This window comes from Perca fluviatilis, chromosome 15 (genome assembly GCF_010015445.1).
Source record: "Perca fluviatilis chromosome 15, GENO_Pfluv_1.0, whole genome shotgun sequence".
Taxonomy (NCBI): Eukaryota; Metazoa; Chordata; class Actinopteri; order Perciformes; family Percidae; genus Perca; species Perca fluviatilis.
In genome coordinates, this window is record NC_053126.1 from 28,770,376 (window position 1) to 29,058,733 (window position 288,358).

General features: G+C 42.6%; 12 protein-coding genes and 1 long non-coding RNA gene across 20 annotated transcripts; 9 read left to right on the forward strand and 4 right to left on the reverse strand.

Moving 5' to 3' along the window:
• Window positions 1-5,697: 5,697 nt before the first annotated feature.
• Window positions 5,698-10,975, forward strand: prrg2 (proline rich Gla (G-carboxyglutamic acid) 2). Its single transcript, XM_039823802.1, has 7 exons — window positions 5,698-5,896; window positions 5,996-6,107; window positions 6,574-6,754; window positions 8,419-8,452; window positions 8,855-8,987; window positions 9,634-9,780; window positions 10,619-10,975. The coding sequence occupies exons 2-7, from the start codon at window positions 6,007-6,009 to the stop codon at window positions 10,659-10,661; spliced, it is 639 nt and encodes a 212-aa protein (XP_039679736.1). The 5' UTR covers window positions 5,698-5,896; window positions 5,996-6,006; the 3' UTR covers window positions 10,662-10,975.
• A 514-nt stretch (window positions 10,976-11,489) lies between these two features.
• prr12b (proline rich 12b) lies at window positions 11,490-51,773 on the forward strand. Its single transcript, XM_039825931.1, is given in 20 exon segments — window positions 11,490-11,711; window positions 24,071-24,228; window positions 26,421-26,582; window positions 26,824-31,367; window positions 33,394-33,606; window positions 34,876-34,950; window positions 38,380-39,156; window positions 41,426-41,515; window positions 41,517-42,026; window positions 42,516-42,632; window positions 43,697-43,830; window positions 44,138-44,519; window positions 44,658-44,879; window positions 44,949-45,101; window positions 45,104-45,143; window positions 45,480-45,596; window positions 46,396-46,493; window positions 46,695-46,826; window positions 48,054-48,149; window positions 50,649-51,773. Coding segments are annotated over 20 exon segments (8,238 nt in total). The 5' UTR covers window positions 11,490-11,628; the 3' UTR covers window positions 50,784-51,773.
• Window positions 51,774-54,408: 2,635 nt separating this feature from the next.
• On the forward strand, window positions 54,409-67,876 carry tspan4b (tetraspanin 4b). The gene is made up of 8 exons (XM_039825930.1): window positions 54,409-54,768; window positions 58,276-58,345; window positions 61,145-61,336; window positions 62,114-62,188; window positions 62,294-62,389; window positions 62,520-62,633; window positions 65,940-66,023; window positions 67,101-67,876. The coding sequence occupies exons 2-8, from the start codon at window positions 58,277-58,279 to the stop codon at window positions 67,167-67,169; spliced, it is 699 nt and encodes a 232-aa protein (XP_039681864.1). The 5' UTR covers window positions 54,409-54,768; window position 58,276; the 3' UTR covers window positions 67,170-67,876.
• Window positions 67,877-69,481: 1,605 nt separating this feature from the next.
• On the reverse strand, window positions 69,482-80,900 carry bcl2l12 (BCL2 like 12). Its single transcript, XM_039825932.1, has 8 exons — window positions 80,826-80,900; window positions 79,385-79,556; window positions 77,045-77,249; window positions 75,393-75,615; window positions 75,012-75,116; window positions 73,969-74,045; window positions 72,795-73,058; window positions 69,482-70,994 (listed from the first exon to the last, which is right to left on the reverse strand). Exons 2-8 carry the CDS (start codon window positions 79,552-79,554, stop codon window positions 70,953-70,955), a joined length of 1,086 nt encoding a protein of 361 aa, XP_039681866.1. The 5' UTR covers window positions 79,555-79,556; window positions 80,826-80,900; the 3' UTR covers window positions 69,482-70,952.
• Window positions 80,901-82,379: 1,479 nt separating this feature from the next.
• LOC120575240 lies at window positions 82,380-84,053 on the reverse strand. Its single transcript, XR_005641968.1, has 2 exons — window positions 83,862-84,053; window positions 82,380-83,089 (listed from the first exon to the last, which is right to left on the reverse strand). It is a non-coding gene; the product is annotated as an uncharacterized LOC120575240 (long non-coding RNA).
• Window positions 84,054-88,627: 4,574 nt separating this feature from the next.
• On the forward strand, window positions 88,628-96,907 carry LOC120575239 (nitric oxide synthase interacting protein). 4 transcript variants are annotated; one of them, XM_039825939.1, is made up of 11 exons: window positions 88,675-88,745; window positions 88,818-88,872; window positions 88,993-89,087; window positions 89,404-89,509; window positions 89,645-89,726; window positions 90,161-90,296; window positions 92,548-92,732; window positions 95,194-95,310; window positions 95,853-95,923; window positions 96,016-96,124; window positions 96,418-96,907. In XM_039825939.1, exons 3-11 carry the CDS (start codon window positions 89,018-89,020, stop codon window positions 96,487-96,489), a joined length of 948 nt encoding a protein of 315 aa, XP_039681873.1. In that variant the 5' UTR covers window positions 88,675-88,745; window positions 88,818-88,872; window positions 88,993-89,017; the 3' UTR covers window positions 96,490-96,907. The 4 variants fall into 4 exon arrangements, with proteins under 4 accessions (XP_039681870.1, XP_039681871.1, XP_039681873.1 ...); XM_039825938.1 differs by having other exon boundaries at window positions 88,677-88,745; window positions 88,989-89,087; XM_039825936.1 differs by lacking the exon at window positions 88,818-88,872 and having other exon boundaries at window positions 88,628-88,745; window positions 88,989-89,087.
• A 177-nt stretch (window positions 96,908-97,084) lies between these two features.
• Window positions 97,085-113,822, reverse strand: rcn3 (reticulocalbin 3, EF-hand calcium binding domain). 3 transcript variants are annotated; one of them, XR_005641967.1, is made up of 9 exons: window positions 113,771-113,822; window positions 112,123-112,343; window positions 111,237-111,430; window positions 106,975-107,147; window positions 106,688-106,748; window positions 104,693-104,784; window positions 104,280-104,387; window positions 98,868-99,080; window positions 97,218-97,318 (listed from the first exon to the last, which is right to left on the reverse strand). XR_005641967.1 is itself a non-coding variant. In XM_039825934.1 (8 exons), exons 2-8 carry the CDS (start codon window positions 112,335-112,337, stop codon window positions 97,211-97,213), a joined length of 951 nt encoding a protein of 316 aa, XP_039681868.1. In that variant the 5' UTR covers window positions 112,338-112,343; window positions 113,771-113,822; the 3' UTR covers window positions 97,085-97,210. The 3 variants fall into 3 exon arrangements, 2 of the variants coding, with proteins under 2 accessions (XP_039681868.1, XP_039681869.1); XM_039825934.1 differs by lacking the exon at window positions 98,868-99,080 and having other exon boundaries at window positions 97,085-97,318; XM_039825935.1 differs by lacking the exons at window positions 97,218-97,318; window positions 98,868-99,080 and adding an exon at window positions 102,297-102,443.
• Window positions 113,823-116,542: 2,720 nt separating this feature from the next.
• Window positions 116,543-145,554, forward strand: mettl22 (methyltransferase like 22). Its single transcript, XM_039823661.1, has 12 exons — window positions 116,543-116,628; window positions 119,463-119,620; window positions 121,463-121,736; window positions 125,579-125,736; window positions 127,295-127,335; window positions 129,606-129,750; window positions 130,522-130,593; window positions 132,752-132,805; window positions 133,412-133,492; window positions 135,066-135,168; window positions 137,759-137,927; window positions 144,429-145,554. The coding sequence occupies exons 2-12, from the start codon at window positions 119,515-119,517 to the stop codon at window positions 144,480-144,482; spliced, it is 1,257 nt and encodes a 418-aa protein (XP_039679595.1). The 5' UTR covers window positions 116,543-116,628; window positions 119,463-119,514; the 3' UTR covers window positions 144,483-145,554.
• A 128-nt stretch (window positions 145,555-145,682) lies between these two features.
• On the forward strand, window positions 145,683-183,575 carry abat (4-aminobutyrate aminotransferase). The gene is made up of 16 exons (XM_039823660.1): window positions 145,683-145,834; window positions 155,021-155,168; window positions 158,593-158,690; window positions 158,827-158,856; window positions 161,764-161,881; window positions 166,860-166,909; window positions 167,793-167,873; window positions 167,987-168,079; window positions 169,419-169,481; window positions 169,593-169,656; window positions 171,343-171,491; window positions 174,425-174,562; window positions 177,500-177,667; window positions 177,951-178,097; window positions 179,593-179,704; window positions 181,744-183,575. The coding sequence occupies exons 2-16, from the start codon at window positions 155,099-155,101 to the stop codon at window positions 181,863-181,865; spliced, it is 1,503 nt and encodes a 500-aa protein (XP_039679594.1). The 5' UTR covers window positions 145,683-145,834; window positions 155,021-155,098; the 3' UTR covers window positions 181,866-183,575.
• A 1,169-nt stretch (window positions 183,576-184,744) lies between these two features.
• Window positions 184,745-188,609, forward strand: rpain (RPA interacting protein). 2 transcript variants are annotated; one of them, XM_039823662.1, is made up of 7 exons: window positions 184,745-184,967; window positions 185,084-185,275; window positions 185,814-185,889; window positions 186,034-186,145; window positions 186,367-186,430; window positions 187,999-188,139; window positions 188,473-188,609. In XM_039823662.1, the coding sequence occupies exons 1-7, from the start codon at window positions 184,896-184,898 to the stop codon at window positions 188,500-188,502; spliced, it is 687 nt and encodes a 228-aa protein (XP_039679596.1). In that variant the 5' UTR covers window positions 184,745-184,895; the 3' UTR covers window positions 188,503-188,609. The 2 variants fall into 2 exon arrangements, with proteins under 2 accessions (XP_039679596.1, XP_039679598.1); XM_039823664.1 differs by having other exon boundaries at window positions 184,747-184,967; window positions 185,817-185,889.
• Window positions 188,610-189,771: 1,162 nt separating this feature from the next.
• LOC120574944 (26S proteasome non-ATPase regulatory subunit 11A) lies at window positions 189,772-215,272 on the forward strand. 2 transcript variants are annotated; one of them, XM_039825460.1, is made up of 13 exons: window positions 189,772-189,971; window positions 190,721-190,822; window positions 191,867-192,063; window positions 193,400-193,457; window positions 193,910-194,104; window positions 195,202-195,346; window positions 195,458-195,518; window positions 196,270-196,332; window positions 196,885-197,010; window positions 198,894-198,929; window positions 199,052-199,103; window positions 199,398-199,541; window positions 215,261-215,272. In XM_039825460.1, exons 1-12 carry the CDS (start codon window positions 189,881-189,883, stop codon window positions 199,538-199,540), a joined length of 1,269 nt encoding a protein of 422 aa, XP_039681394.1. In that variant the 5' UTR covers window positions 189,772-189,880; the 3' UTR covers window position 199,541; window positions 215,261-215,272. The 2 variants fall into 2 exon arrangements, with proteins under 2 accessions (XP_039681394.1, XP_039681392.1); XM_039825458.1 differs by lacking the exon at window positions 215,261-215,272 and adding an exon at window positions 202,682-202,932.
• On the forward strand, window positions 205,575-215,251 carry LOC120574945 (homeobox protein Dlx3b-like). Its single transcript, XM_039825461.1, has 3 exons — window positions 205,575-206,547; window positions 209,471-209,655; window positions 214,147-215,251. Exons 1-3 carry the CDS (start codon window positions 206,190-206,192, stop codon window positions 214,612-214,614), a joined length of 1,011 nt encoding a protein of 336 aa, XP_039681395.1. The 5' UTR covers window positions 205,575-206,189; the 3' UTR covers window positions 214,615-215,251.
• A 21,246-nt stretch (window positions 215,273-236,518) lies between the features above and the next one.
• Window positions 236,519-255,697, reverse strand: LOC120573935 (homeobox protein Dlx4a-like). The gene is made up of 3 exons (XM_039823850.1): window positions 254,812-255,697; window positions 249,077-249,273; window positions 236,519-237,228 (listed from the first exon to the last, which is right to left on the reverse strand). Exons 1-3 carry the CDS (start codon window positions 255,137-255,139, stop codon window positions 236,986-236,988), a joined length of 768 nt encoding a protein of 255 aa, XP_039679784.1. The 5' UTR covers window positions 255,140-255,697; the 3' UTR covers window positions 236,519-236,985.
• Between the last annotated feature and the right edge of the window lie 32,661 nt (window positions 255,698-288,358).

The following is a 288,358-nucleotide window of genomic DNA, read 5'->3' on the forward strand; positions in this document are numbered from 1 at the left end:
AAGGATGGTGATAAACATACACTGTCAAACTACAGGCCTGTTTCACTGCTCTCACTGTTCTCAAAATACTGGAAAGAATATTCTCTACAAGGCTCCACGACTTTATTACAACACATAATATACTGTGTGATCAGCAATATGGTTTCAGGGTGAATAGGACAACTTCACATGCACTTATTCAATTTGTAGAAGAAATAACAACAGCAACAGAACATAAAACATGCAGTGGGGATATTCTTGGCTCTTAAGAAGGCATTTGATATGGTAGACCATAATGTATTAACTATGTAATTACAAAAATATGGAATTAGGTGGACTGCACTTTCCTGGTTAACCAGCTACTTACATAACTGGAATCGGTATGCTGAATTGCAAAACTTTATATCAAATTCAAAGGAAATCACCTGTGGGGTCCCCCAGGGGTCAGTGTTGGTACCATTGTTGTATAAATAATGTATGTGAGGAGTCAAAAACACTGAAAACCATTTTATTTGCTGATGATACTACAGTTTTTTTACAATCACTTTGGCACTAATTTCAGAACCTTGACGTCCTTTTTCAAAACTCCAGACACAAAACTCACAACCAATGATCAAAACGCTTCTTTCAATTGCTTGGATACAATACGCATAAACCTAAGATCATTTGTTCATTTAACAAAGATCACCTGTTCAATATGACACAAGTTAACATCAAAGTACTACTATTTCAAAAGGCAATTCACACATTACATTTCAGATGATTGTCTATTAATTTCATTACAATCATCTATCAATCGATACAACTGCTCAACAGGATAAGTAACTTTTGCATTCCTCTTAATGCATAGTTGTATGGAAACAGACAAACAATATTCCATGTTTAGATCATGAAAGTTTCAAGATAATGAGGTTCATTGGCACCAATTAGCGTGGAGCATGAACCAATTAGACTACATGATCTATGGATGTAATATTTCATCATCATTCTTTAATGTAATGTATTACTGTTTATCAGACACTGTTTCTATGGTCCCATGTACCACCTTTGAGACTATTTACAGTATTGACAGTACTGCACTGTGTGGATGCAGGCGCTTGGAATTGCTTGTCCAATTCTGCCAACTCGTTACTGATGATTGAGATATATACTTTATATATATACACATATATATATATATATATACATATACATACATACATACATACATACATACATATATATATATATATATATATATACACACATATATACTCGTACCACATTGTTCGCCATGCCTGAAGGTTTTTTCCAAGATGTTTGGCTAATTGTGATGTACAGTGCCTTGCGAAAGTATTCGGCCCCCTTGAACTTTTCGACCTTTTGCCACATTTCAGGCGTCAAACATAAAGATATAAAACTGTAATTTTTTGTGAAGAATCAACAAGTGGGACACAATCATGAAGTGGAACGAAATTTATTGGATATTTCAAACCTTTTAAACAAATAAAAAACTGAAATATTGGGCGTGCAAAATTATTCAGCCCCCTTAAGTTAATACTTTGTAGCGCCACCTTTTGCTGCGATTACAGCTTGTAAGTGCTTGCGGGTATGTCTCTATCAGTTTTGCACATCGAGAGACTGACATTTTTGCCCATTCCTCCTTGCAAAACAGCTCGAGCTCAGTGAGGTTGGATGGAGAGAGTTTGTGAACAGCAGTTTTCAGTTCTTTCCACAGATTCTAGATTGGATTCAGGTCTGGACTTTGACTTGGCCATTCTAACACCTGGATATGTTTATTTGTGAACCATTCCATTGTAGATTTTGCTTTATGTTTTGGATCATTGTCTTGTTGGAAGACAAATCTCCGTCCCAGTCTCAGGTCTTTTGCAGACTCCATCAGGTTTTCTTCCAGAATGGTCCTGTATTTGGCTCCATCCATCTTCCCATCAATTTTAACCATCTTCCCTGTCCCTGCTGAAGAAAAGCAGGCCCAAACCATGATGCTGCCACCACCATGTTTGACAGTGGGGATGGTGTGTTCAGGTGATGAGCTGTGTTGCTTTTACGCCAAACATAACGTTTTGCATTGTTGCCAAAAGTTCGATTTTGGTTTCATCTGACCACAGCACCTTCTTCCACATGTTTGGTGTGTCTCCCAGGTGGCTTTGTGGCACACTTTAAACGTCACTTTTTATGGATATCTTTAAGAAATGGCTTTCTTCTTGCCACTCTTCCATAAAGGCCGCCAGATTTGTGCAGTATACGACTGATTGTTGTCCTATGGACAGAGTCTCCCACCTCAGCTGTAGATCTCTGCAGTTCATCCAGAGTGATCATGGGCCTCTTGGCTGCATCTCTGATCAGTCTTCTCATTGTATGAGCTGAAAGTTTAGAGGGATGGCCGGGTCTTCGTAGATTTGTAGTGGTCTGATACTCCTTCCATTTCAATATTATCGCTTGCACAGTGCTTCTTGGGATGTTTAAAGCTTGGGAAATCTTTTTGTATCCAAATCCGGCTTTAAACTTCTCCACAACAGTATCTCGGACCTGCCTGGTGTGTTCCTTGTTCTTCATGATGCTCTCTGCACTTTACACGGACCTCTGAGACTATCACAGAGCAGGTGCATTTATACGGAGACTTGATTACACACAGCTGGATTCTATTTATCATCATTAGTCATTTAGGTCAACATTGGATCATTCAGAGATCCTCACTGAACTTCTGGAGAGAGTTTGCTGCACTGAAAGTAAAGGGGCTGAATAATTTTGCACGCCCCACTTTTTCAGTTTTTTATTTGTTAAAAAAGTTTGAAATAGCCAATGAATTTCGTTCCACTTCATAATTGGGACCCACTTGTTGTTGATTCTTCACAAAAAATTACAGTTTTATATCTTTATGTTTGAGGCCTGAAATGTGGCAAAAGGTCGAAACGTTCAAGGGGGCCGAATACTTTCGCAAGGCACTGTAGATGAGAACCTGTGGCCAAATCCACAAGACAGAGTTGATGAAGATGTAGAAGTTCAGTAATCCCTTCATTGTTTTGCTTTTTACAGTACAAGCAAGTTGAGGAACACTGCATTTGATGTTTTACAGTACTGTCTTTTCGTTTCTATTTTGTAGCTAATTATTTAGCTTTGATTCAAATAAACCTATGTTATGATCGTACTGTATTGTTTTTCATCAATACATTTTCAGGTTTTGTTCAGTGATTCCACTGTGTCTGTAGTATTATTTAATGTACGAACAATGACACAGTGAAACTATGGGTAGCTTGTGTGTGGGTGATCTAAAGTAACGTTTCAATGGTATTTCACCATAAATTAGTTTTTTTAGTTGTTTTTTTTTAACTAATATAGACAAAGAGCCGTTTGATGCAAATAAACTAACACTGAACTTATGTGAAACAAAATGTATAACTTTTGGGAATCGTGCAACAAATTCACACAAAACACAAACAAATGACATTGAAATAGAATCGGCGAAAGAACTCAAATATCTGGGAGTAATAATCGATGAAAAGTGATGTTAGAAGCCACATGTAAATTATATTAAGCCCAACATTTCCAAACCAATTGCAATACTGTTAAAAAACCAAATACCTATTAAATCAACGTTCATTATACAGTACCTTGTACTGCTCCTTCATACTGCCGTACATTACTTAGTGTTTGAAGTTGTGTGGAAACACCTACAAGACAAACACTGACCCTATATTCATCCTTCAAAAGAATTGTAAATAAAAGCACTTATAGAGCACCAACTAATTCACTCTTCGTCAATCTAACAGCACTCAAATTCAAAGATCTTGTTGAATTAAAAACTGCACGAATCATGTACACAGTAAATAATCAACAGCTATCGGACAGTATCCAAGGATTGTTCCAAATGAGAGAGAGCAAACATCCCTAAAGTATTTAAGATTATTTATTTTTGTTGGGCATTTCTGGCTTTAATTGATAGGACAGCTGAGATATGAAAGGGTAGAGAGAAAGAGAGAGAGAGAGAGAGAGAGAGAGAGAGGAAGACAAGTAAGAAACCGTCACAGGTCGGACTCCAACCCTGGACCTTCTGCGTTACGGAATCAACCTCTATATATGTGCGCCCGCTTTACCAACTGAGCTAACCTGGCAACTGTCACTGTCAAATACGGATTTAAAAAGAAACTTATAAGAACAAATGGTAAATATCACTGCATCACAACCAAAGGAGTTATTGTGGGGAACAGCTGCAGCGAAGAGATGAAATCATGTACCACAATGATCTATTTCTAGAGACTTTTTAAAATGAATACATTGAATGGGAGGAGGGCTCGAGGTGATTGTGCACTGACTGTACTGTTCTTGGGCTTATGTTTAATATCTAGTTTGGATGGGTTAATATTTGGTTTGATTTAACTGACAGATGAAACAGGGGATAGCTGGGAAAGAAAGAAAAGTGCATATGTATGTATCTATATAAATGTGTACATGTGTATATATGTGTGTGTGTGTGTGTGTGTGTGTTCTTGTTTAACTATATTCGTGGGGTCCAAATACCGGGAGTCCAGTATACTTGTGGGGTCCCAACAGCTTTGTGGGGCCAAAATGCTGGACCCCACAAGTTTAAAGGGCTGTTTGAGGGTTAAGACTTGATTTTAGGATTAGGGTTAGAATTAGGTTATGGTTAGGGTGAGGGTAAGGGTTAAGGTTAGGCATTTAGTTGTGATGGTTAAGGTTAGGGTAAGGGGCTAGAGAATGCATTATGTCAGTGATGGGTCTCCACAACGATAGTACCACAAACCTGTATGTGTGTGTGTGTGTGTGTGTGTGTGTGTGTGTGTGTGTGTGTGTGTGTGTGTGTGTATGTACATATGCATCTAAATAGGTCATATATTACATAGTTTATTTGACTAAATTATAAAAAAAAATGTTTTTAACTTCAGTTACTAATCAGTTACTGTCATTTTGAAAGATATGTTTGCTGAGTGTTTTGTTTGTTTGCGTACTGAAAAATACATTCCTAAACCGATTCTTGAAAAACTGAAAAATGACATCAAAGATGTAACATGTTTACAGTTGTAACATGTTTTGTTTTGGGAAATATGGCATTTTAAAAGTAGCCTATTTACGGTAGCTAGCCAACGGTAGACTACAGAGAAAGGGTGATATTTTTACATCTGTTTCGGAGCGACAGAGGGAAAATATTTAAGTCGACGCATTAAGTGGAACTGAAATGAGGAACCGAAATTTGCATTCTAATCCGGTCTGATTCGTACCGGTTGCGTAGGAACCGGTTCCACAGTGGAACCGGGTTTCGGTACCCAACCCTAAAAAGCATTGTGAGGCAAAATGGGGACTCTGGTTGGTAAACCAGCTTTGTGTTTTTATCACAAGTTTTGCATATTTCTTTACAAGCTGAACACATGAACACATTAGTTACACGGGCAAGGAAGATGGTATCACGTGAATATCTGTTCCACATTTTCTTTTTTATTTAGATTTCATTTGCCACAAATCCTCCGAATAGCATAATCATTCTATGCTTTTATACATCACAAACTGCAGGCTCCAAAATGAGTCAACACCTCTTGAAAACAATTCGAACGCAAATAGTTGTATTACGCTGCTTTCGTTTTAGTAATGCGGACCTGATAAAGGTCAAGTTTCTCTGTCAAATGGTGGACTAAAGAAGTGAGCGGACGGTGAGAGAGACAGGCAGGCAGAGGTACAGTTTGGGGAGGATCCTCCCTCCAGCTGGTATGCGGCCCAACAGGTTTGTGATGTGACGTTTCTCTGGGAAAACACCACAGCCCTCGGTGGCCTGACGGTTTCAACACAAAACGCAGCATAAGGAAGTCTGAGTAATGGTGGGGCCTCCGTGTTTCTGAGAATCTAAAAGAATAAGTGGCGTTTCTCCCGGAAAGCTTTGACAGACGGGGCAACCTGCAGCCAACAGGTGAGTGTTGGAGGCTCGTGCTTTGCATACTCAGGCCTCTGTTCAGCTGTGTTGGATTCATCTCCACAGAGGCTCTTCTTGTGTCATTTTTCGGCGTAGTTTCTGCTTCAATGGCAGCCGTGTCAGCTGTGTGGATTCCCATGCTGTCCCTGCTGCAGCTGACCCACTGCTCCATCCTCCACAGACAAGCTCCAGGTAAAAGCACACCTCTGCACCTCCGGCTCAGCTCAGGCAGGCCAACCGCACTCCCCCAGGCAAAAGCTGCCACTATACGACTCGCTTCTCAGAATTCAACCTTGGCATTTGGTAGTACAGGCCTCACACTAACCAGATCTGATCAGGACATACAGTATGATGATTAATGTGTGGCTGGCCGGCTGACACATCTATAACAGACATGTTCACATTGAGTTTGAACTGGTTAGTTCACACTTGTTTTTGCATATCGAACAAAATTATGATGTGTTAAGGGTTTATGTGTCCATTTCACGTTTCAGTTTGAACTTTTTGGAGCGTTAGCTGGAGTACAGAGCCAAAACAATGCAAACCAGTGGGAAATCCTTTAATACATATACAGTGGTATTCCTGTAGTGGGGTAGTTCATGACTTTGGTGGGGGGGGGGGGGGGGGGGGTGGGGGGGGGGGGGGGGGGGGGGGGGATATTCATGATGGAGGAGCCGTGTTAGTAGACTGACTCCCCGCTCCTTCCTGTCCCGCTCGCTGCTCTACAACCACTTGGACTTTGAGTTGGTGGTGCCTGGCAACCTGGAGAGGGAGTGTGTGGAGGAGGCATGCAACTATGAGGAGGCCAGAGAGGTGTTCAGGACGCGCGCAAAGCGCGGGCAGCGCTGCTATAGTGTCTCTGTCTCTGGACTCCGCACTGCGCCTTGCAAAATCAAGCCTAAACAATACTCAAACTGACTTCGGCGGTTGACATCACCTGAACATTAGTTAGAAATGATGTGTGGTGCATCCGTTTTTGTAAAGGAGCAGGTATTAATTATTATTACTGCAGCATATCTGAATTTGAAAATCTTAGTATCCATATTTTATTTGTGCATGTGAATCCACCAATGACACCAAAATGACCCCAATGCATCATCAGATACAAGAGAAACATGCTAAGTTGAAATACGATCTTTTCTGACAACAATGCTAATGCCAGGATTTTCTCCTTTTGAAATGTTCCGTTCCGTGACAGAATGTCTGTTTGTGTTTTGACCTGTGTGTTGTTATCAACGGCCCAGTTTGACAGCCAGGCCGGGTTGCCAGATATATACCTGGAAAAACCTAAACCCAGTGCGCTACAGCTGTAATGTTAGCACAGCCATGAAAGCAGCAAACAAACAAACGGGATCAACGGAGATAGAGTCAATCCGACTTAAAAAAAACTTGACAACAGTTGCGTGACCAGAGACGTAACAAACCCCGGGTAAATATTGGAGATGTATTTGAAAGATGGAGAGTCCAAAAGGACGCCGAGTTGGCTGATTTCCTCCTGAACAGGTAAGCATTAGCTTCAGGCTAATTTATCATGGCTACAAGGGACGGGCATTTTACATCATTTCAACATTCGTGTACTCACATTGAATTATATAGCTAGAGTACCCGAGGTGGTTACTCGCAAAAACTAATTGAGACATAGCCAGTAAAGTGATCCCGACTGGTCCTGGCTAATGCCGCCATGCTAACCCTGCTAACTGCTAGCTAACGTTACTGGAGGACCGGACAAACGGGCCACGGATGTTTCCAACCACCGTGACAGACCTATGACGGACACCGCTAGTTTGACTTCCTCATAATGGAATCATGCAATTTAACTTTGGCAAAACAACCGTGTAGCCTGTTGAGCAGCCGTAGCCGACCAACGGTTAGTCCTTTTAAGACGAGAAAGTGGGTCTGTCAGTCGGGTAGAGAGGACGGCGAGGTCGTGATGTTTTAGCGGTTGTTGCAGTAATTTTAAACTGAGAAAGTGCGCCTGTCAGTCAGGTACAGAGCTCTGCGTTAGCACGGTCTTCTATGACTGTCAACATAGCCAGCATCTAACGTTAGCTACTCCACTGTGCTGTGGAGTAATGTCTGGCTATGTGAGACTAGCGTCTAACGTTAGCTACTCCGCTGTGCTGTGGAGTAATGTCTGGCTATGTGAGACTAGCATCTAACGTTAGCTACTCCGCTGTGCTGTGGAGTAATGTCTGGCTATGTGAGACTAGCATCTAACGTTAGCTACTCTGCTGTGCTGTGGAGTAATGTCTGGCTATGTGAGACTAGCGTCTAACGTTAGCTACTCCGCTGTGCTGTGGAGTAATGTCTGGCTAGGTGAGACTAGCGTCTAGCAACATTGTTGTTGGATGCTCCGGTCTCAGCCTGGTAACCTCCGTGAACTTTGAGTCTGGGGAGGAGGGGGCTGGGGGGGGGACACCTTTAAGGCTCTGAAAGGTCCTGTAAGGGCTGCTTAATGTTTACTTTCTTCTAATTTAATAACGCTACTCCATTAAATCTTCTTTTGCTTTTATTTTTAGCAATTATTTTGGAGCACCTATACCAACAATCACGGTGAGTTTTTTTTTATTTATTTATTGATAAAATCCATTATTATGGTCTACAGGCCTTGGCATTGGGTTCATTCAGCAGAATTTAGTCTTTTCACATGGAAAATACCTGTGTAACAATAAATAGGCCTATTTGATAATTATAGTTAACATTATAATACTATAATTTGTGATTGCAAATATTTGATTTACTATTTCTGCTTGGTTAAAGGTACATTCCCTGATTTGGTCTCCAAATCCCCAAATGTGCTCCTTAACGTCAGCAGAATGCTCCAACACAATCTTAGGTTGTGTCTTCGCTCATTTGGAATATCTGAAATCATTTAGCTCTGGCTGTACTGTATAATCAAGGTGACGTGTGAGGGTGTGTCAAAACGTTTGGTGCTAATGATGTTTGCCTTTGAAGCGCCTACACGCGGGCTGGATGTGTCCGGCCTGGTGGCGGGGATCGTGGCTGTCGTGGTGACTGGTGTTATTGTCACTGTGCTGGGAGTCTACTGCTACAAATCCAAGAACAAAGGTGGACGCAGGCCAGCCCGGTAAGTCCACTCTGATGTCCACACTTAACACAGAAACACTTAGGGGATGTGGAATAAAAGCAGGCCTTCCATCCAGCAACACCATGTTAACGCTGCTGGAATCATTTCACATTTGAGACTTTGTTGATTCCACTGGAGTCACAGAAATAACAGTCTTCTATTGTGTTGAATTCTAGTGTAATCATCTATGCGCCTATTCAACGTGTGTATTCAAATATTCGTCAATTCATTCATTCAATATTCACTTTCTTTACTGTGTTGTGGCAATCATTTCGCTGTAGAGGATGCCCGACTGTAAGCAAAAAGACAACCCACATTATCAGGGATCATTTCGTAATGAAATGGAACCTAGACTCGGTAACATTGAGTCTAACCCAGTAGCAACCACAGATCTAAATTAGTTGTATATCTATAGTATCAACACTGATCTGGATGATAGCAGTGGAATCAAGCTTATGTCCTCTGAGAGACTCCAGCACCTCCATGTAGTGAACGTTTCGGCTTGTAACACCATCTATGAAAGCAGGGAATCAAACATATTTAGCATCAGATTCACTGAGCACACCCGTCAGCCCCCTCCCCCCCCCCCCCAACTGCGTGCCCTGTCTGTCTGGAGTTCTGAGTGTGTTGCTGTGTGCTGCTGCAGAGCTCCGGTGATGATGGCAGCAGACGGGGGTCCATCAGCCCCGGAGAGCGTGCCCCTGGCTGGGATCATCGCCCCTGCCCTACCCAGCTACAACGAGGCTCTGAACCGCTCCGGGCAGCACGACGCCCCCCCACCTCCTTATTCAGGGTGAGTGATGCACCGCACAATGGATCCAGGCCAGTGTCTGCGGCCAGCCAAACATCCCACAAAAACAAGTATACAGGTGGACCTGGGGGAAAAAAAACCCTGAATCTACATTATGTTAAAAATGCATTTCATAACCAGTCCTGACAAAGGAAGGGAGACCTTTCATGGGGAGACAGGTTCAAACGCAACAAAATACATTTCAATTGCAAAGCAGTCTGGACATTCCTCCACCATCATCTACACAGCGTGCACACACACACACACACACACACACACACACACACACACACACACACACACACACACACACACACACACACACACACACACACACACACACACACACACACACACACACACACACACACACAGTACAGTAAGCATCCAAAAACATCCAAACAACCTTCACGCAGCATCAGGAATGATGCTATAGCTCATTTAAAATCAGAATCAATATATACATATATTTGAACCTATGAATATAGCAGAGATATTGATAAGGGTGGGAGCCTAGGTAATTCAGGATAACATTCTAATGAGATGAAATATCACACTAGTTTACTATATAGAAAAATCAATCATAAACAAAGAATTTTTCTGAACTTCTCGTTGAAAATTGTACTGGCTTTGCATTGCCCATCCAGCAGGCCTATTTTTCTATTTGATCACAGTGTAGTGTTGAGATTAGGCTCCTTTTGTGATGTTTTTCCAGCTCAGTAGTTCACAGTACGCTGAAGTCTCTTTGTAGCGTTGAAACAGCCCCAGTGTTGGAGCTCCACGGAGCAGGCTGCTGGGTAACGCAAACACTCACAAAGACTTTTCCTCCCTTTGACCACAGGGGCGCGCCATCAGAAGCCACCGCTCCCGCAGACAACCAATGAGAGGCTTGCATGGGCCTCTTCATTCTGGTGATGGGCAGGATGGTTTGAGTGAACTTTTTGGAATATCGCATGTTTTTGATATACTGTATTTATTAGTGAAGTGATGACACAATCTCAGAATGGACAGCGCTGACAGTAGGGTCCGCATATCGTCTGTCCACTACACATGATGCTCTTGCAGTTCGTTTCTCAGGTTGCTCTGTACACACTCTGTTGTGTTTGTAAGGCAGCAAGCAAAAGACAATTTCATTCATAGAGAATATTTGTTGTTCAAGAAAACCCAGACATGTTTTCAATAAATGACATAACAATAACACATGCCTCCAGTCTTTTAATGCATCCTAACTTGTCAAGCCAGTGGAGAAGTTATCTGCATGTGTCATGATAAGACACTGGAGTCAGGAGGGAGTCAGTTCATCATCCTTCACATGTTGCAAACTGTATCACAGCAGCAGAAATACAGCTGCACACTGCGCTGCTGTGCATGGCCAACTGTGTGTGTGTGTGTGTGTGTGTGTGTGTGTGTGCGAGCGAGGGAGGGAAGGAGAGAGGATGAACGCCAGCCCAGTCATTCCTCTTAAAAATGGCGTCTTGTGAACAAAAAGAGTGAAAGTAGCTGTGCCGTGCTGTGCTGTGCTGTGCCGTGCCGTGCCGAGCAGCAGCTCCAATGTGAAACTGTCTTCAGCAGCTCCGCTTCTTAAAAGCTGCTGAAGAACGCGGAGCATCGGTCCTGCGGGCTCATCAGCCACACAGGAGACAATAGACAGGGGGGAGATATATGGGCAGGAGGAGTGGAGGGAGGAGGACGTACTGTGTGCCCCCAATCGCTCCTTCTCCTCCATCCATTCCTCCCATTCTACAGACTCGTCAAGCGGAGAAATAAACAGAAGCGAGCACAGAGAGGGGAAGACATTCCTCCCTCCCCTCCCCCTCACTATCTGTCCATCTTCACCCAGTCCTTTCTTCCATGGAGAGGAATTATACCGCCGCGGGCTTCGGAGATCTCGGGGCTGGGACGGGATGGAGTTACGACAGATCGGCCAAGGCAAGGTAAGCTTGGCTTTAGCCTGAGCCCGGGCACCGTGGGCTCTGTGGGCTCTGTGGGCGCATCAGTGTGCTGAACAATGCTCTGCTGCATGCTGCTGCTGCTGCTGTTGCTGCACGGCCAGCAGCCAGGCTCAGGTACAGACAGCGGAGTGTCATCTCGGGGGGCTGTCTCCAAAATGCATGGAATGCGATGGAAGGTTCATAGTGAAACTGAGAAAGAGGAGAGGGGAGAATCGGAGGGGGATGGGTCGCTGGAAGCCGATCGGTCTCTTATTTTTTTTAAATAATAAAATAAAAATAAAAAAGATAGATCACGTCTAGGTTCCACTACTGCATTGTCTCCGCTGCAGCTTTTGTCTACATTTGGACTGAAATGCATGACAGGAACAGTCGCAGCTTGACGCTAACGTAGCCTACAGTCAGCTGTTGGCTGCTGTAGCCCTGCGTCCCTGTCTCCCTTACAATAGGAGAACTACCATGTGCAAATGAAATCACGTTTTTCATCATTTCAAAAGAAAAGATTCAATCAAATATGGTCAAGCCAAAGAGTTTATGGTAACGGCTAGCTGCATGAATCTATTCATAAAATGTGTCAAATATGGCTGAAGCTACGAGGGAACTTTCCGCTCCAACATCTGGGGTGACATTCTCCTTATTAGTAAACACCACTTTTACAATATGTCACGTGAGTGACAAACGTGCCCGACTGTCACCGAATGAAACGCCTAGAAACACCAGGTAGGCTAACGTTAGCTGTCAAGCCAGTCAGGCTACTATGTGGAGTCCCGTTAGCCTTTACGTGACAGCATGCAGCTGCAGCTATAGACGTACAGTATATAGCTCCATATACACATGTCTATAATGTATGTCTATGGCTGCAGCCAGCTCCCTCGTCTATGTTACGTCCGTGTTACGTTACAGTAAAACGTTAGCAAGGCTAACCTTAGCTAGTTAGCCACAAAGACAAGGAAACGCTGTCTTATATGCAAAAAAACTCCAACCTCGTCGCCGTGTGGTGCATTTATAATAATAATAATAAGTGACGGATGAAGTGGGCTTCCTGACACGTCAGTGTTGGTAACTTGTGTGTTGGAATGCGCGGCGCAGAGCAATGCTAAAGTTACGTAGCTAGCTAGCTCCTCTTTAGCTTCGCTCCCTCCACGTTAGCGGTCGCCTTGACAACCACATCAGTCTTCCGTCAGACCAATAGGGTTCCAGCCTACTTTCTTTCTGTCTCTCAGTCAGTGACGTTCCAAGTCATGCCCATGTCGGCTGTGAGCTATGGAAAGCCCTTTTAACATTTCATAACTAGACTGGATATTTACTGCAGTTATCCAAAAAGAGAGGAAAAAAAAAAGTCTTAATATACATTGTAATGTCTTAATATACGTTGTAATCAAACAACCAACAAAAAAAGCTATTCTGCATCTACAAAATAGGAGTTCAGGCAGTTTAGTTGGATTTGTACTCTAATAATTCCCAGTTATTCTACTTTTTTTTTGGGGGGGGGGGGATTTTTCTTTTTTATTATAGTGACAGTGGATAGACATGAAAGGGGGGAGAGAGATGGGGAATGACACGCTGCAGGACTCAGCCAACATGGGACGAACGCTCTTACTGGGTGAGCTAGAGGCCGCCCCAGTAACGCTTGTTTTAAAACCCTTGTGTTGTCCTCCGGGTCCCCGTGACCCGTTCAGTTCATTTGACGTTTTTGCATTGGCCTGGCGTTGAGCTCCGGGTCCCCCGGTGACCCTCGCGTACTATGTGATGTTATTTGACGTGAACTGGCATATGTGTGTGTGTGTGTGGGGGGGAGGGGGGGGGTCCCCAGAGACCTGTGCTGCGATCGAACGCGTTTGGACAGGCTAATGCAAAATGTAAAGTCCCCATGACACGAAGGACAATACAAGGGTAGTTGAGGTGAGAGGCCAGAGTGAGGCTTTCAGGGTCAAGGCCATGACGCTGCTGCTCCATGACTGTCATCAATCCATATTGTGTAGGCCTATTTTGGTTTAAAGCTATAATAGCGCGCAACTTTTTTTTATATCAATGAACCCCCGTTCCATTACAAGCCATTGCCAGATGAGTTGACACCAAGCTAATTAAGCCTATCAGCTCCACACAACTCTCTGTGTATCTCGGTACTAGTGCCCAGTGGTGTAGCCCACTAAGCAAGCTCCAGGATTTCCGTAAACCCACTTAAAAATGCGCAATAACACGTAACAACATACTGTAGTTATGTGACAGAACTTTCACTGTTTGTTTTTTCGCAAATACAGGGTTGACTAATGTGACAACAAACTAAACTAATTATTATGGCGTTTTTCCATTACATGGTACCTGCTCGACTCACCTCGACTCTACTCGACTCGACGCACTGCGCGTCCGTTTTGCATTGCAGATTTTAGTACCGCCTCAGCGTGGCTGGTCATCATAGCGGCGCCGCAGTAAAAAAACAGCTGGCTAAACTATTTAAAAATGGCTGGTTTGCTCTGTCGCTTTAACGTCACCTTTTGGTATCGCCTCAGCTCGCTTGGAACCTCGACGGAGGTGGTACTAAAAAAAAGTACCTGTTAGCAGGTACCAGGTACTTTTTTTCGTAATTGAAAAACCAAAAAAGGCGAGTAGATTCGAGACGAGTCGAACAGGTACCATGTAATGGAAAAGCGCCATAACGCTGGAGAACATGCAGAGAGACTTTCCTCGTCTCTCATCACCGTTTCATAACCGGTTAAAAACATCTCGTAGTCGCGTTAAATGGCAGTCCATTTCCGTTTAGTACAGTTGCTTTCATACCTGATGCGAACCGTACGGGAGTAGGCCTACACTGTACTGAACTGTACTGAGACCACCTTTTCAAATGGACTTGGGCGCGGACTTTTGGTTCCAGTGTAGGCCTACTCGGGTCATGGCCCAGATCCCTGCTGTCAATATCCCCTTGCTGCCTTATATATTCCATTATATTTTATATTTTGAATTGTCACCTGTATTTTCTTTCACATAAATAAAAGTATTTGCACCATAACTTGGTGCATCAAAATGTATCAGAATCCAGGAAGTGAAGTGTTTGATGCTCAGAATTTCCTGGGGGAGGGCCCCCAGATCTCTTACTGCGGACCCATGGTGAGTCTGAGCGAGGAGGAGGAGGAAGACTACTCTCTTTGCCCGTCAGCTCTGAGATGAGTCTTCTTTTTAGAAGTGGTGAATTTACAGCTCACAGCAACGTAATACTATATAGTGTCTGTTTGATATACGGAGGCAAAAATGCCTTCTTTTATTGAGTTTCCTCTTAAGGAAATGCTCTGAGTGAATATAAGTTGGGCTTTTATTGTGGAGAGTAGACACGGAAGAGCCAGCGTTATGGCAGGGCTTTTTGTTCTCAACAATTTGTCCTCAACCGTTATTGTTCGGCCGTTTTAACTTTATTCACAGTTTATTAATAGCCAGTATCCAACACTGTCCAAACTGCTCCAAATTCCAAACCACAAGTTCATAGGGTATACCAGGAAACCAAGTGTGAAGTCGATTGGATGAACGCTTCATGAGATATTTCAAAGACAGACAGACACGCACACACACACATACAGACATTCCCCGATTTATAGTTAGATGGCTAAATGTTTACAAAATGGTTTAGTTAGCTCTGGTCGTGCGCTGGCTGGGTTTAAGTTGCTGCAGCCGCGACTAAAGGTCCCCATCTTGTGTGGACTCTATGTGCTGGGAGCCAGCCGTCATTTGTTGACGTGAGGGTACTCCATTTCTACGCTAACGTTAGATAGTGTTGCACCTATACTGTGGCATCCAATCACAAGGAAGTGACTCATGGCTGTTATTGTCTTAGGTGCTGTTTCTCCTTCCAGGAGATGAGGCTTTATAGTGTATATACCTTGCTATACATGCTAGCTGCTTCCTCCAGTGTTTTGGAGGCTGGGCTATAAGATCACCCACCCCTCTCCTCTCACAAAAAAAAACCCCCACAAGGAGAAAAAAAAAAACCCCCTTTTTTTCCTTGCCCAGCCTTGCTCTATGTGAAAAAAAAGAGGACTTTTGGGGGAAAAAAAAAAAAAAACCATTTTTTCCCCCCCCCGGGGGCGTGGTTGTTAAAATTAGAGAATGGACTTGGTGGCCCTCAAGGACCCAAGGACCCTTTTGTTGTGTACACTACTCTTCCCAAAGGGTCGGGTGCTCCTCTGGCTCTTTCTCCTTCTGCTGTGACTAGATAACTAACCTGGTGGAAAAGCCATTTGTTAGTCATTTTCGGTACCAATAGACTACTGTGCCGCTGTTCCACCGCCCGATACAGGAGCACAGCCGTGATCCAGTGCACAGCCCATGACAGGATCCGTCCGCCCCGGTGGTCACACCAAATCCTGCACACCAGACCAGCAAGCTGCGGCGTTCTATGCAACGAGGCAACGGTTTGTGGCAGAAAAACATTATGACAAGATGTTGTGAAGGAAGTAGAGAGTGAGCGCAGCAGGACAGCAGACTTTTGCGCCCGCACACACACACACACACACACACACACACACACACACACACACACACACACACACACACACACCGTCATTGACATAATGCATTCCCTAGCCCCTTACCCTAACCTTAACCATCATAACTAAATGCCTAACCTTAACCCTTACCCTAACCCTAACCATAACCTAATTCTAACCCTAATCCTAAAACCAAGTCTTAACCCTCAAACAGCCCTTTAAACTTGTGGGGTCCAGCATTTTAGCCCCACAAAGCTGTTGGGACACCACAAGTATACTGAACTCCTGGTTTTTGGACCCCACAAATATTGTTAAACAAGCCCACACACACACACACACACACACACACACACACACACACACACACACACACACACACACACACACACACACACACACACACACACACACACACACACACACACACACACACACACCATTCCACAATCAGTCCACAATAGGCAATACTTGACAATTCTGATTTGATTATGTAAATTCTCAGTCAGGGACACCCGTTGAATATAATATAGAGTATCATATTGTACAGTGTCAGATCTGAGGTTGTTAGTGTTAGAGTTCAAAAGTGCATGGTTAATACAGTGTGTCCACGATATTTCCTTCCTTCAATGTCTCATTATTGCACAACGATGTCCCGTGAGTCAGTTGCGGCCCCGGCTCGGCCCTCTGCTGTTGCAGAGTGCCCCTCTCGATGGTGTGCGATAAGTGCTAGCTCCATTGCAAATACATTTTATTCTAACAGTTTATTCACCTTCTGACCGAGACTTGGCAGAGGAGCGTGGAATCTGGCCCTCTATTCCAACTGTGCCCACCGGATTGTTCTTCTATCAGCACTCCTAGGACCTCGGGCTGGGGTTAAAGGAATCACTTTGGTGTTCAGGAACTGCTTTCCAAGTCAGACGGTGAGCACCGGGGTGTCTCCTCATTTGAACTGCAGATGACCAAAGTTGGTCGTTTAAATCCGTTTGATTGTATTCTAATTTACCGACCCCCTGTTTCTAGCAGTGCTTTTATGTTTGAATTCAGTTTAATCCTCTATCATTAGGTTGGACAGTGTTATGGTTGGTAATTTTAATGTTTCTTGCAGATTTGCTGCTGGTTTTCCTAATGTCAGTCTTTTCATTTTATTCAGCACGTGTCTGGTCCCACACACATTTACACTACTACACTACTTTGGACCTTTTTAATGTAGATTCTCTAAATGGGTAAGTTTCTCTTCTCAGCTGAGTTTTCTGCAGCTTTTGACCCAAGCGCAGCGTTGTCTTTCCACACTGACGTTAATTGTCCTGTCTACTCCTTAAATACATGTTGCTCTTCTATTTTGGATAAAGTGTCTTCAAGTAAAATGAGACTTGTTCCCTTCCAGCAACTCATCCCCCTGGCTTTGGTTCAACCCGGTCTCACGGCAGTTCGTGTAAATGTCCACGTTATTCTTAATCTATTGATACGTGATCACGGAGACGTTTTTCTCGTTTTTTACGTGTAAATGTCACGTTATTTTCTCGGGGAAGAGGTTGCTCCATAAGCCGGGAGGCGCCCGCGAGGCCGCCCGCTGGGAAACCGCTGGATGAGGCGGCCGAAAAGGACGCTCCATAAGCCAGGAGGCGCCCGCGAGACGGCCCACGAGGCGGCCCACGAGGCGGCCCACGAGGCGGCCCACTGGGGACGCCCCACAATAACGGGATGGCGGAGGTTGGGTTTAGGAAAAAACTTACGGGAAAGGGCGCCTTAAACGCCGGGAGACGCGCCATAGTAACACGCGGGACAAAACGCCACACGCAGGGACGCCATCGCCGGGAAACAAAGCGCCGCACGCGGGACGCGATCCCCGCTCGCCCGGGTGAAAGTCCTGTGTTGTTTGACCCATCCACCACCCCGGCCAACCTCCCTACGCGGATTTTCGGCTTTTTATATCACTCCCTACCATTTCGTGCTGTGGCCACAAAATATGCTTCCCATTGAAATACATTACTTCACATTTTCGTGTTGTCCACCACGTAAAAACCGACAAAAACGTCTCCGTGAACACGTATCAATAGATTCAAATAACGTCACATTTACACGAACTTCCATGAGACCGGGCTGTTTGGTTATAGGACACCATCCGTTATTTCCAGCGTTAAAGTGGCTATATGTAACTTTCAGTTTGTGTCGATTCTAGCGGCCGCTTTGGACTAGAACGGTAGTGTTTTTTAGGGCTGCTCCCTCTTAGTTGATTAGTCGACTAATCGGTCATTTTGGTCTGAGGCAACTTAGATTTCTTTAGTCGATTAGTCATGTTTGATGCTTTTTCCATGCTGAATGACTTATTTCCAAGAAACGTACGAGCACATCTCTGGTAAACACAAGAATTAAAGTGGTGCTTTTGCATGACTCTTTGCGGAGGAACTCAGATTTACCGATCTATCGATTAGTCGATACAACTGAATGAGTGTCAGTCGACGAAGAATTTCTTCAATCGAGCACAGCCCTAGTGTTCTTACCACACCTGCTGTCATAAAGGTCTTTTCTTTACAGATTACTGAGTTAGCATTAACTGGAGGTCACATAGTCGCGATGAATGTTTTGCTCAGACAGAAAAGCATTCATTTACAATAAGAGAATACGTTAAAGATGCATCGTTGCGTTTCAAGCGTTGCATACGGTAACTTAGCCTGGATGTATCGGGGAGCTAAACCGGGTATCACTGTCACTGTGTCTGTCGTTGTTGCAACCAACATCGTAATAACTTAGATTAATAAAGCACATTTTTATGAAACCCACGGACACTTTACACAGGTACAGGGGGACAAGGGAAAAGAAAAATAGTAGGCCAACACAAACACGGACTGATTAACACCGATGACCCGTAATTGTCTCCATCTTTTGAAAGCCCGACCGAGTGTGACTCGGGATCCGCCTGTCGTCTGTCTCTCTCCCTTTTTAGCTTTTAGTTGTTCTTCGTTTAATTTCCTTCTTTTCTGTGATGGCCCTGCCCCAGTAAAAAAATCAAACCCGAGCAACGGCACTAATAAAAACTACGTAAAAAAAATAGCGTTCTTTTCACAGTTAGTCTCGTTTGCTGTTACAGGTCATTTACTGTATGATCATCAGATGAAAAGTGATAGCGTTTCAGAAACACAGAAAAGTTACATTATTACATATATATATATATATATATATATATATATATATTATACATTATATACATTGACACCATCAACAAGGTTGTCACTCCTGCACCTCTGGATGTCTTTTCAAGTAAGGACTGCAGTGACTTTCTCTCTTTCTTCGTGAATAGGATAGAGATGTCAGGGCTAGAATCGCCCCCTCTGCTACTATATTATTTTCATTGTATATGCTTCCCTTATAGGTATATATTATAAGCAAATTCAAAGCTATCTCATATCACTGTTACGCTGATGATATCCAGTAGTTTTAAGCTGAATGAGAGTGACAAACTGACGGCTTAGCACAATTGTCTGACTGCCATTAAAGACTGGATGGCCAACAACTTTTTACAGCTCAGTGGAGATAATACGGAGCTTCTTATCGTTGCTTCAGAGAGCACGGCTTTTATAAGGTTGCTCAGTGTTTGGGGTCCCTTTCTTCAGCTGTACAGTCTACGGTCTGTGTTATATTTGATCATAGGGCTGTAACAGTACGTGTGTTAGTCCCGGGCCGTTTGGGTCCAGGATGTTGGGAAGGAGCGCCAGCTTTTAACGTAGTAGGTGTAGGTGGAGAGGGCTAGCAGTTAGCCGGAGCTCTGAGACAGCCGATTAGCTCAAAGAGGCCACAGATAACTGAACGGAGCTCTCACACTGATACTTTATTCTAGAACATCAACCATACCATGCCAGGTCCCCACGCTGACAGTAGTCTTGCATCCTCCACAGCGCTGTGGAGGAAGGTCTAGCTAGTCCACACAGCATTCCTGGATGGGAGAAAAACGTGCTCTGGTTTATTGGCATTTCTTTAAACCAATCACAATCGTCTTGGGCGGCGCTTAGCGCCGGATGGAGCCACAGCGCCTCTGCAAAATCGCCTCGGGAAGGATCTTGTTTTGGTGGAACGTGCGTACGTTCAAAAGTAGTTTTAGTCGTGCAACAGAAAACTCCGATTGGACAGATAGTCTAGCTAGCTGTCTGGATTTACCCTGCAGAGATCTGAGGAGCAGTTAACCATAGTCCTCAGAAATCAGCCGGAGTTTAGAATGCCAACACAAAGGAAGAGGAAGGGGAAGCACTGACACCAGAGCTGTGCCTCCTTCTCTCCTCCCTCCTTCTCTCCTCCCTCCTCCCTGCTTTCCTCCTATCCTACATAGTGAGCTCAATAAGAAAACATTATCAGACACTACACGGGTCGTTTTCTCTGTGCCAACAGTTACGTCATTGCTGTCGCACAAAGTAAACATCCACTACGGTCACTATGGCAACAAGCGGAAGCTGAGTTTGCCTTTAATATAATCCATCCATGGTTGGCCTATAATAGTTCCTCATTAAATTATTCTTCCAAAACAGCAATCCAGCGGAGCCAGCCAACACAGATTCAGCTGTTTGACATGCCCTTACCTCCAAAATGATTCATCTGCGAGCTGTATCAATGTTCATGAATTTACATTATTTCTTGGTTGCTAGGTGACAGAAATTCACAATGCATGGGGGGTATAGTTTGACATTGTAGGGAGCATCAATATTCAGTGGGTTACAGGGCATCATGGGAAACAATAAGTGCGTAGTAGCGCCCTGAAACGTGAACAGTGACTCATTCCGGACACAGCCTAGTACATCACCATAGTAACAGAGGGATACCACCATGTGGTGCTACTAAGCGTTGCAGTTATAACTCTGTCTGTTACATTATCATATAACAGGTCACAGTCTTTAATGGAACATTACTGACAGAAGTCTTATTCATTTTTTTATGCCAGTATTTGAGTGCCTTAACTGTAACATTCAGTATGACCGATGAGCCACTGTTGAATGTTTATACTTTTTTTAAATAAATGATTTTTTTTAATTTTCTGCACTTTTTTAAAAAAAAAGTTCCCTGTTGTACTGAAAACATACTGAACCGTGACCCAAAACCGAGGTTCATACCAAACCGGGAATTTTGTGTACCGTTACACACCTAATATTTGATAATGCTCATAGACTGTATATTAATGGACAGCGCAAAGTGTGACGTCACCCATTGGTTTGTGGAGCTCTGTTATCCATCATTGAGTTTGCCGTTACGGGCGCAGCCGTTACGGGCGCAGCCATCCTGGTTGCGGATGTGACGATTTTAGACTACAGGGAGGAGTAAGGGAGGAGTGAGGGAGGAGTGAGGGAGGAGTGAGGGAGGAGTGAGGGAGGAGCCACGTTACATTAACACACTTTCACTGGCAATCACATCATAGCCACGCCTTAAAACACCCCCTGCTTTATCGCCGATTTTAAAGTCAACGAGACCATAATTCAAAAAATGAACATCATTCTGTGTTGCAGAAGACTTAAAACTAGCGATTGAGACCATAAACTCATGATGAAAATATTTACTGAGGTAATAAATCAAGTGAGAAGTCACTTTCTCGTAGACTTCTACAGAAACTGACCTCCTTTTGCAACCGCACTGGTCACCCCCTGCTGGAATTCAGATAGACTGCAGGTTTAAGGCACTTTGCAGCACTTCGACGAACCGGATGCGTTGTCCATTAATTATTAACAGTCTATGATAATGCTATGTATTTTGACCAAAATGTCAAATCATTCACCCAAGCATGTTTCTGCCAGTTAAGAAACATTAACAAACTCCCAGTTGTTACGACTTGGATGCTGACGCTGTTGAAAACTAGTAACCCCGGTAACTTTGGGCTTTGGAAATTAGCAACAGCTACAGTGCCTTGCGAAAGTATTCGGCCCCCTTGAACGTTTCGACCTTTTGCCACATTTCAGGCCTCAAACATAAAGATATAAAACTGTATTTTTTTGTGAAGAATCAACAACAAGTGGGTCCCAATTATGAAGTGGAACGAAATTCATTGGCTATTTCAAACTTTTTTAACAAATAAAAAACTGAAAAAGTGGGCGTGCAAAATTATTCAGCCCCTTTACTTTTAGTGCAGCAAACTCTCTCCAGAAGTTCAGTGAGGATCTCTGAATGATCCAATGTTGACCTAAATGACTAATGATGATAAACAGAATCCACCTGTGTGTAATCAAGTCTCCGTATAAATGCACCTGCTCTGTGATAGTCTCAGAGGTCCGTGTAAAGCGCAGAGAGCATCATGAAGAACAAGGAACACACCAGGCAGGTCCGAGATACTGTTGTGGAGAAGTTTAAAGCCGGATTTGGATACAAAAAGATTTCCCAAGCTTTAAACATCCCAAGGAGCACTGTGCAAGCGATAATATTGAAATGGAAGGAGTATCAGACCACTACAAATCTACGAAGACCCGGCCGTTCCTCTAAACTTTCAGCTCATACAATGAGAAGACTGATCAGAGATGCAGCCAAGAGGCCCATGATCACTCTGGATGAACTGCAGAGATCTACAGCTGAGGTGGGAGACTCTGTCCATAGGACAACAATCAGTCGTATACTGCACAAATCTGGCCTTTATGGAAGAGTGGCAAGAAGAAAGCCATTTCTTAAAGATATCCATAAAAAGTGTCGTTTAAAGTTTGCCAAAAGCCACCTGGGAGACACACCAAACATGTGGAAGAAGGTGCTGTGGTCAGATGAAACCAAAATCGAACTTTTTGGCAACAATGCAAAACGTTATGTTTGGCGTAAAAGCAACACAGCTCATCACCCTGAAAACAAAAACCCCCCACGTATCAAACATGGTGGTGGCAGCATCATGGTTTGGGCCTGCTTTTCTTCAGCAGGGACAGGGAAGATGGTTAAAATTGATGGGAAGATGGATGAAGCCAAATACAGGACCATTCTGGAAGAAAACCTGATGGAGTCTGCAAAAGACCTGAGACTGGGACGGAGATTTGTCTTCCAACAAGACAATGATCCAAAACATAAAGCAAAATCTACAATGGAATGGTTCACAAATAAACATATCCAGGTGTTAGAATGGCCAAGTCAAAGTCCAGACCTGAATCCAATCGAGAATCTGTGGAAAGAACTGAAAACTGCTGTTCACAAACGCTCTCCATCCAACCTCACTGAGCTCGAGCTGTTTTGCAAGGAGGAATGGGCAAAAATGTCAGTCTCTCGATGTGCAAAACTGATAGAGACATACCCAAGCGGACTTACAGCTGTAATCGCAGCAAAAGGTGGCGCTACAAAGTATTAACTTAAGGGGGCTGGAATAATTTTGCACTTCCAATATTTCAGTTTTTATTTGTTTAAAAGGTTTGAAATATCCAATAAATTTCGTTCCACTTCATGATTGTGTCCCACTTGTTGTTGATTCTTCACAAAAAATTACAGTTTTATATCTTTATGTTTGAGGCCTGAAATGTGGCAAAAGGTCGAAAAGTTCAAGGGGGCCGAATACTTTCGCAAGGCACTGTATAAACGATGTAATGCTGTATATTGGAGATGTGTTGCACAAATGTCTAAAAGTCTAAGCATCTGTCCCTATTCAAATAAGCATGAAAATGAAATGAAAAATGTAACTTCCATATGACATGAACATGTCTCAGCAGCAACAGGCTTGTGAGTAGTTGTTTTATGCTTACAAAATAAATCTCTCACAAAATCAGCAAATTCTACTCGCTTGTACAGAAATGAAAAAAAATCTTGTGTTTGACATTGTGGATAGACATTGTAGAGTGTAGGTGCCTTAAGTCCTGTGTGAATCGGGCTTCAGACAGCAGACTTGTAAAGAAGGGCCTGTATTAAAGTCCAACCTAATGACCATGTGTTCCTCAGCCTCGTGTATGGGGGCTCCAGGTCGTCCCACCCAGACTCCGAGCTGCTCCACCGGCAGACCTACGGCACCCCCCATCCCCTCCAGGGCTATGCAACGAACCACCACCCAGGAAGCTCCAGACAGGGAGGGGCCTGGGGTGCTGCTGGACGATCGCTTGGTAAGGACTCATTGGATGGTATATGTGTAGAAATACAAATCTAGAAATACTGTATTTCTTTCTATGTATAGTGCAGTCTGTAGTGTGGTTGGGTATCGTTTTGGATTTTAATGATTCTGATTCTGCATATCGGCGGGTCTTGAGGTCCTGTCCTGTAGCTGAGAGTGGATGTCAACCCTGGGGTAGACTCCTGACCTAATGCATCTACACTTCTGACGTGACCATACTCAACACACACTACTGCCTCAACACACTTCTTCTATGGACGTTGTAATAACCCCTATTTTTCCACAGGGCGCATCTGTGCTGTAGAGACGGTGAGCGTTGTCGGAAGTTAGCGCAGCGGCTGCGAGAGGAAAACGAGACGGCAAAGACGATGTAAAGACAGTTAAGAAAGAACAATAAAACAGCAAGCTTCTTAAGACACGGTGGCTTCATCTGTCGGTAAAGCGAAGGCTGTTACAACGTGGACACTGCAGTGCACACAGGCTGTCACGCACACAGCACACATCCACTTGCCTGTTCAAGTTCCAAACCAGCCAGGAATATCAAAGGTCTCTGGCAATAAAAAATACACACATCTTATGTCCAGGCCTACTTACTGAGAACCTAATGTCACCGAAGAATGATAACCAAATGTGGACTCATACAAAGCTTTTTTATGATAAATTTGATTATAGATTAAAACTTGATCAGCCGTCTCATCCCTCAGGTTCTTTAGCCATGACAATGCATCAGGGCTGCACCATTGTGGTCAAAATAATAATCGCAATTATTTTGATTGATACTTAGATCTCGATTGTTTACCATAATTGATTTTAGAGACTGTATTGCACTTTCACATTTAAATAAACAAAGCAGTGCTTTCACTTCCATTTAGTGCTACATTCCAGCTAATGTACAAGTCTTTGCATCAAAGTAAGTAGAGCTGGACCCGAATATTCGACCATTCGTCGTTCGTTGGGTAGGTATTCAGTTTCTAATTTAGGGGTTTGGATATTGTTTGTTTGTTTTTTTCTTTAATAGTGTAGAATAACAGAATCCTTAAAAATGAATGTCTTTAATTAAACCGAAAGGCACGTGCTGCAGCGCAGGGTTTCCATTTCTGCTCTGCTCTTTACTGTCATTTACTGTTGCGTTTCCCTTCTCACACGCGCACACACACACACACGTTGCACAGCAGTGTCGGCTTGTCAGTCAGCTAACTTGTTGCTCTCTCTACCAATATTAGCTGCTCTGTTTAAAAAAGGTCAGGCTGAAGCTACATCTACACTGCTTTGTTTTGGTTTTAAGCGCCGTTTTAGCCAAAAACAATCTCTATACACGCCACATAATATCTCATGACCATTCATGTATACTGGGCACATGCGTGCCGGTGTAAACAGGAAGCTCCGCCGATGGTAGTTGCCGTTATAGTTACCTTTTACTATGGAGGAAGAGCAGCAATGGCGAAAAATAGGACAAGAGATTTCTTCTTCTTTGTTTGGACCGACGACGAGCTAGAACTGTTACTGAAAGTAACACGTGACTACAAGGCGGCAGAAAACGCAGACTGGGAGTCTGTCTGACGTTACTCTGTGGTTGAAAATCATGGATGTAGAAGTTCAAAAAACATACTTTGGAGAAAGAACAACAATGGTGAAAAGTAACACCAGGGATGTGGAACTGTTACTGAAACGGATGGCACAGTGCTACATCATGTGCAGAGTGTGAGTGTTTCCCGATGCCCGTCCTGTGCCGTGGTGGCATGTGCCAAACAGCTGGTTACAGTGGAATATAAATAAAGGGTAGGGTGATAAATCTGTAAGGTCTCAACCACTTAGCTCGTATATTTTTAACAGCTGTGCCAATCACAGTGTTGCATGATGAAAATGGTTCACCAAAGGAGAAGAGACACCAGCCATCTGTCCAGATATGGAAATAATATTAATGTCTGGATGGAGCAGACAGGCAGGATGTTAATGCATTGCTTCACTGTGTAAAATCTCTGTTTTCTGTTCTTGGTTTTATTTTGCAACACAGTGACCTACTTAGAAATTGTGACTCTGTTTTATGCAACAATAAAAGTATTTCAATAAAAACAGAAAGAAAAGTTTGAAAGAGAGATGTTTTTTTGAACTGTTTACATGATGATTGTATGATCTATGATATGATTTTATATGAATTAAGTGAGGGTTGTGGTTTTTTGCCAGGCCTCTCGGGGCTATTTGACGCCAGCCTCCACCATGCCAGCCCAACGGGTCCTGACCCCTCCGTCATGAATCTGATTTCAGCTCTGGAGTCGCGGGGGCCACAGCCACCACCCTCTGCTTCCTCCCTCCTCTCTCAGTTTCGCTCTCCCTCTTGGCAGACTGGTGAGTGTCAACCTGTTAGGGTAATGCTACACTTGAAAAAAAGAATCCTCATATGACATTAGTTCTTTTTACTATTGAAATGCTACTACTATTTCTAGATAATTCATACATGTACTGAATAATTTGCATTCATTTAATTTGCAAAAAGTTTGTAGTCTCAAACAGAAAATTTGCTAATTTGTTCAATGTGAGTAGTGCCTTGCATTTGCCAACACTGTCCATGTGATGTTGTGTCCTGTAGCAATGCATACACCGGCCCCAGCGGAGCTCTTTATTTCAGGGCCACTTCCTGGTTCCAGCTCTTTCCCCTCTTCCTCAGCCCTCTCTGCATACCAGCATCCTGGCTCCTTCTCTGGACGATCTTTCACTCCCTCACTATCCCTGCAGGACACGCCTACATTTAGCCCGACTTCCAACAGTTTGCTATCCCCCCATGATCCCCTGCTGCACATCAAAACACCCTCCCAGGCCAGCTTGGGCTTTGATCGCTTGCTGTCTTCCCAGAGTGCCACCTACCGGGGGTCCCAGGAGCCCCCGGCCCCTCCTCAGACCCAAGCCCCTCCCACCTCCTCCAGTTGTCACCTGTCCCCTTCCCAGTTCAACATATTGTCCTCCCAGCTCCACAACCAGTCCTCCCAGCTCTATAATGCCTCCATGTTCTCTTCCACAGCAGCCCTGCTGCCCACGCCCCCCCCTCCTCCCCAGCCTCCTCCAGAGAGGGCAGCGTCCCGGCAGGACAGTGTGATCAAACATTACCAACGCTCGTCCCCAGCTCAATCCGCAGCACTACCCCCACAGCAATATGTCAGCTGTGGGGGGTCATCGAGCTACCAGCAGATAGCCAGTCACCACCGGCATTCTGGAGTGTCCTGCAGTCCCCTGGGGGAGCAGAGCCCATCCTCTGACCCCAAGCCCTCACCACGGTTGGAATCCAAGACTTATCAACCTATTATCCAAACCCCCTACACATCCTCATCCTCCAGCTCCTCAGCCCCCTCCTCATCTGGCACTAAGGGAGCCAAGAGTTCCAGCTCCAGCAGCGGCTACTCCTCTTCAGGCTCAGCATCATCTTCTTCCCGTACTCCACACACTCCACCATCAGCCTCCTCCACTTCCTCTTCTTCCTCTTCTAACTCCAAGACAAACACTGGCTCCTTGTCTGTTCCCTCTTGCCAGCAGCCCCCAGCTCAGTCAGCACCGGCACCACCTTCTCTACCGGTGGTGTCATCCAATCTTGTTCAACAGCCAGCACCCAAACAATGCCTCTCCACTTATGGCTCTCCGCCTCTGGCCAAATCCAGCACAGGCCTACCAGACCAGCCCCCTCTCCAGCAACATGTCCAGTCCTACTCTCCCAACCAGCCTCCATCTACACACATGACCCAGTCTTATGGAGGCTTTAACTCCCCTCATGCCCAGGACCTGAGCTCTAGAGGGAAGACCTTCACTGCTACAGGCTCAGGAGGACGCTCGTTTTCTGCAGAGATAGTCTTTGGGGACTCAAGCTTTGGCTCAACCTCTCTTAGGAGAGCAGGCAGTCCTTCCTTAGGGTATGGGAGTGCTGGAGGATCAGCAGTAAGTGGACCTGTATCAGGAGCTGCTGCACTTGGCAGTGGAGTTGGATCTGCAGGATCAGGAAGCGGATCTGCTGGGGTTGGTAATGAAGGCAGCAGCTCTTACCACCTGCCTGAGTCTAGTCCCTCGCCCTCCATCAATTCTACTATTGGTTGCACTGGATTGCACTCTCCTGCCTCTGCTCGCCCTGCACAGTCCCCTGGAGGCTCAGGGGCCACTAAATACTTGTCCACCATTCTCTCGCCTGCTTTTATGTCCCCACCACAAGGTTTCCCTGATACACGGCAAGTGCAGAGCCAGTCCTTCCACACAACACCACCTAAGCCAAAAACCGAGACCAACATGCTGGGAGTTGAGCGTTCCCAAGATGAGGAAGAGGATGACGATGATTTCCTCATCCACCACTTACTACATTCCCAGAGCTCAAATCCCCATCCTTCCCAGCATCACCCACCTCCTCATCAGTTACCCCAGCCGCTGCCACAAGCTAGGGATGGGGAAGGCAAGGGGGTGACCTATGACATTAACAAGATCTCAGAAGAGCGCTACCACCTTCAGAGTGTTATTCGTACCAATAACGTCACCAGCAGTTCAGGTCCTGGAACAGCAATTGGTGATGCAGCAAGTGGTTTGAACACTCAGTTGGAAATATCACGGAAGGAACAGCAGGAGGCCAAATCAAAGTTGACCATATCAAAGTCCGCTGCTGGAGGGGTCACTGACTCCCTTTCCCACTCCCATCAACAACAGCATGACTCCTTGGGCTCTGTGGTCCATTATGGAAGAGAGGACCCCTACACAATGCACTCCCATCACACCTCACACTTGTCCTCACACTCTCAGCAACACTCTCAGCATCCCCAAGTCTCCCAGCATTCTCGGCACAGTCAACACACTGGACACACACAGCACTCTCAAAATACTCAGCACAGCCATCCCCTTTCCCACTCTCACAGCCACCCTCACATGGAGCTGAAGAAGCCTTCAGATGAAAATGACAATGCCTACTTGTGTAACACACCAGATGTGCAGCAGGCTCGACAAAGCCAGGTCCCCCTTGCCCTGATAGATTCACCGCAAGACCCTCCCCAGCAAACTCACATGCTACAATCTGTCCTTTCTCATACCACTAGCACTAAGATAGACCCCCAGCAAGCCCCTCCACAGCAGCTGCAGCAGCATCCTTTGAGCCAGCAGGCCATGATGGGTTCAGCTGGAGGAGCAGGGCCTGCCATGGTGGAATCCCACCCACAGAACCAGCCCTCGCAGTTGCAACTCCAACTCCAGACCCAGGTTATTGATACCCACTACAGCCTTGGAGTCCAGCCAAGAGATCAAACCCGAGCCAGTCAGAACTCAGTGTCTCCGCTAGACATACTAGACCAATCTCTTTCCCGGACGAACAGCAGAGGTAGTGGAGGAGCTCTGGACAGAGCAGGAGTTGGGGTGACTGGAGGGGAGGGAGGTGGTGGAGACAGACATAGACAGCAGCACAGACTAACACCCCACCACCATCCCCAACAATCAGCCTCAGATCTCCATGACTTCCTCTCTGAACCAGATTTAGGCTTGACCACCCCCTCCCACCTGCACCACCTCAACCAGCCTCAGGCCCATGCCCACCCCCATGCCCACCATCAACAGCAAGCACACACTCACCATCAACTGGCACACTCGCAGTTAGCTCACCCACACTCCCACCGGATGACAGCAAATATGGGAACCCCCCAACAACAGCAGCAGCCCCAACAAAGAGAGCCTGAAACTCTGTCCCACTCCCAGTTAGACCAGCTCAAACAGCTCCAGTTTCAAACATTAAGCCCAGTGGGTAAAGTAGGACAAAATCATGGCCCGCAGCAACAGCATCGGTTTGCACCTCTAACATCCATCTGCTTTCCAGACTCTCTTTTACACGATGAAGACCGCACTTTCTTTCCTGAGATGGAGGACATGTTTTGTTCAGCTGATTACAAGTCGAGCTGTGTGGAGAATTCTGGGGCAGGACAGGCTGCTCAAGAAAGCCTTACCCAGGGCCATGGGCAGGGGCAAGAGGGTATGGAAGCCTTAAAAACAGGAGGTTCTAGAGAGGGCTATGATATGGTTGGTCATCACAGTGATCAAGGCTATGGACATTATTGCCACAGCCTTCCAGGAACAGGAAATGGCAATCTACACTTAGACCTTGACTCTACGAAGACCCACGAGCTTCCCTCTACTGTGAATACTGACCAGCTTGGCCTCATCCAATCCCAAACACCCAACATGGGGCTGAGTTCAGCAGATCAAGGGGATGGCTCGGTCAACAAGATGATGGGAGCTGTAGGAGTGGGTGGAAGTTCAAATACAACTGGTCTGACCTCGCCTATATTTTGTTCTTCTCGGCCCAAGAAACTGTTGAAAACCAGCTCATATCATTTGCTTAAACAGCGGCGTGAGCCACAACCTCAAACAAAGAAAAACTATGCGCAGGAGTACGAATTTGAGGACGATGAGGATAAAGTTGATGTTCCAGCTGATATTCGCCTAACCAGTCGACGCCTTCCTGACCTACTCCCTGACTTGGTCTCTAGTTGTAGAAAGGCTAGTGGGGCATCAGGAGTAAGTGGGCTCAGTCCACTGATGGGGGACATGGACTTCTGCCACCCCTCCAGCTACTCTTCCCCTGGACACCCTCCACATATCCTCCCCCACTATGGCCCTAAGAAAAGAGGCAGGAAACCAACTAAACCAAAACGTGAAGGCCCTCCTCGCCCACGAGGTAGACCGCGCATACGTCCTCTTCCAGAGCCTCCCTACTGCAGGGGACTGATGGGATCGGTGCCTGGAGAAAGTAGAAGGGGTCGCGGGCGTGGTCGAGGACGAGGAAGGCGGGAGGAAGGATTTGTTGAAATGCATCAAGACATGAACAAAGCACAAAACCTTGCATATCAGCAGCAGCAGCAGCATCAGCAGCAACCGTTCAGCCAACAGCAGCATCTCCAACAGCATCCACATGAACAGCACAGACAGCAGGCAGACCTCCACCAAGCACCACACCAACAGCAACAACAGCATCACCTGCATCATCATCAACAACAACAACAGCAGCAGCAGCAGCAGCAGCAGCATGTTTCCTGTCCTCACCACCAACCGCATCATCAACAGCATCATCATCATCAACAACAACAGCAACCATCCCAGCTGCAGCAAGATCCAATCACACCTATCAAGGTAACAGTGAAAAGAACAGATAATCTGTTGGTTTTGCCTGTCTTTAGCTTCAGGGCCCTATTTTAACGATCTAAGCGCACAGCGTGAAGTGCATGGCGCAGGTGCGTTTAGGGCGTGTCCAAATTCACTTTTGCTAGTTTGACGGCGGAAAAAAGGGTCCGTGCGCCGGGAGCATGGTTCAAAAGGGTTGTACTTGGTGTTTTCATTAATTCATAGGTGAGTTTTGGGCGTAACATGCAGTAAACCAATCAGCCCTTTAAAAGCCAGGCGCGTTTGGACCTTGGCGCATTGCTATTATGATGGCGGATTTGCACCGTAATATTTTTATTTGTAATCTTTTGCATGTTTGTGTGCTGCACTTCCCTGTGTGTGTGTGTGTGTGTAACAAGCATAGCGTGCGCGGGCCGTGCATAAGCCATAGGCGCATTTTACTAATGCGCTGTTAAATAACAATGAAATGCTGCGCTATTGACTTCGGACCAGGTTTTTGTTGGTCAATGGCGCGATCACTTCCCGCTGCCTCAAGATAGCGATACGCCAAGAATGCACCTGAACACTAGCCTGGATGCCAGCCGAACTTAGCCCCGCCCACAACATTTCAGGTCGGGAAGTTCGGTCTGGACTTGATCCGTTGTGGAGCATCTATGCTCGAACCAGAGCTGTTCGGACCAATCAAATTGTCAGGGCGGGCTTTATACGATGATGGACAGATGATGAACAGTAACGTAATCAACCACGTCACCAAAGAGCGCTTCTGGTTGAATTTGTTTACAACAAAGATGGCTGCCATCGCGTCTGTTATAGAAGATGTCGACAGCGCATTCATTTTAAAAGAGGACCAGAGAACTGCGATCACGCATGTACGGTATACACATTGCCACACCCGTCCACACGACACGGAAACTGCCACCACTGCCTTTGCTCTGTCGAAGCCTGCTTTGACTTGCAGCTTCTGTGACGTCTGTCTGCGTTGCTCTGATTGGTTGCAGGTCTATCCAATTGAGTGCAGAGGCATTTTGTTTCCTGGTTCGGTTGGAACACGCCCCATAACCACAGCCCAAAGGAGCAGCATCAGACTCATATTCTGACTAGAATCTGAGTATGATGACGTCAGGCTACCTGAACACACCTCTCCTTAAGACCAGCACGCCCATGGGCGCAAAGATGCGCGCAGGTGCATTTGCTATTTAAACGACGTGGGCGCTGAACGGGAAATTGACGACTGCGTCGGTCTTAAACTAGCAAAGACACTTGCGTTGGGCTTTGCGCTGCGCCGGGTGCAAGATATGGCCATCAGTGTTAATTCATTGCTGTGTGCATTAAGATTGAACCCAAATATATCACTCTGAGTCTTCTGGGGACAGTGAGGACAAATTTGCTCTTTTAACTAGGAATTAGGGTCAACAAATAGACTTAAGCTCTCTAGTTGATGACTATCTCAAGTAAAATGAATTTGGTATCCCGGATAGATTAATGCTTTATTTAATGCTAGCAGATTCAAGCGGAGCAACAGCAGAATATCCAAATGATTATTGCTTGTCTTAAAAAGCTGTAGCAGGCCACAGATTGCTATATCTACATGTTTTTCTTTACAGTTGTCAGCAGGTTTAATTGATTGATACAATGAAAATGGCTCTTAGCTTATAGATAGCATAAAGGTAGTGCGGCTCTCTTTAAGGTTTAAAAATAGTAAGTCTTTAGTTTTGTGCAACTGTTTAAGGATCCCATGAATATATAAAATAGAGACTCACTGATGTCCAGGCAGTTAGAGAGAGAGGGTGTGATCAATTAGTAGTTCAGGAAGATTGTTTTTAATATGTGTGCGATAAATTTAGACTAGTGGAAAATATTTCTTTGAAACCAAGCCCTGAGTGGTTTTAACACAATCGGCATTAATGGCTCATTTTGTAGATATCCAAGTGAGCCAATCTACAGTAACGATGATATACAGTAACAAATGTTGTATACTGCTATATATGCTGAAAGTCCTTCTGAATGTCTTCCATCCAATCTGTCTGTCTGTCAGATCAAACTGCCCGTTCCCAGCATGCCTCCATCAGAATCGATGTTGAGGACGGACTCACTGTCCAGCACCGAGCCGGTTCTGTCTGACGGATCTGTGGGGTCGGCACCATCTCTGGGCCTGAGTCCTGGACCCAGCGCTGCCATGGACAGCAGCACGAGTGAGGTGAACCAGACTCAAGACCAGATGATGAAGCATCAGCAGAAAGCTGAAGAGGTAAAATAGTATACAGTGTTGTTCTGTCTGCTCATTAGTTGCACTGGCAAAGCTCCTTTTGATAGATGCTAAACTTGTCTTTGTTGTTAACGTGTAAATGTATTTGTAATCATTTCAATGCCAAGTATTACAATTTCCAATGGTTTAAAGGATGGTGAGTACCTTACAGGAATTCATTGCAGATTTGACCGAATTTGGACAGACTGGCACTGTGCGATGTGTGACTAGCAGTTTGATAGGACATACGACAGATTTTTTTTATTGTTTTGTGGTTTTCACAGTATCTAAAAAGGTAACAATATGTATGACTTGCTGTTCTGTTTGTCAGTCAACATGTCTATTCTTACTGTTTTTCATGTTTTGTCTCACGCTTCATGAAAAGCCTGAAAATGACAACGAATGCAAAGAAAAAACTTTAATATAATAACTTTATTTGTATAGGTGCCCACTTTGTAAATCAGTGCACTCGCACCATGCACTTTTATGTCCCTGCACCGATGCTCACTGTGAATTTTCCCATCCCTAATGTAGTATCATGTAGGCTGCTTGTCTGAGCTCTGTCACTTTCTTCTTGATGCCAGGGTGTGAGGGAGAAGGAGCTGCAAATATGAAGAAGGGGCTGCAGAGGACCTGTGCACGACAGCTTGAACTATTTGTTCGTGTTAGAAGGAAATGAAGCTGCCCCTCAGCAACAGTCAAATATAGTCTTCTGTTTCTGCAGTCAGTATTTTGACTGTGAAGTGACACCTTCCATTTCCAAGTCAAAGTCAAACATATACATTTTAGTTAGTCAAGCCAGTTAGTGTTTGAATAGTTCTCCTCTATTTGTGCCAGCTCTGTATTCCAGCACATTAGCTTTTACATTAACCAGGGACTGAGGAGTCTGAAGGACTCAGAACTTAACAAAACCTAGACCCCCATTTAAGAAAAATGAAGCAGGGCAGTGACCCTTAATACACAAGACAGAGTTTCAACTGAGCATGGGTTAAGAACTGATGCAGTAGAGACTTGAGGGACTCACAAGGTTGTGTGGTAATTCTCTGCTATCCTTTCAAGTGACTTTATCTGAACTGACATGATGCCACCCCAGCACGAAATCCTCAAGATAACTGGCATCTGTGAACGTCTCGAAAGGGATGACATTACATTGTTGTACACGAAGAAAGAAATGTCAACCGTATACCGAACACGCTCTCTGAAGAAGTTGGAGCTAACCTTTGCTGAACCGATTTCTGACAGCCCCCTTTTTTTCCTCTACTGTTCGCCCAGGTGACGTGGAAGAAAGAAGTGGACGATCAGCTGAATCCTGAAGCCTGGGCTGCTGTGCACAAGCTCTCCAGTTCAGTAAGTTGCTTCACACCCTCTCCGCAAAAAAAACGAGCAAAGACACATAGTTTCATATATAATTTATACCTCATCCCTTTAAGCTCTGGTAGAGGGAGCAACGCATTTTTACCTTCAAATACCTGGGCAAAATGCTACCTTTTTACCAGGCTTCTTGCACACCTGAGGTGTGCAAGAAGCCTGATAAAAAGGTAGCATTTTGCCCAGGTATTTGCTAAAACTAATTATTATTATTATTATTATTATTATTTAGTGGTGTAGTTCAGTGGAGCAAAAACACAGCGTTTTCATTTTCAGTCATGTTCTTGTGATTTGAGGTTTGGAGGAGAAGGAGGTTATAGTTGACTGACAGCCAGTTCTTTCTGACTGACAAAAGAGAGAAGAGAGAGAGAGAGAGAGAGAGAGAGAATAAGAGAGAGAGATGGCTGTTACCAAGGCAGCTGTTGCCACGGTTACTACTGTGTTCAGTGCAGAAGCCTTGCTGCCACCTGCTGTCTGTTCAGCTTGGTTACCGACAGCCTCGCGTGTCCAGGGCTTGGATTTGTTGAACTGTTTAGCGTGACATTTTGAGTAAGTCCCAACCCTTCACTTTTTTTTTATTCCTTACAAATTTAAGATAAAAGACGCTCTTAAATGTACGGATGAACAAATGTATCGGGGGAATTGAGGAAACGCGTGTCCGTATTTGGAAACATCAAAAAATGTGGCAGACCAGCCAGTAGTAAATGCATATATCCCATATCTTACACATTTTGAACAGAAATCGGCCATTTTGAAAGAGATTTCACTTGTTATTATCATAAAGCATGTAGAGCTGATACTACTATATCACTTCATTAAGTATTCAACAGAAAAATAACCTGCAACTTATTTGAAATAATTGCTTAGAATTAATGAATCATTCATTTATTTTCCTGGTCCAGCTTTTCTTTTCTCATGTGATGGTAAACTGAAGGTTTTGGACATAACACAATGTTTGATTACATAATGTTAGACTTTTTCATTGACCAAACGATTGGTAAATGAATTCAGAAATTAATAATTTGAATTGAGAATGACATTTTTTTTCTGTCCGAGCCCGGCCCTCGTCCGACAGAGCAGTAATCGAGCCTTGCCCGAACCCGACAGGCATTAAGATATGTATGTCCAAGCCCGACACCGTTAAAATCAAATTTTTTTTTCCTCATACTAATGACACGTGTACGTTTGTTTGTGTGGAAAACTTGCTTTTATTAAGCAACTGTAGGAAGGCCTTCGGAAAGGTCAACAGATGAGCGCATCGGCGCACATCTGTTGACACGTCACAGCTACGTGAACAAATTTCCGCACACAGGAAGACGGATGTTAGGGTAATATTTAAAATGTATTTTAATAAAAAAAAAAAACCTTTGCATCAAGTGAAACAGGCCCATTGGCTAGCTACATAAGAACTAGGGGTGGTACGGTTCACAAAACCCACGGTTCGGTTCGTATCACGGTTTTAGGGTCACGGTTTTCGGTTCTGTACGGTTCTTGTTATTTTTTCTTTTAATCTTTAACACTCCAGAAATATACTTCAGCATATGATATATAGCTAAAATTAGCATATTGAATGCATGTTGCACAAAACATGCACACAGTGGCAGTTCTATATATTGTTTTATTTCATCATAGGTACCATGAAATCCAAAATGTTCCCACACACCAGACTATAAACGACGCTGGCGCATCCTCCAGCTCTGGGCAGCCTCTCTCCCACTGGACATTTCTGCATGTGACGTGACGTGACCTGCAGCGGCACCCCACTCCACTTGAGGAGCGGTCGGCTCGGTGTCTCTCAAAATCTGACGAAAATCTTTTAAACTGACCTTTGTCGATCTGAAATGAAGACAGATTCAGCAACGGCCTATGCACGGCCTATTTCTCGCTTAAAATGTTTTCAGAAACACGTTTCGGTGAACTTTTTTAGTACAATATGAGATCGTATTCTGAACGAGTACACACACGCTCCGAACCGAGACTAGCGAACCGAGCGGTTCGGGTGTTTTTTCATGAACCGTACCACCCCTAATAAGAAGCTGTTTTAAATTTCAAATGTTCAATGCCTTATCGCGCTGATGTGACCGAGCCCGACCCGAACCCGAACATCATTTCTAAATATCTGTCCGAACCCTGGCCTGGCCTGACGGGTCCCGTCGGGCTCGGTTCAGGTATCCATTCTAGTCTGAATAATGTTTTTTATTGGAGTGGCGTGATTTTGTCTGTCACTTCTAGATTGAGAAACAAGGGAAACTCCAGAGGGAACACCTGGACCTATATCACAGGACTAGCACCATTGTTTGTAGCTAAAAGCTGCACAGATCAATATTAGTTTGATATTAACAACAGGTCAAATGACTGTGTATAATGAAATTATGGAAAGGGGTCTCTGCTAATGATGAACTCATAGAGAATTATCAACAATCTGCAGTTCCCCTCAGCTCTGTCCTCCAGCTCTTTGTTTGGCTTTTACCATCTGCAACTTTACTGTTTGAGATCACTCTCACAACTCCAATCTAGTGTGTTTCCTGCAGTGGAGGAAGAAGTATTCACATTTACTTAAGTAAAAGTACTAATACCACATTGTAAAAAAATACTCTGTTACATGTAAAAGTCATCAGGAAAATGTGCTTAAAGTAGTAAAAGTAAAAAATACTCAATGCAGAGCAATCCTCCCATTGTAGAAAGTGTAAAAGATCCAACGTGTGTGTTTAATGGTCTAATCATTTCAGCTGGACTTGTAGGCCGTTAGATTGTTGGCTAGTTTCATTTAGAATAAAAAAATCTGAATTTATAAAACTACATGTGTTTTATGTGCAGAAATCTTAATGTGTGAACTAACCAAAGCTGTCAGATGAATGTAGCGGAGTAAAAAGTACAATATTTCGCTCTGAAATGTAGCGGAGTAGAAGTAGAAAGTGACATGAAAAGTACAAGTACCCTTTGGACTTACAGTACTGGAGTCAATGTACTTACAGTAGTTACATTCTAGCACTGGTTTCCTGCCGCAGTAGGCAGCTATTTCCATATCATCAAACAGTAGACAGACACTGTTAGAGAGCAGCCAACCAGCCACATAGTTCTCCTAGGAGTTGGTGAAGAGCAAAGCAGAGCTTAAAAAAAGAGGAGATATTGGACGCATTCTTCATTCATTCATTCATGCTTTGTGTGTGCTGGATGTGTCGATGGGCATCTGGTTGCTACCATGTCCCGCTGCCACCTAGTGGTAAAGGAAAGTCACTGCTATTGCTTTAAGGACCGATAAGTCCGGTAGGGTGAACATAGAGAGCAAATTACTAGTTGAAACGTGTGTACAGTGTACAGAGGAATACAGCTAACGACAAACAATGCCAGTGACGATATCCTAAAGCACTTATCAGCCATGAGGTCTTGCTCTTTTGCTTTTTGCAGGATGAAGAGAAGGCTTTCGACTTCAAACCTGGCTTCATGGCCTCTTTTTTGGACTTCCTGAAGACAGGCAGAAAGCAGCCGGGCCTTGATCAGGGACACGCTGGAGGTGAGCAGGAGTCCTCTCTGAAAGGAGGGATTAGGCCCTTATCCCCGCCTCCTCCCCAACTACCACCAACTCCTCCACAGCAGCAGCCTCCAGGAGCCTTCAGCGAGGGAGGGCCGGGAGGGGGGGCCCCGCTGGCTCTCAGCAGCTGCCCCAGTCCCTGCAAGCCCCTGGACGAGGAGCTGAAGGGGAACCTGGAGACCCTGCCGTCCTTCTCCTCCGACGAGGAGGAGGACTCAGTCAGCAAGAACCAGGACCTGCAGAAGAGCATCTCGTCGGCCATCTCGGCCCTCTATGACACCCCGCACTCGTTAGCTGCTGCCATGGCTTCTGCCATGGCCAAGGCCCCGCCCACCCCACAGGAGCCGCCACTCAGCCCCCCTCTCCCTGCCATGCCGCCCCTCATCCCCAGCGCGGAGAACAGAAAAGAGAAGGCGCTCACATACGCACAGGATCCCGTACAGGGCAAGGAAGAGCAACAGTTGGCCTCCCCAATGTCGGATGGAGAGAACACAGAGGAGAGGGAGGCTAGGCAAGGTGGAGAGGAGCAGAAGGAGAGAGGGGGGGAGACTGCAGACGGTGAAGAAATCGTGAGAGAACCACAGAATGTGCAGCAGGGAGCCCTGGAAGAGCAGGAAGAGGAGAAAAGGATGTCGGATATGCCGATTTTGGAGGTTGAAGGTAATTTATGTGTTGCTTCATCGGTCTGTTTTTACTGTTTGTTTGCCACATCTCCCCCGCCCCCCCCCTACAAAAAAAGATCATGTCTTGAAAGTTTTTTTTTGTAATTAACATTTTTTTAAACTAAATACAAAACATACAATTCGCAACATGAACATATAACCCCCCCCCTTTCAGACCAATTCTAAACAATCTAGGAGTCCCAATAGAAGCTAGTTTTAATATTCCTACAGATTCTGTCCCACTCCTCATCATCCAGTGTAATACTCCGATCCCTTTCCCATGTCTTTTTTAAGGGGGTTCTAGCTCCATCCCCCAGGTCCTGCATGAGCTTAGAATAATACCCAGAAGCCTCATGACCTTTTCCATATTTCAACAACCAACGACCAGTGGGCCTGATACCTTAAGTTAAAAACATAGTAATAATACATCTTTGGGCGACTCAAACCTCCTCTATTTATATATTTTATAATTTTTTTGTAATATATTAAATGTATCAAAAGTCAGTCAATTTTATTTGTATAGCAGCTTTCATTACACGTAAACCCAAAGTGCTTTACATTAAAAACAGCATACGCATTAAAACAAAGCATGAATAGAAATACGAATAGTGTGACCATACAACACAGACACACACACACACACACACACACACACACACACACACACACACACACACACACACACACACACACACACACACACATACAGTTATACAAAGTTAATTTGGATCAATTATTGATTAAAATCTCTTGTGATGTAAAAAGATAATATAGTTAGAAGTAATATACTGTGTATATACTGTAATATATATATTATATATATATAGTGCTGTCAGTTAAACGCGTTATTAACAGCGTTAACGCAAACCCATTTTAACGGCGTCAGTTTTTTTATCGCGAGATTAACGTTCTTTTTGGTCTAGCAAACTTTGTAGTTTTTTTCACATGCTGTTTGCAACAACTAGTAACGTTAGAAAAACTACAACACCACACCAGATCTAGCTAGAGAACAGGCACGCCGCACACACTTGTTTGGGCTTGCGAGCCGGCCAAAGAGTAGCAGGCTAACATTCCGTTTTGAGTGGATGGCGAGCGCGAGACGCCGAAATGGACGCCAATAAGATTGTGAATGGAAAGTTTACTTTTAAAAAGTTGCCAAATGGTTCCATTTACAAGACCAAAGTGATCTGTGCGTTTGGTCGTTGTGAACTGAGCTATCATCGCAGCACGTCCAGTCTGATATACCACTTGATGGCCGAGCACACAGCTGATGGCCGAGCACACAGCTGATGCCAATTCTCCCCGCCTTCGTCAAAGCCAGGTGACAAAAGCACAAAGCAAGCCGATCCACTTTTCCATTTTGATAAGAGCATTAAAATGAGAAAAAATAATGGGACAAAAAGAAAGAGACATTTAGAATAGATAAAAATGTGCGATTAATTGCGAGTTAACTATGACATTAATGCGATTAATCACGATTAAATATTTGAATCGTTTGACAGCACTAATTATATATATATATATATATATATATATAGTACAGGCCAAAAGTTTGGACACACCTTCTCATTCAATGAGTTTCCTTTTTATTTTCATGACTATTTACATTGTAGATTCTCACTGAAGGCATCAAAACTATGAATGAACACATGGAATTATGTACTTAACAAAAAAGTGTGAAATAACTGAAAACATGTCTTTTATATTTATTTTTTAATTTTAAAATCTTTTTTTTTTTTATTTTTTTTTCCTTAATAAGGGAAAAACTTCCACTAATTAACCCTGACAAAGCACACCTGTGAAGGTAAAACCATTTCAGGTGACTACCTCATGAAGCTCATTGAGAGAACAACGAGGGTTTGCAGAGTTATCAAAAAAGCAAAGGGTGGCTACTTTGAAGAATCTAAAATATAAGACATGTTTTCAGTTATTTCACACTTTTTGTTAAGTACATAATTCCATATGTGTTCATTCATAGTTTTGATGCCTTCAGTGAGAATCTACAATGTAAATAGTCATGAAAATATAGAAACACAATGAATGAGAAGGTGTGTCCAAACTTTTGGCCTGTACTGTATATATACTACTGTGTATAATTGCTGTGTGTGTGTGTGTGTGTGTGTGTGTGTGTCTAAGTATGGTGATAATACGGTATGGTCATGATGATACCGGTGGGGCCTCTGCTGATTCCCAGCCCTACTTTAAAACTTGCAGTTAACTTTCTAATCTCCCCCCCTCCCTCCCCCATCCTGTTTTTCAGATTCTCCATCAGGACCTGTGCTCGCCCCTGCACCTCCATCCCCATCCGTGTCCATCTCCCCCCTCGCCCCCCACCTTCTCCTCACCATCACCCCCTCTCTCCCCTCTGTCTCTCCGTACCCTCCCAACTGCCCATCCAGAACGAAGATGCCAATCAAAGTTATCCTCCCTGTGAGCAGCAGCAGTCCTCCTACCAACCGGCCCCGACTGCAGTGACCTCCCCGCCCCCCTCCGCCTCCCCTCCGGCCCTCCCGTCCCCACCCCTCTCCAGCTTTCCTCTGGGCCAGTCCATTCCCCCTCCATCCACCACCCCTCCTCCGTCCTCCTCCGATCAGGACCAGGAACCTGAAGCTGAGCAGCCTTCCCCCTCATCACCCGCCTCTTCCTCACCCTCTTCGTCACCCTCTCCCCCACCGTCGCCTCCAACCCCCGAAGAGGCCCCGGCGTCCCAGCGTCTCACCTCCCTCCACCTGGCGAAGAAGCAGGCTGACGCCGCCATAGCTGGGGAGAGCGAGGAGGAGGACAGTGAGAGCGGCGGCGAGGGAATCTTCCGCGAACGGGACGAGTTCGTGGTTCGAACTGAGGACATCGGGACGCTTAAGGTGAGCAGTCCCCCCGACACACACACACACACACACACACAAACACACACACACACACACACACACCTTTTTTTTTTTTTTTTTTTATTGGAACAAAGAACACAAAGTTATCATGGATGCTCAAACAGTATCACAACATAATTCCAACATCTTGATATACAATATCACACTTTCCTCAATGGTTTACATACATAATCCATTTTTTCCCACAACTTGTTACATTTGTCAAATTTGAGCCTTAATATAAATGTAAGTCTCTCCATACTGTATATTTCGTTTACGATCCCTAGCCATTGATCCTTAGTTGGAGGGTCAACCTGCAACCATTTACGGGTTATTGCTTTCCTACTGCTTGCAAGAAATATTTGTAATAAATATTTATCCTTATCTAAAACATTTCCTGGTATTTTCCCACACACACATCTTCAAGGGAAGTATGCATGGTGAAGGTATGTCTTTACACCAAACTGTGTTTGTTTATGTCACCAGATGGCCTTGCAGACAGGCCGGGAGCCCCCGCCCATCTGGAGGGTGCAAAAAGCCTTGCTCCAGAAATTCAGTCCAGAGATTAAAGATGGCCAGAGGCAGTTCTGCGCAACCAGTAATGTGAGTTTTCCAGCAGATACACGTTTACCTCGGGGACTCCTACTAAATGACTGCTGGTATACAGCGCGCTGTGGGTTCAGAACAAATCTGTGACGTCGGGCCCCATTTCCACAAAGGGTGTCTGTCTCTTAATGATGATGTACTGTAGATTAGGGACATCCAGTGCCTGTTGGCACCACAATGTCCCTGGTTTATTTCCGGTCATTCACTCTTTCTCCACATATTTCCTGTTTGAAATTAGCCTGGTCCTACCAGACTCTGGTACATTTCATTTGTACAGAGAGTCTGGCCACTCTCCATTGACAGGTGTTAACGTCCTTGAAGGCGGGTACTCTGTTGAAGTTTAAAACTAATGGATCTGCCCAGAGCCGCTCTGGATCTGCCGTAACCGATCGCTGACGTTTGGTCGTGACGTCGGCTTAGCATCCCCAGCGTTAGCCTTAGCCAACTCCTTCACTACTAACGGAGCGAGCTGGAAAATCAAACTTTTCCCGAAACCCATGGGGAGGAGGGCAGCGACATCATGGCCACCAACAAATCTCAGCAAATATTGTTCTTAATCGGGCTTTAACTTCTGGGTATTCGGCAGCGTCGCCACAACGGACCGAATGGCTTCGCTCGCATCTTTCTCCGCCGCCATTACCGAACTACGACTCTAGCGCACGGCCTCAACGTCATCGTTCTCAGCCACTCCCTCTGTTAGCTGATTGGGCCGCCAAAAATTGGGCCGGAGAAAACCCAAGACTACAGTATACCGCGGACCCCAGACGTAGTACTGAAGGGAAATGAAAATTGAGCGTAAGTACGTAGGAGGGCGGAGCCAGGCTAGTCCGAAATGGCAAAAAAAAGAGAATTGATTGTTGACCTACCTGCGTGTCAAAGGGTAAGTGTGACTTAAAGGGATAGTTGCGATGTTCACTGTGGTTGTATGAGCTCCTTCTCCCACAGTCGGTCCAGTTCGATAGATCCTCGTTTGTGTCCCGTGTGAAGTAGTTAGATTGCTTTCATATAGAACAATGCTGTTCACTAAATCGCCGTTCTTCTCTTCTTGTCTCTTCCCTCAGTATCTGGGTTATTTCGGCGACGCCAAAATGTGCTACCAGCGTCTGTATGTCAAGTTCTTGGAGAACGTCAACAAAAAAGACTATGTCAGAGTGTGTTCTCGAAAGCCGTGGCACAGAGCCGGTCTCACTCTGAGGTAAGGATAGGACTTTCATTTCCTTTGTCAAATGTTTCTGATTTCCAAATGCTTTCTTAGGGGAGGAATTGTTGGGTCTCTGTAAATTATAGAGTGGGGTCTAGACCTACTCCATCTGTAAAGTGTCCTGAGACAACTCCTGATACTAAATAATTCAGGAATTGGAGCTAAAGCTACAATAAAACCCACAGATCTGAACCAGATTCAGTGCGATATTTGTCAAAAATGCATATGGCTGTCAAGTGGTTTTGACTAGCTTCCTGGGCCTTCATTCACTCTGGGTCTTTCTGGACTTGTTGATTGACAGACGCCAGTCACTACCCAAACAGCTGCCCACCGTTCACAATCCAGCCCCTCCTCGGCTGGATCGGGACGACAAGGAGAGACAGAAAGAGAGAGAGCTGAAGGAGCAGAGAGAAAGAGAACAAAGAGAGAGGGAGCACAGGGAGAAAGTAGAAAAGGAACACAGGGAGAGAGAGAGGAGAGAGAGAGAGGAGAGAGAAGAAAAGGGAGCGAAACAGGAGATGAAGCAGAAAGAGAGTGACCGGAAAGAAATAGAGAACGCGGAAAGGGACAAAGAGGACCAAGAGCAAAAGGAGAAGGCGCTTAGAGAGAAGGAGAAAGAAAAGGAATGGGAGAGTGAAAGAAGGGAGGAGCAGAAAGAGAGGGAGAGAAGAGAAAAAGAGCGAGCAGACAGGGAGAGAAGGGAATATGAGAGAGAGAGAAAAGAGAGAGAGCTGAAAGAGAGGGAGAGAAGGAGTAGGGAGCAGAGAGAGACGGAGAAAAGGGATAGGGAGAGGAAAGAGAGGGAGAGACAGGAGAGGGAGCGAAAAGAGAGGGAGAGACAGGAGAGGGAGCAAAAAGAGAGGGAGAGACAGGAGAGGGAGCAAAAGGAGAGGGAGAGGCAGGAGAGAGAGCAAAAAGAGAGGGAGAGGCAGGAGAGAGAGCAAAAGGAGAGGGAGAGGCAGGAGAGAGAGCAAAAAGAGAGGGAGAGGCAGGAGAGAGAGCAAAAAGAAAAGGAGGGACAGGAGAGAGAGCAAAAACAGAGGGTGAAAGAAGAAAGGGAGAGAACAGAGAAAGAGAGAGAAAAGAGAGAAAGGGAGAAACAGGAGAGGGAGCGGAGAGAGGAGAGAGAGCAGAAAGGAGGAAGAGAGAGCAGAGTGGAGTTTGCGAGGTTGAAGAAGGAGAGGAGAGGAGGAGAGAAGACGACGGAGCAGAGGGACCCGTCCGAGCCTCCTCCCAAGAAGAGGAAGCAGTGGCTGCCCTCCCTCCTCCCTCCTCGGGTCAGAGCACCGGGCGGCCACGGTCTGTCTGTGTGTGTGTGTATGTGTGTATGCCTGTGTGTAAGCATGTGTGTATGTATGTTGTGTGTGTGTGTGTGTGTGTGTGTGTGATGTGTGTACGTGTAATGTGTGTGTTGTGTTGTGCATGCGTGTGTGTATTGTATGTATATTTGTTTTTTGTGTGTGTGTGTGTGTATATGCCTGTGTGTGTGTGTGTGTGTGTGCGTGCGTGTGTGCGTGCATGCATGTGTTTATGTGTGTGTGCGTGTGTGTGTTGATATGAATGCCCCCCCCAGGCCAGTGTGTGTGTGTGTGCGTGCGTGCTGTGTTCAGGTCCTGAGTGCAGCGTGCTTGTGTGTGTAGGAGCGCTGTGGGCTGGGGTCAGCAGCCGGGCCCTGAGGGAGATGTTCAGGAGCTACGTGGAGATGTTGGTCAGCACAGCGCTGGACCCGGACATGATCCAAGCTCTGGAGGACACTGATGGTGAGAACACAGTGAAATGCGTCAGCGAAGGTGTAGTCTCACATGCCCAGCTCTGTCTCCACAGCGCTGTGGAGTAAGGTCTGGCTACACCACAGATACATTCTGGGATAGGAGACAAAAACATTGCATTTCTTTAAACCAATCACAGTGGTCTGGGGTGGTCGCTTAGCTCCGGACGCAGCACTGGTGGCTCTGCAGAATAGTCTCTGGAAGGAACTTGTTTTGGCGCAAAAGAAAACGCCTCATACAATATTAAATGAAGTTAGCTGTTGACACAGTACATTAACGAGAGCTATTTAAATTAGCTGGATACATAGTTAAACCTCATTGGCTTTTACCAGTGTATCTCCGTGTGTACTTCGTCTGCAGCAATCCCACCAATCGCTCCCAAAACGTCCCAGTTCGAGAGGAGATGCCCTAAACATATTCTTTTGTAAATCTTTACAGTCATTCCCCGAAAGAACCAAGCAGGCCTGCCTTGTTGCACCATCCACGTTCTCTGTCAAAACTTGACATTTTCAGCATAAAGTAAATCCTAATGCTGCCATACAGCAGACCCACACTGACTGACAGCTGCGTATTCACTACGGCGCCAGGCCTTTTTCCACCAATAACAGTAATTACATATTTTTTTTTCTTCTTCTGTACAATCTTTTTTTCCACTGAAATCTGTGAGGCTAAAATGAACCGGACAGCGAACAGCGACTAGCGACTAGCGTACCGAACACTTGGGATTGCTTATTTGACGTCAGTGTAAAATGCCATTTAGATTGAGTCTTGTACTCCCTTGGCTCCTCAGATGAGTTGTACCTCCCACCCATGAGGAAGATTGACAGCCTGCTCGGCGAACAGAAGAAGAGGTTGTTGAGGAGAGTCACCATGAGTGTTCAGCACCAGGTACGCCTGTTTGTTTTACATGGCACTTCTCAAATCAAAGTTTGATAGAAGTGACAAGTCTGTTGGTGATTTACGATAACTACATTCAAACCAAATCGAGAACGCGGATACATTGCAAAAGGAGCTTTGTTGAGCGTAAACTGCTGTACACCCGAGTTGTACTTTGCGTGCTCTGAATGCACTCTGCTTTCCTCTCTCCAGGAGGCTTTGCACATCTTCCCCAAAATGATGGCAGACCCGCTGGAATCTGGAGCGGTCAAAGTTCACCTCGGTGGGGAGGGTTACAACCGCAAAACCCTCAACCGGGTCAAGAGGAGTGTTCCTAAGCAACAGGTGAGTAAGAGCCCATAAGGACGATGATGAGGGTGCAGGAGGTTAGCCAGCGAAACCCAGTGACCCGACACGGGGAGTCAGTCAGCGAAGAATGCTGAGCCGTTAATGTCCCCTGAGCTTCCAGGGAGACCAGGCGGCAGTCCATTTCGTCCCCATTGATAACAGCAATTACTTATTTGGTCTGAGCATGGAAGTTCGTTCTTAAAGGACAATTCCGGCGCAAAATGAACCTAGGGGTTAATAACACATGAGTACGGAGTTTGACCGTTCTCTGGGATAGGTTTTCATGCTAATCGAATGTGACCAGTGTTAGCTCAAACCGCTAATTAGCTTGTGACGCTAGTCGTCTGGGCACGGGTAAAGTGAAAAGAAATCGCTATTTCTATACCGCTGACAAGGCTCAAAATGGCACCACACTTCCACGGTGGCATAATGAGTGTCCCTACACGTGAACCGAAGCATTGAGAACTTTGTAAGTGTACAGACGGTTTATTAAAAAGATAGATTAGAAAGACGGTAGCGTTCATGTTTACATGCGGGCGCCATCTTGGGAAAACGGTCCCGACTAGCAGAACGCCGAACAGCGTGCTACCAGTGACCAGTAACATAGCTCAAGAATGCCGTTCGTCGTTCGACTGGTCGTGACTGTTTTCCCAAGACGGCGCCCGCCTGTATACGTGAACGGTACTGTCAAGTAATAAACTGTACACTTACAAAGTTCTCAGTGCTTCGGTTCACATGTAGGGACCCTCATTATGCTACCGTGGAAGTGTGGTGCTATTTTGAGCCTTGTTAGCGGTATAGAAATATAATTTCTATTTACTTGCCCCGACGACTAGCGTTATAAGCTAATTAGCAGTTTGAGCTAACACTGGTCACATTCGATTAGCATGAAAACATGTCTCAGAGAACAGTCGACTCGGTACTCATGTGTTATTAACCCCTAGGTTCATTTTGCACCGGAACTGTCCTTTAACCTTTTACAATATATAAGAACGATCAAAGCTTAAACGTCCTCTTACAAGCTTTCGCTCCCATCTCCAGGGCCCAATCCCAACCTCCACACAAGCGCCGTGAAGCGGAGCGATTTTCATTTCGCCGCCCATGTTTTTTCAATCTGTCCGGCCACACCGACTGCTAAAAAAAAAAATCCTACTAGAAAGTACTGGAAAATAATTTTTTCAATGTGTTTTTTTTTTTGTATTTTTTTCCCCACAACCCTTTCAGGATCTGAAGCTCTCAATTGAAACTTGCCGGATCTACAGTCTGTATCATTCCCTTCACCACTACAAGTATCACACCTTCTTGCATTGCAAGAAAGAGGTAAGGACGCATGCAATTATGGTTTTTAGTTCATATTTTTTTCCCAATATCCGATCTGTATCGCTAAGTATTATGCATGCCAAAACATATTTCCCATGATTGGAGACACTCTCCATCCAATCCTCCGCCCTGGAAAAGGTGATCAGGTTGTCGGCTCACACCTGTAACCTGTGCCACCGAAGTTAGTAATGGCTGGTTGGGTGAGGACATTTCAGGCTGCTCAGCGACAGCTGGCCTAACAGGCGCCGCTCAAAGTTCTCCACCATCTTTGTTGGAGTTGGAGGGTGACGAGTATGGAGGCTGGGGTGGCAGTAGCTCAGTCAGTAGGGAGTTGGGTTGGGAGCCGTTCAAGTCCCATTACGGATCAAAGTATGGTGGTGGACTGGTAGCTGGAGAAGTGCCAGTTCACCTCCTGGGCACTGCCCAGGTGCTCTTGAGCAAGGCACCGAGTCCCTAAACTGCTTGGGGCGCCTTTCCAGGGGCAGCTCCCTCACTCTGACATCTCTCCATTTAGTGCATGTAGAGGTACTGAGCATGTGTGTGTAATTCAGGCCGGTGTGTAATGTGTGCTACATTGTAATTCCCCCTTGTGGGATTAATAAAGTATACATTATTATCATTATCATTATTATTATTATTATTATTTCAGATTCCGGCTTTTTTAAATTTTCCATTCACAGTGTGCCTCAAAAACAGGTTTTCTTTCTGTGACGATAATGATGCACCACATAATCACACCCCTCTCATTGTAATATCTCATTCTGATTGGCTGTCATTGTCCCCCTACCAACTGGTCAAATATGTTTAGTAATGCGATGAGTCAAAAACGTTGGTCTGTCCAACAAAAGGGGATTGTTACAGTTGCTATTAGCTATTCATGACCGTTAACCGCAGGGACTAGAGCTGCAACCACCCATTATTTCCTGGATGAATGGATTAGTAGTTTGGTCTCTAAAATGTGGATCAGTGGTTCCCCAAAGCCCAAGATGACGTCCCTCAAATGTCTTGTTGTGTCCACAGCTCAAAGACATTTGGTTTACTGTCACAGAGGAGAGAAGAAACTAGAAACTAGTCACATTTAACAAGCTGACATCACACAAGTTTCACTGGTTTTACATTTTTTTTAAAAAGGACTCAAACTGATCAAACTTGATCGATTATGAAAATAGTTGGTTTATTTTAATAGCTGATAACTAATCCATTGTCCATAATCGTTGCAGTTCTAACAGGGACTGCACTAAACAACCCCGAGGTGCTGTGACTGAGCTCGTACTGCTTTCATGCATAGTGAAATAATTTGGTTGTCTATGCCCCTCAATTCAATTCAATTGTATTTATAGTATGAAATCCTAACAGGAGTTATCTCAGGACACTTTACAGATAGAGTAGGTCTAGACCACACTATCATTTACAGAGACACAACAATTCCTCCCCCCAAAAAGCAAGCATTGGGAGCAACAGTGATGAGGAAAAACTTCCTTTAAACCACATGTGTCATGTGCCCCCTTGCAAATTTTGATCCGGCCCGCAAATCGATTTAGGTTCACAATAAATGTTGGCCCGCCTTGTTGTGCGCCAAACCAAAAAGACGGGAAAACGTTTGCAAACTGCAATCACGAGTCACTCAAAGCCGAATTTGGCAGATTTGCCGACTTTGAGACTCAGAAATTCCTGCACAAGCAACGAGTTTGCACATTCAGGCCTACTTTTGAAAATTTAATCAGAATGCATGTTTTTGCTCAATTCTATGGTGACTAAGGAACTTTTTTTTTTAGGACTTTATGTGGACCAAATTGTATGTGAAAAAGACATGCAATAATATAGTCAAATATATAAAAAATCATGTCAATAAAGTGTACATGTTTGGCCCCAGATGTGATTCTCATTTTCCAGTGTGGCCGTGGCTTGGTAGCGTTGCATTCCCCCGACTCATTTCCTGGTTCTCCTTCTCCATAAACAACATGAAATCAAGGAGAGAGTTCACTCTTCCTGCTCCAGATTCCCCACTGTGCTGAGAAAGAAGAACAGGGGAGACTAGTTCCTCTCACTATGACTCTAGAGTCACTACTCGCTCTGAAGCTAATCGCCGTCACTCTCTTACTCGCTCTACCACACACACACACACACACACACACGCCAGCCCTGCTATTCTCTTAAAGAGATCGACGCACACACCAACGCACAGGTATAAACTTCAGGCCACTTATGTATAGGCTACAGAGAAAGGTCAGCGTGGAGCCTCCGCACGACCATAAATCAAACTTTAGAGTTGCATGGTGGCCCTGTTGTGTGTGTTGCATGGTGGCCCTGCTGGGTGTGTTGCATGGTGGCCCTGCTGGGTGTGTTGCCCGGTGGCCCTGCTGCGCCTGTTGCCCGGTGGCCCTGCTGCGCCTGTTGCCCGGTGGCCCTGCTGCGCCTGTTGCCCGGTGGCCCTGCTGCGCCTGTTGCCCGGTGGCCCTGCTGCGCGCGTAACTGTGCCTGCTTGTTTTTCCTGAGCAGACGGAGAGCATCGAGCAGGCAGCCGAGGACCCCGGTCAGGAGGAGGTGGTGCAGCAGTGCATGGCCAACCAGGGCTGGCTGGAGAGCCTCTTCAAGTCCTTCATGGAACTTCTTAGCCTCAGTGCCAAGGCCTGAGAGACCTCCAGCGGCAGTGTTGGAGCAGACAACAGGCATCCGGAATCCCAGTACAGAAAAGCGTCTGGATGCTAGGAGTGCCATGGTTTCCAGCCAGAACAGCCACTGTCTGTCTGTCGGTCTGTCTGTCTGTCTGTCTGTCTGTCTCTTGGAGATTTAACTTTCTAAAGTGTTGGTTTTAATATCGAGTCCATTTTAAAGTACCTCTTTATTTCAAGAACTGTATTGAAGATGGAGGGTAGTGAACTATGTGAATGTGATGGATCTTCCTCAAAAGTCACCAAGAAACCACAAGATCATGTTGGTCAGCACTAAAAAAAGAGACACACACACACACACGCGCGCTGTCTATAAGTGTGTACTAATATGGTTTGTATAATTTATACAAGGACATTTCCAAAAATGACTGTATTAAGATGGAATTGTTTGCTGTTGTTATTTAAAAAAAAAAAAAAAATGTTTTAAAGTGATATACATAAAATGGCCCACCTGCAGTTCTTTGCTTCTATCAGAGCGACAGGTGAAACCAGGGGGGGGGGCGGAAGGGGAGGGAGGTTTAAAAGGACTACATGATAGTCTCCACCTGCCTCAGTTAAAAAGCAAATGTATTTCAAACTAAGCTGTGTTCTTTCTGTTTGTTCTTCTAAAGACAACGAGAGAGAGAGAGAGAAGGAGAGAGGATGTAATGCCTGTAAAGACAATGAATGAAAAAGAACTTAAAGCATCACATGAAGCTCGACTTTCTTGAAGGAAGTGCGAGGCGAAATGATCCAAAAGCATAAATGTCAAGTGTTCTAATGTTAGTCTTTTTTTTTTTTTATCTGTTTGTTGTCGATTGATATTTCCTTATTATTATTTGACCTCTCGGAGGATATTAGTTTTGACGTGTAAATATTGTACAGCTACTTCATTCTCTCGTTTACAGTTGCTCTTCTGTACATGAAATTCCTGTATTTGACATAATGAAATAAAACGGTTTAAATGACAAAAGTGATGAGGAATAACCCCCATGTGTGTGCTCAAGTAATTCATGACTCTGGTCTTTGTAGAGTCCATAAAAAGCAATAGATAACTCTTACATCCATGTGGAATCAGTGCAGAAATCCTAAAGGGCCATGGTGGCATTTTTTTAAGTTCTTTCTCCCAAATCGGGAAATTTTTTTTGAATTTTTTTTTTACGAATTCCAATCCGTACATTGAACGTGCTTCCAATGGGGAAGGAAAATGAGTTGCTCAAAAGTATAACTAACCTTCCCAACTCATCGTTTGATGACTCTTGAACTGATCGTACCATTATACCCAAAAGGCTGTCCTCCCCGTTCCCAACATCAACCAGACTGATCCCATGAAGCAGCGTACGTGTGACACGCCAATTGGTATGCCATTATTGGCATGTTATCGAAACGCGTACTCGCTTTTTAGCGCGTTTATCCACGCCGTTTGGCCTCCATTGACTAACGTTACCTTGCGATTGCGTGTGAATGGTCACGTTTCCTAAACCCAACCCCCGTTCTTCTAGCCTGACGAGCCAGAACTCACCATTGACGGAGCTCAATCCGAGGGGGCGGAATAAACGGTTGTCTTTCAAATTGTCTCTGCACGCAATAGGACAGCGCTACAACCAGGCAGAGCAACGAAGAAGGTAGCGGAGCTAGTTGATAGATTCAACTGCGAACACATCTTCCTTTTTTAAGAATGATTTCTGTGCCGTTCTTTTCTCAAAGAAAAGCTGAACTCCGAGTCTTCCAGAAGACCGCCGTTCCCAGAAGCAGCAGCCATAAGCCCCGCCCACCGACTCTATACACGATGTGATTGGCCTGACCAGATTTTGGTTTTTCCAGCTCGCAAGTCAACAAAGAGTTGCTAGACCCCCCCCCCCCTCCCGGCTGCAAATTACATTTGCTGCCGCTAGGGTGCGTTTAGATTTCTAGGCTATCGTTCTTCTTTTCCTAAAGCCAACCCGCGTGTCAAGTTTCCTAAACCCAACCGTAGCCTCGCGGTAACACGTAGCCTCGCGATAACACGCCACGTGGCTTTAGAAAGTGGCGTGTATGTTTACACTGTGAAGTTGCAGGCTGCCGTCCGCTGTATACAGCGTAGACATACACGCGGATAGCTCAAAATGCGTTCAGATAACACGCCACCTGGCTTTAGGAAAGTGGTGTATGTACTGTATGTTTACGCAAAGTCATGATGTCACGTTGCATCAACAGCGTTCTGTGTCTGCCTGATCCTTAAAGTGATGGTTTGGAGTAATTCACCCTAGGGTCCTTTGCACCATGACCTCGAGCCAAACACCCCCCCAGAAGCTTTTTTCACCTGGGTCGAACATTGGGAGAGTTAGCGTAGCGTAGCGTTATCAGCTGAATAGCTTAGAGCAGGGGCTAACGGACCCACGTTTGTATCTTGTAAGTTACCCCACTAATAATGCCCGAAATGATACCAAACGTCTACAAGTAGTACAAATAGGTTATGCTCTCATAAAACGATGGATTGGAAAGTTTGTAAGTACACCAACCAATCAACACTTTTTCTGATGTTTTGGTCTCTTTTTTTTTCGACACTTTTGGCGCCTTTTTCAATGTTTTTGGCACTTTTTAAAAGAAATTTTTACGTTTAATGCTTCTTTTCGCTACGATGTATAAACACCACTAACACCAACTTACTACCACTATGGTTTCACACTTCTTTTTGGAATTCATGGTCAATTTAAAAACCTCATTTATAGGAAACTATGCCTAATTCTTGAGTTAAAGAAGCAGAAATGATCAATTATTTCGACCAATATTAAAGGAAGGATAATCACAGAAGGGTCAACGTTCAGCGAGGATACTGTTCCGAAACATTTCAACGTTTTTTTTTTTTTTCCAAATGCTAAAAAAATTGAATAAAGCACCCAAAATTCAATGAAAGTAGAGATCGGATCTTTTGTCGTACACGCGAAGCGCGACGTATGGAATCATCCAGCCATGTTCAAATTAGGTAGTTAAAAAGAAACCCAGATTTCTGAGATATAGACATTCAAATTTGACCCGATGACAACACAAGGGTTAACAAGGTCGGCGGTTCGATCCCCGGCTCCTCCTGTCTGCATGTCAAAGTGTCTCCCTGAGCAAGTCACTGCTCGGGGAGACACTTTTCAGAGTGTTAAGTCATTCTGCACTTGTGCATCGCTATTCAGTGATAATTTTGACATCCAACAAGCACATGAAAAGCTACGTTCACTATGACGGTTTTATTCTCTGCGAGTTTGTGTTCGTGTTGTACAGTAAGAGGAACCGGAACAGGTGGCTCGCTTGAAACTTTTCAAACTCTGAAACGCAGCAGTGCGCTTCGGAAAGGGTCGGCAGTTTGTGAAGTAAATGGGGAAAGGAAGCGTACGTTCTTGTGTGTGCATCCGTGTGAGTGTGTGTGTGTTTGTGTTTGCACAGAAATGGAAGACAACATCACTGAGACCAAAAGAAACAGGAGAGTGACCCCAAAAAATCCTGGGACAAAGACAAGAAAGTGTAATACATGAGACAGGCTGTGGGCTGGAGGAGGGGCAAGGAACAGGAAAAAAAAAAAAAAAAAAACCCGGCAAGGGCAGGAACACAGAGAGGGACGGCAACAACAACACACATCTGGAAGTGATTGTGGAGGGGGAGAGAGAGAGAGAGAGAGAGAGAGAGAGAGAGCGCGAGGTGCAGTTCTGGTGACAAAAGGGAACCAAAAAAGAAGAGGAAAAGCTTCCATATGGGAAATAACATTCAGTCAATCTGAAGTTCCGAATCGTGGAAGAGGACGAACTAATTGGTGGGGAAAAGCGGGGGAGACACACCAGTGAAAGAAGAACAAGAGGAAGAGAAGAAAAAAGGAAAGGGTTGGTTCTGGCTGGTTCAGGAGCCGAGGGGGGGAAAAGGAGATCTGATAAGGAAAAGTAAAAGGAGTTACCGGGAGAAGGGTTACAAAGACAAGATTTGGAAGAACTGAAATTCACCTTCAGGTAAAGACTATTTATTTTATTCTTATTTATTTATATAAAATGCACCAATAATAAATCTGGACACCGGAAACTTTAACAGTTTTATTAAGTAACGTGTTCAGAACTCAGCATGTTGAAATGATAACCACTGCATAACCACTACCATGTTGGTATATAGTTTACATGCATCAAAATGGAACTATACTGTATGTACAAAAATAATAGTAATACGAATTGTGCTGGTATAAGACATTGGGGAATTAATAGTGTATTTAGATACGTTTCTTCCAATAAAGACAGGCTTTCTGTCAGGACCATGGAAACCGGATGAGACCATAGCCAAACATTTACTACAGCAGTGGTGGCTGATGGGATACTGTGCTGTGTGAAGGTTCTTTCTGGTTTAGATGAATTACTGTAGCTAATCCCATCATGCCCTCTGACTATTCACATGCACTGGCGTGGAAAGGGACAAAGTGAGCGTGCTGTGTACGAGTTGGGAGTTTGCTGTGGTCGTGGGAAATCCCTTCGAGCAGTATAATTCGGTCCGCTGAGAGGAGAGGAGGGCGCTTCCTTCCTGTCAGCAGACCGACTTCCTGTGCGGGGTCCACTTAGTCAGGGACGAATCCCACTTACACTGAGAACGCTCGCACGTACACAAACACACAAACACACACACATGTACATTCATAAAGGGTTTTTAAAACAAGGTGATTGATGGGTGACGTTCAGAACTAGTGGACCAGCATCAGAGTTAGTCCTCCTCCTATCCATGGTGGCTGGAAAGTCACTTCTTCCTAACATGATTCCGTCCTTTGCGAAGAGAACAGGAATCTGAAGTCGTCAACTGTAGAAGTACCATGTGACTAACAGAGCAGGGAACACCACACACACACACACACACACACATATACACACACACCACGATTTATTATAAATGCCTTTGCCATGGTCCGATTTTACCCGCGAAGTCAGACCAGGGCCACGTTCAGCACATAGACTGTAAATATGAGATATATAGACATATAATTCTTTTGGTTACACTTTTTTACAACTTTTCTACATAAGACTGACATGACACTGTCATGAACGTGTCATAAAACATTATAAACAAGTCATAAACGTTTATGACATAACTCTTTTTTAGTAGGTGTCATTTGGTTTTGTCATGACACGTTATGGTTATGTTATGGTTAGGGTTTGGGTTAGGGTTCATGTGTCATGACTGTGTCATGACAGTGTCATGTGAGTGTCATGTATTCATGACAGTGTCATGTGAGTGTCATGTATTCATGACAGTGTCATGTCACTCTTATGTAGAAAACTTAAAGTAAAGTGTTACCATTCTTTTTTACAGTCTATGGTTCAGCCCATAGACTGTTACAGTCTATGGGCTGATTCCAGCAGCCGGTCTGGACTAAAGTGGTAATGTTTTTACCCCACCTGCTGTCATAAAGGTCTTTTCTTTCCAAGACCTTGCTCAGACAGAAACTTATTCGTTTCCAATTAGAGAATAAGGTAGTGTTGCATACGCTAACTTAGCCTACTTTGGATGTATCGGGAGCTAAACCAGGTATCACGGTCACTCTGCCACGAGCCAAAGCATTAAGAGATTGTTGTAGCAACCCATAGATATATCTATGGTAGCAACCAACGTAGTAATAACTTAGATTAATATGGCGCTTTTCATGAAACCCACGGACGCTTTACACAAGTACAGGTGGACAAGGGAAAAGATAAAAAGTAGGCCAACACGAACACGGACTGAAAAGAACAAAACGACCGCGCTAAACGGAAGGAGGACGTCATTTAATGTCGGCTACTGAAGTTATTTTATGAATGAAATAGTCACGTTACACACCTGAGGGCCAATTCAGGGTGGGTTTGGAATCATTTACAATCCCGTAATTGTCTCCACCTGCCCCAGTATAGGTCATAACTGCAGCAGATAACTTCTAAAATCAAATAAAAATACAATTGGGCCTATATAAAGAAATCTCCTGCTACCTTTTACCTGGCTGGACACAATAACACCGGCTCTTCAGGTGTTGCGCTGTAATCTGTGACCCGTCAGAATGTGTGACCGTAGAGCTGGGGCACGTTCAATCTCGTAACGGTGTGCACCGCGTAGACTGTTAATAGTCTCCGTGGTGCACCGTGTTGCCACGGTTTCCGCGTTGAACGACGACATGTTTTCCCATGGTTTGGTGGGCGTGTCTCTGGTTTATTGGCTGTGTCGCAGGTGATAGCCAATCAGCACCTAGACGTGTCTTTAAACTCGTGGTAATAAAAAAGGCAGAGCGCACCCAGCAGGGTGTTCAACACCCCCCCGTTTCAGTTTAAACAATCGTGTCGCTACGTTTTTTTTTCGGGGCTGAACCATTGACTGTAAAATTAATTTCAACAGTCTATTAATCAACACAGACTGAAAGTTACATATAGCCACTTTAAGGGGAAACAGTAAAGCATGTATTGGTTTATTTCAAACAGGGACAGTGTACAGTAAATGTATTGCACCAGATATATCACAATGTTAATTTCCATCTGTTGTCTCTGGGCGCGTATACAGCGCACGTGTACATAAAAATATAAACCGCCAACCCGATTAGCGGCCGACGGACAGTCTGGCGAGGTCGGTGACTCGAGTCGGTTCGGTGTGTTCCGTGCCGTCGTCAGCCGGAGGAGCCGTCGGCGTTCATTTTGGCCAATTTGACTTGTTGAATCGGCCAGTTGGCAGTCGGACTCAATGACCAATCTGATTGGTGGAGTGCTAGCCCCTGACTAGCGAATCGGTGCGCTCATGTTAAAACACTTACCGGAAATGACGAGCGGGATGAGCAGGATGAGCAGGATGAGCGGGATGAGCAGGATGAGCGGGATGAGCGGGATGAGCAGGATGAGCGGGATGAGCAGGATGAGCGGGATGAGCAGGATGAGCGGGATGAGCGTGACGAGCGCCCCTTCAAAATCTGACGAAAATCTTTCAAACTGACCTTCGTCGATCAAAAAAAACAAACAGACAGACTCAGCAACTGCACGGCCTGTTTCTCGCTTAAAATGTTTTCAGAAACACGTTTCGCTGAAATATTTTCGTAAAATACGAGATCGTATTCCGAATGAGCCGCCATGGTCGGCGGCTCATTCATGGTCGGCTTTAAAATTCGGGAGAAGCCAGACCCACGTGACGCGTTCGTCATTTTCATTTCTTGGGCGATAGTGATAGATACATTTTTTTTGGGCGATTTTTTTAGCGCAATAGTGGTGTGAGTTCATTTTAGTCCAGTGCTTTACAGTAAGAGCCTGTTTAAAGGCTCCGCCTGGCCTAGCATACTGCAGAATAAATCCATGTAACAGTGTCATACTGCATACTACTGATGTACACAGTATGCAGTACCTGTACTGCAACACAGTGCATAGTTGTGTTCGTTATGTAACCATAGTAACCCCCAACAGCTACTGGTGACATGAAGCGTTGTTTGAACATCTTCTCCTGCTCTGTGTCCCCCCCACCCCCCTGTCTCCCTGCAGGATGTCAGTGTCTCGGAGGTGTTTGTGCTGTGTCAAATATCTGATGTTCGTCTTTAACCTCATCTTCTGGGTTAGTATCTGCTCCGTCCCGAGCTGCTGTCATATGCCTTTATTCACTTCACATTTTCCAAAACGTACATGGGTGGTTGACGTGACATGGCCTTTTGGAGGTCCCAAGTGTCAAACAGAAGTAAAGAAATGTCTAATCTGCAATTAAATGTGGTTATATTGTTCAGAAAACGCTGTTTTATATTAACATAAAGACCATTCATGCCAGTCATATTCCTGTTTTTCACAATTTTCAGCCAAATAAGGTAAAGCTCATATGGCGTGACTGTCCCAAGCCCATTTCAAAAAGTTTGATTTTGAAGAAAACCAATAAAATTTATATATTTTCCCCTTATTTAAGTACATATTAATACCACACGTCTACGTGTAAGTCTGCTGTTTTAAAAGTCCAGGCATAATATTTTGAATCAGCCCTGAACAAAAAGATTTTGTCCCAAAATCGATATCATATGGTGTGACCCCAAAAACTTTTATTCAGCCTAAAACGTCAACCACCCACATACAGTCTGAGATTTGGCTGTGGCCTCTTACCAGTTATGTGCCTCACATGTATTAAAGAGTGGAGAGTTAAAGGTGCAATATGTATAGACTGACAGCTAGTGTTTAAAAGAGTTACTGCAGTCCAAATTCTAATGGTGCGTTCTTTTTGTCTTGTAATCGCGACTAGTAGCTCGGGCGTGACGTCACATCCGTGTCGAAAAACGAATAACCGCGGGGTTGTTGCATTCTTTTTGTCACACAATATTACGAGTCGGAGAAAAGATGGATTTTTGTAACATTTTTAGTAAAATTTAGCATTCTATTCACCCAGTTATTGACATATTGCACACATATATTTCACAGTTTGATACATGAAAATTACGTTTTGATTAACGTTAACGTTAGGCTACTGCTCTGCTTTCTGCTCAAGACTCGGCCAATTTCAGCTGCACAAGCTACAAAATAACTAATCAGGCGGTATTGAACTCCTAATAAGACTGTAGAGACATGCCTATAGGTAGCAGTATACAGCGCTATGTTTAACTCCTAATAAGACTGTAGCGACATGCCTATAGGTAGCAGTATACAGCGCTATGTTTAACTCCTAATAAGACTGTAGAGACATGCCTATAGGTAGCAGTATACAGCGCTATGTTTAACTCCTAATAAGACTGTAGAGACATGCCTATAGGTAGCAGTATACAGCGCTATGTTTAACTCCTAATAAGACTGTAGAGACATGCCTATAGGTAGCAGTATACAGGCTATGTTTAACTCCTAATAAGACTGTAGAGACATGCCTATAGGTAGCAGTATACAGTGCTATGTTTAACTCCTAATAAGACTGTAGAGACATGCCTATAGGTAGCAGTATACAGCGCTATGTTTAACTCCTAAAAAGACTGTAGCGACATGCCTATAGGTAGCAGTATACAGCGCTATGTTTAACTCCTAATAAGACTGTAGAGACATGTCTATAGGTAGCAGTATACAGTGCTATGTTTAACTCCTAATAAGACTGTAGAGACATGCCTATAGGTAGCAGTATACAGTGCTATGTTTAACTCCTAATAAGACTGTAGAGACATGCCTATAGGTAGCAGTATACAGTGCTATGTTTAACTCCTAATAAGACTGTAGCGACATGCCTATAGGTAGCAGTATACAGCGCTATGTTTAACTCCTAATAAGACTGTAGCGACATGCCTATAGGTAGCAGTATACAGCGCTATGTTTAACTCCTAATAAGACTGTAGCGACATGCCTATAGGTAGCAGTATACAGCGCTATGTGTACGACTTCTTCATTTGGTTACAACAAAGACAAAAGTGCTTAAAATTGTAGAAAACCACAATGTCTCTGAGTTCAGACGACTTGACGAGTCGTAAATACGACCTCGGGGGCGTTCTTTTTGCAACTTCCGGGTCGTAACTCCGGAAAACGACTCGTAAAACGACTTCGGTGGACAAAAAGAACGCACCATAAATACTGGAGAGAGTCGTCCCCACCCTTCGACCCCTCCTCCCCAGACTCGAAGTTCACAGAGGTTGCCAGGTTGAGACCGCAGCATCCAACAACAATGTTGCTAGACGCTAGTCTCACACAGCCAGACATTACTCCACAGCACAGCGGAGTAGCTAACGTTAGATGCTAGTCTCACATAGCCAGACATTACTCCACAGCACAGCGGAGTAGCTAACGTTAGATGCTAGTCTCACATAGCCAGACATTACTCCACAGCACAGCGGAGTAGCTAACGTTAGATGCTAGTCTCACATAGCCAGACATTACTCCACAGCACAGCGGAGTAGCTAACGTTAGATGCTGGCTATGTTGACAGTCATAGAAGCCCGTGCTAACGCGGAGCTCTGTACCCGACTGACAGATACATCTTTTTCGTCTTAGTAGCAACCGCTAAAAACACAACAACCTCGCCGCCCTCTCCACCCGATCAGACAGACATACTTCCTAAGTGAAGTTTAGCGGAGAAAAGGTGACTGTGAGTCGGGTACAGAGCACCGCGAGGTCCATTCAGAGGCCGTTACAGATCGATTTAGCCGTCAAAAAGAGAGCGTCATGCAGTGACGACACCCAACGACTAGTTAAGAATATAACAAAGATGGTGCTTTATAGCAAAGCGCTCCCTGGGACACGAACACCCGTTTAACTGGGTGAAAGTCTTGTGTTCTCCCCTTAACTTCTTAAAAGCCCTGTGTTTTTAAACCCTTATGTCCCTCCCACTCTGCCACTATAAGCTGTGTGTTGCGTTGTGATGAAAGCTGTTTCTGACGCCGGCTTGACGTTAGTGTTTCCTGTGAAGCTAGGAGGATGCGGCTTGTTTGGCATCGGAGTCTGGTTGTCCTTCACGCAGGCCGAGTTCTCCTCCCTCCCCCTGTCCTTCCCGTCGCTCTCAGCCGCCAATCTGCTGCTGGTCGCCGGCGGCATCACCATGGTGACGGGCTTCCTGGGCTGTCTGGGAGCTCTCAAAGAGCAGCGCTGCCTGCTGTTCATGGTGAGAGATGATCTGAGCGCAATCACATTCCAGGAGCGTATATATATCTATATATTTTGGATAGAATAGAACAACGTAATGTCCTTTTGCTTAATAAAACACATCACATTCATTATTAATTTCACTTGTTTTTACTCTCAACAAATTGTGTATCCAAATACAAAACACATTTTCTATGGGCTCTTAAAGGTGCTGTAGGTAGGATTGGGAAGATCCAGGACTTAACCAAAAAATTTTAACATCGACAACTTCTCAGTCCCTCCCCCCTTTCTGTTAAAGCCCAAAACAGTCTCCTAAGCCCCTTCCCCCACAAGGGAGAATGAATGTGTGTGCCTGAGCAGTGATTGACATGCAGTTAGACACCCCCCCTGGCCCTGATTGGTGCATCTGAACAGGGAGTGTTGGATTTTTGAAAATCGCACTACAGGCTGTACACGGTTTACAGATAACAGAAACAGAACAGAAAGTGCAATACACAATTTATATAGCGAATTCAATATGGTTCTACTTCTATACTGGCCTCAAAGTTTTCCACAAAGTACACAGTTGCCATACAATGTGTGTTTAAAGTAGATATCCATTCACCAAATGGAACGGCAGCGATTGGTTGAACAGGCAGCAAACTTTGAGCAAAGTGACAGTACTCTGATCCAATAGGAAATCTAATCTGTCAGATTGACAGCACTCTAGCCCAGTGGATTGGGGGGGCCACCAGGGAGGTGGGCAGTTGGGATCACGCAGGTGTGTGTACACACTGACGTCTTCTCTGCTCTGCAGTTCTTTGTGATCCTGCTGCTCCTGGTCCTGACAGAAGTCACCCTCGTGTTGGTGATACAGATCTTCCACGACAAGGTGAGCCCTCCGTGTACCAACGCAACGCACACATGACACACACACACACACGCTCCAACCAGAACAGTCAGGAATGGGTGCGCTTTCTTTCTTTCTCTTTGTCAGCTGGATTCCAAAGCACAAGGTGAATTGAAGGAAGGGATGAAGATTTATGAATCCGAACCTGGACTGAAGCAATCCTGGGACAATGTCCAGAAAATGGTGAGCGCTGTCGGCAGACGACGCATGGCTTGTTATGTTGCTTCGATATGAGACAGAAGACTGCAGTTGAGTGGCATTACTTTAATCTGTTTGTTTTTTTTATCTTCCTGTCTCTCTTTTTTTGTCCCAGTTCAAATGCTGTGGAGTAACTAACAAAACGGACTGGTATGATGTGCTGAATGGAACGCTGCCCTCCTCCTGCTGCTCTGTGGGGACAGAGCAGTGTGTGGACGGATGGAGTGAGGTTGGTTGGCTTGGATTGGGTTATATATATATAATTTCTTTCTATGTATCAAATATAGTATTTGTGGCAAAGTTGCTCCCATTATTTTCCAATTACTAGTGGCTCCTGCTTCAAAGCAAGGGTGGTAGAATTATTCTCTATTAAAGAACAGCTATCAACAAATATAATATACAAATAAAAGCAGTGTAAAGCAGTGATGGCTGCTGGTCTGGGATCTGTGCTGTACTCGGCACTCGATCTGGCTCTTATTGGTATCCACACCTGGGACACGATGTGAGCTGGTTTAGTAGTGTTTATCTGTATTTGAACCCACAGCTACATGTCAGGTGTTCAGTAAAACAGAGCCATAAGGGCCCTGGGAGGGGTGCACGTGCATAGCTTTCCCAACAGTCACCCGGGAGCGTGTGTGTGTGTGTGTGTGTGTGTGTGTTTCAACGCAGCAATAACTGGCTTCAAACTATTCTATTCTTCTAATGGCTCAATGTGTATTTACTCTTCAATACTCTTCTGGATAGTACACTTTTTGTTCCTAGCCACTATGTTGTAGGTTTTACAGAAAAGCAGAATGATTATTGTTAAAGGTCCCATGACATGCTGCTTTTTGGATGCTTTTATATAGGCCTTAGTGGTCCCCTAATACTGTATCTGAAGTCTCTTTTATATAGACCTTAGTGGTCCCCTAATACTGTATCTGAAGTCTCTTTTATATAGACCTTAGTGGTCCCCTAATACTGTATCTGAAGTCTCTTTTATCTAGACCTTAGTGGTCCCCTAATACTGTATCTGAAGTCTCTTTTATATAGACCTTAGTGGTCCCCTAATACTGTATCTGAAGTCTCTTTTATATAGACCTTTGTGGTCCCCTAATACTGTATCTGAAGTCTCTTTTATATAGACCTTAGTGGTCCCCTAATACTGTATCTGAAGTCTCTTTTATATACACCTTAGTGGTCCCCTAATACTGTATCTGAAGTCTCTTTTATATAGACCTTAGTGGTCCCCTAATACTGTATCTGAAGTCTCTTTTATATAGGCCTTAGTGGTCCCCTAATACTGTATCTGAAGTCTCTTTTATATAGACCTTAGTGGTCCCCTAATACTGTATCTGAAGTCTCTTTTATATAGACCTTAGTGGTCCCCTAATACTGTATCTGAAGTCTCTTTTATATAGACCTTAGTGGTCCCCTAATACTGTATCTGAAGTCTCTTTTATATAGACCTTAGTGGTCCCCTAATACTGTATCTGAAGTCTCTTTTATATAGACCTTAGTGGTCCCCTAAGCCACTAGAGCCAGTCCCACAATGAGCTTTCCTTAGGATGTGCCATTTCTGTGTCTGTAGCTTTAAATGCTATTGAGGAGGAGAGAGTGGGGGCAAGGTGGAGGGTGGGGGTGTGGCCTTGACCAACTGCCACTTTGCTCGTTTGCAAGTGATGATGTCGCTCTCTCATGGGTGGGCCAAATTCTCTGGGCGGGCAAAGCAGAGAAAGGGGAGGTAACCTTTCCCCTTATGACATCATAAAGGGAAGATTCCAGATCGGCCCATCTGAGCTTTCATTTCCTCAAAGGCAGAGCAGGATACCCAGGGCTCGGTTTACACCTATCACCATTTCTAGCCACTGGGGGACCATAGGCAGGCTGGGGGGGGGGAACTCATATTAATGTTAAAAAACCTCATAAAGTGAAATGCCATGGGACCTTTAAAAGAAAAAGTTACACTACACAGTATGATCACTGACTCAAACAAGGTGTCTGCAAGTTGAATTTCACGCAGCACTGAAATGCACTCCGACCTAAAGCTGGCTGAAAATCTCCACGGCGACACAACGTGTCAGCAGGGAATGTAAACCACGTGATTTGTAGAACCTAATGTACTGAAATATGCAGGAACAGTCCGGCGTGGGCCTTTTCAGTCAGAGAACTTCGATGGGACTGTAAGAGAAAACTTAGGAAAGAAAGATTCCTCCCATTCCTCATGTGTGAAAAACAATATACAAGATACCCTCACCCGTCTGGAACAGATTCAGATTCAGTTATGAAAGAATTAGGAAGTTTAAAATATCTCGTACGCAGCATTTAGGTCAGACTTCTCAGGAAGTGTTTTTAGGTTTGAGTCTGGGGAACACGATGACATTAACAGAAACGGGAGCAGTCAGGCCGTCAGACGCACGTATCCACATTCTGTTGAACACAGTTTTGGGGAAGCATTTTTAGGCCTTCTTCATTCCCTCTAACAGATGAGATGTCTGAGCTGAGTGGAGCTGTGTTCCCAGGTCAGCGTCGGTGTTGCTGATAGGAACGATGGCCAGAACAAGTCCTGGCAAACAAAGAAAGTTGTCAAACTAGATTCGAGGATCTTTGAAATCCAGCTCCTCAGTGTGTTCGGGGTCACTTTTGATTTGTCCCTTATGGAACTCTGTGAGCGTTGTCATTCAGATGGCTGTGCCTGCCCTCCCTCACCCTGCCTCTGTCTGTCCCTGTCTGTCTCTGTCTGTCACTGTCTGTCCCTGTCTGTCCCTGTCACTGTCTGTCTGTCCCTGTCACTGTCTGTCTCTGTCTGTCCCTGTCTGTCTCTGTCTATCACTGTCTGTCCCTGTCACTGTCTGTCTCTGTCTGTCACTGTGTCTGTCTGTCACTGTCTGCCGTCTGTCACTGTGTCTGTCTCTGTCTGTCACTGTCTCTGTCACTGTCTGACTCTGTCTCTGTCTGTCACTGTCTCTGTCTCTGTCTGTCAATGTCTCTGTCTGTCACTGTCTGCCTCTGTCTGTCACTGTCTCTCTCTGTCTGTCACTGTCTGCCTCTGTCTCTGTCTGTCACTGTCTGCCTCTGTCTGTCACTGTCTCTGTCACTGTCTCTCTCTGTCTGTCACTGTCTGCCTCTGTCTGTCACTGTCTCTGTCACTGTCTCTCTCTGTCTGTCACTGTCTGCCTCTGCCTCTGTCTGTCACTGTCTCTGTCACTGTCTCTCTCTGTCTGTCACTGTCTGCCTCTGTCTCTGTCTGTCACTGTCTGCGGTCTGTCACTGTGTCTGTCTGCCCCTGTCTGTCACTGTCTCTGTCTCTGTCACTGTCTGCCTCTGTCTCTCTCTGTCTGTCACTGTCTCTTTCTGCCTCTGTCTGTCTGTCACTGTCTGTCTCTGTTTGTCTCTCTGAGTGTGTCTCTGTGACTGTGTGTATGTCTCGTCTCTGTGTCTGTGTCTCGTGTCTGTCTCTGTGTCTTTGTGACTGTGTCTGTCTGTCTCTGTGTCTGTGTCTCTGTCTGTCTCGTGTCTGTCTCTGTCTGCGTCTGTCTCTGTGTGTCCTCTGCAGCCGTGCTATCAGAAGGCCAGGCGGTGGCTGCTGGACAACATCCCCTCAGTGCTGGTGTTTGGAGGCTGTATTGGTGTTGTGCAGGTCAGTTGAAACCCTCTCTGACCTCAACATGTGTTTCCCCATTTCCCGGGCTCCATAAAGCCTCGGCAACCAGCACAATATGAAAAAAAAATCACATTGTTTTTAAGCTGTCAAAAATAACGGATGTAGGTTCTGTGTCTGAACAGTGAAGCCAGTGCTTTGCAAATGATGGTCCCGTTTATTTTAAATAATCGACGATAAAGCAGGGGATGCTTTAGGACCTGTCAATCAGGACAGAGGCTTAGCAATGCTAACCACTTTGACCCTCTCGCTGTGTCTTTTCACACAAACGAGCTGCACTGTAACCCTACAGGACAAATGTTCAGCGTCACTTAGCGTCCACTAAAAGTTCAGTTTTTTTTTTTCTCCAACTGACAGGCTCAGATTATTATTCTAAATGTCTGACAACATCATGGAAAGGATCCCTACAGAGATAGACCTTTTAGTTAAACAGGAAGATCCTCGTTTAACGTGAAACAGCCCCGAAATCACCATTGTCCTCAGAGTTACAGTACCGCAGCAGGGCCAAATTATTGTTCAAATGTCTTTTGAAAAGTTAGTTTTGACAAAACTGTCTAGGTAAAACAAGTATTGCAGTTTTTTATTTACAGATAATTCTCCTAAAACGCAGAACACCTCGAAATGATCATCGATCAAAGACAACGCAGTAGCCATCTGTGAACAATAAAGTCTACACGATGTGACTTTGCACTTTTATTATAGTGCGTAATCTTTTTATTGTTTTTTGGAAGAAACAACTCGCACATTCGAAACTTCTTCTGCGCAGGTGCGTTCGGAAGACGACATCAACTTGGAAACGAAAAGGAACAAATCCCGAAAAGGAACACATTTTTAAGATCGTGGTGCACAATAAAAGCCGCCGGAGCTGTTTTTTTGAATTTGATCCGGTTTGAAATAGCCATTTCCACCACAGAATGTCGAACTCGTCAGAGCGCCTTTGTCTGAGACACAGGAGCTGACAGACTAAATGCATTTATCAACAGCGACTTGAATAATAATAATAATAATAATAATAATAATAATAATGAGCTTTTTCCCCCCCCTGTTATCTGTCAGATCTTGGCCCTGGTGTTCTCCATGCTGATGTACTGTCAGATTCTGTGCGCGGAGAAGCACGTGGACTGACTGCAGACCAGCCGGTTCCCCTGGCTCCCATGGCTGAGTGCTGATCCCGGACTCCTCTGGGATCCCAACACACCTCCACCCAGACTGGTGCTCCACAGGGGGGGGGGGGGGGGACCTTTTAAATGCCCAAACACTACTGTAACACTACGGAACTCATCAGCGGGCACGGTGGACAGTGCGCTAGTACCAGACCACATTAGATGTGATCACAGTTTAACACGCTTTATGTCCCATCAGTAAGGTTCACTGTACCACTAGGATCCATCAGCCTCCAGACTACAACACCCTTAATGCATTGCTCCTGGAGAGTAACCTGAGGGATACAGCTTTTTACGTAGCACTTAGTTCACTTTGTTAACCATCATAAAGCCTTGTACTTTTCTTCCTATCCTGCGCGCTCATTATTAACCATGCAGTGAAATGTCCAGTGGCTGTACAGTGCTCTCCTTTTTCTCTAATCATCACAGCAGTTATTTTCAAAAATATCCCTATGGTAACGCTTATTCTTTAATTGTCCAAATTTAGCACACGAGTTTTAACGCTGTCTCTTTTTATACTGTAACATTTTGTGTTATAGCAAAAAGCAGTAAGATCATATTCCACTATGTATTATTGAGACTGAGGCGGCTTTTAGTGCATGCTTGGATTTCAGAGTCAAGTCCGAAGCTTATTTTTTCTTATTAAATAAAACTGTTTAAAAAAAACAACATATACGTTTTGCCTCTCCTAAGACTCTAAACCTGCTACCAGAACTGGCTTGTTGAATACATGTGAGGTGAGAAATAGAGCATGCCTTTATAGAGTTATGCTTTGTTTATATAGTCAGACATGTGGCGCGTCCACCTGTGAACTGGTGTGGTCCATGTTGGACTGAGCTGTATTCATTCTTAAGGAAGGAAATAGGCCTATGTCACACTTCCTGCTTCTGGAACACAGAGTAGGGAATTGCAACTTCCGGTCAACAGTGCCTTTCTCCATGAGGATTTAGATTATCAGCCATAATGTCTAAACCAGGGGTCACCAACCTTTTTGAAACTGAGAGCTACTTCATGGGTATTGAGTCATACGAAGGGCTACCAGTTTGATACACTCTTCTGAAATAACTAATTTGCTCAGTTTGCCTTTAGTTATATATGATCATTAATGATTTCTCACAATAATTATCAACAATGACTTAACAAGGTGGGAAACAGATAATATCAATATTCAATTTTCATTTTTAGAACAGGCCTGAGGGCTACTCATGTGGTCCTTAGGGGCTACCTGGTGCTCGTGGGCACCGTGTTGGTGACCCCTGGTCTACACCATCCGAGGTAGACTGACCCCGAGCTACGTGGTTGTGAAACGAAGGTTTCTGCTCCTGGAGAAGCTAGAAGTCTGTACGAAATCAACCTTGTTTTAAGAAAAAACATGTTTTATCCGCGATCTAACTCGCTTTTACCATAGAAATGTTTACCGTACCCGCGAAACCGCGAACGGCTAAAGCGAGCTTCTGCCATTGAAGTCTACGATAGTTTGTGTACACGGTCTTGTACCTTTTGCCTTTATCAAAATGTTTTTTTACTCGGAGAGTGTTCATTTGCAATCCGAACCACGTCGTCGTCGGTGACTTCAGGCAGGTAGCGGAGAGACCTGGTCCAGCGGTATCTATCGGGCTCCGCCGGTGTAAAAAGCTAACCGGAAGAACCGTATCCCCACTCAGAGACCTTCTTCCGGTCTTCAATTGTTGCGTGGCGTAGGCCTATTGTGACATCAGATGACGGCCATTTGAAAAATGTACAGTTCTTGAAAAGAAAATCACAAATTCTTTTAAAAATATATATTTCATTTTCATTAGACAAAAAAAAGAAAGTGACATCTTCAATCAAATTAACAAACCTACACAAAAAAAAAAATAGACAGACTATACAGAGATAGATTCAATGTTTCTGCCTATATCATAAAAAGGAAATTAAAAGCATGTATACAAAACCACGCATTTCTAACAATGTGTTAACAAATACTGTTAACACACTGGAGATCTGCCCTTGTCTAATCCTCAGGCCCGGGGGGAATAGAGCTGGGCCATATGGAGAAAATCAGATATGGCGATATTCTTGTCCTAATACCTCGATGTCGATATTGTGGCGATATTCTAGGGTTGGCAACTGGTGCTTTACCAAAATATCTTCACAATGAGACTTTAGATAAATAATCTTCAGTAATGTAGATTTAATGACTAAGTGGGTAAAGGTTAAAAAAAAAAAATAGAATAGCTGGAACAGTCTGGTGACAGAAAATGACATCACTTTACTGTAATGCTGCCTTTAAAACCAGGAAAAGACAACACTTATGCCATGTTACGATATTACGATATCCCAAATCTAAGACGATATCTAGTCTCATATCACGATATCGATATTATATCGAAATACTGCCCAGCCCTACCGGGGAACCATCCCAGATATTTAAGAAACCCACACACACACTATCATCCTCTGTGTACAGTACGTCAGTGCAGAGCTCATAGCTAACAGCGCTAAACGCTTCCGTAATAAGTTAACTTGTAAATACACAGCAGACGCTCAACGTCACGTACAGTACGTTCTGTCCTTCCTACTAGTGTCGTATTAATGGCTTCACAACAACCAATGTTCAGGCGTTGGGGGGGGGGGGAGGTTTGGGTCGGCTACTACATCTGAATCTGGCCTGTCGGCTGTCAGAGAAACCAGGGTCAGTTCACCCCAGAGTTTGGAGCCTGGAGATTGGCCATGTCTTTGATAAGTTGATCTGAGCCCAGCCGTGGCGTTGCCGTTTCGGTTCCTCACGTCTGCTCCCCTCATTCCCCTTCCAGCCGCCCGTCACCCTTTGAGATTAGGGTGTAATAAACGGATTTAAGTAGCAAAAAGGACACTTTATTCACCCCTGGGTGGAATCGGTCATTGAATATGGCCATTCCTGTACATCCCATCCCTGGTGCCCCGCACTACACTGTACCCAGCTCTTTGTGCCAACTGTATCCGAAGTGTATCACCGAGCCGGGTCCCGTTTTTTGGGTCATAAACAAACAGGGTCTCATGCTGCTCCTTGAATCTGTCAGACGGCCTGGGCATCGGCTCTTACTGACTGAGGATCCGGAATCCCTCCATTTAAATATTCACGTTATTCGCGTCTTCGTGTAAATCACCCTTCTACATCCCCACGAATGTTTGTTTCCTTCCGGTTTTAAACCCACAGGGTCTCAGGAGGGGGGATGGGGGGAGTCAGAGGGATAACTTTGGAACGATTTTACATAAAAAGAATTGGGCTTATTTGACCTGAGGATAATATAGAGGTGATATATAGTTTTATCCTGTGGGGGCTCTCTGTTGATGCTCGTGTGATTGATATACAGTAGACTGGCATTTGTTCGAGGTAGAAAAAAGGAAAGTAAAAGATCAAATTCATTTTTTGAAGTGCATTGGACTATCACGTAATGAAAGAGTTAAGTGATTTTATACAGAGTTTATAAAGATGGTGATGAGAAACCTGACACAGGGTTCCATGTGTGGGAGGGTTGTTGCATGTTAGGGGAGAGCATGACTGTCTAAAATAGCGTCTTCTTCTTCTTCTTCTTCTTCTTCTTCTTCTTCTTCTGACCATGTGAAACTAATAGCCCCTGGTGGAAGAACTGCATGGTGTCAGTTTATCATAAATCACGGTGGCCTGTGGAATCTGGTCCCAGTCCAGGTGAGGCTCCGTGGGAAAGCGTGATGTCATCGTCCAGAGCTAGGCGTTGAACCGTGAACCGTAAGCTCTGGGACCTCAGTCGTACTCTAGAGTCTCCTCCGACTGTACCACATTCTCCTACAGAGGAAACAGGCGGTTGGGTGACAAGTTTAACAAAGGGAAAAAAAAGTTTAAAGCTGCAATATGTAATATATGTACTGTATTAAATCCAAAAAATGACCACAATGTGTCATCAGATATTAAGGAAACGTGCTAAGTTGAATACTATTTTCGGTTTTCTGATAACAATGCTAATATCAGGATTTTCTCCCTTTTGAAATGCTCCGTTCCGTGACGGAATGTCTGTTTGTGTTTTGGCCTGTGTGTTGGTATGAGGTGCGATCGCCGCCCAGTGCATGCTGGGTAGATTTGTGTCCGACTTGATCCCGACTTGCTCTGACGTCACGCGTCAGACGTGGGCAACGATAACCTCACGAGATCGAGGCGGCCGCAGGTTCTGAGACGCAGGCAGCGCCGTTGCTCGACGTCGACTGCAAGACCCAGGGCATGCTGGGAAAACGCCTGGCTCTCAGCTGATTGGTTCAGAATCGACTCAACATGATGACGTTTTAGGTCAACTTTTTATTGTTTTTGAATCAGAGGGATTTTAAATGCTATTTGTCTGATTGAAAGGCTTCTTCTGTACAGAACGCATGTTGTGGTGCTGACAGTGACGTTTATTCAGTCAGAGAGACTAGATCTGATCAGATTACAGCTCATCTACAGTCTCTCGTTACTAACATCAGCAACAGATCGCATGTAGAGCATTTAGACAGCTACTCTGTCATCAGAAAAACAACTGGAGACTGTGTACAAGCTGATGTATATGGGTCTGATAACATTTTATTAAATCGGGAATCGGACCTAACAGGATGTGAGTGTTTCTGTGACTTCCTGTTCAGACTGGAAGCGGCTGGGAACTGTCCCACTTTACCGCTGCTTTTTGGCGAGGACGCAGTCCATCTCCAACAAGCCTATTAACTGTCTATTTTAACAGCCAGGCCGGGTTGCCAGATATACCTGTAAACACGTAAACCCAGCGCGCTACAGCTGTAGTACAGCCATGGAACTAATGGGATCAGTGGAGACATATTCTACCCGACCTAAAAAAAAACTGGCATGTTTGCGTGACCAGAGACGTAACAAACCCCTGGTAAATATTGGAGATGTATTTGAAAGATGGAGAGACAGCTTAGAGCCCAAAAGGACGCCGAGTTGGCTGATTTCCTCCTGAACAGGTAAGCATTAGCTTCAGGCTAACTCTCTCCAGTATTTAGAATTTGGACTGCAGTAACTATTTTAAACGCTAGCTGTCAGTATTACATATTGCACCTTTAAAATATACTTTTAACGTGTCTTTATCTGCACATCTGTGAGGCCCTAGTCTGGATCAACGACAGTACATTTCCAGGATAACTGCCGCTGGATGTCCCTCCGCTTCCTCTCTCTGTGTATTGTGTTCTCAAACTCCGAGCTAGCTAAGAGCCAATGAGGTTTAACCATGTATCCAGCTAATTTAAATAGCCCACGTTACTGTATTGTGTCAACAGTTAACTTCATTTAATTATTGTATGTGGCGCTTTCTTTTGAACAAGTTCCTTCCTGAGACTATTTAGCAGAGCCGCTGCCGCTGCGTCCGGAGCTTAGCGCCGCCCAACACCATTGTGAGACCCTTAGATTAGTAAATGAAACTGGTATCAGGGGATTTCATATGAGCACAATCAGTGCTGTAGAGATGAATTTACCATGTGATTGTTTGGATTTTTAGGAGGATAATGCACATCAGATTTGACATTCGGTCATTATTAGAATACGGGGGATCTATTTAAGAGATGTCTTTAATTCGAGTTAAAAAACGATTTTTTTAAAATCTCTCACCCATCCTCCATGGCTCTTGACCCAGGGGGCGAAGGTCTCCATGTAGTACTCTGCGTAGCCTTGCATGCGCTGGGCTCCGGTGGCTGTCACTATCCGTCGTGACACCTCCATGCTGACCGCCATGCGGCGCAGCGTTGGACTGGCCCTGGGAGGCAGGGCTGGAGCCTCAGACGCCTGACTGCTGCTGAAAGTGTCTATAAGCTGGGCGAAGGATGCATAGGAGAGACGCGCCAGGCTGGAGCGCAGGAAGGGGTCTGCCTCGATCTGTGAAGAGATACACGCATTAGCAATAGTCTAAGGTAGCGCCTAGCGCGTGCAAATGGATCTGCAAGTGAAGAAAGCTTACACTGCTTGTCAAAGGGGACATATTCCGCTCGCTTTCAGGTTCATACTTGTATTTGTGTTCCTACTAGAACATGTTTACATGCTTTAATGGCTGCTGCTCCTGTATTCAACCTCTGTATGAGAAGCTCTGTTTGTAGCGCCTGTCTCTTTAAAAAAAAATAAAGAAGAAGCCCAGTCTGCTCTGATTGGTCAGCGTTTCCGGGTATTTTGCATCTGTGCTCTCGGCCTCTCTGTACCGTCTGTCATTGCAGCCGGGGAACGATGGGAGTATAACAGACCTTTCTACTGTGGAACCTTCTGAACCAAAAAACGACACAAGCGGACGCGTTCCAGCAGGAATGGGATCTGAAGCCAAGACTACAGCTTTCCCTGATGTTAGCATGTAGCTACGTGTAGCACTGCAGTAGCGTGCCTGGAGCGGATATACCACATATAAAACACTGGCTCGCTATGACATCATACGGAGCCGTTCCGGTGTGCACGGTCTGAAGCCTCACAGGGATTACTTATACATACGTTTACCGCATTAATTCAAGTTTTGGCCACGTTTAACATTAACATCTGACATTGTAACAATAAATATATACAATATGACAGAAAATAAGGAGAAGCATAGGCTAATAGGTCCCGCTCTAAACTTAGTTGGACTCACACGCGCCATCGGTTTGTGTAAAGCGTCACAGAGCGGCTCTAAGTTGACTGCGGTGTACTGATGTTCCTTCACAGAATTTGAGAGGTCACAAATCCCTAAACTCAAAGTCTTCTCTCGACACTAAGAGCTGCCAACGGATAATGCACATTCCACCCCTGATGATGAGCCCCTTCCAACCTTAGCGTTGATAGAATCTCCCTCCAAAGACAGCACCTGAGCAAGCTGCCGCACCACTGCTTCTTTCTCACACACTGCTGAAAGAGAAGAAGCAACAACAGTCCGTGACAGTGGTTCTTAAAGCTCTCAGTCCATGTCTCTGTACTCGAGGCTAGTTTCAGAATGTATTGTTCAATTGTGTTAACATTGTGGTCGTGCTGCATTCATGTGGTGTTGGAATAATCGGGGGAAAAAATGAGTTCCTGTGATGTGCTGCAGCAGACGTGTCGCATTCTTCGGCGCTGGGTGAAACACGAGAGCAGAGGGAATGAATGATCGTTTTGAGTTTTCAGCTCTTTGCTCACACCGCTGCAGAATGAACAGAGGGCGAGCACTGTGGCGTTCTTTTTACTCTTACTTGAGTAGATCTTTCAGTCCCTCCAGAAAAACGTGATTATATATCTTCTTTTTTTTAAATACGCCGCACTTTCGCTGCATTAATTGCTGATTTTCGCTCAAAATATGCGGGGCTTGCGTGATTTCAAAATCCCCGCATTTTCGTTGCAAAAAAGTCACATGTATCTTAGCAGAAAGTTGAAAAATGTTGCGTTTACGTCACACAAGAGCAGCCATTTTCCCCTGTTGCCGTGGGAACGTTATGAAGTGACGTAATTACGCGACGTGAACATCATCGAAAAGCAGGGTGTTGGGGGGGAATCACTTTTTCTTTCTCTTTTTCATCAAACCGCAGTTTTTGCAAGTTCCCTGCAATTTCATCGCATAAAATTGCATAAATATCCCGCATATTCCGTCGCATTTTTTAAGAAAAAGTGCCGCATAATCAAGGACTTTTGCTCGCAACAATCACAAAAAAACTCAGCATTTTTCTGGAAGGACTGATCTTTAAGAGAAAAATCAATCATTTTACTGGCTTCCATTTGGATGCATTCATCACGCAAGTGGCGGCTGTGAACACTGGTCTGGAGTCGGTACATCGTGTGTGTGTGTGTGTGTGTGTGTGTGTGTGTGTGTGTGTGTGTGTGTGTGTGTGTGTGTTTGATTACCTGGTGACAGCTGGGGTGTGGGGCTCTGTTTCTTTAGACTGGTGGACTTCTGGGCGATCTTTTCCAGCCTCTGTGCTACTTCATCATAGAACTCAGGAGGGTGGTCTGCATCAACACCAAGCACAAGCATCTCAGATCAAAACTCTACTTCTCCTTCCAACTCTCTACTGTAGTCACGTCAGCGAGCGTCCTGTGTCTATGTTGAATGTCTAAGAGTTCTTTGTTTGTCAGTCCACTTCAATATATGGCCTTGCAGACAGACGGACTCACAGCGAAGATTCCAACATTTACATTTGAACTTTAGGCTGAGCTGCGAAATGCATGAACAGCTGTTGAAGCTAAGCTGGTGCGTGTGGTTTCTAGCGCAATGGAGGAGCTTACTGGGAGAGGGGAGGGCCGGGCTGGGCTCTGCTCCTCTAGAGATGGACAGCGCGTCAGGCCGCGGAGGGTGAGCTCCAGGCCCCTCTTTGGCCTTCTCTTTCTCCAACTTCAACTTGAAGAAGCTGGAGATCCTTCTTCTGATCTTCTTCTGGCTCAGCTTCTTCTGCTGCTTCTTCTCGCTGTCATCGTCTTCTGATGTGGAGGAGGGGGATATGACATCATACTGCGGGAACAGGTTCGGCTCAATATTAGGCTGCAGGCTGTGTTGTGAACATTATATTACAGTGATATGCTTTGACTACAGCATATTACCACATTCACCACTAGTCTCCTCCCGGTTATGTGGGAAGACAATCCCTTTAACATTCTACCGATAGGGCATGAGAAATGTATACTAAGTATATATTCGATACATTAGACAGATCAGGTCATGAGGTATGAATACAATACAATACATACAATACTTCTAGAGAGAAATGGAAGTCACTCTAGGTAAAGGCTGAAATGTTCCACAGAGCAAAGTACCAAAATAATGTGAGCTGTGTGTGTGTGTGTGTGTGGGGGTGTGTGTGTGTGTGTGTGTGTGTGTGTGTGTGGGGTGTGTGGGGGGTGTGTGGGGGTGTGTGGGGGTGTCAATGAAACGGACCATTTGTGTGACGTCTTGTTGTGTTCTTTAACCCCCCTCAACGTAGCACAAGTTGACTTTATATTTCACAGTTCCTGTTTTACGTCAGCTGGTTTTCCAGTACTCGACGTTTCCGAGCGCACTTGAAGGCAGCTTTCATTTCCCGGAGAAAGAGGGAAAGAAAAAGAGACAGAGGGAGCGGGGACAGCTGTTCCACACACTCCCGGGCAGTTCAGTGCTTCAGTGTGTGTTTCGGTGTTTTAAAAGTCTCTTGTGGCAGCGATAGAGGCAGTGATGTTTTCCTGTTTCCTGTACGGGACACTCACGCCACCTCAAAACCTGACACAGGAGTTTCAAGCTGTGGTAATGCCCACTGAGTCTGTGGATAGCTGTGGCTAGAACGCTAACTTTACTGTTGCTTAGCCTGTTTGCTGTGTTAGCCTGTATGCTTAGCTGCTGGTAACTTAAATGCTTAAATGGCAATTACCTTAATATACTGCATATATACTGTATATACTGTACATACGTATATAGAGGTTAGTCTGTAGTTTGGGAAATCAGGAAGTGATGCAGCAGTAACGTTGGATGGCTAGCACAAAGTGTGAAGCGCTTGGTGATGATAACCCCTGGGCCTGCATTAGGCTCCTCCTTTACGTTTTGATGTTTTAATTAATTAAATAAACTAAATGGTATGTCATTTAAATAAACTATGAGTTTGGTGATTTCAAAAACAAAGAAATAGAAAGAGGTTTTATAACTTATTCACACTGACACAAAGACAGACACACACGTGACGTCAGACTTCTGGACTTTTTTCTGCTAATAAACGTTTAAACTAACATTTTGATATGCCTCAAGTGTTTTATATTTATGGATCTTACCGTAAGCGTTGATTTAAGATGCTAAATTGATCAAACAGGGGTCTGTGGAACAGCCTACCGATGAGCCCCCACCGCCAGAGCGACTGCTGCTCATGGGACCTGTTTTTATCGAGACAGAGTGCCTAACAAAAAGAACACGTCCTTACTTCTGTCTGGTCCCTGAGTTGAGGCACTTTAGCCTTACTGTCCTTGTCCAGTGAGCCTTTCGGGTCTTTGGCAGGACGCCGTGCGCTGTTATGACGAGGCAGCTGCTTTATGAAGTCCTTGAATCCAGTCTTCCTCTCATCTGCTGAGCTGCCAGCTTTAGCCGGGGGATCCCAGCCATCCTTAGCTTTGGTTTGTTTCTTGGAGCTGGCGTGGAAAGGATTCAAGTTTAGTGAACAACGCGGAGAAAGCTTTTGGTTGCATCACATCATTGCATGGCTGAACATTTGTTGTTTGTTTTGCCTGCTGTTCACACCAGCAATGTGTGACTTTCCCCCTGCACAGAGGAAGCACACAGGGTTGCCCTCTTTCTCTCCTCCTACCCAATTTTTTTTCTCTAATTTTTTTTTTTTTTTTTTTTTTTTTTTTTTTTTTTTTTTTATTTTTTTTTTTTTTTTTCTTCTTTTTTTTTTTTTACCCTCTTTCTCTCCTCTCCTGCCTAAACCTCTTTCTCTCCTCCTACCATAACCCTCTTTCCCTCCTACCCTAAACCTTCTTCTCTCCTACCATAACCCTCTTTCCCTCCTACCATAACCATCTTTCCCTCCTACCCTAAACCTCTTTCCCTCCTACCATAACCCTCTTTCTCTCCTACCCTAACCCTCTTTCCCTCTTACTGTAACCCTAACCCCAAACCTTTTGGTATAAACTGCATTGGATTCCTCAGTCTCTTTCTAAAGAAGAAGAAGGAGGACAAGGACTTGTTCACTTGGCCACTAGAGGCGCTGCTTTCCAGCTGCAGTTCATTCAGAGACTGCTGTTTGGCCCTAAAGACTTGGTGTGGAGACCACTGGCTCACTTGGTTCTGCAACAGTCTAGGGGTTTTTCAGGACTACATGACTCACTGTTCCTCATGGATTTAAAGACTCTGAAGTTCCAGACTTTGCAGAGCGACCCCTGATACTGGCTGCTGCAGGAGCCAGTGGTGAACAGAGTCCCTGCTGGGTTCAGGTTCAGCCATCACGGAAAGGTGTTCTGCAAAGCATGGGTGCCGAACACTTGGTTCTGTAGTGACAATGCAACTGCTCTAGCAGCTGGTCTGGGAGTGATATCTGTGAGGAACACCTTCTCTTGGATGAATCCAGTGTTGGTTTGATTGTGTCCTAAACAGGTGATTATTTTTATTGTTAAGGTATGTGTCCCAGTTTTGATAAATATGCTGGTTCTTTTGTAGATGTAAAAACTGCACTTATTTAAACCTGAAAGAGGCAAAAGGTAATGCCCTAAAAATGATGGTTAGGGGTCTAAACAGGGGGGTTAACACACCTTGGCGACGTCACCTGCGTTTGGGAGATGATGTCAGACCTGCTTGGAGGGGTTTGGATAAACCACCATTAACAATGAAGGTAGCTGGATTACAGTGGAGAGTTTTACACGGGACAGGAGCAGTTTTTTAGCCTAGAAATCTAGATGCACCCTAGAGGCAGCAAATGTAATGCCAATCACATTGTGTATAGAGTCGGTGGGCTGGCTTATGGCTGCTGCTGCTGCTGGAGAACAGCGGTCTTTGGAATCGGCTTTGGCCGCGACTCTGGAAGACTTGGAGTTCAGCTTTTCTTTAAGAAAAGAACAAAGAACGGCACTGAAGTCATTCTTAAAAAAGGAAGATGTGTTCGGAAAAAGTTGAATCTATCACCTAGCTCCGCTACCTTCTTCGTTGCTCTGGTTGGTTGTAGCGCTATCCTATTGCGTGCAGAGAGAATTTGAAAGGGTCTGGCTTGTCAGGCTATCAGTTTTTTTGTTTTTCTTTCTGTCCAAGTGTAAGTGATGAAGAACCATTGTTCATGTTGCTGGAGAGATTTTTCATTATGGTTTTCTTTGTACACGCAAATGTTCACTCATGAACTTTATCTTAGATGGCTGTGTAAGTGAGCAGGAGGAGGAAGGTGGGTGGCTCAGTAGACATTGATGAAAAGTTACTGTTTACTCGGATGATGAAAGCCAGAATAAGAACTGATTTGAATTATTACAAAGAAAAGAAGAGCGTAGATCAGTTCGGTGTGATTTGGGCCTATGGTGATGTGTTGTGCTCTGTAAAAAGAGACCAACTTATTATTTCTCAGTAGTTGATGTCATTTGTTGATCTTTTTGAGTGTTGTATGTATGTATTCATTGGTATGTGCCTTTGGAGGGGGGGGGGGGGTTGTTGAGTCTCTGTAAATGGTGGTGTGCTCTAGACCTACTCTATCTGTAAAGTGTCCTGAGACAACTCCTGTTAGGATTTGACACTATGTATATAAAGTTGAATTGAATGGAAGAGCAGACTGGGGGAGTGACATCACCTGTACTTGTTGTGATCGATGTAGGCCCCTCCCACTGTGCCAGGCCTCTCTTTCAGCGGGGTGGAAAGGGCCCGATGGAGGAAAGCTTGGAGGACGAGATGAGTCTCCGCCTTGATCTCCAGCAGAGAGATGGAAGAGACGGAGGAAGAGCGGCCCGCCGGCTCTGACATCACTAACAAGACGGGGAAACAGAAAGGCATTCTCTTATTCTGTTGTTTACCTGAGAACCATCCTCAAAATACATCCATACATACAGCACGACGGCCCAGGTGTACTTAGTCATTAGTTCGCTGCAGTTTAGGGATCAAGAACAGAACAAGTGACATTTTGTGTGCTCGTCTTCCATTTCCTAGTATGTGTAGACAGACCCAGCAGCCAGCCGTGTTACATTAAAAAACACAAGAGTGAAACCCGGCTAATCCACACACAGTACCAACAGGAAGTGATGTGTGGTCAATGTCACAGCCTAGGACATGGGTTTCATTATGGGAAATGAAAGTGGTCTTATAAGTTAGTTACATATTATGTACAATTTATGACATTAATGCATGTATTATTATATATATAAATCTATATATACAATTACAATCAGTCACACAATTACACAATGTAATTGCCTGCCTGTAGACCACAGCACTGAATCTTCTTGCACATTAATCTCAGGCAAAAATGTTAAAAAAAATAAAAAATAAATGATTGTCTCCATTATAAATGCACAACGAGAGGACCTTTTATGAATGACCACGTGATTTGTTGCCCTGGAGCTATAGTAACCCTTGGTTCATTCCAGACAATCGTCGTCTTCGCTCATATAACTTAAAACACAGTGTTGATGTATTGAGACAAGACGGCTTGTAAAGACAACATTAGCTACGTGATATTAACTATTAATGACGTTAAAAGTGGATATTGTTACAATACTTATTTTCATACAAATAAAGTGCTGACGTTAAGGACAGCTTGGTCACGTTCTCATTCAGATAAAAGCACTCCGAGTGGTAGAGGAAGTTGGAACCATCGAAACATTACTTTTAGCTAACTATTTCAACCATTTCGGCTAGCCATTAGCATCTATAGGCTACTTTTAGCTGTGTCAGACCTGGACCTGTCTGGGGAGGTAATGAGGCGGGACGGGAACATGAACCCGCCCGGCTCGGCCCGGGACAGGACGGAGGTAGACTCCCCTCCGCCTGTATGCTGACATGACTGGCTCGGTTTTTTAAAGCCCGTCCTGCTGGAACTACAGAGACAGAGGGGACCCGGTTCTCCCAGACAGAGAGGGAACCGGACTGAAAGTGGAAATCAAAGATATAATCAATCTCCGGAGGGACTAAACTTTCCAACCTTCAACGGAGTGAGTTCATATCGATTTCCCAAAACATTTCAGTGACTTTAATGAGATGGAAGTGAAAGAGAGATGGGAGTAAACTTGTCTTCGTACCTGTGTTTGTGTGTTCCCGTGAAATTGTCCCGTTCGTGTGTGTGTGCGCGAAGCTGCCCCGCACTGGGACGGCTGGCAGCCCGCGGGGAGGAGCCACGGACGGCGGCGAGACTGGATTAGCCACAAGTTTAGCATTCATCACATTCAGAAGGATTTCAATCTCTGACAAGGAGCACTTCTATTATTAGTATTGTTAGGTTATAAAAAGTTAAAACTATGCTTACGTTTTGAAAACAATGTACTTTTGGTTATATGCAGTTTGCAGGTAGATCTAATCAAATACACCAATCAGCATTTGACTGCCTCACCCAAAACCTAGCTTCTAAAGAATTAATCAGGTCATGTCTTCCATTTAGCATACTGTAGGAGACTCATTGTCCCCACAGGAAAGGTAACTCTTTTTGTCTCTTTTTGGGGGAGCCATCCCCTGTTGAGCTAGACGTGATTAGAACAAAGGAAATGCACATTACTGTAGAATCAACACTTCCATGATAAACAACTTTAGTCTGTGACTTGAAATTCAGAGGTGTGTCCTTATCCCGAGAGACAGGAAATGTGGGATCAGGAGAAAGATTCGGGACTGTTTTTGTGACTCCACAAGGAGAATCATAGATTCAGTCCGCTGTCAGCTGCAGTGTAACATTTGTTTTGTCATGTCGCATGGCTGCAATCTGTGTCCCGACAAGGGGAAGCATGTTTCGCAGTCTGCTGCTGACAGTGTTTTATGTTTTATGTTTGATTGTGTTTTGACTTTTTTCACCGTGTTGTTTTATTAAACCTTTTGCTTAATCTTTCAATTCGACCCCAGCCTCTCTCCTTCCTCCAGAAATCAGAACGAACACGTCTTTCGTTTAATCTTAACAGTATTGAGGAAATGGCATATGGTTTAGCATATAGCCTGCACGCAACGCGTTTCAATTTCTGTTTTTCTTTCTCTTTTTTAGATTTTAAGTCATTTTTTTTTTTTTTTTTTTTACACCCCACCCCAAAATCATTTGAACGTTTGTTTTCATATGAAGGCAGCTACATTAAGCCTGAGTTTGAAAAACACAACTTTTCTGAGCTTGTATGAATATGGCAGCAGTAGTACTGCTCTGGGATTTAACATTGACATATATAAAAGGGATTTACCCATGGATGTAGCTAGTTTCTAGGTTTCTACAGGGTTACGTTACCTTGCGTAAGTGGTCACGTGGTTTCCTCACAGGCAGGCTCTTCTGATTGGCCCTGGGCCAACCTAGCTGAGATTCCTTAAGTTACTAGGATTTGATTTTTAGATTTTTAGATCTAGCAAAGATCTTTTTTTAAACAGTCAATATTGCTAAAAATAAAAATAAAAAAATAAATGGGAGGTAATCCTGATATATATATATATATATATATATATATATATATATATATATATATATATATATATCTCAATATCCATGCATAAGCACTGCTAAATAAATATGACTCAGAAAATGCATATTCCTTCCTTTTTGCATAATTATGCAAAGTTTTAGTCTTTAACCCGGCTACAGCGGCACAAACACACACAGGGCAGCAGACAAATAGGTGGGAGACTTGAACTTTATTATCATCATGAAGAGTTGCAGCCACAAACCAAAGTGCACGTGTTGGTGTCTGTGTGTCCCATGGCAGCGTGCGAGTGGGGACAGGACAGGGACACAGAGAGTGGAGTGTCTGCAGTGGCGTCCCGACTCTGTATGGAGCGTGCGGACTCAGGACTGAGGGTTAACATCCTGATGCTGAGCTTTTGGCAAGCCAACACTACATCATGTATATGTTATGGACAATACATAAGATAAACCTTCCCTACTGAGTTAACATTAAATGATATTCTAAAAAATAGAAGAAGAAAAAAAAGGTGCATATGCAGAGACAATACCTGAGTAGGATCAATACATTGTTGGTTTGGGTCTCTTCATGGGATTTGGTGCGTATGAGAACAACAGTGAAATCACTCAGCGAAAAGTCGTTTGTCGTCCTTAACGACGGGCTCTTACATCAACACATTCTCTCAACAGTTTTGGACATTGTGCTGGAGGAATTCATTGGTTTGAAGTTGGTGGAGCTCAGTTAGGAAGCATCATGCGACTACTGCCATGCACCAATCAGTTCCTAAGAAACACTGGAGTCCCAGTGTGCTCAGCTACAGCCACGCAGAGCTGAGGAAGCACCATCACACCATCATGGCAATAGGAAGAGAGAGCAGGGAGAGAGACATCCTCCACGAGCAACACGCCATCCTGTGGGTTCGTCTTCATTTCCATGGTTAGGCATATGGAAATTAAAGAGCAGAACAGAAAATGTGTTTCTAAAGTTTCTTTAGCAATGTGCACAAGTTATCACAAAGACCAAAACTCCAAGAATCAATGAGATGAGAGTGAGAGCAGAGTGAGCAGCAGCAGTCCTTAGCACAGCCCCCCCCAAACCTGTCCAGCGCCACCGAACGATCACGACACTGGTACAAGGATTGGGAGTGACCAGACCCAGGGGAGGCATGACCGAGTCAAGTCAAGTCAAGTTTATTTCATCCATAGATAATGGAAATGGCAGTGCTCATACCCACCTTAACGCCCATAAAAATATAGAGCAGAAATACAATACAAATAGACCATAAATACAGTACAGAAATGATAAAAAATGTACGTTTAAAGTGCTTGTTGTGCTGTCTGATAGCCTGAGGTATGAAAGAGAAGGCATACCGCTTATCATTGAGTTTGTTACTGAAATCCCAGAAATATTAGTTTGAACTAGAGAAGAGATGGAATCAGTCATTTCAGATAAAGCAGAAAGAGACAAAGGCGCACTACACTCAAAACAAAGTGGACTAAATGCTAGAAGAGTCTTGCAGAACGTTACTTTTCAAAACCTTTAGAACTCATAACTAGTTTACCCCTTTGGTTCCTGTATGAACAAATGAACAGTAAACCAGATTAAATGCTTTTTTTTCTTGATTGAATCAAGAAAAGATGAAAGACATGTGGTTCCCCAGAGCGTAAAGTCTGTTCAGTTGTCTGTCGCGCTTACCTCCTTACCACCGCGAAGCCGTTTCCTCCCCCCACCGGCAGCGAGCGTCTGCTGCCTTGCAGCTGGGATCCATCTCTAGTCTTCTGTCCTCGGCCCCAGCCTGTGCACCTCGTCTCGCGCCGTCCCCTCTATCTATCCTCCTGTGCTGCGCCGTCCCCTCCTCACTCTCTCACACCCCCCCAAAAAAATCTCTGTAATCTGGGGCCAATAGGGAGCCAGGCGGCAGGGTGAGGCACTTCCTCTGTGACAGGAAACTAACAACAAACAGCCAGAAGCCGCAGAGCAGGGGGAGGAGGGGGGGTTAATGAGAGGGAGAGGTAAAGAGAAGCAGACCTTTAATGGCTCCAAATACAGCTCTATAGAGGTCAGACAAAGGCCAGTATCTATTATGTTTGTTGATATAAAACTCACTTTACTTAAGCCGCATCTCATTGTACGTCATGTTGTTTTTCAGTCAGTATGCTCTGTAGGTTTATGTGCTACCAATGAGGATTGTTCTAAAAACTTCAGCTTTGGCACTCTGTGCTCTGGTTAATCTTACAGGGTAGCCGCTCAGAGTTTTCTCCATCAGAAGGGGCCCCCCGAGGCCCCCGAGTTGAACACTGACAGCCTCATCCTGCTGCATGACGAATCATGCACAAGTTGAAGGAGCCGATGGGGAAACATTTCCCTGGAATTGTACCTCGTGGGATTCCATGTGACAAAAAAAAATGCATCGACTGATTGGTTGATCGCACATCAGACACACATGGTGACACACATGCCAACTCGCTGCCAACTGGACATTAAAGGATAGGTTCACGTTTTCAAGTCTGTCTTAAAACAGCACTAGCCATGCAGGTCAGGTGGAACATACAGAATGTTGAGTGTGGGGTTGGGGGGTTGGGGTGGGGTGTGGGGTGTGGGGGCATGCCCAGTGTGTGTGTGTAAAGTAAGTAAGTAAAGTTTATTTCTATAGCACATTTAAAAACAGCTCGCGCTGACCAAAGTGCTGTACATAGCGCATTAGCCACAGGGTGATAAAATAAAATGAAATACACTTACAAATCGATTTAGGCTAAAACGACATCGAAAGACAAACACTTAAATTACAAACATAGCAGGATAAGACAATTAAGATGCCGTGAGTTTTGAGCCTGGCTTTGAATATCACAATTGAAGGGGCATTTCTGATGTCAGGTGGCAGTCGGTTCCACAGCCGAGGGCTAGCAAACAGAAAAGGCTCTGTCAGATGCCGACTGACAGATGTAGCGGCACATTTCCTGAATCTGAAACTTGCGTGGAAAGATGATGATCCATATGGTCAAGAATATTTAAATATGCAAACATCAGACGTGTGTTAAGCGATAGGCAGACTGTACATATGTTCGCAGCAACATTTCCCCCACCATTTTGGGGTTAGCCTGGCGCTCTTCTCCTTACGTTATCTCGTTATAATGATGAAGATGGCGCCTTAACTGGGGAATTAGCACAACCTATACTGCTCATCTCCATGAACCAAGTCCTATATATAACAGAAATTCAATCAGAAGTTCTTTTGCTGGTTTAAGAGAGAGCGAGAGAGAGAGAGAGAGAGAAGGTTATCCCTGATAGGTTGTTGTATGTTGACTGTGTGTCGTGATATGAGGACGGCGTCAGGGTGGGCCGGGTGGGCTGATGGTCTGATATGTTCAAAGAGTCAGATAAAGAGAATTGCTGCTGATAGCGGCTGGGCGGGCTCTCTATGGGGGATACTTGTTTACTTATTATCTGCCATAGCATCCTTTACCACTCGCACCACATCATTAACTCCAGACTTTATTAGCTGTGTTTACCATAGCAACCCACCAGCCTGAATATGTCAGACCTTATATGGTCTGGTCCGGATAACTGCAGGCTCAACAGGCTGTTTATCTGTTCCCTTATTATGCTTATCGTGATTCATTTTCATTTTTTTTTTTCTGGGTGTTTGTTCTTCTACTATTTTGCTGACAATACAATCAATCCTGAAATGCATTTGAACTAGAACACTGATGAGCCAAGCTCATCAGTGCACCAGTGGAGTCTTTCCTTGTGTAGAGTGTATAGAACCAACTGCCAATCCCATCCCTCAGCTATGAATGATGTTCCTCTTTCCGTACGGCAGCTGAAATGTGCAGTGACTGCTATTTCTTCGCATTCTGTGCATCTGTTAGTCGGAGCTTTATTTGCACTGGGCGTAGCGATCTGCTGACAGGAAATCTACAGTCACATAGGCAGGAAATGCTGCCGTTCACGCTCAGAAATAAACAAGACTTATAAGGGAAACACAGTTGGTTTAGGTCAGGACGCACTAGTTTTTCTCAGCAGCAGCAGCCTGAAAGTCAGGCTCATGCTCTTGCAGTTTATCTTTTACTGATTGGCCCTGATGTACTTACACAAATTATTGTTATGAAGCCAAAGCTCAATCATATGTCCAGTGCCTGCTGTGGAGACTGCCACCTTTCCGAACACGCAAAAAGTCACGCTCAATGTTTTGGAAATGGACTTCAGATAACACATGACAGCTTGAATATTTACATAAAAGCCCAACCAATAGAATCATGCTATCTCAGGCTTTACCACAAAAGCCTTCACCGACACAGTAAGTGGAGAATGAAGATTTAAATTGTATGGTATAACTGTTAAGCTCCTGTACAACTTATCACGTAAAGTAACTATCACTCAGTAGGGAATCATAATGCACAACACAGATTTGACGGCCTTCTTATAAACTCAGCAAAAAAAAAAGGAAAGGCCCCTTTTTCAGGACACATGTATTTTACAGATACTTTTGTAAAAAAATCTAAATAACTTTAGAGATCTTCACTGTAAAGGGTTTAAACTATGTTTTCCATGCTTGTTCAATGAACCATAAACATTGAATGAACCCGCACCTGTTGAACAGTCGAAAAGACAAGGACAGCGTAAGGGGCGGTAGGCAATTAAGGTCCCAGTTATAAGAAAATGAAGAAAAGTAAAGAGACCTTTCTACTGACTCTGAAAAACGCCAAAAAGAAAGAGGCCCAGGGTCCCTGCTAATGTGCGTGAACGTGTCTTAGGCATGGTGCAAGGAGGCATGAGTACAGCAGATGTGGCCAGGGCAAATACATTGCAATGTCGCTACTGTGAGACGCCTAAGACAGCGCTACAGAGAGACAGGAAGCACAGCTGAGTGTCCTCGCAGTGGCAGACCACGTGTAACAACACCTGCTGATGTCTTAGTTGTTAAATCTTTGGGCATTTCTGCCTTTATTGGACAGGAAAGCTGAGATATGAGGGGGGAGACATGCTGGAAAACCATCACAGGTCGGACCCTCTGCGTCGAGGAGTAAACCTCTGCATATGTGCGCCTGCTCTACCAACCGAGCTGACCGGCCACTTGTTAAATCTTATAATATTCATTCACTTATTTATAAGTTAAGTTTGCTTAAAAAGTAAAAGCAGTTGAAAGAGACAGGATGTTTCTTTTTTTTTGCCGAGTATAGATTCAGGTGAACACTGTAGAATAGAGCCACACTATTCAGCGGCCCCCGGGCCTTCTCCCATGGCATGGATCCATTCTCACCTGACTTCACTCACTCCTCATCAATGGTCCACTCTAGAAGTCCCGCTCACTTCCTTTGTTCTGCTGCCATCTCCCAATGCCAGACCTAGTCTCTACCCGTATCATTTACCACCTGTTGAATGTAAATTGTCCTTTTTGCACCACGCAGGCGAGACCCCCCACTGTTAAAACAGTACATAAGTAAAAGTTCATCCAAGTACTTTTACTAAAGTACAATATTTTTGTATTCTTTCCACCTCTGGTCATTTGAACAACTGGCCTAATTTTCATATAATAGTCAGATAGTTTGACAAAGTTTAACAGTCGTTCGACGATTGAAACCTGCAAATAAAAATCTCTTGTGTTCACATGCAAACACACTGCCATTCCAAATGCTATAAGCTTACATTTGCTCCTATCCACTCAGACTGCTCACATGGCCAACACACGGCGCACTGTTGTTCCATTAGCAATCAAAGCTACAGCAACACAAGGCCCACGCACAGGTCAGCTTGTCTGTTTGAGAGAGAGGGAGGAGGAGTGTGAGTACAGGAGGAGGAGGAGGAGGAAGAGAAGAGAAAATACATAAGTCTCCTGATGAGGCATTCATACCAGGGTTCCAGTCATACTGTTTCTATTCTAGTCTAGTCTTTGACATTGAGGACATCAGTGTTCAACTTCTGTGAGTGCGTGCATGCGTGTGTGTGTGTGTGTGTGTGTGCGCGCGTACGTGCGTATGTGTGTGTGTCTGTGTGTCTGTGTGCGTGCTCATGCGTGTGTGTGTGAATGGGTATGAGGTATGCTTTCAGAAAACGTGTATAACAATAACAAACTGTAATACATGTATTAGGCTACAGTAATTATGTAAAGCAGTCCAGGGACAATAACTCATACTACTCACATATATATATATATATATTTGTGTGTGTGTGTGTGTGTGTGTGTGTGTGTGTGTGTGATACTACATACTCCCGTACGCAAAATTACCATTGACATATATGAGAAAATTACGAATCCCACTATGGCCACGCCAAGACCCGCCCTACAAAGCAGCTTGATTGGTTGGGGTTAGGCATTTGACCTCGAGTGGAGGGGATTGGTCAGGGGATAGGACCTGTACACGTAAGCATGGACGCCTGGCCAATAGTAGTGTGTGAATGCTATTGAAGGGCGGGTCTTGGCGTTGCGATAGTGGGATTCGTAATATCGCCTCCCGTACAGCAGGGGGCGCCATAAAACCGTCTATGCATAAAATCAAAAGAAGAAGAAGAAGAAGAAGAAGAAGAAGAAGAAGAAGAAGAAGAAGAAGAAGGCGACAACAACAAGAACTTCTGTCGATGGTAATGTGCCGTTGCTATTATAATTATAATTATTATTACTAGGCTTCCATGTTTTGTGCGTTTCTCCCCCAGGTAATACCCTCCGAGCAGAACGGGCTAAACGCTAACGTTCTCTGAATACATTAATGTGCGTATGTCTTTTGTACATAATACATCCAGCGTTAGCAGCTAATGTTAGCATCTTGGCATCAATGCTGCCCAGCAGCATTAACACCGTATGTTGTTTTTCCGTTCAAACGCTAGCTAGATTAACCAGGTAAAGCAGAAGTAGAATGACTCGCCATGGAAAGAACTGCACGGCCGGAGCTGTGTACACGTACCACGAGAAGAAGAAAGACACGGGTGAGAAGAACCAGGACACACACACACACACACACACACACACACACACACACACACACACACACACACACACACACGTAGAGTAGACAGAAATCAGAACCCAAATGTTTCTCACTTCACTATTTCTGTCCAGTGTTTTGTGTTGTGCTTAGTGACACTCCAAATATGGGCTTGGCAGCCTTTAAACTCAAAAGCCTACATATTCGAGTCAAATTACTCTTAATATTTTGTGTAGTTTATATTATAATATAGAGTAAATGCATTGTGGGACAGCGATCCCTGTGTGATGTAAAGCCTGTGCTGTGTCTCTGCTCAGCGGCGTCTGGTTACGGCACACAGAGCATCCGACTGGGCAAAGACGCCATCAAAGACTTTGACTGCTGCTGCCTGTCCCTGCAGCCCTGTCGGGACCCTGTGGTGACGTATGTCTCTGTCCAACACACCACACACACACACACACACACACACACACACACACACACACACACACACAGTATAACCCCAATGTCTGACCACATATAGAAACGTGTTATAAACCAAACTGTTGCTGTCTTCAGTCCAGATGGATTCTTGTACGAAAAACAGGCCATCCTCGAATACATTTTGCACCAGAAGACAGAAACTGCCAAAAAAATGAAGGTAAGCCCCGGACTTGTGTCCACGCCGCAGCGTCTCAGAACTTGCGTCCGCGCTAGTGTTTTCGGGTTGTTTTTCTAGACAGCGCCCTCACTTGGTTTAAATGCAGCTTAATTCACAATGTGCTTGTTCTGTGTTCATATTTTCCCTGTTTCTGTCAGACAACAGAGGGAGTATAAAATAGTATTTCCGGGGCATGAGACTTGACATTTATCAGCCTGGATCGATACGTCTTTCACGTTCCTGAAATGCATGTCGATGTTGAGTAAAAGAATGTAATAAAACATTTTGTTTTTAGGTCACAACAGCTGTTCATGTTATTCTATACCGATGATGCTCTTCATTTTTTCACTTCTTTCCGTAAAATCTATAAGAATTTTAAGGAAATTCCTATATGCTTGTGCAGAATGGTGAGTCGTCGTGTGTGTTTTCTGCAGGCATACGAGAAGCAGAAGCAGGTGCAGAAGAGCAGCAGCCAGCTGGAGTCCAAGTCGTCGGAGAGAGAGCGGGTGGAGCTGTTTAAAACCAGGGAGAACAGCATCGTGTCCAAACCCATCAACCCCTTCACATCTGGTAGGGCTCCGCCAGCTGACACTGTGTCCACTCTGAGCGCCATGTAGTACCGCCAGCGCCGCGCTCTTGATTCCGTGCAGCTGAACTCGCGCTCGCCCCCCAGTGTACGACAGCAAGCATTACATTTGATCCCAGCCCTGCTAACTCCTGGGTAACTCTAAACATGCTGCGGGCCCTTCCAGGTGCAGCGCTCATGATATAGTAACACACTCAGAATGTCCTTTTTAGATTCTTTTTTTTTGGGTGGGGGGGGGGTGGATTTTCCGCCTTTAATTGATAGGACACCTAGGTGAGAAAGGGGTGAGAGAGACATGCAGGAAATCGTCACAGGTCGGACTCGAACCCTGGACCTCTGCGTCGAGGCACAAGCCTCTCAGTATATGTGCGCCTGCTCTACCCACTGATCCAACCCCGGCCACTCAATGTCCTCATTTTAAACTTCTCAGAAATGAAATAAATATAGATAAAATAGATCTGAAGTTATTTTACTGTACAGTTTTGGACAAAATGTCAAGCAAAAAATTAGATTAGATAGCCTTTATTGATCCCAAATTGGGGAAATGTCAGTGCTTCAGCGGCAAAATATCAGACACACGGCAAACCTACAGAATATACAAGAAAGAACTAACAGGATAGAATGTATTCAAAAAATACAAAGTAAAGACAACGTATATACAAGATGTGACTAAAAATGTGCAACTACTTAAATCATATTTATAAGGATATAAGTAAAACCTATGTTTGTGCATGTTGCAGTTAGTGAAGTATTGTGATGTATTTGAGTCTTATCTAAGGCCCTGTTTACACAACAACGCTCGTGGGTGAAAACGACAAAATATTTGATCAGATGTGCCTGCGACGGCATTTTTGGGGCTTAAAAACGCCAAAAAAAAAGTGAAACCACCCTCCAGAGTGGAACTTTTTTTAAACGCTCCACCTTCGCGTTCCCGTCTAAAGGGTAAAAACGCAAAAGTCTGCTGATGATGTTTCAACACCAGCCTCTATTGTTGTTGTGGTGGCTGGCGACCCACCCCGTAATTTCGTTACATAAATCTAAATATAGAGTGATTACTCGCCCATGGCCACTCCGCCGTTGGGTATCCACAGCCTGCCTCTACTTGGTCCAGATGGCTTTCAGCTTTGATGATATCTGACTTTTACAGACGGCGTCTTTCTCGTGTGGATATGACGTCCCTCCAGGTACAGGATACTGCTGAATAAATTTCGGTCCATATGTCTGTTCATTTTGACTGGTTAGTACTCCCAGTCCACGCCTTGTTGTGGCTTTGTAATCTTAGGTTGTTTGGAGCAGTAACTCCACCTCCTCGTCTGTCCCGACAAAATTGTCAGCTTTTTGTTGTTCGCCTCGCCATGTTTTGGTTTGGCGCTACTAGGGAGAGAAGTAGAAGGAAGGTTCTACCCCCCCACCCCCCCAGAACGCTTGTCTAAACACGGAATAAAAAGGTGAGAACGCAATGCCAAGTTTTGCGCTTTCTTTTCAGATCGTTTCCGTCTAAACATAGCCTAACACTCAGTGATGTGAAGTGTTAGAAAGTTGTGTTGCCTGTGGTAGGAAAGATTTCTTGTAGCGGTCAGTTGGCTCAATTTATATGATAACATTCATCAGTACCATTTAAAAATGGCTGAAGCTTTTGACGGAGTCGTGCTGAGAAGCAGCCGGACTGTTACCATGACAGACGGTGACGGACTGGGATCAAAAAATGGCACTGGCATTTGCCGGCCATATTTTTGTCAACAACCCAACTTGGAAATAAGGAACTCTGCCTTCCGAGTGAATGTTTCCACGCATCAGTAGTGGCCCATAGGGGTCCATAGGGGCCAGCCCTTCTGGCATTTGCCCAAATTCCAGATGGCCAGTCCGTGACTGGTGACAGATCTGAAGTCAGTTTACCATCTCACTCCAACTTAAGGCCGGCCGGGCCACGGTGCAGACACAGAAGCACAAGTAGGGTTCAGTGAAAACACTTTGCTGCTGTTAGATCCGGCGCGCGTCATTTTTAAAGTACCGTGCACCATTGCATGTACACAGCAAGTATGTTGTCTACATCTTCTAGGATTTATCATCATTGTCATATATACAATAGGATTCAATTCACATTGAAATGTAGTTGTACTTGTCCCAATTTATGAATTGCTTTGAACGTCTCATGCTTCACTTCAGTCATAATTGGAACAATTATTAATGATAAGTTGAATGCATGTCAGTAAAGTGTGACGTTTGATCCCGCAGGGCTGAACAGAGGAGGTGATCAGGGCCGAGCAGACAGCAGCTCGGCGGGAGAGTCCTCTTCGTCCTCTTCATCCTTTTCGTCCTCTGCGTCCTCAGCATCCTCGTCCTCGTCCAGCCTCAGCCTGCCCAGCTTCTGGGTCCCCTGTCTGACTCCAGAGGCCAAGCCCACCCTGCTCAAGAAACCTGTGAGTGTATTCCCCCCCCACCCCACCCCTTATGCTGTCTGGCTACTGACTCATATGTTAATGTTTACAGTGCTCAGCATAAGTGAATACACCCATTCTAAAGTTGACTAAAAAGAGGAATAAAAAAAAAAAAAAAATCATCTTTTGGAAATTGGCCTTAATGCCTTGATTTAAAAAAGAGGAAAAATCCAACCTTTAAGGACACCAATTTTCTTTGTGAATGAATAATGTATCATGAATAAATAAATGTTCTTTCTTAAAATACAGGGGGCATAAGTAAGTACTAGGGCTGGGCCATATGGCCTAAAAATGAAATCCCTTTAAGATTTAGATTGATTATTTTTTTTTTTTTCTCCCCCTACTTAAAATCAATCTGCAGATGACAAAGAAATTGTTCAAAACAAGTTTTAACTTTATTTTGTTTTGACTCATACACACACACGCACACACACATACACGGGGCTACATATTCAACAATAACGGATGCGTGAGATAAAGCTGTTTGCACATATACAGGTAATTCACTTCTCGTTCCTCGCTAAAAGTTCAAATCATTTAAACGTTATTGCGCAACCTTGCCCCTATTTTCACCTGTTGCTGCGTAACGTACATTAACGTCCCATGGTCTCTTGAATGTAGCATACCTGTAGCAGGCTCCTTCGTAGTAACTAGCGGTAAAAACAGACGTCGAAGGGGAGCTCCGCGCTACAGAGCGGCCATCGCTAGTTGTTTAAGCCGCTACATACCTCCGTCACAGCTCGGTCGTATCAGCGGCGTTTAGTAGATGTGTTGAACCGCAACAGAGTTCCTCAACACCGCCTCTGGTGCCCCGCATGGCGCTCCTTCAGGTCAGCGGTAGCTGGTGGTTCAGTTAGCCGAGAATAGGTGACTCTCACCCGGGGACAGAGCACCGCGAGCTGCTGGTCAGAGATTACGGATAAGTAAGTAATGAAAGGACTAGTTCTTATATTATATTATATATGTATGTATCTGAGCCACGTTGAGTGGAACCTGCCGTTTAATCTTTATCCTATCCCATCTCAGAGAGAGAGATGTATGCAGAGATGTGTAGTAACGAAGTTCAACTACTTCAATACTGTACTTAAAGGTGCACTATGAGTTCCTGCGTGATGTCACTTCTGTTGACGTTCCAAGTACAAAAGAGAGCAAGCTCGCCCCTCCCCCCCCCATGTTTCCGTAAATGTCATGACTAACTAACTGTCACTAACCCCCACCCACCTCCCCCAACCATCTTGTCGGTGATTGGCTAGAGTAGTTTGTTGTATTTTGGTGAACAGCCTGTGCCCCTAGTGTTTGTTTGACGTTTACGACCCCTGTGTTGTCTCCCGAGACCGGGCTTTCTCACAGTGTGTTCGGGGCAGCTAGTGGATCGAGGAGAGATGCCTACCATTTGAGACAAAAAATGAAATTGCGCTGAAACCATGCAGGAACTCCTAGTGCACCTTTTTTAAGTACTAAAAAGTTGTATCTGTACTCGACTGGAGTATTATTTTTGTCTCCTACTTCCACTTTTACTTCAGTAAATATTTTCAATAAGTTTAATACTTTTACTCTGCTAACCTTTTTTTATTTATGCGCTGCAGAGTTACTCATTATAATTATAAAAATGTTAGGAATCATTCCACAGCCACATGATCACTGCCAGAGCGGTAGATGGCTCTGTCACCAGGTTTGATGAAGCTGGCTCATCAGTGAGCGAGTGAAGCGATAATATAATATAAGAAGACCGCACGTGCTCCCGTTCTGAGCCACAATACTTTTACTTTTACTTTCAGTACTTGAGTAGTACATTTTAAAATAAACTACTTGCAATCCTTAAGTACAAAACATGTTGAATACTTTAGTACTACCACTTAAGTATGGTGCTTAAAGAGCACTTCCACTTCTACTCAAGTCACTTTTTCTCAATTCTGGGTCTCTAGTACTTTATACATGTCTGTCTTAGAGACACCACTACTGTCCACACTCGGGACATCTCAACATCAGGCTGGATTTAGATTAGTTCTGACAGCAGAGCAGGGGAAAGCAATAGCTGTTGTCCAGCAGGTGTCTAGCTGTTCTCCAGCTGGTGTCCAGCAGGTGTCCAGCAGGTGTCTAGCTGTTCTCCAGCTGGTGTCCAGCTGGTGTCCAGCAGGTGTCCAGCAGGTGTCTAGCTGGTGTCCAGCAGGTGTCCAGCTGTTGTCCAGCAGGTGTCCAGCTGTTGTCCAGCCCCGTGCAGTCACGCTCTGTTTGTGTGCTCTGAGTTAGTTTTACATGTCACGCTGTTCTCTGCGTGTTTGTTTTGTGTGTCTCTCTGTCTTTCATGTCCACACTATTTCAGAGACAGGAGGCGGGCTGACCCTGCACCCAAGGACTGAAGCTGTCCCTGAGCAGTAAAGTACTGTTGTGTGTGTGCACAGCAAACTTTTTTTTGTAACCCCTGGCCTTGTGTGTGCTGCAGAGCAAGGTGGTGTTATGTCCCATGTCAGGACGAGCCATCAGGATGAACGAGCTTATCACCGTGCGCTTCACCCCGCTGGACCCCAGCCTGGACCGCGTGGCCCTGCTCACCCGCCAGGTCAGTTACCCCCCCACAGCATGTGTTAGCAGGGCAGTTTACCCAGCAGCCCCCAGCCATACTCTCTTTACCTTTTTATAAAACGACAGCAGGCTGCTACAGTATAACCATACAGACCGCTACGCACATCAGAATCTGCTCACTGTAACTCAACATTTCTCCGTTCTTGGCTAAGATGGACCACATAGCCCTGCAGAAATTAGCCAGCGGCTAGCAGCTTAATACGGACAAAACACCAGTGAATTTCAGCCTGCATGCTCGTTTTTTCAAGAAAGTAATTTTTTAATCCTAAAATGAAAAATTGAATACCTTCCCATCAACAAAATATTGGGAGTATTTGGGTCCAGCCCTACTGTAAGAAGGTGTGTGTGTGTGTGTGTGTGTGTGTGTGTGTGTGTGTGTGTGTGTGTGTGTGTGTGTGTGTGTGTGTGTGTGTGTGTGTGTGTGTGTGTGTGTGTGTGTGTGTGTGTGTGTGTGTGTGTGTGTGTGTGTGTGTGATGTGGACACGTGTGGCAGCTGACAGATGTGTCTCGTCTCTTTAGGACAGGTACGTCTGTGCAGTAACCAGAGATGTCCTAGGAAACAGTGTCCCCTGCGCTGTCCTGCGGCCCTCGTGAGTTTCGATCCTGTCCGCCTCCACTTTGGCATCCAGATGTTCTCCCCAAGTGTTCTCTCAGAGGATAACCCTCTCTCGTCTGTGTTCAGGGGCGCCGTGGTGACGCAGGAGTGCGTGGACAGGTTGATCAAGAAGGACATGATGGATCCTGTGACTGGAGACAAGCTGTCCGACAGAGACATCATCCCCCTCCAGAGGGTATGTGTGAACTTCTATGTAGAGCTGGGGGTGGGCCAATCCCCTTTCTCCAGGGTTTTGAAGTCTGAGTTCTTCAAAAAAAGCCAGTCTTGTAGATTGGATTTAATCATCTCTGGGGTTAGGAGACTTAGGGGGCTTTCAGCTGGCGGTCTGAAAGCCCAGTCACATTAGCCATCTTTTAGGGCTGCTGCTTTCTGTCCTTCGGTGCTGAATGCAGGGCCAGGCTGTGCTAGTGTCTCTACTCTCCAAAGTGTCCTCAGTGGTGCTGATGCTGTGTTCCTGTGTTCTGACAGGGGGGGACCGGCTTCGCTGCCTCAGGGATTGACCTCAGTGCCAAAGAGGCTCGTCCGGTCATGCAAGTGTGAGGCGAAGGCCCGCGGCGTGCACAGCGGCGCGTCGGGCTGGTTCCGTGGACAGCCTAGCTCGCTGACTGCTTCTCCCAGCACGTTCACAACCTTCACCTGTTTTGTCGTCCGCTGAAATGTCTTTCATGTTCCTGTAGCTAATTGGCATTTCTTCCATCATAGACCACACGTAATATTTAAGTGTCTATATAAGACGAGACGAGGCAGAGGACTCTACATAAGAGTAGAATCAAATGAATTGATCTGTCAATCATTAATTCTTTGAAATGTGCTGCAAAATGTATTCAAATTCAGAGCCATGGGATTAGTTTGATAGAATGTTCCACCCTGATGACGAGATACTGTAAATGTTTCGTAGCTTTTATATTTGATGCTCAGGGCCAGGCATTGGTTCCTATTAAACTGCATATAAGTTTAAGTCGTGTTTGCGTGTTGATATATTTTTGACACTTTTAAATCTGTCTACACCTGCGTGACATTGTGCATTCGACACTATGATGTCACATTATTTTGACCAAAATGTTAGGTAGACATGATGTCAGCTGTTGTTAAGATCACTCTAAGGGAGTTTCAAGTCATTACCATTAAACGTTAATCATATGGAACTCATAACTGGCTGTTTTTTATTGGAAGTAGTTTCAGAGAGTGGAAGTCTGGGGGGGTGGGGGTGGTATTTGCAGATCACGATGACAGGTGTTCGTGGTGCGCTGTGGGACATTCCTCACAGTTCGTCGTGCTCGTCGACGCTCATGCCACCGTAGTCGGTGATGGTGCTGGACATGATGGAGTCGATGTTGTGGAGCAGCTCCGAGAGAGTCAGCCGGCCGTCCTGCCGAGTGGAGCAGAGCATAAATCAATACTCAGGGCTGGAACCCCACATGGCAACATAGGGGGACACAGCCCCAAGAGACAGAGGGAAGATCAGGACTAGGCATAAACATGGTGGGTGTATATATTTATATAATAGTGTGTGTGTGTGCGCGCGTACGTGCGTGCGTACTTACGTGGAGGGTCCATGTGCTCCTGACAGAACTGAAAGAGCAGCTTCTTCACTCAGACTGGAGGTTACAAAAAAACCACCACCTCCAGTCTGAGTGATGAACACTACAGCCAAATAACTAAAGATGTAATAAATGATATGAAGTATGTGAACACTCAGTGAACAGTCAAGAACCAAGTTCTCAGGAGAGAGAGCCTGTTCTGCTGTTTGTCTGAGCGGTTTTTACAAAAGCAAAGAAATTAGTTCTGTCAATTTAGTTTTGCTCCCAAATTACAGTTTTATGAGCTACATCACTAGACTCAGTACTTCACAACATGCATAGTACTATTTGCAATGCACACACAAATCGTGTATATGGCTGAAGAATTGTATATAATGCATACATCATTTGTCATTTTGTTTAAAAAAAAGCTTTTTGATGGGCCCCCCCCTCTTTTTTGTCTGTTTATATTATTTTTTTTTTTTTTTTTTTTTTTTTTTTTTTTTTTTTTTTTTTTTTTTTTTTTTTTTTTTTTTTTTTTTTTTTTTTTTTTTTTTTTTTTTTTTTTTTTTTTTTTTTTTTTTTTTTTTTTTTTTTTTTTTTTTTTTTTTTTTTTTTTTTTTTTTTTTTTTTTTTTTTTTTTTTTTTTTTTTTTTTTTTTTTTTTTTTTTTTTTTTTTTTTTTTTTCTGTGTGGGTTAGTAATCTCTGTGGGTTAGTAATCTCTGTGAGTTAGTAAGTAATATCTGTGGGTTAGTAAGTAATATATGTGGGTTAGTAATCTGTGTGGGTTAGTAATCTGTGTGGGTTAGTAAGTAATATCTGTGGGTTAGTAAGTAATCTGTGTGGGTTAGTAATCTGTGTGGGTTAGTAATCTGTGTGGGTTAGTAATATCTGTGGGTTAGTAAGTAATATCTGTGGGTTAGTAATCTGTGTGGGTTAGTAATGTGTGGGTTAGTAATCTGTGTGGGTTAGTAAGTAATATCTGTGGGTTAGTAATCTGTGTGGGTTAGTAATCTGTGTGGGTTAGTAATCTGTGTGGGTTAGTAATCTGTGTGGGTTAGTAATCTGTGTGGGTTAGTGCTTTGGACTGCATTGTGAAACATTAAAGTGTTTGCGGTTGTGTGAACCGCAGTTGTTTGGTTTAGTTAAGCATTTAGCATTTTAGGGAACTTTATCTTCTTTTAGGAGCTTTCAGTTGTTTGTTTTGCTTTCCCTGGGTTCCCCCCCCGGGTTCATTTAATTGTTTGTCCTCCGCTCCGAGACAAAATGGACACATAACAATTTTGGGGACTCCACCGAGATCTTTTGGGAAATCAGGATTGGTAAATTTGTTTTTCAAGTTTAAAATATATTGTGATTGCATTTTTTTTACTGTCTTATACAGTGTTAAGTGTTACCGTTTGATATTGCCCAGTGTGTTGCCTTCACTGCTTCCTCAGTCCAGACCGGGTAGTGTCCAGCTGGCCTTTATCAGCTTTTCCTTCGGCCATTCATTTCTTATTTTGGGGTTTGGGCCGGTGATGTGTTGTCTGTAAACTGGCCCGAGCCCGGCACGGCTTTAGAAGATGAGTAGGAAGCAGTGTTGGGGCGAGGCTGGATTTCTGTCTGGGCTTAATATCGAACATTTACGTTAATTAATATCGAAGAGCCCCTATTATGCTTTTTTTTTTATTTTTTCCCTTCTTTTAGTGTTCTATAGTTTTTGGTGTGTATGGAATAGATGTATAAAGTACAAAAAACACATTTCACTCCAAACTGAGCTCTCTCTCCCACAGACAGCACTTTTTCTCAACTGCCTGAAACGGCTCGCCCACATTCCTGTTTGAAATTCTTCCAATAGTGATGTCACGGATTGAGAAAGCCAGCCCAGTTTTTCATATGCGCTGCCCATAGGTGTTGCCTGAGCAAGCGCAGCCCGCCCAGTGGCTTGTTTCAATTTGGTTGACCAGTCACAACAGAGTGGGCCAGCTGACCAATCGGAGCAGACTGGGCTTTTCAGGAAGGCGGGGCCAAGAGCTCAGACAGAGTGTACACATGTTCCACCATAACAAGATCCTTCCCGAGGCTATTTTGCAGAGGCACCGTTGCTCCGTCTGGCGCTTGGCCCCGCCCAAGACAATAGTGATTGGTTTGAAGAAATGCCAATAAACCAGAGCACGTTTTTCTCCCATCCCTAAATGCTGTGTGGACTAGCCAGACCCTCCTATGCAGCGCTGTGGAGGAGGAAGGTCTGGCAAAGCAAGACTATACTTACTATAATGTCTCATGGATTTGAAATGACAACTTGCAAACAGAAAATATGCATTAGAACAATGTGTTGATATATATATATATATATATATCTATATATATATATCTATATATATATATATATAGATATATATAGATATGTATAAATATATATAGATATATATATATATATAGATATATATATATCTGTATATATATATGTATACATGTGTGTATATATATATGTATATATATATGTGTATATATATGTATATGTGTGTATATATGTATATATATATGTGATATATATATGTATATGTGTGTGTATATATATATATATATATATATACATATATATATATATATATATGTGTATATATATATATGTATATGTGTGTATATATATATATATATATATATACACATATATATATATGTGTATGTGTGTGTGTGTGTGTATATATATATATATATATATATATATCTCAACCCATTTAGGGCCAATAACTGCTGTTGGGTCAATGTTGCCTCCACGTTTCCATCCAGTACGGTGCACTACAGACCCAGAACCCCACGGCAGTCCTGGACCTGGACCAACAGTTTCTGTACCCAGTTAGGTTATGGTAATTTGTCAAACACAACTTTAGGAAGAAGCACCAGAGTGAGAACAACATCAGCTGAAGTAATGGAGGAGCTGTATGGAGACTCCCTGCCAAATCTCAAAGGTGGAGGGTGGGGGTGTGGCCTTGACCAACTGCCACTTTGCTCGTTTGAAAGCCATGATGTCTCTCTCTCTTTCTCTCATGGGCGGGCCAAATTCTCTGGGCGGGCAAAGCAGAGAAAGGGGAGGTAACCTTTCCCCTTATGACATCATAAAGGGAAGATTCCAGATCGGCCCATCTGAGCTTTCATTTTCTCAAAGGCAGAGCAGGATACCCAGGGCTCGGTTTACACCTATCACCATTTCTAGCCACTGGGGGACCATAGGCAGGCTGGGGGTGCTCATATTAATGTTAAAAAAAACCTTATAAAGTGAAATTTTCATGCCATGGGACCTTTAAAGGAACACGCCGACTTATTGGGAGTTTAGCTTATTCACCGTAACCCCCAGAGTAAGACAAGTCCATACATACCCTTCTCCTCTCCGTGCGTGTTGTAACGCTGTCTGACGGCTCCAGCATTAGCTTAGCCCAGCACAGATCCTGCAGGTAACTGGTTCCAACTAGCCTACTGCTCCCAATTGTGACAAAAGTGACAAAATAACGCCAACATGTTCCTATTTACATGTTGTGATTTGTCAGAGTCACGAGCGTGTACAAAAACAAGTACGCATGAGGACACAGCCGTCTTCTAACCGTAAACAAACCCGGGAACTATATTCTCAGACAGGCTTGCTGCGAGCATATCACTCCGCCCAAGTACTATATTCTTCCGCCTGAGAATATAGTTCCCGGTTTGTTTACGGTTAAAACGGCGGTGTAATCATGTTACGTTATTTTTTTAAACACTCAAATCCTTATACTAACATGTAAATAGGAACATGTTAGCGTTATTATAGCTCCACTTTCGGCAGTAGGATTACTGGAACCATTCACTGCCTGTTCTGTGATGGGCTGATGCCGCTTGAGACGCGATCGAATATTAGTAGGGCGAAAGGAAAATGTATGGACTTATCTTTACTTGGGGATCTGGTGAATAACCTAAATTCACAATAAGTCGGTGTGTTCCTTTAAGAGTGTAACTGTTATTTATTGTTAAATTACTGTAATTGTGTGTTAGGTGACTTAGGTTTACTTATTATATATTTAAGTACTTTAAAACGTTAATATATTGTTAAATTTAAATAATTTTCAATTTAAAAAAAACTCTACAAAAGAGCCTTTGTTTGCGGTCATTCAGTTTTTCAAGAATCCATTTCGGAATCGTTTTAAAAGTACCGGTTCGGCATCGGAATCGTACAAAATCCAAACGTTACCCAACCCTAATGTTAATAGCCCTGCCTCTGCTTTAGCAGATGTAACACCTTCAAACCAAATGTAATATCTTAGAAACAGAACAGCCCCCCCCCCCTCCGGTGCATGTAGAGAGAGATACACAGACTTCATTTCATGGATTAGAACTACAAAAACATAACTGCGTTTATAGAAAAAAAAAACAAGACTTTAATAGTCAAAGCCCATCAATTCAGTGACACAGCCCTTTGCCCCCCAAATCCCGTTGTGCATCGTTTGCTGCCCTTTACTTTGGAAGAACAAATGCATCGGCGTGTGTCGAGAGCATGTTGACCTCTCAGAGAAAAAGCTTTTCTTTCAGCTGGACGCCAGTGCACGTTGGACATTAGTTTGTCATTTCGGAGATACGTAGTTTTCACTGGGCTATATAACAGCTATATGTCATCTGTGAGGATATGCATCTCAGTATGAAAAAAATCAAAAAAAATCACATGGACATGTAAATAAAACATAGAAAGAAGTGTGTGTGTGTGCGTGACCGTCAGTGTCCTCTGTATTCACATACACAGTATGTGAGCGCGAGTGTGTGTGTGTGTGTGTGTGTAATCCAGAGTGAGAACCTTACTTCACTGAACCCACCACCACCATAACCCCCGGTAACCATATTCTCCATAGCTGATGTGATCAGAGTTCATCGTGTCTCCGGGTTAGGTCTTCGCCGTAATTGGTGGCCTGGCTGCCCACAAACATGTTCCAGTTGGCCAGAATCTCCTGCTTGGTGATTTTCTGGTCCTGTGGTTTGATCGGGACATCCCATTGGTTGATTGGTTTGTGATTGGAAGACAGAGAAGGAGGAATCGTGAGGTGATGACAAACAGGAGGAGAGAAAGCAAGACACACACACACACACAGAAGAATTAACCCAGAATTACACATTAATTATCTGTCTGCTAATATTCCTGATAGCCTGTCTGTCTGTCTGCCTGCCTGCCTGTCTGTCATTAGTCCGGTGATGGCTGAGCGTTACTGCGCAGCCTCCAACTGAGCTTGACGACGTAGATTCCCAATCTTACAGAGACGGAGAGAGCGTGATGCGATGCTTTTCATGGACTCTCTATGGGCTCCTCCCTTGACTTACTTACTTCTCCTGTACTATACGGTCATTTCTCTACTGTGCGACAGAAAGTCGCGTGGTTATGACACAATCGTGATCCTATTTTTACAGCTGCTACGGGGCCATAACGTGAGATACAAGGTAATGGAGCCTTTTATACATTGTCGTGTTTCTTTAGAAATAAACAACGGACAAATAGAGTCTTCAGATGTAAAGTTATTCGCTGTCAAAATGAATGGGAGTCAATGGGATGCTAGCGGAAAGTGATGGCTTGTTAGCCTCAGAGTCTCCCCATAGGAGGTACTCTTTCCGGATGCTCGCTTACCTTGGTCAAACGGGAAGAAGAACAGCGCACGTATCAGACTTTGAATGCACACACAGTCAGAGCTGCAGCTTCACCGATTATTGTCATCACGGATTAATGTGTGGATTATTTCATGGATGAGTGGATCGGTTGTTTGGTCTCTAACAAGTCAGAAAATGGTGAAACTCAAAGATATTGAGTTTACTGTCACAGAGGAGTGAAGAAACTAGAAAAATATTCACATTTAACAAGTCTGACTGTTTTTTTTTAGTTTTTTTTTAAATGACTGAAACTGATTAGCGAAACAGTTGACAACTAATCGATTCATATTCGCAGCTCTACGTAACAAGTGTTAGTAGGATGCTTTGGCTCGGCGTATGGGATTTGTTGACCTAATCAGAAAAATAAAGAATATAACCAGCCCCATCCTTTAAGTTTATATACTTCAATGTATTTACTACCTTCTCTCTCTCTCTCTCTCTCTCTCTCTCTCTCTCTCTCTCTCTCACTACGAAACTATTTTTTTTCCCCCCCGGCACCCGTGTTAGATGTTGGAGCATCTCCGAATGCACCATCGAGGAGAGTTTTCACAAAACTCCCTGTTTACACCTGCACTGTCACATACTAACAATGGTACATGGTTAACCCTCCTGTTGTCCTCGGGTTAAATTTGACCCGTTTTTAAAAGTTTCTACATCAGAAATTTGGGATTCTTTCATCCAAATTGTAAAAAAATGACATGGATGGTTCCATACAACACTCCTTGCAAGTTAAACGAAGAACTACTTTACTACTTCACTACTTTATTGAATTTTGTGTGTCGTCCCCTCAAAAGAAAAAATGGTTAATGGTTTCAAAACAGTATCCTGAAACTAAACTTTGACAAACAATTGAAATAATTTCATATTAATGAGGTTTCTTGACCATGAATTCGAGAGAAAAAAAAGAGTGTAAAACTAGTGGTAATACATCAGTGTGAGTGGTGTGTACAGTATACTGATGGTAGTGTAAAAAAAAAAAAAACCTGAAGAAAATGTTGACAAAAAAGTGTTCAGTTTCAGTTTTGACCCAGGAGGATAACACAAGGGTGAATAAATAAAGTGGACTGAATGTCCTGGCAGTCCCAGTTCACTGCCTGGAGCCCAGTAGAAGTGTGCTTCGGTGTGTGTGTGTGTGTGTGTGTGTGTGTGAGAGTCCCAGGCAGGTCTACCTTGTTGGTGTCTGTCTCGTGGATCAAGTGTTTGGCTTCGTTGTCAGCATGGTCCACCTCTCCAGGCAGAACCCAGTTGGCCACCTCGGCTGCATCCAGGTAACCGTCCTGTACGACACAGGAACACAGTGGAAGAACAGACTGCACAGACACAACCCTACCCTAACCCTACCCCACACACACACACACACACACACACACAAAATGGGAATCTAACACGGGTACACAGTGGAAGAACAGACTGCACAGACACAACCCTACCCTAACCCTACACACACACACACACACACACACCCACCCAACATGGGAAGCTAACACAGGTACACAGTGGAAGAACAGACAGCACAACCCTACCCTAACCCTAACCCTAAAGTTCTGGAAATGAACCGTGGTGGTTCCGGGCGAGCTTTTACCTTGTTGGTATCTCTGAACTCGGAGAAATGTTTCCTCTCTGTGTGGACCCAGTCAGGCTCGCTCTCTCCATCCTCGGGGGTGAACATGTCGCCTGTGGAGCAGCAGCGGGACACACATCGTAGGACACATTATAGGAAATATTATAGGACACATAATAGGACACACATCATAGGACACATTATAGGAAATATTATAGGACACATAATAGGACACACATCATAGGACACATTATAGGAAATATTATAGGACACATAATAGGACACACATCATAGGACACATTATAGGAAATATTATAGGACACATAATAGGACACACATCATAGGACACATTATAGGAAATATTATAGGACATACATCACAGGACACATTATAGGAAATATTATAGGACACAGCATAGGAAACATAATAGGAAATATTATAGGACACAGCATAGGACACATTATAGGAAATATTATAGGACACATTATAGCACACAGCATGGACACATAATAGGACACACATTATAGGACATATTTTAGGAAACATCATAGAACACATTATAGGACACACATTATAGGACACATAGGACATATTTTAGGACACATTATAGGACATATTTTAGGACACATCATAGGACACATCATAGGACACATTATAGGACACATTATAGGACACACCATAGGACATATGACAGATTATAGGACATATAGAACAGATTATAGAGCATATAGGACAGATTATAGGACATAGAACAGATTATAGGACATATAGGACAGATTATAGGACATATAGAACAGATTATAGAACATAGAACAGATTATAGAACATATAGGACATATAGTACAGATTATAGGACATATAGAACAGATTATAGAACATATAGGACAGATTATAGGACACATAGAACAGATTATAGAACATATAGGACAGATTATAGGACATAGAACAGATTATAGAACATATAGGACATATAGGACAGATTATAGGACATATTATAGGACATACATCACAGGACACATTATAGGAAATATTATAGGACACAGCATAGGAAACATAATAGGAAATATTATAGGACACAGCATAGGACACATTATAGGAAATATTATAGGACACATTATAGCACACAGCATGGACACATAATAGGACACACATTATAGGACATATTTTAGGAAACATCATAGAACACATTATAGGACACATAGGACATATTTTAGGACACATTATAGGACATATTTTAGGACACATCATAGGACACATCATAGGACACATCATAGGACACATTATAGGACACATTATAGGACACACCATAGGACATATGACAGATTATAGGACATATAGAACAGATTATAGAGCATATAGGACAGATTATAGGACATAGAACAGATTATAGGACATATAGGACAGATTATAGGACATATAGAACAGATTATAGAACATAGAACAGATTATAGAACATATAGGGCATATAGTACAGATTATAGGACATATAGAACAGATTATAGAACATATAGGACAGATTATAGGACACATAGAACAGATTATAGAACATATAGGACAGATTATAGGACATAGAACAGATTATAGAACATATAGGACATATAGGACAGATTATAGGACATATAGAACAGATTATAGAACATATAGGACATATAGGACAGATTATAGGACATATAGGACAGATTATAGGACATATAGAACAGATTATAGAACATATAGGACAGATTATAGGACATATAGAACAGATTATAGAACATATAGGACATATAGGACAGATTATAGGACATACAGGACATATAGGACAGATTATAGGACATATAGAACAGATTATAGAACATATAGGACAGATTATAGGACAGATTACAAAACAGATTATAGAACATATAGGACATATAGGACAGATTATAGGACATATAGAACAGATTATAGAACATATAGGACAGATTATAGGACAGATTACAAAACAGATGGCTCCCAGGTTAGGAATGAAGGGGGATGTTGGTCGGAGAGGAAACCTACCGATGTATTCATCTATGTTGATCTTGCCATCGCCGTTCTTATCGATGTCTTCCACAGTTTCCTAAAGGACAAGATTTAGATTTAGTTCTCAGTTCATGTAGTGATCCAGTCCTTTATTTCCAAGGTATCTGAGCATTAAGACTATATCACTGCTATATCAACAGTATGATAGCTGTCAGGCTAGGAGCTACACCATGTGCTGAGTTTGAACCCAAAGGTGAAAACCAAGCCACACAGCTCCCCCCAGGGGTAAGAACCCTGATGAAATGGTAGAGAGCGGAGTCTACCTGTACCACCACGTCTCTCATGTAGTCATACTCCTCCGGGTGAAGGAAGGCAGTGAACTCCTCGCGCGTGGCGATCCTGTCGCCGTCTCGGTCCGCCGTCCTGAAGCGTCTCTCGTCCCGCGTCAGCATGGACTTATAGGTCGCCTTGTCGTCGACGTCATCGAACTCTTCGCCTGAAAACAAAGCTTCGGGTTTTCATTTCGGTGCTCCACACCGACAGTGTTTCCTGAAGTATTTCTGTCGAAACAGATACACATCTATCTTTATCTCAGAATAATGGAAGATTCAGTGAGCACATTCCGTCTGCTGTGAAGATCGTGCACTAGTGTTTAAGGGCTTCAGAACAGCTGATAAACGGACCTTAAAGGTCCCATGACATGAAAATGTCAATTTATGAGGTTCTTTAACATTAATATGCGTTCCCCCAGCCTGCCTATGGTCCCCCAGTGGCTAGAAATGGTGATAGGTGTAAACCGAGCCCTGGGTATCCTGCTCTGCCTTTGAGAAAATGAAAGCTCAGATGGGCCGATCTGGAATCTTCCCTTTATGACGTCATAAGGGGAAAGGTTACCTCCCCTTTCTCTGCTTTGCCCGCCCAGAGAATTTGGCCCACCCATGAGAGAGAGAGAGAGAGAGACATCATGGCTTTCAAACGAGCAAAGTGGCAGTTGGTCAAGGCCACACCCCCACCCTCCACCTTGCCCCCCCCTCTCTCCTCCTCAATAGCATTTAAAGCTACAGACACAGAAATGGCACATCCTAAGGAAAGCTAATCGTGGGACTGGCTCTAGTGGCTGTAATTCTGCACCAAGGCTGAATTTCGGGAAAGAGACTTCAGATACAGTATTAGGGGACCACTAAGGTCTATATAAAAGAGACTTCAGATACAGTATTAGGGGACCACTAAGGCCTATATAAAAGAGACTTCAAATACAGTATTAGGCGACCACTAAGGCCTATATAAAAGAGACTTCAGATACAGTATTAGGGGACCACTAAGGCCTATATAAAAGAGACTTCAGATACAGTATTAGGGGACCACTAAGGTTTATATAAAAGAGACTTCAGATACAGTATTAGGGGACCACTAAGGTTTATATAAAAGAGACTTCAGATACAGTATTAGGGGACCACTAAGGTTTATATAAAAGAGACTTCAGATACAGTATTAGGGGACCACTAAGGTTTATAAAAAAGAGACTTCAGATACAGTATTAGGGGACCACTAAGGTCTATATAAAAGAGACTTCAGATACAGTATTAAGGGGACCACTAAGGTTTATATAAAAGAGACTTCAGATACAGTATTATGGGGACCACTAAGGTCTATATAAAAGAGACTTCAGATACAGTATTAGGCGACCACTAAGGCCTATATAAAAGAGACTTCAAATACAGTATTAGGCGACCACTAAGGCCTATATAAAAGAGACTTCAGATACAGTATTAGGCGACCACTAAGGCCTATATAAAAGAGACTTCAGATACAGTATTAGGGGACCACTAAGGTTTATATAAAAGAGACTTCAGATACAGTATTAGGGGACCACTAAGGTTTATATAAAAGAGACTTCAGATACAGTATTAGGGGACCACTAAGGTTTATATAAAAGAGACTTCAGATACAGTATAGGGACCACTAAGGTATAAAAAACTAAGGTTTATATAAAAGAGATCAGATACAGTATTAGGGGACCACAGTTAAAAGACTTCAGATACAGTATTAGGGGACCACTAAGGCCTATATAAAAGAGACTTCAGATACAGTATTAGGGGACCACTAAGGTCTATATAAAAGAGACTTCAGATACAGTATTAGGGGACCACTAAGGTTTATATAAAAGAGACTTCAGATACAGTATTAGGGGACCACTAAGGTCTATATAATAGAGACTTCAGATACAGTATTAGGGGATCACTAAGGTCTATATAAAAGAGACTTCAGATACAGTATTAGGGGATCACTAAGGTTTATATAAAAGAGACTTCAGATACAGTATTAGGGGACCACTAAGGTCTATATAAAAGAGACTTCAGATACAGTATTAGGGTACCACTAAGGTTTATATAAAAGAGACTTCAGATACAGTATTAGGGGACCACTAAGGTCTATATAATAGAGACTTCAGATACAGTATTAGGGGATCACTAAGGTCTATATAAAAGAGACTTCAGATACAGTATTAGGGGATCACTAAGGTTTATATAAAAGAGACTTCAGATACAGTATTAGGGGACCACTAAGGTTTATATAAAAGAGACTTCAGATACAGTATTAGGGGACCACTAAGGTTTATATAAAAGATACTTCAGATACAGTATTAGGGGACCACTAAGGTCTATATAAAAGAGACTTCAGATACAGTATTAGGGGACCACTAAGGCCTATATAAAAGAGACTTCAGATACAGTATTAGGGGACCACTAAGGTCTATATAAAAGAAACTTCAGATACAGTATTAGGGGACCACTGAGGTCTATATAAAAGAGACTTCAGATACAGTATTAGGGGACCACTAAGGCCTATATAAAAGAGACTTCAGATACAGCATTAGGGCGACCACTAAGGCCTATATAAAAGAGACTTCAGATACAGTATTAGGGGACCACTAAGGCCTATATAAAAGAGACTTCAGATACAGTATTAGGGGACCACTAAGGTCTATATAAAAAGAGACTTCAGATACAGTATTAGGGGACCACTAAGGTTTATATAAAAGAGACTTCAGATACAGTATTAGGGGACCACTAAGGTCTATATAATAGAGACTTCAGATACAGTATTAGGGGATCACTAAGGTCTATATAAAAGAGACTTCAGATACAGTATTAGGGGACCACTAAGGTTTATATAAAAGAGACTTCAGATACAGTATTAGGGGACCACTAAGGTCTATATAAAAGAGACTTCAGATACAGTATTAGGGGACCACTAAGGCCTATATAAAAGAGACTTCAGATACAGTATTAGGGGACCACTAAGGCCTATATAAAAGAGACTTCAGATACAGTATTAGGGGACCACTAAGGTTTATATAAAAGAGACTTCAGATACAGTATTAGGGGACCACTAAGGCCTATATAAAAGAGACTTCAGATACAGTATTAGGGGACCACTAAGGCCTATATAAAAGAGACTTCAGATACAGTATTAGGGGACCACTAAGGTCTATATAAAAGAGACTTCAGATACAGTATTAGGGGACCACTAAGGTTTATATAAAAGAGACTTCAGATACAGTATTAGGGGACCACTAAGGTCTATATAATAGAGACTTCAGATACAGTACAGTTATGGGATCACTAAGGTCTATATAAAAGAGACTTCAGATACAGTATTAGGGGACCACTAAGGTTTATATAAAAGAGACTTCAGATACAGTATTAGGGGACCACTAAGGTCTATATAAAAGAGACTTCAGATACAGTATTAGGGGACCACTAAGGTTTATATAAAAGATACTTCAGATACAGTATTAGGGGACCACTAAGGTCTATATAAAAGAGACTTCAGATACAGTATTAGGGGACCACTAAGGCCTATATAAAAGAGACTTCAGATACAGTATTAGGGGACCACTAAGGTCTATATAAAAGAAACTTCAGATACAGTATTAGGGGACCACTGAGGTCTATATAAAAGAGACTTCAGATACAGTATTAGGGGACCACTAAGGCCTATATAAAAGAGACTTCAGATACAGTATTAGGGGACCACTGAGGCCTATATAAAAGCATCCATAGAGCACCATGTCATGGGACCTTTAAGATGACAGCTGAGTCTGACAGCTCATTCCTGATCTGAGGTAAATAATAATCTCAACTCAAGACACCAACGGGCCACTTCCATCTGCTGCATAAGGCTCCAGAAAAGCAAGTAAGTGCACCTTTTGAGATTGAGATTATTTTGTCAAACATTGTTACTCAAGTGCCGTCAGTGTGCATATATATTTGTCTGTGTGTAGCCTGCCTCCCCTATGTGTGTGTCTGTCCAGCACACGGCCTGTACCGAGGGACAGATGGACTGTGTACTGTAGAGGAGGGCTGTGGTAGAACCTTATTTGTCATTTACCTGCTATGGCTGGAGTTGCTCGTTACTTTGGATATTCAGCCTTCTAGAACACTAGCTGAGTAGAGCAGGGTCCATGTTGTCTGCTCAATAATTAGTAAGGTTTAGAATTAAAAAAAAATAGGGAAGTGGTAAAGGAAGAAGGGAAGAAGGGAGAAGGAAGAGTTGGAGAGTCAGGACGGAGGCTGATTACCCAGATAGTAGCCGTAGGTGGTGTTTTTGTACTCGTCCCAGGCTATCTTCCCGTCCTGGTCTTTGTCGTAGTCCTTCCAGTGTTTGTCCACGTTCTCCTGGATGTACCGCCGCTGCCGGTGTCTGATCCACGAGTGCAGCTCTGCGTGGCTGACGTAGCCGTCCCGGTCCTTGTCGATGAGCTCAACGATCTTCCTGTGTGGACACATGGAGAACTGAAATCATCTGTAATGACAGTAGTGGCCAGTGGGACAGACAGAGGAGAGTAGAGAACAGCAGGGACAGACAGAGGACAGTAGTGGCCAGTGGGACAGACAGAGGAGAGTAGAGGACAGCAGGGACAGACAGAGGACAGTAGTGGCCAGTGGGATAGACAGAGGAGAGTAGAGGACAGCAGGGACAGACAGAGGACAGTATTGGCCAGTGGGATAGACAGAGGAGAGTAGAGGACAGCAAGGAAAGACAGAGGACAGTAGTGGCCAGTGGGATAGACAGAGGAGAGTAGAGGACAGTGGGACAGACAGAGGACAGTAGTGGCCAGTAGAGGACAGCAGGGACAGACAGAGGACAGTAGTGGCCAGTGGGACAAACAGAGAAGAGTAGAGGACAGCAGGGACAGACAGAGGACAGTAGTGGCCAGTGGGACAGACAGAGGAGAGTAGAGGACAGCAGGGACAGACAGAGGACAGTAGTGGCCAGTGGGACAGAGGAGAGTAGAGGACAGCAGGAACAGACAGAGGACAGTATTGGCCAGTGGGACAGAGAAGAGTAGAGGACAGCAGGGACAGACAGAGGACAGTAGTGGCCAGTGGGACAGACAGAGGAGAGTAGAGGACAGCAGGGACAGACAGAGGACAGTGGGACAGACCGAGGAGAGTGGAACCTACGCTAGCTTGTCCTTGCTCTCGTCGGGGGTCAGCTGGTCGAAGGTCTTGGCCTCCTCCTTCCCGAGGAAGGCCTCGTGGTCGTACTGGAAGCCGTGAGCGTCGTCATGGGGACGCTCGCTCAGATCACCATGGTGATGGACACGCTTCTCCTGGGCGGGGACAGCCAAGGCAGCCGCAACCAGGACGCACAGGGACACTATGGACTTCAGCAGCATGGTGGACTGTGTGTGTGTGTGTGTGTGTGTGTGTGTGTGTGTGTGTGTGTGTGTGTGTGTGTGTGTGTGTGTGTGTGTGTGTGTGTGTGTGTGTGAGAGACAATGACAGCAGTCAGTTTTAATTACTGGCCACCAATGTGAACATTATTCTTTTGATCCCAAAAAACATACGAGCAGCATAAGAACAAATAAACAAAATGCTTCAAGCATAAAAGATGATGATGTAAAAATAAATAAATTAAATATCATGCATCTACGGTGCTGACAGAGCACAGCCCCCTCCTCCCCCCCACAGGTCAGTCTGACAGTCTCTGTTACTCAAGACTAGTCCTACCCATCAGTCTCTAGGTGCTCACTGGGCACCATTCCATTTAGACCATGCCATCAGCATACTAAACTAATATAACCCTGCTCTTTAATCACAATGTATAAACTAATATAAGCTCTTTAATCATAATGTATAAACTAATATAAGCTAATTAAACTTTTAATCATAAAATACAAGCTCTTTAATCATACAATATATACAACTATAAAGCTCTTTAATCATAATGTATAAAACTTATGTCTTTCATAATGCCTATACCTAAGTATAATATAAGCTCTTTAATCATAATGTATAAACAAATATAAGCTCTTTAATCATAATGTTATAAACTAATATAAACGCCCTTTAATCATAATGTATAAACTAATATAACCCTGTTTCCTTTAATCATAATGTATAAACTAATATAACCCTGCTCTTTAATCATAATGTATAAACTAATATAAGCTCTTTTTATTCATAATGTATAAACTAATATAAGCTCTTTAATCATAATGTATAAACTAATATAAGCTCTTTAATCATAATGTATAAACTAATATAACCCTGCTCTTTAATCATAATGTATAAACTTATATAACCCTGCTCTTTAATCATAATGTATAAACTAATATAACCTCTTTAATCATAATGTATAAACTAATATAAGCTCTTTAATCATAATGTATAAACTAATATAAACTCTTTAATCATAATGTATAAACTAATATAACCCTTCTTTAGTCTCGGAGGTCGACCCAATCATTTTTTCTCCACCCAATACAGTGAGATACAACGGTGTAAGAGTGTGTCATCATAGGGTTAAACTGAGCTCAGATCCACACACACATATATATAGTATACATATATACTGATAGTATATATATCTATGAGATCCACAAACATCTTCTCCTATCAAATCGATAACTATTGATACAATCAATAGTCCATCCAGTGTTACATTGATGGCAGAGGGCAGGCATGGCATGGCATTAAAACACACACTGTCCCTCATGTTCAAACTACACCGTTAGCCAGGCTTTTTTCCCCTGACATATAGTATAATACTATATTAATATTATTACTATGATAGAAGTTGTCAGAGGAAAGAGACTAATGAACTCACCAGTTTCTCCTCCCTCCCTCGCCAGTGTGAGAACAGCAGAGCAGTCCGCGTTGGCACTCCGACCCTTTTTAAATAACTGGCTCGAGGAGGCGGGCCTTGTTGTTCAGCTGCCCAATGAGCGACGCCCTACAAGGGGCTTCTGACCAATCAAAAAGTACCATCAATTCTTATTGGCCGTCAACCGCCACGTTGTCACGCAAGAGCCGACAACTGCATGACTTTTTTTTCTTTCTTTTCTTTTCTTTTTATGGAGTTGCATGGAGAACTAAAATACAACCCAGGAACAACGTTAGGAGATACAGACCCTGATCATGATAAATTAGCTACTGTAGCCTACAGAAAATAGTTACAAATGCAAAACACACACACACACACACACACACACACACACACACACACACACACACACACACACACACACACACACACACACAGTACATGATTTGAGCCGTTTCTGTTAATCTGTTAATAAACGGTCCAGAGACTGTATGGGTAAAGTTAGTGCACTGCTGTTGACTGAAACTTGGGAGAAGGTAAGTCAGTTTAGCCGAAGACATCATGATTGTTCCACTGAGCCGGAAGTAGGATACAATCACCTGAGAGAGAGACTACTATCTATGCCTTAGTCTATATCAACCACGTTTTCATTTCTGTGATTGGATGTCCCTCTTTTTCGGCCGGATGTCCGTCCCCTTCCTCTTTCTTTGTGTTGGCGTTCTAACCTCCGGCTGATTTGTGAGGACTATGGTTAACTGCTCCTCAGATCTCTGCAGGGTTAATCCAGACAGCTAGCTAGACTATCTGTCCAATCTGAGTTTTTTGTCGCACGACTAAAACTACTTTTGAACGTACACCATGTTCCACCAAAACAAGTTCCTTCCAGAGGCTGTTTTGCAGAGGCGCCGTGGCTCCGTCCGGCGCTTAGCGCCGCCCAGGACGATTGTGATTGGTTTGAAGAAATGCCGATAAACCAGAGCACGTTTTTTTTCCCATCCCGGCAAGCTGCGTGGCCTGGCCAGATCTTCCTCCGCAGTGCTGTGGAGGAAGGTCTGGGAATGGGAGACCTCCGTCCTCTGTCCTCTGTCCTCCGTCCTCTGTCCTCTGTCCTTTGTCCTTTGTCCTCTGTCCTCTGTCCTCTGTCCTCTGTCCTGCATCCTGCATCCTCCATCCTCCATCCTCGGTCCTCTGTCCTCCATCCTCCATCCTCCATCCTGCATCCTCCATCCTCTGTCCTCCATCCTCGGTCCTCCATCCTCTGTCCTGCATCCTCCATCCTGTGTCCTCCATCCTCCATCCTCGGTCCTCCGTCCTCGGTCCTCCATCCTCCGTCCTCTGTCCTCTGTCCTCTGTCCTCTGTCCTCTGTCCTGCATCCTGCATCCTCGGTCCTCCATCCTCGGTCCTCCATCCTCTGTCCTCCATCCTCCATCCTCCATCCTCTATCCTCCATCCTCCATCCTCCATCCTCCATCCTCCATCCGCCATCCTCTGTCCTCACTAAGACCAAGAAAGTGGATCACATCACTCCAGTACTGAAGTCTCTACACTGGCTTCCAGTGCCTCAAAGAATTGATTTCAAAATACTTTTACTGGTTTATAAATCACTAAACGGTTTAGGGCCAAAATACATTTCTGATCTGCTACTACACTATGACCCACCCAGACCTCTCAGGTCGTCTGGGACAGGTCTACTTGTTGTCCCCAGAGTCAGAACTAAACAGGGGGAAGCAGCTTTCAGTTTTTATGCTCCACATATTTGGAACAAACTCCCAGAACTCTCAGTTCTTTTAAATCTAAGCTAAAGACCTATCTTTTTGATGTTGCTTTTCTTTAAATAATCTATTTTATTAACTTTAATTTCTTATACTGCACTGTGACTTTTATTCTTATACTGCACTATCAATTTTATTATTGTCTTTTAATGTTTTTAATTTGTTTATTAATGTTTTTAAATTGTTTTAAATTGTTTTCTTACTGCTCTTTAATGTTTTATGTAAAGCACTTTGAATTGCCCTGTTGCTGAAATGTGCTATACAAATAAAGCTGCCTTGCCTTGCCTTGCCTTGCCTTGCCTTGCCTTGCCTCTGTCCTCCATCCTCCATCCTCCATCCTCCATCCTCCATCCTCCATCCTCCATCCGCCATCCTCTGTCCTCCATCCTCCGTCCTCCATCCTCTGTCCTCCGTCCTCCGTCCTCTGTCCTCTGTCCTCTGTCCTCTGTCCTCCGTCCTCCATCCTCCGTCCTCCATCCTCCATCCTCCATCCTCCATCCTCCATCCTAGGTCCTCCATCGCTAAACCCACCAGACTCCATGTAAATAAGCAGTAATTTCAGCATAATGATGAATCATTTTTATTTCGGTTAACACACATGAAGGCTTCTTGTTGACATCCAACACAACTAAATGAAACTAAATACCTCAGTAGGTACAACTCTAGTCATTTTACATTTGAATCAAAGTACTTCATAACCCTTAATTATTTTAGATTTGAAAGCGTTTTTGAAACTCAACAGAGATGCACACATTTTCAACACATTAAGTTCATCTACATTTGACATTAGTCCTCACTTTACCAGTTTCAAAGATAGAGAACCGTATATATATATATATAAAAATATATATATATATATATATATATATATATATATATATATATATATATATATATATATATATATATATATATATATATAATATTGTAAATAGGCTACTAGACTTCCAGGCTCCGTTTCTGGCGGAACGGAAGCTATAGGCTATTTGTATTTGTGCACTCCGGACGACTTTCGAGGGTGCACTAGCCATGCTGAGTTCAATGACAGTAGAAGGGGGTGTGTGTGTTCTGCAACTGTTATCGATCAGGTAGGTGCCGTCTTCTCTCTGCAACCTGTAGTCTCTCTACGCCATTCAAACCAGGCACGTGTTAATGTGTAACAGCTGATTCATAAGTTAAGATAAGTTAAGATAAGAGAAGATAAGATAAAGATAAGATAAGATAGACTTTAACGTGTTAACATTTCGCAGCTCATTTATGTTGTCCGCTGAACGTTTTGGCTCTGGACGTGCAACGTTACCGTTAAAGACTTTCAGTTTGAAGTTGTGTTCGAGCGAGATTAATTGTCGACTATAAAAATGATTATTATCATGTTCCAGCAGATCTGCGCACTGAGGAAAGGTTGCTCAGTTGTTGTGACACCCCAACATGAAGCCTTGTTTTGGAACTGTTTGTGTCCGCGGGCTCTTTAGAACTCTCCAGAGTTGATCCGAACCAGAATCCTCTTTATCGGCCAAGTGTGTGTAGCCTACCGTTACAGTACCGTACAGTACAAGGGATTATATGTTTTAAGTGGCCTACTAGAGCTTAGGACTGAGAACAAGGATCCCAAAACTCAACTACCCAGCGTGCACATAGGCACTCTGTATAAAGTACATACAGTAGGCTAGTCCCTCTGTGTACACTATATACAGTTGTCTGTATACAGTATACAGTGGAAGTGCATGATGATATATGTTCATGTTAAACACCGTGCATTGTAAACTGTGCTATAAATACAATTATAACATTGTCATAAGTTCATAATGAGAGCAAGTGGAAACATCTGGTCTTCCAGATGGTTCATATATTAACTGTGCTGTAACATTTAAAAGACAATCACATCAAGTATATATATATATATGATATATAGTATAGGATATATAGTAGCCTAATAACTGTGTGTGTGTGTTAGTGTATGTTTGTGTGTGTGTCTCTCTCTGTGCGTGTCTGTGTCTCTCTCTGTGACCAGATTGTGTCTGTAGCTGTATTATTGATATGTATATTTCTAATAAACCTTACTCTGGGTTAGTCACTGAATGAATAAAGAGCTTGGCTGTCGGTAAAAAAAAAAAGGTTCTTAGGTTCGAAAAATGTCACCAGAGAGAATAAAGCAGGTCAAAGAGACTCTGGACCCTCTCTGCTCCGGACCATACACTGTTAATATTAATAATATACAGTCTATGCTCCGGACCATACACTGTTAATATTAATAATATACAGTCTATGCTCCGGACCATACACTGTTAATATTAATAATATACAGTCTATGCTACGGACCATACACTGTTAATATTAATAATATACAGTCTATGCTACGGACTGTTAATATTAATAATATACAGTCTATGCTACGGACCATACACTGTTAAAATTAATAATATACAGTCTATGCTACGGACCATACACTGTTAATATTAATAATATACAGTCTATGCTACGGACCATACACTGTTAATATTAATAATATACAGTCTATGCTACGGACTGTTAATATTAATAATATACAGTCTATGCTACGGACCATACACTGTTAAAATTAATAATATACAGTCTATGCTACGGACCATACACTGTTAATATTAATAATATACAGTCTATGCTACGGACTGTTAATATTAATAATATACAGTCTATGCTACGGACCATACACTGTTAATATTAATAATATACAGTCTATGCTACGGACCATACACTGTTAATATTAATAATATACAGTCTATGCTACGGACTGGAGAATACTTCGTCCCAGCAGCAGATGGCATCGTGGCGTCCCGGTCGTCTTTGATTCATGTTAATAATAACGCAGTCATATCGTTACACACAGCAGTCATGCTTCTTTTCCAAGTTCCAGATGTAGTATGAATTTTAAATAAAAATAAGAGATTCAAATAAGAAGTGACAGGTGTCACCTGTCCATTTGGAGGGGGGTGGATTTATTTAAAACCCCACACTGTCAGAGTCAGTGTAATGTGACCCTTCCTGGCTCTGTCTGTGGGGGACCGGCACAGTATCCCACACCCCTTGTCACTTCTCACCTACACATGGGGGCTGAAGAGTGTGTGTGTGTGTATGTGTTCTTGTTTAACTATATTTCTGGGGTCCAAAAACAAGGAGTCCAGTATACTTGTGGGGTCCCGACAGTTTTGTGGGGCCAAAATACTGGACCCCACAAGTTTAAAGGGCTGTTTGAGGGTTAAGACTTGGTTTTAGGATTAGGGTTAGAATTAGGTTATGGTTAGGGTGAGGGTAAGGGTTAAGGTTAGGCATTTAGTTGTGATGGTTAAGGTTAGGGTAAGGGGCTAGGGAATGCATTATGTCAATGACAGGTCCCCACAAAGATAGTGCCACAAACCTGTGTGTGTGTGTGTGTGTGTGTGTGTGTGTGTGTGTGTGTGTGCGCGTGCGTGTCACTTCTCATCTCTGCTGCCGGCTAGCGGCTCCATGCTACGTTAGCATGTTGCATAACACGCCTGCATCCCCAAAGAGAGCGTTAGTTTAGTTGGTGGTTTAGTTGCGTTGGTGGTGGTTTAGTTGCATTATGGGTAACGCAGGTGCTTTGTTTAGACGAGGAAGAAGATTGCGTAGAACCAAAAAAAGACAACATATCTGGTTTTGTCGCATTGATTTTGATCCTTTTTTAATTTATTTTTATCAAACTGCCCATTGTGTGTCCAACATTGTTTGACTGCCAGGTCAGCAGGATACTCTGGAGCAGCCTTATCTTGGTTGGGACTGTCCCATCCTCTGAAGGAGTCTCACAATCTGACTTTTGATAACCAAAAACTCAACCAAGCACGGCGTGCCTGTTTTGAAATATCGTTTCCGAAGTTAGTCTGCAGGAATGGATTTCATTGTGTGTGTGTGTGCCCGGTCTCTCCAGGTTTTGGGAAGCCCTCTACTGCTCCACCCTTGTGTACCATGACTGATCAGCCATGGACTGCATCACGTTCCACCACGATACTGTGCTGTCAGACGTCCACATGCTGCTGCCCAACGCGCGCCACCTGATGACGCGCCTCAACGCTGTCGGACAGCCTGGTGCGTATTAGGGGTGCACGATTCAGAAAATGTCACGATTCGATTCAATATTGATTTTTCAGGCTCACGATTCCATTCAAAATCAAACCAGTTGCTAGTAACCAAGGAGGACACAAAGGACTAAAAAAAAAACATGATGGACTCTTCAGAAGAGGTCATTATCTTCACTCGAGTTTCTGTTTTTCTTTCTTTTTCTTTACATCTTCAAGCTCCATGTCGCACTTAAGCTACACAATAGCCTACAGCACAGCAGGCCCGGTGTTTGATTTGATTCTATTAGGAGCCCCATTAGACATTTTCAGACAAAACGGCTAAAAAATAAGACATTTTCAGACAAAACAGCCATATGATATAAAAATGAGAGCAGTAATAGCTAGTATTATTTTTCTTGCAAATATAAATATACGTATTCCTCTTCATGCACTGTATTAAATATCACAATAAATACATAAGCACATATATACTAGGGTTGCACGATATTGACAAAATGTGATACTGCGATATCGATATTCATTTCGATATTCTTAAACATATGTTAAATTACAAAAGCATCAAAATAGATTCCTAACAAATTAAACCAGTTTTCTTACAACACAAGGTTTATTTCAACCGACGGTCATATTGGACCGGTCCAACATGAATAAATCAATAAGGACCATAACTACAGAACGGGACATGTTCTACTGGTTGGACAGTATCAAATGTAGAAATAAAGAACAGGACACAACTTTTCTTTCTCTTCTCTGATTCGTTCCGTTTAGTTGTCTCTATCTATTTCTTCCCTTACACCTTCCCTCCGTCGAAATATGCACACACACGTGGTACGCTCCATGGGGTTTGTCACGTAGTGGACCCGTGCGCCGAAGCGCCGCGGTAACTGGCCGACGAAACGATGATCATTATAAGGTTTCAAGCTCTAAATCCACACAGCCAACGGACGGGACGCAGCGCTCCACAAAATAAACTAAATATTGCACGCTTATTGCTTTCGATATATTGCGATATCGATATTGAGTCGATATATCTTGCCCCCCTGATATATACAACATCTTTGTTTACGTATCAATATTCCTATACATAAACAAAAGTACAAAAATATGGTTCCAGTCTTAGGGCCCTTAGATGTTGCTTCACTAGTTTTTTTAAAGCTTGATTTATTGTGCGAGGCGTGCGAGTGGAGGAGACGCCGCGCATGGTTATGGCGTAGCTTTCTCGCCGGCCCGGCCCAAGGATAGTGGCGGGAAATATCGGCCCGGTGGTCGGGTTGGGGCGAGTTCGGGCCCGGGCGGAGAATCTAATCTCTAATCTCAAGGCAGATTCTGATTCGAAGGGCTACGATACGATGGCAAACCGATTATCCACGCGTCGGGATATTTTCCGGAGGCTACGAGATGTATTTCTTCTCGCGGCCATAATGAAAATAAACTGATGAATTTACTTCCATTTTAGTTTGGAACGTTTACTAGAGATGCAAATGCAGGGTGTGGGTTGATCATCAGTAATGTCGATGCACCAACGCTGCACTCGCAAGAGCCAGCAGCATGATACAAAATGCCCAGAAAAGATCATCTGTGTTATTATTATTGTTATTATTATTATACGATTCCACTGAAAGAAATATTTTCAGCATCCAAAGTATTAGTTTGATCATTTCATTTTGAAACTAACTATTGTGTTTGGTGAGTGATTAAAGCCCATCAGATGAAGAATCATAACATCAGTATGCGGTGTGCTGGAATAAATCCAATGTCCAATGTCACGTGTTCATCTCTTCTGTCAACTTTTCCACTCACCTTCTTTCTTTCTTTTCTTTTTTTTACTTTGTTGTGTGCGTCCATTCAGTGTTCATCTCTAAATTCAAGATCCTGTCAGATGGTGAAAAGCATGGCAACGAGGTCCCGGGGCGGAGCTTAAAGGAGGAGGAGGAGGAGGAGGAGGAGGAGGAGGAGGAGGAGGAGGAATACGATGAACCAAGGGAAGGCGGAGAACAAGACACAAAAGTCCCACGGGGAACTGCTGGAGAGGAAGGGGAGGAAAGAGAGCAAGGGGAGGAAGAAGAGGAAGGAAAGGTGGAAGCCTTTTTGGATGAGGACGGAGACCTGGACATCACACATCGGTAGGGAAACACTCTGGTTCAGTTCAACAGTTAAACATGTGAGGGCCAGAAGTTCACTCCTCAAGAAGAAGAAGAAGAAGAAGAAGAAGAAGAAGAAGAAGGACCCATACTGTATTAATCCCTGAGGGGAAACACAACTGGTTTTCACTCTGTTCTTAAGCCGCTTTCCGAGTTTTTTTTGCAGTTCCTAGAACATAAAATTCCTAGAACCCTTTTTTTTTTCTCGTGTTCCGACTGGACCAATTTGGGGGGTTTTAAGTTCCTCTGGCCCGCAGTTCCTGTAACTCTTTCGGCTCCTTCTTCAGGGCAGGGTCTTTTCGCTGTTCCATTTTCAGCATAGGGACCTAGGTCAACGAGGGTCAGGTTTTCCGGTGCAGACAGACCAACAACGGGACAGTTTTTAACAGTTTTCGCCATCTTATTCATCACTAAATTCACTTCTGACAACGTTTTAGGCGAGATGGTTTCGATTTAGATGTCTTGCGTGAATTGATGCCGAATTGACAATATGCTTCAAAGTTTTCCGAGTTGAGAAGCTCCATGAAGTGAGGCGACAGGCGGCAGGCAGCAGGCGGCAGGCGACAGGCGGCAGGCGGCAGGCGACAGGCGGCAGGCGACAGGCGGCAGGCGACAGGCGGCAGGCGGCTGCCCCCGGCCGCTAGCTCGCCGCTCGGCCATGTCCTGCTCAGAGACCCCCGCTGTCAGCCGGAGGTCTCTCAGACCGCTCTCGTAAATAACAGGCTTTTATTTCGCCCGTTGACGGTTCGTTTGTTTAAATATCACAACACATCATAAGATCAACGGGAAGCTGTGGTTAACTGTCTTTTCAGAGTTAAAGTCCACAAGCGTGGACACACACACACACACACACACACACACACACACACACACACACACACACACACACACATCCACAGCGCAGCCGGCAGAGGCGGGGGAGAGAGAGAGAGATACCCGTTTCTCTTCGGGAGACTTGTTTAAATTATGACAAATATGCTATATACATTAGATTTAGTATTTAGTTTGTACTTTTTTTGTTGTTGTTGTGTGTTTTCTGATTTTCCCCCATGCCCCATGGCTGGCAGAATGAATGAATGCCTTTATTGTCATTGCATTTAAGTACAATGAAATTGTAGAGCCACTCTAGTAAGGTGCATCATCATTGTAACACATAAAAACATCGCACAACACATTCATTGCAAACACACGCACACACACGTACCGAATACATCTCACCCATCATTCATAGCATTCATAACACTCAGCTTTCCTGCAAGCACATCCTAACCATAACATCAAAACACAACGTGCCCACTCTCTCACACTAAGTGGATAATTAATATTCTAATGTGGTGGCCGGGTTGGCTCAGTGGGTAGAGCAGGCGCACATATACTGAGAGGTTTATGCCTCGACGCAGAGGTCTCGACCTGTGACGATTTCCTGCATGTCTTCCCCCTCTCTCTCTCTACTTTCTCCCCTAGCTGTCCTATCAAATAAAGGCGGAAAAGCCCCCCCCCCCCAAAAAAAAAAAAAATATTCTAATGTGGATGAAGTGCTGAGTAACAGTGCGAACTGCATCATTAAAAAAAGTTTAGCTTGAGGTGAACCCGGCACCGCTCCAGCTGCCAGACCCTGGGCCTCCCGGAGCGAGTCCCCCAGGGCTCAGCTGCCCCCCGTCTGTACGTCCACTCTGTAAAATGTAAAACAGGATTTGGTTACTGGTTCATTGTTTGAATGAAGAAGGTGTGCGCTCAGCGATGCACGGCCTCCTCAGTCCCAGCGCGGTCCAGAGCTCCAGTTAATCCCACTCATGATGTCATCTGCTTCTGCTACAGTATACTGGCGCCTGGCTGGAGGATTGGCGCCACCTACTGCCTATCCCATAATATGGCATTCATGTTTTTCTTTCTAATGTGTCAGTTTGAGGAAGGTCACAGTCTCTTCGTCGCTCCACATTGATCCGATTTCGTCATCTGTCGCCATGTTGCCATTCAGGGCCCTATTTTAACGATGTAAGAGCACGGCGTGAAGAGCCTGGCGCAGGTGCGTTTAGGGCGTGTCCAAATCCACTTTTGCTAGTTTGACGGCGGCAAAAAGGGTCTCAGGAGGGTTGTACTTGGTGTCTTCGTTAATTCATAGGTGTGTTTTGGGCGTAACATGCAGTAAACCTATCAGAGCGTCATCTCCCATTCCCTTTAAAAGCCAGGCGCGTTTGGACCTCGGAGCATTGCTGTTATGATGGAGGATTTGCACCGTAATATTTTTATGTGTAATCTTTTGCATGTTTGTGTGCTGCTGCGCTTCCGTGTGTGTGTGTGTGTGTGTGTGTGTGTAACAAGCATAGTGTGCGCTAGGGGTGGGTGAAAAAATCGATACGGCATAGTATCGCAATATTTTCTGTGGCAATACTGTATCGATACACAGACACCAAGTATCGATCTTTTATGACATATGTGTTGGTCAGTTTGTCTGCATGACAGTCTGATTTTGCAGCAATACAATTGAAGTGAGATGAACAAACAGAGAAATGTATCTTTTTAGATAAAACAGATGTTGACAAAGTTTCCTTTTGGGGACATAATTTGAAATTGGGAAAAATTTGAAGTTGGAAAAAAGGTAATGGATTGCAGTATATCGCAGAATATTGCAATATGTTTGAAATCGCAATAATATCGTATCGTGACGGAAGTATCGTGATGATATCGTATCGTGAGGCCTCTGGTGATTCCCACCCCTAGTGTGCGTGCGCTGTGCACGAGCCTAGGCGCATTTTACTAATGCGCTGTTAAAATAACAATGAAATGCTGCGCTGTTGACTTCAGACCAGGTTTTTGTTGGTCAATGGCGCGATCACTTCCCGCTGCCTCAAGATAGCAATACGCCCAGAATGCACCTGAACACACTTCACTGTAAGACCAGCACGCCCCATGGGCGCTGGACGGTCTTAAACTAGCAAAGACCCTTGCGTGGGGCTTTGCGCTGCCCTGTGCCGGGAGCAGGATAGGAGGTACCCCAGGTCTTTTTATCGGAGCGGAAGCTTCAGTGGATGTTTCAGTCACATGCTTCATGCGAGTCATGATGTGTTTCCATTCTACTTTCTCGCACTTTGCTTTTATCGAGACACTAACTTTACTCAGCCAAGCATTAACATGTTTTTACAAGGGTCATTTATTTGTCATTTTACAACAAAGGGGTGCACAATAAAATGTAAGTTGTAGGCCCCTTCATATGGTCGTTAGTTTGTTTAAAAATGTTTTATTGATTTTTGAACAAGGTTAATACAAAAAAAAAAACAACCTCAACAGACTGTCGACATTCTAGATCATTGCTTTGACTTAAAGTGGCTAAAGAGAACCCGTTTTAAGCATATCTCCCATCAGCTTTTAGAAGTCCAATTCAGAGTCTGGGTGGTAAATGTCACACTGACATCGTCAGTCTTAACGTATTTGATTGTGTATTCTGAACTCCATTCATTTGCAGCTACCATTACAAACATACTGTCCTTCAGGGTGTTAGGCTAATGAAAAGGATTGTGTTTTTCTCCAAGATTAATATGAATTATGTCCACATCTCTGAATGTCTGAATACCATTTTTCAGTTGATTATCCCTACAATAACTATTGACGCACCCAGATGACAACCCTACTGGTTGCTACTGTATGCCAGCTGAGGCTAAAGAAGCCGTGTTGAAGCGTCTCAGACCTGGTTCAGGTCTAGCATGTTGTTCATGTTGAACCGTTTCCACAGAGGTTACGCTGAGTGGGAAACGCTACTTACAGCTTTGAGTGATGTATTGGCGTCTTCCAAAGATGCTTTTCATGCTATTCTTCTGACTCCCCAGGCCCAGGAACCCCCCTAAGGAGACTAGTGGCCGAGACTTGGTCTGTCCCATCATTATCCAACGGTCCAACCCTGTGCTGGAAGAAGAAGAAGAAGAAGAAGAGGAGGACAGTACGGAGGATGAAGCTGATAAATCCTTCAACGACATTATAAAGATTGGTAAGAACCTACATTTTAAATTATTATTTATTTATTTTTTATAATACTTTCAGATGACGATCACTTTGGTTATCATGAAGGTCATGTGGAAGTGAATCTGTGTTTGACTCTGACATAGAATGACTAAAAATAGGATTAAATATCCATAAAGGTCAGTTATGAATTAGCATTGAAATGAATGTACTCGGCTGCTCCTCTGCGTGGAAATCTCTGAGAAATGACAGCAGCTTCTGAGGAATGTTCCCATGCTCCCATGCTGTTGGTTTTTATTCCAGTCTGGATGCAGGGAGAAACTTTTATATTCTGTGTTTTGTCGCAGCGAAAGAAGGTGAAAATATGCAACAGTGCTGCACTTTGGTCTTTGATGTGTGATGCAGGCCCGTTTTTAGCCTACCTCAGTCCACGGTAACTCAATTCAATTTCATTTCTAGAAATCATAACAAGAGTTATCTCAGGACACTTTACAGATAGAGTAGGCCTAGACCACACTCTATCATTTCGAAGACCCAACAATTTCCCACGAGCAAGCATTTGGGGCGACAGTGGCGAGGAAAAACGTCCTTTTAGGGAGAAACCTCAGACAGACCCAGGCTCTTGGACCGTTGGGACACAGAGACTGATACAGATAATACAGATATCAGTCCCTCCAGAAAAACGCCATTATGCGATCGCATAATTCAATGCATAATCAGCCAAAGTCCGCATATTGATGCGGGGGCCGCATTTTTTGAAATACGCCGCACTTTCGCCGCATAAATTGCTGAGTTCCGCGCAAAATATGCGGGGCTTGCATGATTTCATAATCCCCGCATTTTCGTTGCAAAAAATGAAATATATATATATATATATATATATATATATATATATATCACATCACATATATCCTAGCAGAAAGTTGAAAAATGTTGCGTTTACTTCACACAAGAGCAGCCATTTCCCCCTGTTGCCATGGGAACGTTATGAAGTGACGTAATTACGCGACGTGAACATCATCAAAAAGCAGGGTGTTGGGGGAATCACTTTAAAAAAAAATCTTTTTCATCAAACCGCAGTTTTTGCAAGTTCCCGCAATTTTTGCAAGTTCCCGCAATTTCGTCGCATAAAATTGCATAAATATCCCGCATATTCCATCGCGTTTTTTAAGAAAATGTGCCGCATAATCAAGGATTTTTGCCCGCAACAATCACAAAAAAACTCCGCATTTTTCTGGAAGGACTGAGATATGGAGAAATATGATTCATAATAATAATATCAGTTGGTATGATGAACAGTGGCAGTTATAGTCACAATAAAGATAATGGAACTATGACTTTAAATACTAGTTGTAGCAGTTCAGGGCGTAGCAGGGCGGGCAGCTGTGTGGGCGTAGCAGTACACAGCTTGGTTGTGTGTATTGGGGGCAGCCTCTGCTGAGCCCCTGCAGACTTGAGCCGTGCACCCCAATAATGATTCCAGGGTTAGGGTTAGGGTTATAACTCCTGTTAGGATCTGACACTATCTATAAAGTTGAACTGAATATAATGAGGAGTTTTGATGCATGAATCCAATCTATTTGCAGAGCACACTATGGCCACGACCCTGGAGGACGTCGGCAAACAGGTCAGTCAAATTTAATCACCTCAACTTTTTGTCTGTTGCTCTTCCACTCAGTGTTTTTTTTAAGATGATTTTTTGGGGCTTTTCCACCTTTAATGGACAGGACAGCTAGGTGAGAAATGAGAGAGAGAGAGGGGGAAGACATGCAGGAAATCATCACAGATTGGACTCTAACCCTGGACCTCTGCGTCGAGGCATAAACCTCCACGTATATGTGCGCCTGAACCAACCCGGCCACATCTAAGTAGTCTTTTAAAACTGGCCCCACTGGTGCCTCTACCATGATATTTGGCGAGCTATTCCACATTGTGATGACTCTAAACATTACAGACCTGCACACTGCATCAGTCCGTGGTTTTCGCTAGGGGTGGGGGAAAAAATCGATACGGCATAGTATCGCAATATTTTCCGTGGGAATACTGTATCGATACACAGACGCCAAGTATCGATCTTTTATGATATATGTGTTGGTCAGTTTGTCTGCTTGACAATCCCATTTTGCAGCAATAAAATTGAAGTGAGATGAACAGACAGAGAAATGTATCTTTTTAGATAAAACAGATGTTTCCTACAAATTTTCCTTTGGGGACATCATTTGAAATTGGGAAGAACTTGAAGTTGGAAGAAAAGGTAATACGTTGCAATATATCGCAGAATATTGCAATCTGTTTAAAATCGCAATAATATCGTATCGTGACATAAGTATCGTGACGATATCGTATCGTGAGGCCTCTGGTGATTCCCACCACTAGTTTTGGCTTGACTAGAAAACCCCTAGCAGCCTGCCGTGGACTATAACTGTGTTGGCCTCTCACATCATTTATCTTGGAGTACAGGCAAATTGGCTGTTTACTAAAACAGATATTCCTTAAAAAAAATCCATAAGGTTGCATGCTAACCTCTTGTCTACTCTGAGCCATGAGAGACTGGCATGCACACTCTCTGTACTCAGCCTTGCAACCTGATGGATAGGCCAGTGCGAGTTTTGCTGCTTTATTTTTTTTTTTAGCTAATTGGAGCTTAGACAGATCTTTTTCTGCTGCACCTGACCAGACTGGTGAGCAGTAATCAAGTAATAAAATAAAACTAGTGCCTGTGTCACCAACACGCTTGTGGCAGGGATAAGAAAAGGGAAACACATTTTTTTTAATACCGGCTATTCCATTACCCATTTTCTTAAAAATGTTATCAATATGTTTCTCCAACATTTAGCAGCCCATCGAGTGTCACCCCAAGCAAATTTGCCTCTTGGACCAGTTCAATAAGTGAGCCGTTGATTGATCAAAGCTGTGTGTTTTAGAAGGACTTTTTGAACAATCATTTTGGCTAATTGTAACAGCCCTATTGTGTGTTGGAATGATCAGATGAGATGAAGATGAAGATGAAGAATGAGCGCGTGCCCTTTTTTGACTTCAGTCGTTTGCCTCACTCCTAGTTTTTCTTCTCGTGCACTGATTTGCTTAAGTCAGTCGCAGACGCCAATCCCACATGCTGAATCTGCCAAAAAAAAAAGCCAACAAGGGCCGACTAATGCCAAGGGAAAAACTCTTGGCGGTTGATGTTAAAGCGCCCATATTATGCTCATTTTCAGGTTCATAACTGTATTTTAAGGTTGTACCAGAATAGGTTTACATGGTTTAATTTTCAAAAAACACCATATTGTTGTTGTACTGCACAGCTCTCTCTCACTGCTGCAGATCCTCTTTTCACCTGGTTTCTGTTTTAGCTACAGAGTGAGACCTCTTTTCATCTTCTTCTTCTGTACTATCTTTGATTACACTCGCACATGTGCAGTAGCTCAGATGTAGATCATGTCAGCTAGCTAACTCTAGAGACAGTAAAAGAAAGCTGTTTCTTCAACTGGTCAGTTACAAGGCAGGATTAGCTGGGAGACTTCTTCTAAACCAGGGAGCACATGTAAGTAGTTCTTTTGTAGATTATGGTGAACTTGTGTGTGTTGTAGCAGTGCTTTGCTATTGAGAATGACGTAGCATGCTAGCGTTAGCGTTAGCCGGCTAACGCTAGCATTAGCTATGCTACGCTAACGCTACGAGCTAACGGTTGTGGCCGATTTTGAACAGCTCACTAGGAGACTGAAAGCAGGACACATTCAGAAACCGTATCTCTCTCAAAACAGCATGGATGGATTTTTTTCAAAGTTTGTATGTGTGTGGAAGCACCAGAGACACAAAAGAACACCCCAAATCCCAGAAAAAGTGTTTTTTTCATAATATGGGCACTTTAAAGAATCCTGCGTGTCCTGCTCCCCTCAGGTGTGGCGAGGGGCATTTCTCTTGGCCGACTTCATCCTCTCTGAGCCGCTCACGTTCAGAGGAGCTACAGTCGTAGAGCTGGGCGCGGGAACGGGCTTAACCAGCATCGTCATGGCAACCATAGCCAAAACGGTCTACTGCACAGGTATAATGCCATCAAGCAAAGGTCCTGATTTAAAACGTGGTCAGCTAATGTATGTTGTACGTTCTTTGAATATGCTGCTCTGATTGAATAAGTGAGAATTCTGTGAATACAGCTGTGTATCGACATGAGTACATGGAAGGTCTCAAAGGTGCCCGTAATGCTTTTTTCTGAGCTTCAGGAGCATCTCATGGACTTCATCAGCCAATGAAGCGGCCTCAGGTGTAATCAGGTGACCGCTGATGAAGACCATGAGATGCCGTCGAAAGCTCAGAAGAAGATTGTAAACGTGCTGAGGTGATTTAGTCGTCCGTACTGATCCCGTGGTGGAGAATGAGCTTCCATGCCTCAGCTCATTCACAGAAACCTCACCTATTTCATTCAGATAGTGAATTGAAGCCCAATAACTAAATTATATGTGTCTTTGAATGAAAAACGTTGCTGTAGCGTGATCATATTTGGGGTGTTAAAAGAAGAAATTTCTACGCAACTAATTTGTTCTTCATATTAATATTTTAAAATCAAATCATGTTTCCCCTGTGAGTCTGTATCACTTGCCAATCAGCCTTTCTCAGAATTCTGGACATAAAGGAATCAATAGTATACTATTTTGGAGCATGTTAAAATAATGTATGCTACACATTCTACTGTCACTGCACGTAGGGAAGTACAAACCGTCAGTAGAGACATGATTTTAATAAAACAGACAACCCTTTTTGATAGACATCTTACTGTTTGTGATTCATTGCTGAAATGCCGTCTTTTGTTTTGCAGATGTGGGAGAAGACCTTCTAGGCATGTGCAAGAGAAATGTAACATTAAATAGACACATGATTGAGCCTGCAGGTGAGATCACAATGACAGATACTCTTTCTTTTTTTCCCCCCTCATTTCCTTCTCAATTCTCTCCAATTCCTGCTAATACCATGGCCAATGTCGCTGTACCTAGTAGATATGGAATTACATCTCATTGAGTTTTACTAGGAGATCGTAATGTCCCCCAAACTGACAAACTGTATTATATCTGTAAGGAACGAAACAAAATTGAGAGCAATACAACTTTCGACCATTGTCCCCAAGACTGTACATTATGGGTACAAACATAGACATAGATACAACCGAATGACACGGACAGTTAACACAGGCAAAGTGGCACTGATGGCTTTTGTTTTGGGCTGCTATAGCAAAAAGCTCTCCGGTCTCTTGGCTTCACTCCCGTCGACTATCAGGAGAATAATAGTCCACGACGGCACCATTGACACCGCGCGTCAGTAATCCCACCTAACAAGAGCCAACTTTATCCACCTTCTTGACCTGCTCAAAAGTAGTTAAAAGGCTTTTTAATCTCGGTTCTAACGCTGCGTTCCAGACATAATTTTTAGCCCGCAAGTTACGACTTCAGGGCACGACTCACGACTTGGTAGCGTTCCAGGCAAAAGTCACCACAAACCCTTCTAGCTAACGTTAGCTAGCAGCTACGTAACGTTGACGTTAGCTAGCGCTAGCTGATACTAGCAATTTCTAGTCGGCGACATATTTTGGGCTTCCTTTAATAAACATAACCTGTAGTAGTACACAATCGTATGTGTATTGTTTTGATTACAATGTGCGGAATTACTTTACGTTGCCTATTGATGTCTATTTATTTATATTTCTCTCTGTTAATCACCGGCGTCTGTGCAGCATCAACAGGGGTCGCCATTGTTGTTAATGTGTGTGTGACGTCAAAAACCGGAACTGGGAGTACAACGATCTGGTACCAGTTCACCGGTAGTAAGTTAAGGGTTTGACCGCCGTTCCAGGCCGCTTTCACGGGCAGAAGGTTGTGAAAACACGAGTTACGGGTTGCCTGGAACGCAGCATAATTCCCACGCTGGAGGCTATATAATATACAGGAAGCATGGTATTCAAATGTTTTGCCCTTTGAATACCATACCTTCACACTACACACACACACACACACACACACACACACACACACACTCGCACAGTGTGTTTTTACCCTTTAGACGGGAACGCAACGGTGGAGCGTTTTTAAGATTTCCACTCTGGAGGGTGGTTTCACTTTTTAGCGTTTTTAAGCCCCAAAAACGCCGTCGGCGTCTAAACGAAAGGCACATCTGATCAAATATTTTGTCGTTTTCACCCGCGAGCGTTAACAGGGCCGTAGAACATAACCGCCATGACACAATCCGAAAAACACTTGATTCATTGCTTTTTGTCAGCACTCCCTCTTTCATTTACTCTCTAGCTCGAACGACCACTGCACTGCCTCTCTCTCTCTCTCTCTCTCTCTCTCTCTCTCTCTCTCTCTCATTGGCTGTTGAGCCGGGGGGAGGGGCCAACTTTAAACGCTGTGAGTTTACAGTAACAGTAAGCGACACTCCCTACATCAGGGGTCACCAACCTTTTTAAAACTGAGAGCTACTTCATGGGTATTGAGTCATACGAAGGGCTACCAGTTTGATACACTCTTCTGATATAACTAATGTTATTTATTTATTATTTATATATTTTGTTATATATGATTATTAATGATACTCATCTATGTGAAGACACTGATCATGTTAATGATTTCTCACAATAATGACTTAGCAAGGTGGGAAACAGATAATATCAATATTCAATTTTCATTTTTAGAACAGGCCTGAGGGCTACCCATGTGGTCCTTGGGGGCTACCTGGTGCCCAGGGGCACCGTGTTGGTGACCCCTGCCCTACATATGCCTTTAAAAATGTCTTTTATTTTAAAGTTTTTGGATATATAATATCTTGCTTGCCGTTATCGTCCATCCTTGGCCATTTTATATATTTTGAACTTTATTTTATCCTCCTGGTGTTTTATGTTTTTATTATCCCTCTGTTTTTTTTGTATTTTATTTTACTCTTGTGATTCTTTGTTCTTAGTTTTTATCCGCTGTTTTTTTCTGATAATACCTTGTAGCCTAGAAAAGTGCTATATAAATGAAGTTTATTATAATAACAATAATCTTTCTGACAATCAGGTGGTGATGTCAGAGTGAGACAGTTGGATTGGCTCCAGCATGACCTTTGTACAGGTAACACACTTCTTTTTCATCTTTTCACTTCTTCATTTTGCCGATGAGATCACTACACACACACAGATGTCCCCATTTACTAAGAGGGATTAGTGAGTGATTTCGGCCACAAACCCATTTTCATGTGGCCACCATACACAAACCCCCCCCCCCAAAAAAAAAACACCCATGGAATAACACCAACCCTATCTTCGTAGCCTAAGACTGTACAAAGTAATAGTGCCTGCCTCTAATTCTGTAATGTAAATACTAATAATGTTACGACCACTTTTGTGAGCTAAAACTATTTATTTTTACTCCATATTAATGTATTTCATTCTTAATTATAATCCATAATCTTCCAGTCCTGATCTGATCTGAGTCCTTCAATATTGGGTCAAATCTGATACTTAATATATATATATATATATATATATATATATATATATATATATATATATATATATATATATATGTACAACCTATCAGCAAAAGTTTTGCAGTGTTGAGTAATTGTATCTGACACATTGAAACAAGTATAGCCTACTGACTTTTACACCTCATTTTTAAAACCAACCATTGTCTGACCATGGAAAATGTCTCTCTTCCCTTGTCTACTCTTTGTAGACGATGACGTGGAATTTAGGTGGACAGAGGAGGAAGTAGCAGATATGTACAACAACACTAATATCATCATTGCTGCTGATGGTAGGTTATTTGGCTTGATTAAAATTAAAATATGCAGCGCAGCTCTTCTCCAGTACACCGTGCTTTATTCAAAAAGTTATCGAGCTGAAACCGAACCATGGAAATAAATGATGCAAAAGTTACGCACTGTGATTTATTGAGGCCTGAAGTGATTTTCCGATCATTCTATTCCCATGACAGGCATGGGGAAATGATACTAAGATTGCACTGAATGGCGTGTGGTCAGGAGATTATCATTGGTCAAAATAAAGTCCATTCTCTCACACGGGCACTTTTATTAAATATATGGAATATTGAAGAAATTGCGCTCTATGAGTGTGCAGTGATACCAATTAGATCTGGCGGGGCTTACGTCTAAGCAAAGTCTTGATTCTGGAACTGCACTCCTGGATAGGGATTGGATTTTGTTTTTTTGCACAGGGTGTGAGGCGCCCGGGTGGGTGTGGGTATGTTGGGAGTTCACCCTGGTGGACGAGAGGGTGGCCTGTGGGTTGCGGGGGGAAAAAACTCTGATTGCTGTTTGTGCATATGCACCAAACAGCAGTTTGGAGTATTTGGGCCTTCTTGGAGACCCTGAATGGAGTTCTGCATAGGGCTCCAGTAGCGGACACCATAGTTCTGCTGGGAGACCAGACTGCTGTAACTGTTCTATTATTTGCCTTTACCCACTTAGTCATTATATCCACATTACCGATGATTATTTATCATTCATACAATTTCATTGTGTAAATATTTTGTGAAAGCACCAATAGTCAACACTACAATATCGTTGCGGTATTGATATCAAGGTATTTGGTCAAAAATATTGTGATATTTGATTTTCTCCATATCGCCCAGCCCTATTCAGGAGTAGGCTGTTATCCTGACACCAGCAAGTTCATGTCCTACTTCTTTCAGGTAGTCCTTTTTTTTTAATTGGTGTCTTTGTCAGGCCCACCACAGCTGTGTCGTCAGCAAACGTCCTAGAACACAGCCCTGGGGTGCTCCGGTGTGTTAGGGACGAGGTAGGTATTCTTGAGGAAGAGGGCGTGTCTACCCACCCCACCACCTGTGGGTCTGCCTGTCAGGAAGTCAAGGATCCACATGCACAGCCCGGTGACGGGTTTAATCTCAGGTCCCTGAGCTTTGCGATTAGGCTTGAGGGGAACAAATGGTGCTCAATGCTGAGCTGTAGGAACTTTAACAGTAATGCAGCATCTGCCACCCAAAATGTCTGTGCTGCCCCGACTGTGGCGCCTAAAGGGGGGTGTTTTTGTGATAAACAACAGCAAAAACCCATCTATTTGGTTTTGCACGTTATTCATCATTATGGCACTATAGACGTGTGCAGAAAAAGGTATATAGTTGTAAGAGGTTGCACATGTAATGATGGAATAATGAACTTTTTTAAATCCCGTTAAATGGTGTAGGTTGTAGTGTTACCTCACAGAATAATATATCCTGTTAAAAGTAATGCGTATTGCAGCTCTAACTTTAGCCTTTAAAGCTGCATAATGAATCACAGAGCTATAGACTATACACACAAGGGCAAATAAGCAGAATTAATATTTTGTTTTGTTTTTTTGGTAACCAGTTTGCTACGATGATGATCTGACGGATGGCTTTTTCCGAACACTGTATCGACTCTGCAGTAACTTTCCGCACACCTGCACAGTCTTCATCTCCATAGAGAAAAGGTAAGGGGAAACGCCATCTATATCTTTAAGCTTGTTCCTGGTAGCCATGGTTTTGCAGAAACAGTGTCTTTGCTAGTTTAAGACCGTCCAGCGCCCGCGTCGTTTAAACAGCAAATGCACCCGCGCCCATCTTTGCGCCCATGGGCGTGCTGGTCTTACAGGGAGGTGTGTTCAGGTGCATTCTGGGCGTATTGCTATCTTGAGGCAGCGGGAAGTGATCGCGCCATTGACCAACAAAAACCTGGTCTAAAGTCAACAGCGCAGCATTTCATTGTTATTTTAACAGCGCATTAGTAAAATGCGCCTAGGCTCGCGCACAGCGCACGCACACTATGCTTGTTACACACACACACACACACACACACACACACAGGGAAGCGCAGCAGCACACAAACATGCAAAAGATTACACATAAAAATATGACGGTGCAAATCCGCCATCATAATAGCAATACGCCAAGGTCCAAACGCGCCTGGCTTTTAAAGGGAATGGGAGATGACGCTCTGATTGGTTTACTGCATGTGACGCCCAAAACTCACCTATGAATTAATGAAGACACCAAGTACAACCCTTTTGAACCACGCGCCCAGCGCACGGACCCTTTTTTTCCGCCGTCAAACTAGCAAAAGTGGATTTGGACACGCCCTAAACGTGCCACCTGCGCCAGGCGCTTCACGCTGTGCGCTTAGATCGTTCAAATAGGGCCCTTAAAACTATGTGAACAAAGTAAACATGAACATATGTAGCCCATGTAGAAATGAATTCCCCAGTGTGTTATTTTGACTAAGTAAGCCTGTTCGCGGAGCTGTTGCCGCTGTGCCTACATGTACCAGGATGGGGCAGGTGGCGACTTTGCTCTCTTAGCTTTTTCTTTAAAAAATAAACTCAACTAAATGCCAAGGAAAAGAATATTTTTTTTATACCCAAACAGAAAAATACAACTTCTTAATTCAACTTTGTCTCTTCCACTGAGCCGAGATGAGGTTAATTACCTGTTAACGATTTGTGTTGCTGTTCTCAAACGCAATGTGAGCATACTGTGGTATTTTATAGAAGTACAAGTGCACACAACATAAATAAAGCACACATGCATTACATTTAAATGAATATCATTTTATCAATGCAAATATTTTCTATTTCGAGGTGGCATCAGACATCGATGATCAGTCCATGTGAGCCATATTAGGAATTTCACTAATTTACCTAAAACACCGCATCAACTCAAGGCCACACAACAGTATCAACAGAAAATGGGAATAGTGATTATTTGTGTTGGGATAACAGCTGTATGTATATATATATATATATATATATATATATATATATATATATATATATATACAATTTTACTTCTGGTCTTTAGTTAGGTCTTTATTAGCTGTTGCAACATAAACAACATAAAGTGTAATTGTATTTGCTAAATCACCCATCAAAACGGTACTTACTGGGTGCACCGTATATTTTCCTGCTTTTTTGTCCTTAGCCAATCACATGCCTGTATATTTTAGATTCTTCAAAGTAGCCACCCTTTGCTTTTTTATTAATAAGGGAAAAACTTCCACTAATTAACCCTGACAAAGCACACCTGTGAAGGTAAAACCATTTCAGGTGACTACCTCATGAAGCTCATTGAGAGAACACCAAGGGTTTGCAGAGTTATCAAAAAAAGCAAAGGGTGGCTACTTTGAAGAATCTAAAATATAAGACATGTTTTCAGTTATTTCACACTTTTTTGTTAAGTACATAATTCCATATGTGTTCATTCATAGTTTTGATGCCTTCGGTGAGAATCTACAATGTAAATAGTCATGAAAATAAAGAAACACATTGAATGAGAAGGTGTGTCCAAACTTTTGGCCTGTACTGTGTATGTATGAATTGGGCGGGATAAGAGGCTGATCCACGTACGTACGCTTGTAGGTAATCTGTGATTTATAAAGGGAACATTGCTTACAGGTGTGCGTACACACGGTTTTATAAATCTGACTTTTTTTCGGCGTACGCCATTTTGGGCTTTTGGGCGAACATACACTTATAGTAAGGATCCTACACACAGTTTTATAAATGAGACCCCTGCTCTTGTGTGATTGGCAGTCACAAGTCTAATTAATGTTGATAGCAGGGGGACCTCTGTTGAACAGAGCAACGACTGTTACAGGAGAAACATGTAAACCTGGTGACTTTTCACCATAAGACCTTTTGAGGAGATTATGCCAAGCGACAAAGATGAAGCATATTCACATTCAGCAAAAGCAAGATACAAAATAAAGAATATAGTGCAAGAGCCAGTGCCAGGTCTCTGTAGGAATGTTGTGAAACTCCGCAAGAAGTGAATTTATTTTTAAAATAAAATTGTGAAATGGCAAGCAGAACGCGTTACTGGCACATGTACACACACACACACACACACACACACACACACACACACACACACACACACACACACACACACACACAGAGTAAAACAGTGAGCTCGTTTGCTCATTTTTGGGTTCGTGCAAAGCAGTCCATTCCCCTGCTTTTTCGATAACTCACACACTAACTAGTTCACCCGCTCAAGCAGTAATCCGGTTTCCTGTTGTCTTACAAGGATGAACTTCACCCTGCGACACATGGATGTTTCCTGCGATGCCTACAACCATTTCAGACACTGTCTGTCCCAGCTCCAGGACCTGGAGGATGGACGATGCGGCTTCAGGGTGCAACAGCTCCCATCCACCTGCGCCCAGTTTCTTCTGTATGAACGCATAGAGCAGCTGGTAAGGAAAACCCTCGCACACATCAAACACCTCTAATCTAAAACCATCTTAAAGGTCCCATGGCATGAAAATGTCACTTTTTGAGTTTTTTTTATAAACATTAATATGAGTTCCCCCCCCCCAGCCTGCCTATGGTCCCCCAGTGGCTAGAAATGGTGATAGGTGTAAACCGAGCCCTGGGTATTGTAGGAAAAGATGCGACCGATTCTACTCTGGCGTTCGTTGAAAGGCAGACCAGGAAATAATATACTCAGGATTCGTTCAGTTAAACTATAACAATCTTTAGTAAAATGATATTGCAAACAGATATTTCATATGCATATGGATCAGCCGCTCAGATCGCTCTCATTCTCTTCTTCTCTCATGGCCTAAAGATCGTCTGTTCCTTTAAGAGATTTCATTAGGTGCATTCCGTTCCAAATGTTTATCAAAGAAATCAGGAGCACTTTTGCTCCACTAAATTTGAACCGGTCTTATCTCACACATGGCAGACAGGAGGAGACAGCGAGGCCATCCCAGGCTACAGGACATTCCTATTCTAAACCCAATATATTTCTACACCCTCTTTTTCCAAAGCAACACGCTGTGGAACATAATCCATAAACAAAATAATGGGATCCCTCTTTCGAGACCTACGTACGACTTACTGGCAATTTAGCAATCAGTAATAAGCAATCAAAAGTTAAATGTGATGGTAGATATCATGACCGAGCGGTGTGGTGCGTGGGTCTTATATGTAGATTTTAGCCCCTAATGTAAGCCACATAATCCATTGCTCTTTCTATGACTATACCAATGGTTACAGTTATTTCTGTCGAAATCTCTAAACATCGTGTAACCGCAAACTTCAAACTAACATCTTTTTAAAATTTAAAAATCATACTTCAAACCCATGTCTGACTTTCTTTTGATAAAGCCGTTACTCTCAGTCTATTGATGTCAGGGACCGTATTGTTTTTAGCACTTTTACTTTTTTATTTTCACAATTTTCATCAGCTTTTGGAAAAAAAAACATCTTACTTAATTAATAGGAAAACTATCGTTTAAATATCCCTCAGATAAAGGCATCATTTTGTTTTAAAGTAGTGGCCTTGGCTGCTCTGACAAAAATAGTAAAACGAGAATCAAGGAATTTGTGGTGAACAAGAGTTATTTAATGAATAGCTCCTTAAGAAAGTTGAACTTTTTGTCTTAGTAGGTCAAATATAATTGACTTCTGATTGAAAGGAACTGTTAAATTGAACTCCTATACAATCCATCAATAGGAAACCCATTATCCTAATTCAAAAGTACATTTAGCTCTCTGGCACCAGCAGGAACATGGCCTGGAAGGCAACTTCTTGTTTTTTCTAAACTTTTAGGCATTTGAATTCAAGTTTTTTTTTATGTTGGTGTGCTGAAAGCTCCGAGACAGAAGGTCTCGTGGCAGACTCCTCCTCGCTGGTCTCTCATAGACTGGCATCCAGTGCACTTCTCTATCTCTCTAAAGCTCTTGTTTCCTCTAAGCTTTTCCTGACTGAATTGTTATCCCTTCTATATATAAAGTATACTATTATTATCTTTATAGTATAAAAGTATTATCTTTTACTGTTTATAAGATTTATCTTTAACTTATATTATATCGTACTTTTTGTGTAAACATATAAATACGAGAGTATTAAATGAATAGGTGTATACCATTGTCTCAGTACATTACTCAATGTACATCATTAAGCATTCACATCAACATTAAGCACCTTATTTATTATTGCTGCTATATCCCTTCTATTTGAGGCATGATAAGCTCATGACTCAAAAACGCAGCACATATAAATAATGTGTTCAGTGGTTTTATAACCTGTATAAAAGCAACAAAAAGTTAAATAAATCATTTCTTTAAAAGGAAAAGAAATCCCCAAACTTAAAATGTTTTCAACCTCAACTTAATAATTTAGTTTTAAACTATTTGTGATACAGCAACTCAAAATACAAAAGCAAAGTCTTTAGTGCAGCTTTACTGAAAAACTCACTAGAGTACAATATTAAATGAACTGCTTTTAGGATGAAATCTCATGTCAACCTGTATCGGTTTCAGTATAACCAGTAAACTAAGACGAATTAAACAAAAATATGTTGTTTATTGTATTTTTATCTTTAATTTGCAACACAATAGTTATAAAGTTTTAAGGCCTAGTAGAGCAAACTTAAGTACTTCTAATTTGAAGTCTATCTATCCAATTTGCTACCTGATATGAAAACCATATCACATTCTGTAATTGTAACATTGTAATAACTGTATCAAAATCATTGCTGAACCTAAATTCCACATGCACAACTCATGTTTACCTCTTATCTCTGAGTGTGTGTGTGTGTGTGTGTGTGGCGCTATGGCCTTGCTGCTCTGTTAAGCTTAGTCTACAGTTTCAATGAGTAGTGCTTTGGCTACTACACTGCCTGACAATAGTCTTGATCCAAAAAATAAAATAAAAAATCATTTTTGAACCAGTGTTTATGGTCCCTCAATTGTTTTTTTCATCATACCCAACTTTGCAAAATGAGGAAAGAAAAGGCTGGATAGCCTTCTGTTTAGGGAAAAATGAGCTCTACTGCTTGTACTGAGAGATGAGATGGCAGAGGTCCAAATCGGACAGCATCAGAATCAGGTACAACAGAGAAGCCCACACGGTTCAGGCCACTGCTAGAGTCTCTGGAAGAAGAACTGTTAACCTAAAAAAAAAAAAAAGAGAGTCAGGTCGTGGTATGCAGACCACCTGTAGCTCTGCAGTTCTCTCTGTCAACTGGTGTGTGGAGAAGAAAATCAGGGTTAAAGGTCCAATATGTAATATTTGTACTGTAATAAATCCAAAAATGACACCAATGCCTCATCAGATATTAAGGAAACATGTTAAACTGAAATACTATCTTTTCTGACAACAATGCTAATTTCAGTATTTTTCTTTTTGAAATTTACATTCCGTGACGGAATTTATGTTTATGTTTTGACCTGTGTGTTGTTATCAACGGCCCAGTTTGACAGCCAGGCCGGGTTGCCAGATATACCTGTAAAAACGTAAACCCAGCGCGCTACAGCTGTAACGGTAGTACAGCCATGAAAGCAGCAAACAAACAAACAGGATCAATGGAGATAGATTCTACCCGACCTAAAAAAAAGAAAAGAGCATGTTTCTAACAGTTGCGTGACCAGAGACATAACAACCCCCTGGTAAATATTGGAGATGTATTTGAAACATGGAGACAGCTTAGAGCCCAAAAGGACGCAGAATTGGCTTATTTCCTTCTGAACCGGTAAGCATTAGCTTCAGGCTAATTTATCACAGCTACTAGGGGCATTTTTTGTCATTTCAACATTTGTGTACTCACATTGAATTATATAGCTAGAGTACCGGAGTTGGTTACTTGCAAAAACAATTGAGACAGTAAAGTGATCCCGACTGGTCCTGGCTAACGCTGCCATGCTAACCCTGCTTACTGCTAACGTTACCGGGGGACCAGGCAAGCGGGCCACGGCTGTTTACAGCATGTAGCCTCTTCAGCGGCTGGAGCCGACAACGGTGAGTTATTTTAAACCACGAGAGGGGGGCTGTAAATCGTAGTGATGGGCATTCCGGCTCTTTTTCGTGAGCCGGCTCGTTTGACTCAGCTCACTGAAAAGAGCCGGCTCTTTTGGCTCACAAACGGCTCTTTAAAAAAATTAATGTTTTGACTATGATAGGTGTGAAAAACATTTCTAATTAAATTATTAAATGAAATCATACTCACAATGTCTCACAATTTCTTTAAAAATGCATTGATTTGTTATGAAAAAAGAATACTATTAAACATTTGCATTTAAATTACAACTTTTTAATGTATAGAAACAACATTCAAAACAAATACAATCTGAATCTGAACAACATAATAGAACCCATATTAAAGAAAAATAAATAACTGAAAGGATTAAACTGGTCCCTCTTTTTCTCTCCGTTTTGTTTTCAGAGCTGTTTTTCCTCTCCTCTGTCCTCTCCTCAGAGTGTGTGTGTGTGTGTGTGTGTGTGTGTGTGTGTGTGTGTGTGTGTGTGTGTGTGTGTGTGTGTGTGTGTGTGTGTGTGTGTGTGTGTAGGCTCGGCCCCTCTCTCATGCCGTATAATTGGTTGACACCTTGTGTATGATTGACAGGAACAGAATGTGAGGCTGATCAGACAGTCAAAACTAATGTGTGCCTATATATAATTATTTTTTTGTTCTTTGAATTAGTCAATTATTTTAAATAAAATAAAATTCACTCATTATTTCATTATTGCATAATGATTTAATTTCTATAGGCTATATTTTTAAAAATAGAGTCGGCTCTTCGGATATGCGAGCCAGCTCCCCTCATTCACCTACAAGAGCCGGCTCTTAGAGCCGACTCATTCGCGAACGACCAATCACTAGTAAATCGGAAAGAGAGGACTGTGAGTTTGCAGTGTGTTTAGCGATTGTTGCCGTAATTCTAAGCCAATGAAGTGTGTTCCGTCGGCAAGGTAGTGGTATATTTAGCGTTTCGTATTGTAATTCTAAGCCGAGGAAGTGTGCCTGCCTGGCGTGTGGAGAGGACGGTGAGGTTGTTGTGTTTTTAGCGGTTCATACTGTAATTTTAAACCGAAAAGGTGTGTCTGTCAGTTGGTTACAGAGCCCCGAATGAGCACGGGCTTTTATGACTGTCAATATAGCCAGAATCTAACGTTAGCTACGCTGTGCTGTGGAGTAATGTCTGGCTATGTGAGACTAGCATCTACTCTGCTGTGCTGTGGAGTAATGTCTGGCTATGTGAGAAAAGCATCTATCAACATTGTTGTGAATGCTGCGGTCTCAGCCTGGCAACCCCCGTGAACTTCGAGTCTGGGCAGGAGGGGGCGGGGGAAACGACTCTCCAGTATTTTGAATTTGTACTGCAGTAACTATTTTAACCGCTAGCTGCCAGTATTACACACAATATTACATATTGCACCTTTAAGAACAGTGCATCTGTTAGAGTGACATTTTGCAATCTAACAGAGTAGTAATATCTAAGGTACCTGGCCACAGATAGATAGAGCTTTTCATTCTGTTCCCACAAAATGTGTGACACAGAATGTGGAACAGGGCGTATTTAATGCTTCGAGCGGCAGAATCAAGTTTAGCAGAGAAATTTGCAACCGGACGGATTTTTGTCGCCGCGGTGTTGCAGCAACACAGAGCCACGCAGCTCTTGTGCTTCTCAAATGGTCCGCATAAACCGTTTTTAGGGATATGGCAGTCCCAGCGTCGGGGAAGACTTTCATATTCACAAATGCTTCATTAGCTTCGGCAGCAAAAAGTCTTACAGTGACATCAGGAACGTGTACGTGACATTTTAGGTGACAGGCTCAAGTAAAAATCCTAATCGTTAACACTAAACTGAAAAAGCTGCTATTCTGTTCATTTTACATGAAAACAGCACTGTACCAATAAAAAAAAAACGTATCCTTAACTTAACTTATGAAACTTATCTGCCTTTGAGAAAATGAAAGCTCAGATGGGCCGATCTGGAATCTTCCCTTGATGATGTCATAAGGGGAAAGGTTACCTCCCCTTTCTCTGCTTTGCCCGCCCAGAGAATTTGGCCCGCCCATGAGAAAATAGAGCTACAACCGTGGCCGCAAGCTGGCCAAGGCCACACCCCCACCCTCCACCTTGCCCCTCCCCCTCTCTCCTCCTCAATAGCATTTAAAGCTACAGACACAGAAATGGCACATCCTAAGGAAAGCTTATTGTGGGACTGGCTTTAGTGGCTGTAATTCTGCACCAAGGCTGAATTTCGGGAAAGAGACTTCAGATACAGTATTAGGGGACCACTAAGGTCTATATAAAAGAGACTTCAGATACAGTATTAGGAGACCACTAAGGCCTATATAAAAGAGACTTCAGATACAGTATTAGGGGACCACTAAGGTCTATATAAAAGAGACTTCAGATACAGTATTAGGGGACCACTAAGGTCTATATAAAAGAGACTTCAGATACAGTATTAGGGGACCACTAAGGTCTATATAAAAGAGACTTCAGATACAGTATTAGGGGACCACTAAGGTCTATATAAAAGAGACTTCAGATACAGTATTAGGGGACCACTAAGGTCTATATAAAAGAGACTTCAGATACAGTATTAGGGGACCACTAAGGTCTATATAAAAGAGACTTCAGATACAGTATTAGGGGACCACTAAGGTCTATATAAAAGAGACTTCAGATACAGTATTAGGGGACCACTAAGGTCTATATAAAAGCATCCAAAGAGCACCATGTCATGGGACCTTTAATTTATCGGGACAGTACATTTGTACTGTGTCTAAACGCATTCTGAGAAGACAGACGTAGGACTGAAGCTGCTGCTCTGCTAACACGCTTCTTTCATGGCACAGCCTGTGTGCACCTTGTGTTAAATTATGCGATTAAACACGGAAAGTGCAAGTACAAGGCAATCCATTACCAATCTTTCATTATTTATTTTTTTTCTTTCAGGAGCTGTGGAAGGTCACCTCCACTCCAGTCCCACTGGAACCGAGCGCGGTCTGATTCGGAGCCGTTTTTATCTTGACCTGGACTGACATCTGGGATAATGCAAACGCTAAACTCTCCCCAGAAGTGACCCCAGCTCTTACATAAGCACCTATATAAGTTAGTAAATTCAAGACAGAAACAGGCTATTTATTTGACATAACGAGTTCATCAGAGAGTTTTAAAAAATGTTGCGTGCGTCGATGTAGAATAATACATTTTTGGTACCTGATTCATGCGTTCTGACATGATTTTTCATCTCATTCGCCCGTTCACACACCCATTCATCCCCTGACGGGAGTGGAGCCGCCATGCAAGGCGCTGCCTGCCACCGGGGGGGTGGGGGGGGGGGGCAACTTGGGGTTCAGCGTTCTGCTCAAGGACAAGGAACCGGCAACCTTTTGATTAAAGGACGAGCCGCTCTACCTTCTGAGCCGCAGACGCTACCAAACAGAGGTGTGTGTGTGTGTGTGTGTGTGTGTGTGTGTGTGGTGTGTATAGATGTTTGTATGTCTGATAAGAAACAAGGTCAAATAAAATATTGCTGTACATCAATGTGCTTGCCATTTTTATTCTGGCTGCAAACATCGCACGGCACTCTTGGCGAGAGTCCAGAGGGACCGAAACATTTTTTATTTTTTTTATATTAATAAATTGTCATGCTAATCAACGCTTATTTTTGAAAAATGTAAGAAAAAAAATCACATAAAAACCGTATTAAAGAAAAGAATAGTTCTCTCAGCATACTCTAACCCCAATTTGGACAAATTAAGAGAATATAAAAGCTAAAAAAACGCCTATATTATGCTAATTTTCAGGTTCATAATTTTATTTTGAGGTTGTATCAGAATAGGTAAAACTAAATAAAAACACAACATATTCTGGTAAAGGCTACATATCTAATTTAATTTACAAAACAGCCCATAGCGGTTATTATCAACAGCAGCAGCAGCGTTTCTAAAGTAGTGATATGTAATGTATAAAGTAGTGATATGTAATGTATAAAGTAGGGATATATGTAATGTATAAAGTAGTGATATGTAATGTATAAAGTAGGGATATATGTAATGTATAAAGTCGTGATATGTAATGTATAGCCAAAGAACTTCTAATATATCCGTAGACCGGCTTTGGTATAGCTGTGTAGCTGGGTGTTATCACACACTCCGGTACAGTAGGTGGCGACATGCACCTTGACGTTGGTTTGTAGCCCGCCAATACAACTGAAGAAGGCGAGAAGACCAGAGACGGACCGTCTCGTTATGTATCCATGAGACGCACAGACAGCAGACCGACACACACCCACGTTGCCGCCGTTCATCAGTCCTTCGCTGCGGGGATCGGATCGTGCTGCCGCCTCTGGACCTTCGGTAAGTGGCCTCCGAGCCTCTCTCAGCCGCACACGGAGCTTTGTGAAGCGGCGTGTCTGCAGCCAGAGCCGCTGTCAGGGCGCAGCGACGGCCGCTGACCCGTCGGAGCATACTGTGTTCAAAATCAGCCGACGCTGAAATTGTAGTGCACTCATATACCAGTATTTTTGGTAAATGCAGATCGATCGACGGTCTAAGCAAAGGTAGCGGGATCATAGACTATACAGTCTATGGGTAAGATACACATGGAACTGCTTCCGGTTTTCAAAATGTGTTAAGAAAGTTTATATATAAAGTACACATAAAAATAAGATTATTGGATTATATTTACAAGAAATAAAAACGAAAATGTTGACTGTATACATTTTAAGTAATTGTCACACATTTCTACCATAAAATGACTTAAAATCTGAAATTGTAGGTGCAATAAAACGACACTGCTCCATAATTCCAGACAATGACCGATATATTTGAGTACAGGACATCTCTGACTACACCCTTACTGAAAATCAAACAATATTACTATATAAATATGGAGATTTTCAAAGTAAAATCCCATTCCTAAAACAATTAAATAAGGTCATATAAAAAGACTGCTCCATAATTCCAGATAAATGACTGATATATTTGAATGAACGGCATCACTAACTACATCTATACTGAAAATGAAACCTTTGTGTTGTAAAAATCTAGAGATTTTTGGAAGTAAAGTCCCACATTTCTACAATAAAATGACTAAAAATATGAAACTGGAGGTGGTATAAAAAGACTCCATAATTCCACACAATGACCGATATATTTCAGTACAGGACATCTTTGACTACACCCTTACTGGAAATCAATTTTTTTTTACTTTAATTAACATTACCAACACCACAGGAAAACCACTTGATTTATGCTGTATTCCATTGTAATGGTTAATAGTTAGGGTACAATACAAAATACAAACATACAACAAAAAAAACTAGTCACAGTTTTTAAATTTAGATTTTGTTTGGTTGCTAATCATCAAAATGAAAAGTCTTTACTTAATATGAACCTGTCAGCTGCCAGTGGGCAGATACCGGGAAATGAGCAAGGGAAAGTAGATATACAAGGACATGTGGGAGTAGCGTGCTGCAGATAATAGCAAAAAGCTACTTTTGTTAGAGACTGTGATAAACAAAGAAGGATAACTGTCATCCCAACATGCAAGTATTCTGGTGTAGTATATTCTGGTTTCATATTTTTTAGTCATTTAACGGTAGAGGCATGGGATTTTACTTTAAAAAATCTCCAAAATTATACAGTCAAAATGTTTGATTTTCAGTAAGGGTGTAGTCCGAGATGTCCTGTACTCAAATATATCAGCCATTGTCTGTAATTATGGAGCAACGTTGTTTTATTGCACCTACAATTTCAGATTTTGAAGTCATTTTACAGTAGAAATGTGGGACAATTACTTTGTAAAATCAAAAAATGTATACAGTAAAAATGTTTGTTTTTTATTTCATGTTAATATAATCAAATAATCTTATTTGTATGTGTACTTTATATAAACGTTCTTAACACCTTATTTTGAAAACCGGAAGTAGTCCCATGTTTTTCTTGTCGCTCACTTTGCTAAAACAGTCGCTCTGCGCCGTTTAAACTGCATTTACCGAAACTACTAGTATATGAGTGCACTACAATTTCAGCGTCGGCTGATTTGACCACGGAGATCTGAGTGTTTGCTGGCTTGATCGCAATCGGAGCATCGGGATGCAGCGTCCATGTCAGGGAACACAGTAACATAGTAATAGGTCGGTAAACACACTAACCGAGCTATAAAATCCATAACTGTAATAACCCGTGCTCTGTGTGTGTGTGTGCATGTGTGTGTGTGTGTGTGTGTGTGTGTTTGTGTGTGTGAACCAGCCAGATCTAGTCGGAACCAGATTTTTTAGAAGACCACAGACGAGAAAAACACTGAACAAACAACATCCTGTTTACAAGTCTGAAAAGCATAAATGATATTCTGCAGCCAGTCTCCAACGGCTCAATGTGTTGGTGTGAGTTTATCTCCTCCTGGCTGACAGACAGATGCGGTAGTGCTTACAGCAGCTGGTCAACTGCTGGGCTTTAGCATGGAATGCCATTTTATTCACTTAAAAAAAAACATATATAGAATATGTGTATAAAATACATCCTGAAATAAATACATGAGGCAAAAAAAATAAAAAATTAGCAGCATCAACCAGCCAAATGCTGGTAAAATATGCAAGTGGCTGACTCTCCAGCCAAAGAAACAATGGTAATCTACTGAGTGGCTGGTCCAATTTGAACAGTCACTAGCCATTTGGCTGATGGACAAAATAGTTAATTTTGCACCCTATAAATAAATGTTAATATATATATATATATATATATATATATATATATATATATATATATATATATATATATATATATATATATATATATATATAAATGAGTCAATATTCAATAAATAAATGTATAATACTTTTAATTAATAATTACTTTTTTTAAATGACTGCTTTTATTATTTCAGTGGAATTTCTTTTCATAATGACACTGATTTATTTCCCTCTATTTATTTTCAGTTATTATATTCAAATGAAGGGGCGTGGCCTCAGACTAAAAGCAACTAGCTTGTAGCCTAGCATCACTCTCTGCCGGAGGAAATAAAACATGAGCTATAGGCAGGTTGGTCTGGTTCCAGGCTAACAAAAATCTTAACCTCTACATCAACAGCAGTGGATTCAACCACACGACTATGCAAACCACAATGTTTTCAAAATGTTGTAAATTCTGCATACAGTGCAATGGTTTTTAAATCAAAAGTAACCTCGCACTAACCATCTTAACATCTCGAAGCGTTTTAGGCAATCTGTTGCCATGTGTCTATCGTGCATCTTTTCATCAGCACTTTAAAATAGCGCATTGTTAGTCAGGAAGAAGAGTGTGTCACCTCTGTCCAAGCTTAATAACTGCAGCTGCACACTTCATGCAGCGGCATCATCAATCAGCAGAGCTTTCACTCAGCAGAACCAGAACCAGTTGCATTTGAACTCTGTTCAGAACTTGGTTCCCTCTAGGGAATAGCAGCCCTAGCCCTAGTTAAATTAAAACCAGTTTATTTAATCCATATTAAAAATACTTACAAATATGATGAAACGTGTATTTCAGTAACTATCAGTGGTTTAGCCAGGGGAAAACAAAGCTAACAGAACCAAAGGACCACCAAAACAGAACCAAACCACAACCAAAGCAGAACCATACCAGAACCAAAGCAGAACCATACCAGAACCAAAGTAGGACCAAATCACAACCAAAGGACAACCAAAGCAGAACCATACGAGAACCAAAGCAGAACCATACGAGAACCAAAGCAGAACCATACCAGAACCATACCAGAACCATACCAGAACCATACCAGAACCAAAGTAGAACCAAACCACAACCAAAGGGCAACCAAAGGACAACCAATATTTTATATTTTTAATACTATATACAGTATATACTGTGTGTGTGTGTGTGTGTATAACACTTATGTCATATCACGATATTCCGATATCCAAAATCTAAGACGATATCTAGTCTCATATCACGATATCGATATAATATTGATATATTGCCCAGCCCTATATACTGTAAGTATTAGTTATAACTTCATAAAAAGCATTCTCACAATGTTTGTAGATGTTACAAAATGATTAACCACTGACATTAAGTATTAACTCTCTACATTTATAAAGTAATTTATCGACACTGCAGTATTCCCCCCCGACCTGTGAGAGGCAGCTCGGTGCCAGTCTGCCCCAAAGCCAGCCATGAAGAAGTAGTTGTGCGTCTCCAGACGGACAGACGATGCATCCAATCAGCCAGGAGGAATCCCTTTTCCAACACGTGCTCTTATCTGGTTTAATGGTGCGTTCTTTTTGTCTTGTAATCGCGACTAGTAGCTCGAGCGTGACGTCACATCCGTGTCGAAAAACGAATAACCGCGGGGTTGTTGCGTTCTTTTTGTCACACAATACTACGAGTCGGAGAAAAGATGGATTTTTGTAACATTTTTAGTAACATTTAGGATTCTATTCACCCAGTTATTGACATATTACACACATATATTTCACAGTTTGATACATGAAAATTACGTTTAGATTAATGTTAACGTTAGGCTACTGCTCTGCTTTCTGCTCAAGACTCGGCTTAAAGCCATTGTTGTCATATAGCAACCGAGCGTCTCTAGCCAATTTCAGCTGCACAAGCTACAAAATAACTAATCAGGCGGTATTTAACTCCTAATAAGACTGTAGCGACATGCCTATAGGTAGCAGTATACAGCGCTATGTTTAACTCCTAATAAGACTGTAGCGACATGCCTATAGGTAGCAGTATACAGCGCTATGTTTAACCCCTAATAAGACTGTAGCGACATGCCTATAGGTAGCAGTATACAGCGCTATGTTTAACTCCTAATAAGACTGTAGAGACATGCCTATAGGTAGCAGTATACAGCGCTATGTTTAACTCCTAATAAGACTGTAGAGACATGCCTATAGGTAGCAGTATACAGCGCTATGTTTAACTCCTAATAAGACTGTAGAGACATGCCTATAGGTAGCAGTATACAGCGCTATGTTTAACCCCTAATAAGACTGTAGAGACATGCCTATAGGTAGCAGTATACAGCGCTATGTTTAACTCCTAATAAGACTGTAGAGACATGCCTATAGGTAGCAGTATACAGCGCTATGTTTAACTCCTAATAAGACTGTAGCGACATGCCTATAGGTAGCAGTATACAGCGCTATGTTTAACTCCTAATAAGACTGTAGAGACATGCCTATAGGTAGCAGTATACAGCGCTATGTTTAACCCTATAATAAGACTGTAGCGACATGCCTATAGGTAGCAGTATACAGCGCTATGTTTAACTCCTAATAAGACTGTAGAGACATGCCTATAGGTAGCAGTATACACGCATACAGCTGTTTAACCCCTAATAAGACTGTAGAGACATGCCTATAGGTAGCAGTATACAGCGCTATGTTTAACCCCTAATAAGACTGTAGAGACATGCCTATAGGTAGAAGTATACAGCGCTATGTTTAACCCCTAATAAGACTGTAGAGACATGCCTATAGGTAGCAGTATACAGCGCTATGTTTAACCCCTAATAAGACTGTAGAGACATGCCTATAGGTAGCAGTATACAGCGCTATGTTTAACTCCTAATAAGACTGTAGTGACATGCCTATAGGTAGCAGTATACAGCGCTATGTGTACGACTTCTTCATTTGGTTACAACAAAGACAAAAGTGCTTAAAATTGTAGATAACCACAATGTTTACTACGTGTGATGCACGACGTAGCCATCTTTGAAAGTGAGCTCGGGGTCCTCTGAGTTCAGACGACTTGACGAGTCGTAAATACGACCTCGGGGGCGTTCTTTTTGCAACTTCCTGGTCGTAACTCCGGAAAACGACTCGTAAAACGACTTCGGTGGACAAAAAGAACGCACCATAAGTTTCACAAGTTCTTTTGTGAGTTGCCGTTGTGTTTCACACTTCAGGGGACTCCAGATTTGTGTTTGGGTCCCAGTGCTTGGTCATGAGTTGGTTTAGCCAAAGACAGGAAAAAAAAAAAAAACAAGTGTTAAACATGGAACGCTGCTCTTGCCTGGGTGTCACCTTTTGATTTGCGATTGACGACAAATGTATAAATAAAGTTGCAAAAAGAAGACTTTCCACTTTTAATCTGAAGATCTTTGATTTGAAAGAGAACTTATAATGAAGCAAAAATGGCACTCGGTGATAGTAAAAGTATTAATTAGTCAGTATGTTCTGTTTATACATCCAGAAAGTCCTGTGGACACATGAGTCCTTTAAGTCTCGATATGTGTGTTTGAGATGGTAGTAGGCTAGCGCGCTGTCCGATGGCAGACAGGACTGCAAAATAAAAAGCAGTCCAACAGCACATCATACAATGGAAGCAAAGACACGTTTTCTTGCGGTGGACTTTATGAAATGAGCAGTGGTGAAAGTTATTAAAGTCTACTCATGTTATGAATGGAAGTTGAAGTGAAGAACATGCTCTTCTTCTCCGTTTTTGGTGAATTTCTGTAGCAGAAACGGCGCCACCTATAGGCCTGGAATATGAAGTAGCGGGTTGAGTTTGGACGCACTTTTCTTCTTCTTTTTTTTTTTTACACGGTTCCAAGCGAAGACAGGGGAAAAAAAGATCATTTTGGTATATGTGGACATATACTTTTATAACCCTAGTACTATAAGCAAAGTCAAGCCCTCTACTGGATACTCTTATGGTTAATATTCCTCTTCAATCCCGAGCATGCGTTCACCAACTGAACTTTGCATAAATGTAGCCAGCTAATCAGGACGTGCCTACTCAAACCCATTGAGCCAGCACAGTAGATAAAGTCTGGTATCCAACACCCTGCCGCTAACCCAGCAGCCCCAGTCATTTATAGCCAGGCAAGGCTAACCTTCCCTCCCTCACTGTATTTCAAAACTTGAATGATTCATGCGAATATATGTCACAGGTTCATTCATAACATATCTATGGTTAGGACCGCTGAAACTTTGAACACAGCATTAGAAATCCACTTTGATTCCAGACTCCCAGCTCAAGTATTCCATTATTGGCCCCCCTTGTGTTCAGATTCCAGCTTGTCCCAGTTCAAACTGTGTCCCTTCAGCCGTCCTCCATCACTTTAGTTTACGTACCTCAACCCTCCCGGACATTTCAAGATGCAGTCTTGTGTAACCCTCACAGTCCAAACCAGTTTCATCCAGTTCATGAGCTGTTGCCAAGAAACCAGCTCGGTGAGGGCATGCATGTGTTTGTTTGCGTGCGTGCATGCGTGCGTGTGTGTGTGTGTGTGTGTGTGTGAGGGTAAAAGACCAGGGTTTCCCTCGCTGTGTAAATGCAGATATAGCTGGAGTTATCCTGTTCTTGTTGCCAGTATTACATAACCGCTTGGAACAGAAAAGAGAGCACACAGTCCATCCATTTCTTTGCCTCACTGTGCCCATTTTTCTCTTACATCAAATATTATCATTAATCTTGCCAAAGTCCCTTGTTATATAAATAGTTAAAAATGACGCTTGAATATATTGGAAAAATGTGGGCTATTTCTGCACATTATGTCCGTAAGAGGGCAAACCAATACAGCACTTGTACTTCAACATACACATGTATCTTAAAAGCTCTACATACCGACACATTACAAACCTATTAACTAATGAAAGAATGTACTATATAATGTTAAACTTAATTCAAAGACCGTAGACCCCCTAGAGTTGCTTAAGTTGTAACACTGAAACAGGCAGTGGCTTATGTTTAGCAAAGTCAGGTTGATAAGGGATTTAAATGCTCGTGTCTTACTCTTCTGAAATCGCAAGCTATTAACTTGAACCAGGTCTAGCTGCCTTAGCATGAGAATGTAAATAAACCATATATTGTATAATATTAATGGACATAGCATGTGTGACGTCACCCGTTGGTTTGTGGAGAGCTGCTATGAGTCGTCGAGGTTGCCGTTACGGGCGCAGGATGTGACGATTTTAGTAGGGAGGAGCTGCTTACACTCTACGTTACGTTAAAACACTTTCACTGGCAATCACATCATAGCCACGCCCTAAAACACCCCCCCTGCTTTATCGCCAATTTTAAAATCAACGAGACCATAATTCAAAAAATGAACATCATTCTGTGTTGCAGAAGACTTAAAACTAGCGATTGAGACCTTAAACTCATGATGAAAATATTTACTGAGGTAATAAATCGAGCGATAAGTGGGTTACTTTCTCGTAGACTTCTACAGAAACCAAACTCCTTTTGCAACCGTAAATGTCTCCCCCTGCTGGAATTCGGATAGAACGCAGGTTTAAGGCACTTCCGCATTTGCAGCACTTCGCCGAACCGGATGCTCTGTCTGCTAATTTTACACTCTATGAAATAAACCCTTTAATAAATACTGTAATTAACTAATGTCTTAACCCTTGGTTGAACATATTGACGGTATCTGCGCAAACTTTAGAAAGCAACTTACCCGTCAGAGATGGACGAGAGTAAGAAAGTGAGGTCCTAACTGAAGACCCGCCTTGATGAGAGGACTGACAGATTCCATTTTTTGTTTCCATGTTGAGACTAAAAGAGCGTGTCAATTTAAATGCAAGGACTTGGGCCGCTGTTGCATTTGAATATCGTCCACTGTAGAGCAGAGTCTTTGGATTGTAAGTATTACTCAAAAACGAGTGCATTTGTGGAAAATTATAATGCTTTTTTTTTTTTTTTAAGTTTACATTATTAAAGGTGCCGTAGGTAGGATTGCGAAGATCCAGGACTTAGGCAAAAAACTTGAACATCGACAACTTCTCAGTCCCTCCCCTCTTTCTGCTAAAGCCCCAAATGGTCTCCTAAGCCCCGCCCCCCACAAGGGAGAATTAATGCGTGTGCATGAGAAGTGATTGACACGCAGGTAGACACCCCCCTGGCCCTGATTGGTGCATCTGAACAGGGAGCGGTGGGTTTTTGCAAATCGCACTACAGGCTGTAGGTGGTGCCTTTATTATTATTCAAATTAACTGTTTCATGTAGTTCTACTCGAACATAGGGGCGGTTTCAGCAAATATGACAGAAAGTTAGTAGGGCTGTGCAATTAATCGAAATGTAATCGTGATTATGATTTTGGCTCCCAATGATCACAAAAACAGAATAATCGAGAAAAACAATTATTTAGCTCATTTACGTTTTGCAAGTAAACTCTTATTTTCTCTTGTGTTCTGAAGGAAAAAATAAAGGCACATTTCACAGTTTGTTTTTTTGCTGTTGATTTATTTAACTTTTTCCACTGTTTTTTAAGTTCAATAATTGCAACATCTTTCCAAAAGTCAACGAGTAATCGTGTTAAATTATCGTGATTTCAATATTGACCAAAATAATCGCGATTATATTTTTTTCCATAATCGAGCAGCCCTAAAAGTTAGTCTTACCTACTGCACCTTTAAGTTCCCAATGGGCTTCCATAATACATTTCCAGTCCTTTCCTGTTTTCTAGTTAGCTGTAACGGAGTAACCAAGATTGCGAAAGAAATTGAATTTGTTTAGTCGGTGGACTTCTCCACTTCATATATAAGTCTCATTAATCCTCTCTCTCTCTCTCTCTCTCTCTCTCTGTAGGTGACTTGGTGAAGTTAGACCCTGAGGGCGAGTGCTGCCTCTCTCTCGCACTTTATCCCGTCTGTTGACAGTTTGGTCATGGCGTCCTCCTTGATCAGCCGCCACTTTGCTCTCTCCCTGCAGAAAAACTTATGGCTCAGTGCTCCAGGTAAACCCCGCAAACTTACAACTTCTTTTGAAATCCATTCTTTAGGCACCGTTTCACCAGGTAATGACATGTAAACTTTGCTACGAATGTCCTCTTGCAGGTTAGCCCTAGAAGTTGTTGTAGATCAGCGTGCATCCGATTCCTTTACTAAATGCTTCAGGACTTAGTTTGCTGTTGTAATGAATTGCCTTTTGTCTCCTTCGGTCCTTCAACCGTTTTACAACGTTTGTTCAAATTGTTTACTTAAAACCGGCTGTTAAGGCCACCTACGTGCCCTTTTAACTTCCTGAATTATACCTAAAGTCTGTGTGATAAAGATAATCAAGTAACCGCAGAGTCTGAGATCATCGGTGATATATATAACCTCAGATTTTTTTTTTTTAGATTCTTTTTTTGGGGCATTTTCAACCTTTATTTTGATAGGACAGCAGAAGAAATGAAACAGGAGAGAGAACGGGGAATGACATGCAGCAAAGGGCCGCGGGTCGGAGTCGAACCCGGGCCCCACTGCGTCGAGCAGTAAACCTCTATATATGGGCGCCCGGATAGCTCAGTTGGTAGATCGGGCGCCCATATATAGAGGTTTACTCCTCCCTGTGGCCTCAGATTCTTTTTTAATGCAAAGAATTGTGCTTATGCCTGATTTTCAATGTAGCTCTTAGCCCTACAGCTGATTTCAAACTTTTTGGTTAGAAGTGAACTTGAGTATTTGTCATTTTGATACATTTTCAATTAAATTTAATATATATATATATATATATATTTAATATAGAGCCATTATATTATGTCTGATGTTTCCCAGGGTTACAAAACAATGATAGTAATAGTAATGGCAGCATTATGCAATCGGTGTAAATGTTAGACTGACCTAGTAGGATGTGGTAATCAATACACGTGCATGCTTCTCAGAGACTGCTAACTCAAGAGTCATGTCTCAAAGGTCTTCTCGCCTGTCAATCATCAATAGGCCAGTCTGTGCGGCTCAGATTTACCGTATGGTAACCGGAGTGATATACAGCTTAGCTTAATGTCAGTGGGCCATATTTATCAAGCCTCTCAGTCTGAGAATTTGGGGGTAATTAGGACGGACCAGTGCAGTGCCCGTTGCTTGGCCTCCTGTAGTGCTGCTTGCAGCCTTTTTCCAGAACTGTTGTACCCTACATTACTTACAAAAGGCCCAACAGTACTTAATATGCAACTCAGCTGTTTTCTATCAGCAGACCATTAAAAGAGCAGTGTGCATCAAGGTGGCTAGAAACGTCAGAGAGATTTAGCCGAACATGTTCGAGCCTCACGTTGCGTTCAGACATGAGGCAGCCCCCCGCTTCCTTTCATGAGTTAGGAAGTCTTAACAGACAGCAAAACCCTGCACAGTGTTTCCAATGAGACTGGACTGTCCAATTCTGCGTGAGAGGAAATAAACTCCATGCCAGCAGCGGTGATCTAGGTCAATTCAAGCTCACGCAATCAGTGACCAGGCAGGTTCAGGTTGGGGGTTGGGAACCGGAGGGCGGTTCAAGTCCCCCGTACGGACCGAAGTACGGAGGTGGACTGGTAGCTGGTGGTGTTAATTTAGTCACCTATTTTTAATTTAGTCTTAGTCTTGTGCCAAATGTCCTTGTTAGTTTTAGTCATATTTAGTCATTCACATATCTTTTTTTGTTAGTCGAGTTTTAGTCGACTAAAAGTCTCGTCATTTTAGTCTAGTTTTAGTCAAAAGAGAAGTCAATATATCTTAGTCAAGTTTTGGTCAAAACATTTTAGTCTTTTTTTAAATAACATTATTTTATGAGATTATTTCAGATAACCTTTTCAGTCAAATAGTTATATAAAAATAAATTATATAAAGTGTTATAAATATCGAGCCTCTTCCTTATTTCACCAGTAAATTCCTGTTAAACAACAAAAACAACCACTGAATGGGAAAGGGTATTTTACAATAACATTGAACGCAGCACGAGGCTAGCGAGGCAAGTTTGAAGTGAATGCAACGTGTGTTGTTTTTCAGACGGCAGCTGCAGACTGTCGTACGTCTCCCTGTTGTAACCCTCCACAGTGAAATACAGACAAACTTTTACACCGTTTAGCTGTCAGCATTTTAACCGTGTTTACTCCAGCTGCTAGCTAACGGTAGGCTACTGTTACCTGCTGTCAAGTGTAGTGTTAGCTAGCTAACGGTAAGCTAACGTTACCTGCTGTTAGGTGTAGTGTTAACTAGCTAACGGTAGGCTAACGTTACCTGCTGTCAGGTGTAATGTTAACTAACTAACGGTAGGCTAACGTTATCTGCTGTCAGGTGTAATGTTAACTAGCTAACGGTAGGCTAACGTTACCTGCTGTCAGGTGTTGTGTTAACTAGCTAACGGTAGGCTAATGTTACCTGCTGTCAGGTGTAATGTTAACTAACTAATGGTAGGCTAACGTTACCTGCTGTCAGGTGTAATGTTAACTAACTAACGGTAGGCTAACGTTACCTGCTGCCAAGTGTAGTGTTAACTAGCGTCCCGTGCAGCGATGTTTCGGTTGTCTCTATCGTCCGTTTAGGAGCATCAGAGAGAAGCGCAGGCATTTAAGTAGCACTGAAATCGGCGTTGCTATTCTGTCCGGTAGATAACGGTCATTAAGGCACCGGTCGGTGCGGTATTAGCACCGGGTCTCGGTACCCAACCCTAGTAACAGCTGAATATTCTATCTCACGATGGAAAAGTCGAGACCATTGTAGACGAAAATGAAGAGAGATTTTATCTTCGTTTTTATTTTTTTCGTCAACAATAATGCATGTTAGTTTAGTCTTAGTCAGCGTTTTTGGACCTCGTAATCGTCTCGTCTTAGTCATGGAAAAAAAGGTAGTTGACGAACATATTTAGTCTTGTCTCGTCTGACGAAATTAACACTAGTAGCTGGAGAGATGCCAGTTCACCTCCTGGGCACTGCCAAGGTGCTCTTGAGCAAAGCATCGAACCCCCCATTGATCCTGATGGGCGGTTCATCAGTGTATGAATGTGTGTATGACAGCTAGGAATGGGCCGGTTACCGTTTTTAAGGTATACCACGGTGTGAAAAATCACGGTTTCAAAACCACTGAAGACTAGATTTGACTTCTCCATCAACAACAATTCCATTTATTTTCTGTATTCCCAGTGACCGAGTTCAGCGTGTAGATCATCACTGAATAATTCAGTGTTTTACTGACTCATTACACCATAAGCTGAGCTGATGATGTCTACATGAGCACCTGGCAGTGATCAGAAACCTGGACTACTACTGTAACATGTCACAGTATCATGGTTTCAACCCAAATACTCCAGCTACCATATTCCAAAGTGGAAAAACCAGAGATTTCTGAGACCAGAATGTGATGTTCACACGTGCAAACCCATAACCAAACCCCCCGATCTGACCCATAGTGTGTTTACTCCACCAGGCTGCAGACATGTCAGTAAGGCGGCACCACAGGCCCAGGTGGAGTTTGACTTCAATGGCCCCTCCATGAAGACTGCAGTTCCTGGGCCACGATCACAAGAAACACGCACACACAAAACACACAACAACAAAAACACACACACACACACACACACACACACACACACACACACACAAATCAATACACACTCTCTCCCTTCCTCAGTTATTGCTAACAAACTGTTTTCTTCTGTAGGAGCTGACAAAACAGCTGGGAGAGATCCAGGTGAGGGGCGTGTGCGTGTGCGTGTGTGTGTGTGTGCGTGTGTGCGTGTGGCATGACTATTATTGTGTGTTGAATCAGAACGGAGTCATAAATCAATGTTCTCTTTCCATAGCTGGAATTGTGCGTAGCAGTATAAAGACTATAACAGTGCCTCGGTGTGTGTGTGTGTGTGTGTGTGTGTGTGTGTGTGTGTGTGTGTGTGTGTGTGTGTGTGTGTGTGTGTGTGTGTGTGTGTGTGTGTGTGTGTGTGTGTGTGTGTGTGTGTGTGTGTGTGTGGCCGGCTGTTAACTCAGTGAACTAGTTAAATAAAGCCTGGAGCGTTAATGGCGTTCAACGTACAGTGCTTATGTAGAAATGGGATGTGTAACCATCAACGGGGGGGGGACTCAGATAATGGAATGGATAAGAAAAGGTTTACGGACTGTATCCCAAGGGGATGGCTGTGGATGAGGGGGGGGAAACCCAGTTTGCGGAGCTGCTGAAGCATGGCTGAGCACAGAAGAGACAGTTAAAGACAAACCTGAACAAACAGGACCAACAGGACCAACCGGGGTTAAAGTGATGGTTAGGAGTAATTCACCCTAGGGTCCTTTGCACCATGACCTCGAGCCAAACACCCCCCCAGAAGCTTTTTTCATCTGGGTCTAACATTGGGAGAGTTAGCGAGTAGCGTTATCAGCTGAATAGCTTACGGGGAGGCTGACGGGACCCACGTTTGTTTCTCGTAAATTACCCCACTAATAATGCCCGAAATGATACCAAACGTCTACAAGTAGTACAAATAGGTTATGCTCTCAAAAAACGATGGATTGGAAAGTTTGTAAGTACACCAGAAGTTTATGTAAATAACACCTGCCTGCTGGCTTCTGCTCTCTGCTGCTGTTGTTGTTGCTGCTGTAAGACGAGTGCTTAGGGACGTCTACAAATTACAACACCGAAAAGAGATGCAACAAAAATATTTATTAATTTAAATTTTTTTTTTAAAGTAAGTGCTGTAGTATAACTAGCAGGAGACAAGTAATAATTGAGGTAAGTTTGGAGACATTACCTTATTTAATCATTGAATTAATAAATATCTTTGTTGTAACTCTTTTCGGTGTAGTAATTTGTAGACGGCCCTAAGCACTCGTCTAACTGCAGGTAGCAGCAACAGCAACAGAGAGCTGAAGAGAGCAGGCAAGTGTTCATAAACTTCTGGTGTACTTACAAACTTTCCAATCCATCGTTTTATGAGAGCATAACCTATTTGTACTACTTGTAGACGTTTGGTATCATTTCGGGCATTATTAGTGGGGTAACTTACAAGATACAAACGTGGGTCCGTTAGCCTCTGCGCTAAGCTATTCAGCTGATAACGCTACTCTAGCTAACTCTCCCAATGTTAGAACCAGGTGAAAAAAGCTTCTGGGGGGGTGTTTGGCTCGAGGTCATGGTGCAAAGGACCCTAGGGTGAATTATTCCGAACCATCACTTTAATACAGTGCACAGTAGATGAGTACATGGATTGCATGGGTCTTTCCCAATCCCAAATGTGTACCTCTTAGGTACAAAGGAGGTTCTGAGGAGGTACATCCTCGCTGCTCCATCCTCCGGGCTCGAGACCCGGAAATCAATCCCTAAGTAAAAGTGCTTCTGCAGCATACACCGTACAAGTTATGCAAGTGATTATTATTTTTTTGACCATTTGGGCCTCTATTAGATAGGACAGCTGAAGACAGGGAAGGGGAAGGGAGAGGGTGGGGACGACATGCAGCAAGGACTGAGCGGCCGCTGCAGCGAGGACTGAGCCTCTGTACATGGGGCGCACGCTCAACCAGGTGACTTACCCAGGCCCCCCCATTAGTTGTCAACTTTTAAATGAATCGCAGACCATTTTGATAATCAATTAATCGGTTTGAGTCGTTCGTTTAAGACAAAAGTAGAAATTCTTTGATGTCAGCTTGTTAAAAGTGACTGTTTCTTCTCTCCTCTGGGACAGTAAACTGAATGTCTTTGAGTTGTGGACAAAACAAGACATCTGAGGACGTCATCTTGGGCATTTGGGAAACACCGATCCCCATTTTTCACCATTTTCTGACATTTTAGAGACCAAACGACTAATCAATTAATCAAGAAAATAATCAACAGATTAATCGATTATGAAAAGAATCGTTAGTTGCAGCCCTACGTGCAGGCGTTCCCTGAATTGGCTGAATCTCGTGATATACTGTAGGCCACGCCCATTTCGCCCTAAAATATTTTTGGGACAAAATTGAGATTACAGTATATGCGAAAACTAATTTTTCAAACTTCTCCTAGACCGTGATTCCGATGCAGGAACATTTGCATGTAAATTCTGTGGATCAAAAGGATTCAAAACAAATTCCATAATAATCGCAAGTTATAACGACAACTTCCTGTAGGTAGTGTTGCATATCTTGGCAACAATTACTCCGATTAACACGAAACTGGACTCGGTAGTTTCCCATGCTCCACTCAGGCTGTGAGAGCCAATCAATCAATTTTGTTGCAAAATCATTAAATATGCTAAAATAATTTTTGCAAACTCAATGCTCTCACGCTGTGTTCTTGTTTAACTATATTCGTGGGGTCCAAAGACCGTGAATGCAGTATACTTGCGGGGTCCGGACAGCTTTGTGGGTCCAAAATGCTGGACCTCACAAGTTTAAAGGGCTGTTTGAGGGTTAAGACTTGATTTTAGGATTAGGGGTTTAATTAGATTAGGGTTAGGGTAAGGTTTAAGGTTAGGCATTTAGTTGTGATGGTTGAGGTTAGGGTAAGGACTAGGGAATGCATTATACAGGTCCCCACAAAGACCACGCGGTGTGTGTGTGTGTGTGTGTGTGTGTGTGCGTGCGTGCACGTGCGCTGGATGCTGTTCTTAATACAGAACGTGTCTCTTCCCAGAATGTTGGTGCTATCAACTTCTTCTGTAACTACGAGGAGAGCCGGGGGAACTACCTGGTGGATGTGGACGGCAACCGCATGCTAGACATCTACACTCAGATCTCCTCCATCCCTATTGGTTAGTAGCAAAAGATCCAAACAAAGCTAGCTGGATTGTAGGAGTTAGCAGTTATCACAGTCTCAGGGCTCTATTTGAACGATCGAAGCGCACGGCGTGAAGCGTATGGCACATGTGCGTTTAGGGCGTGTCCAAATCCACTTTTGCTAGTTTGATGGCGATAAAAAAGGTCCATGCGCCGGGCGCATGGTTCAAAAGGGTTGTACTTGGTGTCTTCATTAATTCATAGGTGTGTTTTGGGCGTAACATGCAGTAAACCAATCAGAGTGTCATCTCCCATTCCCTTTAAAAGCCAGGCGCGTTTGGACCTTGGAGCATTGCTATTATGATGGAGGATTTGCACCGTAATATTTGTATTTGTAATCTTTTGCATGTTTGTGTGCTGCTGCGCTTCCCTGTGTGTGTGCGCTGTGCATGAGCCTAGGCGCATTTTACTAATTTGCTGTTAAAATAACAATGAAATGCTGCGCTGTTGACTTCAGACCAGGTTTTTGTTGGTCAATGGCGCGATCACTTCCCGCTGCCTCAAGATAGCAATACGCCCAGAATTCACCTGAACACACCTCCCTGTAAGACCAGCGCGCCCACGGGTGCAAAGAATAGCATTTAAAGCTACAGACACAGAAATGGCACATCCTAAGGAAAGCTCATTGTGGGACTGGCTCTAGTGGCTGTAATTCTGCACCAAGGCTGAATTTTGGGAAAGAGACTTCAGATACAGTATTAGGGGACCACTAAGGTCTATATAAAAGAGACTTCAGATACAGTATTAGGGGACCACTAAGGTCTATATAAAAGAGACTTCAGATACAGTATTAGGGACCACTAAGGTCTATATAAAAGAGACTTCAGATACAGTATTAGGGGACCACTAAGGTCTATACAAAAGAGACTTCAGATACAGTATTAGGGGACCACTAAGGTCTATATAAAAGAGACTTCAGACACAGTATTAGGGACCACTAAGGTCTATATAAAAGAGACTTCAGATACAGTATTAGGGGACCACTAAGGCCTATATAAAAGAGACTTAAGATACAGTATTAGGGGACCACTAAGGTCTATATAAAAGAGACTTTAGATACAGTATTAGGGGACCACTAAGGTCTATATAAAAGAGACTTCAGATACAGTATTAGGGGACCACTAAGGTCTATATAAAAGAGACTTCAGATACAGTATTAAGGGACCACTAAGGCCTATATAAAAGCATCCAAAAATCAGCATGTCATGGGACCTTTAACCACTGTAGGCTCTACAGTGCAACCATGTTTCTGCATAGGCAGAATGTTTGAATGTCAAACATTATCTGGGGGCACCTTGAGTGACTGAGCTCGGAAACACAGGTCAGCCAAATACAGAGATCCTCTAAGCTATGATGCTAATTAGCATGAGCAAAAAAAAAGAAAACGGTGTGAACAAAACATTTAGATTGCAGCTTCTGATTTCAGCTTGGGTTTCCTTATGTGACTGAAGTCAATGAGTATCTCCTTCATCTTGGAGCATACGCCAAGTTGTCCACTTACTCACCTCACATCTCTGTGTGCAGACTCCTCATGATTGGTAATGCAGCCCAACTGTTGTGTCATCAGCAGATGATGTGAACTGTGTTTAGCAGAGCAGTCATGGGGTCATCAGAGAGAAAAGCACCGCCGTGGTGATGGTGCTGGACTCAAGTCATGGTTTTTTATTTTAAATACTTTTTTTCTTACAAATGTACATTGTACAAAGTGCATTTTCCACCAGTTTTCTTTTTTTTCTAGAGCACATTTAAACACAGCTTAAGATGACCAAAGTGCTGTACAAGAAAGCACTATGGTGCCGTATAAAAGAACTGCCTTCTAAAGTGGACAGGGAGCCAGTGAAGGGAGGCCAGCACTGGGGTGATGTGCTCACATTTTTTTTAGTACCAGTCAACATCCTTTCAGCTGCACTATGGGCCATCTGAAGACTGGGGGAATGCCTAAAGAAAGGGAGTTTGAATAGTCCAGCCTGGATGTAATGAAGGCATTAAAATCTCATCATAAAAGGACAGAATTGGCTTGAGTTTGGAAATGGTTGTTAACTGATAGTAACCATTTTTAACAACAGACAAAGACAGTGACAACAAGACAGAGTTCAGAGTGAAATATGATACAAAGGTTTTTTTGCATGTGACTTTACATCTGACGCGGCGCTGCTGCTGCTGCTAGCCTTTTCTGGACACATGTATGTTTCCCATGAACATGAATATATATATATATATATATATATATATATATATATATATATATATATATATATATATATATATAGTGTGTAACCGGCCCTATGATTGGAAATGGATGAAGAAAAGTGACATTTCGCTACTGGGAATGTCCTGAAACTGAGATAGGTCTTGATGATAGCAAGTTGGTGTAACTGTCTTAGAAAGTGTTAAACAGGAATGTATGGTACGCCCTCTGACTGATATGGTGGACTGGACTGGTGGGGTACTTTCCATAAAATCATCTCTCAATGCAAATCAAACCAGCTATTAGGTTAACTGAAATAAAACCATGCCAATCTCTAGGTATGGTGAAGGGTATGTGATAATGTGGGGGAGGGGCTATTTTAATTCCAAAGGCCAAGGGAACTTTATCAGGATTCATAGTATCCTGGATCCATGAAATAATTGGCCTTTAACAATAAAAATCTGCCTGCCTCTATGGGAATTTAACATAGGGGTGTACTGACTTTAGTCGCCAGCGGTTTAGACATTAATGGCTGTGTGTTGAGTTATTTTGAGGGGACAGCACATTTACACTGTTATACAAGCTGGACACTTAATACTTTACATTGTAGCAAAGTGTCATTTCTTCAGTGTTGTCCCATTAAAAGATAGAATGAAATATTTACTAAAATGTGAGGGGTGTACTCACTTTTGTGAGATATTGTACATGTTTCAACAACCTGCCTATCAGACTGGCCTTCAGATAGCCGGCCATCTCAAGTAACCAGGATTGGACGATTTTAAAATAAAAAAGATCTCCCGAGCCTAATGTGGATCATGGATTGTGTCCTTAAAAGAACACCATCCATGGTCATATTTTACAGTGTACAATTTAAAGTCTGTCCAGGAGAGGAGGGAACTCCTACAGCATCATATGCCCTCACTGCCAAATCTTTTAAGATAAAGACATTCAAATACAAATGTCAAAAGTTGTGAAAATGCTCTATTGCTCTCTCTAAATGGGTATTTGTTTAAAGACTAAAGGGCTTTTCCCACGGGGGGACACCTGGTCTCACTTGGCTGGAACATTGATTGTGACATGTCACTGTCTGGAATTGAGCTAGAGGTCAGTGGATTTTGGAATTGCTCAAATCTGGAAAAGTATGTGAAATAGTGTTTTGTTAAGCGTTGTGCCTGTAGCTGTTTACCATGGAGCTGCAGACCTGCTGTCAGTCCTGTGTTGGATTCTGTTCAAGACTACGGAGCCCCCCTGGTCCCACTTTGTCAAAAAAATTATTTATAACTATCTTGTGGCCTCAAGATAGTATCTCGTGGCCTCAAGATAGTATCTCGTGGCCTCAAGATAGTATCTCGTTGCCTCAAGATAGTATCTCGTGGCCTCAAGATAGTAACTCGTGGCCTTAAGATACTATCTCGTGGCCTCAAGATACTAACTCGCACAACGCCAACGCGCCGATCCTCCAAACATCCACAGCTGTCCTCCGGCTCCGGCTCCGCTGTCCTGCCCGTCTATCTGTGCTCCGTCCCCAACATTTCTTTTTCACTCTCTGTCCGCTCGTCTTTCCTCCTTGTGTCTCAGCCATTCATAATACAAACTAAAACACCCGAAACACCACACTATATACAACATAAGAAAACTCTGGCTGCCTGGCTCCCCTTTGTGACATATATACATGTAAAAAGTATAAATATAGGCTATAAAATATGAAGAAGAATTATCTCGTGGCCACAAGATGGTTATAATTAATTTTTTTTGACAAAGTGGGACCAGGGGGGCTATCCGTACAACACTCTTAAAACCTATTGAAAAACCTTTCAACCCCAGGTGAGAAGGTGACATTCTAGCGAGCATACCACGTTGAAACTGAGAATATGTAGGGAGCTCAAACCAGCAGAGAGCTTGGTTGTAGCTCCACGCCCTCTGCTGGTTGGAAGGGGAACAGAACATCTCACAACACTGAACTAAGGGCCTTCTCACACCTGCCTCTTTATTTAGTTCAGTTGAATCGCACTAGAGTTTGTTTGTACCGCTGGTGCGGTTCGTCAGGGCAGGTGAGAACGCGGCATTCACACTCGGATGCGGACCAAACAAAGGTACCTAGACCTGCTCGAAGAGGTGGTCTCGGTACGCTTTCAAGCAAAGTCTCGGCGACCAGAGCAGACGTAGTAACGTCTCTTGCGAAACACTGTCTGATCATTTTAATGAAATGAGCTGGTTTGACTGTGGAGATGCAAGAAATATGCACTAGTCCAGAACACTCCTGTATTTACTTTCTTGCTCCCGCCCCCAGACACATCCGACCAATATGAGGAGTTGGACGGTCTTGCGTGATTTGTAATGGCGCATTTTGGTACGCTTGGATTTTTCCAGGTGTGAAACCGAACCGAACCAAACCGTTTAAGTTTACAAACTCACCAACTGATTCCCACCAAAGCAAACGAACTACAGGTGTGAAAAGGCCCTAAGAGGACTTTATATTCCTATCAGTGAAACTGTTTGTCCATCTTCCTGAAGGGTTCATAACAATTATTATTTATCTTATTTGGAATAGAAAGTCTTCATAAAGCCATCAGCAGATGGAATAATGATTCTCTTCATTTCTTTGAAAAATAGGAACAGCTGTTTTAATACAAAAGGGATTGATTTGTCAATGAAAAGTGCTTTACAAATAAAATGTATTATTATTATTATTATTATTATTATTATTATGTAAAGCAGAGATACAGGTAGAGACACATTGAGACAGTTTGTCCTTCTGTCCTCAGGATACAACCACCCGGCGCTGCTCAAACTCCTGTCCAATCCCAACAATCTGGTACGTCCTCTTCATATTCAGAATTTTTTTTTTTTTTTATTTTTTTTTTTTTTTTTTTTTTTTTTTTTTTTTTTTTTTTTTTTATTTTTTTTTTTTTTTTTTTTTTTTTTTTTTTTTTTTTTTTTTTTTTTTTTTTTTATTTTTTTTTTTTTTTTTTTTTTTTTTTTTTTTTTTTTTTTTTTTTTTTTTATTTTTTTTTTTTTATTTTTTTTTTTTTTTTTCTGTTAATAAAAAAAAAAAATGATATATTATAGTATGTCCTCTACACATTAATATTTATAAAAAAAATAAAAATAATAAATTTATAAAAAAATTAAAATAAAAAATATTATATTAAATATTTAATAAAAAATATGTCCTCACATTAATATCTGTATATGATATATTATAGTATGTCCTTCACACATTAATATCTTTATATGATATAGTATGTCCTCTACACATTAATATCTGTATATGATATAGTATGTCCTCTACATGTTTAATATCTTTATATGATATAGTATGTCCTCTACACATTAATATCTGTATATGATATATTATAGTATGTCCTCTACACATTTAATATCTTTATATTATTATTGCTATAGTATGTACTAATGCTTAATGTTTTATATAATATAGTATTTCCTCTACGTTAATGTTTTATATAATATAGTATGTCCTCTACACATTTAATATAAAGTCCATTGCCTGATGTTTTCAGAATCTATTTGTCCTTTATATGGACAGTGTAACTGATGGATAAGTTGCTGGTGGAACAACATTTTAGAGTTTGTTTAGTTGTTTCATCATTATTTTTCATAAAAGTTTCAGTTGTGCTCTGTTGACCAAAACTGTAAAGGGTTTTCATAAATGGATGTGTTTTCGGTCTTTCTTTCAGAGTACGCTCGTAAACCGACCAGCCCTGGGAATCCTGCCGCCGGAGAACTTCCCCGACAAACTCACTGAAAGTCTTCTCTCAGTTAGTAACACAATATACTGTACAGTGGAGATATGGTGTTATAATTTCTGCATCATTTATGTTCTGAGCTAGTTGGATAAGCGTCCCTGGGTTTTTGTCTTCCCTCGGTTCAGATGTCTCCCAGTGGAATGACCCGTGTTCAGACGATGGCCTGCGGATCGTGCTCCAATGAGAATGCTTTCAAAGCCATGTTTATCTGGTACAGGGTGAGTAACTGTTAGCCGGGTGTCATGGTCTGAACCAATGAGGGACAAGACCTGAGTTATTATCCCAGCTGCATCCATGTCTCTGAAACTGCACTTCTTTAAAGCTCCGAGACTTGTGGAAGCGGAACAAAGATCCATGTAAGAAGGACTTTTAGGCCCTAGGTCAACAGTGTTTATTTCAGCAACACTATGATGAAAAGAATTTGTTGATAGACATATTTTTCGCAGCGAAACTGAGACTTAAACTTAAAAAATATAACCTTTGAAAACAAGAACTATTACAAGACGTGTTACTGATTCAACGAATAAAATGAAAGACGTGGATTTGGCCGCTTGACCTGTTAGATAACGGTTAATACGAAGCATCTTGAATTCAGTAACGTTCCGTCTGTGTCAGCAATGTTTTCGGACATCCTTGGATTTGTGGACTAAATCCAGGTACAATCCACTGAGAATTAGACAATAAGCAGCAGCAAAAGGTCTTGAACAAAGTAGGAAAACATGCAGGCAGCATGCTGACATGTATAAAAAAGCAAGCCTGTTTAACTTCATCATGTTCTGTCGAGGTGACATTAACGCTGCGTTCCAGACACAATTTTTAGCCCGTAAGTTACGACTTCAAGTCAGGACTCACGACTTGGTAGCGTTCCAGGCAAAAGTCATCACAAACCCTTCTAGCTAGCGTTAGCTAGTGGCTACCTAACGTTAACGTTAGCTAGCGCTAGCCGATAGTAGCGATTTCTAGTCGGCAACATATTTTGGGCTTCATTTAATAAAAATAACCTGTAGTAGTACACAATCGTATTCGTATTGTTTTGATTACAATGTGCGGAATTACTTTACATTGCCTGTTTATTTATATTTCTATTAATCACCGGCTTCTGTATAGCATCAACAGGGGTCGCCATTGTTGTTAATGTGTGTGTGACGTCAAAAACTGGAACTGGGAGTACAACGATCTGGTACCAGTTCACCGGTAGTAAGTTAAGGTTTGACCGCCGTTCCAGGGCGCTTTCACGGGCAGAAGGTTGTGAAAACACGAGTTACGGGTTGCCTGGAACGCAGCATGCTACTCCCAGTCGGATATCTGTCGTGTTGTTACTGAAAGCGAGCTCCACCAATCAGAGCCATCGCTGTAATGCTTGGGATTGTGGGTAGTGTAGTACTTCTCCTTTACATTGTGGCTAAACCAGGTTGACTTGATGAAATAAGAAGTGAAATATTATCTCCACAACCAAATGTAACTGAAGCTTTATGTGTGTGTGTGTGTGTGTGTGTGTGTGTGTGTGTGTGTGTGTGTGTGTGTGTGTGTGTGTGTGTGTGTGTGTGTGAGCTGTAGAACAAGGAGCGGGGCCACAACACACCGTCTGAGGAAGACCTCAGCTCCTGCATGGTCAACCAGGTGGGGGACAGAAGGGGCACTACTTTTCAGAATATTTTGATATTTCCAGCTGCATTTCATTATAAATTGCATCTTCCTCTATGCTTTCTCTTTGTGTCTCTTGTGTCTCAGGCCCCAGGTTGTCCAGAACTCAGTATCTTATCTTTCATGGGAGCTTTCCATGGAAGAACCATGGGTATGTTCAACACTCGCAGAAACACCACTCATTTTATGCTGTATAGCATAGTAAGGACATGTGTAACAGTCCCTCCAGAAAAACGTGATTATGCGATCGCATAATTCAATAAATAATCAGCCAAAGTCCGCATATTGATGCGGGGCCGCTTTTTTTCAAATACGCCCGCGACTTTCGCCCGCGCAAATTGCCGTTCCGAATAAATCTATGCAGGGCTTGCATGATTTCATAATCCCCGCATTTTCGTTGCAAAAAAGTCATATATATCTTAGCAGAAAGTTGAAAAATGTTGCGTTTACTTCACACAAGAGCAGCCATTTTCCCCTGTTGCCATGGGAACGTTGTGAAGTGACGTAATTACGCGACGTGAGCATCATCGAAAAGCAGGGTATTGGGAATTTTTCTGGAAGGACTGCATAATGCTGCATGTTATGACGTAACAACACCATGTACTGAATATGTACCGCTGCCTGTACACAGACACACACACACACACACACACACACACACACACACACACACACACACACACACACACACACACACACACACACACAGCTCACCTGGATCTCTCCCAGCTGTTTTGTCAGCTCCAACAGAAGTTACAGAAAAGTTTGTTAGTAATAACTGAGGAAGGGAGAGAGAGGTTATTGATTTTTTAGGTTTGTGGCACTATCTTTGTGGGGGACCCGTCATTGACATAATGCATTCCCTAGCCCCTTACCCTAACCTTAACCATCACAACTAAATGCCTAACCTTAACCCTTACCCTCACCCTAACCATAACCTAATTCTAACCCTAATCCTAAAACCAAGTCTTAACCCTCAAACAGCCCTTTAAACTTGTGGGGTCCAGCATTTTGGCCCCACAAAGCTGTTGCGACCCCACAAGTATACTGGACTCCCGGTTTTTGGACCCCACGAATATAGTTAAACAAGCCCACACACACACACACACACACACACACACATCATTTTGTCACTACTATAATATGGCCATCAGTCCAGCAACATGTCGTACTCCCCACTAGAGCTGCACGATATGAGGAAAATCTGCGATAACCTTGTTGAATAATCAGATATGAAACTGTGCTCAGTTCTGCTGCGTTCAGTATTCTGCTAAAATACAACAAAGTGCTTGTTAAATTTGAAACTAGTGGAAGGAAGTCATTTACAACTTTTTTTTTTTTTTTTAAAGAAACTGAACATTGAATTGGATATAAAAAGGCAGCAGTGAAAAAGAACGACCGTTACATTTTAAAGCGCCGTTTTCTGCTGATACTGTCTTTCAACTTACACAAAAGAATCTCTGCGTGTCTTTCGCGATGTGTTTATTGTGCCAGGTGATATCGGCATGACAATTAAAAAAAATAAACATATATTGTGCAGCCCTACTCAACACGCTGCTGCTCTGAAATTCTCTTCCCAAATGAAATAGTTTTGCATTTAGTCTTTTCTATTGGTGGTAAACTATCCCCACTTCCTGCACGTTTCACATTAAAAGCCCACCAGGAAAAGGGAGGGGCTATGGTATAGAGATACATATATTATTACATTATTATTACTTATACACTTATATAGAACACCTGGATTACTGCACACTGAACAAGCATTTACATGAAAAGCCTGAGTTATTATTGCCACGTCATAGATTTGTGGCTAACACGATGCTTTTGCCTTGTTAAGGTTGCTTGGCAACAACACACTCCAAAGCAATCCACAAGCTGGATGTGCCGTCATTTGATTGGCCGATCGCTCCGTTTCCCCGACTGCAGTACCCGCTGGAGGAATTCAGCAGAGAGAATGCACAGGAAGAGGCTCGCTGTCTGGAGGAGGTTGTTTGCGCGTGTGTGTGTGTGTGTGTGTGTTTGTTTGTTTGGTTGGTTGGTTGGTTGGTTGATCAGAGAAAATTATAGGAACTTTATCAGTGAGCAGGAAAGAGGATATCAGGTTCAAATGAGACTACAACTCACCTGCTAGATTAACAATTTTGGAAAGATTGTTTTTGTCTTTCATGTTCAGGTTGCCATATCAAACTGTTATATTAAACTGTAAAATGCTTTCTACCAGGCCCCTGTATGCAGGGTTTCCCGCAGCACTTTGCAGTTTAGGCAGCCGCCTAAGCAACGCACGCCTGCCGCCTTAACTATCGGCACGTTGGTACTACCGAGGACAGATTGACTTTAAATCAAAATGTGCCAAATTTCGGTACCCGAGAGCGCATAAGCGCGAGCATATCTGTCGTCTCTGCATCTTGACAGAGAGCGGAGCTCCCACTGCCGACACACACACACACACACACACACACACAGAGCTGTGGTGCCGGCAGAGCGAAACAACGTTGACTTTGTCACAGTGAGTCACTGCAATGCCGGTAAAGCGGTTGCAAGTGTGTTTACACTTTTCAAAACTCCACACAGACAGCGTATATAACGGCGAGATGAAAGCTGTCACGGTATGGGTTAACGTTAGACTTCCTCTGTTACAGGCAGGCGCCACTGTGTCCACTATGCCCTATTGACTGACTGACTGTAAAACTGAATTGCCCCTTGGGGACTAATAAAGTTATCTGAATCTGAATCTGACTGGCTGAAGTTGTCAGGAGGATATTGAACTCGCCATATTTATGTCTGGCGTTATTCAAAGGACGAACGTTCCACCTTCTTTTTCTTCGTTTCTTTGCAAGCAGGCTCAAAAGCAGCTGTTCTTCCTCATCCATTGACTCTGCCGCTGTTGACATTGACCTCAATGCTGCTGCTGCCAGTTCTGCCATTGTTTACCTTTTTCTTCTTCTTCTAGTCCATAGAAATGGCAGAAGTCGGTAGCCTTTCCTCACTTGCGACACCTCTGTTCAGGAGAAGACTGCAACTGGCGTCGCGACCACCACGCGCCAGTAGAAATAGTCACGCCGCTCCCATGACGTCACACTGTCGCCGCGACAGGTCGGGAACGGCGAGTATAATGAACGCTTCAGCCTGCCTGAAAGATACCAAGGGGGGGGGTAAGCGAGCATCCGGAAAGTGTACTTCCTATGGGGAGACTCTGAGGCTAACAAGCCATCACTTTCCGCTAGCATCCCATTGACTCCCATTCATTTTGGTGTCACTTTGACAGCAAATAACTTTACATCTGAAGCGTTTAAAGACTCTATTTGTCCATTGTTTATTTCTAAAGAAACACGACAACGTATAAAAGGCTCCATTACCTTGTATCTCACGTTATGGCTCCGTAGCAGACGCTTTTGTAAAAATAGGCCAACGATTCTGTCACAACCACGCGACTTTCTGTCGCACAGTAGAGAAATTACCGTGTAGTACAGGAGAAGCTCGCAGGCAATCGGGGGGGACGTGGAGGCATACAGTCAAGGGGGGAGCCCATAGAGAGTCCATGAAAAGCATCGGAAACCAAATATTTCGTTTTGCTCCTGCTCCTACGCTCATGGACAGCTCCTACTCACGCTCTCTCCGTCTCTGTAAGATTGGGAATGATTGAGATTTCTCTTGGCGCAGCTACCAGAAGACTTCCAACTTTCAGACAGGTTGCTCACGTCACCTCTACGTCATCGAGCTCAGTTTGAGGCTGGCGCAGTAACGCTCAGCCCTCACCGGGAAAGTGCTTCTGATATACTTCACTGGTCTCCATCGAAGTCCTATGGCGTCGCTGTGTCCATTTCTTTCACTGTCTACGATATATACAGACAGCAGCTCGTAGTCTTTAGTGCACCCTCTCTTGAGCACTTTGAATTGTGTGGCCCGAGTGTTGTCAATGAACATGCAGAGTCCTCCCCCAATGTATTTGTGAGATAACACCTTATCACAGTCTGCTCTTATGACTGTATATCCCTCTATGTCGCTACTTGCGCTGTCCTCATGAAGCCAGGTCTCCATAAAGCAGTACACGGTAACAAACCACGCTTTGACCTCTGACCTCAAAAAATTGGCCCCTGCCACGGTGAATGCCATCTAATTTAACCCTTGTGTTGTCCTTTGGGTCATTGGGACCCGAAGGACAACACAAGGGTTATGTACTTCCGTTTACTTTGTTGAGAATTGCTCTCTAAACCCTGTCTCTTGTAAAGTAAGTAAGTTAAGTAAGTTTATTTCTAGAGCACATTTAAACACAGTTTAAGCTGACCGAAATGCTGTACTAAGGTGCTGTATTAACCCTATATTTTGTTAATAGGCCGATGGCCATCAACGAGGCAAATATTATGTATATAATACGGATGTTGTGCCAATTAATGGGTAGCCTGGCTCCGCCCTCCTATGTACTGGGTTCGCGGTTTTCTCGACCAAAGTCTTTGGCGGTCCAATCAGCGAACAGAGGGAGTGGCTGAGAACGATGACGTTTCAAAGATGCGAGCGAAGCCATTCGGTCCGTTGTGGCGACGCCGCCAACATCATGGCCACCACCAGAATTTAATTTGGATTAGGGATGTCGAAGCACGGCTCGGCATCTGACGGACCTTTAAAATAATCTAACCTTTAAGCTTTCAGCAGGCAATACAGTTACACTTACCTAAATAAACATTTATAAAAGAGGGGGAACATTTTATTTTAAATATTTAAATGTCAAAAAATATAATTGCAAGATCTCCCCTTTAAACAACAGCTCCCTTTTAAAAGTCTCTGTGTGTGCTTGCTCAAGCATCATGTTCTGTTCAGCATTATTCTCTTCTTTGGTGTGTGATGAATTGTTTATTAATTGTGTGTGTGTGTGTGTGTGTGTGTGTGTGTGTGTGTGTGTGTGTGTGTGTGTTCATCTCCAGGTGGAAGATCTGATCGTGAAATGGAGGCAGAAGGGGAAGCCGGTGGCCGGGATTGTAATTGAACCAATCCAGGCTGAAGGTGGAGATAACCACGCCTCCCCAGACTTCTTCAAAAGCCTCCGCAACATTGCACGCAAGGTAACCGTTATCGCTACGGCAACCGATCCCTTGAAAGAGCTCCGCTTGTTGAGCTCGTTCGGAGTTGCATCACCTTGGAAGCCATACTGCTTTACTAGCCTCAGACACCAATATGTCAACACGAAATGCATCAAGCACTGCCGTTAATATAGCTTATCATAGATGTCCTTTGGCAAAATAACATCTTACCCGTAGAGTGATGATTGGATAATCAAGACTAAATTGGATTGCAGTATATAATGAAACAATGTGATGTGACTCTGAGAGTGTATATATAGTACTATGAGTGTTTCTCAAAACTAAGAATGCAGAGAACAGACTTGTGTTCTTGGGAAGAATATGCTTGCTAGCCACTCTTGGAAGAAGAAGACTTGACAGGATGAGACGATGCAGATTCTCAGATTCTAGTCAGAGTAGGAGTCTGAAACTGCTCCGTTGGGCTGTGGTTATGGGGCGTGTTTCAACCGAACCAGGAAAGAAAATGCCTCTGCACGCAATTGGATGGACCTCCAACCAATCAGAGCAACGGAGACAGACGTCACAGAAGCTGCAAGTCAAAGGCAGGCTTCGACAGAGCAAAGGCAGAGGTGGCAGTTTCAATTACTGTTGATCATCTGTCTATCATCGTATAAAGCCCGCCCTGGCAATTTGATTGGTCCGAACAGCTCTGGCTGTCCAGACCAAACTTCCCGACCTCAAATGTTGTGGGCGGGGCTAAGTTCAGCTGGCATCCAGGCTACACTGTCCCTGTTTTAAATAAACCAATACATAATAATAATAATAATAATAATAATAAAAACGATCTGTGAGCTGTGACTGGTCAGTGACCCCCCCCCCCCAAGGTGCTTGAAGAGCTTATTTATCTCTGAAACCATTAAAGCAAAATGTTGTGCATATGACGCATGCCTTTGGTGTGGGAGACCCGGGTTCGATTCCCACTGCGATACATCAACCAATGTGATACCTCTGACATATCAGACTGATCTCATGAAGTGGCGTATGTATGACACGCCAATTCGTATGCCATTTTGGCGTGTTATCGAGACTCCTAATCGCTTTTTAGCGTGTTTATCCACGCAATTCGCCTGCCGTTGACCTACGTTACGAGTGAATTTTCGCCATGGTGAGTATTATAAAGGGACGTAGGTCCACAGAAGCAGGTTGGTTGGGGTGGCAGATGGGTAAAACACAGGACTTTCACCCAGGAGAGCGGGGATCGCATCCCACGTGTGGTGATTTCCAGCTGTTTTTTTTATTGTTTTTTAAGCCTTCCCCAATGTTTCTTTCCTAAACCCAACCGTTTATCGCTTTTTTGTGTTACTAAAGCCTTTCCCTGTGTTCTCAAACCCAACTTTCTTTTTTTTTTTACACGCATGTGACGACGTTCTCGCGATAGTACGTCACGTTCTCGCGATAGTACGTCACGTTCTCGCGATAGTACGTCACGTTCTCGCGACAACACGCAACGTGGCGACGCCACGTGGTGCGTATGTTTACATCTGCTGTATACAGCGTAGACATACACGTGGATAGCTCAAAATGTGTACAGATAACACGCCATTTGACTTTAGAAAGTGGCGTGTATGTTTACGCAAAGTCATGATGCCATGTTGGACATATATACCAATTGGAAGTTGCTTTGGATAAAAGCGTCAGCGAAATGACATGTAATGTAATGTAATGTGGTTAGTTGCAGACTTTTGGCGCTTTTCCATTACATGGTACCTGCTCGACTCGCCTCGACGCTACTCGCCTTTTTTGGTTTTCCATTACGAAAAAAAGTACCTGGTACCTGCTAACAGATACTTTTTTTAGTACCTCCTCAGTCGAGGTTCCAAGTGAGCTGAGGCGAGCCGAAACGGTGACGTGAAAACCTGCAGGCTGCTGACTAGTCCAAAAGAATCGTCACTGGTCACTGCATTGCTAGCGAGAGACGGCATTTTTAAATAGTTTAGCCAGCTGTGTTTTTTTGCTGCTGGAGGCTCCACGCAGAGCTTTCTCCGTAGCATACAAGTGGACTGATGTTTATACTTGTGTGCTGGTGTGTGCATGTGTGATGTGTGTGTGTGGGGAGCTGGTGAGCGAGGGAGAAGTGAGAGAGTGACGGCGATTATCTCCGCAGCGAGTAGCGACTCTAGAGTCATATATAAAACAAAGTGTCTGCCCTGTTCTTTCTGACCACGGTGGGAAATCTGGAGCAGTAAACGTTAACTATCTCTTTGATATCATGTTGTTTACGGAGACTGAGAACCAGGAAATGAGTCGGGGATATGTCAATGGGAAAAGCAAGCAACTAAGCCACGCCCACGGCAGTCGCTATGACGACCAGCCACGCTGAGGCGGTACTAAAATCTGCAATGGAAAACGGACACACAGCGTGTCGAGGCGAGTAGAGTCGAGTAGGTACCATGTAATGGAAAAACGCCATAAGTTGGCGAGAACGTGACAGAGCTGAGCTAGATACTAATAGGGCTTCACTAGTCTCAGAGAGACTGAGTTCCACCATCCATTTGGAAATCTAACTAAATGAGGCTTGACATCCACCCTCAGAGAGTAGGACTATTTGGTATATCTTCAGAAGAGGAAAGGTCTAAAGGTACTTTATTTGTCACATACACGTACATGTAGCGAGATTCATTCTCTGCATTTAACCCATCCCTCAAGGGAGCAGTGGGCAGCCAATCACAGCGCCCGGGGACCAACTCCAGATCTGAGCCAGTGCCTTGATCAAGGGCACTGCCTGGAGAACCTAGTACATGTTTTTGAACGACCAAGCATTGATCCTTGCAGAACCCCAGTGAAAAGAAAGTCACACTTGGACTCTGTGCCTTGCGATGCCAATTCAAACTACAGTATTTTTCCTTCTACTTGCATTCATGATCGGTCTAACTTGATCACTTTGCCATTGCTCACTCTGTTAATCTTGTATCTACCCAGCATGGATGTGCTTTTCACGTGGATGAAGTCCAGACTGGTGGAGGGGCCACAGGAAAGATGTGGGCCCATGAGCACTGGGGCATGGACGATCCTGCTGACATTGTCTCCTTCAGCAAGAAGCTTCTGACCGGTGGCTACTACCACAGGGACGAATTACAGGCTGATAAGGTTTGGCATTATTTAAGATTTCTTGTATTTGTTGTTTCTGACTCTTTCTTTACTCCAATGTGTTGCCGTGATGTCCGATGACCCATAAACATTAACATTATGGATGTATGTAGAACCTTGGGTTTTGACTGTGTTTTACACAAACTTACTGACTTAACATTATTAGAGTGTTACATCACTGTCATTGGACTGTCACTTTAAATAAAAAAAAAAGATGTTAGTAAGAGCATTGTCATTTTTTATTTACAGTTGTGTTTGCTTGTGTATCTGTTGTCTTTTTCAGCCGTACCGTATTTTTAACACATGGATGGGTGACCCATCAAAGAACCTGATCCTGGCCGAGGTTCTTAATGTGATTCGCAGAGAAAACCTTCTGGAGGAAGTGACCCGTTCTGGAAAAGCCTTGCTAAACGGCCTTTATGACCTACAGGTAGTGCACTTGTGTGTGTGTGTGTGTGTGTGTGTGTGTGTGTGTGTGTGTGTGTGTGTGTGTGTGTGTGTGTGTGTGTGTGTGTGTGTGTGTGTGTGTGTGTGTGTGTGTGTGTGTGTGTGTGTGTGTGTGTGTGTGTGTGTGTGTGTGTGTGTGTGTGTGTGTGTGTGTGTGTGTGTGTGTGTGTGTGTGTGTGTGTGTGTGTGTGTGCGTTCAAAATTCAGTGTTAACATCCGGGAACCCAAGGAAAAGTATATAATATGGCACACCTCCCGATCTAGATTCTAGAATCGATTGCTTTTCTTTGGGTTCCCGGATGTTAACACTGAATTTTAAATATTACATTTTGCAGCTGAATTTGTTATATTGAATATTTTTACGTTCCATTTTGGATTCTGAATTTATGAACTTATTGAAAATTGAAAATGAATTGTTGAGAATTTGAAGAGTAAACTTTAGAGGCAAAAACTTCAGATGCATAATTTCAAAGCATAAATATTTAGTGCTAGAAATTCAATGGCTTTTTAATTTCAAAATCCGATGAAACAGATTATAAAATAAATAACGCAACAGCATGAGTAATGCAATATGTACTCTATATACTGTATGTGTTTTTCACAGATTTTGGAAAATGCCCCCCACTTTTGTTGCCTCCACAAGTACTGGCTTTCTGATGTCCAGTCTTCATAAACCCATAAAGTATTGTGTTGGGAGGGTGTTTGCTCTATTTGGTTGCCAACCCTCAGTCGGTATGCCCCCCCCCCACCCCCCCCCAAAAAAACAACCTGGTTTTGAATTAAAACAACACAACTATACTTGGTACTATAAGTGCAAAGAAAACTTTGAGTAATGTCTTGTAATACCTGTTAAAAGTAACATAAATTTGCCACAGGGTTCAACTGCTTTTCAGCATTTCCAGGCTGTCTGTATGTAGCCTAACTAGTCTTAAAAGTGACCGGACTCCTATAGCCCCTCCCTCTCCCAGCAGTATCTGTCAGGCAGTGGATGCAGGGACAAATAAAAGGGATTGATTTCAATCTTACACATCATTTTTTTATACTTGTCAGTCTTGTGATGTAAACAATGTTATATATTTGTATATTGTAATTTACATTAGTTTTGAGTTTATATAGCAACTTTGCTGTTGTATTAATTTTCAAAATATATAGGTTTCTTAAATATCGAATATTGATACAAAGCCAGAATGATAAAGAGTATGGATAAGAGTATTTGTATGGATAAAATCAACCCCCATCCGGAACCCTCAGAGTTTTTGCCACACTATTTATACTTTGCTACTGTAGATATCTCTGGATGGATTAGAACATTGTGAGCTTAATAGTAAATCACTGATCAGAGTTGCTGTATGACAATATTGTGTTTTATGTTTTCAATCATAGAAAGGCTTACTGTAGTTTATTTGGATCGTCCTTGGTGTGAACATGACCTATATATATGTGTGTGTGAACATGACCTACATGCGTCTGGTCCCCAGGCTCAGTACCCCGGCATGTTGAGCCGAGCTCGAGGACAGGGGACCTTCTGTGCCATTGATATCTGCGATGACGCAACGCGCAACAGCATCCTGCTCAAGGCTAGAGACAAAGGTATGAAGTACACCACCATTCACTTGGTATGTCTTATTAACCTAGTATTCCTTCTTAGAAGATGGAACTCAGGAATCCAAACTTCTAAGAATGGGAGCATAGCCAGCCCTACCTACTCCATATATTCAAATGTATTCGATATATTCAGACTTTCATTCCATATATTCAGACTTCCATTCCATATATTCAGACTTCCATTCCATATATTCAGACTTCCATTCAATATATTCGGACTTTCATTCCATATATTCAGACTTCCATTCAATATATTCGGACTTTCATTCCATATATTCAGACTTCCATTCCATATATTCAGACTTTCATTCCATATATTCAGACTTCCTTTCCATATATTCAGACTTCCATTCCATATATTCAGACTTCCATTCCATATATTCAGACTTTCATTCCATATATTCGGACTTCCATTCCATATATTCAGACTTCCATTAAATATATTCGGACTTTCATTCCATATATTCAGACTTCCATTCAATATATTCAGACTTTCATTCCATATATTCAGACTTCCATTCAATATATTCGGACTTTCATTCCATATATTCAGACTTTCGTTCCATATATTCAGACTTTCGTTCCATATATTCAGACTACCATTCCATATATTCAGACTTTCATTCCATATATTCAGACTTCCATTAAATATATTCGGACTTTCATTCCATATATTCAGACTTCCATTCAATATATTCGGACTTTCATTCCATATATTCAGACTTCCATTCAATATATTCGGACTTTCATTCCATATATTCAGACTTTCGTTCCATATATTCAGACTTTCGTTCCATATATTCAGACTTCCATTCAATATATTCAGACTTCCATTCAATATATTCAGACTTTCATTCCATATATTCGGACTTCCATTCCATATATTCAGACTTCCATTAAATATATTCGGACTTTCATTCCATATATTCAGACTTCCATTCAATATATTCAGACTTTCATTCCATATATTCAGACTTCCATTCAATATATTCGGACTTTCATTCCATATATTCAGACTTTCGTTCCATATATTCAGACTTTCGTTCCATATATTCAGACTACCATTCCATATATTCAGACTTTCATTCCATATATTCAGACTTCCATTAAATATATTCGGACTTTCATTCCATATATTCAGACTTTCATTCCATATATTCAGACTTCCATTCAATATATTCAGACTTTCATTCCATATATTCGGACTTCCATTCCATATATTCAGACTTCCATTAAATATATTCGGACTTTCATTCCATATATTCAGACTTCCATTCAATATATTCAGACTTTCATTCCATATATTCAGACTTCCATTCAATATATTCAGACTTCCATTCAATATATTCAGACTTTAATTCCATATATTCAGACTTTCATTCCATATATTCAGACTTCCATTCCATATATTCGGACTTTCATTCCATATATTCAGACTTCCATTAAATATATTCGGACTTTCATTCCATATATTCAGACTTCCATTCAATATATTCGGACTTTCATTCCATATATTCAGACTTCCATTAAATATATTCGGACTTTCATTCCATATATTCAGACTTCCATTTAATATATTCGGACTTTCATTCCATATATTCAGACTTTCGTTCCATATATTCAGACTTTCGTTCCATATATTCAGACTTCCATTCAATATATTCAGACTTCCATTCAATATATTCAGACTTTAATTCCATATATTCAGACTTTCATTCCATATATTCAGACTTTCATTCCATATATTCAAACGTCCATTCAATATAAGTTTGGTGGTGTTTTAACCACTAATATTGACATGAAGGTAAATGACCGATCATTGATTGCACTGTGAGGATATATTGTAACATTGTTATGACAGATCATTGGTTGAACTGTGAGGATATATTGTAACAGTGTTATAACAGATCATTGTTTGAACTGAGGATATATTGTTACAGTGTTATAACCAATCATTGATTGCACTGTGAAGATATATTGTTACAGTGTTATGACAGATGATTGATTGTTTTTGTCATTGACAGGTATCCTCCTGGGAGGGTGTGGGGATCGATCCATCCGTTTCCGTCCAGCGCTGGTTTTCAAGGAGTACCACGTTCACATCTTTCTCAACATTTTCAATGACGTGTTGGCCCAGCACAAGTAAATCCTGACTGACACTGCACTGTCTGAGTTCATCCAGAATGGAGGAAAACTCCAGACAGTCCATGTCATGATAAGCACAATCTACACAACAACTCCCACAGATATATAATATATAATAATATATAGCCTCTGTTTCATATCCAATATGCCAATCTTCATCTCCTTAGCCAGGAATGATAATGATATCCTCTTACTTGCGCTGCCATAAAGATGTATCCAGAAAAGCAGTCAGAACAGATGCCTGTGGCTACTGTTGCAGTAAGTGAGAATGTCATGCTTCTGTAAAATAAATCTATGGGAATGCCCACAAACTCCAGAATCTTTCTCATCTGGATTCAGGTTCTTATGTGTAGACTGACTAGACTCTGGGTGAAGACATGCCAGATTGAACATCATGTCAGCAAATCGGGAACCTTCTGTTTCACACCCTTTACAGATTCAGAGGTCTGGAGCCAGGCTAAACATGTGGCTCTGTTCCAGGTAGCACAGCATTCATTAAATGTAAATAAGAAGTTGAAGGTCCCAACTCCTAATAAACCTCACCTAATGGCTCCCAACAGCTTGCGTACAGCTTCTTTTAGTGCTCATATGCTGGCGTTATTGCCTGACTCCCGGTGACTGACTCTAGTTAGCCTGGATGTTTGTTTTATGAAAACAGAGACTGAACTGTGTCAGTGATGACTCTATGTAGGATGCCACTCTGCATGTCATTTAATGCCGTCCATTAGAAATGTCCTTGTTATGATTATGTGTGTTCTTAATAGGAATGACTTCTCAACTTGAAATGTTGTAGCCCAGAAAAAAAAATGTGAATCTTAAATGGACCATGAAAATGTTATAGATTGTTTAGTGCCTGCATGTCACCTAAATGTGCTATTTTTTTAATTACATTTTTTTCAGTGGCTTAAGTAGGAGCAGCCATTGGTAACCTTAATTGAACTAACGGAACGTTTTTTTTTTTTAACAAAAGCTTCACATGTTGCCACATTTTATTTCTGAAAACACATTTACTTTTAATTTTCGTGTTACACTTGGTTATGATTTCACATTTAACACTGACAGACAGCGTCAGTAAATCAAGCGTATGGTGAAAAGGATCATTTTCATCAAGCTGTTCCTGAGATGATGATTCTGACAAATATTATGGAAGCAGTTAGCCTGCGAGCAGTCAGTCTAAATGTAGTCTACGGAACAATGTTAATGCTTTTGACAAAAATAAAAAAATAAGCATCATGAAGTGACACAAAGATGAGATTTATTCTGCATGGCTCGTTAGCAAACTGTCTGGAAGTTAGAAACACACGAGCTCTTAAAGGTGCAGTAGGTAAGACTTATAAAACTAACTTTCTGTCATATTTGCTGAAACTGACCCTATGTTCCAGTAGAACTACATGAAAATCCAGCTCATCTGGCACCACCTCCAGCCTGTAGTGCGATTTGCAAAAATCCACCGCTCCCTGTTCAGATGCACCAATCAGGGCCAGGGGGGGTGGTGTCTAACTGTGTTTCAATCACTGCTCATGCACACACATTCATTCTCCCTTGTTGGGGGAGGGGCTTAGGACACCGTTTAGGGCTTTAGCAGAAAGGGGGTGGGACTGAGAAGTTTTTGGCTAAGTCCTGGATCTTCCCAATCCTACCTACAGCACCTTTAAGTAATACCAAGATGGAAGAATATTGTCTTAAATAAAACTTTACAGCACACATTTTATAACTATTTCTGGAGTTGCCATTTTTATCTTATTTTCTTTGTAAATGTGCTCAAGCTGTTGCTCTGCTGATTCTGCACAGACCTTCGTATTTCTGATTAACTTTCTACAATCATAAATATATATGAATATATATGTACATCATTTTACATTTATGTTGCATAAATATGTCCAGTATGCCTAATGTCAATTTGTTACACATAGATAACAGGGCGAGTTTGTCGTATCAATCGCACCAGTCCTACAGTTAAGAGGAGATTTCAGAGCGAGGCCGAGCCAGCCATGGGGAGGACAACGGTGCCTGTCTCCTTGTCACTCAGTATCCATAAACAGTATCCATGATGACCGTCTTTTAACATTTTGGCATTAACTATTTATTTAAACTTGTGATCTGAGATAGATTATTATTGATGTAATTATCTTCGATGGCTCATGCTGTTGGCTATAAAACATTCTGTCCATTTATTGTGATAAATAAATTATGTTTTGAGTAACTTCGTAGAGTTTTTTTTATTTCTTTTGTTTTGGCAATTTTATTTATATAGCACCTTACAATACACGTAAACTCCAAAGTGCTTTACATCAGAGGTTACATGTTATGCTAAAAGCTCTTTTTTTTAATGTAATTTCAACATAAATATGGGTTCTCAGTGTGACTAAAGATCCCCAACACCAGGGCTTTGAATCAACTTTTTTGATCACCAGCCAACACGGCTAGTAGATTTTTAAAGTTACCAGCCAATCCGATTTTCCACTAGCCACATTTGTTTCCAAGGAAAATAAACTAGATTATGAGTTCCACTGAATACATTTAAGCATCCATGTTTCTTTAAATAGTTTTTATTTGGGTTGATAACAGATTTGTCTCTATTGTTCCAGATGTAGTAGGCTATCTCTGTGGGGAGAAGTTGTGTTTAAAAGTTAAGGACCAAGCAAGCAGCATTTGCTTGTGTGTCTGTTGAAAACCAAAAAAAAAAAATTAATATTATGCAGGAAAGTAAAGAACACTTTCTGCATTAATGGTTTTGAATACACCTGTGCTTTTCCTACTGTGACATGTCAACATGTCTGCCGTGAAAAAGGTCTATGAATCTTTCTTACATGACTGCATGCAGTTTAACCATTTTTGGCAGCACAGAAGAACTACATAACCCATCATGCACTCCGATGCAGCGCAAATCAACGTCCGGGTCACGAGGTTAAAAGCTGAAATGTTTTGGTCTTGAAGTCTACACCTATATATGTCAATGGTCTACCCTAATTTATTTAGCCAGTTTTGTTTGGAACGTTACACTCGCTAGCTAGCGTCAGTAGCGGTACAGATGGACGCTTTGCACAGACACCGTTCACTTTATAAAGGAACAACTCCGCCATGGAAAGAAACATACCGAAAGGTGAGACATATCATGTTAACTTGTCGGTTAGCTAGCTAGCTAGCTAGCATGTCGGTGGGGTCTGCCAGTTGTTTACATAGTTTAACACTGTGCTGTTTATCTTATGTCTTTTGTAGCGCTGCGTAGACAGACTAAAAAACAGCCGGTCGAGGCTGCTGGACAGATATCGTCAGACGGGAGAGAGCCCGCAGCGCAGCGGCTCCGGGGCCTCCGTCATCGTCCAGGAGGTGATGGAGGAGGAGTGGACCGCCCTGCAATCAGAGGACCGGAGACTGCCCTCGCTATGGGGGCCAGAGGGAATGGCAGAGGTAGGTCTCTCTCCGTCTGTTACGTCGGTCTTTTTATTTAACGTCTTTTATTCTACATAGGAATCCGGTCTCTGTTGTAATAGTTCGTTGACATGACCGTAGTAGTGAACAGATGCCGATTTCTCAGTGCATGTTTATTTTACACTTCTAGCCAACTGGAACACAAGCCAATACCTACAAGACACCGTATCCTTGCGCACGTCTCATTAACCTTGAGTGTATCAGTGCGCGGCACTATCTACAACATCTGTATCTATTTCTAGCTCTGTCTGGTGTGTGGCCCCGGAGAGAGCTACCTCTACCTTTTTTATTTTGATAGATAGATAGATGTATGTCATCTTTTTAATACAAAACTAAATCTTTCTTCACATGAAATCGGTAACTTAAAAAAAACAATAACAAATGACTGTATGAGTAATAATTGGGGTGTCCGTGTCCCCATCTGGAGTGGACTCGTAACGCTGAATTCTGTTTTTCCAATCCACAACTCTCTGAGTTTTATTATTTAGTGGAAGTCTGCTCTCTTGTCTTTCATAAGCAGATGTTCGGTGTCATGAAAGAGTATGATGAACTGGCAGTACTGGAAGAAATCCAACATGAGCTCATGTCTCAAGGTAAAAAAAAAAAAATTAAATTCCATTACATTTTGGACATTAAACTAATGTCCAGTAAAATACCACATCATCAAAATGATTGACAGTGGTACCAGTTGATTTTGAGCCCCGACTAAAGCTGTGAAGTTTTTCTTTGTGCCCCAGAAATGTCTATTATTGAAGAGTTCGAGAGGAACCTGCAGTTTGAGCAGCAGTACATATCCTCTGTTGTGGAGGGGATGGAGGAGATGCATATTATTTGCCCCATATGTCACATGTGAGTCCTAGAGATGACTGCTATAACTTAATTGATATTGACAAAGGCTGATAGTTTATATCTATCTACTCGTTTTTAACTACTGTAAAGTTACACTAATACAATTTCCAACCAGTGGCAGTCAGTATGTCTTAAACGTTTTCTCTATTTTCAACTGCATCAAGTTGATAACAACACATTTTTTAATGATTCAACATTAGCATGCTTATTTTGTCTTTCAGGAGCAACTTGAACATCAACAGCCATTTCATCTCTTGTCCCTGTGGACTGAACATTAACAATACGGTTTGTTTGTTTATCTCGACCCTATTTAAAAAAAATTAATAAATCAAAAAAAAATAAGGGACAAATGAGGACACTTGTCACTCATATGACTCGGGCAGATTTGAACACACAGACACAAACACAAAAGTTAAACACACAAACTTTATTATTAATACACACACACACACACACACACACACACACACACACACACACACACACTACAATGTAGTCGACTTCTATTACTGCATTTCAACCCTTCCTAAATGGTGTATGTATGCCATTATTGGCGTGTTATCAAGACGCATACTTGCTTTTTAGCTAGATACAGCGTAGACATACACGTGGATAGCTCAAAATGCGTACAGATAACACGCCATTTGGCTTAAGAAAGTGGGCGCGTATGTTTACGTGAAGTCATAATATCACGTTGCGTCCTAAGTATAAGCAACAGTGAACAGCTATACATGCAGCATCCAGGGAGCAACTTGGGGTTCAGTGTACTGCTCGGGGATAATTTGACATGAATACTTAAATGTGCTTTTAAATCAGGAAAAACAAAGGCTCCTTATAACTCCAAAACTTGCCTGAGAATCGGCAATTAATACAAATAATACAATTAATACCGGCCGAAAGAACATTATACCTTGTGTTTACATCTGTTCTAAAACAGGATTATCCCCCAAACGGGAGTAAGACAAAAACCTTACTAAGGCAGATAGCCCCATCAACATGATTCCTTATCCATTCATACATTGATATTTGTACTGCAAATCTGTCGACGTACAACAAAAACAACAAATTTGAATAAAACAGTGTGTCTGTATTTCGGACCGGCTATGACCGTGGATCACACCGTGATCACAGCCGGTTCGTCATTTGGTCGTAAACCACAGAGTCTCTGCTGTTCATTTGACATTCTTTTGACCATTTCAGCATCGGCCTTCACCAACAGAAGTTCCCGAATCTTGTTGTCTCTCCAGTTTAGACATTTTTGTAGCCGTCCCGGTGTAAAATCCCCCTCGTTCCACAGCCTCGGATGTTTGTTTTCTTCCAGTTTTGCGCGACTCGACAGAAGTGTCATCAACACGCTCACTGTGAATTCTCACACTTTGGGGCTCCATCTGTGATTACACAGTTTGCAGTAGAGAGCAGGCAGGGTAAAGACTCCTTGATGTGCGATACAACTGACTCGGACATTTGCATTCTCAAATGATGCTCCGCCGCGTAATGTCTAGATAATTACAGGTTTGCAGTGCACGCAGGGTGCACGATTAACTTTTTGTCCGCCAGCAAAACGGCAAGTGAATGTTAAAAATTTGACCAGCCACTCTAGATTACTGTTTTTTTCTTTGGCTGTAAAGCAAATGTACCATCCACTTGCATATTTTACCAGCATTTGGCTGGTAGATGGTGCTAATTTTGTACCCTGAGTGCATGTGTGAAAAGGGGCTTTAAGTCATACCTGGCTAGACATGTGGTGACTCTGTTAAAAGCCTGTAAATAAAGGAAGAGAAACCCAGAGTTAAGTAAATGAGTAAGTGAGGTATCTAGGTAAAATGCTGCAACTCTGTACACCTTGTCTTTAGAATCAGAACATCACGCCCGATGTCCTGCAGCATCTTCTGGAGTCCACGGTATCCGAGCACATGGAGGACTGTTTCCACAACCCGGTTTTCTCTGTAGCTCCAAACACAGACTGCTCTCTCAACCTGATCATAAGCTGCAAGGTAGGGCACTGCCACGTCATTTATAAAGTAGTTTCAGGAAGTCCATAGACAAGAAAAAGTGCATTGCAACTGCTGGAGGCTTCAAATGCATAACTCCCTGTTCCCTATTTTTTTCTTTAGGCTTTTTTTTTTTTTTTTTTTTGTAATGGAGGGATGTATTTCCATATTATTTAGTATGTACTGGCCTGTTGCCCATGTACGTTCTCCGCTACCTGACTGACCCAGTTTCCCTAATTTATATACAAAAAACAAAATCCGTGTGCCACACAATAACTGTCGTATCACGAATTATTTGCCATCACAAGTATTTTTTTCTTTTTCTTCTGCTTTCAGGTTTGTGACTACCTGTCCATTGTCCTGTGAAAGCAGATGCCACTTTTATTTTTATATTATTACTTTAACGTGTGATATTTGATTTTGAGTTTTTTTGTGCTCTCTGTATATATTGTGAAATAAAGAATTGAATTGAATGTGTTCATTTATTGTACTGTATGCTACCCCCTCTCTAACTACCATTTCATACCAATGATCATAACGAAGTTATGATGAATTTGTGCATGCATCATTTTACCATTGCAAAGTATAACAAACAATTAGGAAATTCAAGTTACTTAAATGGAACCTGACTGCTAGACTTCCATTATTATCATGCTGAAACTTCTGTAACGGAAGTCCGTTGATGACGGAAAATCCTCCGAATTTCACTCATTTAGGCCGGATATCTGTCACCTTGGGCTTCCTTTGCGTTGGCGTTCTAACCTCTGGTGGATTTCTGAGGACTATGGTTATCTGCTCCTCAGATCTCTGCAGGGTAAATCCAGACAGCTAGCTAGACTATCTGTCCAATCTGAGTTTTCTGTTGCACGACTAAAACAACTTTTAAACGTACACATGTTCCACCAAAGCATGTTCCTTCCGAGGCTATTTGGCAGCGGCGCCGCGGCTTTTCCCGTTGCTTAGCACCGCGTTTACCTCCCATCCCCGAATGCTATGTGGAGTAGCAAAGCGAGACTACAACCGATGTGACTAATTCAACCTCCCAGCCCCAAAATACAAAGCTTCTATTACAATGCATGCTACAGATGATGACAAAACAGGATTTTTTTATTTTATAAAAATTTATATATTTTTTTTTTTTCTCTGGTGCAACCATTTCCCTGTAATTGGTTGGGATTATCTGGCTTGACAGAGTTTTACACAAATACTCATACATTTTTCTGCAGCTACAAAATCAGCTCTGTCGATAATGCACCTATACGTTTGTCTTAAGCCACTTTGGCTTAATTTAATACTTTATGTAAAGTTCATCTATATCTGCATGTAAAATCCTAGTGATAAGCATAGTATAACTGTCTGAAATGCAATTATTCAAAACCTTAATATTTACAGTCAATGTTCAAAACCAATGTTCAAAACGCCATCAATAAACAAGGAAGTCGAGACACGATTCGATTAGTCTGCACATTTCAGACTAATCGAATCAATTAAACGCTTTTCCTGACGTCCGACAAAACATTGATCAATCTGAATAATAATATATACACGACGGATCATCTACCATCAATAATAAACCTGACATTCAGTAATCCAATTGTTGTTTTTTTTGGAAGTGCCTGCCCTTTTAGGCACGTAGAACTCAGCATCACCGGTAGCGGGCAGCATTGTTCCGATCATGCGAACGACCAGACCGGAAAACAACTAGCTAGCTGGGCAGAGCGGAGCGGAGGCAGGCTGAGGAAAGATGGCAGCCGCGGCAGTGGCTGAGTTTCAGAGAGCACAGTCTCTCCTTGGAACAGACCGGAATGCCTCTATCGATATCTTACATTCTATAGGTAAATATGATTGCCACAATACGGCACTGGAAAGAAAATAACCATACGCTCAGACACCGAAGCTATACACCCCTCCATCAAACCTGAAGCATTTGAGTTAGCCAGCTAGCAGCTAAGCTAAGCTAAGGTAGCTAGCCCAGTGCTGGCTGTCTCTTTTTTTCTCTCGTTGCTTGCACAGTGAGTCAGCAGCAGTGGGCTAGCCGGCTAGCAACGTGCCGGCTAACTTATCACACAAGCTAACGTTATTCACCCCGGCTTATTCATTTGACAGTAACTTGTGCGTCCGCTGGCTAGTTAACGCTAGCGTGCAGCCAGCGTAGCTAGCAGCTATTCCTCGTCTTGTCAGATTGTCAGGCCGACATGGAAATTGATGTGAAACTGAATTGGCTCCGTTGACACCACCTACTTTGTCACGGACTCTAGTGTATGCTCATGTGCCGTACGATGCTTTATGTTGATTATTAGAGCATAGTAATGTAGTTAGCTAACTGTCATCATTATTGCTGAATTTGACATCTCCGATATTTCAGTTTTGCTCGACTTTCACCCCCAACCTATCCATGATATGAAGTGACTTCCTACTAGTCTCTAGATACAGAAGCATAGGAGTGTAACATCAGCACTTTTCACTGTTTGTATATCACGGTGATTGATATTAATACGGATCAAATTACATCGTCGTGTGTGTGTGTGTGTGTGTGTGTGTGTGTGTGTGTGTGTGTGTGTGTGTGTGTGTGTGTGTGTTGTAGTGAAGCGGGACATCCAGGAGAGCGATGAGGAGGCGGTGCGTGTTAAAGAGCAGAGCATCCTGGAGCTGGGTGGGCTGCTGGCCAAGACGGGACAGGCCGCAGGTAATGCAACATGAACATGACGTGTATGTCCTGTTTTGATTTGTGCACACACAAAGCTGTATAACTGCAGTTTTCCAACCTCACTCAAACCACATCAACAACAGCCACATGGCTTGTGAATGTTTACATTTTACCAGCCCAGTAGATTGAACCATTGTTGTTGTTTGTTTTGTTTTTGTTTTTTGGGGGGGCTGGTGAGTGAAGCAAATCTACCAGCCACTTGCATATTTTACCAGCATTTGGCTGGTTGACGGTGCTAATTTTGAACTCTGGAGATAACGTAGTACCGGAACCAAAACAGTTTTTCAAAGGGCCACTCTGAGGAATTTGTTCTTTAGTCTAGGTGTAGGTATGATCCCCCCTGTCAGCAAACCTGCTAGAAGATGTCAAAGGATCTTCTTTGGATCTTTCTGCCTTTTTATACAAAAAAAACAAACAAACACTGTGCAAGGAAGGTAGTAGCTGTTGAAGGTTTACACATCCTGTGGGAAGCTTAAGTGGCCTTTGAGTGAAAGGTTTGTTCCGGCCACACATTTGGACCAGTGGAAGTGCTGCAGTTCTTTTTATTTTTCAAGAATATTTTTTGGGCTTTTCCGCCTTTTAATGGAGAGGACAGCTAGGAGAGAGAGAGCGGGGAAGACCTGCACGAAATTGTCACAGGTCGGACTCGAACCCTGGACCTCTGCGTCGAGGCATGAGCCTCTCAGTATATGGCACTATGAAGTTCTCGGCTGTGTCCAAAATCACTCCCTGTTTATAAACGTGATTCAGTCAGGACCCCTAACTTTTCCCTAATAACTGTAATGTTCTTTACTCAAATATAAAAGTTTTTTTTTTTTTTTTGGTTTCAGCTGGGTAACAATTTGGAATTAGGAGTGTTTTTGTATTCAAATGTTCTATTCAGAGTGTTTTTGCAACTTTTTTTTAATAATCTGATTTACCCAGATAAAATGTTTGCATTCACCAGCCATTTCGAGCGGTTTTCTATGTATACATACTTGTGTACAATGCTTCTTTCTTTTCCTCCCACCCCTTCTTTTTCAGAGCTAGGGGGCCTGCTGAAATACGTACGCCCCTTCCTCAACTCCATCTCCAAGGCCAAGGCAGCCCGGCTGGTCCGCTCCCTGCTGGACATGTTCCTGGATATGGAAGCTGCGACAGGTCAGGAGGTAGAGCTCTGCCTGGAGTGCATAGAGTGGGCCAAGGCTGAGAAGAGAACCTTCCTCAGGCAGGCGCTAGAGGTGAGACGCGGTGCTGTTGCAGGGCTCGTTTCACCCCCAGTGGTCTTTTTCCGGTTTGTCTGGACAGTGGCCCGAGAGTGTGGGTCTCTGAACTTTTCCAAAGTCGTTGCCGCTTGTCCAGCAACCCAAACCGTTAGACCACCCCAAGATAAAGGTGGATTTATGTCTCTGCGGGGGGGGCTTTACGCAGAGCTTTCGCCGTAGCCTACGTTAGCGGCCTGAGGTTTATACTTGTGCGCTGGTGTCTGCGTCGTTCTGCCGGATCTCTTTAACCCTCGTGTTGTCCTTTTTTTCCCGATGTTTTCGTCACTTTTCTTCGGCGCTTTTTTGATGTTTTTGTTGTTTGTATTCTGTGCTTTTTCGACATTTTGTATTGTTTATATTGTTGTTATTTTCCCTGACGTTTTTTAAGCTTTTTGTCACCTTTTTCAGCGTTCTTTTATCAATTTTTTTTTTTTTTCAAATGCTATAAAACCCCCAAATTCAAAGAAATAAGTGAACTGATCATTTATTTTACTTGTAAAGAGCATTGTATAGAACCATCCACGTTATTAGTTTTGGAAATTTTGGTTGACAGAAACCCAAATGTCTGATTTAGAAAATGGGTCAAATATGACCCGAGGACAACAGGAGTGTTAAGAGAACAGCAGGGCCGGCACGCATGTGTGTATGCGTGGGAAGTGTGTGGTAAAGCGAGTGACGGGGATTAGTTTGGAGCGAGTGCCGACTCTGAAGGCGCAGAGGGAGAAACAAAGTGTCTCCCCTGTGCTTTCTGACCACGGTGGGAAATTTGCAGCAGGAAAAAGTGAACCCTCTCCTTGATTTCATGTTGTTTTACGGGGAAGGAGAACCCGGAAATGTGACGCTACCAAGCCACGGCCGAGCGGACCAATCACAGTTGTTGCAGAGGTGCCTGTTAGGCTAATGCGTACGGTCCGTATCTCCACGTACGTACCCACGGCGGCTTCTAAACGCAAGAGAAAAAAATTGGCCTTTAGAATTGACTTGTTTGGTGTCTGAACGGTTTAGGCTCAATTGACGCCAGACAGTCTGGCGATAACACAGGTCTTTCCATTCATTTTGAATAGGGGTAGTGTGTTTAGGCTAAGGCCGAAATTTGAATGTGGATCTCTCTCTATATATAAAATATCCATACGTATATAAAACAGTTGCACAGAATAAATATCCATGGTAACATATGTGCCACTGCTTTCATGAAACCACGTTTAACTGCTGCCAGGAGAACTGGAAAATCCCAGCTTAATCCGCTATCTAGACTTTGTGAACTAGCCCTCTGGGCCCTGAAATGGTGTTTTTTCTTCTTCTCTCTCCTCAGGCTCGCCTCATCTCACTGTATTTCGACACAAAATGCTACCAGGAGGCACTACAACTGGGTACGTGTTGTAGCTCTTGGAATGCTTGTTATTAATGTCCTGGCTAATTCCGAAAAGAAGACCTTGTGTATGTGTAAAACATTAAAACAAGGATGGAGAATGTTAGCCTGAGATGTGGTTTTAAACTCCTGTACTATCCCATTTTAATTTCATATTTTACAATTTATTTTTCTAATGGGGGGACGTTTTCCACCTATTTGGACCAGAAACTTACAGAAACATCCAGGGTTCAAAATCAACTTATTGTCCACCAGCCAAACGGCTAGTGAATATTCACATTTTACCAGCCTCAATACACTCACCACGTTACCATTTGTTTTCGTTTGGATGGGGAGTGAAGCAAATCAGCCAGCCACTTGGATGTTTTACCAGCGTTGGGCTGGTTTGATGGTGGTCATCTTGGGACCCTGGAAGCATCACGTTGCCTCTTAAACCTCCTCCCCTTTCTCCAGGCACCCAGCTGCTGCACGAGCTGAAGAAGATGGACGACAAGGCCCTGCTGGTGGAGGTGCAGCTGCTGGAGAGCAAGACGTACCACGGGCTCAGCAACCTGGCCAAGGCGCGCGCCGCCCTCACCTCTGCCAGGACCACCGCCAACGCCATCTACTGCCCGCCGAAACTACAAGCGGCTCTAGACATGCAGTCAGGTAGGAAGCAGGACAAACCACTTGACCAAATCGCACTGCTGTGAGGTATCGGTTTCTGTAGCGGCAGGGAGCTCTAGAACGTACAGTACCAGTCGAACGTTGTCGTGAATGAGAAAACGCGTCTGAACGTTTTGACTGGTACTGTATATACCGCTCATTAGGGGTGGAACGGTACACAGAAGTCACGGCTCGGTTCAGACCTCACGGTTGTTGTTTTTTTTTATTGTGCATGTCTCAGGCTGTACCACCTAGTGTCATACAGTCTCTCCCCTGAGCTAGCTGCAACAGCCTGAAGTGTGTAAAGTAAGATGTAAACAATAAGTACCCCACATTATCTCCAGACTCCGTCTGGAACTTGTAAACAAAATAAGACAATCGGCTAGAAAACTGAAAATACAGCATCTCTGTTCTCTGCTAAGACAAACTAAATCGCGTGATGAACGCAACGTGATTAACGCAACGTTATCACGACGTCTCCCGGCCATTTTTCCAGCAGCAGAAAGCTGCTCCCTGCCTGGCTAAAGCTAATTGAGTTAGCCCGACGAAACCAGGGCGCCCGTCCCAACTAGCGTTACGGTTCGGAGCCGCGACGCTGGGCTGGAAACGTGACGCCAGTCTGCAGCAGCAGTCTCATCCATCCACTCTCTCTCGCCTGTACCACTGCAGCCGACCGGGGAAACCGACGTTTGCCCAAACTTGCGGTCTTAAAGAGGCCACTCTCGGGGGTCGCCACCACTCGCCACGCTCGTCCTTAGTGCCGCTACTATAGGGCGGAGCTCGGCTACATAGGTCGGCGCGCCAGAGCTAAGGCGGGGCTGCAGATCAGGCGTCCCTAAAGAACCCGCGTATCTAACAGTAGTTCCGCATTACGTGAATTCATTTGCACGCGCGTTTAATTTATTTTTTTATACCGTGTATTCTGCATGTGAATTCACGCACCGAACCGTTTCGGTTCAATACATGTATCGTTCCGCCCCTATTGAACACACAACCCACATTTTATAAGTTTATGAAAACACGGTGGGTGAAGAAAACTGGAGTTGAAGTTAACCTGGCATTTACGTGTGTGTGTGTTTGGTTGTTTGGTTTGTTTCCAGGAATCACCCACGCAGCAGAGGAGAAAGACTGGAAGACGGCTTACTCCTACTTCTACGAGGCCTTTGAGGGCTACGACTCGATCGACAGCCCCCGGGCCATCACAGCCCTCAAATACATGCTGCTCTGCAAAATCATGCTCAATTTGTAAGTGGCATGCTACTCCGTATTGCCTCAAGCCACTGGGAGAGAAGCCAGAGTGGGTCCAAGTGGGCTTTTGCCCTGCTGTGTCTAATTCATATTGTTTCTGTTTTCAAGGCCAGAGGACGTCCAGGCCCTCATCAGTGGCAAGCTAGCTCTGCGGTACGCAGGCAGACAGGTAGCACTCTTCTTTTCTTAAGAATTTGAATTCTAATGAATCGGCGATAGACCAGTCCGACAGGCAGGCTAGATTGAACGCCTAGTTGGACGTACCACATGCATATGTGGACCGTCCGTCCAGCGGCTGCTGCAACGCGACATTTCCGCTACAGCCTAATCAACGACTCGGCTCGGCTGTCTCGCCTCCCGCTTGGCATCTCCATTTCAGGATGGAACTGTGGCTGTAGCCTCGGGTCTTTGAGCACAATATCTTATACGTAGCCATAAGTGCATATCGGTCTCGCAAATTGCCAGAGCTATCTCCACAGTGCTGTGTCAGCTGCTGTGGAGATAGCTCTGGCTGCACCGCTTATCTATTCTGGGATATCGGGGAACGCTCTTGGCCTTTTCCTACTTTTTTAAACCAGGGGTCTTCAACTTTTTGCAGGCCAAGGGGCCCCTTAGCTGAAATTATAACTATGAAGACAGAGGATGGTGGTTTGAACCAACTAGCTAACAGCTCAATTAGCTAGCTGGCTACAGCTGATCCAATCTTGGACTCACTTGTTTAAAGAGTTACTAAGAACGTTGAATGTGCCATCAGAGAACAGAGAGCTGGACAGGTGTAACGACGAGGGGCAGTCATTGGAAGTTCTATTTAATTTGATTAGATGGATCGCTTTTGCAGGACAGTATTTACTTATTTATGTTGTATGCACACACCCATAACCTTTTTGTTTCTATTCATTTTTTATTTTTTTTTCCTCCAGACAGACTCCCTGAAATGTGTGGCACAAGCCAGCAAGAACCGGTCGCTGGCCGACTTTGAAAAGGTTTGTGTCTAGAGTTTGATGCTGAGTGTGGGCTTATTAATTAGAGCTGGGCAATATATCGATATTATATGGATATCGTGATACGAGACTAGATATCGTCTTAGATTTTGGATATCGTAATATGACACAAGTGTTGTCTTTTCCTGGTTTTAAAGGCTGCATTACAGTAAAGTGATGTCATTTTCTGAACTTACCAGACTGTTGTAACTGTTCTATTATTTGCCTTTACCCGCTTAGTCATTATATCCACATTACTGATCATTATTTATCAAAAATCTCATTGTGTAAATATTCTGTGAAAGCACCAATAGTCAACACTACAACATCGTTGCGGTATCGATACCGAGGTATTTGGTCAAAAATATCGTGATATTTGATTTTCTCCATCTCGCCCAGCGATTATTATTAATGAACTATTACATGATCCTGAACAACATTCTGAAGGAAACTGCTGATTACACTGTGTGCCTTTCAGCACGTTTGATTTTGTTTGGATCATGCTTTTAGCCTCTAATTTGGGATTGTCCTGTCGTCCCCCCCCCAAAAAAAAAGGCACTAACAGAGTACAAAGCAGAGCTGAGGGATGACCCCATCATCAGCACCCATCTGACCAAACTGTATGACAACCTGCTGGAGCAGAACCTCATCAGGGTCATCGAACCCTTCTCCAGGGTCCAGGTAAACTCCTTCAACAGCCGTCCGTACAGACAGACACACAACCTTATCCAGGATATGGATAGGTGCTTGTCCAGTGCCTAAACATTCAATCGGACAGTTTTTGTCAGATTAAGAAAACAGTTTTTTTGTAGAAAACGGGCAGTACTCGGCAAAGTTAGATATCGAAAGAAATAATCAGCCTTTGGTTGTTTTACTCGTGCATTCCACACTGGTTTATGAAGGCTAAACCTACTGAAGACATATTAACGTTTGTAGAGCCGATCTCTGTGGCAAAGTGCGCCTGGTGTAGCCTGTTTTCATTGACCGTAGTTGAAGATAGCGCAGCGGCGTCCCCGCGAAAGGTCCGCGTAGGCTACGCTACGTGTTCAGTGTGGCCTGCCTGTGCTTCTGCGCACACACACACACACGCGCGCACGCACGGAGCAACAGGTGAAATCATTTTATGCTGCTGTACCCTGCCTTGTCGAACTTTAATAACGGAAACCCGAACGTTGTCGCTACCGGTACAGGCTCGAATCACTGAAGTGAAGGTAGATCGCCTTCGGTTTTGTCCTCCGCCAAATTGATGGCTGGTCTTCCGATTTTTCTGTCATCCACCACTGGTTTCATATGGTATTAATTAATTTACTTTTATTTATTTGGGATACTATTTCCCAGCAGAGATTTGAGACGTTGATAATTCAATCTGCCGGACAATAGGGGTGGGAATCTCTTGGCACCTCACGATTTGATTCGATTCAGAGGCCAACGATTCGATTCTAAAGCGATGATCGATGCAACAATTTTTAAACATGCTACAAAGTCCCCTTCTCTCCCAGTAATCTTCCATGTCAGAGGCTCAGTCATGTTTAAAGGTGGAGAATTCTTAGACATGAGGTGGTCAGATGTAATGTGATAAAGTAGATGAACAGCCTATGTGTTTTGCCTAATTATTTTATGTATGTCTTATTAGATCATATGTGTGTGTATATATACAAAATAAATAAATATATACATATATACATACTCAAATACTCACTCTCCTTTTGGCCATTTTTGTGTCTTTTTTTTTTTTTCTTCTTTTGTGCGCGCTTGCCTAAACTCTAAGTTGTTGTCCATTATCCCATCCTCTTTCAGTCACTGTTTTCTGATTTTTTTTTTTTTATTAATTATTAACTTATCAGAATCGAGCATCAAATCGTTCTAGAGAGAATCGCGATGCATCTAAGAATCAATTATTTTTCCCACGGCCACCCCTACCGGACAACTACACGTGACTAGAGCCCGACCGATGAAGGATTTTTAAGGCCGATGTCAATACAAATATTTGGTGATTTAAAAATCCGATATTCCTATATATCGGCCGATATATATTTAAAAAAAAAAAAAAGCGTAACAAAAAAAACAGATTAGTTATTTGTAGTTATTTGAGTCCTCACTAAAATAATATAATGCAGTTTAAAAATAAATGTTTGTTTTATTGTCACAACAGAACAGAGTAACATCAAAATATATTAAAGTTCTGATAAATAAAATGTATAAAAATACAAACTTAAGATATGAAACTTAAAGTCCTTTGAACAAAAACGATAACAAAAAAAATCAGTGTTTCCAACAGGGAGGTTGTAGAGCGCCCTCTGGTGGACAAACTATGCAACGCCAACACTCAGAACCTGGTCAAAGGGCGTTTTTTGTTTTTTAAGTATTCATTTATCGGCCATTATAAATACCGATAGTTTGGAAAATGCCTAATATCTGCCGATAATATTGTCTCGCCGATATATATCGGTCGGGCTCTACATGTGGGTATATATGCCGGCTGATGTACACCCTGACTTACTGATAGACTTGTAGCATACTTATTGAAATGCCTTTAATCATTATGTCTTTCTTTTGTCTAACAGATAGCACACATTTCCTCCCTCATCAAACTATCCAAGGTAAGAGTTTGCTCATCTTCATCAGTGTTCCCTTTTAGACTTGTACACTCATTATACATTTACTGTAAGTAGTCCTTTAGATTTTTTACAATACCCGCAGTCAGATGGTGTCTGCTTTGCAGGGAGACGTGGAGAGGAAGTTGTCGCAGATGATCCTGGACGAGAAGTTTCACGGTATGTGTATGCACCTCTTCTAGTACACGCCACATGCCCGATTAGCTAAATATGAGCATTTCCTTGGTGTTTTGTGGTCGTTTCCTGCAGATGAGTCCGATTTAAGCTCACTATGTGTTGCAGTTGCTTTGTGCCTTCAGATTTCATAATTTGTTGTTGTTTTTTTACCAGGTGAAATGAACTAATGAGTGAGTGCGCCTGTAATCGGCAGCCATCCTTAAGCTTTTTCTTTTACAGTTTTTTTCCCTCTCTGTTTTCTTCCCTTTATCACTCCTCCCCAACCCTACCTGACAGGTATTTTGGACCAAGGTGAAGGAGTGCTGATTGTCTTCGAGGAGCCGGTGGTGGACAAGACATACGAGGCGGCCCTGGAGACCATTCAGAACATGAGCAAAGTGGTGGACGCACTCTACAACAAAGCCAAGAAGCTAACATAAGGTAGGAAGCCCCAACATTTCAGACAAGAAACCACAACACCAGCACCGCTGTAATGTAATGCATACGATGGTGGTGGTGATGTTGTTGTTTGTTGTTGTCTTCTACTTGCACCGCTGTACCCTGTCTGCACAACCAATTTACCCTCGGGTACTAATACAAAAACCTAACCTGTACTTACAAAAATGACATCCGTTGAGCTTTGAAAATTTCATATTTTTTTTCTGACGTCTGTTAGTTTCAAAATCCCTCACAGCGTGGCCCCGCTAAGACTTTCTGACAACAGTAGCAGAATTACAAGGACCTCAACTCTGTTATTCCCTCAAGTAGGCCTCGTTTTTTTTCAGCCTGGACCCTATTTCCCTGTGTTTCTGTGTCTAAGTGACTGATGGGAACAACAATCTCTGACATCGGTCCAGTATTAAGCGAGATCGCTCCAGTCGGCAGCGGAGAAACAAGCTGCAATGTGAGTTAACAGGGCAGTTGTCCAGCTTGTATTTACCTTCACAAAAGTGCTGGTTTAGCCACTGACAGGCTCAGATTAATATTCTCAGTGTCTGACAACATTATGGCGAGGATTTCTAAGGTGGTCGACCTTTCTGTTGAAGAGTAAGGTCCTGTTTTAGTTTTTTGTATACACAGAAAAACATTTGCAAAATTGTGTTCGCTAAAGCCACCGGACTCAGATGTAAATAAACAGTAATTTTAGCAGCATAAAATACACTTCATTCAAAGTCAACCGGAACAAAATAAAACTGAGAAGCCATTTTGGGTCATCTTTCCACTTTTCCAGCCATAACAACTCTAGTTTTGCTTGAAATAAACACATAGTTTACAGATTTCCATGTGAAAATAGGTTGGCTCTACACACGCTAAAAGTATTGCTTTTTTTAAATGGAGTCTGGTAGGTTTAGCGCTAGCGACTTCAGAGCTGTTTTCTGGTTAAACAGAAAGGTCTCAAAAAGCTTTTAAAGGTCTATCTCTGTAGGGATCCTTCCCATAATGTTGTCAGACACTTAGAATATTAATCTGAGCCTGTCAGCGGCAAAACTAGCACTTTTGTGAAGGTAAATACAAGCTGGACAACTGTCCTCTTAACTTACATTGCAGCTTGTTTCGCTGCTGCCGACTGCAGCGAACTCGCTTAATACTGGACCAGTGTCAAAGATTGTTGTTCCCATCAGGCACTTAGACACAAACACACAGGGAAATAGGGTCAAGGTTAAAAAAAAATAGTAGTTACCCTTTAAAGCCACCAAAAATGGAATTCCCTTCCATTCCATATCAGAACGGCCCCAGATTTAGTTTGTTTGTTAAAAAAGTGGTTAAAGGAAAATCAAGAATGCAATCATTAATTTAAATGTTATGACCCAGCTACGACTGTTGTGTAAATATCACATGCATCCTGTGACTATGTACATAGTGAACAGTATTTGTATTATCGCTTACCTGCCCAGGCACTGGGGATGGAAATGTGCTTTTAGCTACATCTCTGAAATGAATGTTTATTGTACATGGTCCCTGTCAAATACACTTTAAATAAATCAACATAATTCATATAGCAATTAATAGCAAGGTGTAGCAACCTAAATATAACTAAGGAGGCAGAGATACCTTTTTTGTGTATTCCAACTGTCTTGTGCGGCGATAATGTAATGGATTACATCCTATTCATTCAACTTTATTTCCTCCTACACCGTTCTCCAACCATGTATTTTGTATGTTTATGTAGCTAAATATTTCTGAGACAATATACCTGGCCCCAACAACAAAAAAACAACAAAATATATAAACAGTGAAACTAAACTTTTTTTTTTATAAAACTAATTAATTAAAACTGAGCTAAAAAAGTCAAAACTTAAAATAAAAGCTAATTAAGAATTATTAAAACCTTGGTCCAAAGGTAACAAAATCCACCTATCAGGAGCTCTTAATCTACCCGGCTGCTGGCTGTAGACTGCTTACCTACATACCTCAGAGTAATATCCATTTTTATTAATTTTTTCCATCTAACTCTTGGCAAGAACGGAAGTGTAGTTCTCAAAATGTCCAACTATTCCTTTTTAAAAAAACGTTGACAATAAGGTCAATATAGAAGTAGCCTCATCCTTTCAAACATTAGTTCCATCTGGGTAGCTTTTTAAAGTTTTTTTTTTCTTCCTCCCTTTTTTTCCCCCCCCCCCCCACCCAGAAAAAAGCAACCCTTTCCTCGTGAGAAGAGGCGTTTATTCCTCCCCCCCCCCCGTGGCCAGTCACACCTCCCCGCGTTGTTCACTCACTTCAACCCGGGAGGAAGGGAGGGAGGGAGGGAGGAAGGGAGGGAGGAGGGAGGAGGAGGAGGAGGAGGACGACGACGACGACAAGGACGAGTACAACCAACCGCGTGACAACCCAGCGAGCCGACGAACCAGCTGACCAACTGCAGACGGCGGTCCTCCCTCCCTCTCTCCCCCTCACTCCTCCCCCTTTCCGTCTGGCCTCTTCCTTCCAATCTGACTGGGGGGGTTGATCTGACACAACGCGCTCCTCCCTGTGGACAAATTCAGGTGACTGCGCCCCTCTTCTCTTCTCTTTTTTTTCCCACCGCTGGTTTCTACTGTAAGTAAAATTGGACAAGCCTCCCCCCTCCCCCCCCCCATCCCTCCGGTTCTCTCTGCGCTGGGGAATCTTGTAAAATATCAATAAAGAATACATATACAGTACTTATACATACATGTATTATATTTAAAAAAAAAAAAATAGAAAGAAAAGAAAATCGACAACATGCTCTGTCTGTCCTCAGAGTGTAACACAGTTAACGAACTCACCTGAAGAATGGTTTTGAAAACGGCGGCCATCAGAACAACGTACATACTCCCCCCCCCTCCCCCCTCGTTTCAACCGGACGGGTCTCACTCACTCACAAGGCATTCTGGGAATCGTGGACCAAACAGGGAATTTGCTCTTCTATCCACTCGGGACCATGCCACAAGGACAGGAGGACATTAATTAACACACTGGGGGCTCTATACCCGCCTTTCTCACCATCCCCCTGCACTCCCATTTCCTGTTTGTATATAACATTGCCAAGCGCCTCTGTTCATCCAGGCCCTGATGAACACTGTCTCCTTTTTTTTTTCTTTTTGTATAATGCGTGAGAACAGATTCAAACCTCGCCACCAAGAGCGCGGTCAGTCACACAAAGTGCTTTTGACGCTGATGAGACCGTGGCCGGAGAGGGAACTCTGCGATCTGAGGCGCCATGTCGGTCGCGCAGAAGAGGGCGGGTTTTTCGCCGAAGAAAATCAAAGCTGTACATTGTTTTGGGAACTTAATTTTTGCAAGGACAATGAGGGTTTACCATGTATGACATAGAGAAAGACAAATGCTAATAATAAAAAAAAAATGAAACGTGCAGGTTGTGTGATTTTAAGGGATCCTGGAAGTGAAAATGTGTTGTAGGTTTTTTTTTTTTTTTTTTTCTTTGATGCTTTTGTGTGCCTCCATATGAGTTTTTTTTTTTTTTTTTTTTTTTTTTTTTCCTGAACCAATGTGCTTAAAATGATTTGAATTACACTTATATTCAGTTTCACACTTTAGACCAGTGATACTTCTGCAATCCCCAGGGGCTATGTGGAAAGATTATCAAGTAGCGTAAATAACAATTTGATTTAAAAGGTCCCATATTACCAAGTTAAAAGTGAGATGTCCATGTCTTTTATGATTATTAAGCAGGTTGAGGTGCTATTTTAAATACTGTGAACGTATCAAGATGCTCTATCCACAGAGAAATGCACGCAGCCCGTGGTCAGAAACTGTGCCTTTTTAAACGAGCCGCCACGAATCTGAGCAGACAGACTTTTTTTGGTGGGGTGAGAGGGGGGGGGGGGCTTAAAGATCCAGGCGCTAAAACGGAGCGTTTCAGACAGAGGGTGAAAACGGGTATGTTCAGACAGACGGTATTAGAATAATAAACCCAGAATACAAGAATGGATGTGAAAAGGAGCATAAAATGGGGTCTTTAAAGCTACATTGTGTAAGAATTTCTCCCATCTAGTGGTGAAATTGTATATGACAACCAACTGGAGAATACTTTGATTAGTTGGTGGAAGTAATTACACATGAATGAACACATATTTGTGAAAGAACAAAAAGGTTGTTTTTTTTGTTGTTGCTAAGAATCAACTTAAAAAAATTATGGTTTAAAAAAAAAAAGAATCTACATATTGAGTCTGAAACAAATGAACAGCACAGTGTGATTTAGCAAACCTGAACAGTAGTGAAAAGTAATGGATAAATGGTAACTTAATCTATCTGCCACTCCCAAGTGGTAGTTCTAGGAATGCAAACTTGACCAAACTGGCCTAAATATTATCAGCAGTTATGTGAAAAGAATCGTAGCAACATCTGCTTTTATATAATGAATAGCTTTTCTGAATGGGTGGTGTTGGTGTAGAGCTCATCTGACGGCGCTGAAAGCAGTGCTTTGGATATGAGAATGTAATGCATAACAATGCACTGGAAGACTTTAACTGTGTTTGTTGATTAGGGGTTATATAATTTTTTCAGTTCCTTGAGGTGTATATATATATTAAAATTCAGTTTTCAATTAGTGCATTTAATGCACCCGGTGGTTGAATGGGTCACCTGAAATTGCACTTGTTAAGAAGAACACCCCGACTTATTAGGACTTCAGCTTATTCACCATATTCACCACAGCCATCTTCTAACCGTATGATACAAACAGGGAACTATATTCTCAGAAGGCGAAGCACTGCTACTTGGGCGGAGTGATTAGCGCAACACCTGAAAAGCCCCGTTGTTACTCTCTGCTCCTCACCACGGGGAGGGATCTCGGACTGCTGCGGCCAGGTGCAATTGACCACGGGGCTTCTCGTGTGCTGCGTGCAAATCACTCCACCCAAGTAGCAGAAATAGCAGTGCTTCGCCTTTCCGAGAATATAGTTCCCAGTATGTATACGGTTAGAAGATGGCTGTGTCTCATGTGACCTTGTTATGTGTACACGCTGTGACTATACAAATCACAACATGTAAATAGGAAAATGTTGGCGTTATTTTGTCACTTATTGGGAGCAGTAGACTAGATGGAGCCGGTTACCTCCAGGATCTGTGCTAAGCTAGGCTAGCAGTGGGGGCGTCAGACAGAGTTACGACACTCACGGAGATGAGAAGGGTATGTATGGACTTATCTAACTCTGGGGGATACGGTGAATAAGACGAAGTCCCAATAAGTCGGCATGTTCCTTTTAACAATACTTGCTTATGAGTCCCTAGAGCTACTTTCGTTTAAAGTCCCAATAGTGACATCTGGTGGTGAGATTATGACACTACTAAAGTGTTCAGGGACATTTTGTGTGTCCAAAACTGGTCCAAAAGGTTTTTTTATTTACACGCTGTGACTATACAAATCACAACATGTAATTGGGAAAATGTTGGCGTTATTTTGTCACTTATTGGGAGCAGTAGACTAGATGGAGCCGGTTACCTCCAGGATCTGTGCTAAGCTAGGCTAGCAGTGGGGGCGTCAGACAGAGTTACGACACTCACGGAGATGAGAAGGGTATGTATGGACTTATCTAACTCTGGGGGATACGGTGAATAAGACGAAGTCCCAATAAGTCGGCATGTTCCTTTTAACAATACTTGCTTATGAGTCCCTAGAGCTACTTTCGTTTAAAGTCTCAATAGTGACATCTGGTGGTGAGATTATGACACTACTAAAGTGTTTCAGGGACATTTTTGTGTGTCCAAAAACTGGTCCAAAAGGTTTTTTTTTTTTTTTTTAAAGTTGCAGTTCTAGTGTGTAACAAGATAACTGCAAACATTTACATCACGTTGAGGGTATATGTGCAGTCCAAGTTTCCGCGCCACTGAAGTAAATGCCTCCTAGCTCATTGTTGATATCGATAAAGTCTTTCAACAGCGAGGTGTATCACCGTCGTGTAAATGTATGGTGGCTGTTTCTCTCCCCTGGGGGCATGGGAGAAGCCGGCGGGCGGGGGGGGAGGGGGGGTCCCCAAGTCAACACGTAATAAGCCCCAATTAACTATAAATAACTCCCAGCATGGGTCGACAACAGCAGTTAGCTTTGTGATCTGCATTTGAATAGGAGGCAGCGTCGTTAAGCTAATACGTAAACACTCCTTATCACAACAACCATTATGCGTGGCTTGGTCAAATCTTTATCTCTGCTGCTGACAGCCTCTTGTGTTAAAGTCTTCCAGATAGGTCGAGGTAACTGTTGAGTTAAGAGGACTTTACAGGCTTTGCCAACTGTGTGTATGCTCTCTGGTGCGTGCCCGAGGAGAGGCTTTTACTGGAGGTTTCTGTGGGGAGAAAGGAGGGAGCCAGTCAGTCAGACAGGCGACAGTCAGCGCTGTCTTGGCCTCCGGGCAGAGGCAGAGAGCGAGCCGGCCCGAGCCAATGAGAAGAAGACATCCCCACTCCCCTTCTGCCCTGCCCTGCCCGGCTTGGCTCAGCTCGGCGCGCCCTGTAATTAGGAGCTCTAGCTAGTTGGGTTGGGCGCCGCCACCGTGGACAGCCCGGCTGCTGCGTCAAGGGAGTTTGGGAACGCCAGCTCCAGACTTCGAGTCTGTCTCTATCTGAACACTCCTGGTTTAGAGTTTAGAGCGAACATTTTTTTTTTGTAATATGAACGGGCAGTCCTCACCTGTCTTCGAGGAGAAGAAACCAACCCTCCCCATGGCCGGGAGCTCCATCTCGGCGACCAAAGATTCCCCGACCCTGCCGGAGTCCTCATCCACAGACATGGGCTTCTACAGCGGCCAGAGTGTGCTCCACGGATCGCAGGATTTCTACCCGGCGCAGCAGTCGTACTCAGCTCAACACATGAACCCGTACGCGTACCACCACTATACTAACTTACACGGGATGGGTTCTGGCGGCGCCTACCCTGTTGGCAAGGCAGAATACCCTCCTTACCCGCATTCAGCGTACAGAGAGCACGGTGCATTCGGCCGGGAGGTCCACTCAACGCTGCAGAACGGTGGTGAGTTAAACTCAAAGTCTAGAACTGACTGATCACTGGTTAGATATTTTTTGTTGTTGTTGAATTAAATGACTTACTTACACATGGCTCTGTAAAACGAAAAAAAAGAAAAGCCACATTGATCACCTGAGGCTGATGTATGGCCACAAAAACCAAATAATTGCGCATGAATTTTACGCACGAAGAAAATGTTCCCAAAGCCTCCTAAAAACAATTTTTTTTTGTTTGTTTTGTTTTTCAGCATCAAGCTGATGCTCTCTTAATCATGAACTTCTAAATCTTCATCATTAGAAGATGATGGAGTCCGAATTACAGTGTAGGCCTACTTATGGTATTATAGTGAATGCGTACACAAGTAGGGGGAGACCTGGGACTTGACTGAGACACTCTTCTATTCCCCATATACACATCCCTGTCACAGTGTCTTATGATTAAAAAATCTCTTAATGAATTACTCAATCATGTTAAAAGGGCAGCTGCAAAAATAGCATTTCTCGAGATGCATTTATATTTCATGAGGAATAGCAATATTTAAGGTTAATGATGTGTTATACCTTTCAAATTGTACTGAACTTGAGAACAAGTGGGAATTCTGGTCATATCTGGTGAGATAACGCTTCAGCCTGGACAGTCATTTGTTTGGAGGAAATACCTTTTGAGATTGACGGCGGTATATTCAGTTATTGTTTTTGTTTCATTTTGTCTCATTGTTACCCACCTGGTAATCCTCTCGTCTTTAAACTTGGATGGAAGCCATGGACTAGTTCAAGCAAGGGACTTTTCAACTTCATGCTTGGAATGAAGAAGTAATTCATTAGCTTGATTTATTCAAACTAAACAGTCCAGGAAATACACTAATCGTAGAATACTATAATTCAGCATACAGATAGATGATACAGTGACAACATTTGGAACAACAAACATCATTTTTGGCTCTTTAACTTAAGTTCCAGTACAGCCACACTGTTTTTTTTTTTTTTTTTTCTTTTGTGCTCTTTTTTTTTTTTTTGGAACCTGGTAGATGTCTGTGCAAACGACAGCGCTATAGGGAAAACAAACTCGAGCGACTGGTCTACTGTTTTTGACATTCCATTTGGGAGTTGACTCCTGGAAATGGCCCCGCGGGACTTTGGCCCACAGCCACGCACGCACGTTAGGTGTCACGACATGTCAGTGAGCCTTGGCCCTTTGAATCATCCAACAAGGACGGCTCCCTTATCATGCCAGGGCCCGTGGCCGCGCCCAAACAAACAACAAAATATCAGACAATTACACAAATAGGTGACAAATTTAATTCAAAGATAAATATAAATGTCTAAACGACAATACAAATTAAATAACAATTAATAAATACATGTTCCAAACAAGATGATTGGTTAAATGTGTTGTTGTGTGTGTGTGTGTGTGTGTGTGTGTGTGTGTGTGTGTGTGTGTGTGTGTGTGTGTGTGTGTGTGTGTGTGTGTATATATATATATATATATATATATATATATATATATATATATATATATATATATATATATAAATATATAAATAAAGGGGTGACCTATAGCTCCCCTTGTAGAGTGTGAGCCCCATGCAGGCTGAGTCCTTGGGTTGGAATCTGGGCCTTTGCTGCGTGCCATCCCTCTTTCTGTCCCCCCTTTTCTTTCGATTTAATAAAAATAAAAAGCCCAACAGATTTAAAAAAACAAAACAGATATGACTAACCAAAAGCCACAGACGACAGGACAGGGGCGTAGCCAGAATTTTTTTGGGTTCATGAGTCAAAGCTCCCCTCAAGTGACAAATTCATTGTTGTAATAATGCTACTTTTTTTTTTTTGAAATTTTATTTCCCAACATGAAGGTCTAAATCCTGTTTTCAAAGCTTACCCCTAAATTATAATTTTGGATTTCTTGAGTCCTTTTTTTCTTCTTCTTCTTCTTTTGGGCCAAAAGTATTGTAATTAAATATATTGAGTCTAAAAACTGTGAAATCTGCCTTTAAAACACCCAACGCGCGTTTGTTTTCAATCGTAGAGTGGAAACTGGCCTTCAGGTTGCTAACGTTCAGAGAAGAAGAGCTGAGTACATGACCACAGTGCCCTTAATGGTAACGCTACCTATTGCTGTAAAGAAAAGTAACAAAAAGATTGTATACATTCATAATTGTGTAATGACATAGTCACAATAATCTCTTTTGAAATTGTCACTGTCGGGTGGAAACCTTGTATGTCCAAAAGCCGGTGTTGTTTTTTCCGGAAATGGCTAATTTCATAAATAATAACGAAGGCTGATTTGAAAACATTTTTATTGAACTGTTCACCTCAGGCGGAATCACCGTGTCACTGTTTAAATATTTGTGAAAGATTTGGGAAGTGTTTGGCACTCAACTTGTGAGGTATATGAAAATGCTACAATACTGCATTGCATTTTGTATACAAATTGAATATGAAAGTGTGTATTTTTTATTTTTTCCCCATCTTAAGGTTTTAAAAAAATATGTTTGATTGAATGTAAACAAATGGATTTGAGTAAGGTTGGCTGTATATCTAAAAGAAGAGCAAAAAAAATAAATAAAAAAAATGTGGATACAAGAATAACAGCACGAACGGGGAGAGATGTATACAAGCGGGCCTCCAGGCTACATGAAAAGCACCTATAAATCTCTGTCTCCCTCCCCGGCTGTGGGAGACACTCAGACCAAAATTATAAGTTCCGAGTGCTGGCGGAATTTCTTTGAAATTTCGGGGTTGCAGTGGCCGTGTGGCTATTTTTGTGCTACAACTTCTCTGCCATGTGGAGACCTAGTGCAAATTCTGTTTATTGTTTGAAGAATACTCGTGAAAAAAAAAAAGTGCAGAGAAGTTGACAGTACCATGACGTTTTTGTAGTGTTGCAGGAATATTACATTGGCTTTCTATACCGTTTCCTTCAACAGTGAAAGAGGAACCAGACTTGGAGGTTCGGATGGTCAACGGGAAGCCCAAGAAGGTGCGCAAGCCCCGGACCATCTACTCCAGCTACCAGCTGGCAGTCCTGCAGAGGAGATTCCAGTCGGCACAGTACCTGGCCCTGCCAGAGCGGGCTGAGCTGGCTGCACAGCTGGGCCTCACACAGACACAGGTGAGGCTGCGGGGAACGCCATCCGGTATTAGTTCAGTAACAATGCATTTTCTGAAAAAAACAACAACAAATGACACTCTTACACTGAAAATCATAGGAGTAAACACCAATGTCTTAAATGTCATTTGCACGGCGGATGTTGAACGGGAGCCGCGGTTTAAGATAAAGCCTTTTTAAAGTAGTTGCAGTGTCATTTGAAGTCGAAGCACTGAATGGGTTTCGAAATATCTTACCCCCGTAGGTAAGTTGTCAGATTATAAGGAAGCCCTGAAAGTAGCCGAACTGTCACGTGAAGAGCGAACGATGAAAGCAGCTGAACTGTCACTTACAGAGAACGAGATTAAAGCAGTTGAAGTGTCAGGGAACTTGTGCTGACTGTTAAAAAACTAGTCAAACATAGTGGTGTCAGTTGATGTGTAGAAGATAAAAGCAGAACGTTTGGTTGAGGTTGAAGTGCCAGAGATAGTTTGAAGTGTGTGCACCGTAAACAGTTGAAGTGTTTGAATGAAGTTTGTTGAATGAAGTTTCTTGGTAGAGGTTGAAGAGAAGGTATGACTAATACAGTAACTTTAAGCTATAGGTTATAGTAAACTATAATTTGCAAGATTGAATACAATAGTATACAATGCAATACTATTCTGGGCTACTAAGATAACATTTAAACTAATAATTTAAGAATAAAATACTACAGTATACAGTGGATAAAAAATTAATAAATCATAATACAATAGAAATACATTAGCCAGAATGTTGGACAGTGACCCTAGGCCCTGGTGAGTTGTTACTGCAGTGTGAGTCTGGTTTACGCGGTCATACCGCAGTGATTTACAACCACGTGGATTATCTTCACTCGAGCGATAAGAGACAAAACTCGTGGCGCAGATTGTTTCATCATGGCTGCTGTCAATCATTGCACATTATTATGCTCGGGCTGCTTACACAAGCTTTAAGACAACAAAGGCATGACAATCTTCTTGGCTGCAAGCGCGTGAACGTGAACCATGTCATTTGGTCTGTTGCTCACATGGATTTGATATTGTTTAAACAAACGACCGCATTACAGTAGCTCTCCTCATATTACATTTAAAAGGAGCTGTAAATAATCTGACATTATCTCTGCTGGCCAATTACAGTTGTTAGATAATGTCTTGTGTTGAATGGAAGTTACATATTATTTACTGGTGACCTGGTTTAGTACTAGTAAAGAAAAAAGTAGATCCACTTGAAGAATAATTCATCAATCATCAACATTTATTTTTTATAGCCCTTTACAGCAACCAGCAGGTATTCAAAGTAAGGTAGCAAGTAACAAGAATAAAATGTAACCTACAGTAAAATCAGAAAGGAATAAAGCATACAGTAAAAATCAGAAAAAGGATACATAATAGCAGGAACAAGAAAGCAAAATGGCACAGCGCTACTATGTATTAAAGGCCATTCTAAATTTAGATTAACGGACCTATGGCATGCTGCTTTTTGGATGCTTTTATATAGGCCTATCTGAAGTCTCTTTTATATAGGCCTTAGTGGTCCCCTAATACTGTATCTGAAGTCTCTTTTATATAGACCTTAGTGGTCCCCTAATACTGTATCTGAAGTCTCTTTTATATAGACCTTAGTGGTCCCCTAATACTGTATCTGAAGTCTCTTTTATATAGACCTTAGTGGTCCCCTAATACTGTATCTGAAGTCTCTTTTATATAGACCTTAGTGGTCCCCTAATACTGTATCTGAAGTCTCTTTCCCGAAATTCAGCCTTGGTGCAGAGTTACAGCCACTAGAGCCAGTCCCACAATGAGCTTTCCTTAGGATGTGCCATTTCTGTGTCTGTAGCTTTAAATGTTATTGAGGAGGAGAGAGGGGGGGCAAGGTGGAGGGTGGGGGTGTGGCCTTGACCAACCGCCATGCTTCGCTCATTTGCAAGTCATGATGTCTCTCTCTTTCTCATGGGCAGGCCAAATTCTATGGGTGTGCAAAGCAGAGAAAGGGGAGGTAACCCCTTATGACATCATAAAGGGAAGATTCCAGATTGGCCCATCTGAGCTTTCATTTTCTCAAAGGCAGGGCAGGATACCCAGGGCTCGGTTTACACCTATCACCATTTCTAGCCACTGGGGGACCATAGACAGGCTCGGGGGGGGGGGGACTCATATTAATGGTAAACAACCTCCATGAAGTGACATTTTCATGCCATGGGACCTTTAAGGAACTAAACTGAAAACAGGTGGGAAAACAATTGTAAGTGATAGTCAAGTTAATAAAGCAAACCAACAGGAAATGTCTTTTAAAGCTACATTACTCGGTAGTAGAGGAACAAGCTAAAAATAGAATATTGGCCTATATATGCTCATTGTATTGGCAAACCCATCCTGCAGTCACAGAACAACAGTAGCATTTGGTTGGAGTCGTGTTTCTGGCCACCTGATGAAAGTCTAATATTCACTCTCTTTGAGCTCTGGTTTTGGTCTCCACCAACACCTGAGAATAATACCTTGCTGTTTAGCTGCTAAATAGTCCACTATGTTGCCACCGGCTAGTTGCAGACTTTGCCTGTCTGCTTTTTTGTGCTGGGCAGGAGGCATACACTGGGTTTATAGGGGAGATATCTAAAACAAGCTAAAAAAATAAGCTAAATCAGTCCTCTAATCAGAACTGATGAACGCACAGAAAACTGCAGTTACCCTCAGCACTACACAGTGTTTTAGCATCTTTAAGAGTTGGAACATTTTCAACCTAGTGTGATATTAGGTAACAACGGACCGGACTGGTATTTCAGGGAAAGGGGGACAAAACGCTCTGTATCTGTGTCATACATTTAAACAGGATACAACCAGGAACACTGGGAAACAGTGAAACGCTCGAAAAAAGGCAGAAAAAACAAAGGGAACACGCAGAATAAATAACACAAAGAGCTAATCACAAGACAAGGCACAGCTGGAGTGATCAGGGAACTGGAATAAGGAGGCACTGATTGGCTAACACGGCAACGAGGACCGGCAATACACGAAGGCAGGCTGACGAGGCTAGACGCAAAACAGGTGTAGAAAAGAAGACATGGGCACGGCTAAACAACAACAAAAAAATCCTCTAGAGCCAAAGAAATACTGTCACACAGTCTTTTAACACAGTATGTTAAACGAAAAGTCCGAAGGCCCCTGGACGGAGAGCAGGGACCGTGCAGGGTTGCCAGGTCTGAATGACAAAACCAGCCCAAACGGCCAATCCGCACCAGCCCCAAAACCAGAACTCAAATTATGCCCCTGCCAAAACATAATGCACTGCTTGTAAAGCCCGACAGCCAAACTATAATTGCCAAATGTATTGTAATATCTACAAAGTAACACCAAACATGTTTAGTGTACCAGCATCAATAGCAGTTTTCCCTTACTATGACTTAACCATTATTTCACCGAGGTCCTAAATCAGATACAGTATACTGTGTATGTATATATATATATATATATATATATATATATATATATATATATATATATATATATATATATATATAAAAAACTCTGGTAAACATCTAGACGTAATCACTGACGCACAAACCAACCTGTTTTGTATTTTCGCTCAGCCAGTTGTCTGTTGTCCTCCGTTAGTAGTCAGCTGGTTGTAAACCCGTGTGTGTGTGGTGTTGTGTGTGTGTGTGTGTGTGTGTGTGTGTGTGTGTGTGTGTGTGTGTGTGTGTGTGTGTGTGTGTGTGTGTGTGTGTGTGTGTGTGTGTGTGTGTGTGTGTGTGTGTGTGTGTGTGTGTGTGTGTGTGTGTGTGTGTGTGTGTGTGTGTGTGTGTTTTCTACCCAACCAGCGGACAAAAAATGTAACCCGCGGCCGCACTTCAAAAGTAGCCCAATTCTGTGGGGGGGAAAAAACCGCAGACCTGGTAACCCTGGGACAGTGACACTCTGGCTTGTTTGTATTTCTTTAAACAAATCCCAACCATCCTGGGGCGTCGCCCCTTGCAAAATAGATAGCGGAAAGGCAAGGCCATCAGGCCGTCATGCTTGATCCCAGCACTGTTCATCCGGTGAGTCAGACTAGCGAAGACAGAACCAGAGCTAACACAAGAGTGAATATTGGAAATTCAATTAAAAGGTGCAGTAGGTAAGACTTATAAAACTCACCTTCTGTCATATTTTCTGAAACTGACCCCTATGTTCCAGTAAATGATAAAAAATAAAAAAAATCCCGGCTCCTCTGGCACCACCTACAGCCTGTAGTGCGCTTTGCAAAAATCCACCGCTCCCTGTTCAGATGCTCATGAACACACATTCATTCTCCCTTGTTGGGGGAGGGGCTTAGGGGACCGTTTTGGGCTTTAGCACAAAGCTAGGAGGTACTGAAAAGTTGTTGATGTTCACATTTTTAAGTCCTGGATCTTCACAATCCTACCTACGGCACCTTTTAATGTCGCTTTAAGTTGTTAAGTTGTTTTCGATTTTTTTTATTTTTTTAAGTTGCCTCAACATTCGATGCTCTTTCTTCCAGGTCAAAATCTGGTTCCAGAACCGCCGCTCCAAGTTTAAGAAGCTCTACAAGAGCGGAGAGTTTCCACTCGGGGATATTCCTCTTGAACACAGTCCTGACGCGAGCGATTCCATGGCCTGCAACTCTCCCCCATCCCCAGCTGTGTGGGACAGCAACAGCAACAGCAACAGCAACAACAGCAACAGCAACAACAGCAAAAACAGCAACAGCAACAACGGCGGCAATAACCGCAACAACACAAGCAGCGACGGCAGCTTCAAGAGCAGCGCAATGATGGATCCTACCAGCAGAGGGCAGGCTCCTTATCAGCCTCCCGTTGACTCCTCGCCCGCCTGCATGGGCGAGTACACACACCAGAACTGGTACCAGCAGCAGGGTGCACATTTAGGTCTGCCCCAGTCGGGCCCGACGCATCACGCGCCACCGACAGCACCGTCAGCCACGCCGAGTCTGGGAGCCGTCTACTGACGCTGAAACGCCGATTTTTTTTTTTTTTTGGTGTGTGTGGATGATATGGAGCGCTGCTGTGACAGTGACCATCAGAAGACGAGTCACGACTGTAAAACCGGACACAGATGTTGTGGAACAGGCTTTTCTGCAGTACTTGTGGATTGAAACAAGTGCTGGCCTCAGTTACCCTGCTCCCCTCAGTTACCCTGCTCCCCTCAGTTACCCTGCTCCCCTCAGTTACCCTGCTCCCCTCAGTTACCCTGCTCCCTCAGTTACCCTGCTCCCCTCAGTTACCCTGCTCCCCTCAGTTACCCTGCTCCCCTCAGTTACCCTGCTCCCCTCAGTTACCCTGCTCCCCTCAGTTACCCTGCTCCCCTCAGTTACCCTGCTCCCCTCAGTTACCCTGCTCCCTCAGCTCTGAGCTTTATGAACTCATAACAAAGAAAGGGAGATCAGGGTGTTTGCTGTGGCTTCCGATTTTTTTTATTTGAAATCACTGATAACCGATGACAAATGGCCGTGTTTATGCGTATAATAAGTCCCTTATTTTCATCACGTGAAAAGGGCCTCTGACACAAGCATTTTTTATTATTTTTTTTAAGATAATTTTTTGGGGCTTTTCCGCCTTTTAATGGACAGGACAGCTAGACGAGAAAGGGGGGAGAGAGAGGGGGATGACATGCATGAAATCATCACAGGTTCGGACTCGAACCCTGGACCGTCTGCGTCGCGGCATAAACCTCCATGTATACGCGCGCCTGCTCTACCCACCGAGCCGACCCGGGCCACGACGCAGCATTTTCTCTCTAAAACCGAATACTACTGAACTTTTCCAGACCTTCCAGCAAATTAAAGCCCTCCACGCCAGCACGGCTCACTTTAAGATAGGGCGGGCTCTAATTACAAGAGAACAGGACTGTTTGATTGGGCTGTGGTCCCACACTCTGGGGAACAACACCGACAGGCCGATAACCTTTTTTAAAATAAAGCAATCAATATCGGCCAAACCCAATAGACAAAACTGTAGGGATACCGAAATGATCCATGAGGATTTACAAAACGGAATCGTAACTCCTCTTCCACTAGGAATATAATGTGACAATAACATCATGGAGGTCCTATAGGACATTAAGGGGATGATTTACTTCTTCTGGAGCTCCAGTGCATTTTACCTGCCATTCCCAAAGTAGCGTCCAAACAATGTTTCCGTCCCTATATTTTTTTTGTTCAAAGGGTTTTATTTTCTATAAAACCTGCCTGGGGCAGATCACAGTAAAAAAAAAAAGAAGTGCACTCAACAATGGGCAATAATGTCACGTTGTATAACGCCTATTGTGGCTCTCTAGAGCAGTGTTTCTCAAATGGGCGTACGTGTACCCCTAGGGGTACTTTGGAGGACTGCGGGGCGGGTGAGATATTTAACTAAATGTTTAATAGTTACAAGGCTGTTGTCCAGAACATTGTTCCTCTTTATGTAGAAAATTTTTTTTTCCTACCAAAAATGTGACATTTGTGTCTCCTTCTTTGGACCTAATCTTGCCTTCCTTCCTTCTGTCCTTCTACTTTTTACAAGTTTTTCGCTTTCTTCTTCTTATGTCACTTATGTTTTTGAAGTTTTTGATACTATTTTGACCTGTTCTTGCCTTACTTCCTTCTTTCTACCGTTTACTTTTTTTATTTATTTATTTTTTTTTACAGTTTTTGTCTCTTTTTCTCATCAGCATTTCCATGTTTTTTCTATCGCTGACAGCGCTATACACTTTTTTTTTTTTTTCTACCGAAAATGATTAGCGCAATTCAAAAGGGGAACATTATTGAAAAAAAAGTTTGAGAACCACTGCTCTAGAGTAAGCTGTGTGAAGTCTGGGGCACGTTCAGCCCTGACTAAATGTAGCAAAATGGTTATTTAAAGGGGAACTATGCATTTTTTTTATTTTATTTTATTTTTTAGCTTAATGTACCTTAACTGAACAGCTTCGGAGTCATTGGAATGGTTATATTACTTTTTTTCGGGTTGAAGGGTGGTCGTCTCGCCCCTCCCCCAGCGCCGTCGGGGGAAAAACCACCCTTGCCCAATTGGCTTAAGGCACTGCACACATACATGCCGCTACACGCCCCCATCCAGGAAGCGGCTAGCTTTAAGAACAAGGTAGCGATGGAGTTTTTCACACCATCGTCATGGCTGAGCTGGCAAAAAAAAGAAGCAGAAAGCCAGGGAAGCGTTGTCGGAGGAACAGAGGAAGTGGAAACGGCAGACTGACCAAGCGAGTTTTTACGACAGCGTTGCTATTCCGAAGCTGTAGGGGGAGCTCTATAGAGAAACCTGCGAAGAAATGGCCAAAAACTGCATAGCGCCCCTTTTAAACTGAAACGGCGGTGCGTCGAACACCCTGCTGTGTGCGCAAGTGCGCTGCCTTTTACTTACGGGTTCGTACGATACAGTACGTACGTTTCTAGACACCAATTCGTACGATATCCTGCAAAATAGGCGACCGCCTGTCGCTCGTATCGGCGGCCGTTGCTAGTTGAGTCGAGCCGAGAAAAGGTGCCTGTGAGCCGGGGGGTTACAGAGCGCCGCCAGATGACGGTCCCTTCAGGAGGCCGTGGCAGTTGAGCTTCGCCGAGGAAAAAGTGAGCGTTAACGCGGCTACGACAGTTAAGTTCAGGCACCAAGACGATTAGTTAAGTTTAGGAAAAAGATCGTGGATTGGATGAAAGCGCACTCCCAAGGAACGAACACGCGTTTCCTGGGTAAAAATCGTTTGTGTTCCCTGGAAGCGTTGTGTTGTATGAACTACCCATCCGCCCCGACATCCTCCCTACGAAGTCCACAGGGTTGTTATACAGCAGCAGTCAATGTGGTGCATACAGCCAAACTATAAAAAAAAACTAATCTGGGGGTGTGGAGCGAGAAAGACCTCTGTAAGCCTTTACTCGAGGATGCATTAGCTGAAATATACTGTACATTTTAATGTTTCTGTGATATGTTCATTCACTCTCAAGGAGAACTAATGACAGTTTTGCCAACTGTCCAGTCTATTCTCTTTTTTTAAAGGAATCTGCCAGTTATTCATGTTAAAATATATATATTTTTTGTTAAAGGTAGTCTAGTGTCTTACTTTGAAAAAGTTGGGACTTGCGAGAGACGTTTTATAAAAAAAAAAAAAAAAAAGCAGGGGCAAAATTGAAACAGCGGAGGCCGAGATACCCCAACTTTTAGCCCCTAGTATGAGTCGAGCTCCGAAAGTGCTGCATCCTACAACTCCCATAATGCAGCATAATGTAGTGTATGTCATTAGACCCTCCTTGATAAATACCCACATCTTTCAAACTCTGTTTTCCGGCATTCCGTCTTGAAATTTAAATCTCCAACCCTTAACCCAAGGTAACCCCGGTGACATCACTATGACATCATCAGGGTTATTAGATAAAGCTCCTCCAGAGCCACAGAAGACATTCTACCACTTTTCACAGGCTAGAGTTAGCACCCTTCTTCAGCACCCTTCTTCATGTAAACTGATTCTCATCGGTACAAATGTTGGCGTGGCCCTTTAAAACTCTGCTCACAAAACACTACGAGTTGGTGCTAAAACATTAGAAAAATAAGTTGTATATATTCTTATTAACACACGTGCTGTACTCAGGTTTTAATTTATAGTGTCAACTGTAGAACAAAAGGGGCTCAAGAGTTTGACCCACAGCAAAAAATAAAATGTCTATATTTGAAGACGCTACTAGCGTATTTTTTTGTTGTTGCCTTTATTTATGTGTGAATGCAGTACACACACACACACACACACACACACACACACACACACACACACACACACACACACACACACACACACACACACACACACACAGGTGTTGAAAGTGTGCTGACAGTGCTTTGCTGTTGTGCCTGTCAGAGTGAGTCAGACAACAATAGATACAGGTTGCACCCAGCTATAAGCAGTATCTTACACACACACACACACACACACACACACACACACACACACACACACACACACACACACACACACACACACACACACACAGCGTTGCATTTCCCCCTCCCTATTCATTTTTGTGTGTAAAGGAGGTTGTGGGAGGTGACAGTGCAGCAGACACTCTGGAGTCTCTGGATACTAATAACACACCACTGACACAGAGAGAGACGGGTGTACACTGCTTTCATGTGGCACACATTTGGAGAGGGGAGGAGAGACGTGTGTGTGTGTGTGTGTGTGTGTGTGTGTGCGCGTGCGCGCGCCAACAAGCTGCTCTCCATGGGCGAGGACGGAAAGCATAGACAAGGACATGTGCAAACAATGTTATAGACCCAAATACAAGGACCGTAGAAAATTCTCAATATACTTAACACGTTTGTACTTGTATCGTACGTTTGTACTTGTATAACTGGTGTAAAGTATAACTGGTATGAATAGTGTGACAATAAACCTCTTGAATCTTGAATATTTCTAGAATATGTATTTTTTTTTTTTTGTGACCTTATAAGACGTTTTGGCAATTTAAAGGAATGGTTCAGCGTTTTTTTGGGAATAGCTCTTATTGACTGTCTTGCCGCGAGTTATACGGGAAGATTGATACCTCACATCTGTCTGTATGGTAAATGTGAAGCCACAGCCAGCGGTCAGTTAGCTTAGCTTAGCTTAGCACAAAGATTGTAAAAGGGGGAAACTGTTAACAGCTCTGTACAAAGGTAACAAAAATCCATCTAGCAGCACCTCTATGTAGCTTAGCAATTAACATATGTTTGTTTAATCTTTACAACAACAAAAAAAATCCTCTGAAGTTTAAAACGTTGGTTTGTGGTTTGGTTTGGGGCACGGCAACTTCCTAGAGACTTGTTGACACCGCAAGGTCGCCAGGCAACCGGCAGAGACACCAGGAACTAACGGACGGAGAAGAAGCCCATTCCCCCCCTGTAAAACCACCAGTTGTGGATTTTACACAAGCTACAATACGTTCATCAGTTTAGATCAGCTTTGTTGAACCATACAGACATGAGAGTCCTCGACATGAGGAAAATTAAATTACCAAAACATCTCACACGAGGTCACAAAGAGAAGAACAGTTTAAAAAACAACTTAATACAGCATGAACTGTTCTTGCAACGGAATCTAATATAATCTAATCTAATATATTATCTAATATAATATATAGTCCAGTGTCTGTCCATGAACCGCTTGGCTGTGACCAACTTCAACTCTTCATTGTGACCATTTAATAGTCTCTAAACACAGCTGTACAGAAAAAAAATGGTATAGCCTAAAAAAATGCGTGACATTGCTTAAGCACCTTTAATGTTAGTGACTAAGGCTACATCCACACTGCTACCTTTTCATTTTTAAAAGGCATTTTTAAACAGAAAAGAAAGTTTTCTCAACTGAGTGCCAATTAAGAGGGAAAGCAAATCATTGCGGGCGGCACAGGTTCAGGACATTCGACGCGGACCACCAAGCAGTCCTTCACCCATCAACCGGAAACCTCTGAGCACTGTTACGCGCTGAAAATGGGACGTTTGCTCAAGTTTGGAAAGTCCAGAGGGGAATGATTGTAAAGATTTACAAAGAATATGTTTAACAGCATTTGCTCTCTAACCAGGGACATTTTTGTTCCTACTGGTGGGGATCTGCTGTGGACCGAGTACACACGGAGATACACTGGTAAGAGCAAATTACGTTGAACCATTCATAAAGCTAATTTAAATAGCTCACGTTACTGTATTGTGTGAACAGTTAACTTCATTTAATTATTGTGTGTGGCGTTTTATTTTTGCGGGGTGCTAATGTTCCACCGAAACAAGTTCCTTCCCGAGACCCATTTTGCAGAGCCAAGCTTGCTGCGTCCGGAGCTTAGCGCGCGCTCGATGGGGTTTTAAGCCCCCAACGTCGACTTCAAGGCAACGCTGCGACCGTTGACTTCAAGGCACCTAACCCTAACCTTAACCCTAACCCTACCGTCGCTTAACCCCGTGACGCCTGAATTTATTCACAATTATATAAAAGAAATTAATACGTGTGTTTCTGGCTCCAAGCTGATGCTAAATTAAGTTGAGATTGTTAATTTGTCTATAGCATATGGAATAGATATAAATTTAGGTATGATGCAAATTAGCGACAACAGGCATTCATGGTAAAATTCTTTACGAAATTGTAAAATTAATAAAACACATTTTCTCATCTCAGATATGTAGATTTTATTCATGTCACAAAGTAATTAACAAATAAATGAGTCTTGACAACAGCAAGAAAGAAAACTACTCTCCTACTCCCTAACATTGACAGTAGTCTTTTTAGGGTTAGGGGTTAGGGTTAGGGTTAATTTCGCTTCCGTGAACCGGATGTAGTTCCCACTCCGATCGGTCCTACGAGAAACCAGTGCGTGCAAAAGGTTCCTAGGTATGTATCGAATGTAAACAAACCGGCATTGGGGGTGAATACACACGCTTTCTCGCCTGCAGTCGGAATGGAAGGGGTTTGATGCAAATTAGCGACAGTCGGCGTTAAGGGGTTAATCCTTGTGCCTACCAGGCAGCGCTGCCTGGAAGGCGACGTCGGGGGGCTTAAAACACCAAAGACGATTGTAATCGGTTTAAAGAAATGCGAACAACCACTTAGCGTTTTTTTTCTTTTCTCCTATCCGGGAGAGTACGCTCCTGTTGCCAGACCTTCCTCCGCAGCGCTGCTGTGCCAGGCTACTTTAAAGACAATGCATGCATTTTGTGTCACGTTCTTCCTGCCCGTGGGCTACACTTTGAGCAACTACTGTATATACAAAGTCATCTTCCAGATGTGTGTGTGTGTGTGTGTGTGTGTGTGTGTGTGTGTGTGTGTGTGTGTGGGCATTTCCCCCTGTAAACAGGACTGTAGAATTATGCAGGTCAATTTAAAATGTAGTTTAAGAGTGTAATGAAGAAAAAGTGGGACTCTCAGTGGGGAAGGGCAAACGTCCACGTTACGATGTCGTCTTCAACCGTACCTCCACGGTGCAGCGCGTGGCCTGCACCGTGGAAATCACAGATCCACCGCGACACCTTCCATGTTTGTTTTAAAGCTCTTAGCTTCCTGCGCTGAGCCCTCAGCTTCCAGGTGTCAGCGAGGAATGTATCTGAACACCAACACGGAGCCAGACAGAGAGGGCAAACAGGGACTTGTAGCAACCTGTGACTCGTAGCTCGCAGGAAAAGCAAGTTTTCACCAAAACAATCGCATTGGGTTTCTGGCCAGGAGAATTTTGGTTTGAAGGAAAACAAAAAAAACAGTGTCTCATATTCATGCGACTAAACAGCAATACGATTCCAAAGACAAACCAGGTGGATTTGTGCTTTTTTTCACGGTTCTGAATCCAGAGCGTTTTCAGTACCTTTTTTGCTCAAAGCAAAGTTAAGAGAAAACAAATGGTTGGACGAGGCGTTCTAAAAAGGTGAGCCGAGGTGACAGTTTTTTCCACTTCTGCTCTTCTGGCGCTCGCAGGCAGGCTGAAGAGGGTTAGACGAGGCGATGACATCAGCCGCTGCGAGCTGAGCTCAGCAGCGGAAAGGAGCGTTTACAACAGTGTCACGAAAAGATTTGGAGCTGGCGTTGCTTTCCTTTCCCTGCCTCCAGCCATGAGCTGCACACTGCGCTTGGACTGATGAGTGTTTTTTTGAAAGCCGATACTAAAGCAGACACCCGACTGCTTTTCTTTTACAAAGGAATGCCGATGGGTCAAATCTTCTGCCAATATGAAATGTCACATTTTGGTTAAAAACAATAAAAAAAAATCCGAAGCAGCTTCTAGACCTTCATGTGGCAACTACAAAAACACACCACACTAATTTCAGTCGGCTTTTCTCGCCCCCGATAGCTAGTTTGTACAAACTTCAATTACGACCCATATTTATGTTTAGTTGTCAGGCGGCGCCCTCTAGTGGCCGTAGTAGTTAGGCAGGGAGCAGTGTCGCTTTGCCAGACCTTCCTCCGCAGCGCTGCGGAGGAAGGTCTGGCTAGTCCACGCAGCATTCCGGGATGGGAGGAAATCGTGCTCTGGTTTATTGGGATTTCTTTAACCAATCACAATCATCCTGGGCGGTGCTAAGTGCCCGGACGGAGCCACGGCGCCTCTGCAAAATAGCCTCTGGAAGGAACTTGTTTTGGTGGAACATGGTGTACATTCAAAAGTAGTTTTAGTCGTGCGACAGAAAACTCAGATTGAACAGAGAGTCTAGCTAGCTGTCTGGATTTACCCTGCAGAGATCTGAGGAGCAGTTAACCATAGTCCTCACAAATCCACCGGAGGTTAGAACGCCAACACAGAGACAGAGGAAGGGGACGGACACCCGGCCAAAAAGCGTGACATCGGAGCAATCCCGGAAAGTGGAACGTCGTGGATATAGATTAATGCACGGAGCAAAGCAGAAAGTCATGTAACGTGGTATTAAGAAACAGACACAAAGCCTGTTGTTATAGGCGGATGGGTCAAACAAACACAGGACGTTCACCCAGGTGTCCGGTGTTCACGTCCCGTTTGAAAATAAAAGTAATCGGCGGGGTTATTTTAACTTTACTTGAAAAAAACAGGAACTACATCACTTTCCGCGTCACTTGCGTAAATGTACGTACGTGAATGGACTGTACACGCACGGAAGTAAAGCAGCGTGACAAATGTATTGATTTGAACCCAAAACCACATTTAAAAAAAACAACATAAAAAAACTAATTACCTTGTTTTTGTGCCTAAAACCTAACCAAACTGTGACCAATTCACAATGTTAAAGGTATTGTGGAGGATTTTCTTTTTCTGGGTGGATCATCAAGACTATTGGTCCTCCTAGCTGTCAATCATTCTGGCGCTATGTTTACGTAAGGCCGTCGTACGTGCTCGTCCCTAGGGTAGTTTTCGCTTTCTGCGCATGAATACTTTCAGGTGTATATGTGTGGTGAGCTACGAGTGTCTACGAAAGGTACGACAAGAAGAGAAAGGCCTCTGAAGAAAGAAACAAGACCGGAGTGTTTTTGGGAGAATGTTTCTGCCGCTGGCGTATAAAAGCACAGGCTGGGCTCTCCACTGATGCCTCAGTCGCGAAGTTTCTACCGACAGGTAAAGTTTGGCGTGCTATTTGGAGAAATCCATTTAAAATCACTGCTAGTGAAAGTTGATGTAAGCTATGATTAGCGATGCCCTAGCCGCACGCGCACCGCACACGGTAAACATCTCAATTTGTGTAAAAAGTGCAAATCTTCTTTCGGGAAGTAGGCTTGTATGAACCATGCCGACAGCAACTTGTAAACAGTGCACTCTCGTGCACACGTTTAATAGGCGTTACGTCTCGGGAGCAGGTAGAGTGTTGCGCATGTGCATTTTTTCAAAAAGTGGAGAGGGCGGATCTTTTCTAAAATTCGGGAAAATCCTCCACTATACCTTTAAAAAAAAATATGTAACTTTTCCCGTGTAATGTAATGGGACAATTCTGCTTCCAACCTGTAGGGGGACCGAAGCGGGAAAAGTTCTCTAGCGTTGCTTTAACATGAAAACTGCAGCTGTTTTTTTGTTTTTTTTAAAAACCATCCAACCACCAATTGTTGATTTTACACTTTGTTTTTCAAGAAACAACGTGCGAATCGGTTTAGATCAGCTTCAGAGGTAATGGAATCCGAAAAGAAATCAAACTCTCTCACAAATTGGCTTGTCATGCGTATGAGTACTGACAGCGGACCATACGACTACCAATATCGGCCATACATATCGGTCAAACTGTTGCATAGTGCATGACGCCAACCCTTCACACACACACACACACACACACACACACACACACACACACACACACACACACACACACACACACACCTCAGTTGCAGTTAGAAACTAAGCATCTAAGTGTTTTCGCACCCCATGGGTCAAGTTTAACAAGCAAATATAAAGTGACCCCTACTGTTTACGACTTGTTTTAATGAATGTGTTCCCCCCCCCATGTCTGTCTCTCTCAATATGTCTCATTCCATGAATCTCTCTCTCTCTCTCTCTCTCTCTCTCTCTCTCTCTCTCTCTCTCTCCCTGCATTCTGCTCTACAGGGGGTCAACATGCTGTCATCTATCTGCCCAGTAGCAAGTTGTGAAGTCTTCAGTTTTTTATTTATTTATTTTATTTTTTTTACCTTTTTAGTCCTCACGCAAGCTCTTGAGATTTGCTCCTCCGTTTCCTAACCATCTTCCACACGCTTGGCGGTTTTCTGCACAAACGATTCAACATGACGTACGATTTCTTTTTTTAATTCACGGTAGGATTTTCTCTTGATTCTTTTGACAAATACTCCTTTATTTACACAAAATACAAAATAATAGATGGGTCCTCGTGTCAAAAGTGCGACTGAAAATCGTATTTTATCTTCAAAAACAAAAATAAAAAAGGTTTTTGTAGATTTTAAAAGAAATCCCACATCAAAATAACTAAATGAATAGGAGATAAAATCTCAATTCAAATAAATAAACTAAAAAAAAATTGTTTACCAGGCCATTTTTCATCTCAACCTGTCGTAATCTTTCCACATTTATATTGATTTTTAACCGATGCACGGTTACATCCCTAACATTTACTCATCGTCTCATTCCTGACATGTTAAGTTTCCATGTTAGAAACCATAGCTTCTAATAAACAGCATTAATGGACGTGTAGACGGGCACGGTTTGCATTCAGCTGCAGGGGAGAGAGGTGTGTTGATGGACCATGACAGCAGCGTCAGGTGTGTTAATTGACTCAGCTGATGCTTGTTGGGCTCGTTACACTCTCCCTTTAAAGGCAGCGGCGTGCTGGCGCTCAGATGACTGCCACGCCACCACAGACACGTTGGGTTTTTTAACTGTGTTTAAAAACACTGAGGAACTTGCAGAAAGGGGATTAGGGCCACATGTGAAAAATTTTTTATTTGAGTTCTGAGTTTAGAAAACCCCCCAAAAAAGACTCACATTTACACTGCTACGTTTTGGTTTTTAAGCGGAGTTTTGAGCCAAAAGCGCACTCGGTGCACACAAGTGATTTTAGATCCAGTAGAAGGACTAATCTACGTTTAAAGGTGCCGTAGGTAGGATGCCTGTTTGCCTGTTGGGAGGCACTGGTTAGGGTTAGGGTTAGGTGCCTTGAAGGCAGCGGTCGCAGTGCTGCCTGGAAGGAGACGTTGGGGGCAAAAAAACACCACAGAGCAATGTGAAGATCCAGGACTTGGTCAAAAAATTTGAACATCGACAACTTCTCATTCCCTCCCCCCTCCCCTTTCTGCTAAAGCCCAAAACAGTCTCCTAAGTCCCTCCCACCACAAGGGAGAATGAATGCGTGTGCACAAGCAGTGATTGACACGCAGTGTCGGTGTTGCCAAAGGTCTCCGTTTGCGGCCGTGGAGACGGCAACGCAACCCCGCAGATTCCAAACCAAAACGGGCCAGAAGTGTTTCCAAATGTCTGGAGGAATGAGAGAAAGGGGGAATGAGAGAGGGAAAACGCCAGAGCAGGGGGAATGAGAGGGGGAAACGCCAGAGCAGGGGGGAATGAGAGGTGGAAACGTAGCAATTAGTTTTGAAACCAAAACGTAGCAACGTAAATAGCCTTAGGAAAAAAAAGGTCAGATTTCTGACTGGACTGTGCACACGCGCGACCAGAGGTACATGTTCAGAAAGTGTGAGCATTTATGTTGGAAATGTGTGCGATCGTAAAAATAAATACTGTTGTTTGTGAATTGTCTGTCTTGGCTGTAATTTTTGCCCAGGGTGACCCACGGTGTTGACAAGACGTGCTACAATGAACATCTTAAAGTGCTCATATCATGCTCATTTTCAGGTCCATAATTGTATTTAGAGGTTGTACCAGAATAGGTTTACATGGTTTAATTTTCATCATTCGTCATTGCTGCGCTATCGTCATTGTCAACGGTCGTGATCGGTGCATCGATTTGGAAAAATTGGAAATGGGTTAGAATGGGCTCTTGGCCAGACGGACTTGCAGAGCAAATCTCTAATTTGCCGAATGTTCGTCAGGGTTTTCCCAGGCGACGGAAACTACGCACTATAGCATCAAACAAGCCTTGGATAAGAAATAAAAGCGAATTATTTTCTCCTACTGCAGCTAAGTCACGTTAAACTTTGAGCAGTCTCGCTTTGCCAGACCCTCCTCCAAAGCGCGCTGAAAGAAGGTCTGGCTACTCCACATAGCATTCGGGGATGGGAGGAGAACGTGGTCTGGTTTAATGGCATTTCTTTAAACCAATCAGAATTACCCTGCAGAGATCTGAGGAGCAGTCAACTCACAGTCCTCAGAAATCCACCGAATGAAAAAAAATTCCCACACGACAAAAGCGGAAGGTAACGGAAAAGACATGCATCAGGTGGAATTTCCTGCGGCACCGGAGCAATCCCGGAAGTGGAACGCCAAGGATATAGACTAAACGTTGAGTAATTGCAATTCTTTTATTTTTTTATTTAAAGGTACAATATGTAACATTTCTGCTTTAAAATGTCTAAAAACGACCATACCTATGTTATATATTTTTATGAGTTGTGTTCTTACACTATCCCAAATGTTTCTACCAAATGTCAAACCCAGAGAAATCTGTTATTTTATTTTCAGACACGGCACGTTTCCTTTAGTCACCAGTCAGTGGCGTCATATAACCTTTCACTGTGTAGTTACTCTAACTTCCGTCAGAACACTGGCACCAAGATGATACGTTCAGGAGTAATTGTAAATCATACAATCTCACAGAAAAAAAATACTTGTAACCGTAATACTGCTTTTTTTGGCCATACAGCATCATTTTGTGATTAATTACATCCCACTTTTTATCACAGTAATACAAGAGAAATCTTATTTATTTTGAAAGTTCAATATCGACAAGTAGCTAACGTTGATGCTAATGCTTTGTGGGTAACATTATGAGGTTACAACATCGTTCAACACGCTAATAAAGTTATTTTTAGTATGACTGTTTCGACCACAGTTAACAGGACTGGGCTAACCCACGAATAACTTCACTAGTAATGGTGCGTTCTTTTTGTCTTGTAATCGCGACTAGTAGCTCGAGCGTGACGTCACATCTGTGTCGAAAAACAAATAACTGCGGGTTGTTGCATTCTTTTTGTAACACAATACTACGAGTCGGAGAAAAGATGTATTTTTGTAACATTTTTAGTAACATTTAGGATTCTATTCACCCAGTTATTGACATATTACACACATATATTTCACAGTTTGATACATGAAAATTACGTTTTGATTAACGTTAACGTTAGGCTACTGCTCTGCTTTCTGCTCAAGACTTGGCTTAAAGCCATTGTTGTCATATAGCGACCGAGCGTCTCTAGCCAATTTCAGCTGCACAAGCTACAAAATAACTAATCGGGCGGTATTTAACTCCTAATAAGACTGTAGCGACATGCCTATAGGTAGCAGTATACAGCGCTATGTTTAACCCCTAATAAGACTGTAGCGACATGCCTATAGCTAGCAGTATACAGTGCTATGTTTAACTCCTAATAAGACTGTAGCGACATGCCTATAGCTAGCAGTATACAGTGCTATGTTTAACTCCTAATAAGACTGTAGCGACATGCCTATAGGTAGCAGTATACAGTGCTATGTGTACGACTTCTTCATTTGGTTACAACAAAGACAAAAGTGCTTAAAATTGTAGATAACCACAATGTTTACTAGGTGTGATGCATGACGTAGCCATCTTTGAAAGTGAGCTCGGCGTCCTCTGAGTTCAGACGACTTGACGAGTCGTAAATACGACCTTGGGGGCGTTCTTTTTGCAACTTCCGGGTCGTAACTTCGGAAAACAACTCGTAAAACGACTTCGGTGGACAAAAAGAACGCACCATAACGTTAGCTGTATAGATAGACGATTAATCTAATGCTAATTTAGCCAGCTAGCACACCCCGGTCTGTCTGCCTCACTCCCCCGGCGCAGAGAGACTCAGTCGGGATGACAGCTGACAACAGCCCCGGGACATATAGCTAGCTAGCTAGCTAGTTATCGTTAGCCCCCAGTCAGCTATCAGCCAGCTACTTTTATTACAGCAACCCCCCGGCCAGAACTTATCTCCAGTGCCTGGTGCTTACGACGCTAACGGCAGTTTAATTAAACGTCGGGAAACAGACCATATCAGACCCAGCACCGAGTCACAACAGCGGCCATCCATAGCGTTAGCTACATCTTCGTAGCGCTACCGCTGTATGTGCCGAAAATCTCCTCCCTGCCGAATTTCTCCCCCCCCCTTCGCGTTTAGCTGTCTTTACGATTAGCTAAATTAACCCGACAAAAGGTGAGTTAAGCACCAAAACGAAAAGTTAAGATTACTGAAAAGTGAAGGGGAGATAATTCCGGGCAGCTGGGAGATGTTCTGCTGCTGCACAACCGGCATCGAACGTCCTCGCTGTCGCAGAGATTCCCCCGACAATCCCCCCCCCCCACACCCGTCTCTCAGCCTCGTTTAGTAGCTAGCTAGCATTACAACAAACCCCGTCCGCCCCGGTGTTGAAACGATCCAAATAAAAATCTAATCAAGACAAACATGTTGGGGAAACTGCAGCTATTTTATTAGAATAACGTGAATAAACTTGAATGGGTAAACTCGTCTCGCATTCTAACCGTCAGCGAAGGTGTTTAACACTAAAAATTCCCAGAATTCCACGCAACTTCCCAACGTCATCAAAAGTCCAGTTTTACCGTCCATTGTTTTGGTTGAGAGACCCCTAGCGGCAGAAAGTTACATATTGTACGTTTAAGCATTTAACTTAGTTTACATCCCATTGACTCCCATTCATTTTGGCGTCACTTTGACAGCGAATAACTTTACATCTGAAGCGTTTAAAGACTCTATTTGTCCGTTGTTTATTAATAAAGAAACACGACAATGTATAAAAGGCTCCATTACCTATTATAGTATCTCACGTTATGGCTCCGTAGCAGACGTTTTTGTAAAAAATAGGCTCACGATTGACTGACGACTGAGGCAGGAGAGACCGATACAAGGAGGTAACAGACGTTTGACATTAAAAGTCCGTGCAAGTTATTTTTCTAGCTTTAATTAATAAATAATTTGAAGTGTTTATTCCATCTATCCCTGCTGGTTTCTCTCATACTGTCAGGAGAGGCAGGAGACAGATACAAGAGTCCTTCATTCCCTAGTAGACTTATTTTCTCCATCATATTTGTGCTCTTAGGGTCTACTAGAATAAGATTCATTAAAATGTTATCAGACCCATATTTATCAGCTTGTACACAGTCTCCAGTTGTTTTTCTGATGACAGAGTAGCTGTCTAAATGCTCTACATGCGATCTGTTGCTGATGTTAGTAAAGAGAGACTGTAGATGAGCTGTAATCTGATCAGATTTAGTCTCTCTGACTGAATAAGCCTTGAAATCAGACAAATAGCAATTAAAATCCTGATTCAAAACCAATAAAAAATTGACATAAAACGTCATCATGTTGACTCGATTCTGAACCAATCAGCTGAGAGACAGGAGTTTCCCAGCATGCCCTGGGTCTTGCAGTCGGTGTAGAGCAACGGTGCTGCCTGTGTCTCAGAACCTGCGGCCGCCTCGATCTCGTGAGGTTATCGTTGCCCACGCGTGCGTGACGTCCGAGCAAGTCGGACACAAATCTACCCAGCATGCACTGGGCGGCGATCGCCGGTGATCGATTCTGCGCAAGCCTGGCTCGTCTCCAAACAAACCTACTCTGTCTGAGCTCTTGGCCCCGCCTTCCTGAAAAGCCCAGTCTGCTCTGATTGGTCAGCTTGGCCCACTCTGTTGTGATTGGTCAACCAAATTGAAACAAGCCAGTGGGCGGGCTGTGCTTGCTCAGGCAGCACCTATGGGCAGCGCATATGAAAAACTGGGCTGGCTTTCCTAATCAGTGACATCACTAATGGAAGAATTTCAAACAGGAATGTGGGCGAGCCGTTTCAGGCAGTTGTGTGGGAGAGAAAGCTCAGTTTGAAGTGAATATGTTTTTTGTTTTTTTTGGTACTTTTTCATCTATTTTATACACCAAAAAACTATAGAACACACTCAAAGACAGGAAAAATCCAAAAAAGCATAACAGAGGCTGTTTAGGTAACAGACGTTTGAAGTGCATGTCATTTTTTTATTATTTAGCATCATATGAATTTATATTTGTCTCGTTTGAGCTGTGCATTGTTTCAGGATGTTTTAGTCTTGTTTTTTTTGGTCAGTGTGAAATGTGTGTGTGTGTGTGTGTGAGTGACAGTGTGTGTGGCTCTTTGCTTTTTCCTTTTTTTTTTGTTGCTGTCTCTATTTGTCCTCCTTTTCCTCACACAGTGTTGTGTTGCCATGTACCCTCAACCCCCAGCCTTCCATCAGTTCATTAGGACAATACGACGTGTCTGAAGCCTGTGAAGCAAAGTATTCTATAAAACTGTTACGGTGTGAACTCGGCCCAAGGCAACAGGATGCTGCTCCAAGTAGCGGATTAAAGAAGTGTCTGGCTTTTTGATGAGCTTTTTGATGAGTACAATAGAATTATGAGGGGACATGACAACAGTCTCCATAAAGAAAAATAGGATTTCCTCCAACCTTGCTTTTTTGTTGTTGTTGTTCTTTTAAATAATAATATGTACATAATTACACCTAAGTGATGTCAGTTATATTTCTGCGGTCCACTGATATCGTGGCAAAATGCTCCGGTTCCCCAACATGTGTTTCCCTTTAAAAACGACTGCAGTCAACTGTCTCCAGTGGATTTAAGAGGAAGAGGAAGAAGGTCTCCCATCGAGGCCAACGGTGTAAAAAGTGTTTCACTGTTACGCCCAAAAAACTGAAACCATGCAGTTCATGTTCAGGTACAGACGACTGCTTCTTCACCTAATGGCACAGAAGTACACATTTGAGTCACTTTTCTATTTTTTGCTACTTTCTACTTCTACTTCACGTCATTTCAGAGGCAAATATTGTACTTTCTACTCCACTTCATGTATCTGACAGCTTTAGTTACTAGCTACTTTGCAGACTCAGATTGACACTACAAAATGTAATCTATAATTAAATGAATAAATAAATAAATAAATCTAGTGACAGTGTAGCTAAATTGGCAACACTGCCCCCGAGGCTTGCACACCAGCGTGCTGCGTATGACACCTTTTGCGCGTGACGCCTTTTGCGTATGCCGGATGGTTTGAAAGACACACACAGGTTTGTGATACTATCTTTGTGGGGACCCGTCATTCAAGGCCGGGACACACAGGGCCGATAATCGGAGGCAGGTCCGTCGGGACTCACCCGGAAATGGCGAGCGGAATGAGGTGACTAGAGTCTCTGACGAAAATCTTTGAAACTGACCTTTGTTGAGCTGAAATGAAGACCGATTCAGCAACTGCACGGCCTATTTCTCACTTAAAATGTTTTCAGAAACACGTTTCGGTGAACTATTTTAGTACAATATGAGATCGTATTCTGAACGAGCTGCCATGAAAGTCTGGCTTTGAATTTCCGGAGAAAACAAACCCATGTGACGCGTTCGTCCAATCAGCTGCCGGTTTTCATTTCTTGGGCAAAATTACAGAGTAGCGCTGCCTGCTGCTATGGAGACGTATTACGTTTCTCAAGTCGGCGTTGCCTCAGTGTGTCCCGGGGCAGTTTTTTGGACCTCGGGGACCCGACTGATCATCTCTGGCTTTTCTGTCGACGGTCGGCCATCTGGCTGGTGTGTCCTGGCCTTTACAATAATGCATTCCCTAGCCCCTTACCCTAACCTTAACCATCACAACTAAATGCCTAACCCTAACCCTTACCCTAACCTAATTCTATCTCTAATCCTAAAACCAAGTCTTAACCCTCAAACAGCCCTTTAAACTTGTGAGGTCCAGCATTTTGGCCCCACAAAGCTGTCAGGAGCCCACAAGTATGCTGGACTCCTGGTTTTTGGACCCCACGAATATAGTTAAACAAGAACACACACACACACACACACACACACACACACACACACACACACACACACACACACACACACACACACTATAGGTGGGTAATAATTGTATCTTTCACTAATATTTGTATTGACCTGTGAAAGTACTAACATGATGAATACACACTTTTTCACCCTAATGCAACGTTCATTATAAGATGCCCAGTCATGCTCAGCAGAAACAACCAGCACGTATTGTAGAAGGTGCAGGTGAACTCGGCTGAGTCAGCACAGTTTCAGGTTATACTCAGCAAAGTTATCCAGATAACTCAGTAAAGCTGCTTCTCGGAACAGGTCCTGGTTTTAGATCATATATACAGAACTTTGTTGTACACATGTCCAAAAATACACTCTTGGAAAGTATATAATTTGACATAAACAAGTGCTTTCATTTTATAAAACAGAAGGATGAATGGGTGGATGGATACACACATGCTGAAAGTTCCTTTGGATAAAAGCATCAGCTGTATAATGTATAGTGTTTGTTGATTATACTGTTAAAATTGAAGAATGAATGAAAATCTAAAAGATGGATGGATGGATGGATGGATGGATAGGGGGCTTAAAATCTTTACATGAATGAACACTGACTTAAACTACTTACGATTATTATCTGTTTATAAAGATAAAAGAAGTATAACTAGAACTAATGGTAGTAGCAGTGCAGGGCGTAGCTGTGCGTCGAAGCAGGGCCACGGGAGCAGCTGCAACCACGATCCAGGTGCCGCCACAATCCGAGGAAAACCGCGAGGCGAGAAAACCGGGGGGAATAAGCTTCTGCGGTCCCGTTCGGTGCTGAGGAGGACGTAGAGTCAGATGAAGTGGGTCCTAGAGCTTAAATAACAGACTACTGGAATTGAGGAAGAAAAAAAACTCAAAAGAACATGAAGCATTCGTTTTGTCTGGATCTGAAGAAGGCTGAATTAGAATTTCACTGAGTTTAAATAACATTAGGTTTAGCCATAAAAGAGCAAGTATACAGACCACCTACACAGTTGATTATTTTTTATTGGCCCCATATTTTCATCTTTTCTTGCTAGCTGTAACTGATTCCATCCATATGTTTTTAAACAGACCCTTTTGCTCTTTTTGCACCCTGAGATGACTACATGACGACCATATACTGTAAATATGTATAGCATTGACACCATACTGCTAGGACTTCACACCTCTAGGGTTGGGCATCGAGAACCGATTCCTATTTGGAATCGTTTCAAAAATTACGATTCCATCGGAATCGTTTGGAGGATTTGATTTCAAATCTGATCATGGGTTCCAAATTTAACATGCGCAAGTTTTGGTTTCCGTAGCGGCCAGGCGCTTGTTGTGTTGCAGCCTTGGAGCACAGTAAGCGGTGCTCTAGTGGGGCTTTATTTTACATTGAAAAAGCCCTGTTAAAAAAACAACTTTCCTCTTATTTGTGAAATAAGCATGTGACCCGTTTCAACTCCACCCCTCAAAGAATCGGAATCGATAAGAACCGGAATTGGAATCAGAATCGTTAATATCCAAACGATGAACCCAGAGTGCGACAGTGCAACAATGCCTCTCTCAGTCAGTTATCACACCTTTTAAGACACACACACACACACACACACACACACACACACACACACACACACACACACACACACACACACACACACACACACTTTATATCATCATATTACACTACAGCTGACGGTAATTTGGCCACTTTTCTTTTGTCTGCTGGATTGTTCTAATACAGTAACGGAATATATACTTTCCTTTTTTGTCCTGGACACAAAACAAAAGAAAACCCTAGGGAGGAAAAATGAAGTGAAAATAAAAAAAAAATGTAACCCCAAGAAAGACAAAAATGAAGAAAACCATAAGCAGAATAATACAGCAATGAATGCATTTTTGGAATATAGTTTGTGAAAGGATTAGCCCTCAGTAATCCAGTTGGATGTAATCCACTACTTCCCAGAATTTTCCCTTCAGGCCCCCGGGGGCAGAAGGATATTCCCTTGACTGACAATTACAGATAATTACAGTATCGGAGTTTAAAAGCTTTATTTCACAAGCTGCGTCCTAAATTGCCTATAATTGAGGTGGTCATTTTATAAAATCATTGACGATGTTTGACGACTCTTTCTGCTTTTCCAGATGTGCGCCGGGCGCACCGACATGACCCCCCGCTTCTTCTGATTTACGACTTTAGAGCAAGAGTGGCTCCGGGGCCACTGGGGCACATGGGAGATTGAATGTGTTATTTTTGTGATATATACGTCACCGAAGCCTCAGTTTGAGATTATCTGTTGAAGGTGCAAAAACAAATGTGGCGTGTAAGTTCAATAAACAAAATGGGGGGGGGGGAAAGGGTGGCAATGATCACTGGGTTTGATTTATTTCAAATAACATAGCATGTCCTGACCCAAAGTCAATATATTATCGACAACATATTATCTTCCATAATTTTAAGAGGTTGTTGAATAAATTCCGGGCGACAGATACAGGACTGTAAACTCCAGTAGTGTCTGACTTCAGGAGGTGAGCTGAAAAAAAAACAATTTTTTAAACTAGGGCTGCACAATATATGGTTTTCTTTTTTATGGTCATCGCAATATCAACTGGCGCAATAAACACATTGCGAAAGGCTGCGACATATTGTGATTTATCAACCGAAAACTGCACATTAAAATGTTAACTGTCATTTTTCTTTTTAGTGGTGCCTTTCACATTCAATTCAATGTTCAATTTGTTGAATAAAAGAAGGTTGGAAATGGTTTTCTTTCATTTGTTTTAAATACAGCAAGCAATGTGTTGTATTTCAGCAGAATACTGAGAGCAGCAGGAAATGCAGAACAGAGTACGCTTTAATATCTGTTAATTTGCCGCGAGCGATATCGTTATCGCGATATTCTACGTTATCGCATATCGCATATTTTCCTCGTATCGTGCAGCCCTAATTTAAACTAAGAGCAAACATAACTAAAATCCATCAAAGAGTAAAAGGGAACATAATGCTCGAAATGTTCACAATCAGAAGTGTAGAACTGCAGTTAATGAGAGTCCCGGCATCTAACGGCCCATTATTTACCACCGACGCCTCCAAAAATTCCACTTCCCGGGGACAAAACTGAACAATGAGTAAGCTGGAGTGGTAGGCCCAGTTATTCAAATTTAGTCAATGGAATTAATGGTGAAAATGAAGAAATCGCCTGGTGTCAATATTTCACACATACATGGCTTTCTAGAGGTGGGGAGACAAGTATCGATCTATTAGTATTACATAAATTGCACATTGAGAATTGAACTTTTTGGTTCTAGAATAATAAAAGAAATTGAAGTGAGATTACACAGAGAAGCTTATCTTTTTTAGATTAAACACATGTTGACTGAGGTTTTCCTTTTGGGGACATCATTTTCAAGTTTGAAAAAAAGGTAATACATTGCAATATATCGCAGAATATCGCAATATGTTTAAAATCGCAATGATATCTTATGGTGACATAAGTATCGTGATAATATCGTATCGAGGGACATCTGATGACCCCTCCCACACACACCATCCTTTTGGCTTTCAAATGCATTTTATGGTTCTTTTTGGGCTTTTGACCACTTTAGATCCTTTTATTATTATGAAAACAATATATATCAAATTTGACTCATACAATGAAGTAACCATGTCCATTCAGTGCCTATTTCTCTTAAAAAAGGGCAGTATAAGTACCATACAATGTCTGCCTGTTCATATAGCCTGCCTTATCAGGGCCTCTGTTGGTTCTCTAAAGTCTATATGCTACACAGATCCCTTTATAGTGTTACACCCAGTCAGAATTACAAAAATACACACGATGGTCCCCAATGAGGGCCCTCTGAATCCAATCCATAAAAAAAAATAAAAATACGAAGAAGCCCTGAAGAAGCCTTCTTTTTACACGTGTATCCGCCCCACTGTACTGTAAAACCCTGAAAAGACAGAACCCCGAAATGTCCAGAATCAGAGATGCAGGGACTGGCATTAGCTTTGAGTTGTAGCTAGATCAAAAAAAAAAGTCTTGGCAGGCCGAGCTCCTCTGCAGGCAGAAATAACTTGAATGTACTGTATTAAAGTAAGACTGCGTTTACTTTTGATAGACGTTTTCCTCATACAAAATGAAAAGTTGAATTCAGGAGTAATTTAACCTTCTCCATTCTCGGGCTGCGACTAACTCGGGTTAATGCTACAGCCTCACACATAGTCATGGCTATATCTCGTTCCCCTTGCCTTTCCACATTTAAGGACAAGCACACTATCTGTTCCCTGTATTTGATCTCTGCCAGTAATATTGTTTCTGCCTCCAGCGTGGTCTCAGGCTCGTAACGGTGTCCGTGTCCCTAACAAGCGCCAGTCAGCTCCTTTTTTAGTATAAATCCATCGTTTGTCCTGGAACGGTCGCGTCGTGCTCCTGACATGTCACATCATCTGAGTCCTGGGCATGGAGTCCTGCTGGTGTCCCGGGTACCAGTGAGCAAAATTGTTCATGTATCCACCCGAGTGCACCGGCGCGCCTTTGGCCGCCATGCTGATGTCCCACAGGGAGCAGGGAGAGGCGGAGGACGGCGGCGGGGGGGCCAGGTGGTCTCCCTCAGGTCCACAGGGCCCATTCTTCATGATCTTCTTGAATTTGGATCGTTTGTTTTGGAACCATATTTTCACCTGAAGGACAAGGAGAGGAAAATAGTTAATATAGATAGATAGATAGATAGATAGATAGATAGGCTTTATGAATCCCAAACTGGGACATGACTCCGTCCATGATGGATAACATAATTTGTTCAGTGATGCACCACAGCTTCAAATGTGTCCTGTTTGCATAATAATACAATCAATTTGGGGACCGTGTGGTTGTAGAATGGGTAGGGGCGGGAATCATCAGAGGTCCCACCATACGATATCATCACGATTTCAAAGAGATTGCGATATTCTGCGATATATTGCAATGTATTAACCTTTTTTTCAACTTTAAATGATGTCCCCAAAGGAAAACCTCAGTCAACAATGTTTTATCTAAAAAAATTTTTTAAAAAAGTTTCTATGTTCATCTCACTTTACATTTGCAATTTATATAATAAAAGATTGATATGCCCGTGTATCGGTACGGTATTGTGGATTCACTGTGCCACATGTACAGTATGTGCAACATTTAAAGATGATTCATAAAATACGCCCACAATAATTTTGATTGCTTAGTATTCTATGCACTAAAAAGATATGTATAAAGGCTTTAGGCCGCCCTACAACTTATTGTAGGCCCAGTTAAATATTCAACTTAATTATATACAATATATGTGGTACGGGGGTCCTGCTCCATCTCTCCTTCAGTTAATGGGTCCTTGGTTTAAAAATACGTTGAAGACCCCTGGCATAATCGATTAGTTGTCAACTGTTAAATCAGCAACTATTGATATATACAGTTTAAGTCATTTCTTATGGAAAAAAGTAAAAACTTCTCTACTCCAGCTTGTTAAATGTGAATATGTTTCTAGTTTATTCTCCCCTCTGTGACAGTAAACTGAATATCTTTGAGTTGTGGATGGACATTTTTCACCACTTTCTGACATTTTGCAGACCAAACAACTAATCCATTAATCGAGAAACTAATCGACAGATTCGCAGCCCTATCAAGCAGCTTAAGCCGGTCTACCTTCTATCGGTTGGGTTCTGGTTCATCCTTAACCAGCACTGAGGACGACGTGTTAATTTGTCGAAAGGAAACTATGACGACAAAATATGCGTTGGCGGTCTTTTTTCTTTCTTTTTTTCACGTTTAAAACACGACCACTAACCTTCGACAACGTAACACATGAGGAAATGCATTACAATTTTTCGAAGAAGAACTAAATGATGTGAAATTTGAATGCAGTGCTATGCGACGACCTGCATGTGCCTAAAAATCCAACAGTGTAATTACTGAGAAAATAAGGATAGGATAGGAGAGCTTAGACTTGAAAGGGGAGACAGAGGAGGGGAATGACATGCAGAAAAGGGCCGCAGGTCGGAGTCGAAATTGCGGCCCGCTGCGTCGAAGAATAAACCTCTATATATGGGCGACAGCTCTACCAGGGGCCCCTTCAGGAGTTGATTGACCTGTGGCGTTAATAAGCAGAACCTTTTTTATTTCTGCTGTCCTCATTATCCAGAGCCACACAGTATGTGATGTAAGGTTACTTTCTGTTCTTCGTGTTTGTAGGCTATCAGTAGGCATGAGTGTAAAATGAATGTCACTCAGCTTTCATAGATGTTTGCTTGAGGCATATTATTATAAAAAAACAAAATATATATATATATACATATATACATATACACAGTACAGGCCAAAAGTTTGGACACACCTTCTCATTCAATGTGTTTCTTTATTTTCATGACTATTTACATTGTAGATTCTCACTGAAGGCATCAAAACTATTAATGAACACATATGGAATTATGTACTTATGTACAAAAAAGTGTGAAATAACTGAAAACATGTCTTATATTTTACATTATTCAAAGTAGCCACCCTTTGCTTTTTTTGATAACTCTGCAAACACTTGGTGTTTTCTCTCAATGAGCTTCATGAGGTAGTCACCTGAAATGGTTTTCACTTCACAGGTGTGCTTTGTCAGGGTTAATTAGTGGAATTTTCCCCCTTATTAATAAAAAAGCAAAGGGTGGCTACTTTGAGGAATCTAAAATATAAAACATGTTTTCAGTTATTTCACACTTTTTTGTTAAATACATAATTCCATATGTGTTCATTCATAGTTTTGATGCCTTTAGTGAGAATCTACAATGTAAATAGTCATGAAAATAAAAGGAAATGCATTTGAATGAGAAGGTGTGTCCAAACTTTTGGCCTGTACTGTGTATATATATATATATATATATATATATATATATATATATATATATATATATATATATATATGTATATGTATATATAAATAAACACACATATATAGACAGTATATGCTACGCATTGTTGAATTATTCTAGAAAACCCAACATGCCAAGCCCTTTCAGGGTTTTCTGGGTTTCCCTTGCATGTCCTTTTTACTTAACGTCTCTTAAATGCATCATTGCTGTTGTGTGTGTGTGTGTGTGTGTGTGTGTGTGTGTGTTTTTTCTTGTGCTAAATATATCAAATCAAATGACTGCGTTAGCTGATTCTCTCAAGTTAAACCCAGTGAACCCAGTTGACATGTCATAGTAGGAAAAGCACAGGTGTATTCAAAACCATCAATGCTGGCTGCATTCCACTTAGGAGAGGTCCTGGTATTGGGCATGCTGACTCACTGAAATAGCTTCCTGGGACACTTGATGGAACTGAGCCATCGTTAAGGTTATCAAGTTCAGCTGTCATTTTCCTACTATGACAAATAGAGAGGCAACAACCTAAGAGGATATTAAATTAAAGATAAAAATGCAACAAAATCTAACGATACACTCACTATCCTATACGACGCCAACCACCGACACGCCTGCTAGGAATACCATTAAAGATAACAATGCAGTAAAGTAAACTACAATTAGGTTATAATGAGCCGTACAGAAGCAATCATAGAATCATAAAAGGTTATAGCCTAACAAGCTAACAGGAATATAACTGACATACAGATACCATTACAGTAGGTGTGCCTGAAATAATATCACCGTACCACTGACTAGGGATGCACCTATCTGATGACAATGGGGCCAATTTATTCAATTCAATTCTATACAATCATACAATTGCAATAAACACACAATAAAAGTTGCTAGGGCATTATTTCCTGTCATCAACCAGTCGATAATATTCCTATAGGGGAATATTATCGGCAGGACAGGGTTTTCTTTACCATTGTGTGGTTTAGGCAGCAGCTAAGCCTGATGTAACTAAAATACTTCTCCCAGTGGACTTCTTTTATTTTTTTTAAAGATTATTTTTTGGGTCTTTTCCCTTTATTATAGTGACAGTGGATAGACATGAAAGGGGGAGAGAGATGGGGGATGACATGCAGCAAAGGGCCGCAGGTCGGACTCGAACCCAGGCAGCTGCAAAGGACTCAGCCTACATGGGGCGAGCGCTCTTACTGGGTGAGCTAGAGGCCGCCCCGACTTCTTTTATTTTTTAAAGATAACTTTTTGGGGCATTTTCAGCCTTTATTTTGATAGGACAGCAGAAGACATGACAGGGGAGAGAGAGGCGGGGGGGAATGACATGCAGCAAAGGGCCGCAGGCCAGAGTCGAACCCGGGCCCGGTGCGTCGAGGAGTAAACCTCTATATATGGACGCCCGCTCTACCAACTGACCTAGCCGGGCGCCCGTCTTTAAGCTTTTTGAGTGTTATTTATTATCTTCTCTAGCTGTTCCGACATTTTATACACCGATACGGTAATAATAATAGTCCAAAATTATGTGAAATTGCATAAACGTAATATTTTCTTGGAGGACCTGTAAACCCTCCACTAAATACGTGCACCTAGTCTTCCACAAACCTATTAGAAAACACGTTATAGATAGATATAGAATATACAGGAGCTACAGATGGCATCACATAGGCCAGTGGATCCCAAACTTTTTCACGTGAAGGACCCCTAAACTGACACAAATTAGACCATGGACCCACATTTGATAAGATTTTTTTTTTTTTCTCTAAGGTCCCCCATCTGAAAGTTTTACTTTTAAATATTTTATTATAGAAAGTGTATGAAAAATATGACCAAAATAATCCTACATTCTGTCATTGTGTTTGAAATATAGTACAAAAAAATTATTCCCCCTTTTGCGAGGGACCCCCGGGAATCAATTATTGGGTAACACTTTACTTGACGGTATCGACATAAGAGTGACATGACACTGTCATGAACACATGACACAGTCATGACACATGAACCCTAACCCTAACGTGTCATGACAAAAACTAGGGATGCACCGAAATTAAAATTCTTGGCCGAAACCGAAAACCGAAAAAGAGGAAACTAAGACCGAAAACCGAAACACCGAAAGAAATTATGCCAATTATTAGTACCATTGCATTTATGGCTATGACTGTGTACTAATTTGACTAAAATCAAGGCATTGCAATTGTATAAATTAATATTAAAGTTTAATTAAAAAAATATCTAGCAGAAATATTGCTGCAATCTGATAGTCACATATAGTATATTAGCCTAAGAACAGAATAGCTTACCTATTGTTGTTATTATTATTATTATTATTTGAGGCACTCTGCAGGATTTCACTGAACATATCAGACAACAAGGGTGCATGCCCCTCATCTGGTGCAGAGAGATGGGTCTTTTTTTCTATGCTCTGATCTCCTACACTTACTAAAAGAAATGTCATGTCACTCTTATGTAACCGATTATTCTAACACACGGTGTGAAACGCAGGTAGCGGCACGTATCTCAGCCCGTCTGACTGGCATTTCTTCTTGGCTGTCCACACGCCACCTGAAAGTTAACCTTGACAAGACCGAGCTCCTGTTCCTTCCAGGGAGGGGCTCTCTCCCACCCAGGAGTTTCCTACTACAACAATGGTCCCCACCCAGACTGCTAGGAGCCTGGGTGTGACACTCGACGACCAACTGTCCCTTACTGCCAACATTGCTGCAACTACCCGATCGTGTGGATACATGCATAAGATCAGAAGGATACGTCCCCTTCTAACGCAGAACTCAGGTTCCGGCTAGTCATCTCACATCTCACGCCTGCCTGCGAGTGCCATCCATCCGACCCCTGCAGATAATTTAGAACGCAGCGGCTCGACTGGTCTTCAACCTACACCAGATCTGTCACACTACAACCGCTCTTCCGCTCGTTACCAGTTGCTGCCCGCATGCGCTTCAAGGCGCTAGTACTTGCACACAGGGCCAGGAACGGATCAGGCCCAGCTTACATCCAGGATATGGTCAAACCCTACACCCCAACCCGTCTACTCCGCTCTGCATCAGCCAAACCTGCTTGCTGCCCCCTCACAGCCAGGGACAACCAATCGCTCTACGAAATCCCGACTGTTTGCTGTCCTGGCTCCTAAATGGTGGAAATGGGCTCCCTATCGACATCAGGATGACCCAAAGGCCTACACATCTTCCGCCGCAGGCTAAAAACACATCTCTTCCGACTGCACCTTGGATAAATAATAAATAAAATACAAAAAAAAAAAAAAAGCACTTTCATGGGGCTCTTTGTAGTTTGGCTTATTTGAAGCTAATGTACTTGCACTTACTTCTTGCTGTCCGGAGTTAGTACCTTCAAGGTTTGAAAGCACTTAATTGGAAGTCGCTTTGGATAAAAGCGTCAGCTAAATGTTGTAATGTAATGTACCATTAAAATGTGAGTCCAACACTGATGCTCTGCTTTATGGAATAATGTCAAATAATAAAAGAAATGTACTTCATTCCTTTGAACACGAGGCAGCAGCCCCATAATAAGAACAGTACGTATGTGTGTGAATAAGACTAAGAATAAACAATGATAACGTATTAAATGATTGAGCTGGGTATTCCTTTCGGACAATTTTCTGTGGCTAGAGATGATGACTCCGTTGTGTTGTTGTTGATATAATTGACATGCACTTTGTTTTCAGTGTGCTTGCAAATTGGGCATCAAATTACACGAATATGCCTCTCGGGCAACCTGTCAGCTTAGCAGGAACACATGAATCATAAATAATTACACAGAGCCGGTGACGGATACTTTTGTCTCAAACAGGTTTTAACTGCGCCACAAAGGGAAGAAGAAAAAAAAAACGAACGCCCAAAGGACTGGTGCTGCATGGGCGGCAACAGAGGAGCGATGAAAGGGAAAAGAAAAGAAGAGAAAACACGCTTGGCGCTAAAATTGTTTTCTCCTCCACACTGACAGTCCTGGGAATTATTACCCTGGGATTTTATAGGTATTTATGGAGAGGGTTGAAGTGGTTTATGGAAGATATTTTATTCTATAAAAAAAAAAATCTAATTTCAGACTGCTCTAATTGACTCTAAATATGTGGAAAAACTGATCCCTTTGCCCGATCATCAAAAAGGCACCCAGCTTTCACACCCAGGCTTATGCTCAAAGAGCCAAGAAGTCACACAGAGCTAAACTTGACGTTTAATTCGATCTCTATTGTTCCAGAGTATCTGCTGACGTCAAGTACTGCCTGTTAGAAGTTAGTGTGGATGGTGGCAAATGCATAAAATCAAACTGCCACGCCATAAATAAGCGATGCCATTGTAATTGTAATTTTTTATTACGAAATTAACTTGCACTTTAAAACCCTTTCTCCAATTTCTACACTGAGTAAATTGTAATATCAGCAAAGGAAATCATATAAGAACGTAGTTGTCTTTCTAGTTCAGTGATTTCCCAACCAGGGGAATTAGTAGTCAACATGACCGTGCACTTTTTAGTGAATTTTTAGTTATGCATACAGGCCGGCGCTAATATGTTCCTTCACAGGAAAACTCGGTATGCGAATTCTTTCGTTCCTTCAGCCATCAGGCTATTAAAGGTCCAACGTGTAGGAATTTCTCTCCCGTCTAGCGTTGAGATCGTATATCGCAATCAACTCTCTCGCGCCACGCAGTTCAAAGTACGTATTAGAGCTACGGTAGCCTTCACGCTTCAAAAAGCCGTTCTCTTGCTCTTTTCAATATCCTTTTTCTTTTTCTGGAGCGAAGAAGAAGACTCCTGTTCCTGAAATTTGGATTTTGAATACGCGTGGTCCTCCGTGTTCCCTTCTTCAAACTCGCCGGAGGCCGGGAAGCTACGATAACAGTTAGCAGCATTAGCAGCACCCTGAGAGTTTATCATGTGACAGGGGAAACGTGAAAGGCGGAGCAGTATGTCCCGTATGTCCCTTACCGGCTAACGTATTTCAAGATGGCGCATGAATATGGAGCGTCTACCCCAGTTTGTGCAAATGCAAAATGTAAAATGTCAAGCCAAAAGGAATACTTGGAGTTGATGGTGGAGGTAAATATTCATGAAAAAGGACAAGCTTGTGAACGGGCAACACAGATTTTGATAATGTACAACTAAACACATTACACACTAGACCTTTAAACACTTATCTATGCTCTTGTTGTCACTGGCATGTTGATGTTGATGCTGATTGGTTGTCGTTCCTCCTGTACTTATTTATTACATGAATGGGATAGACTGTAAAAATGAATTGCCCCTTGGATTAACAAAGTTTTCTGAATCTGAATACAGAAATGGTAAAACAAATAGCTAAAAGTATTGCATGAGCAGCTGAATAGGTTAGCTAAAAGTAGTGACTAAACAGTTCAAATAGTTAGCTACAACAACCAAATCGTAAGCCCTTATTTTCAATAATCTATAGACTGAGGCAATAAAAATGACAACCACCAAACCGCAGTGCCTGCGGTATTATAATTACCCGGATGAAAGCCTAAAGAGAGTATGTGGAGCGTAGCTTATGAGCCCAGGAGTCAATCAACAGCACGTTAAGTTAATGCAGCCTCAGTGAGAGGATTTCTGCCGTAATTATTGGTTTCATATTCCAGCAGCAACATGGAGCTGACAGCTTCCCTGAGAGCGCCACCACTGACACCGACATTAGCGGAGGAGGGTGGCTGAGAGGCAGGCCAGGTGCCGCTGGGTGGGTGGGGTGTGGATGGGGTGTGTGTGTGTGTGTGTGTGTGTGTGTGTGTGTGTGTGTGTGTATACACAGTATGTGTGACAACATTAAACTAAACCTTTGTGTGTCTGTATATTCTTGAATAGTGGGCAAAAAAAGTTGGGGTCCTGTGAGAAATAAAAAGAAAAGGCGTCCATTTGGCGGGTGGTTTAAGTATGGGCAGTGTGTGTGAGAGAGAGAGAAAGATGGATCGAGATAGAGAGGGTTTCAAGGAAAAATGTTGGAACTGTGCTACGTGCCACTTCTCAGCTGCGTCTGGGAACATTAGAGATTTAGATGGAAAGTGGTCAGCGGTTGGCTGCCGGCCTAATGGCACGAAGGCAGGATAGAGATGTGGTGTATGATCACTATCTTTGTTTGTGTGTGTGTGTGTGTTTATGTTTCCATCTGTATGTGTGTATGTATGTATGAAAATGCGCACATGAGCTGCATATGTCTGAGTAGCTGCATGGGTATTTGTGTGGACTTAGAGTGCACCCGTGCGTGTGAGCAATGTGTGTATGTGCCCCAGTACATGCTGTATGTTGCTTGTACGGTTCCATATGCACACGGGGCTAATGACAGCTGACTTGACTGTCTCAATACAAGCTGTTCTTTGTCTCCATCTATTTACTGCCCCACCACCAGGAGGAGAGAAAGCGAGCCTGCGAAACACAACAGCGTGTTGTATATCCATATTTACACAAGTTTAATGTTTAATAAATGAAAAATAAAAATGCAAGCTCTAATGCTTTTAGTGTGGTTTCAGCACTGAATAAAAACAAGCGGGAAAAAAAAAATGCTGTTCTTCAAATATGGAATTATAATTGTGCTTGAGAAAAACCAATTGACTTTTGCACAAAGTTGGTAGTGCACAATAAAGAGATTTTAAAACTACTTTTCTACACCAACCCCATCGCCAGACAGAACATTGTTTGCTCATTGGATGAGTCTGCAAAACTCTGGATTTTGACAAATTGCTCTTAATGTCAATGTTTTCAATGTCAGCGATTTTTGAAAAAAGTATTTTTACTATATCTGCACGTGGCAACTATCGGATCGTTAAAGAAAAAAAACAATTGCAGTTAGCAACATTTGCCAACAAGTGGGCAGACGATCAGAGGGGTGGAAAAACACACGCCCAGGATAGTCCCAATTATTTGGAGGAGAAAATGAACGTGAAACAGTGAAATTACAGCCGAAGCGTTGGTTCCAAACACCCATCACGGTTCATCATCAACGTTTTAGCTATCTATGATTGTTTCATTGCTAACGTTAGCTCAAAACGCCGTTCAAGCGACAGCCTTTGTTGTGTTTGATTGCTAACTTGTAGCCAGCAGTGAACGAACTTCGTTACGTAGGTCCATTTTTATTGTACTGACTTACAGAAGTCTCTCGTTAGCAGGTTCTTGTCGGCTACTTCAGCCTCTAATCTAGAACTGACATCAGGGATCATGCCGTGAAAATGTGATGCCTTAACGCTAAATAATAAATTACTGCTATGTAATGTCTATCTCATTGTTCTGTGGCTAACAGCAAAACAGATCTGCGTCTGTCGCAAAGTGACGCACGCGCAACTCACATCTGCACTCGACTCACACCGGGTAGTGACAAGGTGCGTGCTCTCAACTGGCTCGGCTGACGAAGGACTGTAGTGCGCAGGCTCTGCCTAATAACGCAGGAGCTCATCTCAGGAAAGGACTGAATGGGGCCGCTGTTTTACGACGCGGATTCCAGTTTTTCTTGTGCACTTAATTTAATGAATGCAGCTTGACTTCCTGGTTCACCTTTTGACCGTACTACAGCAAATTGGGGAGCTGTGGAAAACAAATGAATTCCTTAAGACAATGGCCGAGCGACACTGTTAAATAATCTGTAAAACCACTGTTGGGCTTCGTCGCTAAACAGGTCCCACGTTAACACTGACTTGTCTACACACTAAAAAAGGGCAAGCATTCAGAGAGAAGAAGCACCAGCAGTACAAAAAAAGCACACACACACTCTTTATCCAAAGCCCACAGAACTGTGTCCGCATTCCTTCAAACTACAGCCAGATCCTTTAATAGCGCTCTAGTATCTGACACAGACCATAATACAATCACTCAAAGCCCACTTTCCCTGATCCAAAACACCTCAAAGAACACAGACAAACAGTGTAGCTTCTTTGGTAAGCATGCAGCGAGTATGACTAGCAGCAGACCGCATTCAAAACCACTTTGCCACTACAAGGCAAAGGCAGACGAATGGATCATCTCTTACTCCCAGAGTAAACAGCGCTGCGGCGCCTAATTCATACGGGATTAGGACGGTTCATCTGATGACATCAGCAGCTGCTTATGTACAGTACACACACATACACGCACGCACACGCACGCGTCTCTGATAATGCTACACAGAGCATTATGTGACTTTCAAAAATACATGTCTTTATTTGCTGGCAAAATGTGCCGCTGTCTCCTTTTCTGCTGCTGAGAAAGAACAATGATTCTATTTACGTGTACATAACGTACATGATAACAGCTCTAAATAACAGCGACTGTGCATTGTGTGCGTGTGTGTGTGTTTTTTGAGAAAAAGGGGGAAAGCTGACAAGTGGCAAAACAAGTCTTCCAGCGTCCAGCCCTGTTCGTTGGAATAAGCGTGATGTGCATTTCTGCCACGTTACACACAATATGAATAGAGTATACAGTATATTACAGTACGCATGTGTGTTACTCTGTAGGTTCCTCTTTTCCAAATTTTACCAAATGCTCCACATAAGTGTAAAAATCTGTACTATTTTAGTGAAAGAGTCAATTGCTACTAATGCCATAGAATGAATGTGCTAGTAATATATATATATATATATATATATATATATATATATATATATATATATATATAATAACTACACTGCCCTGCAAAGCCAAAACACAGAAACTACATATTCACTCAAACCCAGTCAAGAACTGAATCGGTCTTTTTGACCCGTTTCATTATGAAAAATGTATCCTGTCAATATACATTCTGTAAAAACATATCTTTAGACGGACTGTGACTACTTATAAAAACAAGTGCTGAAGAAAGAGAGCCTGTTGAAATAGCCATGGCAGGCTACAGACAAAACTACCTTTTCATTTTTCCCTTGCTGCTATCTGTAATTGAAAATGTCTGATGGACTGACATCTTGCGCTTTTTATTCCCTTTAAATAAACGAAGGCAGTAACTAAATTCAGACATGAAGGCTACCAATAGGCTTTTGTTGCGTGTGTGTGTGTAAGAGGGAAAGCTGACAATTGGCAAAACAACTCTGCGTGTGACAACAGTAAAAAGAATGTACCAGCTTTAATACTTAATAATTATTGCCCTGTCACTGTGAACAAAGGAAGACTTTAAATCCAATCCACGCAAAAAATCTAAGACATGCAAGATTAAGATTCTAGAAGATTCACATAAATCTCATATAATTATTTATTTTTATTTAATTTTTTTCGGGGGGGGGGGTTCCCCATTTACACCACATGTATGTTGTATTAATATTAACCTACGTATATGCTGTGGTCATGCATTTCAGTGATAGCTCCGGGCAACTGCCTCCCAGTGCGTCATGTATACTTTAAAGTTTAGGACGAGATGATGCACATACGCCCTCAACTAGAGAAATTAGCCAAACACTTTGTTCATATTAGAAAATGTTTCCGACGCCTGTCATCACATATATTTATGTTTGTATACCTTCAGGAATATAGTTTTTTTTTTTTTAAACATTTTATTCCTCATGAGTGTAAAATACTTAATTTGCGCAATGAACTTGCGTTCATTAGGATTTCTTTAAATTTATTTCCATGAATCATCTTGAAATTTAAAGAAGGCTTTTGAGAGTGTATGGCTTCTAAATGTGAAAGAGCACTTAGTGTATTTTGTGTGTGTTAGTACCTGGGTCTGTGTCAGGCCCAGTTTGGCCGCCAGGTCGGCCCTCTCGGGCAGGGCGAGGTACTGGGTCTGCTGGAAGCGCTGGTTGAGGGCCTGGAGCTGCAGGCTGGAGTAAATGGTCCGAGGCTTCCGGATCTTCTTCCCCTTCCCGTTCAGCCTCACCTCCCCGTTCTCTATCACCGTCGTGGGCTTCTCGTGATCTGGAGAAAGAGCAGGACGTTCTCGAGATAAATATCAACGCGGGGTATTTGTGTGTGTGTGTGTGTGTGTGTGGGGGGGGGGGTCAGATTTGTTTGGCCCTGGGAGTCACGGCGATGCATCGTCTCTACGCAGTGGTTTCATCCTACATGGCCACCAACAACAACACACACTGCATCCCCTTTACGCTTCATGAAATGTTGTGGACGATAAGAACGCCACTTCAGTCCTGCTTTTTGATGTATATTTTTGGTTGTTTTTTTTTTGTGACATATTTGAGCTCTGTTAAAAGGGAAAGCTCGTTGAAAATCTTTGTGCTGTTTTCCTCATCATGGGAGGTTTTTCCGACTGCTTTTGATCAACCTGTCTATCCCACGAAAAACGCCTGGGAAAGTAAAATGGGAGTAGTACGTAGATGTAAAAACAAAAATACCAAAAAAAATTTATATACAGTATGGTACACGTGGCCTCTATTAGAGTGTAAACAGCAACCCATTCAGCATTGTTTTACAGGATATTAGTGTTTAAAAAAAATAAAATGTAGGTCCATTTATTGTATTTTAGTATGTTTGTGCATGTAGGGACAGGCCACGTAGGGGCTTTAACCATTGACATTGTATTACAGTTAAACAGTCCACCCGCGTGTGCACCTAACCTCAACCATCTCAAATTGAACCATATAACAGAAAACTTATGTGGTGGCCGCAGTGGACCAAGATAGGAATTTGTAATTTGTTTCAAAATAAAAGGCTTTTCGATTATTTATTTTTTTCCAATGTAATATCGTGTGACAAAAAAAGAAATATGTTCCGGTGGATTTACTGCAGGACTTCACCGAGTCCAGACTGCTATGAACTCAAGGAACAAAATGCCATAAACAAAGTACAATTCAGTATTAATATATATATATATATATATATATATATATATATATTATATACATAGTATGATGGTGTGCAATGAATGTGTAATGACTCCTCTTTGTTTGCTCCAAAGCAGTTTGGGTTACGTGCAGCTCCGTCGAGAGGGCTTTCCTTCCCTTTAGGGTTGTTTTTTTTCTTTTCTCAAGAAAGCTATACAACTGTGTGTTCGCCCACGCTGATCTTTGTTATGACATGAGCTTCTAGCCTGCAGTGGCAGGAGGGAACAGCTGTGGACAAGCCGAGGGGCCCCCACAAGACGCTCGTGATTCTGTAACTGAGCTCGCAGCTCGTGCAAAGCAAGCCGCAGGAAAGGCAGCAGCTCCGCGCTGAAGTGCATCAACACCGGACGAGAGAAGAGAAGCAACGGGCACTTTGGAAAAGAAAACTTACCAGGGTGTGCATTTCATGACCGGCACGATTGGGTTTTAACCCCTTGTTTTTTTGGGTTGGCAGTTGCCGGGGCTGGGCAATATGACCGATATTGTATCGATATCGCGATATGAGACTAGATATCGTCTTAGATTTTGGATATCGTGAAATCGTGTTGTCTTTTCCTGGTTTTGAAGGCTGCATTAGAGTAAAGTGATGTCTTTTTCTGAGCTTAGCAGACTGCTCTAGCCGTTCTATTATGTCGCCTTTACACGCTTTGTCATTAAATCGACTTTCTGATGATTATTTATCAAAAATCTCATTGTGCACCAACTGTCAATCCTATAATATTTGTATCTAGTCAAGAATATCGTGATATTTGATTTTCTCCATATGGCCCAGCCCTAGCAGTAGCTTTACTTTAATGTTTGGGGTCCCACAGACAACCCTGCTGTATAGGTACAGTATGTGTCAAAATATGTTTTATTTCCGCCTTTAAATAAAAAATATTTCTATTCATTTAACCTTATTCAGACGTAGTAGGGCTGCACGACATGAGGAAAATACGCGATAACGTTGTTAAATATCGCGATAAACCGATATTAAAGTGTACTCAGTTCTGCTGCTTTCGATATTCTGCTGAATCTAAAACAAATGAAAGGTACATTATTTCCAACATTCTTGTATTGAACAAATTGAACACTGAATTAAATATAAAAGGCAGCACAAAAAAAAAAAAAGAGTGACAGTTCCATTTTGAAGTGCAGTTTTCTACTGATAAAAAAAATCTCCAAGTGTCTTTTGCGATGTGTCACAGCCTTTTGGGATATGGTTATTGCGCCAGTTATTATTGCGATGACGCAATAATGTGTTTTTTTTTAACGACATATATCGTGCAGCCCTAATACGTAGAAATGTTTTGAGGTAGTAACCCCTTACGAGGAAATACAGAAATAACCACAAGGCATTCTTAGTGCACCCAAATAAGGAAATATGACATGTTTATACTGTGTTTAAATAATGGCTGTGTGTGAAGACACACACACACACACACATATATATATATATATATTAGAGCTGGGCAATATATCGATATTATATCGATATCGTGATATGAGACTAGATATTGACTTAGATTTTGGAAATCGTAATATGGAATAAGTGTTGTCTTTTCCTGGTTTTAAAGGCTGCATTACAGTAAAGTGATGTCATTCATTCTATTATTTGCCTTTACCCACTTAGTCATTATATCCACATTACTGAGGATTATTTATCAAAAATCTCATTGTGTAAATGTGTTGTGAAAACAACGATAGTCAACACTACAATATCGCTTTGGTATCGATAGAGGTATTTGATCAAAAATATCGTGATATTTGATTTTCTCCATATCGCCCAGCCCTAATATATATATATATATATATATAAAAAATCATTTTTAGGGATGTAATGATACACTCATCACACAATTCGATACAATTCACGATTTCTTTAACCGAATGAGCTGCAGACAAATGACTGAAAAACATTCCTTATTCCTTTATTTATATAAACTGTGCCAAACAACAGATGTGTCCTTCTGATGAGTCAAAAATGCAACTGAAATTGTGTTTTATCTTAAATGACCGAAGCGAACTAGATTACGGCCTAGGCCATTTAAAAAAAGAAGAAAAAAAATGGCATCGCGAGTCATTGTTATTATCTCAAGCGGTTGTAACCTTTACACATTTATATTGATCTTTAACGATTTCACGGCGGTGCATGGTCCCTATTCCTTTTGTTTTCCACAAAAGTCCTTCAGACAAACCAGATGAAGAGTATACAGTAATAGTGACGTTGCTTATGTTCTGGGCCACCCGAGAGGTCTGACTCCCTGTTTGACCTCATAGAACAAACTGTTATAAAACTCCAATCAGGGGAATTTAATTGGACTTCTTCGGGAATTGGCAGCGGTAGTGCTGCATATAAAGTACTGTACTGTCAACACCAATCTCAGACACAGAGAATATGATTATAAATATGTTTTACAGCTGGCAGAAGAAACGCGTCCTTCCCTGTAGCGGCCCTCTGAACTACGTAATCAGCGCAAAAATCATAGAAGAACCATCATTAGAAGTTTTTTTTTTTTTTTTAAAAGTATAATAAGTGATAACTGTTCCTTGAGATGGAGTCTTTTATTTATTGTAACATTGCTTCATGTACAGTATATATTAATGAAGTAGACACAACGTGCTGATGTGGGGCTTTCACTGAATCATTTATGGTCTGTAGACCATACACATTTTTTGCAAGAAACTGAAATGAAATCAAACATATTACTATGGCCAATGATTTAAAGGCATAGATAGAATTTTTATAGTCTTTATTTTATTTTTTTTTACATCTTTCTGCTGTATTTGTAAGGATAAATAGTCAAACAATATTTTTTTTACAACCTTGAACTGCTCTATAATAATATTTTGAGTAATTTTCACTAAGAGATTTGTACATTTGTATTGGCTCCCCTGTCATTTCTCTTGTAATTTGGCTTCCTGGTAACTTCATACATAGCAGCATATTTTAAATTGACAAGATGAGAAGTCAGACTTAGAGCTGAGTTTGTGCTGAGAAAATATAGGTACAGACGAAAGAAAGAAAGAAAGAAAGAACTGTTTGCCTGCCGTCAAGTAATCATTTAATTGAATGTGAAAAGAATGACCTGTATGTAACATTAATAATAATAATTATTATTATTATTATTGTTATTATTAGTAGTAATAGTGGTACATGATCAGACTCTGTTAACAATAATGTCATTCAGCCATTCAGGCTGCAGTAAAGTGCAGATTGCTCTTCTTCACCAAATATCTGAGCAATGGAGGACATTATAAAATGCCTTATCAAATACCTTAAAACATATAAAAGGATCATATAAATTCTATATTTTTGCATTTTGTTGTTGTTGTTGCATTGAAACCATGTAACCTTTGAAGACATAAGCTATCACACCCAACAGCTACTGTTTACAGTGTAGCTCTATGTCAAGTGGTCGGCAGGGAATTTGCTTAACCGGGCCTTGACGGTAAAGGTTTTATTTATAAGCAAAAAAAAAGTACATGTTTAAAAATAGCCGAATTAAGTAATTCATAATCGAATTGTTTTGAGGTAAAAAAAAAAATAATTTAAAAAAAATTTAAAAAACGATCCGTTTTCTCTCAAAGGTTAGGATTCTCGTGCTATTTTATTTTGAAAGGAAGTTTAAATTAAACAGAGGGAATATGTTGGTTCAATTAACATTTAGTTTTAATCAAATACAGTTATTTCTGGCAACTTCTCAGGTGTGAAGTTGGTAGTTAACACATTATTATTTATGTATTATTATTATTATTGCAGCCCTGTCAGTGTGTGCGGAGGGAGCGCGTGCAGGCAGCAGAAACAGGGTGGATGTTATTTGGGAGACGACGGGCTGAAGGTTATGGTTTTGGGCCGCTGCGGGACACCACAGGGCCGGTGTCGGCTGCTTCTTGTGGAGAGTCCCACAGTCTGTGCAGGCCTTAAACTCATCTCCCGTCCAACCCCAAAGTACACGAAACATGACGCTGTGGGCGACCCGTGTGTGCATCCAATTATTGTGCTCGACTGTGGTTAATTTTCATGTGTTTTTTTAAACTATACTTCAGCTATTTGAATGGGCCTAAATAAAACATCTGTTAAGAAGAACCTTCTCTTCCATGAGATTAATTCATGCTGTGTCTATTGTTGCATTTAATGCCCTCTGTGATAGTAGGTCTATACAAGCAACATATTTCTGACTTGGGCAGTCTTGCATAAAGACCCATGTAGAGACGACACAAATAGCCTAATGGAAATATATATATATATATATATATATATATATATATATATATATATATATATATATATATATATATATATATATATATATTAAGCATGAGTGGGCCCAGTAAAAATCAAATAAACCATGACCCAATAAAAACAAGTGGCCCTGATTGGCTAAGAGCTCTTTATTCTTTTTGTTTGTTTTACTTTTCTTCCAATTTTTTTTTTTTAAACTCCAACTCGACTGCACCTGAAAGTCCGTTATATGAATGAGCGTGTTAATGTAATTGGGTGGCCCATGTGCTGCAATTCCCCATTGGGAACCATTTAGGAGTTAGACCACATTGGTGACAAGAGCACACCGTTAATGCAAAAGGGAAAGTTCAAAAGACGAATATTTTCTATTATAAATGTCCTGTGTAAACCTACCCGCATCTTCCAGTCTGGTGTGTCCAAGCGCGCCGCCGTGACCACCGTGCTGATAGGGCAGGTAGGCCCCAGGGTGGTGCGCGGTCACGGGGCTGTGATAGGCCGGGTATCCCAGCGGGCGACCGTACGACGATGCACCAGAGGAGAAGGGCCCGTCGTGCTGCGAGGAACCGACGGCGTGCAGACCGTGGACCGAGTAATGGTTGTGGGACAGGCCGGGGGAGTGCTGCTGGTGTCCGGTGTAGCCGTGGCCGCCGAACTCCAAAAACGCCGATTTGGACGGGTCAGGCGGGACTAAAGTGTCCGATATAGAGCTCATAGTCATCATTGGGGTGAGGGGCAGTGATGTGGCGGGAAATAATAAAAAAAAGGGTCAGCTATGACCTCCAGACGGGGGCCATCATAAAGCAACCCACCATCAATGTTAAAAAAAAAAAAGGTCTAAAGACTTTCAGAGAAGGTTTTCACTTTCCATAAACCAACAGCAGCCTTTATAAAAAAAAAAAAGAAAAGATTTACCTTCGTTTAATGTCACTATATTCCTGCTGAATGACGAGTATTTAAAGCGGCTTTAGGTGGGTTTGTCCTCCGCTACATCCCAGCTGAAGGATCCATGGACGTGACGCTGACTGTTTACCATTGAGAACAAGACGCGGGAAGCTAGGGGGCCGAGGTGCAGCCAAGACAGCACTCGAGTTAAAAAAAACAACAACCAAGGAACTCCCGACCAAAGAGGCAGTTCAAGTGATTTAATATCCTTCGAATGGGGTTATTTTCCTTCTTCTCACCCTCCAAAAAACAGCCAGCCCGGTGCTTGTTTTCGTCCCGTGTTGTGAAGGAGGCGTTCGGCAGCGCAGAGGAGCGGAGTGTGTGTTCCTCCTCTTCAGAGCGCACTGTGTGTGTGTGTGTCTGCATGGAACGTTCTCTGCCTCCACTCTCGCACACACCGCGCGCTCATTGGCTGCAGCTCTTCGCCGTGTCAACTAATCACAATCCGCGCGAGCGGTGGACCGGCTCCTCTCCGTTTAGAGAGTGTGTGTGTGTGAGACAGAGAGTAGGCCTGAATGCCCACTTTAAAAAGAATTATTTAGCGAGGAGCCATTTAACCATTAAAATATAATTCCGTGTGAAATTCTGGGCTAAAGATCTACAGGCACCGACTCCTTTCATTAGGTGGCCGCAGGCCGTCGGTTTATTCAGGCTCAGTAGGCCAGATTCACTGAAATAAAAAGATAAATAGCCTAAATAATTTTTTTTTTTTTAAAATACCGGAATAGCTTTCAGGCTAAATAACTACAGAAGTGTTAGGTTTGTTGTTACTAGTTAAAATACTTACCAATTATTTCTCGTTTGAGGTGACTGCTTGAGGCCTTAATTGACTTTATCCTAACTTTGGATCATTATAGCCAACGAAGAAAATAAACAGGTCTATAGGCGCACTTTAAAATATCTGATAATCGTTGCGTGCGTAAATTAGGCTAGCCTACATAAAAAATATAGGAATGTTTGCCATCATGTGTTGCACCGTAGACTATAGGCCTATATTTAAGAACTAACTATTCACCAATACTGTGCACGATTTCATATAAAATAAAAAAAAAAAAAAAGGCATGATGGCAGGTTGGCTCATGAAACGCAGCGCTTTTCCAAAAATAAAATTCTTCCTGCGTGCCAAAAGCAAAACAAGGCAGATCAGACCAAATTATCCCCATAAGCTGCTGTTGAAAGGCCGCAGACCTTATTATCCAAATTGGCTTTTATTAAACACACACTTACACTCATCCACAAGACTCCCAAGTTCCAAAAAAACATATCATTGTGCTATTTTTCTCTCTTTATTTATTTATTTATTTTTTTGTCTTTTGTTGGCACAAAATGAAGACGAAGGGATGAGACTGCGTCTGAAAACACTAATGGAGAGCGGCGTGATTTTACGCCAACGTAATAACCCTCAGAAGTAGCAGAGTAACACACACACACACACACACACACACACACACACACACACACACACACACACACACACACACACACACACACACACACACACACACACACACACACACTCTCTGAGGGCACCGCCTGTGGTCCCACACGAGAGACAATTACAACAAACATCGCCCCCCTAGAGAAACTCCAAACTTGTGATTTTGGCCGAGCAGAGACTCGGACAGTGTAATCTCGCTCAGATCACCGTCATTATACGCTCATCATGCGGTGGGAATCCCGGACTGTACGTGGGCCTGCTCTCAAATGAAAAAATTCAACCTCACAGCATCACCGCATGCATATAGAATAATGACGGATACCTTAAAGGCATCTCAGTGGAACTAGACCCCGATAAATCATTCCTTCACGTGTAATTATTACAGTAGTCCACGCATGCAGGACAACTATAACTGAGAGTGACTGCAACTTCATAATCAAGTCTGCATTTTGGCTATATGTTGCCCTTTATTATACAAAATTCCCTTAAGTTTTCAGTTTAGGTCACATCAGTGGTGTAGTCTAATGTAGTGGGTATACTGTACTATATATATTGGCCAGAATCTGCCTTTTTTTTGGGGGTGGGGGGGGCATATCATAGTGGGGGGTCTGGGTGTCCTCCCAAGGGAAGTTTTGAGCGTCAATGACTTAATTTACTGTATTCGGATACACATTTATGCACCAATTTGCTTTATTTAGCCTACGTGAAGAAGAAAAACAGAGGTGACAATTCAAAATATATCAAAAATATAATGGAAAGTATGTTGTTGCGGGTCATTGGGCATTTTTAAGTGGGTATATGGAAATCCTGGAGCTTTCTTAGTGGGTATACTGCGTATACGTAGACTACACCACTGGGTCACATTTACTGACAGGGATGCAGTGGTGGAATGAAGTACATTTACTCAAGTGCTGTAGGCCTACTTATGTACAAATGTTGAGTATACTTGAGTCTTTTCTTTTCATGCCACTTTCTACTTCTACTCTGCTACATTTCAGAGAGAAATATTGTACTTTTTACTCCACTACATTCATCTGACAGCTTTAGTTGTAGTTTATAAAATCAGATTTTTTTATTCTAAATGAAACTAGCCAACAATATAACGGCCTAAAAGTCCAGTTGAAATGATTACACCATTAAACACACACCTGGTTGGATCCTTTACACTTTCTACAATGGGAAGATTTTTCCTTGTAATAGTAAATGTATATTTTCCTGATCATACTTACATACTTAAGTAACATTTTCAATGCAGGACTTTTACTTGTAACGGAGTATTTTTTATTTATTTTTTTACAGTGGGTGGTCAGTACTTTTGCTTAAGTAAAAGGATCTTAATACCTCTTCCACCACTGCATGTAAGAAAATCAGCTACATTTGGAACGCATCACTGCATTTAGAACAAGGCTGCAATAAACGCAAGATGTAATCAGACCTCAAACGTTACATTATTGAGTCTGAAAAGCCCATAGGAAGGTCCCATCATGGCGTCAGGCTGGTGTTACAACAGCCTATTGGTGCTCAGCTAAGTAGCTGCAACTATTCAAGTGAACAAGTGAACTTTTTAGGTACTTAGTACTTCGGCTCCCCTTCATTTCAGAGGGAAATATTTTCCTTTTTACCCCACGGCATTTATCTGACAGCTGTACTTAGTTATGTCTCAGTTTAAAAAGGACAATCATGAAACGCATACTTACACTGTTAAAAATAAAAAGGATAGCCCCATTAAGTCATGTGAACTTTTTTCTTCTCTTTACTGTAACTCCACTTGTCGTGGCACATTTTGGGGTATTGAACTTGTGTTTATAATTTTTCAAAACTTAAATTTCTTTTTTATAGATGATTTTTTGGGTCTTTTCAACCTTTTAATTTGACAGGACAGCTAGGTGAGAAAGAGGAGAGAGAGAGAGAAGGGGAAGACAGGCAGGAAATTGTCACAGGTTGGATTCGAACCCTGGACCTCTGCGTCAAGGCATAAACCTCTCAGTATGTGCGCCTGCTCTACCCGGTGACCCAACCCGGCCACTCAAAACTTTAACTTATACGTTGTCTTGACTTATTGTCGGTTTTGTCCGGCTTGTCAACGCTCATTTAACTTATGTCTGTAAGTTATAAAAAGTTATATGTCAAGGAAATACAGAGAAGTTGCTGCCATTTTTAATTGAGACTGAACTGTACTATAACGGTAATAGGCTAATATTGAAGCGTGGTGCTAAGCTAGTATTGTAGCTGCACTTCTGCTGCATACAAAAAAGCATGTGAGTTAGAAAATACTGCTTACATTTGTTCAAATTGACAACAATAATAGAGCAGAGTGTCTGAAAATACCCCCAGACTCCAGGGGGTTAAGATATTTTTTTTTCTTCTAGCCTAAACACATAATATAAGCTTAAATGCATTTTTAAAGATGAAACCAGTGTTTCCTAACCGTGTTTGGCGTGTGACCCTCTAAAACAGCAGTATAGTTGGGGCCTCTTGTTACATTTCAGAGGTCTGTGAGTTGTTAGCATTTCCACCAAAAAAAGCTAAAAGTAGGGTATATATTATTGCACCAAAAAATTCAACGATTAGAAAAAAATGTGTGGCGGAGTGTTAAAGGACAATTCCGGCGCAAGATGAACCTAGGGGTTAATAACACATGATTACAGAGTTGACCGTTCTCTGGGATATGTTTTCATGCTAATCAAATGTGACCAGTTTTAGCCCAAACCGCTAATTAGCTTATAATGCTAGTTGTCGGGGCAAAAGTAAATAGAAATCTCTATGTCTATACTGCTAACAAGGCTCAAAATAGCACCACACTTACACGGTAGCATAATGAGGGTCCCTACATGTGAACCGAAGCATTGAGAACTTTGTAAGTGTACAGACAGTTTATTAAAAAGACAGATTAGAAAGACAGTAGCGTTAGTCGTTCAACTAGTCGTGACCCAAGATGGCGCCCGCATGTAAACATGAACTACTGTCTCTCTAAACTATCTATTTTTATCTTTTTAACAGTGAGAAATAGAAATAAATAGACATAAATAGGCAACGTAAAGTAATTCCGCACATTGTAATCAAAACAATACATATACGATCGTGTACTACTACAGGTTATGTTTATTAACTGAAGCCCAAAATATGTCGGCGACTAGAAATCGCTACTGTAGCGCTAGCTATCGTCAACGTTAGCTAACGTTAGCTAGAAAGGTTTGTGATGACTTTGCCTGGAACGCCACCAAGTCGTGAGTCGTGACTTGAAGTCGTAACTCACGGGCTAAAAATTGTGTCTGGAACGCAGCATTAATATCAGAAAATTACTTTTGATGCTTAATTAATAATTTAAATAATTTAAGACTTTGACTCAAGTAATATTCTACTGTAAAAGGTGAGTTTAACTTCTACCGAAGTCGTTTATCTGGCAAGATACTTGTACTTTTACTAAAGTATTTCTTTCATGTACTTTAAACAAGACCTATACCTACCAGCCTGGAGATAAAAGGTACAGGCTATACGGATGTTTTTAGACTTTTAGACTTGGCCCGAGGCCTGCGAGTCCCTCTTTAGTCACTAATCTTGGTTTTGACAGGACTCTTTGAAGGCCCTGCTGTCACTCCAAGCTGCAACACACACACACACACACACACACACACATAGAAAAAAAGATAAATGCACATTTTATTTTCTAGCATGCACATTTGTCTATTTCTAAGCCCGTTTGAATGAATCAATGAATGTCAACTCCCATCAGCATTACGTTGTGTATAGCTGTAATTTTTCACATGCCAACTTGGGGGAAAAAAAAGAAAAAGAAGAAAAGAAATTGAACATACTGTGGACAAAGAGAGAGAGAGAGAGAGAGAGAGAGACACAGAGACTGACAGACAGAGAGAGAGAGAGAGAGAGATGTTTTGGCATGTTTCTTCCCGGTTTCTCCTCTCCTGCCTCTAGGATCAGGCTTATTATACCATCATGGCTGATGTGTGGAGAGTTATTACACTTCCCAGCCTGCGCTCCGGCTTTCATGTGCAGCCAACATTCCTCCCCTCCCTGATTTCACCTCTGTGAGCGCCGGGCACACCCTCTTCGCTGTGTCAATGCTGTTATTTAGCGGCACAATCTTGCTAAGTCGTCAAATATCTTTCCTTTTTTTACATTTTTTTTTATCACAGACTGACTGAAAAAGGCGAAGCGGTCATTTGGCAGGGCTGGAGAGACCGGTGCAGCCTGAGAGCAAATTATGCAAGGTTAATAATGCAAGGTTCTTTTTGGCATTTCGGCCCACAGGTTCCAAGTATTCAACGGTTTCCAAGTTGACTTCAATCTGAGTCTTTGAAAAAGTACTTGACCTGGAATAAAGTGTGCTCAACATGAATATTTACTTTTCTTAAATCATTTCTAAATGACAGCAAATCGCAAGACTTCAGACCGAGTTCGTGTCACATTTAAACCAGAATTTGTGTGACATTCAACAGTCTACGTATGGATCTACGTCGGCTCATTTGCCAGATTGTTCCAGTGCCATCATCAGGGGCGTTGGACTCGGGGGGAAAAATGGGACAGAGTACCCAGGGCCCTCATGTGAGGAGGGCCCAAAAAGATGCTAGAATGAATAGCTGTGGATGCGGGGAGGGGCCTATAGAAAATGCCTTTCTACAGGGCCTAAAATTTTGTGCTACGCCCCTGGCTGTCAGAAGTTTCACCGGGAGTCCCTCACCTTCGGCTTTCTCAACCAGATCTGTCAACCAGAGCTTCCGTTTTGAAGAACATTTGCATCGTGCAACAAGGCAGGCCTGCTTGGTTCTTTCGCTGAATGATTGTAAAGATTTGCAAAGAATATGTTAACGGTATTTACTCTCTAACTGGGACAGATTGGTGGGATTGCTGTGGACATAGTTTCGCATTGCCAGACCTTCCTCCACAGTGCGGCGGAGGAGGGTCTGGCTAGTGCACACAGCATTCCGGGATGGGAGAAAAACCTGCTCTGGTTTATTGGCATTTCTTTAAACCAATTGCAATCGTCTTGGGCGGACGCAGCAACGGTGCCTCTGCAAAATAGCCTCGGGAAGGAACTTGTTTTGGTGGAACTTGTGTACGTTCAAAAGTTGTTTTAGTCGTGCAACAGAAAACTCATATTGGACAGATAGTCTAGCTAGCTGTCTGGATTTACCCTGCAGAGATCTGAGGAGCAGTTAACCATAGTCTTCAGAAATCTACCTGAGTTTAGAACGCCAAAAAAAGAAGAAACGGAAGATGACTGACATCTAGCCGAAATGAGGGACATCCGAATAATCCTGGAAATGAAACGTTGTCAATACAGACTACCTTGGAAGGGAACTATTGTTACGAGAATACGTGAACTGTACGACGCTGAAAGAGCTACGGAAGCTACTTTATTGCACTTACTAGAGACCACTGGACACGGTCGTCACAAGCAGGTGCATATGGTAAGCTGGCCCATACATGGATACATGCATCCATGTATGGGCCATGTATCCAAGGTACATGGATACACCTGCCTCAACAGTGCCATGTGGGAGACTGTTCTCTTTGGCAGGCAACATTCTGTAGAAGAAGAGGTCAGCTCTATTATCTGAGAATCTGAACAAGCTAGCCTGAGCAACTGACTGAAAGAAGACTAGACCATGATTGGTGGACAGGAGGCATGTGGCACATATGCACACTGTTTGAAGTAATTATCTTTAACCAAGAATGTAGAGACTGATTTGTTGTTACATTCATTTGAGTTGATGTTACTATGCAAAAGAATTCCAGGCAAGGTCCTAAGGGGGTCCATCGTGCCCGGGTGCTATGGCGGATTCCCTACCAAAGCCTCCCCACAACACAGTCAACGTCAAGGCAACTGGTGACTACAAGCGACTTCACGTCTCGCATACCAGGGACTCCAATCATCTTTAATAATGAAATAGTTTAAACGTATAGGGAAATGGCGTTTAAATGAGTTGCTGTATTGTGTGAACAGTCACCTCGGATGGTTTAGACATTATGACTGATATTCTAAATCCTTATGGAGAAATGAATGGGATTTTTACTTCCGGAGTCGGCTGTGGATGGGACTGTTGAGGTCTATTGTGTCAACAGTTAACTTCATTTAATATTGTATGTGGCGTTTTCTTTGGCGGGGTGCAGATGTTCCACCAAAACAAGTTCCTTACCGAGACCGTTTTTCAGAGTCACCGTCGCTGCGTCCGGAGCTTAGCGGCGGTCAAGACGATTGTGATTGGTTTAAAGAAATGCAAAACAACCCAGCAGTTTTTTTCCATCATATCCAGGAGTGTACATGCTCCTGTTGCCAGACCTTCCTCTGCATTGACAACTGAGGCATAGCCTACAGTGCTAACAACCTCTAATTCAGCGAGTAACATAAGGTAATGACTGCGTTCAAACAATGAACCGATGTGGTTGTTGGCCCGCGGGGAGGCAATTTGTCATCCGGTGTCAAGGTGAGATGAGTTACTGTCGGACAGCGGGAGAGATGGAGCTCACTCGCAGCGGCTTGTGGGAACATGTGCAGGTCAGTTTACACCTTCAGGGAGGGAGAAAGAGAAGATGAAGGAGGGATGGAGGGGGAGGAAGAGACCACATGTAAGGGAATAAAATCAGACCATGTCAATGAGTTTAAATATATGATATATAATCATTTAATTTGGATACAAATTATAAACTGCTCCTCGGTTTGTCCTGCAGCAGACAAATACATTCTGAGCAGAAGATGTGACCGAAAACTAAACTTTGATTTCCAAATCCAGATTTTTCTTCTTTCTCTGTGCCATAGAGCTCCATTTTCAGCTCCAAGTCAAAATACTATGCAAATTTTTCTTCCATATATCTATCTATTCTATCGACTTCCTAAACTCATTAATAAAATATTTAATACATTAATAATATACAGTAATAAGTTTTTTTGGATTGTGTTTGTATGTAAATGCAGTATGTAACATATTAAAGTTCAATATTATAAATGTCTGTCTTTATTACTATTGTTTACAGGGAGAGTTGAAAAAAATGTAAACTCAGAATGTTAAAATACAGCGAAAGGTACAATGTGCAGGGCTGGATAGGCAATTGTAAGAATAGAAATGAAAACGTATGGAAAGAGTTAGACGATTATGTTTTTAATTACATAAAACAGAAATTACGAGAAAAAACAAATCGGTGTTGATTTGTAACGTTAGTTCAATGACTTCTTAAACATATTCTATGGGCACTCTTTACAATTCACAATGGAAAGTCGAGTTTCAAAGCCCTTCCACGGTTCTCCCCACAAGTAAGTAAGTAAAATTTATTTGTATAGCACATTTCACAGATAAAAATCACAAAGTGCTTCACAACAAATGGGTGGATACACAACAGTTATACATTGCAGTACATAATCAGAAAAGACACTTAGGACACAATAAAACCGGCCTAATCACCCTATGGTCTATTGAAACGCCTCTTTAAAAAGAAGAGTTTTCAACTGAGTTTTAAAATTTGTCACTGAATCCAAGCAGCGTACGGAAGGAGGCAGTGAGTTCCACAGCCTAGGTGCCACAGCTTGAAACGAACGGTCCCCTCTAGTTTTAAAATGTGTACGGGGGGCAACTAAAAATCTCTGACCTGTTGATCTCAGACTACGTGAGGACGTACGCAGCTGTATCAGGTCAGAGATATATGGGGGCGCCTGACCTTGTAGGGCTCTAAAAGTTAGAACCAAAATCTTGAAGTGTATTCTAAATTTCAAGACTACATTTATTTGCATGTACTGCCGATGTGAACTGAATTACTGAATTAAGTCAAGTGTCAAATACCACCTGGGCATTTAAAACTTAAAACATATCATTTTTAAAGTAGATTTAGAACAGATACAAAATTTGGGATTAATTTGCGATTAATTGTGAGTTAACTATGGCAGGCTGTTCTCATGAACCATTCGTACGTAGAGCTTTCGAAAAGTAATGCACTATAAGCAAGGAGGTCGGGGTGGATGGATGGATAGATGGGTCAGTGGATGGATGGATGGGTAATAAAACACAGCACTTTCAAGCCAGGGAGTGGAGTTCCCTTCCCAGGGAAAACAAAAGACTATCACTCAGAAAACACGTGTTCCTTCCTTAGTTCCTTCCTAATCTTAACTAGTCGTTTTGATGCCTGAACTTAACTGTCGTCGGCGCATGACACTCATTTTTTTGTGAGAAATTAGCTATATCACAAACTGTGTTCTTTCAGTCTTCACACAACTACTTCACACACTTTTTGTGTTGACCAGTGAGTGCACACAAAAAACAATCCAGTCTAACAACACTGTAATTGTTTGTTTGAAGCAGCGGCACATATAGGAACTTTCAGTGACAGGGGAAACAATGGAGGCTTGATTTGCCATAAGTGATGTTATGACAAGCGAGTACCTTTTTAGAACCTGCCAAGAACAGTGTGTCCCAAGGACGGTGACACACATCGTGGCCTGATATAGCACACACATGAAAGAGGTGCAGCGGTGGAAGAAGTATTCAGATCCTTTACTAAAGTAAAAATGCCACACTGTAAAAATACTCTTGTTACAAGTACAAGTCCTGCGTTGAAAATGTTACTTAAAGGAATACGCCAGGGCTTATCACTGTCTACCCTGGCTGTAGATAGGTGGGCCAACACATTTTTTGTCTCAGTGCAAGTAATTAGGTCGTTTATTTTGTCTTTTGTTGTCTCACTTTTACTCACAACATGCTAACCGGCAACATAGGATTCCATTCACTACGCTAAGCTAACTAGCGGTGGCGCTGCCGGTGTTGCACCGGACTAAAACAATGCATGCACAAAAAATGCGTCGGCCCACCTATCTACAGCTAGGGGAGACCGTGATGAGCCCTATTTCAACAATGGTGGCGTATGCCTTTAAGTAAACGCATGTAAGTATCATGAGGAAAATGTACTTAAAGTATTAAAAGGAAAAGTACTCAATGCTGAAAAATCCTCACATTTTGGAAACTGGAAACGATCCACACATTTCTGTCAATTAACTAAGTGTTTACACGGCTAATCATCTCAGCCGGACTTGTAGGCCTTTATATAGTATAATTTATTATAAAGCATGTGTTTTGCGTGCAAAAATCTTAATTTGTAAAGTAACTAAAGCTTTCGGATTGATGTAGTGGAATAAAAAGTAATAAATTCACAATATTTCTCTCTGGAATGTAGCGGAGCAGAAGTAGAACGTGGCATGGAAAGAAAAGACCCCAGGTAAAGGACAAGCACCTCAAATGTGTACTTGAGTAAATGTACTTAGTTCCATTGCGCCACTGCAGAGGTGTGTGCCTTTGTGTACCTCTATTGCCCTGCGAGGTGAGGTGAGGCTATAGGGGTAAGGTAGATGTTTGCCTGTGTGCCTTCTCTCTGCTTAAGACTGTAATTATGGCGTGCCATTATGGAGCGCAGAACAAAGGCGGGCCCTGCAGCCCTGCAGCAGCCGGAGAGCAGGGGATGTACCGCTACCTCTATTCACACCGCAGTTAATAACAATACTCCTCAACGCACTGCAGACAGCGCGGCGTCAACCTTCCCACGTGTGTCTGCGTGTGTGTGTGTGTGTGTGTGAGAGAGAGACAGGGCAGTGAGGGTGTGTGTGGGACAAAGAGAGAGGAAGACAGAATGTAACGGGTTGGCATGTTTGTAGATGTACAGTAAGCGAGGGAGTTTGAGGACAAGTCAAGATTTGAAGTACACCTGTATTTATCTGCCACTGTGCTGCTGCAGGTATGGTTTACCAAGGCGACTTCATCCGTAAAATGAGCCAATCATCCTCTTAAAGGTCCCATGACATGCTGCTTTTTGAATGCTTTTATATAGGCCTTAGTGATCCCCTAATACTGTATCTGAAGTTTCTTTTATATAGACCTTAGTGGTCCCCTAATACTGTATCTGAAGTCTCTATTATATAGACCTTAGTGGTCCCCTTATACTGTATCTGAAGTCTCTTTTATATAGGCCTTATTGGTCCCCTAATACTATATCTGAAGTCTCTTTTATGTAGGCCTTAGTGGTCCCCTAATACTGTATCTGAAGTCTCTTTTATATAGACCTTAGTGGTCCCCTAATACTGTATCTGAAGTCTCTTTTATATAGACCTTAGTGGTCCCCTAATATTGTAACTGAAGTATCTTTCCAGAAATTCAGCCTTGGTGCAGAATTACAGCCACTAGAGCCAGTCCCACAATAAGCTTTCCTTAGGATGTGCCATTTCTGTGTCTGTAGCTTTAAATGCTATTGAGGAGGAGAGAGGGGGGGCAAGGTGGAGGGTGGGGGTGTGGCCTTGACCAACTGCCACTTCGCTTGTTTGCAAGCCATGATGTCTTTCTCTTTCTCATGGGTGGGCCAAATTCTCTGGGCGGGCAAAACAGAGAAAAGGGAGGTAACCTTTCCCCTTATGACGTCATAAAGGGAAGATTCCAGATCGGCCCATCTGAGCTTTCATTTTCTCAAAGGCAGAGCAGGATACCCAGGGCTCGGTTTACACCTATCACCATTTCTAGCCACTGGGGGACCATAGGCAGGCTGGGGGAACTCATATTAATGTTAAAAAAACTCATAAAGAAATTTTCATGCCATGGGACCTTTAAAATGAAGGTTTTGTCAGTGACAATCTAGTCTTGCATTGCTACCTACAGTATCTTCACAGCGCTGTGGAGGAAGGTCTGGCCCCTCCACACATACACTCCTGGACAGGAGAAAAAACGGTCAGGGGTTGTTTCACCAATCACAATCGTCTTGGGCGGTGCTAAGCTCCAGACGCAGTGACTCTGCAAAATAGTCTTAGGGAAGGAACTTGTTTAGGTGGAACATTTGCACCATGCAAAAGAAAATGCCACATACAATATTAAATTAAGTTAACTGTTGACACAATGCAGTAACGTGAGCTATTAAAATTAGCTGGATAAATGGTAATTTGCCCTTACCAGCGTATTGCCGTGTGTAGTTCGTCCGTAGCAAATCGGCGCCAATAGGTCCCAAAACGTCCCAGTTAGAGAGGAAATGCCGTAAACTAATTCTTTGTAAATCTTTACAAGTATTCCCCGAAAGCAGGCCTGCCTTGTTGCACCATCCACATTTTCAGCGTAAGTCTGAGTTTGACGTAAACCCAGAGAAAGCTGAAAGTGAGGGACATCAACCATTGTCGATCCAGGCTATTGACAATCAGCCTCTTGAGTGTAAATTAACTTGAATGACTGACACAAAACTTTTTCCCCATTCAATTATTTCATTGACGTTTCGAAAATTACTTATATAGAGTTTTAAGTCTGGAACCGAGCCAACCAGCTATGAGGAGAATAGTGAGCATAACACATTTGATTTGGCGCAAAAAAAACATTTTGAAAATGGCGAAAAAGGCAAAAGGTACAAGACCATGTACAGAAACTATCGTAGACTTCAATGGTAGAAGCTCGCTCTAGCCGTTCGCGGTTTCGCGGGTACGGTAAAGTTTCTATGGTAACAGCGAGTTGGACCAATCAGAGACTTTGCCGTTACGATTAGGGATTGTGGGTAGTGTAGTTTTTCTCTATAAGATCGCGGATAAAACATGTTTTTCTTAAAACAAGGTTGATTTCATACAGACTTCTAGCTTCTATAGGAGCAGAAACCTTCGTTTCACAACCACGAAGCTCGGGGTCAGTCTACCTCGGATGGTTTAGACATTATGACTGATATTCTAAATCCTTATGGAGAAATGAATGGGATTTTTACTTCCGGAGTCGGCTGTGGATGGGACTGTTGAGGTCTATTGTGTCAACAGTTAACTTCATTTAATATTGTATGTGGCGTTTTCTTTAGCTGGGTGCAAATGTTCCACCAAAACAAGTTCCTTCCTGAGACCATTTTGCAGAGCTACCGTCACATCGTCCGTCCCTAGCGCAGCCCAAGACGATTGTGATTGGTTTAAAGAAATGCAAACAACCCAGAGCGCACTTTTTTTTTTCTCCTATCCCAGAATATATCTGTGGTGTAGCCAGACCTATCTCCACTGCAGTCTGACAAAGACAACAAAGTGTGCAGCAGGGCTTTTGATGCCCCAAACACTCAACAGGACCACAGACAGCATATGGACCGTACAAAACAGTACAGACACACTCTGGACAAATGGTTTATGATGTGTGTGAATTCTGTGTATTTAAATGAAAGGATGAAACTAATCATGGTAGGAAAAGCACAGGTGTTACTGACTACCTTAACAATGGCTCCGTTTTATTCAAGTGTCCCAGTAAATCCTGACTGAAGCAGCTAAATAGAATTCAACCATGTGAAAAATGCCTATAAGTGGTGCTATTGCTCTCTCCCTCACGTAGCTTCAGTATGTCTTTTGATTTCTGTCTAAACAGGCTCACTATATTGAACACATTCCAGTTTAGTTTTTCAGTTGTGTCTTATATGTGTATCTGAAAGAAAAGATATCCTTATATTTCAATAAACACGGCGGTCTACACTGGCCATGTTTCACTTGTGCTTCCGTGTGTCATGGTTGCAGCTGTCCCGGTGGTCCTGCTCCACGCCATGCTATGCCCTGTTACACCCTACTATGCTTTGCAGTGCCCTGCTACATCCTGCTGCGTCCTGCTACGTCCTGCTATGCCCTACTATGCTCTGCAGTGCCCTGCTGCGTCCTGCTACGTCCTGCTATGCCCTACTATGCTCTGCAGTGCCCTGCTGCGTCCTGCTACGTCTTGCTATGCTCTGCAGTGACCTGCTGTGCCCTGCTATGCTCTGCTGTGCCCTGCTACGTCCTGTAACGCCCTGCAGTGCCCTGCTATGCCATGAACTACTACATTTATTATTTCTGGTCATTGTTCCATTATCTTTATTGTGACTATTATTGCCACTGTTCATCACACCCCCAACCGGCACCGTCAGACACCGCCTACCAAGAGCTTGGGTCTGCCGAGGTTTCTCCCTAAAAGAGAGTTTTTCTCACCACTCGAGGTTTCTTCCTAAAGGAAGTTTTTCCTCGCCACTGTCACACTAAATGCTTGCTCTTGGGGGAATTGTTGGGTCTTTGTAAAAAAAAAAGTGTGGTCTAGACCTACTCTATCTGTAAAGTGTCTTGAGATAACTCGTGTTATGATTTGATACTATAAATAAAATTGAATTGAACTATGACGCACTTGTACTTTACTTGAGTCTTTACACGTTAAGCTACTTTATACTTCTACTCCGGTAGAATTCAGATGGAAATATTGTATGTTTTTCTATTTTCCTGAAACAGAACGCAAGCGCAAGCAAAATCTCCAGGCACTTTTGGTGACCACAGCCATTGACCAGGTGCAGCTGAATACATTATAAGTTAAAGAAAACAGAATGAAGAGGTGGGACAAGCTTCAGTAATGACCAATCACATCCTCATCCACTTTAAACACAGCAACAGGTGAAACAGAGCTCCCTCTGTAGCTAAAGTCTCTGAGAGGAAATCAACTAAAATAAATATAAACATACACCTCAAATATTATACATCGCCCTTAAATACACATCCTGATGGGCAAGATGGTTTTTGCTACACAAAATCATCTGAGAAGCCGTCATTGGAAAATGTTTGGAAAAGGGCAGGTGCAAAAAGGATGAACCATCTGTCTATCAAACTCTCATCTGTCTAAAACATCATCATTGACAAAAGCCTTAAGTGCCATTCTTGGTTCTTCTTTCAATGAAGAAATACTCTCCAGTTGAGATATAACTGATGCTATTGCAGCATCAACGCTAACCTTTTTAGGAGCCGCCAGTGTTGTTTTGAGCGAACGGTCACCCATATCATGCTGCCAGAAGCTCCTCATCGTGGCCTGGACACAAACACATTACTTGGAGTTCTACACAATAGGTTTTCATTTGATCCCGTGATTCTGATGTGCAATGGAACCGAATAAGCTGTCAATGGTAGAATGAACAGCCAGGCGATACAATATGATTAAAATACAATACATTGGCAACCATTTTGGCTTTGGACCCTTTAAAAAAAACAAAAAAAACCCAGCTCTTGTTCCACCAAAACAAGTTCCTTCCAGAGGCTATTTTGCAGAGGCGCCGTTGCTCCGTGTGGCGCTTGCCGCCGCCCAAGACGATTGTGATTGGTTTAAAGAAATGCCAATAAACCAGAGCACGTTTTTCTCCCATCCAGGAATGGTATGTGGAGTAGCCAGAACCTCCTCTGCTGCGCTGTGGAGGAAGGTCTGGCAATGCGAGTCTAGATTTTTTTGTGACCATTTGGAGGGTGCTCAACCCTTAGGTTGGGAACCACTGGAATACACTTCCTAACTGCACTACAGTAGCTCCACCTCAACAGCAACTACAGTACATCTGTTACTAAGAACCTAATAATGCAGTAAGGAATAATATGTCATGGGGGCCAACTTTTTTGCAGAACCAGTGCTAACCAGTAATACTGTTGACATTTTACTTGTACTTGTATTTTTACATTATTTTATTGGTACTTTTATTAAAGAAAATGATCAAAATACTTCTTCCACCACATGGAAAAGACGGACACATTTGAAATCTGCCTAAATTGGAACATATACAGTCATAATGACATAAGTACCTGTGAGGGATTATATGTTATTACACGGTATAGTTGATACTGTTTAACGTGTCTGTAAAACCTGGCTAGCATTGAGTGGATTTAATCTGGAAGTGTTACAACTTGAATGTGAAAATGAATTTCATCTTGTTAAGTCAAACTATTTTGACTCTCAATTGAATTTGAATTTATATCATCTTTAAATATATTCTTGCACACCACGACAGTTTAGTACGGAAGCCTTTAAAAGGCAAGGTGGAAAAAAAAGGGTAGGGTATAAGCTTAGATTTTGGCCGAAATACCTTTTTTTACCATGCCTTTTAGGGCTTCTACAGCTTAATGTTAGTTTTTAGATAAAGCCGTATTTTTCTAAATATGGAAAACTATTTCTTTCATTGGCAGGTTGTTAAACCAATAGGGAATTAGGTTCAGTTATTGCCTTCTCATTGAACAAGCAATTTTTATATTCTCATGTATTTATATGCACGGACTTATCAAAATTGTGTGACCACTGCATGAACTTAACAGTCCACACACATACAAAAAAAGAGAGATGAGATGAAAGAACAGATGATAGCAGTTTCAGCAGCTGTGTTCTCAGATCCTGCCCTTATCCTCTGGTTGACCCCAGAGTATTTATCATCTCATTGAAACTAGTCTACTAACACTGAAAACATGTCTCTGGGAAAGTTTAGCATGTCTTAATTGTCCTCTTGCACAGCTGACAGAGGGACCAGATGCAGTGGCACTGGAGTGAAATTCTGGTTGTTCATCATGACCGACAGCTGCCCGCATTAAAGAGTCTGCCCTCTGCCTTTTTCAGAGGCTGGCTGGGCAGTTAGTTCTACAAACGTGTCTCCAGACAGAGCATACACTCTGCATACACACTGATTCATCTGTTATAAAGAACCTAATGATGCAGTAAGGAATAATATGTCAGTCACAGGGGCCAACTTTTTTGCAGAACCAGTGCTAACCAGTAATACTTTTGACATTTTACTTGTACTTGTATTTTTACATTATTTTATTAGTACTTTTATTAATGAAGATGATCAAAATACTTCTTCCACCACATGGAAAAGACGGACACATTTGAAATCTGCTTAACCCTTGTGTTGTCTTCGCGTCGACCATTAACTTGTTGTCCTTGTGGGTCAAAATTAAAATTTAATTACGATGTAATGACGCTTTCTTTGCAATGCTTTTGATGCTTTCTTAAAACGTTTTTGTCACTGTTTTTTCTTCATGGTCAATAAACCTAATTCAAATGACATTATACCTAATTTTTGAGTTACAAAATAACAGAAATTATGAATTATTTTGACTAATAGTTAAGATCAGAGGTTGTTGAGTGGATCACAGACTGGTTTATGTCAAAGTTTAGCCAGGATGCTGTTTTATAACCATAAAAAAAAATTATAAATATAAATATATATATATAAATTATAAATTTAATAAAACACCCCAAATTCAATGAAAGTAATCCTTCATTTTACCTGTGATGAACATTCATCCATGCATCTGTGTTAATTTTGGGCAATTTAGCGGAAAGAAACCCATATTTCTGATATAATAACTTTGAAAACGGGTCAAATTTGACCCGAGGACAACACAAGGGTTAAATTGGAACATATACAAACATCATAATGACATAAGTACCTGTGAGGGATTATATGTTATTACGCCGTATAGCTGATACTGTTTAGAGTGTCTGTAAAACCTGGCTAGCATTGAGTCCTGCACAACTGAAACGGTAGCTGAATGTTTTCAGGTACCAAAATGATTAACGGCATTCAAAGGATATAATCTGGAAGTGTTATAACTTGAATGTGAAAATTCATTTCATCTTGTTAAGTCAAACTATTTTGATTTATCTCAATTGAATTTGAATTGATATCATCTTCAAACATATACGTGCACACCGCAAACAGTTTAGTACGGAAGCCCTAAAAGGCAAGGTGGTAAAAAAAGTTTTGTTCATTGCTGGCCAAAAAAAAAAATCAATGGAGATAGTAGGTACAAGATACTATCTCCTACAAGGGTATAAGCTTAGGTTTTGGCCCAAAATGATTTTTTTTTTTACCTTGCATTTTAGGGCTTCCAAAGATAAGTTTTTTGAAAAAGATTTTTATCAATATGGAAAACTATTTCTATCATTGCCATGTTAAACCAATAGCGAATTAGGTTCAGTTATTTCCTTTCTTAGGGAACAAGCTATTCTTCAGAATTCTCATGTATTTATATGCACGGACAAAAGACTTAAGATGAAAACATTTATCATTGTGAACATGAATACAGGTGTGTACATGTTTGTGCATGTTTCAATATGTAGTGTGTGTAACAAAAGGGATCTGGTAATCCTTAAATAGTCCTAAGGATTACCCAGAGAAGTAGCCTGTAAATCAACTCTCTTAAACTCTGCTAAACCACTTTCAAATATTACAATAGCTCATAATAATCATTATAACCACTGTGGTCAAATAGCGTGTGGTTTTGTTGTAAAGTGGTACGGTGAACAAAGCCAGAACCAGATCTTTTTGCATTGCACACAGAACCCCCGGACATGGACGTTCACTGTTTGGCTTGAGGGCACTTCAGCAGAGTTAGTGTGTGCTCACAAGGAGTACATAAACTGCTTAACTCTAATCTTCTAGAAATGAGACAGGGTGGACACAAAAGGGCTGTCACTTGTCAAATAGCAAGTTTGAACAACGTGTTCAAATTAATAAAATGCCTCACTAGCATATCTGTAAAACGTCAGCAACCAGCCTAACCTTTATACACAATGTTGTGCATTAAAAAATTGGTAATATGATCATTGCACTGCACTGAATGTCGTTCATATATTTATATTAGGGCTGTCAGCGTTGACGCATGCGATTAATCTAACCCTAAACACAATGCTTTTTTAATGCAAAGTAAACATTTTATTATGTTGGACCCCCAACCTTTTCCCGTTATCGCAGCGCGGATGGTTACCCTTCGTGTGATCAGAGACGGTTTAGATCCAAGACGCCCAAACTCGGAGTTGTTTCCTGTATCTGTGTCACGTAGGCTCCGCCACGGCCAAGCCTGTTTAGGAGACTAGCGGCAGGTCCTGAGTGTATTGATTCCAACGGGAGAAGTGAACGTGAACACAGATTATGAGCGATTCTTTCGCCCCCTAGTCACCAAGAAAAATTCTTCACAAGCCACATATCTCCTGAACGTTCTGACACTAAAATGGCATTTTTCAGACGGACACATCAGGAGAAAATTAACTTAGTTTGAGACCTGTTTGTCTCGGGACCGAACTCTCGCGAGATCTGGCAACACAGAGAAGCTAACGCCAGCTAACATTTGTGAACGCCCTAACAAAACTAATCTCCGTGATGCTAAATATGTCTTTTAGCTGTGTAAATATCTTCTGTTAGCAAAAGAAAATATTAATACATTATTCAAATATGACTGTTCATCCATCCACACGACATTCACTACACTTTCAAACGAGGCCACGCCCCTTCTGGAGACAGGAAGTGTGTACCGTTTCATACCTTTGGGGCTGCTTGTAATGCGCTATCTTTAGTACAAAGGATATTTGGTGTGATACATGTGGCACGGCGAACGTGTTCGTTATAAAAAGCTTCCAGATGGAAGTTTTGATAAAAACAACAGTTTAAGTGTGCACTTATTGTATGAACTTAGCGATGAACTGTCCTTCCACCAAATTACGACAACTTTGAAGTACCAACCTTGGGGCGAAACCCATTTTTGCTGATGTTAGCAAAGATGCTAGTGCTAAGACAGGGTGTTTGTTAACAAAACGACAACTAGTGCAATCGCTAAATGGGTCGCTACAGACTGTAGGCCCATCAACATAGTTCAGGAACGGGGGCTTCAAGACCTCATTCAGATCGCCACATCATACAAGCCACCTGCCAGGTACGGAGGAAGGTCTGCATGGCTAGTCCACACAGCATTCTGGGATGGGAGAAAAAAGTGCTCTGCTTTATTGGCATTTCTTTAAACCAATCACAATCGTCTTGGGCAGCTTAGCGCCGGACACAGCCACGGTGTCTCTGCAAAATAGCCTTGGGAAGGAACTTGTTTTGGTGGAACAGGTGTACGTTCAAAAAGTTGTTTTAGTCGTTCAACAGAAAACTCAGATTGGACAGATAGTCTAGATAGCTGTCTTGATTTACCCTGCAGAGATCTGAGGAGCAGTTAACCATAGTCCTCAGAAATCCACCGGAGTTTAGAACGCCAAAAAAAAGAAGCGGAAGGTGACGGACATCCGGCCGAAATGAGGGACATCTGGCGGAATTTCCGGCGGCACTGGAATAATCCTGGAAATGAAACATTGTCAAAATAGACTACCTTGGAGGGGAACTATTGTTACAGGAATACTTGAACTGTAAGACGCTGAAAAAGCTACGAAAGCTACTGTTATTGCACTTAACTGGAGACCACTGGACACGGTCGTCACAAGCAGGTGCATATGGTAAGCTGGCCCATATTGCGAAAAGGTACTTGGATACACCTGCCTCAACAGTGCCATGCGGGAGACTGTTCTCTTTGGCAGGCAACATTCTGCAGAAGAAGAGGTCAGCTCTATTATCTGAGAATCTGAACAAGCTAATCTGCCTGATCAACTGGTTGAAAGAAGACTAGACCATGATTGGTGGACAGGAGGCATGTTGCACAGATGCACACTGGTTGAAGTAATTATCTTTAACCAAGAATGTAGAGACTGGTTTGTTGTTGCATTCATTTGAGTTGTTACTATGCAAAAAAAAATTCCAGGTAAGCTTTTTTTTTTTGGTGACTTTACAGCAGACATTACTTTGCAAAATTTTTTGGGAACTGATGAATATGTCTAGCCTGACGTGGTCATACTCAGATTCTAGTCAGAATAGGAGTCTGATACTGCTCCGTTGGGCTGTGGTTATGGGGCGTGTTTCAACCGAACCAGGAAACAAAATGCCTCTGCACTCAACTGGATAGACCTACAACCAATCAGAGCAACGGAACTCAACTCAACCGTCAACAGAACTCAACACCAATGAGACAAAACGAGATGGGGTATTGTCTCCATAGCAACCTCTTTTAGGCTTTTTTGTAGCTGGATATATAATTTTCTTCTTGTAAATATGAATGTGGATAACGGTAGTGGTTATTGACATGCTTGCTACAGCTCCCTCTCTTCAGTCACTCTCTGTCTCACGCGACCATATAACGTTACCGTTCTTTCGGGCAGACTTGGACAGCTGAGTCGCGGCGATGCCGTCAGCTGGTCTGAGTCGAGCTGAGACGGGCCGGTTGAGGATTTTAAAATGAACGCGCTGTCGATATCTTCTGTAACAGACGCGATGGCGGAATCTACACGTCTCAATTCTCCGAATTCAACCCAAGCGCTCTTTGGTGACGTGGTTGATTACTGGTGATCATCATCACTGGTGTCGTCATCATCATCGTATATAAAGCCCGCCCTGGCAATTTGATTGTTCCGAACAGCTCTGGTTTTGAGCATAGTTGCTCCACAACGGATCAAGTCCAGACCGAACTTCCCGACCTCAAATGTTGTGGGTGGGGGGCTAAGTTCGGCTGGCATCCAGGCTAGAATATGTCTGCAGTTCACATGGATGCCTCAAAAATTTGTCATTGTCAATGAACTCTTGTTTAGTAAATGTTAATGGCTGAGATAATAAAACTGAAGAATCTGTTTCTTTAAACCGGTTAGGCACGCATTTATTTATTTATTTATTTCAACGCATCACATTTAAAAGTAAATCCTAGTATTTTAAATGTGCTATTCATCTTGATTTATCCCAGCCCATGACTGTGATTAATTTGATTGCATTTTTTGATTGCATGACAGCACTATTTTATATATTCAATCAATCAAGCCAATATGACTCCACTTGATGTTTTTCAGCAGGAAATGTGGAAGAGGGCTGTTCGGTTGTAACTTCTCTGAGGTCGTGCTCCTTCCAGTCTCCGCCTGCCTGTAAGCTGCTCTCCATTCTCCCTGCAGATGTATGTCCCAACGGGTGCTACACTGTTTCCTAGTAACGGTGGTAAACAGCTGCACTTTGTTGAGGATAGCGTGACGCAGATGTACAGCGGGATTGGAAAAACTAGTCGACGAAGTGTTTAACTAGACCCGCAGGGTTAGGCGGAAAGAGGACGCACAAACTCAAGATTTGGACCTAAATGCCTAACTGAAAAATCTTTTGTGACGACTTTGACACCCGCGGCGTGTAGTCCACCATACGATTTCTCCTATCTGTCCCCAGATGCAGTTCTCAATCACCTGCGTTAGCACATGTACACAAACACCCTGATCCATTTACGTCACCTGAAATTTGATCCAGGTCAAAATTCACAGACACCTCAGATGCAATGCTCAAGTTTGGTCTAGAGGAATGTCCTCGTTTTTCCTGTGCGTGCACTTATGTCTTTGATATTTGCATCATTTTCCAACCCTGTCTTTTCATTTTAAATGTGTGTGTGTATTAGGTGTGTTAGCTTTGATCTTTGTAGGTGTGCGTCTATATGCGTGCGTTTCACTGCGAGTGCTTTGTGGTTCAGTGCGAGTCTCTTGTGTGTGTCCTCTGTGAGTGAACTATGCTGGGTGCCTGAGGGGTGCGGTGGGCGGGCCCACTTTGAGGAGCAGATTTAGCTAATTGTTCTGAGGGGAAGATAAAAAGAAGGAGACATTCCACAGCCCGGTGTGTTCACATGGTGAAAGGCTAATGACAATAGGTGGAGTTATGGAGTTAAATACAGTTTATGTTTACAAGTGCGCGTCTATATGTTTAAGGTAATGACTGTAGAATAATGCAGGAACGAAATGAGCTAAAATCAAAATCACAATCAATTGAACATTTGACCTCGATTTACGATCCATGAGCCTTAGTTTCTGTTTGTTTGGTTCACTGAGGTTTGTACTGTGAATATGCGCAAATATTAAAAGGTGGTATATTTTGTGATTTTAAAATAATCGAAGGAAACGCACACACACTATTTATGGTTATTTATTGAATGTTTCGAACAATTCAAATGGAAGCACACATTGCTTGAAATTACATTAATCTGACAACTTACTAGTTACTTTACAAATGAAGATTTTTGCACGCAAATATGTTTTGTTATAAATTAAACTATACAAAGGCCTACAAGTCCAACTGAAAAGATAAGCCGATTAAACACTTAGTTGATTGACAGAACTGTTTTGATCATTTCCAGTTTCTAAAACATTTTCCTCATGATATTCACATACTTTTAACTTAAACCTACATTGTGTAATGTTTTGAGTTGATTCTTAGCAAAAAAAACTTTTCTTCTTTCACAAATATGTGCTCATTCATGTGTAATTACTTCCACCAACTAATCAAAGTATTCTTGTAAGCGTAGAATCTGACATCTAGAATCATTCAGAATACATACGAGCGAGTCGCCCCGAATGACGACAGCCATGCGGCGCCTCCATCTTTAAAATACATTAGCCAAAGAGGGACACACCTCCGCCTTTCGCCCTCTTACACCTATCGGCACCGTGGCGAATGCCAGGGGGAGGTTACTCGCCAGGGAAGCGAAAGAGAATTAAAACCACAACGCGACAGGCAAAGCCACGAGACCAAAGTTAATATTGGAGTGGCTAGAACAGCTGCGTGTACAATGGAGATACAAAGAGCTCATTTTGGGTTCGGCCACCATAGGAGGAAAGGCTAGAAAATAATATTCAGTTGGTTGTCCTATACAATTTCACCGCTAGATGGGAGAAATTCTTACAAAATGTAGCTTTAAGTAACATTTTCAATGCAGGACTTTTACTCGTAACAGAGTACGTTTTACAGTGGGGTACTAGTACTTTTTACTTAAGTAAAGGATCTGAATACTTCTTCCACCACTGCCTATAATATTTACATTAATGCCATCCATCTATCCATTTACATCCGCTTATCCGGGGCAGCAGGCTACGCAAAGTATTCCTGACGTCCCTCTCCACAGCGTTGTTTTCCAGCTCTTCTTCCATGCCTCAGCATTCCCCAGGCCACTTGAGATATATAATCCCTCCAGCACGTTCACCTCAACTGGCCCCCTTTCGACGTGAAGTAGCAGCACCTCTACTCCGAGCTCCCTCTGGATGTCTGAGCTCGTCACCCTATCTCTAAGGCAGAGCCTAGCCACCCTACGGAGGGAACTCACTAAGGCCGCTTGTATTTGCAATCTTATTCTTGAGGTCGCTACCCAAAGCTCATGAACCCAGGTGAGGGTCAGAACCTAGATGGACTGGTAAATCGAGGGCTTTCCCCTTTTCCGGTTCAGCTTCCTCTTCACGCATCACTGCTGAAGCTATACCAAACCGACCTGTCCATCTTATGCTCTATTTGACCCTCACTTGTGAACGAGCCAACCAAGATACTTGAACCCGGCTAACCCTAACCAAGTCTATATCGACGACGTTTCTATTCCGGGATTGTTCAGGTGCCGCCGGAAATTCTGCCTGATGTCCCTAATTTTACCGTTACCTTACGTACACTTTCTCTGTCTTGGCATTCTAAACTCCGGTGGATTTCTGAGGACTGTGGTTAACTGCTCCTCAGATCGCTGGGTAAATCCAGACAGCTAGCTAGACCATCTGTCGAATTGGAGATTACTGTTGCACGACTAAAACAACTTTTTAACAAGCACGTTCCACTGAAACAAGATCCATCCTGAGGCTATTTAGCAGAGGCACTGTGGCTCTGTCCAGTGCTTAGCGCCGCCCAAGACGATTGTGATTGGTTTAAAGAAATGCCAAAGTCTGGCAAAGCGAGACCAACCCTAATGCCGCAGTGTGTGCTGGAGGTGTCTGAGGTCCCCAAACCTCGTCTTCTCATTACGGTAACCTTTTGTCGGCTAAACTTAACTGTAGCGACTGCTAAAAGGACCGTCGCCTCGCCGTGCACTGTACCCGGCTCCCAGCCACCTTTTGTCAGCTAAACCTCAACTGCATTGGCCTCTGAAACGACCGGCACCACCCAGTGACCGCTACCCGGCTCCCAGCAACCTTTTCCCAGGCTAAATGTAACTGTAAAGACCGCTAAAATTAACTGTCATATGACCGGTCGTCCCGTGGCTGGCCGGCGGTCGGCTATTTTGTGGGATTCCATACGAAATGTCTGTCTGGGCCTGGCTTTAAAGAGAGCACGTTTTCCTCCCATCCCGAAATGCTGTGTGGACTAGCCAGACCCTCCTCCGCAGCGCTGTGAAGGAAGGTCTGACAAAGCGAGACTAACCCTAACCTTAACCCTAATGCCCCAGTGTGTGCTGGAGTTGTCTGAGGTCCCCAAACCTAAAATCATCTGTCGTCTTCCCATTACGGTAACCTTTTGTCGGCTAAACTTAACTGTAGCGACTGCTAAAAGGACCGTCACCTCGCCATGCACTGTACCTGGCTCCCAGCAACCTTTTCCCGGCTATTTGTAACTGTAAAGACCGCTAAACTTAACTGCCATGTGAGCGGTCGTCCCGTGGCTGGCCGGCGGTCGGCTATTTTGTGGGATTCCATACGAATTGTCTTGCATAACTTTTCATACGAACCCGGTCATGAGAATGCCTTGTATGAATGATTAATGTATCATCAGGGTTATAACGGTCAACAGGTCCATATTTCATACCTTTTCCTTTCCAACACAATTGCAATCATCATCATCACCACCATATTCTTCATTATCAACATTATTCATGATAATAATCATAATAGTACGTTATGACTACAAATTCTCGGGTTAAAAATGGGAAGAACTTTATCTTCAACTTTGCCACGATGCCAAATGACTTAAAAATGACTGGATATGCAGAAGAAAAACAAAAAAAAGACATTAGCTGAACCTCCAACTATAACATAACAGGTGTGTGTGTGTGTGCAGTTGTGATGGATCTTGCGTGTGCGTGTACGTGTGGCTGTACAAATTGAGCAATTCCCTCGCTCTTCACTTCCTCTCTCCCACTCCACTCAAGTAACAGCGACATCAAGCCAAGAGAAACAGACTGGGGAGCTGCGAAGCTCGTCGCTCACTTCTCTCTCCGTTTCTCGAATACTCTCCCTTTCTTCTTTTTTTTCGCATAGCTCCTCCTTCCCCTCACCCGCTGTCTCTTGTTTTACTATCAAAACACACATTCGCTCGCACACATAAACAAACACCTGCACATGCATGCGCCGTAGCACAGGGAGATGATGAATACCCTATGTGGATGGGCCGAATTAAAAACAACATTAATGAGAAAGCTCTAATTGCAGTCATTCGTCAGCCTGTCCAGAGTTGAACTCCGAGGCTTACAGATCAGATACAAGTCAGAGCGACTCCCATACTGTTAGGAAAAGACTGAGTGATTGAGTGAGAGCCAATATTTCCCATATTGTACACATTTTAATGGAAGCCCAATCACCAGACCAAGCTCAATCTTTTAAGATTGAACGTTAGTCTGGGGAGTCTGCTCTGTATTTTCAACCCAGTCTCATGGCAGTGCGTGAAATGGTCACGTTATTTAATCTATTGATACGTGTTCATGGGGACGTTTTTTGTAGTTTATTTCGTGGTGGCCAGCACGAAAATGTAAACTAATGTATTTAAATGGGAAGCATATGTCGTGGTCACAGCACGTCTACGGTAGCGAGTAGTATTAAATGCCGAAAATCTGCGTAAGGAGGTTGGTTCGGGTGGTGGATCGGAGGCCTGGGGATCGTGTCCTGCGTGTGGCGTTTTGTTTCCCCGTTAACCGTCCCGTTATTGTCGCGTGTTCCATGCCGCCGTCTCCTGGCGTGTGAGGCGTCCTTTCCCCGCGGCCGTGTCCTGGCGTGTGAAGCATCCTCCCCCACGGCCGTTTCCCGGCGTCCTTTCCCCGTTGTTTTGTGGCCGTCTCCCGGCGTGTGAGGCATCCTTTCCCCGCGGCCGTTTCCCGGCGTGTGAGGCGTCCTTTCCCCGTTGTTTATTTTCCTAAACCCAACCTCCGCCATCCCGTTATTGTCGCGAGTCCCCCGCAGCCGTCTCCCGGCGTGTGAGGCGTCCTCCCCCGGGGTGTGGCGTTGGCTTTCCCCGTTAATATCCGTATAGACCATTTCGTGCTGGCCACCACGAAACAAACAACAAAAACGTTCCCGTGAACACGTATCAATAGATTAAAAATAACGTGAGCATTACACAAACTGCCATGAGACCGTGTTGGTATTTTCTACTACGCAAGAGGCGTGATCAACGGGCATAGTTCAAAATGACTCTGTGCGCAATTGGATAGTCTTTCAACCAATCAGACCAACGATCCGGGTGACGTAGCAGCGAAACGGCATCAACGGGGTTGCTGCGCTTCGGTGGCCGCCATGTTGAATGTAAACAAGAAGCTGCTTGGTCGCTTCTCTATCGCCATCGTGTTAAACCCGCCAATAGCGTGCCAGGTGGATAAGCCAGTTTGTGATTGGTCACCGCAAAATTGTAACTGAAGCAGGATAGATTAAACGTACAGGTTTCCAGCCTGAGCTGCAGGGCGAAATCAAATCGCCGGCAGATCGGGCTGGGTTTATCCAGTCTAAGCCCATAGGGGACTTTATTATAATGATAATATAAACTTGAAAATGAGAATGTAGTACCACAATAGCATTATAATTTTCCACATATCAGGGTTTTCCCTACCATTATAAGTAGAGATGTTCCGATACCAGTATTGGAAAAGCCTCTAAAACCGCCTAAAATGCTGGCAGCGGCAAGTACTGGAGTTTATGAAACGATCCGATACAACGTAATTTATCTCTGAATAAAACTTACTTTTGTTTATGTTCTTTTTCCGTTATGACTAACTAACCGAACGTTTCATGGCATTCATTGTTTGTGTTTGTCCATGTTTCACAAAGAGTTTGACCATCCACATCCATACAGTGATTGTAGTATATATTTTAACACTAGTATCGAATCGGTACTCGGTATCAGCCGATATCCAAGTTCAGGTATCGGAATAAGTTTCGGGAAGGGAAAAATGGTAATGGAAGATGTCCAATTATAGGGTTTAGGCGCAACACCCAAACCGTTTTGGGCATCCCCTAAGCCGAATGAACGTAAAATAAACATGGGCATCAAAACTGTTTGTAACAAAAGTTATTTTTTTATTATCTGCTTTTCCAACGTTTTAGACACATATATGGTGATAATAATGGTCCAAAATGATGTGAAATTGCATTTATTATTTTATTTTATTGAAAAACATCACTTTTTCTTGACGGAGGACTACCTAAACCCGTATGCCAAATACGTGCACCCAAATCTTCCAGTAGCAGAAAGTAGTCTTCTAGCAACGAGGAGTGAGGCGGAGGGAGTGCCCAGACCACCGTTTGGCTCATTTTCTATAACCAACAGTCTTGTAGTCTTTAGACGAAAATGCTTATTAGTTTTAGTCACATTTTAGTCATTTGTATCCTTTATAGTTTTATAGTTTTGCACATTAAAATGCAATGGAAAGCCTTTCAAAAAGATAGTGGATCTTAAATTAACCTTTAGCACTGTTAGAATGCCTTTTTTTTTTCAAACTCGTGAAAGTTCAGAGTGAACTTTCACGCACAACAAAAACAATGACAGTAATTCATGAGAAAATATACAGTATATAAGCCTTAAAACCAAAAGAACAACTTTAGGTTATTATTTTGAGTTTTAATTCATTTAAAATAGTTTGAAAAAAAGATACATGGATTTAATGTATGACAGAAAGTAATTTTAATTCAAGGGAACCTTGAAACTGAACAATCTTTAACGTGAGAGCTAAAGCATCATCATTATGAATACATTGATGGTTATAAAATGTATCAGATGAACTGGGTAATAAAACAACATATGACCCAATGAAAACTTTTTTTTTTCATTTTTTATTTAAAGACAGCCAATTGGGAGCCTCAAACAAAATCCCAATGATGAAAAAGACATCTGCACAAGAATAGCTTTCAAATTGTCAAAGACGCAACTTGGCATAATCACGAAATATGTAGCAATAGTTTTATTTCCTCACATTAAAAGACCAAAAAAAAGAATCCTCAGAGCTGGGTTCACTTTTCTAATAATAGCATCTATGTAGAGCTTGACAGAAAGAGTTATATCCATGAAGGCCTTTTAAAGAGTCAACTTGTGATAATAACTGTCTCTACCGCGAGTCTTAATGCTTAATTTGGATTTTTTTGCTCAGATCAGATTTTAGTTTTTTGGGCTGTTCGCATTACCTTTTAAAATGTGGCCTATATCAGATTCCAGTGTGAACTATTTGCGGTTTCGAACATGTGCAAAAGAACATTAACAATGACATCGGCTGTTGCACTAAAGTTAGGGAGGTTATGGAGGAAGTAAGCATTTTCGCTTCTATTTCAAAATGTTTGTGTAATGGCAGCCGTAACATTAATGAGCAGGTGCTGAGGAGGAGAAGAATGTAGAGAAAGAGAGCCAAATTGGCTATTTTGGCCTTTTTAAATATTTATTTGTGGGGTTATGGCTGCAAATTCACTACAGAGGTCTGTGTGAACATTTTGTAGGCCTAGTCAAGTTTTTCATTTTTACTGTCTGTGTCTAGGGCTAACTCCTGCCGGCGCATTATTGTGACAAATGTCAATGTAGATCGACGTAAAAAGTTGCATCAAATCTGCCTTGGTTGATCACACTGCGGCCGCATTGAAAAAAAAAAAAAAAAAAATCGGACCTGGGTCGGATTCAGGACCACATATGGAAGTGGCCTGAATCTGATCTGAAGAAGACTGACCTGGTCACACAAAAAAAAAAAAAATCTGATTTGGGCCACTTTTGCCTGCAGTCTGAACGTAGTCTAACTCAAACTATATTTTTTGACTACATGTTTACTATAAGATACATTTCTTTATAAGGAGTTTGTTGGCAGGAAACCTCATCATAATGACAACCGTCCTCTGAAATGTGTTGAAGTAATGGCATGCATGTGGCATGTGGAAACTTAGGTGAGGCTGTGAGGGAACACCTTGGTTGAAATGTGCACATAAGGGGAGTGTAGCATGGGCGGATGCCGTGCATTTACTGAGAGACGCCTTCCTTCACCATTGTTTTTCTTCTTTATGACAATGTCAGGGAAATAGTCAATAAAAAAGGACTTGTGCATGTGATTATAATTATAGGTTAATATGCCTGTCACGCTTTGGTCGGTGCGTGGAGGAGCGGTGGAGGTGGGGGGGCGCGATCACGGAAGGCTTGCGTCATGGGGACGCGCCGACGGTTGTGTTGGCGTGACTTAGAATTCCTCGTGGGGGAGACAGAAACGACGCACTGTAGCTCTGAAGGAATAGCTCAGAGCTTGGTGTGTACCTAACACAACATGTTCTTTGTTAACAGAATAAGCGTTCAAATCAGACAAATAGCAATTCAAATCTCTCCAATTCAAAAACAATAAAAAAAAAAAAAAAATAAAAAGTATATATGAAAGTGAGTAGTGTTGAGTCAATTCTGAACCAATCAGCTGTTAAGATCAGCTGAGAGCCAGGCCTGTCACGTCATGCCCTCTTCTCTGTGGTAGCAACTGTAGCCCGCTCTAAAATGACGTCAAATAATAATGAGACAATACAAAAAATAAAAAAAAAAAAAAAAAAAAAAAAAAAAAAATTTATAAACAATAATAAAATCTTGATAGACACAAAAGACTAACACCCAAATAAACAAAATTGGAAAAAAACAAATCCAAAAATATACTTAACAACAATAAATTTACAAATAACTATTTTAAAATAAATTAGCTTAAAAAACAAGCACATATTAAAAATAAAAAAAAAAAAAATAAAAATAAAATTTAAAACAGAAACTAACTTTACAACTTCTGCCCGTGAAACGGCGGTCAAACCCTTAACTTACTACCGGTGAACTGGTACCAGATCGTTGTACTCCCAGTTACAGTTTTTGACGTCACACACACATTAACAACAATGGCGACCCCTGTTAATGCTGTACAGACGCCGGTGATTAACAGAGAGAAATAGAAATAAATAGACATAAATAGGCAACGTAAAGTAATTCCGCACATTGTAATCAAAACAATACACATACGATTGTGTACTACTACAGGTTATGTTTATTAAAGGAAGCCCAAAATATGTCGCCGACTAGAAATCGCTAGTATCAGCTTGCGCTAGCTAACGTCAACGGTAGCTAACCTCAGCTAACGTTAGCTAGAAGGGTTTGTCTTGACTTTACCTGGAACGCCATTACCTGGAAAGTCGTGAGTCGTGACTTGAAGTCGTAACTCACGGGCTAAAAATTGTGTCTGGAACGCAGCTTTAAACACATACGGCCCTGGAGACGCACAGCAGTTATATTTTTTTTTTACGTGTATTATTTACATTTAGGAGAATCTAATTCAGATAGCTTCATGCCCCGGATGTAGCAGCCATGCTGCTCAAAGCAATAAAATATTACACTTTAAAAATTAAAAGTAGTCTCAAGAAACAATAAATCACAGAACCTTTTTTAACATTACTTTGGTACAATTCTTATTGCATCCCCCTTTTTTTTCATTGATATATGTAACAGATATCATAACCTCAGAACATCAATTTCCAAACGCCAGTAAATAAATCCCAAAATGTTTTTGTCGTGATTTGGGTGATCATTTCAACTCTAACAACAATGATCATGGCCTGTTGTTATTGACTGGTTTCCACATCTCCCAGTAATAAGACTACTACTAGTCTGTATGTTTGAGGTCTGTGTTTGTAAGTTTTACATTTTTAACAACTGGTAGTCTTCTTCCTGCTCACTGTCTTTAAATTTAATGAAGTCGTTTAAAGTGTTCAGTTATGCGAGGGGACATTTGTTTTCTTCAGTTCTTGGGATTATTTTTCAGGGATTCAACCCCACAACCTTTTGGGTTACAGACCAAAAACCCAAATTTTCAAGGCTAGCCAGTTAAGGCCCTGATACACCAACCTGATAATCGGACGGTCCGGCGAGGTCGGTGACTCAAGTCTGTTTGGTGTGTTCCGGCCTTCATTTTGGCCGACCTGACTTGCTGGGTCGGAGGGCGGGCAGTCGGACTCAATGACCAATCTGATTGGTGGAGTGCTAACCCGGAAATAACGAGCGGGATGAGCGACGAACGCCTCTCAAAATCTGACGAAAATCTTTCAAACTGACCTTTGTCGATCTGAAGACAGATTAAAGCAACTGCACGGCCTATTTCTCGCTTAAAATGTTTACAGAAACACGTTTCGGTGAACTATCTTCGTAAAATACGAGATCGAGATTTCGAACAAGCCGCCATTACTATCGGCTGGAGAAGCCAGACCCACGTGACGAGTTGTCATTTCCAGTTTTCATTTTTTTGTATTACGTCTCCGGCACGCGCAGAATGTACACTCTTCGATGTGTTCTAAGGCACTTTTTGGACCTCGGGGAGCCGACCGATCAGTCCGACTGCCTTTTCTGTCGACGGTCATCCGTCGGGTTGGTGTGTCAGGGGCTTTAAGACGAAGGTTGTAAAAGAAAAATATATTTAAAATCCACATACACATAATATGGTTCTGCAGCTGATGTTTGATGTGTCACTATACAAATAAGCACCAGGTTCATGGCCACTGTGCCTCATTAGCTGGTTGTTGTTTACATATGCGCTGGTTAATGTATTGGCTGACCACCCAGATGGAACGAACACACACACACACACACACACACACACACACACACACACACACACACACACACACACACACACACACACACACACACACACACGTCACTGCTTGCCATAAAGTCAGCAGACCAGAACTACACTGTAGAGTTGAGATCAGATCAGGGAGTGCACTCTTGATGCGGAGCGCTGATCCTGCTGTGTGTGTGTATGTGTATATGTGTGTGTGTGTGTGTGTGTGTGTGTTTACTCCGAGTTAATTGTATGCTCGGTGACTGAAACAAAACGATAATTGACTGAGCCATGATTCATCATAGCAACAGGGAAATAATAGACGGAGCCTCCATTTTACGAGGAGCTATGAATACTAAGTAGCCTACGTGTTCGTACTA

Bases quoted from the DNA above. Each gene is read 5' to 3' on its own strand.
- prrg2 (XM_039823802.1), top strand. From the start codon at position 6,007: ATGGCAGCCGTGTCAGCTGTGTGGATTCCCATGCTGTCCCTGCTGCAG. The intron at 6,108-6,573 runs GCACCTCCGGCT...ATGATGGAGGAG, and splicing joins CCAGGTAAAAGCACACCTCT to CCGTGTTAGTAGACTGACTC. The intron at 6,755-8,418 runs GTCTCTGTCTCT...TTTTATTTTTAG, and splicing joins GCGGGCAGCGCTGCTATAGT to CAATTATTTTGGAGCACCTA.
- tspan4b (XM_039825930.1), top strand. From the start codon at position 58,277: ATGTCAGTGTCTCGGAGGTGTTTGTGCTGTGTCAAATATCTGATGTTC. The intron at 61,337-62,113 runs GTGAGAGATGAT...TCTGCTCTGCAG, and splicing joins AGCGCTGCCTGCTGTTCATG to TTCTTTGTGATCCTGCTGCT. The intron at 66,024-67,100 runs GTCAGTTGAAAC...GTTATCTGTCAG, and splicing joins GCTGTATTGGTGTTGTGCAG to ATCTTGGCCCTGGTGTTCTC.
- bcl2l12 (XM_039825932.1), bottom strand. From the start codon at position 79,554: ATGTCAGAGCCGGCGGGCCGCTCTTCCTCCGTCTCTTCCATCTCTCTG. The intron at 75,117-75,392 runs GTAAGCTCCTCC...GTGTTGATGCAG, and splicing joins CCCGGCCCTCCCCTCTCCCA to ACCACCCTCCTGAGTTCTAT. The intron at 70,995-72,794 runs GTGAGAGATTTT...TTTCCTCTGTAG, and splicing joins TCAAGAGCCATGGAGGATGG to GAGAATGTGGTACAGTCGGA.
- LOC120575239 (XM_039825936.1), top strand. From the start codon at position 89,018: ATGACTCGCCATGGAAAGAACTGCACGGCCGGAGCTGTGTACACGTAC. The intron at 89,510-89,644 runs GTATGTCTCTGT...TGCTGTCTTCAG, and splicing joins TGTCGGGACCCTGTGGTGAC to TCCAGATGGATTCTTGTACG. The intron at 95,311-95,852 runs GTCAGTTACCCC...TCGTCTCTTTAG, and splicing joins TGGCCCTGCTCACCCGCCAG to GACAGGTACGTCTGTGCAGT.
- rcn3 (XM_039825934.1), bottom strand. From the start codon at position 112,337: ATGCTGCTGAAGTCCATAGTGTCCCTGTGCGTCCTGGTTGCGGCTGCC. The intron at 111,431-112,122 runs GTAGGTTCCACT...GTGTCCACACAG, and splicing joins GAGAGCAAGGACAAGCTAGC to GAAGATCGTTGAGCTCATCG. The intron at 104,388-104,692 runs GTAAAAGCTCGC...TGTGTCGTACAG, and splicing joins AGTTCAGAGATACCAACAAG to GACGGTTACCTGGATGCAGC.
- mettl22 (XM_039823661.1), top strand. From the start codon at position 119,515: ATGGACTGCATCACGTTCCACCACGATACTGTGCTGTCAGACGTCCAC. The intron at 119,621-121,462 runs GTGCGTATTAGG...GCGTCCATTCAG, and splicing joins CAACGCTGTCGGACAGCCTG to TGTTCATCTCTAAATTCAAG. The intron at 129,751-130,521 runs GTATAATGCCAT...TTTGTTTTGCAG, and splicing joins CAAAACGGTCTACTGCACAG to ATGTGGGAGAAGACCTTCTA.
- abat (XM_039823660.1), top strand. From the start codon at position 155,099: ATGGCGTCCTCCTTGATCAGCCGCCACTTTGCTCTCTCCCTGCAGAAA. The intron at 169,482-169,592 runs GTGGGGGACAGA...CTTGTGTCTCAG, and splicing joins GCTCCTGCATGGTCAACCAG to GCCCCAGGTTGTCCAGAACT. The intron at 177,668-177,950 runs GTTTGGCATTAT...TGTCTTTTTCAG, and splicing joins ACGAATTACAGGCTGATAAG to CCGTACCGTATTTTTAACAC.
- rpain (XM_039823662.1), top strand. From the start codon at position 184,896: ATGGACGCTTTGCACAGACACCGTTCACTTTATAAAGGAACAACTCCG. The intron at 185,890-186,033 runs GTAAAAAAAAAA...TTTGTGCCCCAG, and splicing joins ACATGAGCTCATGTCTCAAG to AAATGTCTATTATTGAAGAG. The intron at 188,140-188,472 runs GTAGGGCACTGC...TTCTGCTTTCAG, and splicing joins ACCTGATCATAAGCTGCAAG to GTTTGTGACTACCTGTCCAT.
- LOC120574944 (XM_039825460.1), top strand. From the start codon at position 189,881: ATGGCAGCCGCGGCAGTGGCTGAGTTTCAGAGAGCACAGTCTCTCCTT. The intron at 195,519-196,269 runs GTAGCACTCTTC...TTTTTCCTCCAG, and splicing joins TGCGGTACGCAGGCAGACAG to ACAGACTCCCTGAAATGTGT. The intron at 196,333-196,884 runs GTTTGTGTCTAG...CCAAAAAAAAAG, and splicing joins CGCTGGCCGACTTTGAAAAG to GCACTAACAGAGTACAAAGC.
- LOC120574945 (XM_039825461.1), top strand. From the start codon at position 206,190: ATGAACGGGCAGTCCTCACCTGTCTTCGAGGAGAAGAAACCAACCCTC. The intron at 206,548-209,470 runs GTGAGTTAAACT...TTCCTTCAACAG, and splicing joins CTCAACGCTGCAGAACGGTG to TGAAAGAGGAACCAGACTTG. The intron at 209,656-214,146 runs GTGAGGCTGCGG...TCTTTCTTCCAG, and splicing joins TGGGCCTCACACAGACACAG to GTCAAAATCTGGTTCCAGAA.
- LOC120573935 (XM_039823850.1), bottom strand. From the start codon at position 255,139: ATGATGACTATGAGCTCTATATCGGACACTTTAGTCCCGCCTGACCCG. The intron at 249,274-254,811 runs GTAGGTTTACAC...CTCTTTCTCCAG, and splicing joins CACCAGACTGGAAGATGCGG to ATCACGAGAAGCCCACGACG. The intron at 237,229-249,076 runs GTACTAACACAC...CTTGTCCTTCAG, and splicing joins TGGGCCTGACACAGACCCAG to GTGAAAATATGGTTCCAAAA.